The sequence below is a fragment of the Podarcis cretensis genome, assembly GCF_951804945.1.
Source record: "Podarcis cretensis genome assembly, chromosome: 15".
In the NCBI taxonomy this organism is placed as follows: domain Eukaryota; kingdom Metazoa; phylum Chordata; class Lepidosauria; order Squamata; family Lacertidae; genus Podarcis; species Podarcis cretensis.
Genome location: NC_137185.1, coordinates 51,203 through 270,164, shown reverse-complemented (window position 1 = coordinate 270,164; position 218,962 = coordinate 51,203). Strand labels below are relative to the sequence as shown.

The window sequence follows — 218,962 nt, the reverse complement described above, 5'->3', positions numbered from 1 at the left end:
CGCCCAAGGGCAGAGGGACGGATCCAGCACCTTCTTGAGGTGGGGCTAAATTGGGGACAGAACTGGCTGCAGGCTGTGTGTGCGCGGCAGCAAAAAAAGGATGAGCACGGCAGCTGGGAGAGAAATGAAATTAAGTCAATCAATGACTTGGGAATAAAACGAGGGGCTGGGCTGAATCAGAGGGTGGAGGCTGAGAGTGGCCGCCATTTGCAGACTCTTTGCTTTCTTTTTGCTCCCGTCTCACAGGGGACAGGCAGGCCAACTCTGGGCCCTGGCCTCTGTGTAAACAAAAATGGCCCTTTTCCCTTATGGGGTATCCAAGAGCCCATATAGAGTCCTTATGTAGGTTCCCTATTGGTAGGAGAGAATAACAGAGGCCAGCCAGAGAATATTGAAAAGCAAAGCAGCTAGTAAGCCTGATCTTTATTGATTTGTTGCAACAGGGTGCTCCCCTCACCCGCAGGGGAGAGGGGGAACCCAGAACTATGGCGCGTAAGGCCTTATAAAGACTTTTGAAATTGCCACCCTGTAGATCAAGACCACCCCCAGAAACATCATACATACATCACAGAAGGGGTGTAACCTAAGACCACCCCTCAGATACATCATACCTACATCACAGAAAAGGCAGTCTAAAACAGAAATTTTAAGTTGCAGTTGCAGAGCTTCTCTTGAATCGTGTCCCACGGTGTTGCCTGGACTGCTACAGGCGCAACCAATGCTTGGGCCGTCTCGAACACCTCAGGCCCACAGAGGCTGAGGAATAGGCCCCGCTTACGCTCCTGTGATACTTCCGTCAGCTCGTTGGCTTGGAGGTAGCAGTCGAACTGAGCGAGGTAGGAGTCCCATGATTCAGAGGCTGGGGCAAACGGCGGTAGAGGCACAAGTGAAGCCATGGTTCTGATGCCGACGTGGAGGCGATGGATGGAACACAGTGCTCTAGCCAGAATGGTCAGCTCTGAATTGGTTCTGCTCCGTGATTTCACTCAGTGTTTCAGCTCCGTGATTCAGCTCATCTCAGAGGGTGGCTGCATCTGGCTGTGCTCAGTTGTCCATCCATCCCACCTTCATTGCCAGTGTTAAGTTGTGGGTGAACATATCAGATGACATAGCAATTCTTCAAAGTTCTTGTTTATTCACAGGCCAGAACTGAACTGAACTGAACTGAAGGGTTCAGCCAGCCTGCTTATATAGAGCTCCACTATAACACAACTGTAACCACTTTCTGTAACTATCCAATCACTGAACATCATTTTCAATCCCTTATTTGCATATGTGGACCTGAGTGAAAACTATCTACAGTATGCCCCTGGTGGCCCAAGGTGAGAACTTCAGTACATAACAAATTTGAATGTTGTTTATCTCCTGTCTGGCAGGTTACTTGATTGGATTTCCTGGGGAGCCTGGCCAGTCTTTTGTAATGATAAATACTTCGTTCCTGGGCCAGGTCACAGGCTCACACCCTATTCAAACACAGACATACCCTTAAGACAGGATTTGTGAAGGAAAAAACAATGGGGAGGCTTTTCCATTTTCCTTTGACCTTGCAGAGAAAACATTTGGTCAGTTTGGGAATAAAAAATGGTTTCCGGTCGGCCTTCCTGTGCTGATCTATGTACATGCTTGGTTGGTACACTTATGAACATTACCATATATCTAAGACCTCAAAATTCCTATCACACCTCCCACTTTCCAGGGCGGCTGGATGTAGGGGTGCAGATATCCAGAGTGTGGGGGTCAGGTGGGATTGCTATGAGGAATTATGAAATATGCAGCAAGCCACTGTGTCCGCTATGAAAGCACGGCGTTGACTGGGTTTGATTCATTGACAATGGTTTCTGATCAAATCCCACAGGCCTCTGCATCTCCGGCCATTTGCTTTCTCTACACCTGACAGGCACCTATAAGCATTCTGTACACAGGCCAGTTGCTTTATCAGGCATCCTCAGTACATAAAGATAGTAGGTTACTTTGATATAGTTTAATCTTTAGATAGATCTTAAGGGCCAGGAAGAGAGTTCACAAGATGGCAAATACTGCCATCCTGTTTATTCCTGTTTATGACCTCCGGGGTATCCTAAAACCATTCCTCCTTGCTTCCTCTTTTATTTACTCTGGACTACTATGCATGCTCAAGTAGGAAATAGTTTCTTTGTAGTTAAAAGAATTTATCTGATTTAACTTTGTCCCACGTGGGGTTTTTTGAAATGCTCAGGGGAAATCTGATTGGTTCTTACAAACACTGTGTAAAAAGTTCTTTTGTGAATAAAACGACCTGGGCCGAGGGGCGGAGAGGGAGGATTATTATATGCACTCCTCCCAGAGTCTTGCTGATCAAGCCTCGTGTGTATTCTATTAATCAGAGTCCAATCCTTCCTTACTTTGGGAACGCTACAGCTGGAGGATCCCCAATGCCGCGAGACGTCCGTGTGGAACCGAAGGTGATCCTGCGGCTCCACACATCCAGCAGATCTCACAGCGGCCCAATGGAAGGAGGAACCCAGATAGACTGCCTCTGGAACTGGAGGTTCCATCAGAACACCAGAAGAGCCAGCCAGATGAGAGCAAGCATCTTCTCCCCTCCTGCAGTTTCCAGCAACTAGTTTCGGAAAAATTGTGGCAGAGCCAAGCCGCCGTTGCTAGGAGCCATCGAGAGACCTCTCCTCCTTTGTGCATTTGCCCAGTATACCTGAAGGAGCGTCTCCACCCCCATCGTTCTACCCGGACACTGAGGTCCAGCACCGAGGGCCTTCTGGTGGTTCCCTCACTGTGAGAAGTCAAGCTACAGGGAACCAGGCAGAGGGCCTTCTCGGTAGTGGCACCTGCCCTGTGGAACGCCCTCCCACCAGATGTCAAAGAGAACAACAACTACCAGACTTTCAGAAGACATCTGAAGGCAGCCCTTTTTAGGGAAGCTTTTAAGGTTTGATGCATTACGGTATTTTAATATTTTGTTGGAAGCCGCCCAGAGTGGCTGGGGAAACCCAGCCAGATGGGCGGGGTATAAACAATAAATTTATTATTGTTGTTGTTGCATGCAGCCCTTGCTTGGCATGCAGAAGGTGGATGGTTCAATCCTTGGCCTCCCTACTTGAAAAAGCACCAGTTGCGGGTGATTTGGGGGTGGGGACCCCAACCTTTCATTGGCAGTGTGGTGTGGTGGTTACAGTGTCAGCCATGACCTAGGAGAGAGCAGGATTCAAATCCCCACCAGTCAGGCCTTGAAGCTCTCACCGACTGTCCTTGGGCCTCTCAGCCTATCCTACCTGGCAGGGTTGTGCTGTGGGAATTAGATGAGTATTAGGCCCTGGGAGAGACCAGGGTCCCTCTCCCCCCACTCAGCCGCCAGGTCACTGGGCATACCAAGGCAGATTAGAAAAGCCACAAATAAGTTGGACAAGCAGCCAGCACCTTTGGACTATAACTCCCACCAGCCGCACATGGGAGTTGTAGTGCCCAAATCTGGACAGCTTTTGCACACACCCACCCAAACGCAACACGCTGGTCCTCGTGGGCGCATCGGGACTACAACTCCCATGTGCGGCTGAGAGGACATGACACTCCCGTCCGCCCAAATGACCTTCACACTTGGAGACAAACCGATCCTTGCAAAAGACACACACACACATTTATTTAAATACACACATGCGGCTGGATCAGGCCGGCAAAGAGCCCCTTTCTCCGTCCTATTCTCCCCAGCCCTCGGTCGGCTTCATCCGAGAAGGTCGAGAATTAAGCGCACTTCCGAGATGTGGGAAGCTTCAGCAGGAAGCGAAGACATCACCTGGAGGTTGGAGGAAAAAGAGGCATTGGGGAACGGAGGGGGCTGGCAGTGGCTTCCTCGCCTTTTGAGATGGGGAGGGGGGTCTTTCAAAGCCCAAGCCGCAGATCAAGAGGACTAGCCCCTTAGGTCTAAGAAAGGGCACTGCTTGTGGAAACCATTCTGTCTCCCACCAGGGGTGGACCAGCCTTATGCTACAAACCACCCTAGCAGAGCCCTTTTTAAGCTCGAAGCCTCAATACCCTTCCACCTTTTTATACAATTTTTGCTGTGGTGACAGTGCATGCGCGGTGCAGGATAAATATTGCACAGGTCAGTTGGGCAGCAGGTTGCCCCCCCCCCCGCCCCGCGCTGGAGGACTAGGAAGTTAGGATTTTCTTTCCATAAAAGTCATAAAGAGTTACTTTTGGGGGAAAGGAAGGGCCAGAGACAGAGAAAATCTTCCACCTGCACCCTCTTGCATGGGTAGGCAAACTAAGGCCCGGGGGCCGGATCCGGCCCAATCGCCTTCTAAATCTGGCCCACAGACGGTCCAGGAATCAGCGTGTTTCTACATGAGTAGAATGTGTGCTTTTATTTAAAATGCATCTCTGGGTTATTTGTGGGGCATAGGAATTCGTTTATCCCCCCCCCAAAAAAAATAGTCCGGCCCCCCACAAGGTCTGAGGGACAGAGGACTGGCCCCCTGCTGAAAAAGTTTGCTGGCCCCTGCTCTAATGCAACCAAATTGGGGGGGTGTAGATATCTGTGGCCCTCCAGATTTTCCTGGACTACAAGTCCCATCATCCTCCCTGGCCAAGATGGAGGACGGAGTCCCTTGGCTTTTTTAAAAAAGGGGGAGGGAAGAAATCCCGAGGGAGGTGGGCAAAGGAAATCGAAGGTGCACTAGACCCTCGGGGGATCATGTCTCGCTTCCCAAGACCCCCAAATTTGGCCTCACTTCTCGAGGCCCCCGAGACCCGATCTGGCCTTCCAAGCTCCCCAGATACGGTCTCACATCCCAAGACCAAGTGGGTCTCACCTCCTTTATCTTTGCCTCCGTCCTCTTGAGTGCCTTCACCTCCCGTTGAGCGTGGAGAAGATGCTCCTCCAGATGCCTCACCTGGAAGCCAGGAGCAGAAAGAACGAGTTAGGGGGCGAAAAGAGCGAGGAGTTAGGGGGCTGATCCATGCAAGGGCGGCCATTTCCTGGCCCTCCCCGGAAGGCTCCTTTCCTGCATCCCTCACCCCAGGTCCTCACCCGGCCTTGGTATCTCATCACGAGGTCCATGTTCTCGCTGTCCTTGCCAGCCAGAAGTTCCCTCAGCCTGGCAACCTAAGGAGACAAGAAGGCTACGTCTTGAACCACAGGGTGGTGGTTTGGGGTCACCGTGGGATTGGGGGAGGGGGGGGAAAGAGTTGAAGAGCCTTTACTGTTTCTGCAGGATCTGTTCCAAGAGACCCCACAAAAGACCCAAATGATATTTTTTTTCTCAGTGCAAATAAAACCACCTGAAAATTCATTGAGTGCAAATAAATCTCTGGCCACGCGGGGAGAGCCAGATGGCCGCAGTCCATGCGTGGATAAGCTTGAGGATGGACTACTGCCGCTGCCCGGATCGTGACGCCACCCAGCCCCATACCTGCCGCTGCAGACACATCTTCTCCTGGACCCAATCCGCGCTGGACGGCTTCTGCTCCCTGAGCTCTTCCCACAGGGCTGACCTCTCCATCTCACAGCTGCGGAGGTCAGATTTCAGCTGATCCAACTCCAGTTTTAGGATCTGAGGAAGGGAGAGAGAGATTGGGGGCGGGGGGCGTTTAGCAGCCACTCGGGGTTCAGCAACCCACCCCTTTGCAGGAGGCTGGAGGGTGAAGGCAGCACAGAACATCATGACTGCTGCCCATGTTCCCACTTAAACCAGCCCCTTATTTCAGGCAATGAGGACTAGAATCAGAGAAGCGGCTGCAGCTAAGTGGCAGAGCACCTGCTTGGCATGCAGAAGCCGCCAGGTTCAATTCCCCGGTGGCCTGGGGGAGACCCTCTTCCTGAAACCCTGGAGAGCGCTTGCTGCCAGCCAGGGCAGGCGGTATTGCAGTCTATGGACCATGTACATATTAAGGCAGCTTTTCCTGTGAGCTCCAGGACGTTCTCCTTCCCGAGGCACACAGATCTCTGAGAATGCCAGGGGGTAGGGGGCCCTTGGACCTACCCGGATGTCCGCACTCTGGTCATCCAGCTGCTGAAGCTTCCTGTCCTGCTGCCGGATAACTTCCTGAAGCTCCTTTTCGTCCTGGGTGTGAGAGAGAGAGAGCGTAAGAGGGCGGGGCGGAAGAAAGGCTTCACAGTGGTTTCACCAAAGCCTGGCTAAGTTTCTAGTCCCTTGGACCCTGGTGGTGGGAAACAGGGCGGCAGATGCTGCCCAGGGAGAGGAAAGAGTTTGGACAACCCATCCCACCTTCCGTGCTCCAAGCGTTCCTTATTTTCTTTCTTTTCTTCGTCAAATATTTTTACATTGCAAATTTAAATTCACGCATTAAACACCAACATCATCATTTAGGATTTCCCTGAATCCTTCAACTCCCCTCTGCCCTTCCATGGTTACCATGATCATTCTTTTTTTCAATTGCTTCCCTTAATTTTCTGTTTTTTAAAATAAAAAATAATAATCCATTTTTACCCTAGTTTTCGTACATTACAAGCATTACTCAAATCCTGCCAAAGTTTTGGTTGTTTTCAGTGTTCTCTTAAATGCATTGTAAATTTTCCCCATTCCTTCTTAAAGCTCTTCTCTTCTTGGTTTCTGATTAAAATAAAAGGTAAAGGTAAAGGGACCCCTGACCATTAGGTCCAGTCGTGGCCGACTCTGGGGTTGCGGCGCTCATCTCGCTCTATAGGCCGAGGGACCCGGCGTTTGTCGACAGACAGCTTCCGGGTCATGTGGCCAGCAGGACTGAGCCGCTTCTGGCAAACCAGAGCAGCACACGGAAATGCCGTTTACCTTCCCGCTGGAGCGGTACCCATTTATCTACTTGCACTTTGAGGTGCTTTCAAACTGCTAGGTTGGCAGGAGCAGGGACCGAGCAAAGGGAGCTCACCCCGTCACGGGGATTCGAACCGCCGACCTTCTAATTGGCAAGCCCTAGGCTCAGTGGTTTAACCCACAGCGCCACCCGCGTCCCTTCTGATTAAAATATGTGCTCCTTATTTTCAGGCTATGTCCCTTACCCTGGAATCTATTTTGCGAAGGCGTCAAACAAGAAGAAAGGGGATTCCTTTCTAAAGCTTAGGAAGAACTTTCTGACATTAAGAGCTGTTTGACAGTCCCTGGGAAGGTGGTGGAATTTCCTGTCTTGTAAAGAGAGCTTGGGTGGCCATCTGCCAAAGATTCTGCAGCTGTGATTCCTGCATTGAAGGGGGCTGGACTGGATAACAATTGGGGGTCCCTTCCAACTCTACAATCCTCTTTTTTTTATTCCACAGCACATAGAAAACGGGAGATATGTAGCCGCTCCAGCAACATATCTCTATTTCCTCACATCCAAAAACGCAAGAAGGGCTTTTGCTCTTGCTAGAAGCTCAGCCTTGCCCTCACCGGTTCTGGAAGGCTCCTATAGAAGAGTCCCGTACACACAGAGACTTTGCGCCTGCCCAATAGGGGAAACAGGAAGCCCCGAGCATATATATTTTTAGATGTCCTTTTTACGCTGAGATTCATAGAGACACCATTGATCCTTTGCTGAAGAGGCTCACCGATCTTTCAGACAAGTCTAAACCTAATTCTCTCCTCTTAGGCAAAGATCACAAGACGACCTGGCTGGTAGCCAGATTCTGCATCCAGATTTGTAGGCACAGATCACCCTCTAGAATAAATTAGCTTACTAGGGAAATGCTGAAGTCGCCCTTTGGGGCGCCTCAGGGTCAATTTTTTATGGTAGGCCAAATTTCAGCTGTACAGGTGTATGCATATATCTCAATTTTAACTCATGAGCTATTGCTGCAATCTGCTCTGATTGTATATTTTATCTTTATGAACACTGTTTTTATTGTATTATGTTATGTGAGCTGGTCTTTGACTGTAATAAATTATCTACCTATCTATTCCACAGCGGCTTCAGAGACATGCAGGCTGATCGAGATGGAGGCTGGCTCCCTGGTTGCTGCAACGCCCTAGAAGCGGATCCCTGGCCGATCCGTGACCCAGATCCTCCGAGCCCTGCAGCTCCATCCTGACCCAGATCCCCCTCCTCCTGGCAACCTCACCTGCTTCCTGTCGCGGAGAGCCTTGCTCAGCTGGGCGATGCTGGCGTCGCGGGAATCGACCTCAGCCTCCAGCTCCCTCCCCAGGCCCTGGAGCCGCAAACTGCAGGGGGGGGGGGGGGGAGAAGGGAGAGAGGGCCCTAAATTCAACTCTGCATTACCCTGTCTGGGGGAATAATCTCAATTGATCCCGCATGGCAAGGGGTTGGACTAGATGACACCGGGGTGCCTTTCAACTCAACAGTTCTACGATTCTAGGACTGTCCATCTTGAAAATGTATCTCATAATCTAACAGTATCTAAACAGCAGAGCGAAAAGGACCTTTTAATAATATATACAACGCATGGTTTTATTTCTTGTACAAATATTGTGGCAGAAGGTCACCCAGCACCTCCCGTATACGCAAAAGCCTGGCCCATTTAAGACTAGGCAAAATGTTTCTTCTCAATAGTGATGGAATGCACAGGTGGGGAACGCTCATTTTTTTGTGAGTCTTATATTACCTGTAAAGGGAACCTTTACACGGATTAATATATTATTGTCCTGTTGGAGCTGCACTGTGTCTTTTCTCCTCCCAGGATGTGACTGATTTTTTTATTCTTTTTCACTTGGTGGAACGCTCTGGCCCAAGAGACCAGGGCCCTGCGGGACTTGACATCTTTCCGCAGGGCCTGCAAGACAGAGCTTTTCCGCCTGGCCTTTGGTTTGGACTCAGTCTGACCCTTATGTTTCCCTCCCCTTATGGTCTTGATCTATGGGCTACTTTTAAAATGAGGCTGCATTTTAAATTGCATTTTAACTTGTATTTTAAATTGGGGTTTTTTCTTCTTTTTTTCTTCCTATTATGTTTTTACTGTCATTTTACTGGTGTTAGCCGCCCTGAGACCGGCTCTGGCCGGGGAGGGTGGGGTATAAATTAAATGTATTATTATTATTATTATTATTATTATTATTATTATTATTATTAGGCAAGGAAGAAGCTAAGGGCACATTTCCAAAACACTTGTAGAGAGGGCAAAGCAAGGGGCGTGGTCCGGGGAGAGTCTCAGGGGCCAGGCGGAGAGGTCTGGGGGGCCACATTCAGCCCACAGAGCCTGAGGTGCCCCCCTCCCCAATGCTTCAAGTGGGAATCCTGACTGCACCTTGAAAATATTCAAAGAATCGCTTTGACCTCTCTATGAGAGAAAGAGATTGGGGCCTCCATGGATTGTGGCCCCCGGAAGAGAAGGCAGCTGGAAACAAGTTCCTGCTCCTCTGCTGTACCCATTTCCCTTTATTTAAACCAGATGTGCTGTTTCTTTTTAAAAATAAAATAACTTGATTTGTTAATGAAAAAGGTAAAAGAATAAAAAAATCGAACCACTAGGTGTCATAGCCTAGGAGGAGAAAAGACACAGCACAGCTTCAACAGGATAATAATATATTAATCCATGTAAAGGTTCCCTTTACAGGTAATATAAGACTCACAAAAAAGTAAGCATTCCCCACCTGTGCATTCCCCATCACTATTGAGATGTTGGAAGGGTCCTGTAGCCCAAGCTCCTTCAATGCAGGAACCTCAGGTAGAGCATCTTCACCTCTGGGTTTCCCCAGCGCAAAGCAAGCCCCCAAACCCACTTACATTTCCGCCTGCAGGGTTTCCCTCTCCTCCTGGGCAGCCCTCTGCTGCTGCGAAGCCAGGAGGCGGAGCTGTTCTGAAACGGACAGCAAGTCTTGGACGTGGGTAGAGAGTTGATCCTGGAGCTCTGCGGACGGGACAGACCGTGAGACAGCTTCGTTTCGTTCATTTATTGCTTTCCTGTCACACCTTTTCCCTCCCAGGAATTCAAGGGAGGGGGACGGCTTTCCTTCCCCTCCCCATCTACCGTATTTTTCGCCCCATAGGGCGCACCGGCCCATAGGACGCACCTAGTTTTTTTTTTTTTTGGGGGGGGAAATAAAGAAAAAAAATTATTTTCCCCCCAGGCGCGGGGCTGGGGCGGGGGAAGCCCCAACCCCAGCCCCCAGAACAGGCTGCTATCCGCAAGCCATGGGAGAGCTGCGCGAAGTCGCACAGCTCTCCCACAGCTTGTGGATAGCTTCCTGAAGCCTGGAGAGCGAGAGGGGTCGGTGCGCACTGACCCCTCTCGCTCTCCAGGCTTCAGCGAAAGCCTGCATTCGCCCCATAGGACACATACACATTTCCCCTTCATTTTTGCAGGGGGAAAAGTGTGTCCTATAGGGCGAAAAATACGGTAATCCCCAACAACCCTGCAAGGTAGGCGAGGCTGAGAGACGCAGGGGCTGCCCACCCCCAGGGCACACCCAGTGGGGAGCTTCATGGCTGAGCAGGGAATTCGAACCTTGGTCCCCTCTCAGGTCCGAATCCTAGTTACCTGCCGGCTTGGGTGGACCTTCATGAACGGCTTTCATGAAAGCGGTGCTCTCGCTCCAAATCCCGGGAGTTTCCACATCTGAAAAACAGGAGGCACAAAATTTGGGGGGCGGTGTGAAAACCTGCAATGCCCCCTTGAGTCAGAATTAAGAGGGAGGCTGCAACTGAGTGGCCTGGCTTGGACTACTGCAACGCGCTCTATGTGGGGCTATCCTTGAAGGCAACCCGGAAACTGCAACTAATCCAGAATGCGGCAGCTAGACTGGTGACTGGGAGCGGCCGCCAAGACCACATAACACCGGTCTTGAAACACTGGATCCCAGTACATTTCCAAGCACAGTTCAAAGTATTGGTGCTGACCTTTAAAGCCCTAAACGGCCTCGGTCCAGAATACCTGAAGGAGTGTCTCCACCCCCATCTTTCTGCCCGGACACTGAGGCCCAGCGCCGAGGGCCTTCTCGGTGGTGGCACCCGCCCTGTGGAATGCCCTCCCACCAGATGTCAAAGAGAAAAACAACTACCTGACATTTAGAAGACATCTGAAGGCAGCCCTGTTTAGGGAAGCTTTTAATGTTTAATAGGTTATTGTATTTTAGTGTTCTGTTGGAAGCCGCCCAGGGTGGCTGGGGAAACCCAGCCAGATGGGTGGGGTATAAATGAATTATTATTATTATTATTATTATTATTATTATTATTATTATTATTATTATTACTACCCCTTTCCCCCATGAGGGCTGGCAACATGACAAGTGGGGGGGGGCTTTCCACTCCGGGTTTGTGTTTGGGCCCCCCCCCCGAGATGGGCGAACAGAAACCCCCACCTCTCTCTGCCACTGCCTGCAAGATGCTGTCCACGAAGGAGGTCCCAAAGCGGTGGGGGGTGAGTCGCCTGGGGGTGCAGGGCCGCCTCCTGGGGGCTGTGTCGACCACCTGCAAAAGAGCAGAGCATTGGGAGTGCTGTCATGATACGACTCTGAAGGGGTTCTTCCGCTGCGATTCCCGCATTGCAGCGGGTTGGGCTGGATGACCTTTGGGGGTCCCTTGCCAACTCTACCATTCTGTGATTACAAGACCCTTTCCCAGCAGGGGAGAGAGATGGCAGGGAACCCACTGCACACAGTTGCCTCACCTCTCCCTGCAGCACCCGTTCGAGGAAACTGGCAATTTCCAGGAGCTGCGTCTGAGCGCCATCCATCTCCTGCAAGGAGCAGGCGCAGGCCTCCATGCTGGATCGGGTCCTCTCCATTTCCGCCTTTGCGCTCGCCAGCTCCTCGCCGACAGCCTCTCGCTCCTGCCTTTTGGGGTGGGGTGGGGGACAGGAAAAAGTCAGAATGATGCTGTTCCCTACGCCACAAAAGAAGGGAGACCCCCCCACCCCACCCCAGACACTCTTTTGGGTGGGGTCTCAGAGAGGAACAGGCACTTACTGAAGGGCGCTGTGGGCACCCTTGAGGTCCTCCAGCTGGGCGCTACGCTCCCACAGAGTCACAAGGGTGGCCTTCAGTTCCAACTCCGTCTCCGAGAGCTGGCGGCGGGCAATTTGGTTTTCCAGATCTATAAACTGTTAACATTTCATCAGTTTGGTTAGGTTGGCTTATTTGCATTATTTTACACCGATTTGTATTATTTTACACCAACATTTTTAAAAATCTGTTTGTTGATGGTGTTATTTCTGATTGTTTCCGAGATAGAATAGTTATACTATTCTGAGTGACCTTATGCTGCAAAAAACACCCCTGTTTAGAGAAGTCTACCCAGGCGCCTAAAAGGTTGAGATACTTTCAGTCTGTTTTAGCATTTTACCTTCTGTACCTTCTGTCAATCTCTCTTGATTTTGCTGAATTTTGTAAACTACTTTGAGGGGTTTCTCCCCCACCCCCTCCATCAAACGGTGTATAGATTTTACAAACTAGATAAAATGTTCTGAAGAAAGATGTGATTTCAAGAGGTATACAGGAAGCTTTTTTATGCAGAGTCAGACCACTGGGGCAAACTCTCTGGTGGGAAGATTCAAGGGCCATCAAAGAAACATTCATCCGTGTTCATATGCAGCTGCATTTTCCACTTTCCTGATGCCCCACATTCGTATCACAAAGTAGTTGTGTTCGGGGTTATAACTCAAGCACGGCAAGCTGTTGTTTCTTTTTGATTTCCAATGTCAGAGTGGCTGGGGAAACCCAGCCAGGTGGGTGGGGTATAAATAAGATAATAATAATAATAATAATAATAATAATAATAATAATAATAATAATAATAATATCTTATCAATAAAAAAAGTCAGCGTGGCAAATTTTTATTCTGAAAGTGTGACCTGGAGAAAGAAGTTTTCAAACCACTGAGAGGCAGGCAGCCTCCTCTTCCAGCCCTACAAAGAGTTGGTATTCAAAGCAGGTCCTCCCCTGCTGAGAAGAAAGATACCAGTCCTCATGAAAGGCTACTTTCAGCAGGAAGCTGCCTTACCCCCAGGTGATGCCCTTAATATTAATATTAATAATAAATTTTTATTTATATCCCACCCTCCCCAGCCAAAGCCGGGCTCAGAGCGGCTAACAACAGTAAAAATAACAGTTTACATAAAATCACAATCAATTAATTGAAAACAGCTCTGTCTTGCAGGCCCTGTGGAAAAATGTCAAGTCCCGCAGGGCCCTAGTCTCTTGGGACAGAGCATTCCACCAGTTCGGGGCCAGAGCTGAAAAGGCCCTGGCCCTGGTTGAGGCCAGCCTAACCTCCCTGTGGCCCAGGACCCCCAAGATGCTTTTATTTGAAGACTGTAAGGTCCTCTGTGGGACGTACCAAGAGAGGCTGTCCTGTAGGTACGAGGGTCCTAGGCTGTATAGGACTTTAAAGGTTAAAAGGTAAAGGTAAAAGGACCCCTGACCATTAGGTCCAGTCGCAGACGACTCTGGGGTTGCGGCGCCCATCTCGCTTTATTGGCCGAGGGAGCCTGGGTACAGCTTCCGGGTCATGCGGCCAGCATGACTAAGCCGCTTCTGGCAAACCAGAGCAGCGCACAGAAACGCCGTTTACCTTCCCGCCGGAGCGGTACCTATTTATCTACTTGCACTTTTGACGTGCTTTCGAACTGCTAGGTGGGCAGGAGCAGGGACCGAACAACGGGAGCTCAACCCGGAGCGGGAATTCGAACCGCCGACCTTCTGATCGGTAAGCCCTAGGCTCTGTGTTTAACCTGCAGCGCCACCCGCGTCCCTTAAAGGTTAAAACCAGCACCTTGAACCTGACCCTGTACTCCACCGGGAGCCGGTGCAGCTGGTATAGCACCGGATGAATGTGATCTCGCAGCGAAGACCCCATAAGGAGTCTCGCCGCGGCATTCTGCACCCGCTGGAGTTTATGGATCAGCTTCAAGGGCAGCCCCATGTAGAGTGAGTTACAATAATCAAGTCTGGGAAGATCTGGAATCAGCGTGATGAACTGTTTCAAAAGGACGGGAGCAAATTTATATTCTATATGAAAGAAAATGGTAAACAGTTGAAAACGTCTGTAGGTTTGAGTTCAAATGTTTGGTAATGTGAAAACAAGGAGCTGATTTACATATAAGAAGGTGAATGTTAAAAGACAGATATAGGGTAAAAAAGTGGTAACAGAAATGTGAAGAAATTGGTAAAGTTGTCTGGAAGTCAGTTAGAGGGAGGGAAGGAGGTTGATGCTTTATGTAATGTCTTCAGTTATGGGTTTATGATATGAAAATGTAATGGAACATAGAAAACTTAATAAAAATCATGTTAGAAAAAAATACAATAATCAAGTCTGGAGGTGACCGTTGCGTGGATCAGTGGCTAGGTCAGGGGACCAAACCTGCGGCATTCTGCACGCTGAGCAGGCACGCTGCTGCCAAGCTGCGGCTCTCGCACCCGGGCCCCCGCTCCCCTTCCCCACCCGCCCCAGACCTGCGCCCCTCGCTGCTCCAGGAGCCGCCCCTCTCCGTACCTCCCGGCACTCGGCCGTCTCGCGAGCTTCCCGCTGGGCTTCGTCGCGCTCCTGCTCTGCCCTCGCCTTCTCCACGGACAGCCTGCGTCACACGGAACAGGGTTAGCGGGAGCCTGAGAACTGTAGCTTGCTGAGGGTGCTGAGCGCCGTTAGGAGGCTCCCACCTCCCAGAGCTACAATTTCCAGAGAGGCTTAACCATTGGTCCCTCTCTGGAGACCGTAGCTCTGGGAGGGGGACCCTCACCACCTTTAAACTAGTCCCCAGGATTCAGGGGCGACAGCATGACTGCGTAAAGTGAAGTCATAGTGCTTCAGGCGTCTGGTGTGAATGTGGCTCTGGGGGGTCAGGGTGTTGGACCAGGAGTGGGGAGACCCGGGTTCAAATCTGCACCCCACTATTACATTCGCTGACATTTCAGCAGCTTCAAGCTTGAGCTCGGCTAAATAATAATAATAATAATTTATTATTTATACCCTGCTCATCTGGCGAAGGCCATGCCAGAACTATATATTGGATATATCTTTTTTTAAATTTTTTATTCACTAAATTTATACATTGCCTGTGGTGGTCACGTGGGATTACTATGGGGAATTATGAAAATATGGAGCAAGCCATTGTGTCCGCAATGAAAGCATGGCGCTGACTGGGCTTGAGTCATTGACAATAATTCCTGATCAAATCCCACAAGCTTCTGCATCTCTGCCCCATTTTCTCTACTGCCCATTTCTCTACACCTGACCGGTACGCACCAGCGTTCTAAAACACAGACCAGTTGCTTCAACAGGCATCCTGGGCCATAAGATAGCAGGTAACTTTGGTGTAGTTTGTAAATCTTAGGGCCAGGAAACAAAGTTTCACATGGAAGTGATAAAGATGCCTATCCTTCCTTTCCTGTTTACTGCCTGTTTATGACCTCCGGGGTTTGCTAAATGCATTCCTCCTGGATTCCTGTATATTTCACCTGGGCACGTATGCATGCTCAAAGTAGTCTTTGAAGTTAAAAGGATTTCTCTGACCTAACATTGTCCCCACATGGGTTTTTTTTGAAATGCTCAGAGGAAATCTGATTGGTTCTTACGAACACTGTGTTAAAAGTTCTTTTGTGAATAAAACGACCTGGGCCGAGGGGGTTTAGAGTTTTCGCACTTCCTCCCAGAGTCTTGCCTCGTGTTTTGTTTTAATCAGGGTCCAGTCCTTTCCTTCGCCCTTTCCTTCGCCTTCGCGACAATTGCCCTTAATCCAAAGTTCACAGGGCAGTTAACAACACTGAATAATCATTATATTATTGCTATTGTTCTAATGCTTATATCCCACCCTTTTACAAAACTGGGACTGCAGGCAGCTCACGGATAAAGGTTGCAAAAATTAAAACCCGTATCGTAGCACTTAAAGCAGTCCTGGCTGCCCCCAAAGAATTCTGGGAGTTGTAGGTTTGCTAAGGGTTGCGAGAGTTGTTAGGAGACCCCTTTATCCCCCCCCTCCCAGAACTACAATTCCCAGAGCAGCTTAATAATCAAACATTCTTTCTCAGGGAACTTTTGGGGTTTCACACCATGCCTTTAAAGTACTGTACTGTGATACCACTTTAAGCAGTCATTGACTTCCCCTGGAGGATTCTGGGAAGTGTAGTCTGTTCAGGGCACTGACAGTCATAGGGCGCTCTCCCTATTCCTCTCCCAGAACTACATTTCCCAGAGTTCCCTGGGAAGGAGCCTCGATTCTGAGCATCAAGACTCACCGCGCTGCTTCCTCTTCCAGCTTCAGGATCATGTCCTGCTTCTCTGACAGCTGACAGGAGAGGATCTCCTTCTCCTCCTGCAGCCGATCACGCTGGCTCTCGGCTGCGGTCCCCTTCTGCCTCGCAGCCTCCAGCTCTGCGGAAAGAGCACGGGGTCAAGACTGGGTTAGAAACTCAGATACAGGGAAGTTTTTCATGTGCAACATTTTAATGTATTTTTAATCTTTGTTGGAAGCCGCCCAGAGTGGCTGTGGAAACCCAGTCAGATGGGCGGGGTACAGTTAATAAATTATTATTATTATTATTACAGTGGTACCTCTGGATGCGAACAGGAAAAAATTAATTTTCATCATCTACAATACTTGCTTATTTATTTTATAGTAAGGGACATTGATTATTGCTTTAATTTTATGGATCAATAGTCCTGTTAGATAGTAAAATTCATGTTAAATTGCCGTTTTAGGAGTTTTTTAAAGTCTGGAATGGATTAATCTGTTTTGCATTACTCTCTATGGAAAACGCACCTTGGTTTTGGAATGCTTTGGTTTTGGAATAGACTTCTGGAATGGATTAAGTTTGAGAACCAAGGTACCACTGTATATAATAAGCTCATTGCCAAATGGTGCCTTAAGCCTAGGTTGCGGTTGCCACAACGGACTGTCAAGGTGCCTTTTTTTTTTTGCCAGTGAAAAGTATTATTATTCATTTCATTTCTATACCCCTTTATTATTTTTACATATCAAAGCAGTTTAAAGCAATCCAGAAGAAAATAAATTCAAGCTTCAGGGAAAATATTTCAGATCCTTCTCTAAGGGACATTCTGCTCTCCCCAAATTTATTTACCTACTTCATTTATAGAGCTGCCCCATAGCAGAAGTATTCTAGGAAGGCAGGATGGCGTAGTGGTTAGAGTGTTGGACGAGATCAGGGTTCAAATCCCCACAGCCGCAGCCTCCTAACCTACCTCACAGGGTCGTTGGAGTGATTAACTGAGGAGGGGGGTGAACCAAGAATTCATTGGAGAAAGAGGCTAGAAATTCAGTGAAGAAGCTCTTCAGCTTGCCTGCTTAAGAAAGCTGCAGGGCCCAGCCCTCCCCTGGGGGATGCCGTCGGGAATTGAACCCAAGGCCTTCTGCATGCAAAGAAAGTGCTCTGCCACTCAACTATAGCCCAGAGTCCAGCCACTGGGTCCACCTGGCTCAGTACTGCCTACATGGATCGGCAGCCATGTCTCGGCCAACTTCAGAGTCACAAATATTTCAGTTCCTCTTTCCTTGGCTTTGGAGAATTTTTCAGGTGTTTTATGCAACATATGGAAAGTTAAAATTTAAAAACTTTTCTTTTACCCCACGGCTAAAGGATCTTGAAAGTTTTAGGACAAAACCAGAGGAAGGTTAACGAGTCTCCAAAAGTCCTGGACTCAAAAGGCGATGCTTCCCACCCATCCCAGGCGAGAGCTACATGGTCGATTCACCTGTCTGCAGGTGAATCTTGGCTGCAGTCAGCTCATTTCCCCGTCCCAAGGCTTCGACCAGCTCCTGTGTTGCATTCTCCAGCTTCCTGCACACCTGCAGGCAGCAAAGGGTTAAGAAGGGTTAAGTCTGAAATAAATAAATTAAGCTCATATATATATATATATATATATATATATATATATATATATATATATAAATGTTCATAAATGTACCAAGCAAACACGTACATAAATATATAAACCACACGTCTGAAGAAGCACAGGAAAGCAGTCCTGGAGCCATTTTGGCTCCCAGACTGACCAAATGTTTTCTCTGCAAGGTCAAAGGAAAATGGAAAAGCCTCCCCATTGTCTCTTCATTCTTAAGGGTATATCTGTATATGAATAGGGTGAGCCTGTGACCTGGCTCAGGAACTAAATATTTATCATTACAAAAGACTGGCCAGGCTCCCCAGGGTATCCAATCAAGTGACCATTAACAGGTAACCTGCCAGACAGAAGATAAACAATGACAGGAGGTAAACAATCTACTCAGATTTCTCTTGAGCTACACCCCTTTCTGTGATGTATGTACGATGTTTCTGGGGGTGGTCTTGGACTCCAAGGCGGGCAATTAAAAATGTCTATATAAGGGCAGGCACACTTTTGTTCTGGGTCTTCCTCCTTTCCTGCGTGTGAGGGGAGCACCCTGTTGCAACAGATCAATAAAGATCAGGCATACTAGCTGCTTTGCTTCTCAATATTTTCTGGTTGGCCTCTGTTATTTTCTCTGACAGATGGAGAACCTACAAAGGACTCTATAAGGGCTCTTGTGTCCCCCATAAGGGAATAAGGGGGATTTTCTTGTGTACCCCATAAGGGAATAAGGGCAGATTTTCGTTTATTGCAACAGCAACAAGGCAGAACACGTTCGCAAACACCAACATAGAAATATTGTCAGAAGGACTGGTCTTATCTCAAACAGCCGTTGGGGTTGAGGGGAGAACAGCCCCAAAACCTCACACCACTCGCCCCGGAACGGAGCTATAGTGGGGAAAACGGCACAATGAGTTATTATGGAGATATGGTGGAACCTCCCAGTTCAGAGGCAGTCTACCCTAGAACACCGGGAACCAGGGAAATGGAGGGAGAGAGCAAGAGTCTTTGGCGCAAAGGGAGAATCAGGACTGGATTTGGGATTGGGGGCCCGATCCAGCCATTTTAGACACACACCACCCTCCTCCTTGGTTCAGTGCCACCCCCAAGAGAAGACTTGCCTTGTGGTGCTGGGCGACCTCCTGCTGGGCTGCCCTCACCCTCTGAACCATCTGCCCCATTGTGACTTGGAATCGGCCCGCCAGGGTCCTCATGGCCTCATACTGGAGAGAAAGAGAGAGAGATTTAGTCCCCCCGTCGGACAAGTCTGGCAAAGGCCTCGGTCCTGTATACCTGAAGGAGCGTCTCCACCCCCATCGTTCAGCCCGGACACTGAGGTCCAGCTCCGAGGGCCTTCTGGCGGTTCCCTCATTGCGAGAAGTGAGGTTACAGGGAACGAGACAGAGGGCCTTCTCGGTGGTGGCGCCCGCCCTGTGGAACGCCCTCCCATCAGATGTCAAGGAAATAAGCAGCTATCTTCTTTTTAAAAGACACCTGAAGGCAGCCCTGTTTAGGGAAGTTTTTAAAATTTAATGCTGTATTGTTTTTAACACTCGATTGGGAGCCACCCAGAGTGGCTGAGGAAACTCACTCAGATGGGCAGGGTATAAATAATAAATTATTATTATTATTATTATTATTATTATTATTATTATTATTATTATTATTATTATTGGAGCTGGGGAGGCCAGGAGTGAATCAGGACTCACGTCGCGACGCATCTTCGCCCAGTTGCTCTGCAAGGCTGTCGCGAGGCAGGCCTCTTCCGCCAGGTGTTTGGCGTAGCCGCCCGAGAGATCAGACTGCAGAAACGAAAAACGGAAAAGGTGTGCGGATGAAAGAGAGGAGCTTCCTTCAGGGGCTCGCGGCAGAGCTGGAAAGGGGTCCGAAAAGGGCAGCTGGAAGGAGCGGCACGGAGAAAGGGGCTTTTGCGTTTCAAGGAGAGTAGAAGACAACACGATTGAAGTTTATTACAATTCAGTGGCAAGAGAAATGGTTGAAATATGCAGAACTGGCTAAATTGACATACAAACTGAGAGATCAGGACATCTGTGACTTTAAAGAAGAATGGGAACTTTTCACATATTACTTAAAAAGACAACAAAACGAACTGGACTCCTTGGCAGGTTTTGAATAAACATCCACAAATTTATTGATTGTTAACATAGTAGATAGATAATATAAAGATTCAGACAATTTTACAGTATGCAGAGAACAATATGAGTTGGGAAATCAGAGAGGAGCTGAGGGAAGTCTTGGGGTTTTGATGGGGAAATGGGGGGGGGATGATGAATATGAGATGTTTTGATATTTTGTTATGTTGAAATTGTTAGGGTTTTTTTAAATAAAAAAAGTAGTTTATTACAATTACGCACAGCATGGAAAGAGAGAACGAGGGAAAGTTTTTGTCCCTCTTTCGTAACCCTGGGAGTCACGGGCATCCAATGAGGCTGAACACTGGACAGATTTTAAAAGGTTCTTCATCACACAGCGGAGCGTTAAACTACGGAACTCCTTGCCACAAGAGGCAGGGATGGATGCTCTTTTTGAGCTGTGTCCTATACGTCCATCCCTGTCAAAACCAGCAGAAGGCCGCACGTTCAAACATGCAGACTCCGCAAAAGGCGCAGCACCTTAAAAATTAAAACCAGCTTGCAGGCGATTGGAAAATTCTGAGACCCTGGATCCCAGACGTTGGGGCCAGACCCCCGGTGCCTCCTTCCCCGCTCACCTGGAGTGTGTTGGCCTCTGCCAGCAGGGTGCGGAGATGCCGCCAGGACCCGCAGTCCTTCTCCAGCTGCCCGATGCGTTGGGTGGCGTGATTCCGGAACAACTCCAGAACGTGGTCTGCCTGCAAGGAGCGAACGGAGGCGGAAGAGAGATCACACAGAGAGCTTTTCAGTCAGAGGATTCGCACACCCAACCCTTTCCCCTCCGCATACTGACCTCGATGCACTGATGGTCTGAACTATAATCAGGGAATTATGGTGCCCCATGTTTCCCCCACAAACAGAACAGAAAAGCTGGCAGGGGTCATCCGCCCACCTGCATCTTCCTCTGTGCTCAAGAGACCTGTGACATCAAAAAGCTTGCCTCTTTTCTTTTTTTTAACCTACCCTGAGCTAAACTGTCTTTATAGAAAAGAGTAACACCTCTTTAAAAAAAACAAGGTATTTTGCGTCTCTTACAGGCATAGGCAAACTCAGCCCTCCACATGTTTTTGGGACTACAACTCCCATCATCCCTAGCTAGTGAGACCAGTGGACAAGGATGATGGGAGTTGTTGTCCCAAAAACATGTGGAGGGCTGAGTTTGCCTATGCCTGGTCTATTACTCTGCAAGCCTATGTTCCTGTTTCAGTCCCTAAGAGGTGTTTGACAGCGGAAGGAACTCTCCTCACCTGGGGGCTTTTAAGCAGAATTTGGATGGCCATCTGTCATGGCCATGTTGAGATTTCTGCATTGCAGGGGACTGGACAAGAAGACCTTCAGGCATCCCGGCCACCTCTGCAATTCTAGGATCACCATACCTGCCTTGCCCCACCTTGTAGTCTCTGCTTTTCAATTTGTATTGTATTATTTTATGTACTGTGGGCTTGCCGTTGTTTTATTGATTGTAGTTTAGAAATTATTTATTGTAACTGTTGAGTGGATTTTGTTTAACTTTTATATGTTATTATTATTTAATACTATTCTAATGATTGTCGAATGTTACTTTTTTGATGTAGGTTGCCTATTTTAAAGTTTTATTATCACATTTTTTGTATTGCATTAGATTGTCATAAGTTGTACATTTTTCGTTTCTTCAGCTTGTAAACCGCCTTGAGTATTGTAAGATAGGAAGACAGCATAGAAATTAAAAAATTAAATTTAAAAAATGATGATGATACCCACCCAAGTATTTTTCCCCAGAAAGAACCTGCTGTTGGGGTAACTTGAAGGAGTTTTTAATGGTTTGGATTTTCACTTATGCAAATATTGCTGTTGTTATTTTAACCTACAACTCTGTACAGTGGGACCTCGGGTTAAGTACTTAATTCGTTCCGGAGGTCTGTTCTTAACCTGAAACTGTTCTTAACCTGAAGCACCACTTTAGCTAATGGGGCCTCCTGCTGCTGCTGCGCCGCCGGAACACGATTTCTGTTCTCATCCTGAAGCAAAGTTCTTAACCTGAGGTACTATTTCTGGGTTAGCGGAGTCTGTAACCTGAAGCGTCTGTAACCCGAGGCGCCACTGTATTGCTTCGTTACCCGGTTTTCTGGTGCCTACATGTTCTTGTATAATAAAATAAACAAACGAAGGTTGGACAGGCCCCCTGTCAGGGACCACCCAGCCGAGGCTCCTCCATTGTAAGGGGTCAGAATAGATGACCCCTGGGCTTCTCGTTCCAACTCTATGGTTCTGCGATTCTACGCACCGCCTCCTTGTCTCTCAGGGTCTTCTTCCTTTCGTCCTCAATCCGGCTCCACCTCTCCCGGATGCGAGAGATCAGGTTGCCCAACTGCTTTTGCTGCAAGAGAGAGAGAGAGAAATAATAATAAATAACAACAACAATAATAATTTTTTATTTATACCCCACCCTTCCCGGTTCAAAAACTGGGCTCAGGGCGGCTAACAACAAATTTAAAGCACTTAATTGTAAAAGCAGCATAAAATACAGTATAAAAACGTAACAATAAAATTCGAAGGTCAGGGACCATCCTGCCGGGGTGTGGGAGGGAGAAACAGACTCTGTGCCCCCCTCCTCCCCACCCAGCCCATCGCTTGGGCCTCACCTGCTGGCTAAGGGAGCGACGGTCGTCCTGAAGGCGTTGGAAGGAGGCTTCGGCCGTCCCTCGGAGAAACGTGGAATCCAAAAGGCATCCTCTCTGCAGGCAGAACAGGAGCCAGATCAACACACACGGCACCAAAGGCTCTTTATAAGCTATCTTAGCTTACAAGGAACAGTGTGGTACAGTGGTTAGAGCATTGGACTGGAACCCGGGAGCAGGGTTTGAATCCCTCACACTGCTTCTGGCGGTTCCCTCGCTGCAAAAAGCCAAATTACAGGGAACCAGGCAGAGGGCCTTCTCGGTAGTGGCACCCGCCCTGTGGAACACCCTCCCACCAGATGTCAAACAACAACTACCAAACCTTTAGAAATCATCTGAAGGCAGCCCTGTTTAGGGAAGCTTTTAATGCTTAAAAGACTATTGTATTTTATTATTCTGTTGGAAGCCGCCCAGAGTGGCTGGGGAAACCCAGCCAGATGGGCGGGGTATAAATAATAAATTATTGTTATTATTACTATTATTATTATTATTACTCAGCCTTGCAGCTCTCCCTGGGTGTCCTTGGGCCAGTCCTCCTTGCCTCCTCCCGGCCTCAACTACCTCACAGGGTCATTGTGGGGATAAAATGAGCAGGGCGAGGAGAACCACGCCTGCCCCCTTGAGGAAAAGGTGGGATTTAAATGCAACATATTAAATAAATCAGCAGTCAAACCCCTGGAGTGGAAGAGACGCGCGACAGAAGCCCAGGTGGCCGCTGTAACCCTCCGGATACCACTGGACTCTGTCTCCACTCACCCTCCCCTCACACCTATTTGCATGCACAGCAACCAACCAACCAACCAACCAACCAACCCACCATCTCGTCTTTGGCTGTGGCCAGCCTCTCAACCAGAGCACGCTGGTTCTTCAGAGTCTTTTGAAGGGGGTTGTATCTCTTCCAGAGGGCCTCGTACATCTCACGGTACAGCTGCACCTCCTGGGAAATGCAACAATTATTACTAATAATAGCAGCAGCAGCAGCAGCAGCACACAAACTGCTTCCAAGAGACATAGAAACATAGAATCATAGAGCTGGCAGGGACCCCCAAAGGTCATCCAGACCAACCCCCTGCTGCCACGCAGGAACCACAACTAAAGCATCCCCGACAGATGGCCACCCAACCTCTGCTTAAAAACCTCTAAGGAAGGAGAGTCCACCACCTTCAGAGGGAGACTGTTCCACTGTCGAACGGCGCTTACTGCCAGAAAGTTCTTCCTGATGTCTAGTTTTTTAAGCAAGGGAGTAGATGGCCAGTTGTCAGAGATTCTTCAGCTGCAATTCCTGCATTGCAGCGGGGTCAGACTAGATGTCTCTGGGTGTCCCTCCCAAGCATACTATTCTATGTGCAGTGGAACCTCGGCAGTCGAACACAATCCATTCCGGAAGACCATTTGACTTCCGAAACGTTCGACAGCAGAGGCTCGATGGACAGCCCCGCAAAATCCACTGAGAAAACGGAGAAGCTGTTTGACTTCCGAGGCGCGTTCGAGAAACAGTTTCTATCCAAATGCGATTTCAGTTTTAAACGCAGTGTAGGTAGTCTCTATGTGTACAGTATATTGTATTCAATTATGGGGTATCAGAGTTTTTAGGGGCTAACCAGGCTGGGATAGTTGGGATAGCAGGCTTGTTGGGTTGTCAATGTCTGATGTAGATTTTTCAGTTGTTGTTCTGTATGGGACAATGACAATAAAGATGATCGTATCGTATCGAAAGTGGAATCAATTACAGTGGTACCTTGGGTTACATACGCTTCAGGTTACAGACTCCGCTAACCCAGAAATAGTGCTTCAGGTTAAGAACTTTGCTACAGGATGAGAACAGAAATCGTACTCTGGCGGCGCGGCAGCAGCGGGAAGCCCCATTAGCTAAAGTGGTGCTTCAGGTTAAGAACAGCTTCCGGTTAAGAACGGACCTCCGGAACGAATTAAGTACTTAACCTGAGGTACCACTGTACTTCTGGGCTTTTGGCGTTCAAAAAACAAAACGTTCGGCTTCTAAGATGCTCAAAAACCACAGTTCCACTGTATGGTACTAATTTTAGGAGATCTAAAAGAGAGTGCAGCTCTTCAGACCTCAACGACCACTCTCCCAGCGTAAATTTCCCTTTCCCTCGCTCGCCAGATCCCCCAAACACAGGCGCTACACACAAAACACACACACACACCGTCCCCAGCAAAGAGACAAAGCCGGGGTCAGCCCCTCCCTGCTGTCCATGTGCAGCCGTGCAAGGCTTAATGCCGGCTGGCACGCTGCAGGAATCCGCTGCCGAGAGAGAACGTGGCTTGGCCACGTGAGGAACCCAGTGGTGCGAGAATGACCAGGCCGGCCAGCTGGTTTCAGCCCTGAACGGCTGGACCATCTTTGTGCAACGCTGGAAGCAGTGTGGTGCAGTGGTTAGAGTGCCGGACTAGGACCTGGGAGAGACCAGGCTTCAAATCCTCCCACTAGGCCACGAAGCTATATTAAAATAAGGAAAATTCTCAGGGATGATTATTCACTTTCTTGATCTCCTGCCCTTGGGCAGAAGATATAGAAGCATGATTAGTCACACCAACAGGGTAAAGAACAGATTCTGTCCGTGGTCTGTTAGGCTGCCGAATGAAAAGATGAAAACAACAGGGCAACTGACTTTCGGGTTTGGTGGGTGTGCATCAGAAAATGAGGGGAATTAAGACTAAGAGAGCTGAGTGGGGGGTGCTCGTGTAATCTCACTGTATGCAAGTTGTACAAGTGACAATAAAGTATTTCAATTTCAGTAAAGTCTTTCAATTTATAAATAATTATTTATTATTTATAAATATATTATTTATATCCCGCCCACCTGGCTGGGTTTCCCCAGCCACTCTGGGCGGCTCACAGCATATATAAAAACATAATAAAACATCAAACAGTAAAAAACAGAATCTTATACAGACTATAGATAAACCACTAAATTAAGGTTACCAGGCGTCCCCATTTCCTGGGGACAGTCCCTGGATTTACAAGACAGTCCCCATAAAAAAATCCATTGAAGTTGAAAAGTGTCCCTGGATTCATTGAAAAAAATCTGGCAAGTTTACAATAAATCAACAGAAATAAATAAATAATATTATACTCAAACTAGTCACTGCCTCTCAACCTAATCTACCTTGCAGGGTTGTTGTGGTGATTACATGGGGGGACCACCACGTACCGCCCCCTTGCGCTCCTTGGAGAAAAAAGGTGGATTATAAATCCGCTCTGCACTGACCCAGCAGAAACCTCCCTCATTTCAGTTAATAATAATAATAATAATAATAATAATAATAATAATAAATTATTTATACCCCGCCCTCCCCAACCAAGACCAGTTGTGTGGCCTCCCTTGCCGGGCGATGGCGAGATCTCACAAAACTGGATGAGGCCTCCTCCTTCTCTACCCGGGTCTCTTCCCTGCCAGTGTTAGAAACTGGGATAGAAAAACTAAGAGCAAATGGCCCCTGGGACCTGGATTGTGGGTGCCAAAACAGAACATCTAGTCGCCATTTTTTTTTTGGGGGGGGGGGGGAGTCAGCAACATATTTTATTTATCATTTTGATAAATGAATTAATATGCAATTCACATAAGTGACACATTGTTAATATCACATTTCTAGCAGAAATTGTTAATACCTTGGGTATTAACAATGTACCTTGGGATGCGAACGGGATCCGTTCTGGAGCCCCATTCACATCCTGAATAGAACGTAAGATGCGACAGCGCGTCTGCGCAGGTCGCGTTTTGCTGCTTCTGCGCGTGACGTCATTTTGAGCATCTGCGCATGCGCGAGCGACGAAACCTGGAAGTAACGTGCTCTGTTCCTTCCGGGTTGCCGCAGAGCGCAACCCGAAAGCGCTCAACCTGAAGCACATTCAACCCAAGGTATGACTGTACATGTTTAATTTGGTGTTGGCAATAAAAATATTGGTACCATACTTTTCAAAACACTCTACTCTTTCTTGATTCAGGTAGGTAGGCGTGTTGGTCTGATGCAGTCAAAATATATAAAAAATTTGTCCAGTAGCACCTTAGAGACCAACTAAGTTTGTTCTTGGTATAAGCTTTCGTGTGCACACTGGGCAACTTTTTTATTTTTTATCTACTCTTTCTTGTTAAATTCCTTGGCCTACTGTCTATCCTTAAGTTCGAGGCTTCAAAGCACCTACATTTCAGGAATCCTGGAGTGTCAGCCAGGCACAAAAAATGGAGGCACTCGCAAATGGAGAATCTTTAGGTGCCAAATGCGCCTGGTGCCCTGCTAATTTCGAACCCTGTTCCCTGCTTACCTGGCTGGGCTCAGAGATGGGGGTCTGGGTGGCCGCGTCCCTCTGATCCGCCGGTCCCACGCAGGCAGGCAACCTCAGGGAATTCAGGCAGTCCCGGATCTCCCGGGAAAGGGCTTCCACGATGATCTGGGTGCTGGCCAGGTGCTCCTCTAGCTCTTCCCGAGACAGGCTGCGCAGCTGGTCCTGAGACAAGCTAGGAGGAAACAGCAAAGAGGCCACCTGTGGTTTGCTGCATTGCGGGGGGCTGGAATAGAGGACCCTCAAGGGCCCTTCCAATTCTAGGATTTGGAATCCCTGCTTTGCATGCAGGTCTTGGGTTCAAATCCAGACATTGCCAGGGCTAGCTGGGGGAACAGTCCAAGTCGGGGTGGGAATGAAAACCACCACAGCAGCCAGGTGGCTGAACACCTGCTTGGCATGCAGAAGGGCCCCGGGTTTGGTCCTCCCGCTTGGAAGGTGTCTGAGATCCTGGGGAGCTGCTGCCAGTCAGAGGAGGCCATGCTGAGCTCGGCGGACTAACACAGCTTGGCATTTATGGCAGCTTCCAACATATGCCACATAATCCCCCCCTTCCGCATTTGGACAGACCTGACCATTTAGTGCGGCAGAACCTCCCTGCCTGCTGATATTAAGCAGGCGACTTCACCGTACTGTTCAATGCCTCCTAAGGCATTTGTGGTAAGACAAGCCTGGCCAAACGCTGAGAAAAGTCAAGGTGAACTTTAACCTGTTTTAGGATTTTTTTAGTTTTGCTGATTTCCCCCAATAATTTTATTGTTTCATCTTTTCGTAAACTGCTTTGAGGGTGGTAGTTGTTTTGATATTCAAGCATTGGGAAAAAGAAAATAATAATTGCATACATTTTTTAAAGACTTCTGTCTTTACCCCGTCCTGCTTTTAAGAAAAAAATACATGAGTGTCCCTATCTCTGCGCCCAGAGGCAGAAGTGACGACTCTGTGGACCTCTTCCATCCCCTTCGAGGCCCAATCCCAATCCCAGGGCAGCTATTTATCAGCTCCAACTGGTACGCAGGCTGAGACCCTCCCTGCCCGCAGACTGTCTCGTCAGAGTGGTGCATGCTCTGGTTATCTCTCGCTTGGACTACTGCAATGAGCTCTACGTGGGGCTACCTTTGAAGGTGACCCGGAAACTACAACTAATCCAGAATGCAGCAGCTTGTTTGGCACTGAAGTAATTCTAACTTGAATACTCTCTATGACTGGGAGCGGCCGCCGAGACCACATAACACCGGTCTTGAAAGACCTACACTGGCTCCCAGTACTTTTCCGAGCACAATTCAAAGTGTTGGTGCTGACCTTTAAAGCCCTAAATGGCCTCGGTCCAGTATATCTGAAGGAGCATCTCCACCTCCATCATTCTGCTCGGACACTGAGGTCCAGTGCCGAGGGCCTTTTGGCAGTTCCCTCGCTGTGAGAAGCCAAGTTACAGGGAACCAGGCAGAGGGCCTTCTCGGTAGTGCCACCCGCCCTCTGGAATGCCCTCCCACCAGATGTCAAAGAGAAAAATAACTACCAAAATTTTAGAAGACATCTGAAGGCAGCCCTGTTTAGGGAAGCTTTCAACGTTTAATAGGTTATTGTATTTTAGTGTTTTGCTGGAAGTCACCCAGAGTGGCTGGGGAAACCCAGTCAGATGGGCGGGGTATAAATATATTATTATTATTATTATTATTATTATTATTATTATTATTATTATTATTATTATTATTATTGCCAAGCCTCTCTCTTTGCAAAGAGGAGGGGCTGAGGGGTCCTCTTCACAGGTGCTCTTTCTGCCCCCCCCAAGCCAGACCTTTGAGACCTGGACGCAGCGGCTGGATGGAGCAGACAGACACCAACGGAGGGTCTCAGTCCCCAGAGAAGACCTGGGTTTTAGGCGCTCTACTTACTGCCACAGCAGGGAGTCTGTTTCTGCTGTGCTGTCCTTGGTCAAAGTCCTCTCCTCCAGGGAGGTGTTGACACCCGTCTCCAGGAGGCTCAGAGGTGACATCCAGGTTGCCGCCGAAACCAGAGAAACAGCCGCCTTCCTCTGCTGCCACAGGACAGAAGCCGTATTCATCGGGGATGTGCTGAGTCCTGTCTCCAGGATGTTCAGAGGGAGGATCTGGGAAGCTGCAGGCGACACAAAGGCCGAAACGATGCCATTATCTTTCTCCTGTTCCTGGTCCTCTGAGGAACCAGCCTCCAGGAGCCTCAAAGGAGAGACTGAGGCAAGGCTGTTGTCCTCCTCCTGTTCTTGGACAGAAGCCTTATCCTGCAAAGATGCATTTGGTCCAGCCTCAGGGAGACTCAACTGGAGGACTGAAATAAGACCATTGTCCTTCTCAGGATGCAGGTCAGAATCCTCATCCTGTGAGAATGCATTTGGGTCGGCCTCCAGGAGCCTCAAGGGGGATGTCCAGGTTACTTCAGGAACCACAGAAACTGAAGCGAGGCTGTTGTCCTTTTCCTCTTGCTGGACAGACGCCTTGTCCTGCAAAGATGCATTTGGTCCAGCCTCCAGGAGACTCAATTGGGGGACTGAAATAAGACCAATGTCCTTCTTGGGATGCAGGATGGAACCCTTGTCCTCTGAGCATGCATCTGGGCCGGCCTCTAGGAGCCTTGAGGGGGATGCCCAAGTCATTTCAGGAACCACAGAGACTGAAGTGATTCCATTGTCCTTTTCCTGTTCGTGGACAGAAGTCTTGCCCTCTGAGCATGCATTTGGGCCGGCCTCCGGGAGCCTCAAGGGGGACGTCCAGGTCGCTTCAGGCATCACAGAAACTGAAGTGAGTCCATTGTCTTTCTCCTTTTCCTGGACAGAAGCCTTATCCTCCCAGGATGCATTTGGTCCAGCCTCTAGGAAACTCAGTTGGGGGACTGAAATAAGACCATTGTCCTTCTCGGGATGCAGGATGGAACCCTCATCCTGTGAGAATGCATTTGGGTCGGCCTCCAGGAGCCTCAAGGGGGATGTCCAGGTTACTTCAGGAACCACAGAAACTGAAGCGAGGCTGTTGTCCTTTTCCTCTTGCTGGACAGACGCCTTGTCCTGCAAAGATGCATTTGGTCCAGCCTCCAGGAGACTCAATTGGGGGACTGAAATAAGACCAATGTCCTTCTTGGGATGCAGGATGGAACCCTTGTCCTCTGAGCATGCATCTGGGCCGGCCTCTAGGAGCCTTGAGGGGGACGTCCAAGTCATTTCAGGAACCACAAAAACTGGAGTGAGGCTCTTCTTCTCCTGTTCGTGGACAGAGGTCTTGTCCTCTGAGCATGCATTTGGTCTGACCTCCAGGAGACTCAAGGGAGAGACTGAAATGAAGCCGTTGTCCTTTTCCTCTTGCTGGACAGAAGCCTTGTCCTGCAAAGATGCATTTAGTTCAGCCTCCGGGAGCCTCAACTGGGGGACAGAAATAAGACCATTGTCCTTCTCAGGATGCAGGTCAGAACCCTCATCCTCTGAGCATGCATTTGGGCCGGCCTCCGGGAGCCTCAAGGGGGACGTCCAGGTCGCTTCAGGCATCACAGAAACTGAAGTGAGTCCATTGTCTTTCTCCTTTTCCTGGACAGAAGCCTTGTCCTCCCAGGATGCATTTGGTCCAGCCTCTAGGAGACTCAGTTGGGGATGCAGGTCAGAACCCTTGTCTTGTAAAGATGCATTTGGTCTGGCATCCAGGAGCCTTGAGGGGGGTGCCCAAGTCATTTCAGGAACCACAGAGACTGAAACGATGCCATTATCCTTTTCCTGTTCGTGGACAGAAGTCTTGTCCTCTGAGCATACATTTGGTCTGACCTCCAGGACACTCAATGGGGAGACTGAAGTGAGGCCATTGTCCTTCTCCTCCGAGGATGCATTTGGGCCGGCCTCTAGGAGGCTCTGAGGGGACCTCCCAGTTGCTGCAGAGCCTGGGGCGACGCTCTTCCAATCTTGCAAGGCAGGGAAGGGGAGACTTTCTCTTTTGGGGGTTTCCAAAGCCAGGTTTGGCTCGGCCATCTCCTGTGGGTGGCTGTCTCGGAGTGAGTCGCCAGGCAGCCGTTCCTGGCTAGGCTGCAGAAGCAAAAACAACAACACAGGCTCATAGGATGTTGCAGAAAAGTGAGAGCTGGGTTCAAATCCTGACTCAGGCAGGATGTTCACAGCAGAGGGGAAACAGAGGCAACTGCTCTCTCAGGTTGTGTGAAGCTGAAATAGTTTGGGGTGGGGGGGATCGAAATGCAATAAAAATAAATAAAACAGGTCCTTTTCGGTTGGGGCACCACCACAATGCCATTCCAGAAGGAGGTGATAAAATGCTAAACTTCTTGGACTGGTTTTTATGATTCTGTGTTTCACTATTGAGAAAACAGTCCTCAGAGAGCAGCCTTGATTTCACTCGTTTTTTAGTGACTTTTATTTCGTTAGGGCTGCCATTTTCCCGGACACTACTGGGATTTCAAAGGTGGAATTGACGTCCAGGGGTTTTCCTTTCAAAAAGCTCAATGTTGGGGTCTTCCTTAAAAAACAACTTTTGTGGTGTCTTGGTTTTTACTTTTTGAAACATGGCAACCCTAATTCCGTTTATTCATTACATTTACATTGCGCCTTTTCCTTCCAGGAGCTCAAGGTGGCGTCCCTGGTTCTCCCCCTCCTCATTTAATCCCCACAACAACCCTGCAATGCAGGTTAGGCTGAGAGGCAGCCACTGGCCCAAGGCCACACCCAGTGAACACCCTGGTCTCCCTGGCGCTCAAACCCCCACTGGTCCTCTTGGTTAGCTGCCTTGGCCAGGAGGGCTTGTAAAAGACAGAAAGGCAGGACAGGCCATTTGTTTCGACTTACTATTACATTATGTCTGTGCTGTGGGGGAGCTTCTGGGAAGGCTGATTTAGAGGAAGCCAAGAGTAAGGCCTATATGCCTATGGCTGGATGACCTTTGAGAGTCCTTTTCAACTCTACGACTTCTTCCGAGGTGCCCTCCATCCATAGCTGTCAACTTTTCCCTTTTCTTGCGAGGTATCCTATTCAGAATAAGGGAATTTTCCCTTTAAAAAATGGAAAAGTTGACAGCTATGCCTCCATCCATTACTAGCCGCTTGGCTGCTCAATATTCTCTGGTTGGCCTCTGTTATTTTCTCCTACAGATAGGAAACCTACATAAGGACCCCATACCGGCTCTTGGATAAGGATAAAGGAGCAGTTGTTTCTTATAACACCAGGAAACCCATGAACTTGTAAATATCCCTACTGTATCCCTCGATGCGTCTACAGTGGTGGGAAAGGGAGGTTGGGGCAAACCTGGCGAGTCGGTTTCCGCCAGAAAAGCCCTCCCTGTTTGTGACACATGTATGATGATGGACGCATGATGCTTCACCAAAGGTGTTTATGGGGAAAAGGGGAAACTTATATAAAAGTAAGAGAATCCTTTTGTTCTGGGCTTCTTCCTGCTTCTTCTATGGGGTGGGTGGAAGTCCTGTTGCTGAAGTCTTGGAAGTGATTCTTTTAATAATAATAAATAATAAATATTATTTATACCCCACCCTCCCTGGCCAGAGCCGGACTCAGGGCGGCTAACATCAATAAAATCACAGTAAAAACATAATTGGGGGCGGGGGGAGAACCAATTTAAAATACAGGTTAAAATGCAGCTTCATTTTAAAAGTAGCCAATAGATCAAGAACAGAAGGGTCAGTCTGAGTCCAAACCAAAGGCCAGGCGGTATAGCTCTGTCTTGCAGGCCCTGCGGAAAGATGTCAAGTCCCGCAGGCGGGGGAGGGAGCAGGGGAGGAGAGTGCGGCGCAGTGGTTAGAGTCCTGGACGGGACCTGGGTTCAAATCCCCACCCAGCCCCCACGAAGCTCCCTCGGAGCCGCCTCCTCTCCCCGCCCCCCACCCAAGGAAGTTGGGGGTCTGGCCTCAAGCCCCCTTCCCAGGCGCTGGCATGAGCTGGAGGAGGGCGGGGGGGCGCAACCCCCCAAGAAAACCCGGGACTCACCGGCTCCATGGCGCCCCGAGGTCCGGCCAAGAGCGCGCCCCGCGGGGGAAACCCAGCGCCCTCGCTTTTTTTTGAATGAAACCGCCGAGTGACGCCACCGGAGGAGGCGGGGCCAATGAGGGGAGGGTGAGTGGGAGGGGCCCGAGCTCGGCTCCGCCCCCCTCCGCCCTCGAAGGCGAACCTTTCCGCGCGCAGGAGCTGCTGCAAAACGTTTCAAGCTCCGCTCCTGCCGGCGGAAGATATTCTGCAGGGCGCGATTCCCAGCCAAGCCGATTCGGCTCTTGCACAAATGCAAAGCGATTTGCATGAAAGAATAATAGTACTTTCATTTTCGGAATGTATAGAAAACAGACAGAACAGTTCCCTCCCTGGGGAATGCCCTCCCACTAGATGTCAAATAGAAAAACAGCTACCAAACTTTCAGAAGACATCTGAAGGCAGCCCTGCATCTAGAAGTTTTTGATGTTTGACCAGGGGTAGGCAAACTAAGGCCCGGGGGCCAGATCCAGCCCAATCGCCTTCTAAAGCCGGCTCCTGGACGGTCCAGGAATCAGTGTGTTTTTACATGAGATAAATGTGTCCTTTTATTTAAAATGCATCTCTGGGTTACTTGTGGGGCATAAGAATTCATTCATTTTCCCCCTCCAAAATATAGTCCAGCCCCCCACAAGGTCTGAGGGACAGTGGACCAGCCCCCTGCTGAAAACGTTTGCTGACCCCCAGTGGCATAGCGTGGGTTGTCAGCACCCGGGGCAAGGCAAGTAATTTGCGCTCCCTAACCCGTGGATTTGCGCCCCCTAACCCTACCCCTAACCCTAACCCCCAGATGTTGCGCTCGGTGCGGCCGGCCCCCCCTGCACCCCCCACGCTACGCCACTGCTGACCCCTGTGTTTGACTTTTATGTTTTTACATGTGTTGGAAGTCACCCAGAGTAGCTGGGGAAACCCAGCCAAGAGGGGCGGGGTATAATCAATCAATTAATGGGTGGGGTATAACCAATTAATACAGGGTTACTGTATTTCAGAAAGTGAAAATCCAGACAGAAAAGGTGTTGAGCTTTTCTAGGCAAAGGTGTTTTTCTTTCTTTTTTGGGGTGTGTGTGTGAAGAAAAGCTATTGAGCTTTTCTGCCAAAAAAACTGTTGGGGGGGGGGGCTTTTTTGGGTTTCCACACATCCAAACATTAATAGGATTCCAGCCCAGACAAAGTTCCTGGAAATTCCGGACGTACGCCAACCCTAATTGTGCATCAGCTGCTCTGGGTGCCTTTTTTTTGGGGGGGGGGGTACAAACACTCCAAATACGTGAATGTGCTTTTTCTTGCTTGTGTTTTTCCCCTTTGGGCTCCTTTGGGAGGTAAGGGGCCGAGCAGCAACTCTGGAGAGATTGGTGAGGTGGAATAAAAAGGACACAGCCTTCCCGGAATTGAGATTTATTCCCCTCCGTTGCTAACCTTCCAGCCCCAGGTGTGCCGCAATGCAGCCTGCACAAAAGACGAGAACTCACCATCCAACCGCAGAGACCCATAAAAGACAGATTTATTGCTTGTTTAAGAAAAAGCACAGAGACGGGGCGGAGGAGGCGAGGAGAGGAAGGAGGGTGAAGGAGAAGGTTCCGGTTCTTCTTGAACAGAGGGGAACCAGGCCACAATCCATTCTCACAGGGGGAAAGGGGTTGGCACGTCTGAAGAGGAAGGGGCAGTAAGCCCATCACGGCCCGTCTGCCTCTTGCATAGCGAAGGAATATCTCTCTCTACAGTTATTAGTCTGTCCTGTTAGATTAGCTGAGCTCAGGGTCAGGGTTGGTGGGGAAAAGAGGCAAGCTTCCGGATTCCACAGGACTCTTGCACACACAGGAAGTTGCAGGCAACCAGCTGACAAGCCATCTTTGCCATTCTGTGCAACGCTGGCCTTACATGGGAAGGAAAATTTGCTGTGCTCGTCATCCCCGATCTCTGGGTGGCGGTCTTGCATAGTGGGAGAACTCAGTAGCCAGGGGGGTGGCAGGCAAAGTAGGGGTCCAGCCTCCCTGCCGGAGAGGGTCCGGTGCTTTTTCGGCCAGGTTTCCTGAGATCGCTGGCGGCTTCGTTTGCCCAAAGAGCTGCCTTGAAGAAGCATTTCCTGAGAAGGTCTCACAGTGATTCCCGGGGGTCTCCCGAGGGCGGATTTGGGCCTCCTGAGAAGAACTGCTGCCCCCCAGGAGGACGGGGGCCACTCAGCCCGGCCACGGCTGGCTCGAGGGCGCCACGAGGTCGCAGTCGAAATCCGAAAAGGCGGCTGAGTCCAGGGGGGTTTCACAGGGGCTCCGCAGGCCCAGCACAACATCCACCGGCCGCTTCCGAAGCATCTCTGCGTCGAAGGTCATCCCGCGGAAAAAGAGGTGTCCGCGGAAGTGGTGGAGGTAGCGCAAGCGCCGCTGGGGGTCCTGGCACAGGAGCTGGATGGAGAGAGCGGGCGGCGGTCAGAGGAGACGGCAGAAGCTGCCTGGCACAAACTGTTTGCCCACCAAATGCAGAACCGCCCTGGATCCTGTGCCCCTTCTCTATGTGTCCCCTCCCCAAAAGGTTGGGAGAGGGGCAAGGGCCTTCTCGGTGGTGGCTCCCTGTCTGTGGGCTGCTCCCTCCCAAGAGAGGCTCAACTGGTACCATCATCATCCTGAGGAAATGGGCAAAAACATTCCTCTTTACCCAAGCCTTTGGCCATTAGATAGTCTATGGCCTGTTAAAGGTGGTGGGGGACAGATATTATGATTAATATACGGCCTAGGACCCTCGTACCTACGGGACCGCCTCTCCTGGTATGTCCCACAGAGGACCTTACGGTCTTCAAACAAAAACATCTTGGAGGTCCCAGGCCACAGGGAGGTTAGGCTGGCCTCAACCAGAGCCAGGGCTTTTTCGGCCATGGCCTCGATCTGGTGGAACGCTCTGTCCCAAGAGACTAGGGCCCTGCGGGACTTGACATCTTTCCGCAGGGCCTGCAAGACAGAGCTGTTCCGCCAGGCCTTTGGCCAGGGCACAGCCTAACCCCCTCCTTTGGCGATCCTCGTAGAACTCTAGCCCAATGGTTGCCATTAATTTGATTTTGACTTGATTTTAGAATGAATTGATTTTAGAATGCTGTGTTACTTTTATTGTTGTTAGCTGCTCTGAGCCTGGCTTTGGCTGGGGAGGGCGGGATATAAATAAAAATTTATTAATAATAATAATGTTTACACTGGCCAGCAGCAACTCTCTGGGACAGGGAACCAGCCCTTCCTGGGAAGAACAGGACTGAGCCTCAAGGCCTTCTGCATCCAGAGCAGGGCTCTACCACCGAGCAGAAGAGAAGGGTGGCTGCTAGCCCTGGTGGCTGTGTTCTGCCCACTGCTGTCAGTCACTGGAAACCAGTCACTGGGAATCTGATGGGCTTCCCTTGGGGGTGTCTGGCTGGCCACTGTGAGAGCAGGTGGCTGGACTAGGTGGGGCCTACACTGCCCGATCTCCCAGCCAGGCTCTGCTTATGGAGCCTCCAGCTGCAGAGGCAGTCTATCTCACTTCCCATGTTCTTAGGGGCACATGGCCACTGTGAGAACAGGATGCTGGAACAGACACGGCCCCTTTTTTGTCTGATCCAGACCAAGGGCTCTGTTTATTCTTGTGCCCAGAGTGGCTGTGAATCTAAGTTTGGCCTCATTTAGGGGCAGTACTTCAATATGAGTAGGAAAACATTTTTAATAGAAAAAAGCACTGCTTATGCCCATAAAATCCCAGTCCTTATGATCTCAAATGAAGGGCTGGTTTTAAAAAGTGCCTTGCACCGATTCGGGTCCACCCAGCTCAGTATCATCTGCACCAATCGGCTGTGGGCCGATGGGAATTGTGGCCCAAAACAACTGGGTTGGCGAAGGCCGGCTCAGATACACGTTAAAGGTTTCTGAAGTGGGAATTGCAGAATCTAGCCCAACCCCCTGAAATGCAGGAATTAGACCGGAGTCAGTAAGTGACTGAACCCTTTGACCATGTGCAACACTTGCACCGTCAAGTTTATGGTCTGTGCAATATCACATTTTAGATTTGCCCAAAATTTTAATTATTAAGAAAAAACCGCAGCTCACCTCGCTGAGGAGAAGGCGGAGGCCCAGGCTGAGGGTGCCTGGGATGGCGTAGCTGCAGCGTTTGACGCTCTCCAGCATGCTGACGTGGTCTTTCTCGGGGGCCACCGGGAACTGAAAAGAACATGGGAGAGCTGGATTCCTCTCTGCCTCCTTGCACGTTCATGCAGGAACACAGAGTTGCCCTAGGATCCCTGCCCAGCAATTACTCTCTCATGTGAGTTGCCCTCCTTTTCTACCCACAAAGATAATTTCACTGCTAGAACACAGCTGATCCATGGAACTCACTGCTGCAGGAGGCTGTGAGGGCCACAGAGTCGACTGGAGGAGGAGGATGGGAGGAATTCCTGGAGGAGATGGCTTCTAGCAAAAACGCTTCTCAATCCCAGTTGCTGGAAACGGCAGGCGGGGAGAATGCTTTTCTGCTCGGATCCTGCTCGCAAGCTTCTCATTGGGGCATGTTTTGGCCCCTGTGAGAACAAGGATGCTGGGCTAGGTAGGATCCAGCAACGGGCTGCTCTGAGGGAACCTCCATGTCCAGAAGCAGTCTATTGAGATTCCTAGTCTCTTAGAGGCGTTTGGGCCCTGTAAGAACGGGACGCTGGCCTGATTCCACCTCAGGCTCGCCTTATACGATAATCTTTATTATTCTTGTCCCATACAGAACAACGAAATTGAAAAATCTACATAAAACATTCAAAACCCAACAAGCCTGCCATCCCAGCCTCTGGAAATGCTGTGACCTCTGCTGTGCTCTCTTCATCAGGTCTTTGCTTCTTAATGGAACCTCCATCTCCAGAGGTAGTCTACCTTCACAGGAGACAGAGAACTGGGGAACATGCAATGGGGTCTTTCTTGCCAAGCTGCTTCACAGCCTTACCTTGCCAGTGGCTAAGCCATACAGCAGCACCCCCATGGACCACCAATCTGCCGCATGGGCGTACGGCCCGCCACTCAAGACTTCTGGGGCTGCAAAGAAAGAAGAGGTGAGCAGATATTGAGCCTTGCAAGGACGGCCCCCGTCCCAGTTAGCCACTGTCCCCTTTGCCTCCTTAACCGCCCGTACCCATGTACTGGAGGGTCCCACAAATGGTGTAGGCCCTTTCGCCCCAGGGCAGGTGACGGGAGAGGCCAAAGTCAGTCAGCTTCAGGTGGCCTGCAGTGGGAGAGAGAGAAAATAAATAAATTAGGCCATTAGAGCCTGGAGAGAGACGCACACAAATTGGAAATGATTTTTATTTGATTTTATAAGCCTAGAGTTAGAACAATAAAAAGGTAAAGGACGCCTGACAGTTAAGTCCAATCGCGAACGGCTCTGGGGTTGCATCGTTCATCTCGATTTACTGGCTGAGGGAGCTGACGTTTGTCCGCAGTTTTTCCGGGTCATGTGGCCAGCGTGACTAAGCCGCTTCTGGCAAAACCAGAGCAGCGCACGGAAACGCCGTTTACCTTCCCGCCACAGTTGTACCTATTTATCTACTTGCACTGGCATGCTTTCGAACTGCTAGGTTGGCAGGAGCTGGGACCGAGCAACGGGAGCTCACCCCATCACGGGGATTCGAACCACCGACCTTCCGATCAGCAAGCCCAAGAGGCTCAGGGGTTTAGACTGCAGCGCCACCAAGTAAATATTTGGAGATTTCTCTCAATCTCCAGACTTTCCACCATCTCCTCCATGGGTCTTACTGTGAACCATTTCAACTGCATATTGTTTCATAATCCATATTTTGCATGTGTCCATATTGTCCATAGTGACTGTTACATTCCAAGTGTTATTAAAACCCTGCTAATGCTTTCATCTGCTTACAGTGGTCTCCCAAATAAATTATCAATTTCCCCCATTCTTTCTTAAAGTTTTTGTCTTCTTGGTTCCTGAGCTTTCCGGTCAGTTTTGCCATTTTGGCGTAGTCCCATCAGCTTGGTTTGCCATTCCTCTCTGGTTGGGACATATTTATTTATATTTTTTGCAATTGCACCCCACCTTTTCTTCCACAGAGCTCATGGTGTCATGCACCAGGAATTCCCAGGGGGTGCAGAGATATCAAAAGTAGGGGGTCCGTGGCTTGACTTTTGAAAAACAGGAGCTCTGCAGCACTCCACTAATTAGGAACCTCTGGCATACACGGTTATTCCCCTACAGCAACCCTGTGAGGTAGGCCAGGCTAAGAGACACCCAGATTCAAACCCTGATCTCCCAAGTCTTAGTCCCACACTCTAACCACTGAGCCACTCAAGAGGCTCATGGGAGGGTCTGTGGATTTTGTGGGGTTTGAAGACAGGATATTATTGAGCACCCATCGCACTAGACATGCATGTTGACTTTTAATTGCATTTTCACTACTTCTTTTATTTCTCACATTGTCCTTTATGGCATTAACTGTTTTAAATTATACAGGGTGCACTAAATTAGAACAACAAAAAAGAGAAGCAATCAAAATGAAATTTACAGACCAAACAACATCTAGTACCGTGCATTACAATGGTTGCAATAGGCAGGGAAGTCGTTTGAGTGGTTACATCGCAGGCATTCATTTGTGTCTGGCACAGGATTTGGGGTGGCTATTATTATTATTATTTATTATTATCATCCGCCTTTGCTTCCTGCCCCTCCCCCCCCCACTGGAACTCAGGGCATCTTCCACAAATAAAAAACGTGAAAGATAACCACTAAAAAGCATTTAAATTCTGGTAGAATTAAAGCAACATAAAAAGGCAAATTTATTAAGGTAAGAATAATATGTTGTTTCTCCGCAGGACATTCAGGAACTCCCTCCCCTGCCAGCCCGAGCGGGACGCACCTTGTTCATCCAGAAGGATATTTTCCATCTGTAAAGAGAAGAGAGCAGCCCAGTGAGGGTGTGAAGGTGCCCCCCCTCTGGCGGCACTCGAATTCGGACCAAGGGTTCACCAAGTGCAAGAGGAAGAGATCTCTGGGAAAGGTCCAGGCTGAAGTTATGCCAGGAGTTTGGGCTGGTGGGCCAAATCCCCTGAGAAGGGCCAATCCCAGGGTTGGGGGTTGGAGTGGGGGGTTGGAGGTCCTTGCCCATAGCGAAAAGGCCCTGCTAAAGGCATCTCTCAGCAGGGCTGGGAGAGAGACCCCTGGAGAACGACTGCTGCCAGTCAGTGGAGACAATACTGGGCTAGATCATGGAACCAGGATCTGACTGGGGATAAGGCAGCTTCCCATTTCCCTGCCCCACAATGAAAGTCCCACTTTTTTTTGGGGGGGAGGAGGTGTTTCTTGTACCTTGACATCGCGGTGGACGATGCCCAGATTGTGGAGGTAGCCTGGGAGAAGGAAGAGAAGGAAGCGTCATTCCAATTTTATTTTCCATCCGTGGTAAAAATTATTATTATTATTAAGGGCTGTGATTGCTCCAAAGTATGTGAAGAACTCTCTAGGGCTTGCCCCATTGGCGTGGGGCAAAGAGGTCAGTGGTGGCCTGGGTGAAGTTTCTCCTGTTCCACGCCCCACCCCAATCTCCCAGAGGAGAAAGATTTCCTTGGAATGGGGGACAGTGGAGATAATGGGGCTTCGAGCGCCCATGGTCTTATTTGTGCGTACAGTGGTACCTTGGTTCTCAAATGCCTTGGTTCCCAAACACCAAAAACCCAGAAGTAAGTGTTCCGGTTTTGGAACGTTTTTTGGAATTCGTCCGATGCAGCTGTTGGCTATTTTTTTCCAGGGCACCTGCACCAATCAGAAGCCGCACCTTGGTTTTTGAACATTTTGGAAGTCAAACGGACTTCTGAATGGATTAAGTTTGGTGCTTTTTTTTTTTTTGCTATTTATTTTGTGTTTTTATTTTTGAGGCTTTTTTGGTTCATTTGTTTTTGTGACTGTATGGAACCCTGTTCAGCTTCTGTTCATCATCCAAACAATGGCTATCATCAGGTATGATGCAGGTATGAAAAATGTTAAATTTTAATTTTTATTGTGTACAATATTGTATTATTTATTTTATAGTACTGTACAGTACATTGATTATTGGGACACGGGTGGTGCTGTGGGTTAAACCACAGAGCCTAGGATTTGCCGATCAGAAGGTCGGCGGTTTGAATCCCCACGACGGGGTGAGCTCCCGTCACTCGGTCCCTGCTCCTGCCAACCTAACAATTCGAAAGCACATCAAAGTGCAAACAGATAAATAGGTACCGCTCCGGCGGGAAGGTAAACGGCATTTCCGTGCGCTGCTCTGGTTCGCCAGAGGCGGCTTAGTCATGCTGGCCACATGACCCGGAAGCTGTACGCCGGCTCCCTCAGCCAATAAAGCGAGATGAGCACCGCAGCCCCAGAGTCGGCCACGACTGGACCTAATGGTCAGGGGTCCCTTTACCTTTTACATTGATTATTGCTTTCATTTTATGGATCAATGGTCTCGTTAGATAGTAAAATTCATGTTAACTTGCCGTTTTGGGAGTTGTTTTTAAAAGCCTGGAACGGATTAATCCATTTTGCATGACTTTCAATGGGAAAGCACGCCTTGGTTTTGGAACGCTTTGGTTTTGGAACGGACTTCCGGAATGGATAAAGTTTGAGAACCAAGGGACCACTGTATATGCAACCTGAGCAAGAGGCTCACAGCAGGAGCACCTCAGAAGATATTGCTTCTCCATCGGTCGCTGGTTTGGATCCAGCACAGAGCAAGCAGATCTCTTTATCTCCTGCTGCCAACTGAGCTTACACACTCCAAAAAAACATAGGCTCGGAGGAAGGGCCCACCCATTAGCCCGGGGGAACCCCCTCACTTAGTGGGGGCTCTTGCAATCTGGATCGTCCTTTCGGGCGCTGATGAGGACACTCAAGAGGCCAGCTCCGGCCATCGTCTTACAAAGAGACTTGTCCAGCCAGCAATGGAGTCATCTGCTAAGAGTTCAACCCTCACTCTGGACAGGACCCCCCAAATTAGAAGGGACTCAGGGCATCATCTAGACTGACCCCAGTCCCCGTCCCCAAACCCACAGCACTTCCTTACCAAGCACCAGGACCAACTCCGTAGCAAAGAGGCGGATTACGGCTTCGGCAAAACGCCCCACCGACTTCCAAAGGGTGTACAAATCCCCAGTACTGCAATATGTGCACACTGGTGGGCAGGGAGAGATAAGAGGGGGGGGTGTTACTTATAGAGTCTGAACAGAGCCTGCTGACCCCACTTTGCGCCTTTTGTACATGCAGTGCATGTCCTTTTCCTCCGACGCATATGCCCAGTATATCAAAAGCACATTTAAAGCACACACCCCCTTCCAAAATATCCTGGGGACTGTCGCTTACCCACTTACTGCGCTACAGTTCCAGGCACCCTTAACCAACCACAGTTCCCAGGATGGTTTGAGGAAAGCCATGTGCTTTAAATGTATAGTGCAGCAGGTGGCTTCCTCCAAAAGCAGCCCAGGAACTATCGTTTGTTCAGGGTGCAGGGAATCGTAGCACCGCGAGGGGTAAACTAAAATTCCCAGGATACTTTGGAGTGAGGGAAGAGGTGCTGGATGCTGTGCACACAGCCTTGAAAGCAGCCACCTGCTGCCCAGGGGTGAAGGCAGAAGGAAATTCAGGGTCCAGGTGGGGTTCAAGGAGGGACAGAGGAGAGGGGGACCCAAGGCCAGCAAGAGAGACAGAGAGAGCCAGTGGTGGAGCACATCACAGGGTTGTTGTGTATGGCATTATTTTACCGTATTTACTCAAATGTAATGTGCACTTTTTTGCCAAATTATGCTGTGAAAATTAGGGTGCACATTAACATTCCCCAGCAGATCGGTTTTTTTGCTTCGAGGTTTTGAAAACCAAGGTGGGCATTAATTTAATGGTGCATTAGATTCGCATAAATATGGTATTCCTCATACAAATATTGAGGCATGTGGTCATTCAGTGCCATCAGTATATGCAAATGTCTGGCTCATTTAAGGGTACCCAAAACCGTTTTTTCGCAATAACAACGGAATTTACAGGTGGAGAATACTTTTGTTTTTACAAAGATACCAGGTAGCTCAACTATTTTAGTAAAGTATTACTAAAATAGAAAGATCGCCTTTGCAAACAACACCATGTAAAAGTATTAACTCGGGCAAACAGTCCCTTTGTAGATCATATTATCTGAAATTGCAATGCCTTTAACTGCAAATAATATTATTTGCTAAGGGAATCTTTGCATGAGTTAATACTTTATTATCCCTGTATCTTTGCACTTTTGCTCTCCCAGGCTGTGACGCTTAACGGTCTGGGTTTTTTAGTCTGTCCCCCTTTTTTTTTTGCACTCTCTTTTTTGTGTTAACAAATGAATTTCTTTTATTTTTTTTAACGGTGTGTTGGCAAGAAGCGGGGAAGGAGAGAGAGGAGAAGCCGTTGATCCCTGCACAGGCCGTGAGAGCCAGCCGATTCCTATGGCAGCGGAGAAGCAGAATGAGCTCCGGGAAGAGTAAACAAGGAGTCACATGTGTGGGCAAAGGCTCAGTGGCACATGGCTGGACACGCACGAGGGTGGGGGGCACAGGGTGGGGAGAGAAGGACAGTGGGAGGGGGGGCAGATCTCTACTCTAGCCGAGCCCCGCAGGGCAGATGGTCACTCACTAATAAAGAGATGGCGGCGGCCTTGCCAGCTGTCTCCCAGGCAATGCACAAAAGGGTGCCTGACCTGCTTCTGGAGAACAAGAGAAAAGGGGAGCGGTGAGTGAAGGAGGGAGCCCAGCAGGGGAGGGCTTTTTGGGGGTGGGGGTGGCAGAGGGGCTTCTTGGATTTGGAAGACATATCAACCTCTTTGCGGAGGAAAGGGGTAGATGGTGCAGCCGGAGATCGCAAACGACCGAAATCTATTCAGGACAAATAAACATCATTCCATCGTCACGACAATATACACACACAAATTTGGTGGAAATAAGTGCCCTCTTGAAAGGTTCGGCCTTTCGTCTCGATTCAAAATGCCACCCAAAGGCCCATCTATCGTTCAGTAAAAATGAAATACAGTGGTGCCTCGGGTTACATACGCTTCAGGTTACAGACTCTGCTAAGCCAGAAATAGTACCTTGCTTCAGGATGAGAACAGAAATCGTGCGGCGGCAAGAGGCCCCATTAACTAAAGTGGTACCTCAGGTTAAGAACAATTTCGGGTTAAGAACCGACCTCCGGAAGGAATTAAGTACATAACCAGAGGTACCACTGTACACGCATATAGATAACGGACACACACAGAGAGATTTGGTCTTCAGAGTGTGGTCTTGGAATGTTCTCTCTGGATTTTGATTCAAAATGATGCTCAGTGGTGCATCTCTCCACCATCAGAATATATATATTATAGCATCCAACATTTCTCTGATGAAAACAGAGATATCCTATTGCATAATAATTATAACGATATTATTTCTACCCCAGCCGCTCTGGGTGGCTTCCAACATATAAGAAACATAATAGAGCATTAAACATTAAAAAGAACTTCCCTATACAGGGCTGCCCTCAGATGTTTTCTAAAGGTTGGGGGTCACGTAACTCCCTAGCCTCCAATATTTCTCTGATGAAAATAGGAAAAGTAGGACATTCTGGGATCAAATCAGAAACTGGGACATCTTCTGTAAATCCAGGGCTGTCCCTGGAAAATAGGGACACTTGGAAGGCCTGATATAGTCACACACACACAAATTTGGTGAAAATCAGAGCAGTCTGGAAAGGCTCAGTCTTCCAACTTGATTCAAAACGGTGTCCAATGGTACCCAAACATTAAACACCCAACGTTTAACACAGCTAAATTCGCAGCGAAGGCTGCTCAACTTAGACAAGGTCACGTGGACTCCCTTGCAATTTAAGATTCTGGGATTTTTAATGTATTATTTACTGTTTCATGTTTTTATTTATAATTCTTATGCATACACTGTGTTTGTATGTAACTGTTTAGTGGCCACCTGTGTTTGGCTGTGTCGTTAATAAAAATGAACTTGGTGCTCATTTGTTCTCTTTTTCCATATCAGGAGAAATGAATGTTTGGTGTACATGTAGCCTTATTGGAGTTCACCAATACAGTGTATTGGTTTGGGTTGAATATTGCTATAAGCCGACTAATGGTTTTACTGGTGATTTGTTTATTGCATTGTTTGGTTTATGCTGCATTTGTGATGTCCCGTTATGTTATTGTTTGCAAGCAGCATAGAAATACAATAAATTGAATAAATGAACAAAGGCCTTGAATCTCAAGTCCTGCAGGGCATCCCCAGGAGTTCAGGAACCCCCCCCCCAAAAAAAAACCACAAAAAACCCTGTCCCCATGAGACTAGATATTGCACCGACAGAGCTCAGGACACACCTGAATGCTGACCTCCTCCTTGCACTGCTTGAGGGTGTCTCGGCGGAGAACTTCCACTTTGGGAAGCACCTGAAAGGAAACGAGACTTTGAGGAAGAAAGAGAGGCAGAGGGCTGGGGGTCTTGGGGGTCAGGCAGGGCACTCACCTTGACCGCAAAGACCTTCTCTTGCCCGCAGTCTAAGACCTTCAAGACTGTCCCAAAGGACCCCTTGGCCACAAAGCCCAGGATCTGCAAGGATGAAGAGGGACAGGGGTTCAGTGGCAGAGCACCAACCGTGCATGCAGATCCCAGGTTCCAGCCCCAGTAGCTCCAGCTTCTCTGCCTGGAGCCCTGGAAGCCATTGCTGCCAGTCAGTGCAGACAATACTGATCTGACCTCGGAATAAGGCGCTTTCCTATGTTCCTAAATAAATTTATAATAATAATGATGATGATGATGATGATGATGATGTTAGCCGCTCTGAGCCTGGCTTCGGCTAGGGGAGGGCAGGATATAAAAAATTCTTCTTCTTCTTCTTCTTCTTCTTCTTCTTCTTCTTCTTCTTCTTCTTCTTCTTCTTCTTCTTCTTCTCATCTATACCCTACCCATCTGGCTGGGTTTCCCCAGCCTCTCTGGGCGGCTTCCAACGGAATATTAAAAACACGATGAAACATTAAACATTAAAAACTTCCCTAAACAGGGCTGCCTTCATACGTCTTCTAAAAGTCAAATAGTTGTTTATTTCCTTGACATCTGATGGGTGTTCCACAGGACAGGCGCCACCACCGAGAAGGCCCTCTGTCTGGTTCCCTGTAACTTGGCTTCTTGCAAGGAGGGAACCGCCAGAAAGCCTTCGGAGCTGGACCTCAGTGTCTGGACAGAACGATGAAGGTGGGGACGCTCCTCCAGGTATAAATGGGTCTTGGGGGAGCTAGATGGGTCAATCGTCTGCCTAAAGCAGCTTCCACCATTCCTATTTAAACCAGACGTCCATTCAGAACCATGAGGACTAGAAATTTGCTGTGTTTTTAAGGGAATGGCCACTGCTCAGAGGTAGAGCAAGTCCTTTTCAGGCAGAAGGACTCCGGCTCTTTTGACAACAGCGTCTCAGGGCGGTCTGGGACAAAGCCTCCGTCCATGAGACCCTGAAGAATGGCTGCCAGTCAGACTGACAGCGCTGGGCTGGGTGGGCCAATGGGTAGAGCCAGGCTATGGCAGCCTCCGATGCTCCAAGGGGGAACGCACCACCTCTGCTGTCCCCGGTGTGGGTGCCAGTGAGAGGCAGGGTGGTGAAGTGGTTAGAATGCTGGACCAGGGCCTGAGAGAGACCAGGGTTCGAATTTTCCGACTCGGCCATGAAGCTCACTGGTGTGAGCCAGTTGCTGCCTCTCAGCCTCGCCTACCTCGCAGGGTTGTGGTGGGGATTAAATGAGGAGTAGGGAGGGGACCACATACAGTGCCTTGAGCATCTTCGAGGGGAAAAGGTGGGATAAAAATGCAAAATAATAATTTCCTCCAAATCTGCTTCCTGAGACTCACTTTAGTTTCCCCCTCTTAGGAGGGCACTGACCTTCAGCTGGCGCTGCCCCATTGGAGGCTGGACTGGGAATTCGGGCAAGAAGAGGGAGATGCACTGGGGCAGGGTCCTCTCAGCCCCCTCCTTCGCCAGCTGGGGCAGCTTTTCCACCACAGACCCCGACTCTCGCTTCAGGGGGTTCCTGCCTGCAAAGGCTCTCTCCAGGCCCAGAAGTGTGCCGCCAAAGCTGGAGAGGAGGTTCTTCCAACCTCGTGCCCAGGAGGCATCGGACAGGAAACTGGACCCACGACCCTGCAGAGGAGGACAGGCATGGGGTGAGGCCCCAAGGAAAGCAGGAGCAGACAAAAGGGACAGGCTTCAGTAACAGCAATAGCGGGGAACTTATTGGAGCGGAATGTCAGAAGATTCATGGCAAGTAGAAGGAAGCCCTTCTCCACATAGTGCCTAGTTTTTGTTTTGTTTTAAGATAGTAAGAAATGTATTTTGGCTATACACATTGTTTTATTTTGAAGTTATAATGGTAATTTGGGAGAATTTGCATTTATTAGAAAATAAAGAAATTATTTACATGATTTGAGCACTTTTTGTGGAATGAAAACTTAATGATAACGCAGCAAGATGAACTGTTCAATCCACATATTTTCCAAGAATATCTCCATCTCTAAATATGAAATAGTCCTTGTTATCCAGTACAATTTTTGTTCTACCATACTCCGGGAGCAGAATCTTCTCACCAACTTTTACACTAACTGGAAGAGTGACTCCCTCCTTGCTTGTAGAGCCTGTTCCAACTGCCACAACAGTGGCTTGTAACACTTTTCCTTGTCATTTTTTTGGAATCATAATGCCTCCTTTAGATACTGCCTCAGCTGCACACCTTTCCACCAATACACAGTCGAAGAGGCGAAATTTTTTTTTAAATGCCTGTGCTGCCATGGCATCAGCTTGGATGGCCTTAAAAGAGGATTGGACAAATTCATGGAGGAGATGGCTATCAGTGAGAACAGGATGCTGGATTAGATGGGCCCTTTTTGGCCTGATCCAGCAGTCCCTTCTTATATTAAAAGTTGGGAATCCTGCACAGCAGGGGGTTGGACTAGATGGCCCTTGGGGTCCCTTCTACCTCCAGAGTTCTAGGATTCTATGACAAAAACAACAACCCAAACAGCACAGATAATTCTGAGGGTTTCTTGGAGCCCCTTTGAGGTTTCTGTGTGCCTGTCTTTTGCTTTTTGACCAAGCAATATGTAAAAAATAAATATAAAAAAGATCAGCATTAAAGTATGAACTTTATAGAAGGAATGCTTTTAAGGTACACATAGGACAGGGGTAGGACACCTGCTATGCTTGCAGAAGCCCCAGATTCAATCCTGGAAGGATGGGGAGAGACCCCCACCCCCTGGAACTGCAGAAGGTTGCTGCCAGTCAGTGTAGATAATAACGGGCAGGATGGAGCAAAGGTCCTTCTGTTCCCTCAGCAGGCACCAAACAACTCTTCCAAAAAAACAGAAGTGGTCGGGTGCAAAGGCAATAACCACAATTTCTTTGAAGGGAAGGTGGGATATAAATGTACTGAAGTGATTAATTAACAGCAAGCGGGGCAGAGGGGCCTCCCAGCAATGGGGGGAAGAGTGTCTGAGACTACCCTGCCCCATAATCCCCATTTGCTGCTTCTAAGACAAAGAAGATATTCACAGGCAGGGAGGACTCCACGGGAGAAGGCAGCTCATAAAATACCTTGGGTTCCATTTCCCTTGAATGTGGTAGCCAGTTTCAAAAACAAATCAAAACCTCTCAAGCAAACTGGAGTCCATTGCAGTTTGACTACGAATGGAGTCTCAAGGTCCCATTTCCACGGGGGGCTGCAGCTGTTTGTGCCATCAGCTGTTTCCAAAACAGTCTCCCAAGGTAGCCCCACAGAGAATGAACTGCAGCAGTCCAGCCTGGGCAAACTGTGGCCAAGCCTGCCTTCTTCCAGAAGTCTTGCAGCTGGAGCAAAAGCTGAAACTACACACAAAATCCCTCTAAAAGGAGATAGATCCAATTTAGGTCCCAAATTGGTAGAATTTAATTTAGATTTGGGGAGGGGAAGAACCGCAACGCCACCCTTAGAGCAGCAGCTCCCCAATTGAGTGGTAGTAAACACCTCTGGGGGGGCGGTGAGTTTATCTAGGGGGCGCTAAGAGGCAAGGGGGTGGCAGGCGGGCACTGGAGGTGCAAATAACTCTCAGACTTTCAAAAGCTGGTCTCACTGGATCAAGTCCATCCATCTAATACATTTGGATTTTGAATAAATCTGCAGGAGCAGCAGACTGTTGCTGTTTGGCTGAACAAAAGCATTGTTCAGAATAGTGGCTTGCACGATGCTTTTTATAGGGTAGGGGACACCGAGATGAATTTATTGTGTGTCTCTCCCCACCCCATTTGGGGACCACTGCAGTAGTGCTACAAAGCCAGAGGCTGGTGGGTTCCAAATATTTCTTTTGGGCGGGGGGATCCCTGTCTTGAGGAAGATGAAGGAATACAGAGCATCCTCTGGCTGCGCCTACGGCAGAATGAGGCGGTATAGTCCTGAGATAGCGGAGGGGCCTACATCACATTTCAGGCAGCAAATAATAGGTGGGAGGGAAGGAGAAATGGGGGGGGGGCTACAAGGGGTTGCCTCCCTCCGTCCCGAACCCTCTGCGCCCCACGAGGCGCCGATCCCCCACTGGCAGGCTCCTTTATTACTGGACAAGTTTGCTTTTCCCGAAGCTCCTGTCGCTGCCTCTCTCTGCCTGGCCTACCTTGCAGGGCTGTCGTGGGGATGGGGCGAGGAGGGAGAGCCGCGTCCTTGGAGAAAGAGGGCAGATCCGGACGCCAGCGAGGCATCAGGGCGCTCTGTCCACGCAGCTCCCCTCGCAGGGCTGTCGGGAGGAGGAAACTCAGGGGCATAGCTGTCAACCTTCCCTTTTTTTGCGGGAAATCCCCTTATTCCAGCTCCGTATCCCGCTGCTATCCCGGATTGTTAGATATCCCGTAGACTGTCCCCAGGACAGGTGAGGCTGCCGATCCCTTATTTTCAAATCTGAAAGTTGACAGCTATGCTCAGGGGAGAGGCCCAGGACAATGGAAGGAGGGGCGAGGCGAGGCGCTCTGCACATGCCCAGAGGCAGGAGACTTACCTTGAGCATCCCGGCGGGCGGCGCCTCCTCCTGCGCCGGGTCCTCCTCGGGGCTGGAGCTGCTGCTCCCCGCGCCTCCCATGGCTCCGCTGGCGCCTTCGGCCCCTCAGCCCGCCCGCCCCATGGCCAGCCCCATCGCCCGCTCCGCGCTAAGCCGCCTTACGTAAGCAGCGCCGCTAAGCCGGATCGCGCAGAGAGACTCTCTGGCCCCGCCCATGCAAATCTCAGGATCGCGGGCCCCGCCCACTGGCGCAAAGCCACGCCCCGTAGGCAAATACAAGGACCGCCCTCCTTAGGATGAAAAAAACGCAGCCCCGCCCCTCATGCAAAACAGGTCCGCCCCAACCGTCCTATCATTATTCAAGCCACGCCCCTCATGCAAAACAAAGCCGCTCCAGCTGCCTTATTATTATCAAAGCCACTCCCCTTATGCAAAACGCAAGACCCGCGCTTCTCAGGATGCAAATTGAAGCCCCGCCCCCGCCACCCAAGCTCCGCCCCTAGAGCAGAACAGATTCCCCTCCCCACTTTATTATTATGCAAGCCACGCATGATAACATTCACCCCTATGTGTCTTTCCGGTTGCCCACTCTCAATTCCCCGCCCAGTATATATTTTAATCCCTCCCCCCCTCCCAGTTCTCTTTCTTATGGAGGCCACGCCCTTTATGCAAAATAGCAACTTGCCGTGGCATCTGTGTGGCAGGAAGGGGCAGTGTGCCCACTGGCAGATGAGACCCTGTATTACCATGCATTTTTTTGAGACTTCCACCAGACACAGAGCCCTCCTTAATTTGTTTTTCCAGTGCCGCAAAAGAGGCCCTGGTATGAGCCTCTTCAACTTTCTTAAGAGGGTCCCAGGTGGGAATAGATATAGGTGGGGTGCAAGCCTGGAGTGGGCTGGAGTGGCTCAGGGTGCCCCTTTTCTGCAGACCACATACTCCTTGCGTCTGAAGAGGGGGGCTGATTGGCCATGGGGGACTGGTCAGTTTTGCTCCTGGGTTCAGTCCCCAGAAAGGGCTGGGCTTGTCCAGACAATACTGAGCTGGATAAATCAGCACTCAAACTTGGCCTTCAGCAACCTCTTCACTGCTGGTTTGATGGCACCAGGTGATAAATTGTTTTCTGGGGTGGGTGAGAGCCTGACACTCATCCACACCTTCCTGCAAGGAAACCACAGACGAGACACAGGTGTCTATTTGGACTCTTGTGGGTGCAAATCGTATCAGGGTGCTCAACTTCCCCAAAGGAAAAAAAGTACTCCTGAAATTTACCTACTATGTGCCCACTCAACTCTTTTCATTGGCAAAATTGGCTACAGGGTTCACATAATACCTATTCTGCGTTTGTAAGAACCTGGTCTTGTGGCATGGCAGCACCTTGACTTTGGAACTCCCTGCCTCTTGACATGAGGCAGGCACCTTCACTGTACTTTTTTTTTTGCACCTGCTAAGAACACTTTTATTTTCTTTAGTGCACCATTTTGAGGTTTTGTGTGTGTGTTTTTAACATTCCAGTGGTGTATAATCTTAATGAAATAATGTACCAGAGCAAGTCAGAACCGTAGAGTTGGAGGGAACCCACAGGGCCATCTAGTCCAACCCCCCGCAATGCAAAGGGTGCTTCCATGGCTGTGGGTGGATGATTCTTAAGATCAAGCTTTGCTCAGCAGAGAGGAACTTGCACGCATTTGGCTCTGGGTGCTGCCTGCCTGTCTGCCTCTGCTTTTAACATTCTGTGTTCCGATGATCCTTCGATGGATGCTTGTCTTCCCAAAAATGCTGCTGTGAGCAGGAGTGAAAGATTTTAAGAGGAGCTTTCCATATGAGTGCAACCCACTGGGCCTGAACCCAAAATAATTCCTCATCTTAGTTTCTGCCAGGCCTTTCTACTGAGTCCCCTGGAAGTCGCCCAAGGTCACCTGCTTTGTTGGCCTCATTCCACACCCTCCTCAAGTGTTTCTGCCTGCCTGGAATTTGTCCTTAAACTCTGGTAATGACTCCTGCCTGCCTGGGATGGAGGACAGATACTGTGTTTGTTTGTGTGCAAAGACTAGCCTGCTGTCTAAAGGTAAAACTTGCATTTGTTGCCTCACCGTCTCTGGCCTGTGACCCCGCCCACCACTAGGTTGCTGCCAGTCTGGCCCCAGAAAAGATTATGGCCCTTAGGTTCGATAATAGGTTCCCCAGGACTAAGTTCAACTCCGATTAAGTTCAGCTCAGGTCCGCTGGATTTAACAGGCCAAAGTGAGCCATTGCTGTGAATTTCAATAGGTCTCCTCTCTGTAAGAGTTAAAACTGCATCCCATTCAAGCTGTGAGAGGGGGCGGATAGAGGCCAGTTTTGAAAAGAGTCCCTGTGGCAAATGCCAGTGATATTTTAAGGGCCCCAGAGAGTAGCAGTGTAGAGCCCGCCTGGTCTGGGATAAATGGTTTTGGATAAAAGCCCAAATTCGAGCCCTGCCAGACGGAACAATTTGAGAGTAGAGTTGGAAGGGACCCTAAGGTTCATCTAGTCCAACCGCCTGCAATGCTCAGACACAGCAGGGCCCTGCAAAAGGAAGGTGGTGCAGTGCAGCTGAGGAAGGGCCCCAATTCCCCTGCTGGCTGCCCAGAGAGAGTAAAGACAGACACACACCCAGCTCCAAATGATAAACTCTCTTATTTAAACTCTGTTCCCCTCCCGTTTCCCAACAAACAATGCATAGAGCAGCAGGCGGACAGCAGGGCGCCCCCCCCCCCAGCAACCATGCCAAGGCCAGCGCAGACAGCCCTGGTCATCGTCCCATGGCACCAGGCCCCCAGCTCCCGCGGGGTGACACTCCGGCCACAAGGCATCCGGCGGGGCTGGGTCCCTGGCTGTGGCCGGACTCTCTGGGCGCCTGCACATCCCATGTGCCGCAGGAAATTTGGTCCCTGGTGGCAGAGACGTCCTCCCTGCCACCTCCTCTCTTCTCCCCGGCCAGCGGGGCAGCGGAGCAGAGGCCTCACTTGCGCCTGCTGAAAATGGACTTCTTCCCAGGGACCTTTTCTCCGACGCTCAGGCCAATGAGGAGCCGGGCCTTCTCGTCCTCCTCCTGCTGCTGAACGTGCCCCTCCAGCTTGCCCTCCTGCTTGCCCCGGGAATCGTTGCCGCCCGTGGCCGGCTTGAGCCGGAGCTTCTCCTTGATGACCTGCAAAAAAGGGCATGAGAGGGAAAGGGGGCGCTTGTCTGCTCTGCTCCTTAAAAGAGGGTGTGGGGTGAACTTTCGGGTCTGTTCCCCATGCTGCTGCCGGCTGGCCAAGTTTGATTCCTGATTATTGCATTGGGTTGGACTAAATGACCCTTGGGGTCCCTCCCCGCCCTACAATCCCGGGATCCTTTAGCTGCACTTCCTGCATTGCAGGAGGTCAGGCTACATGACTCTTGGGGTTCCTTCCAACTCTACAATCCGATGATTCTAGGCGGGTGGGATGGTGCGCCTGCCAATCGCCTGGCATAATGGTGTCAGGGGGTGTGGCAGGTGGGTTGTGCAGCCCACCTGCTGACGCTTTGAGACTGCTGATAAAATATAGCTGAAGGGCTCTTCGGATGCTTTTATGGAGCCTCCACCTCCAGAGACACTCTATCTGGATTCCTAGGTTCTATGGGGTGTTTGGCCACTGTGAGGACATGATGCTGGACTAGATCAGCCTGATCGAGCAACCAGGCTGTTCTTATGCTCTTATAAACCCTAAGAGAGCTACTGCTGGACAGTGTAGGCAATACTGGTGGCTAGAGGGACTCAGCAGATGGCCGAGTCCTCCGTTCCTAGAAGGCCACTGAAGGCTACTAGCTGCGACGGCTGTATGCCACCCTCAGAGGACCCTGTTGTAAGGCTCCTTCCTAAGCCCTGGCAATCTTTCGAGCAGAGGCCTGGCAGGCAGAGGGTGAACCAGAAACTCCCCCCTTGCAGTCTTTGGCCCATCCCATGCCCCTTCCCCACACACCCCGCCAGTACCCACTCTTACCTGGGCCACCAAGGCCTTGCGGCTGTCCCGCTTCACCGCCATGGCAAAGTCCAGCCACGTCCAGGTGTTGTTGTGGTATTCCAGGCAGGGCAGCACCAGGTTGAGTTCGCCCCAGTCCACACTGTTCTTCTCCCCCTGGGGAAGAGGGTGGAGAAGCAGCAGGTCAGGCCATGTCCCAGGGGGCAGGGGGATAGGGACACCCTTCTCCTCCTCCCCGCCATGCTCCCCGCATCCTAGCCCCAGGAAACGGGAGCGCCCACATATCTGAAGGTGCTGGATGGGGTTAAGGCAGCAGCAGACGCAAGCCGGATCCAAGAGGTTGTGTGGGCATCGCCCAGGATGCCACAGCATCCCATTTGGGGACAGAGAGAAGGGAGTTCTTCACACATGGCTAACTTATGGAACTCTCTGCCACATGATGTGATAGTGACCATGACGGTAAGGAAAAGCCATGCTGCATTCATGGTCCACCCCCAAACCCCAAACCCAGGACGACTGGCTGACCTTGTAGCTCACGCAGAGCGGCACTTGTGGGATCTTGATGTAGATGAACGAGTTATTCATCGCTGCCCTTTCCTTCATCTTGTCAATGTCGTCTACTGGGTACTAGAACCACAGAATCATGGAACTGAAGGGTTGGAATCACAGATAAAGACTCCCCGGGCAGGCGGCCACCCAATCTCTGCTTAAAAATCGCCAAGGAAAGAGAGTCCACCACCTTTATTTTTTAATTTGTTAAACTTGTATACTGCCCTTCATCTGTAGATCTCATAAAAATAAGAGAATAAAGCACAGAATACATAATAAAACCAAGAAAAAACCACACAAAACAATACCTTCCCCACAACACGTTTAAAAGGGTATTGGATGTAATCAGCCAAATCGGCCTGGCTGAAGAGGAACATTTTCGCCTGGCGCCTAAAGGTGTGTAATGAAGGTGCAAAGTGAGCCTCCCTGGGGAGAGCAGTCTACCTTCCAAAGGAGTCCATTCTGCTATAGGGAGGGAGGAAGGAGCCTGTGTTGGGAGAAAGCACCAAGGGGCCCCATCCCGCCAGCCAGGTGGGCGGCATATGCATATACGTAACATAACATAATGACCCTCCTCCACACCCAGCTCAACGATTATTATTCTTTTTAATAATAAAATTCACTGTGCATGGCTGTCAGGTTGCAACCAGCACACTGGGGCAACACCAACGCCCCCTGCCCCACGTGCTCCCACACCCCACAAGAGGGGCAAGTTACCTCTGGTGTTTTGCGGAAGGAGCGTCTGACCCCTGACGTCCGGTTGAGGCCCTGAGCCATGCCCTTCCCCGTCCCCAGGGAATCTTCGGAGACCATGAGCTGTCGGGGCTTCACCACTGGCATGCCTGCACAGGGCAGAAAGAGGTGCAGGGGTGGGGTTCTGCTCCCAGCAGCCCCCTGCTCCCCACAGCACACTCACACATAAAGCCCCATCCCTCCCCAGTGAAGGCGGAGTAGAGGGAGAACAGGGAATCGCTCAGGGGTGCGGCAGGCAGCCTCCTCTGTGGGGACAGGAGCTGGTCACAAATTTATCTCTGCCCAGTGCAGTGTTTCGGCAAGTGCCAGGTCATGGCAAAAGCGCACTGATGGGGTGAAACCAGATGGGTAACAGCAGCAAGAATATTATTGGCCCAAAAATGGAAGCAAGAAGAGTTACCGGCGATTGAAGAATGGAGGATGAAGTTAATGGACTATGCAGAATTAGATAAACTAACAGGAAGGATTCGAAACCAGCGAGACCAGAAATTCACAGAAGACTGGAGTAAATTTACAGACTATTTGCAAAGTATTTGTGAAGAACAGACGACGTTTGTAGGGTTGCAAGAAGTTTTGTGAGGAGTATTATTACTAGTATTGTAAAAATGGACAAGGGGGAGGATGATTTGTTAAGAGATGTAAAGGCAATATAAAGTTAAGAAATGCATAAGAAGTGGTTAAAATGGTGGATCATCAGAAGGGCTGATGGAAGTCTAAAAAGATTGTATAAGTGATAAGTTTTGTGGTACATTTTATAATTTATATGTTAAAATTAATAAAAAATATTATTTTTTAAAAAGCGCACTGACGGGAGGCCAGCGGAGGCCAGGAGGAGCTCACCTGTCGTCACCAGCTTGGACTTGTCCTCTTCGTCGCCCACCTCCTCCTCCTCCACGTTGCGTCCCGGGAAGAAGAAGCCCATCATGCGGTGGAAAAACTGGTGCGTCAGCTGGATGGTGAGGGGCACCACGTTCACCTGGCCAGGGCGGAAGGGGCGGTCAGGATCCCTGACATGTGGAGCCTTGCCACCCTCTCCCTCCCACCCCATTCTCCCTCACATGATTCCATAGACTGCCTGGACGCAGAGGAATGGTGGGGGGAACCAGCAGGGGAAGAAGGCCAGGAGATCTGGGGTGGGACAACGATGAGTGGTCAGAGGGGGCAGAACAGGGGGCAGACTGGGAGGAGGAGGTGTGAGAAGCTGAAGAGGTGACAGGGTTTGGTGAGCAGGAAGAGGCTGGAGCAGAGAGCAGTGCAGAATCAGAGGCTGGAGAGGAAGGGGGCCAGGAGACAGGAGGCAGGCAGGGGAGGAAGCCCTCTTGCTGCAACCAGCTCCCTTCCCCTCTGGTCTCCCAGAACCAGAAGAGGGATGAAAAGGGAGAAGCAAAGAGAGACAAGACAGCAGAGCCTTAGGCTGCTGGGAAAGGAACTGGGAAAGGAGACGTAAAGATCGGTGGAAGGCAGGGACCTTCAGTCCTTGGGGCAAGACCTATAGGGAAGTGATATTTGGAGATTTTAAAGCAGAGGTTGAATGACCATCTGTCCTGGATACTTTAGCTGAAATTCCTGCATGGCAGGGGGTTGGACTGGATGACCCTCAGGGTCCCTTCCAACTCTGCAATTCTATGATCACTAGACCTGCACTGGTTTCTTTGACTAAAGAGTTAACTTCAATGACACTGCTGAAGTTAACCGACTCCACCTCCTGCCACATGCATCCCATCACCTCTCTCTCTCCCATGCGCGCACACTGCCATCTCACCTCGAAATGCTCTTTGATAGAGATGCCACCCACTGGCGGCCGGACTTTGCTGAAAATCCGCAGGGCCAGCTGGCGGCCAGACTGGCAGGTGCTCTGAGGGCGGAGGACCACCTGCAGGCAGGAGCACAGGGCAAGGTGGCCATGGTCACAAATGTTACACCCCACCCACTCAAAGGTAGAGGCTCCATCATAGGGCTTGGCAGGCTCAGGAGCAGTGGGGAAAACACTCGGCGTATGCCCAGAGCATTCATTGGCAGAGCCCACGCAATGGCCCCAAGCCTCTCCACCTACCAGGCTGGGCAGTGGGGAGTCCAAGGGGCAGGGAGGGGAGTGCTGGCTCTGCCACTGACCTTGTAGACGGCGTTGGGGAGGAGGTTGTTCATGGTGACCCATCCCAGCTCCAGGAGGTGTTCGGCCGTGTCGTCCGACTTATTCACCTGAGAGAGGGAGAGAGAGAGAGAGGAGGCAGCACGGTGAACCCTGACCATGGCAGCATCTGCTGTGACCCCCACTCTCCTCCTTGGATTCCTACATTGCAGGGCGTTGGATAGATAATAATAATAACAATAATTCATTATTTATACCCCGCCCATCTGGCTGGGTTTCCCCAGCCACTCTGGGCGGCTTCCAACAGAATATTAAAATACAATAGTTTATTAAACATTAAAAGCGTCCCTAAACAGGGCTGCCTTCCAATGAAGCTGCCATCCGACGAAGCAGTGTGGCTTTCAGGGCAGAAGTTAAACAGACACTGCAAGCTCAGTTTAATTCATTAATAAAATATTTCTCATTCTCCTGGTCTCATAGCTGCAAAGATGACCCCTGGGGGTCCCCACTCTTCCACCCCACCTTGCTGTACAGGAAGCGCTGCAGCTCCAGCTCAGCAATGCCCAGCTGCCCGTCCTCCTCGGTCAGGCGCCACCGGGCCTGGGCAAAGTAGAACTCTGTCCGGCGGGCCACCCCCACGTCCTCCAGCTGCTTCCGCAGCTCCATCTTGTTGGCCCGCTGCAGCTGGAAGTCCTTGAAGCACCTGGAGGGAGGGGGGCAAGGTGAGGAGATGGGGGGAGGAATAGGGGCACAGGGAGAGACTTGGGGGAAAGGAGGGCCCACAGCCTGCTGCCAGGGACATTGTAAGAGGTGGAACTGCAGCTGTGCAAGTAGCGCCTCCATTTTCCCTTTCTTTAACTATGTTAATGACCAAAATCAAGACCTCCTTATGCCAAGCGCTCAGTCTTCTCAGTGGAGAGGTTGCGTTAAGTTATGTTTGAACGTTGAATGTGTAGGATTATGTCTGAAGTCCATGGAAAGAACAGACACCATTCGATGTACTGCTAGGTAAGTGTTTAATGGTTCTGCCATTGTTTTTGTTTAAATTTTTTATGTTCTGTACTGCCCTGAGATCCAGGGGTATAGGGCGATATACAAATTTAATAAATGAAGAAATAAATAAAATAAAAGCCAATAAGTATTTCTAAAAACAACAACAACATGGGGCTCCCAGGTTTAGAGGCAGTCTACTGCTCAGGATAACCGCTGTGACTGGGCGCCTCCAGAGGGAGCTTGCCCCTCCTACCTGATGAGGATATTTAGCTCTTCGCTTTCCTGCTGCAGTTCAGCTTTCTCCCGGCTCAGCTGCTCCTGCAGCTTCTGGTTGTGGTCCAGGAGAGACTCGTTCCGGCCGTCGTCCTGCAGCGACTGGAGGAAGGAAGCAAGCAAGCAAGACGTCACGGTGCGCATGGGGACGTGGGATCTTGGGGCTCCCGCCGACCTGCTGCCCCCACTGCCTGCACATCCCGCCTTGGAGAGGCACGCAAGGCAGGATGGCCTGGCATATGGAGGGTCGAGGGGAGCGAGAGTCACCTTCATGACCGAGTACATCTGCTTCTCCAGGTGGCGGATCTGGGCCACGTGCTGGCGGACAGCCTCCTGCAAATGCAGGATGCTGCTGCGCTGCTCCTCGGGGTTGCTGGAGATCTCCAGCTGGAAGCGGACGCGCTGCTTTTTCTCGCTGTGCTCCTGCGAAAATGGAAACGTGGAGGGGGGGAGGTCATAACCTCAAGACCTGGGCAGGGACAACATGGAAAGTACAGGGGTCTCGATCCAGCGGGGTGGGTGAATGATGAGAAGGACCCTGCTTTGCCTGAGACCCTGGAAAACTATGGTTTCTTGTCCTTGGCTTACAAGACTACAGCTTGCTGAACCCAAAAGCTTAGCTTAGGTTAGCTGTGGTTTGTTCAGCTACCCCACCTGAGATGCAAAACAAGTCAGGGTTTTATTTTGGGGGGGGGGGGAGGATAACAAACCATGGTGGCTGTGGGGTGGCTTGCAGCGTAATTGGACAAAGCATGGTTAGAATAAACTGTGGTTCAGTGGTAAGTGCAAACTATGGGCATCGAATGGAGATGGATGCTGGACGATTCGGGACAGATAAAAGGAAAGACTTGTTCACGCAGTGCATGAACTTTGGAACTCTCTGCCACAGAAGGCAGTGATGGGCACCAGATTGGAAGGCCTTAAAAGAGTAGACAAATTCCTGGAAGAGGAAGCAGCTATCAGTGGCTACTAGCTGCCATGGCTATCCTCTGCCTCCACTGTCAGAGGCAGGTGCACTTCTGAATATATTTGCTGGAAACCCCAGGATGGGAAATGGCTCTTGTGCTTGAATCCTGCTCGTGAGTTTCCCTTGGGGGCATCTGATCAGCCTCTGTGAGAGGAGGAGGCTGGATTTTTGGAACCTCCCGCTCCAGAGGCAGTCTACCTAGATTCCTAGGGGTATCTGGTCTCTGGGAGGACAGGAGGCTGGCCTAGATGGGGCCCCCATTGCCTGATCCAGCAGCCTGGACAAACCACAGGCAAACCACAGTTTAGCACTCTGCAGAAAGGCAGGCAATGTAACCATTACATACCCCAGCCTGCTAGGATTTCTGATGCTAACAACAACAAAAAGCTAATCCCCAGTATGTCCTCCCACCTTGCGCTTGGGCTCCACGTGGAGCAGGAGGTTGTTGACAATGTCGAGGATCATGGCGTACTGCGCCGGGTTGGTGGAAATCTCCAGGTCGTGGTGGATGAGAGTGAAGGTGTCCGCGGCCCCTGGAGGGTGGGTGGGGGGGTAAAAGAAGAGGGCAGAAAGATGCCCCCAAAGTCCTTCATTCAGAACCATGAGGACTGGAGCCTTGCTTTGTGTAATAATAATAATAATAATAATAATAATAATAATAATAATAATATATTATTTATACCCCGCCCATCTGACTGGGCTTCCCCAGCCACTCTGGGCAGCTTCCAACAAAATATTAAAATACCGTAATGCATCCAACATTAAAAGCTTCCCTAAACAGGGCTGCCTTCAGATGTCTTCTAAAAGTCTGCTGGTTGTTGTTCTCTTTGACATCTGGTGGGAGGGTGTTCCACAGGGCGGGTGCCACTACCGAAAAGGCCCTCTGCCTGGTTCCCTGTAAGTTGACTTCTCGCAGTGAGGGAACCGCCAGAAGGCCCTCGGAGCTGGACCTCAGTGTCTGGGCTGAACGATGGGGGTGGAGATGCTCCTTCAGATATACTGGACTGAGGCCGTTTAGGGCTTTAAAGGTCAGCACCAACACTTTGAATTGTGCTCAGAAATGTACTGTTTTAAAGCTCAGGGACGCAAAGACAGAAGGTCCCTGGTGGGATCTCTAGGGAGGGCTGGGGAAAGTCCCTCCTGGCTGAAAGGCTGGAGAGCCTTGGCTGCCAGTCAGTGCTGGCAATACTGAGCAGAGTGGAGCAACGGCTCAGCTCAGGATAAGGCAGCTTCCTCTGCCCCCTGGCACACCCACTACCTGCCACCACCTGCCAGTCCATCTGCTTCTCCTGGCTCCTCCCCACACACCTTCCTGCTTCTTGAGGAGATCCTCCTTCTCAGGGTGGGCCGGCGGCTCGGGCGGCTTGATCTCGGTGGCCAGCTCAGGGTTGATGTCGTGGCTGTAGCTGATGTAGTACATGCGGCAGCTGCACCGTGAGATGATGCGCTGGACCTGCTGGGTGGGCTGCACCTCGTGCGGCTGGTTCCAGTCTGGTTGGGGGGGTGGGCGGAGGCAAAGAGTCGCAGGTCAGATATGGTACAAAAAGTGAATAAGGAGTGGGCTATCTTTAAGGAATACATCAAAATTTATGTGGAAAAAGTAGAATTTCCGACAGATATTGAGTGAATCCAGAAAATGATTAGAGTGAAAGGAGAGTAAAGTTAAGATAGAAGAAGAGATTAAAGAAATAATGAAATGTGTTTAAGCTAGTTGGAAAAATAAAGTAGCGTAACAAGAACAGCTGGAAGTCAAGTCACTTGGTGGGTGTCCGTGTGGGGTAGGTGTGTAGGTATGTTGATATGTACAGTATAGATAGGTATTATATAGAGTAATGTAGGTATGTTTTATGTTAAAAAAAAGGTAGTGTGTTATGTACGTATATTGGGTAATTGGATAAATGTGGAGGGAGGGAACCAAAGAGTCGCAGGTCAGATTCCCAGGTGGCTGAGAGAACAGTGCCCCCCACCCGCCCGCCCTTCCCAAACCCCTGCCACCCTCCCCGCCGAAGTAGGTGGGCACTCAGCTCTCTGGCCTGGCCTGCCTCCTCTTCTCTTGGCGCACTGACCTGTGGTGGTGCTGACCATGCCGCCCACCGCCTGCCCGCTCTCCATCAGCTCTTGCACGGAGTCCAGGGTTCGCTGGCGGTGCTCCTCGATGTTCTTGACCTGGGGGGGAGGGAGGCAGGGAGCAGGGGTGAGGGAGAGGGAGGAAGGGCAGCCTCCGGGGAGAAAGCAGTGTCGTCCAGAATTCACCAGGTGCCAGGCACATTTTGCCCCTGGCTATTGGCCACCTGAGACCACTTGTTTTGGCAAGGTGTGTGCTGTGGAGAGCAGCACTGCAGGAGTGCAAATATCCAGTGTGGGAGTCAGGTGGAATTACTATGAGGAATTATAAAATATGCATCAAGCCATTGTGTCCATGATGAAAGCATGGCGTTGACTGGGTTTGATTCATTGACAGTAATTTCTGATCAAATCCCACAAGCCTCTGCATCTCCGGCCATTTTCTCTACTTTTCATTTTCTACGCCTGACAGGCACCTATAAGCATTCTATACACAGGCCAGTTGCTTCATCAGGCATCCTCAGTACATAAAGATAGTAGGTTACTTTGATGTAGTTTAGTCTTTAGATAGATCTTAAGGGCCAGGAAGAGAGTTCACAAGGAGATGGTAAATCCTGCCTCTCATGTTTACTTCTGTTTATGACCTCTGGAGTTTCCTAAAACCATTCCTCCAGTCCTGTTTTATTTACTCTCAGATATGTATGCATGCTCAGAGTAGTCTTTGTAGTTGTCCCCACATGGGTTTTTTTGAAATGCTCAGAGGAAATATGATTGGTTCTTACGAACACTGTGTAAAAAGTTCTTTTGTGAATAAAATGACCTGGGCCAAGGGGTGGAGAGAGAGGATTATTATTATTATTATTGGCACCCCTCCCAGAGTTTTGCTGGTCAAGCCTCGTGTGTATTCTATTAATCAGAGGCCAATCCTTCCTTGCTTTGGGAACGCTACACAGCACCCACCTCTAGCCAGAGCTGCACGTCTTCGTGCTCGGAGGGGCTGCTCTCGGTGGTGGCGAAGTACTGCATCCCGTCCAGCAGGCAGGTCCAGGAGGTCTTCTGCTTGAGGGTGTCCCCATACCAGGCTGGGTGGTGCTGGCACTGGAGCAGCTGAGCTTTGGCGGCCGAGACAATCACACAGCCCTCCGTCTCTGCCCCGCGGAGGACCATCTGGGGTGGGGGGGGGGAGGGAAGAGCAGGAGTTGGCAACAGGCAATGTTTCACTCCAAAGAGACAGGGTGGTGCAGTGGTTAGAATGCCGGGCTAGGGACCAGGGTTCAAATCCCCACTCAGCCGTGAAGCTCTCACCTTGGGTCAGCGACAACCTCTCAGCTTAACTTCACAGGGGTCGTTGTGGGGATTAAATGAGGCACAGGACCTGGGAGAGACTAGGGTTCAAATCCCCGCCTGGTCCATGACACTCACTGGGTGACCTTGGTGGGCCGGTCTTGGTCATTCTCAACCCAGCCTACCTGGCAGGGTCGTTGTGGGGATAAAATGGGGAGTGAAGAACCAGGGAGGCCGCCTTGAGCTCCTTGGAGGAAAAGGTGACACATGAATGTAACGCCCTCCCATCAGATGTCAAAGGAAAAAACAACTATCTGATGTTTAGAAGACACCTAAAGTTTTTTAATGACTGGTGTTTTAACGTATTTTTAATCTTTGATGGAAGCCGCCCAGAGTGGCTGAGGAGACGCAGCCGGATATAAGTAATAAATAATAATTATTATTGTTATTGTTATGATGAATAAATAAAGTCACTAAAAGACTGGAGTGACATCAAATATACAATCCAAGGATGCCATCTCAGCCACCAGCAGTTGAAGGTGGCAGATGCGCCTTCACTGGAGCTTTTTAAAACAGAGGCCATCTATGAGGGATTCTGTAACTATGATCCCTGCATTGCAGGAGGTTGGACTAGATGACCCTTCCGACTCTATGAATAGTATATAAAACCATACAGCAAAATCCATATAAGAGAAGTTTAAAACAGACACCATTTCACTATTGTGGAATGGTCCATTCTTAATTGCCTGCATGGGCTGGGCCGAATAGGAAAGTTTTCAGCAGGCATTTAAAAGTAGGAACAGAAAGCACCTGCTGAACCTCCAGTGGCAGGGAGTTCCACAGGGCTGTGCCATTGACACTAAGGACTAGTCACCTTGCTGTTGTCAAATGAGCCCCACTGACCTGGGGAATGGCCCACGATGTTCCTGCAAGTGAATCTCCTTTGATAAGATGCAGGCTAACCCCCTCAAAACAGTCAGCCCCCCAAAAGCTGCCCAACCAAGCAAAGAATCCTTGCAACCCTGGTTGATCACTCCGCTGGGTGAGAGGTGGCAGCAGGCCCGTTCCCCACCCAGCAAGGAGGAAGGGGGGCTGCGGCAGGTGGCGGGGGCGGCAAATACCTGGCAGTTGACCAGCTCGATAAGGCAGTTTCGGTTGAAGATGTCGTCCGTCTGGCAGGCAGCAATCCCACACAGCTGCTCGCTCACCCCGGAATCCTCCTCTGTGAACACCACAAAGCGGTCCGTCTCCTCGATCAGCTTCTTGAGCATGTAGGCTCCTGGGGGGAATCACAGATTTCAAGAGTTGGGGGAACCCCAAGGGCCAACTAGCGCATCCCTGAGAAAGACGAAAGGCTGGGGTAAGAGGTGGGTGTAGGAAGAGCTCTACGGTCTGGGTGTGAGAGGGAAAGTACACAGAGCTGGACCGGGAAAGTTTGTCCACAGTAGTTCATGTGCTGGGGACTTCAGGGCTGGACTACTGCAGTGTGCTCTGTGTGGGGCTTCCCTTGCATGTGATTCAGAAGCTGCAGTTGGCGCAGGATGCTGCAGCCCGATTGCTGACAGGAGCAAGGCCTTGTCAGCATTGAACTCCTGTGCTCAGATATACGCACTGGTTGCCAATTTGTTACCGCGCAAATTTCAAGATGTTATCAGTATATAAAGCCCTTAATAACTTGGGACCAATTTGCCTACAATATCACCTGACCCCACATGCACCAGCTTGACTACTTTGATCGGCAGAACTTGCCCTGTTACAAGCGCCACGTTATATCAGTTCCGCATTTGTAAGAAAACAGTATTTTAGTCTGGCGGCGCCTACACTTGGGAACTCCCTGGCTATTGATATCAGGCAGGAACCTTTGCTGCACTCTTTTCAGCTAAAGATGTTCTTGTTTAGACAAGCCAGTCCAGATGTTCAGAAAGTGGATGCGAGTTTCAATCCATTTTCAGCCTATTGTTGTGTTAACTTTTAGAAAGCCTCAAATTATTGCTAATTCTTCTCAGGGATTATTTTATTGCTTTATCTTTCTCGCCGAATGTTCAGAGATTTCTTTACAATGGAGTGGTGTATAATTTTTATGTAACAAGCAAAATAAAAAAATGAGGAAGCTGAAAAAAGTGATGTTCTTTCCCACTTCCTCTCTCTGCTCTATGGTGTGTATCAAGGCTCCGGGTCCATTCTTTGAGTTCCGACTCAGATATTTACATGCATCTTCCCCTCTTTTTCTGTCGGGGGGAATGGGACACTGATCCAGCAATGATTGGTGACCGGGGTGTGTGTGCCTATGACACTTGCTCCATAATTCAAAACCCCCACATGCGAAAGGAGAGGCTCTTGACTTCCCCGCCCCCCGCCACTTTACAGCCAACCCCTTTCCCCCTCCCTCACCTCCGGAGGGGCTGCGCTCCGTCCGGGTGCTGCTGGGTGGGGCGATGACCCTCAGCGGAGGCTGGTAGCTGGGGGGAGGCCCCCTCTTGGGCTTCTTGGCCGGCAGCTGGGGGTCGATCCTGAGCCCCTTCAGGGCCTCGGTGGAGAGGTTGCGCTTCAGGACTGCCGCTTTCTTGTAGCCGTCATAGAGGCCAAAGGCGATGTCCCGGTTTGTTGTGGTCCAGGAAGCCCGCAAGTCCACCAGGTGCAGCTGGTGCGTGTGGAAGACGTCGTCCCCGTCGCGAAGAGGCAGCTCCTGGCGGGGAAGGGAGGCTGTCAGGCACCACATGAGCCCCAGGGGAGGAGGCTGCGCAAGGGAATGATGGTGCCAGGAGCAGCACGTAACGACTGCTTGTCACATAGGTAGGGCTGGGAATGCGCGTGCGCGCGCGCACACACACACAAGCCTGGAGAGCTTCTAACAGTCAGTGTGGCTAATGTGGAGCTACTAGTTCCACAGATCTTCCAGATCTTGGGGACTAGAAACTTAGTTTGCCTTTCAAGGGAAGAGCCAAATCTCTGGGACAGAGCACCTGCTGGGCTTGCAGAATGCTTGCACCTCCAGTTGGGACCCCTGCCTGAAACCTGGGGGAAGGCATGCTCCCTGCTGAAGGAAGGGGGGCTCCTGCGCTGCTGCCCACCTCCTCGGCGGTGCGGACACTGTGGCGCTGGTAGGCAAGGGAGGAGAGGCTGAGGAGGTGGGTCTTCTTGACCAGGGAGTCTAGGCGGTGGTCGGCATTCTCGTCACAGGTGGAGGCCATCAGGTGCACTGTGACAAGGCTCAGGTCGCTCATCATCTGCGTGATGCTCCACTCGGAGATGAGGCGCCGCATCACCGTCCCGGCTGCAGGGTGAGAACGGCGGTGTGAGGAAGAGAGAGGGAAGGGAGAAGCCTCCCCTACCTGCCAACGTCAGATCCCCTCCCAGTTCCCACCCCCCTTGTGCCCACTCACCCTGGGGGATGAGCCTCTGGGTGCCTCGCGTGAAAATGTGCCCCTGCCCACACTCCAGCTGGATGCCACGCTGCTGAGCGAAGGAAGCCCAGTAATGCACCTGGGGGGAAGCAGGAGAAACAGGGTTTGCTTTCGTCTCGGCCTTTGGTGAAATTCGCTCAAACAAGACGCACAGGATGGGGGGGGGGGGCAGAGGTTTTTCACTCTCCCTCTTCCGCAGTGCAGCACATTACTCTCCCCAGAGCCCGCTCGTCTAGCACTGCCACCACTCTTTCCAGAAACCATGCAAATTGAGTAATGCAAAGACCCGGTCATCCATTGAGCGACAGCAGCCAGGCTGCAACTGGCCCAACAATGGAGATCTCCTTCCCACATCATTCCCAAACTCAGGTCTCCAGCTATTTTCAGACTACAGTCCCCATCATTCCTGACCAATGGTCCTGCCAGTTAAGGACGATGGGAATTGCAGTCCAAAAACAGCTGGAGACCTCCTGGGGTTTCCAACAACGGATTTTCAGAAGCATTGCTGTATTCTGTAAAACAAGAAAATCCATAATAATAATAATAACAATAATAATAATAATAATAATAATAATAATAATAATAATAAAAGAAGCATTGCTGTGTCCAACTGCGGAAGCCGAGCCGAGCCACTGTGGCTAGGAGCCATTGACAGCCCATGCATTTGCCTAATCCTGTTTATTAATTATTTTTGGCCAAATCATTTTTATTGGTTTTCCCTAATTTTTACCAAATCAGCCACAACCAATTTTGCAAAAATTGGTTTCCCGCACTCCGTTCTTGCTGCGCCTAAAGTTTCTTCTTGTTGCTGTGGTATTTCCCTAGTTACTTCTAATTCACATTCCATTCCTTACAATTAACTTTATATTACAATAGTTTGTTGTTGTTTTAAAACTCGGTGCCCTTAACCATCAGCTATCCACTTGCCAATTTTTGCACGTACAATATTTTAACGCTCACAATATCTACAAGTTAGGTTAGTCAAATAATTATCAGTCCACAATAAATGATAATTATTATCATTTCTAAAAGTTATTTTAATTTATTGTCTAGTCCTGTTTAAAAGCCATCCAAATTGGTGGTCACAGATGCCTCTTATGTGCTGTGTGAATAAATTCTTACCTTTTCCTGCAACATGCAGCTTCCTTGGGTGTCCCCAAGTCCTAGTGTTATTATTCTGAGGGTTGCCCCTTACACCCCTCCCCACTTGAGCAAATGGGCTTCCCAAGTGCAAATCCGAAGCCAGATGAGACCCCACCCTGGCTTCCGGGAGCCTGGCCTGCATCTCACCTGGAGCTTTGGGAAGAGGGCTGTGAAGGAGAGCTGCCGGTAGTGCTGGCCCAGCTTCTTCCTGATGGGCTTCAGGTTCCCGAAAAGTTTCCCCCGGCAGATGGGGCGCGTGACGCTGGTCCACGTGGCCCAGAAGTTCTGCATCCAGCGCAGGGTGCTGCTGTAGAGCAGGATCCGGGGCTGGGAGGGCTCTGCGGAGGGTGGGGTGGAACAGAACAGTTGTCAAGATCAGATCATCATCGCCATCAAGACAACAAGTCCCAGGGCAGGGACTTATAACCACTTTATTTTATTTTAAAAATAATTTTTATTAATAATTCCAATATAACAAATTATCATAACATATCATCTTCCAAACCCCCCCATTTTCCCCCTCCCCCTCCCCCAAAAAGAACCCTCCCTCCCTCCCCAAGATTTCCCTCAGTTCCTCTCTCTGACTTTTCAGCACATGTTGGTCTCTGCATATTGTAAAATTGTAAAAATCCTTAAATTGTCTATTATATTAACAGTCAATAAATTTGTGTATGTTTATTCAAAGCCTGCCAAGAAGTCCAATTCATTTTGTTGTTTTTTAAAATAGTTTGTAAAAAGCTCCCATTCTTCTTTAAAGTCACAGTTGTCTTTGTCTCGCAGTTTGTATGTCAGTTTCTCCAGTTCTGCATAATCCATCAATTTCTCTTGCCACTGTTCTTTCGTCGGGGTTTCCTCATTCTTCCGTCCTTGTGCTATTAAGACTCTTGCTGCTGTTGTCGCGTACATAAAAAAAATATTTATTTTCCTTGGCAGGTCAGGATTTATAACCACTTTAAATGGGATACTTGATTTTTAATTGCACTTTATTAATAATAATAACAATTTTATTTATTTATACATACATACATACATACATACATACATACATACATACATACCTTGCCCATCTGGCTGGGTTGCCCCAGCCACTCTGAAATAATGGGATCATCTAGTTGGAAGGGACCCCAGGAGTCATCTAGTCCAACCCCCTGCTGCAATGCAGGAATCTCAACCAAAGCATCCCTTAACCTCCAGGGAAGGAGAGTCCATCACTTCCCGAGGGAGACCGTTCCACTGTCAAACAGTTCTTGCACTCAGAAAGCTCTTCCTGATACTTAGTTGGAAATCATTTTTTAAATAATATTTTTATTGGTTTTACACAGTTTTATACATTTTAACTAGAACCATTTCAAACATTTAAGCAAAAGGTTCTTTTGAACCTCCGGACCTCCTTCCCTCCCTCCCTGGGTTCCATATTTAAAATTAGATCTTCTGCATCTTTTACCATTATCCATCTGTTATATATCCATAGTTACCATAGATAAGTCCACATTACAAGTGTCATTACATCCCTGCCAATGATTTTAACTGTTTACAGTGGTCTTTTAAATAAATTAAGAATTTACTCCAGTCTTTTAAAAATACTTGGTCTTCCTGCTATTTAGTTGGAAATTAAAATATTTCCTCCTGGGGAATCACTCAGCCTGGCTCCTGTATCCTAACCTACCCTATAAAAAAAAGTGGGGGAAACACACAACCCTATCTTCTGTCATGGATGCTTTAGCTGAGATTCCAGCATTGCAGAGGGTTGGACTAGATGACCCTTGGGGTTCCTTGCGACCTCTACGATTCCCCACTCACCCCCGCTGGGCCGTGTCAGGTCCATGCAGATGCAGAGGTTGAGGTTCTCGGAGCGGAAGGCGCGGTAGGAGTCATAGTCCTGGCCCACGGGCACCTCGGGAAGGAACTCTGGGGAGCGCAGCACCACCCCATGGTGGTCGTGGGGGTTCCCGTGGCACAGCCACGTCAGGTCCAGCGTCATGCACAGCTGCGGCAGGTGCAGGAAGCAGCAGTCGTCATACCTGCCCCAGAGGAGGAAGGAGGAGGGTCAAACAGGTATTACACCCCACGGCAGGAGGGGAACACCCTGATCCTGCCCAGCAACTAAGGGGAATCTCGGCCTGATATTAATATAATTCATAAAGGCATAATATTGTGCTTTGATGTTGTAACCTAGGAGTCAGAGGCAGGTGATTCATAAATAATAGCAGTGCTTTTTCCTGGGGGGTGGGGGGACACAGGGGTACGCATACCTCTAAACATTTTGTGAATCTTTATACTTTTGTCTATTTACTGTACAGTGGTACCTTGGGTTAAGAACTTAATTCATTCTGGAGGTCCGTTCTTAACCTGAAACTGTTCTTAACCTGAAGCACCACTTTAGCTAATGGGGCCTCCTGCTGCTGCTGCTGCGCCGCTGGAGCATGATTTCTGTTCTCATCCTGAAGCAAAGTTCTTAACCCGAGGTAATATTTCTGGGTTAGCAGAGTCTGTAACCTGAAGCGTATGTAACCCGAGGTACCACTGTATTTATTTTTCACGATTTGAACTATAAAATGGTGTACCCCTAAACATTTTTTTAAGAAAAAAAGCACTGAATAATAGTAATAATAAGGCAACTTATATGCTAATTTTTCTTTACGCAAGGACAATGCTTATCCTGGTTTTTTCTTTCTTTCAGTGGCTTGTTAGACTCACTTACTTAGCCCACATAAAACCCTCTGTATTCTGCATGCTTGGTTCATGCTTTCGTTTCTCATCTTTCCATTTCCATCTGCTGTTATTACTGCTCTCTCTGGCTCCCTTCCCACGCTACATTCCTAGGATTCTCTGGTTATTGAAGAAACGCCAACAGAGGCAAGCTTCACTACCAAACGCCTGGGCAAACGTAATAGCACCCTCCCCTAAAGAACCACCTCTCTATCTCACACGCTCTCGCCCTCGAAGCCCTGCTTCCCCCTGCCAATATGGCCACTTACTTGGAGGCTGTCCGGACGTTGACGTCCAGGTCCCCTTTGAAGACGAACTGTCCCGGGCGCCAGTGGAAGGAGAGGTGGCTCCACTCCCAGTGCATGTTCTCCGTGGTGTTGTAGGGGTCCTGCGGCAGAAGGCGAGGTTGGAGCAGAGACCAGGCTGCCCCCCTTGTTGGTGGCCACCCAAGCCCACGACCCGCCGTGCTCCCTCCATGCCCTGCCCCGCCCCGTCGGGCCTCACCTCCGTGGCCACCTGGTGCAGGTTGGCCTGCTCAATGTCCATGTGCCAGTCGCCGTGGAGAAGCAGGCGGCTCTTGTCCCACCAGGGCAGGGGGGCGCTGGGGTCCTCGGAGGGTTTGGTCAGCAGGTCAATGGCCTGCCCAATCAGCGTCCAGGCCGGGTCCCAGCATGGGCCCCACACGATGGTGTACTGGAAGACCTCGGCTGTGAAGGACAGGGGGCCCAGGTGTGGAAAAGCACATTCCTCCGTTCAGAACCATGAAGACCAGAAACTTGTGTCGTTTTTACCGGGTGAGCTGTAGCTCACGGGCAGAGCCACCGCTTTGCCTGCAGAAGGTCTCTGGCTCCATGCGCTGCAGCATGTCCAGGTAGGGTTAAGGCCTCCCTGCCTGAACCCCTGGAGAGCTGCTGCCAGCCAGTGTAGGCTCAATGGGCTTGGGATAAAGCAGCTTCCTGTTTAAGTCAGCTGTTTATTCCACCCCACGAAGACTGGAACCTTACTTAGCTTTCAAGGAAAATGATCAAAGCTCAATGGGAGAGCCCCTGCTTTGCAAGCAGAAGGTCTCTGGTAAGAAACAATAACAGCAACAACTTTTGTTTTATATATAGCTGCTGTAAACCTGATGATTTTTTTAATGAACAATGGCATATAAATATTTTAATAAACACAATGCTGTAAAACACTATTATTCTGAACTCTAGGTTCAGTCCCCAGAGGCATCACCTCTGGCGCGGCTGGGAAAGATTTCCTGCCTGAAGTCCTGCTGCCAGTCCGTGCTGGCAGTACAGAGTTAAATAGACTTAGAATAAGGCAGCTTCCAGCATTCCCTTATCATTGCACTTTTCACTCCACCTTCCCTCTCTGACAACTTAGGCCAGCAATTGTGGGTCTCACCAACCTAGCGCCCTGTTTTATCTTCCCAGCGACCTTACGAGGCGGGCTGGGCCATGAGACAAAGAGACTGGCCCAAGGTCACACAGCGGACTTCATGGCTCACAGGAAATGTTACGGTAGTTCACATCTTCCTGGTTGGAGACCAACCCTTAAACCCAGCCTTCTTTGTCTTTGGGTGCCTGAATGTTGCGTGACTACAACTCCCATCATTCCTGGCTGTTAGATTGGCTGTGGATGATGGGAGTTGAAATCGACAGCATCTGGGGGTCTAAGACAGAATCACTCTGCATGGAAGAACCATGCCACGGGTTCAATTCCTGGAAGCATCTCCAGTTTAAAAACAACAGACGTTCTTTCTTTCTCTTTCCCCCTCCCCCACATTTTTTATTCCCCCCCTTCTCTCTCTCTCTCTCTTTCTGTTCTGTGTTTCTATTCATATTAGCTATTTAGTCTTGAAAAAGAAATTAATCTTTTCATTTTCCAAATTTCAATAAAATCCATTCTTTAAATAGGACCAGGTGGCAGAAGTGGGACTGGGGCAAGGACCCTTCTCTCTGCCTGAGATCTTGGGGGGTGTTCAGGCTGCCTCCTGCTCCTTCCTCCTAGCCTGGAAACCCTCGCGGGGACTCACAGTGGAAGTCGTGGTAGAACTTCAAGGGGGGCATGTTCCTCTCCACCGAGACGTCCCCCCAGGGCGGCCCCAGCTTCAGCACCTGCCGCCGGCGGGAGCAAGGCTGGCCCCGCTGCTCTGCCCCGGCCAGACGCCCCGAGAGCCGCCAGTCCCGGATCTCAAACAGGTAGCGGGGGTAATCACGGATCCGCACTGCAAAGTCAAGAGGTGAAGCGTCAGGAAAGGGCAGGTGAAGTGACCCAGGGGATGTAGGGGAATACCCAGGGGAATGGCAGAAATTTATAAAATGATGCATAGCCAAGAGAAATTGGAGAGGGGAAAGTTTTCCTCCCTTGTCTCATAACACCGGAAGTCGTGGACATCAACGTAGCTGAATTTTGGAAGATCCGGGACAAGTAAAAAAAAAAAGACTTGTGCAGGGTTAAACTGTGGAACTTCCTCCCACAGGAGATAGTGAAGGTCACCAAGCTAGGTAAAGGTAAAGGGACCCCTGACTATAAGGTGCAGTCGCGGACGACTCTGGTGTTGCGGCGCCCATCTTGCTTTACTGGCTGAGGGAGTCGGCGTACAGCTTCCGGGTCATGTGGCCAGCATGACTAAGCTGCTTCTGGCGAACCAGAGCAGCACACGGAAACGCCGTTTACCTTCTCACCAGAGTGGTACCTATTTATCTACTCGCACTTTGATGTGCTTTCGAACTGCTAGGTTGGCAGGAGCAGGGACCGAGCAACGGGAGCTCACCCCGTCGTGGGGATTCAAACTACTGACCTTCTGATCGGCAAGCCCTAGGCTAGATGGCTTTAAAAGAGGATTAGGTGCATTCATGGAAGGGGTGGGTGGCTATCGAGGTCTACCAGCCATGGTGGCTCTGCTCTACCTTCACAGCTGGAGGCAGCAATGATTCAGAATACCAGTTGCTGGAAACAAGGGGAGGGGGAAATTGCTCTCGTGAATCCTGCTTACTTGCTTCCCATTGCGGCATCTGGCTGGCCTCTGTGAGAAGAGGATGCCGGACTAGATTGGCCATTGACATGATGCAGCAGAGCTCTTCTTACGTTCCTAATAGTGCCTCTGAGCATGTACAGAGGGCATCCCCCCCAACAAGTACCTATACAACCCGTCCCGCATTCTCAAGACAAATGGAGAAGAGGAGTGCAGTGCACACACCCTGAGTTTCTTGGGGAAGAAAGGTGGGGTGTAAATGGAATGATAATAAAGTTTAGAGTGTTGGGTGGTTTATCAGTAATGCTCAATTTATTTATTTGCTTATTGGATTAATGTCCCACAATTTTTCCCCTAAGGAGCCCATGGGTTCCCCCCTCCTCGTTTAATCCCTATGAGGCAGTTGAAGCTGAGAGTCAGTGACTGGCGCCCCCAAGGTCACCCAGAGCACTTCAGTGGGGATTCAAACCCTGCTCCTCCAGGGAGAGCCACACTTTGGCTCTCCCTTAAGATTTATGAGGCTTGATAACAAACCATTAATTAGCTGCAGCTGCCCCCCAAACCCTGCAGTCACCTGAGGACAGCGCAGAGACCTTTCCGCTAGAGACCCCCTGGGCTCTAGGGCTGGGCAACATTTGGTTATCAACATCGCGATATATCACCAGCTAAACATCATGATATATGGATATTCCACAATAAGGATGGAGCAATGTAGAGGCATTGGGGGGGGGGGTTCCCCACAATGTGATTTTTGCATAGCAAGCACATACAGACATCGTGATTCACAATATATCCCCAGGTCAAAAATTACAAAACCATTATCGTGATATGGACTCAAAACTGGTTTTGGACAATATATTGCCCAGCTCTAATGTGATTCGTGATACACTGCCAGGTCAAAAACTATGAACCCAATATCATGATATGGACTTCAAACCAGTTTTGGACAATCGTACCTTGGAATCTGTTCTGGAAGTCTGTTCGACTTCCAAAATGTTTGGAAACCAAAGCGCAGCTTCAGATTGGCAGCCAATCGGAAGCCGCGGAAGCAGTGTTGTACGTTCAGGTACCAAAGAACGTTCGCATACCTGAAGACTCACTTCCGGGTTTGCAACATTCGGGAGCCAAAACGTCTGAGTACCAAGACATTCAGGATCCAAGGTATGACTGTATATCAACATATTGCCCAGCCCTACTGGGCTCCCTCCCTTCGCAGCCCCTCAAATATCCTCCCCACATGCCCTGGGATGAGGACAGCAAAGCCCCCACGTGCTGGGAACACCAGGACCTCACCGAAGAAACTGTTGATGCTCCCCTTGACCATGCGGCACCAGTGGGTGATGAGGTCCAGCCCGTCAGCGGGGAAGGGGCTGGTGGCGTCCAGCTCGCGGATCTGCCGCAGGACCCTCTCGGCACCGTGGAAGGACTCGTCGGCCAGCGCCACCAGCTCCAGGCCAGCCACGGTCCAAGTGAGGAGGGCTCGGCGCATGGGCGTGTTGCCGTAAAGGCGCTGTGAGCGCTGGATGTAGATCTCGATGTTCTTCTTCTCCAGTGAGGCGTACAATTCCTCAATCTTGCGGGCCGGCAGCAGCTCCCCATGCTGCTTGCGCAGGGCAGCCACCTTGGCATCGAGAAGGTGCAGTCGCTTGGCGCTCTCCTTGCTCTCGTCCTTCATCAGCTCGTAGTTGTCGCGCAGCTTCACCTCAAAGACGTCATCCAGGAAGACCCAGGAGAACTGCTGAACTTTCAACAGCAGGTCTGGAGGGAGCCGGGAGCCGGGGATTTCTCCGGCGCCGGCGCTCCTTCTGCCATGGAGGCCCTTGAGCCACTTCTGGATGCCCAGGGCTTCATCCAGGGTGGCCGAGAAGTCGTACTGGTAGGGGAACTCCACCGCCACGCTGGCGCACGACAGGGCCCAGACGCGGTTGCGCAGCGTGCTCAGGGAGGGGAACGGCCCTCGGTGCAGGATCATCTCCTCCAGCTCCGGGACGGCTTGCAGCTCAACCTCCTTCAAGACAAAGATGCTGTTGCCGTCAAAGCCGGCCGCCAGCCCTGGGCAGTAGGCATGGAGAGACGTGCCGTGGCGGTTGAGCAGGAGGCGCTCGGCCGCCAGGCTCAGGTAGTGCATCTCCGAGACGAAGGCCGTGGCCTTGAGGGAGCTGAGCTCCAGTGTCAGGGTCAGCAGGCGCCGAGGAGGGGAGCTGGCTTCAGGGGAAGCCCCCTCGGCGGTGGCGGGGTGGCCGTCGGTGGGCAGGGCAGCCCTCGGCGGGGACAGCAGGTCCCGCAGGGTCTCGTAAGAGTGCAAGGTGGACAGGAGGTGCTGGAAGAGGTACATGTGGTTGGCGGGGCTCCAGAGGATGGTCAGGCTCTCGCCGCACTGGACCTGGCGGTGGAGAAGGGCAGATGGGTCAGGCAGGAAAGAGGAGAGAAGGCAACCCCGTCCCCCAAAACGCGGGGGAAGAAGTGGCTGAACAGTGGAAGATTCAGGACGGAGAAGAGAAAGGACTTCTTCATGCAGAGCGGAGTGAAACTGTGGAACTCACTGCTGCTGCAGGAGGCGGTGATGGACCACCAACTGGTATGGCTTGATTTAAAGAGGACTGGGCAAATTCATGGAGGAGGAAGAGGACTTAGCCTCTGGAAGCTGTGGTGGGGAGAGGGCTCTTTCTGGTTTCCCACGGGGGCATCTGGTCGGGCACTGTGGGAAGAGGATGCTGCGCCAGGTAGGCCATGGGCCTGATCCAGCAGGCTCTCCTGAGGTTCTTTTGTGCTCTTGGGACTCGGGCTCAGACTCAGAGCCAGAGGAGTCTAAGTCCGCACCGAACCCTCTGCCTCAGGCAGCATCTGAACCTAGTCTGGGGCCTGATTCTGAAGAGCCCCAGTCTGCACAGGTTCCCCTGCAACAAGCATCTGCCGGGCTGAGTCACAGGCCTGAGCCTGCCCTGGCTCCAGATGCGGGGATTACCTCGTTGCCTCCAGCTGGGCCATCACTTACAGCTGCTCCACGACCAGTTGGGTCAGGAGAGGCTGAGGCGGCCTCTGGGTCTAGTAAACCACCGACATCCCTCGAGCTGCAGAGACTAAGGTCTGAGAGAAGGAGAGACCTGAGTACTCGCAGGAGGAGTGTTCGCCTTCGGGCGAGACAGGGAGCTGAGTCACCGGGGGATCAGGACTGGCCGTTACCCCGTCAGAGATAACAGGCTGCCGGACCTCACCCCAGGTTGCAGAAGCAACATTGCTGCTTGCTGGAACCTGCCTGAGACCCTGTGCCTGACCTAGCCGAGTTTCCTGCTTTGGCCCTGTTGGACTGACTCCTCGTGGAATCCTTGGATTTGGGACCGGACCTGGACCGCGTGGCTCGGATTAATCCCCAGGCCCAGCACACAGGGAAACCAAAGGGGAGAGTTAGAATCATAGAATCATAGAATCATAGAATCATAGAGTTGGAAGAGACCACAAGGGCCATCGAGTCCAACCCCCTGCCAAGCAGGAAACACCATCAGAGCACTCCTGACATATGGTTGTCAAGCCTCTGCTTAAAGACCTCCAAAGAAGGAGACTCCACCACACACCTTGGCAGCAAATTCCACTGTCGAACAGCTCTTACTGTCAGGAAGTTCTTCCTAATGTTTAGGTGGAATCTTTTTTCTTGTAGTTTGGAACCATTGCTCCGTGTCCGCTTCTGCAGTTAATCCCTGCTGCAGGGGGAAGTGATGGCCCCCAACTTGGATGGCTTTAAAAGAGGATTGGACAACTCCATAGAGGAGGAGCAAACTATTAATGGTTCCTAGCCAGGATGGCCCTGCTCTGCCTGAACAGAGGCAGCAATGCTTCTGAATCCCAGTTGCTGGAAACAGCCGGAGGAGGGCTCCTGCGCTCAGGTCCTGCTTGGGAGCTTCGCATGGGGGCATATGGTTGGCCATTGTGAGAACAGGAGGCTGGGCTAGATGGGCCACTGGCCTGATCCAGCAGGCTCTGCTGACGTTTCTATGAAACCTCCAGGTCCAGAAGCAGTCTATCTCGATTGCCAAGTTCTGAGGGGGCATTTGGCCACAGTGCAAGGTAGGCCCCCTTTGGCCCAATCCAGGAAGGCTCCTCTTATGTCCTTATGCGCATCAATAATAATTATAACAACAAAATAAAAAGTATATACCGCCCTTCATTCAAAAATCTCACGTCAGGCCACAAAATAAAAATACAGCTGTACCTTGGTTTTCGAACAGCTCAGTTCTCGAACATTTCGGCTCCCAAACACCACAAACCCAGAAGTGAGTGTTCCGGTTTGCGAACTATTTTTGGAAGCCAAACGTCCGATGGGGCTTCCGATTGGCTGCAGGAGCCTCCTGCAGCCTATCAGAAGCAGTGCTTTGGTTTTCAAATGTTTTGGAAATCGGACGGACCTCCGGAACGGATTCCGTTTGACTTCCAAGGTACAACTGTACAGGTAAAAGCACAAATAAATAGTTAAATCAGAATAACCGCCCCCCCCCCGTGTTGATGCCCCTTCTCCCAAGGTCCCAGGTGAGCAGGGAATTGCTGCCCGCCTCCCCCTCCCCGCTTGACAAAGGTGGGCGGTGGTACCTCCAGGGAGCGGATGCTGCTCCGATAGGTGAGGGAGAGGCTGGAGAGGTCGGCCAGGGGGCTGGGGATGGCGGGCGCTTTGCAGCAGGGCTGCATCTTCTCCGTGATGCTCTTCACCAAGGCCAGCGCCACCCCCTGGACACTGATAGTACAGCTTTCAGCACTGCCCAGCATGGTCAGGGTGTCCAGCCTGGCCTCTGTGGCCCCTGGTGGGGGGGGAGAGAAGAAGAGGGAGGGAGGGAGAATGGATGGCACGCCGGTCAAGCTCCATTTATTTATTCATGATATGATTACCTTATTGTATTATTAGGATTAATATCTTTAATAACAACCCGTCCAAGCAATGTTAAAAACAGTTGCAAACAGCTCACAATCAGTTTTTTTTGTTTTGTTTTGTTTCATGAAAAGAGTGTTCTGGGAACAGCAGTTTGTTTTTGGTGCTGGGAATTGTAGCTCCATGAAGGGCAAACTACAGTTCCCATGATTCTTTTTTTGGGGAGCGGGTGCTTTAAATTTATCTTACTTATTTATTTCATAATTTACAGACCTCTTGATTGAAAAAAAAACACCACCAAACAAACCTCAAAGCAGTTTACAAAATGAATAATAAAAAAAAATCATTCAATATCAGTATCAAGAAATGATTAAAATCAGCTAAAAAGCAGATTAAAAGACAGGTCACTTTCTATATAGCCAGGAGAGGCTTTGCAAAGGTGCCTTCCTGGTGTCAAGAGGCAGGGAGTTCCAAAGGAAGGGGGTGCTGCAGCTCTAAATGACTGAAAATGATTTCTCCCTCCCTTGTAACTCTGAGTTCTAACTCAGAGATCCATTGAAGATGACAAACAGGACAAACAGGACAGATGAAAGGAAGTTCTTCATGCTGCACTGAGTTCAAATTTGGAACTCACTCACTTGTGTTCCTAAGGAACGGTGCCCCAATGGCTCACTGAGACCCATCTCCAGCTTCCCCCGGTCCTGTCTGACTTTGGGGGCAGAAACAGCCTCCGCTGCACCCCAAGGCTTTTGTCCCACCCCCACCCCCAGCACTCACCGGCCAGGCTAGACAGAGTGAAGAAGTTGACATCCTCCACCTTCAGGTCAACCTTCCAGAGGACCCCCAGCTCCTCCCCAATGGAAAGAGCTGCCTCCTCCTCCTCCTCCTCCTCTGGGCATCCCAGGGTCTCCTCCATCCTCTGGGGGCGCCAGAGGGACAACACCCTGGAGAGGCACTCGGAGCAGGTGTCCGAAGACTCCATCTGCAGCCCGCGGAGGGTGCAGTCCAGGAAGAGGGTGTCAGCGTGGGTGCTGGAGGTGCCCAGAGGCTGGTTGTAGCTGCCCTGCGGAAGAGGCCAGAAATGAGTCACTGGGACATTGTGATCCCAGGCAGTGGCCATGAGGACTAGCATCTCGGTTTCGTTTTTGGGGGGTAGATTTAGAATCGTGAGCTTTAGAATCGTGAGGTCCAGAATCTTATTTTCTCTTCAGGAAAGGGCGACAGCTCAGGGCAGAGCGCCTGATCTGCATGCAGAAGGGTCCTGGGTTCAATTCCCCGAACGCCATCTCCAGGTAGGGCTGGGAGAATCCCCCACCTGCAGCCCTGGAGAGCTGCTGCCAGTCCGTGTAGACAATACTGAGCTAGACGGGCTTGGTTAAAGGCAGCTTCTTAATGTTCCTTTAAAGATTTAGAAACGAGGGCAAAAACTTGCTTTTGGGGGGAAGGAGTCGTAGCTCAGTGGCAGAGCTCCTGCTGTGCACACAGAAGGTCTCAGGTTCAATCCCCAGAATTTCCAGGGATGGATGAGCCCCCAAGACGCCAGAGCTACTGCCAGTCAGTGTAGACAATACTGAGCTGGCCTGACTCCTGCATTCCCTCCTACAGCTTTTGCTTCACAGGGGGAAATCAAAGCTATGCTCTCCCTGAATATTCACGAAGGTGGCAACTTAGATTAGCACCTTCACTTTTCTCTCTCTCACTGACTCACTTCTCTCCCCCACCCCCCAAAAACCCATCTGTTCTCAGCTCTTTTGCCCCACACAAAAATGGGACAGGAGATGCAAGATTATCTGTGCCCTGGGATGCAGCAGGGATGGCAAGGCCTGCAGAAAAATGGGGTGGGACAGCCCCGGGATGCAAGGGTGGGGAGGCCCTGAGCTGCATGGTGGGGGGGTTGGCACCCAAGCTGGACCCTGCAAGAAACCTCCCAGAATCTGTGCCAAGCCCCTTCCCCCCACCCCACCCCACCCCACCCTGCTCTCTCTGCCCAAGGCCCGTCCCATCATTCACTTGCAGATTGAAGGAGTCGAGGATGAGGGCCTCTCCCCAGACGTGCATGTTGGGCGGGTGGGGGGCGCGCTGGATGTGGGAGTCAGCCCCCACACGCCAGCAGAGGTGGTCGACTGCCAGGACGGCTCGCTGGTGGACGCTCTGTGGACGCAGGTGCTGGTAATCTAGAAGGCAGAGGGAGAGAGGGAGAGAGGGAGAGAGAGGGAGAGAGAGGGAGAGAGAGGGAGAGAGAGAGAGAGAGAGAGAGAGAGAGAGAGAGAAGGAGGAAGGGAGGGAAATTGTCCACAAACTCTGCTGGAGAAATTCCCCAACTCTCCAAAGCTACAGGAAATTGCTGGTCTTTGCAGACCCCTTAAACAACAGCTCCCAAAGTGGGCGGTATCAGGGGTTTACTTGGGGGGCATGCGAAGAGGCAAGGGGGTGGCAGGGGGCAGGCTGCAGGTGTCAATGACCACCCAACTTTGAAAGCTGGCATCACTCGATCAGGTTTCTGATCTATTTGTTGCATTTATATCCCACCTTTTTTCTCCAAGGAGTTCAAGGTGGTGCGCATGGTCAACCCCCCCCCCATTTTAATCCCTCACAACAACCCTGCGAGATAGGTCAGGCCAAAAGTGAATGACTCTCCCAAGGTCTAACTCAGAGCTTCATGGCCAAGTGGGAGGATCCGAACCCAGGTCTCTCGCAGGTCCTAGACCAATGCTCCAAAAACTGCTCCACCCTGGCTCCCCATTAAAATAAATAGTTTTAATTTGTTTTGGAATCAATGCACAATTAATTGTGACTGTTCTGAATTTTACTGCATTATCATCTCAGGCTCCAGAGCAGCCGACAGATTTGTTGTTTTGAATGAAAAAGAAGCAAGTCCTTCCACGCAGATAAAACCCTTAAAAGAATTGCCATTCAAAACGTCTGAGATTGGCTACAGTCACAGATGCATTGCAAAAGCAATAAATTAGAAACAGTCAAAACTTTTGAACAACTGTTTTAATGCTTTATATCTAAGCATGTCAGTTTTCTAAATTTATGGTATTATTTTTGAAAATAATATCTATCTATCTATCTATCTATCTATCTATCTATCTATCTATCATTGCAAAGGGACGATCCCAGTTTTGTTTTGTTTTTAAAAAGAGGCCAGTCCCCAGTGAATTGCAGGGGTTAGGCTACGATTCTAACTACTACTACTACGAGTACAGCCTAACCCCTGCAATAGTAGTAGTAGTAGTAGGAGTTGTTTATTAAATTTACATAACACCCTATACACGCAGGTCTCAGGGTGGTTTGCAGGATTAAATCACAATACCAAAACGCAAAATACACAGTCCTTACCTAGGGAGACGGAGTTCAGGCCCAAGGCAAATGGCGGGGTGTCCCCCAGCTGCACAGAGACACTGACATTGGAGACAGAGGCACTGAGGATGATGGTGGCCAGGATCTGCGGCATCCTAAATGGGGGAGAAACGGGTGTCGCTCTGCACTGGATCTGCAACCTCACCAGAGATGCCCTATTTGAGGAAGGGTGGTGTGATGGACCCAAGGCTCCTCTGGTGGCTCTGCTGCAGCAGGCCAGCTCCATCAGGCCTCCTCCTCTCCCCCCAACTGTCACCTGGGGGCCGCCATCCCACCAGGCTGCCTCGGTGAGAAAGGCAGGAAGCACTCCATCAGCTCTGCTGAAATAGCAGGGGGTTGGGCTAGATGACCCTTGGGTCTCCCTTCCAACTCTGCAATTCTATGAAAGCCCAGCTCCTACAAGCACCCTCTGCCCCTGAACTGTGCCACCTTATCATTATAAAAAAACCTGGTGCCTGAGCTTGCTTCTTTCCTCTACCCTCCTTGGCCCTTTTCCTTCGTGTGTCATGTATTTTATATCATAAGCCTGCAGGCAGGGAGTGCCTTGCTTTATGTGACTGAATGCAAACTACTCAGGAAGACTTTTCGGCTGAAGAGGGGGTGCAAATATCCGGAGTGCTGCCATGTGGATGGTGGAGCAAGCTTGTTTTCTGCTGCTCCGGAGGGGAGGACCGATGGATTAAAATGAGAAGAAAGGAGATTCCAACTACATCTTTGGAAGAACAGACGGTGAGAGCTGTTCGCCCGTGGAACGGACTCCCTCGGAAAGTGGTGGGCTCTCCTTCACTTTAAACAGAGGCCATCTGTCAGGGATTATTGGGCCGCAATTCCTGCGTGGCAGTGGGTTGGGCTAGGTGACCCCCTGGTGCCCCTTCCAACACCACAAATCTATGCTCCAAATAAATAAATAAATCTGATTTTGTGCACTGCCTGCGGGTATAGGGTGGCATACACATTTCATAAATAATAATAATTGCTATAATAAATAAGTAGCAGGGCTTCGGGCGTGGAGGGAGGGGGGGAAGAGACCCTGACCTCCTGTTGCTGTTCCTGGTGGGGGCCGGGGCCCCCTCCTCTTTCTGCGCCAGAGCCAGCATGCTCAGCCAGTGGGAGAACTCCTGGTGGCGGTAGTGGACAATGCAGGTGTTGAGCACCACGGCGACCGAGATGTCGATGGCCATGACCTACAGATGGGTGAGAGAGGAGGAGTGCCATTGGCAGCGCAGCGTTGCAGGGGGTTGGGCTAGATGACCTTTGGGGGTCCCATCCAACTACAGCAAGAGAAGCACTTGCCTGCAAGGTGGCTTTCAGCAGGCTGAGGCAGACGATCCGCTGGCGGCTCTGAGAGAGCAGGAGCCCATCTGCGGGAAGAGAAAAGAAAAGAAGAGGGGCTTCGTTGGGGTTGTGGGTGGCAGAGCCTCCTGTGATCGGATTTACGTTCCTTGTGAAAGAGCCCTCCTAGGCAGCTCACCTAGAGAGCGGGGGGCGCATTCCACTCGGGGGGGGGGGGACAGGTGCAAAGGGGGGCAGGGCAAGGGATGACACATTTCACCCCTTCCTGAGGCTGGCTGGTCTCCTCCCTTGAGGAAACTCCAAAGTAGGGAGTACAAATGGCAGTGCAGACATTCAGTATATAAAAAAAAATGAATGAAAGCAAGGGCCAAGCTGGATCTACACAAATCAAAGAAGTGTTTCAGCTAAACGCGTTGCAAACATTGTATGAGAAATCAGGTGAGCAAAAACAGAACTCCACAGCGCCATCTGCTGTCACAGTGTTAGAATACTTAAACAACACACATAGAGTCGTACAATCATACCTCATGTTGCGTCCGCTTCAGGTTGCGCTTTTTCGGGTTGTGGACTGCCGAAACCGGAAGTACTGGAATGGGTTACTTCCGGGCTTTGTCAGTCGCGCATGCGCAGAAGTGCTAAATTGTGCTTTGCGCATGCGCAGAAGCTCCGAATCACAACCCGCACGTGCGGGTTGTGAACGCTGCGGGTTGTGAACGTGCATCCCACATGGATCACGTTTGCAACCTGAGCGTCCACTGTACCTCCATTTATGTAACCCTCTAGTTACGTAAACCTCAGGATGCGCACGCAGCAAACCCAGAAGTTTTACCAGGGTTCGCCGTGCGCACATGCGCAGAAGTGGTCCTCAGGTTATGGAAACATCAGGATCCGACCGGACCTCCGGAACGGATCCCGTCCGCAACCGGAGATACCACTGTACTGTAAAGCACTTTTTCTTTGCCAATATAGCTGAGTAGCCAGTGAGCAGAGTGGCCTACGGAGAGAGGGTGTAGCTAAAGAGGAGGCGTGTCCTGAGGAGAGGGTGTGGCTAAGGAGAGGTGTGACCTAGGGGCGAGGGTGTGGCTTGGGAAGAGGGTGTGGCTGAGGAGGAGGCATAGCCCAGGAAGTGTCATGAGGGCCGAAGAAAGAGGCTCTAAGTGCACACCATGTGCCCTACTGTTCCTCTGCCCTCCTCTTACTACTTTCCTCCAAGCACTTGCCTTCCAGCGTGAGTTCGACGCTCATCTGGGGCAGGTCGCAGGTGGGCGTGAAGCTGCGGAGAGGGATCTGCTCCCCGTCACACTGGTATGCAAATTGCAGCAGCTTCAGGGTCCAGGTGAGATGCCTGCAACGGAGATGACAATGGAATGGAAACTCCCTTCAATATACCAAGTGGGACTCTTTGCCCATCTAGCTCAGTGGTGCCTACTCTGACCGGCAGCAGTTCTGACATGACTCCAGGAAGGGGGGGTCTCTCTCCCAGCCCCAAATGCAGAAGCCAGGATTGAGCCCAGGACCTTCTGAGCTAAGTTGAAATCAAGATTCCCTCTTCATGGCTTTGAATTAAAGGTTTTGCATCCAGGAACAGGGGTTCCCTGAAACCCCCCACTCCCCGTTACCTCTTCTGGCTGTTCATAGAGAGCACCAGGCTGGTGTTCTGCAGCTCCACCTTCACCCGGCAGGGCACGTACTTCAGGCTAGCCAGGCTCAGCATCGAGGGGCGCAGCTCAACGGCCGTGGCAGGATCTGGAAGGAGGGGAAAGAGCCATGCGTGAGAGGCTCATGGGCCTCTCGAACCCAAGACACTCGCTCGAGGGCACCCCACCTGAGGAACGGAGGAGAGACAGACCCCTCTCCCAGCTCTCTCCCTCCCTCTCTCGTGCACTTGCCAGTTTCAGGGTAGAGAACTACAGACCCTTGCACCCCGTGCCAAACCGCCTCCCCACCGCAGCTGGTTCCTTCACACCAACCATTCATTCGGAAGCGACCCGCTGAAAACGGAAGCAGCAAACCAAGGGTTTGGGGTCAGGACACCAGGCGCCCTTTCCAATGGTGGGGCAAGAGAGTATACTTCACTCAACTAGGAGGAGCAGGGTGTTCGCCCCAGGTGAGCAGGTGAGTTGCAAATTGTGCCTGAGCTCTGGGAAGCCAAAGAATAGGAGGAGGAGGAAGGAGCCCACCCTCAGCCCTTTGAGGTCCCCCTCAAACACCCCTGGGAGCCCAGAGTTCTCGACCTGCCGTATCTCCGCCTCCGGCGCGCCGCAGCAGCTCACTGTGGAAGAGTCCCTCGTGCAGCTCGGCGTGGAAGCTCCAGACGCCCACCTCCAGGCCACAGAGCTGCCACTTCCTCAGGCGCAAGTCCAGGGAGACGGTGAGGGCCAGTGACAGCTCAGCCAGGCAGGCGTCGGCCTGCAGGAGAGAGGGAAAAGGAGGAATCCGCCATGGGGGTGATGCATTTCTGCCTGTTAGGGCTGGACGATAGATCAATGTATTGACCAAAGCCGATTTGAAATCCGTAGCATGGTATTGGTTTCATAATTTTGGACCTGGCAATATATCCCAATTCATGATGTGTGTTGTTTAGACAAGTCAGCCTGGAAACTTGGAAAGCTGGTGAAAATTGCACAGTCATACCTTGGGTTACAGACGCTTCAGCGTTTTTTCGGGTTACGGACTGCCAAAACCCGGAAGTACTGGAACAAGTTACTTCTGGGTTTCGGCGGTCACACATGCGCAGAAGTGCTAACTCACGCTTTGTGCATGCGCAGAAGCGCCGAATCGCAATCCGTGTGCGCGCAGATGCGCCGCTGCGGGTTGCAAACATGCATCCTGCATGGATCATGTTCGCAACCTGAGCATCCACTATAATCTGTTTTTATTCAACTGCTATTTTAACTTTTGGAAAGTCTTAGGTTATTGTTTTTCTTTTACTTATTGACTTCTTTTTTTTGCAAACCGTTTTGAGGCTGGTGGCTGTTTTAACACCCAAGTGCTGTATATGAATCAATAAAGCATGCAGGTCTGAGAAAGGCAGGAGCCCTTGGGGAGAGGGAAGGATGCAGCTGTTAGTGATTGGTCAGAAGTTGGGCATTCAGCATCCTTGATCCTAGGCTGCGGGACATGCATCCATCAGGGATGCAACAGGCACCCTCTCACTTTCAACTTCTGGGCATCTCTAGAAGACCCAGACCTATGCAGTTACTTCTAATTATGCTTTTAAAGAAAATTGCTTTATTTTATATTTTGGTGCTGGACACTGCTGTGTCTTATCCTACAGACTGGCAGTCCGGAAACACTTTTACAAACAAATTGACAGAAGCAAGCTCCCAACCACCAGGTGTTTCGCTCACCTTTCCCCCCCCCCCCGCCTTACCTGTCGGCTGCTTTTCAGGACTTTGCTGTTCACCTGGGAGAAGGTCGCCTCGCAGGCCATGCTGGGGGAGGCAAAAGGGTGGGGGACAAGAGCAATCCAACTCTGAGTGATCAAAGAACAAAGAAAAACACTGCAGCGACCCCCACCCACGACTGAGAGATTTATTTTTTAAGAAATAGTACTGCCTTAAGAAGAGGCTGGCTGCTGGAGCAGGCCAGTGGCCTGTCTAGTCCTGTCCCCTCTTCTCACAATGGCTAGGAATCTAGATAGACTGGCTCTGGACCTGTAGGTTCCATAAGAACCGAAGAAGAGCCTTCTGGATTAGGCCAGTGGCCCATGAGGTCCAGCTTCCTGTTCTCACTGGGGACAACCAGGTGCCCTTAATCCAAAACCCACAAGCAGGATCTGAGCACAACAGTGCTCTCCAGTTGTTCCCCACTGCTTGGTTTTTGAAGGTAGACTTTCCCTGGGCATGGAGGTTCTGCTGTACCAACAGACCTCAGTAAGAAGACCTGGATCTGGAGACCCCGGGAAATGAACCCAGAACCTCTTGCATGTTAAGTCAGGCGCTCTGTCCTGAGCTGCGGACCCTTCCCGCAAGGCAGGGCTACAGGTAGCCAAACCACCCCCATAGACTCACCGTCTCCCGTCGCCATCCAGCAGGATCTGTGTCCTGGTCACCTGCACGTGCCACAGGGACTCAGAGGCCGCTGCATGCAGGACCATGACGTTGACCGCCTCCACATGGACAGAGCAGAGCTGGGGAGGGCACAGGGGGGGGGGTGTCTGTGAGGAGGCAGAGGTCCAGACCCACCCACCCAGGCTCTCTGCCCAGACCTGAGCACCTCTCACCTGGCTGAGGAGCCGCAGCAGTGAGGGTCCAAGGGAGAGCACCTTGCCTTGCTCAACACCACCATCTGCTGGGGCCTCCGGGGACGGCAGCCTGGGCGCCTTCTGCAGGTCCACGCGGATGCGCACTTCTCCGAAGCAGAGAGCCAGGTAGCGCCTGCAGATGGAAGGGGTGTGTGAAAATGGGGTCAGGAGCAGGGGGGGGGGTGCAACTGGAGGTGCGCTCGCCTTCCCCCTGCCAACCCTCCCACCGAGAGACAGGATTTCAATGCAAGCAGAGCTAGCCCAGTTCAGTGTCAAGACTTAAAGAGGAAATTTTAAGGTGTTTAAAAAGCAGTTTGGGGATTCGTAGGAAACTGACTTCTCCTCCGACATTTGGGTTTGTTTAGCTCAGCACTGTCCGCACTGACTGGCAGCAATGGCTCTCCAAAGGGTCCTGCCCTGTCCCTCTTGGAGATGCCATCAGGGATTCAGCCTGGGGCCTTCTCCCAGCAAGCTGCAGCTCCTCCTCTAAGACTGAAAACAAGATTCTAGTCCTCGTGGTTCTCAAGGAAGGGCGGCTTTAAGCAGGGGCACAGGATGCTGCCTTACACTGAATCAGGCCATCGGTCCGTCTAGCTCTGTACTGTCTACACTGACTGGCAGAAGCAGCCAGTAGGAAAAGCAGCCAATGGACAGGGCATTGGGAGTTGTAGTTCAGCAGCGTCTGGAGGCCCACAGCCTCCTTTCTGATGTAGGATGGTGGTACAACCATCACCACCAAGCCCCGTTTCCCAGCCCTAACTGGAAATGCTATGAGTCAGCAGAGGTTATTCTAATTTTTTTTATTTATATATTGCCTTTAAGCAGAAGATCCCACGGCAATGTGCAACATAAATAACATAATTTATGTTATGAATGTGTTCTGGGGCCAAGCAGAGGTTGTAACACCACCCTTCCTCCCCAAATTTGGCCCATAATCCACCAGGGTTCAATATCTGCCCGCTCTGCAGAGTTCCATGCCAGAAGAGTGGACGCAGAGAGCATTCCCTGAAGGATTGACCAGTGGGGAAACTACAAGAGGCAGTGTGGTGTAGTGGTTGGAGTGTTGGACTAGGACCTGGGAGACCCGGATTCAAATCTCTCACTTGGCCACAGAGCTCGCTGTGTGTGACCTGGGGCTCTCCCTCTCAGCCTAACCTGTCTCACAGGGTTGTTGTGGGGATTCAAGGACTAGGACCCAGGAGAGACCAGGGTTCAAATCATCACTGAGCCATCAAGCCCACTGGTTGACCTTAAGCCCAGTTGCTTCCTCTCAGCCTAACCTACCTCACAGGGTTGTTGTGAGGGTGAAATGGGAAGGGCAAAGACAACGTGCGCCACCTTGACATCGTTCGAGCAAAGGCGGAATATGAATGCATTCAATAAATACTCACGGGACATCATGGTTCAGGAGCTTGCTGGAGATCCAGACGCTGTCGATTTCCTAAAACGGCACAGCCAAGAGACACCCATGATGGCTGCATGTACCTCCCAGGTATGTGCCCTCTGCCCCACAGATTCAATGTGGCACACCCACGGCTATCCCCCCCCCCCGGGACAAGGTTCAAGGGGCAGCACCAGCTTCGTAGGGCTGAAGCAGGGGAAGAATTGCACAAAACTGTCTCTTGTGTGTGGTTTGCCTAATAATAGTAATAATAATAATAATAATAATAATAATAATAATAATTTAAAAAATTGTATTTGTATCCCGCCCTCCCTGGCCAAGGCCGGGCTCAGAGCAGCTAACATCATAAAAACAACACAATAAGCATAAAAACAGACATCAATTAATTAAAATACATCTTAAAATTAATTCAGACAAGTTAAAATCTGGGCAGGTGGCAATGATCAGGGTGGAAGTGAGAGTGGTTAAATTGCCAGGACCAACTGTTTCCACTGATCATACAAGGACCTGTGAGCAGGTTGGGGACCTCCTTTGGGCTTGTTTTATACAAAGGAAAGTAAGTCAAATGGGCAAGACTCGCCACAGGTGAGCAGGAAAGTTTGCAAGCCTTGCTGGACCAGGGTTGATGTAAAAGACACAAACCCACCCCGGTACCTACCACTGTCTGTTGCTCCTCCTGGAACTTCAGGCTGAGGTTCTGAATCCAAAAGAACCCAAAAGAGCCCACCTTCAGCTCTGCCTGCAGCCGCCGGCGACACCAGTTGGTGACCAGGATGTACAGGAGCCACCTAAGGGAACGTCAGGATTCGAATCAGTGGCCACCCACGCATGCAAAATGCAGTCTTCCCTACGGCACCTGTTTTCTGCGGTATAGCTCAGCGGTGGGGAAACTCTACCGGGGGAATCAAACGTGTGACTGTAAGGACATAAGAAGCAGGAAATCTCCCCTCCTGGGGTTTCCAGGAATTGGTATTCAGAAGCATCGCCGCCTCCAACTTTGGAGGCAGAGCAGAGCCCTCTTCTCTTCCATGGATTTGTCTAATCCTCTTCCGAAGCCATCCAAGTTGGCAGCCCTCACTGGCTCCTGTGGCAGGGAGTTCCACAGTTAACTTTGCCCTGAACAAAGAAGGGCTTTCTTTTATCTGCACTGAACCTCCCAACAATCAGCAGAGGAAGGAAGCCAAGATGTCTGGAAGCCAAGATGTAGCAGACTCAGCCCGCCGACCACCAAATAATAAAGTCACGGATCCCACCACTGATCCCACTCCCCCGCCCATTAAATATTGCACCTCACAGTACGGTATTGACACAAATGTCTTCCATTTACCACAGGCTATGTGTGTCTTGCGTGAGGGAATAATAATAATAATAATAATAATAATAATAATAATAATAATAATAAATAAATAAATAAAAATTATTTATACCCGCCCTTCCCAGTTTAAAAACCAGGCTCAGGGCAGCTAACAGCAAATATAAAACATTGATTAAAATGCGACTTAAAAACAGCATAAAACACAACATAAAATGCAGCATCAATATCAATTAAATTCAAAACTTCAGGGGTCATTTTGGGGAAAAACAAACCAACCCTCTGGGACTTGAAGTCTCAGGTGGGAGCTGACCCAACAAGAAAAGTTCCATTTGCAAAAATAAGAATTTGGGTCAGGAGGGGCGTTCTTTCAGACAGAAGTTAACTTATGACTTCAGGCTGAAACACAACAGGCACAGCTTCTCCTGAAGTTCAGTGACTCAAAATCAGTTGTTACACTTCACTTGGAAGAAGAGGTGGTAAGATGCAGGGCCGGATTTAGGTTTGATGAGGCCCTAAGCTACTGAAGGTAATGGGGCCCTTTATATGTCCAGCTGTCCTTTGACTGCGCAAATGAATAAAAGCCCCCCATCCAAACAATGACCATCATCAGTGCAGGTAAGAAATTTTTTAAATTTTCATTTTTATCATCTACAATACTGCTTAGTTTACCTTATAGTACAGTACATTGATTATTGCTTTCATTTTATGGATCAATGGTCTCGTTAGATAGTAAAATTCACGTTAAAATTGCTGTTTTAGGGGTTGTTTTTAAAAGTCTGGAACAGATTAATCCATTTTGCATTATTTTCTAAGGGAAAGCACGCCCTGGTTTTGGAACGCTTTGGTTTTGGAACGGACTTCCGGAACGGATGAAGTTTGAGAACCAAGGGACCACTGGATATATAGAAATGAGCAAACCAGTGATATTTTAGGGAGCAGGCTAGCAGGTAAGGCCCATTCCTTACATCATAGGAGCCTACACAACACAAAACACTGTTGCTGTATGTCGGTTTTGTCTTATTTGTTTTTTAACTTCTATTTTGGAAATGTACAACCACGTGTTTTTTTATTTACATTTTTGGGGGGCCCCCAAGAGAGTGGGGCCCTAAGCTATAGCTTGTTTAGCTTATACGTAAATCCGGCCCCGAGGAGATGTTCCTCTGAGCTTCTGCACACTCTCATTCCTTTACTTAGTTGTGACAGGTGTCAGTTATGGCGAAATATTTTGGACGCAGCTAAATCTGCCTTCGCTGCTTCATACTTTGGCTCCTGAGCGAGGAGCCCTTTCCCTCAGATGCCCTCTCTCTTAGCAATGCCACTCCTGAGGCGTTTTATTTGGGATACCGGATCCCAGGGAATCCCCTCGGCCCCTGTGACTGGCTTGGGAGCCTCCTCTATCCAGAAGATCTCTCCCAAGAGGAAGAGTGGCCTTTTTAAAATTTAAATTTTAACATATTTTTTATCTTTTGTTGGAAGCCACCCAGAGTAGCTGGGGTAACCCAGCCAGATGGGCGTGGTATGAATTATTATTATTATTATTATTATTATTATTATTATTATTCCCGCAGTGTGTGCCTCTCCTGCCTCAGCCCTCCATTTTCCTCCCCAGACCCTCAACCGGCTCTCAGAGCCAGTTCTCCCTCAGTCCAAGCCCTGACTGACTCTCTCCCTCAGAAAAAGCGCCTTTTATTCTCCCGCCAAAATGGCTGGCTCCTCCCCCTCCTCTCAGCAGCCAATCGGAGAGAGGCTCCGGCCCTCTGGTTGAATCCTGAGGGACTGCAGCGCCAGACTCGGGCTCTGCTGTCCGTCACATGCGCCTGGTGAGGAACAGTCGAAGGAGCTGGGGATGTCGAGCCTGGAAGAGGAGAATGAGAGGAGGCAGGAGAGCCATCTTCAAATATCTCAAAGCTTGTCAAATGGAAGAGCGAAGAAGCTCGTTTCCCCCCTGTTCCAGAGGGCAGGATATGAAGTGATGGCTTCAAATTGCAGGAAAGGAGATTGCTTGCTTGGATGGAAACGGATGAGCAGAGCCTACCGTCCAAAATGGGAAACGTGCCTTGGTTGCTCCACCCAATTTTGCCTTTTTTGCAAGTGATTCCTGGAAGGTTGCATAGAACTGGATTTGGTTGCTTTCAGGGGACAGGCTGAACAGGTTTTTTAAAAAAGAAAAAAGAAATCTGCAAATGTGTGCCTTCAAACACTATTGACCTTACTTCACACAGTTCCTCACCCTGCTCTTCTGAACGCTTCCCAGTAGCATACATGGCTGAAGAGGATCTTAGGAGTGCTACGGTATATTATTTTTTGCTATAACAAATCCACCTCAATTCTCACCAAATGCCATCATTCACTGGCTTTCCACTCTAGCCTGAGATAGCTCGTTTGGTTTTAATGAACTGCATCGTTTTTTTAGATGCGTAAGACTGGTGAGATATATTTTTACGAACAACAGAAGGAAGGAAACAGCAAACAAAAAAATGCGAGGATTCCACTCCAAAATTCCACACGGCAGGTAGAATTCTGCAAGCTGAATTAAACTCCAGCATTTAAACCTATTGGTTTATTTTGCACAGAATTTGATTCCGTTTCCTTTCACGGTAGGGAGGTTTTTCCTCCTTCTTCCCCACTCCCATCTCAATCCCATCTCTCAGTAGCCAATAAGGACTAGAAACTTTAATTCTGCGCCCAACGGTTCTAAGTTCTGCACTGGTGCAGCGTCACTACCGGAGAAAAATATCTATGCTGCAACCGCTAAGCCCCTCGTCATTCCCCTCACCTCCCCATCGTGTCTGTTCCATGTAGGGGGTTGGACTAGATGACCCTCTGGGTCCCTTCCACCTCTACAATTCCCTGAAATCTAGAGTGCTCATTTTTTTCAGAATGTCGAAACCAGACTATTGATCCATCCAGTTCAGTATTTCTTACACTGACTGGCAGCAGCTCTCCAAAGTTTCAGGCAGGGGATATTCCCAGCTCTGCTTGAAGATGCCACTGGGGATTGAGCCTGGGACCTTCTGCATGCAAAGCAGATGTCCCCCCTACCACCTCTTCCCTAAAAATGAATTAAAACGCTAGTCCTCATGATGTTAATAATTAAAGGTAAAGGTAAAGGTACCCCTGCCCGTACGGGCCAGTCTTGACAGACTCTGGGGTTGTGCGCCCATCTCACTTAAGAGGCCAGGGGCCAGCGCTGTCCGGAGACACTTCCGGGTCACGTGGCCAGCGTGACATCGCTGCTCTGGCGAGCCAGAGCCGCACACGGAAACACCGTTTACCTTCCCGCTGGTAAGCGGTCCCTATTTATCTACTTGTACCCGGAGGTGCTTTCGAACTGCTAGGTTGGCAGGCGCTGGGACCGAGCAGCGGGAGCGCACCCCGCCGCAGGGATTCGAACCGCCGACCTTTCGATCGGCAAGCCCTAGGCACTGAGGCTTTAACCCACAGCGCCACCTGTTAATAATTAGCTGGCTTAAATAGGAACATGGGAAGCTACCTTGCACAGAGTAAGACCACTGCTCTGTCTAGCTCAGTGTTCTCGACACTGACCGGCAGTGTCTTCCAGGGTTTCAGGCAGAGGAAACCTGCAACCCTATCTGAAGAAATCGGGGACTGGACCTAGGACCTTCTGCCTGCAAAGTAGGGGCTCTGCCACTGAGCTACGCCTCTTCGCCTAGAGAAAGTAAAGCAAGGCTGCAGTCCTCATGGCTATTAAATTCAGGACCAGGGACACAGGTCCGTGCTTTATATCACGGCCTTTGCTGTCCCCACAATCATCCAAAATGCTCACAGCCAAACATAGAGCGACTCGCGACGGAACAGGAAGATTTTGCTCTGCTGAAATTCAACTCTTTTCCCCCCTAAAAGGATTGCACTTGACCAACCTGTCTCCTTTTGAAACTGATTGTATCACTCCATAGCAATCGCTGAGGATGCGCCATAAATAACCCTGATCCGCCACCATGGCTGAAAGCAAGACTCGCACCTGGGACCCAGACAAGGCCTATGGGATCGGAAGTGCGAGGAGCCCAAAGGGGCACCCGCAGTCCTTTAAGGGTGCTATAGTTCCCAAACTGAACCCCGACAAAAGGGGTCTCCCCGCCCTTTGCAACCAACATCTCCTAGCGAACACTCGAGACACCGTTATTTACGTTCTAAGTCAGCCTTTGGATACCTGGAGCCTGGCAGATGTTTTTGACTACAACTCCCATCAGCCCCCAGCCGGCATGACCCAGGGGGACAAGGCTCTTCCCATCTGTGACCAGGCCCCAAAGGGTGCAGGCAGATACAAACGTGAGCTGCTGTTGCTTACTGGCAAAGGAAAAGCACCCTGCACGAGCTCAGGGGCACTCCTGTCATCAGGAGTATTATTAACTGCAATCAGTGTTAATGCATTTCTGTCCCGACCTTTCCCCTTTCAAGGTGGCATGCATGTCCCCGCCCTCATTTAATCCCCACAACAGCCCTGTGAGGTTCATTAAGCTGCGAGGCACTCTAACCACTACACCACACTGCCACTCGCGAGCATCTTGTAACGTCGTCTCACACCCCTCCCCCAGGCTGTGTGGGGCAAAATGAGCGAAAGTGGTGGGGTGGTATATTTGGATGATGTGGTGTAGTGGTTAGAGCAGGCAGCCCCAAACTCGGCCCTCCAGATGTTTTGGGACTACAACTCCCACCATCCCTAGCTAACAGGACCCATAGGGATGATGGGAACTGTAGTATTTAAGCGATAAGGCGGAAAGTGGTGGGAAGTAGGAGGGAGGAGAGGTGGGGAAATATTGATAAAAAGGTGTAGTTATAGGTATATCAATACTCAAATCTGAATTGTTAAATTGTGTTATTAGTGTTATTGTGGTTTTTGTTTTATGTGTTTTTTGTGGTTGCTGTTTGTATTGAAAAAACGATTAAATAAATTTTAAAAAACACACAAAAAACTGCAGTCCCAAAACATCTGGAGGGCCGTGTTTGGGGGTGCCTGGGTTCGAGTCTCAGACTAGGGCCTGGGAGAGGCCAGGGTTCAAATCCCCCCCCCTCGGCCATGTAGCTTGCTGGGTGTGACCCTGGGGGCACTACCTCTCAGCCTAGCCTACCTCGCCGGGTTGTGGCCGAAATTAAGCGAGAAGAACCCGAAAGAGGAGCAAAGCTCCGCAGTGTTGTGGGCACCGGTTGGGAGCAATGCCAACAAGGGGGCAAAGAAGGAAGGGCAGTGTCAGCAGTGGGCATCTGGGTGGGCAGCAGTCCAGGGACAGGAGACCCCAGGGGCTCAGATTTGGGGGGGGCGAAGGGGTTGAAGACTGGGCCGGCGGTGTCATAAGATGGCAAAGTGGGACAGGCAATGCCAGGCAAGGGGTGAATGAGAGGCTGGCACAGATGCAGACAAAACAAACAGCACAGCCACTGGCAGCTTTGCCAGCCGTGATGCCATGCAGAGTGGGTGTAAGGCAGCCCCGACTTGTGGAGGTGCCCACACCTAACAGGGCGTTTGGGGAGCCTGTGGGTGGTATTTTGGGTGAGGGGGAAGAACAGGCGCTTTGAACCCTGGCCTCTTCTCTCCAACGCTACACCTTCCATGGTGTATCAGATGTGCCACCCCACTGCAAAAGGACTTCCCCAATTCCGCCCCTTGCCCTTAGACAGCCAGTGTGGTGTAGTGGTTAGAGCAAGCCCAGAACTTAAGGAAGGAGCTTTCAGAGACCGGAGCTGGCGATGCTACTGTACCTGGAATCTGAGCAGTGCCAGGCTGACGAAAGGTGGCAATCTGTGCCATGGCAGATAAAAGTGGCAACGTTTACCCAGGGTGGGGGACCAGTTGACATGAGGGAAGGAGGGAGGGTGGGCGGCACACAGAATTATTTGGGAGAGGAAGGGGGCTAATGAAACTGGCAGTGCCCCCTGGCATCCAGAGTGGGCAGAGTGGCTGGGGGGGGGCGGAGGACTAGGCCAGGGTGGCAGTGCCAGCCCAACTGCAGAGAGGTGAACAGCAGGGGGTGCCCAGTTTTCGGGGCTGGGGGGAGCAGGGAAGGGAGGTTGGCAGTGCCACCAGGTCATGGCAAACTGGGGGTGGCAGAGGAGGGTCTCGGGCCTTAATGGGGACGGGGAAGGCGCCCCCTAAACCGATGCCCCCTGGAAAAAAAGAGTGCTGCAGTCTCCCTTACCTCCCCAGGCAGAAGCCGCCCAGTAGCACCAGCAGGACCAGTAGCAAGGCGCCCAGCACCGGGCCCGCCATCGGGGGCGCCTGGGCAGCTCCTTCCAACCGCCCGTCGCCGGCAGCGCCTGGGGAAGGGCCGGCGGGAGCGCGCGGGCAGGGAGGGCGGGGGAGGCGGAGGCGCGGGCGCGGTCCCGTGCGCTGCAGCCATAGGCCGGGGGCCGGGGTAGGGGCGGGACTAAGGCCTCTCCGGGGAAGCCCCGCCCCTGCCTGCCTGCTTGCCGGCGCGCCAGCCTCCGGGTGCGCACAGAGCGCTTCGGCACAGGGCGGCTACCGGCGCCGGAGGGAGCTGCTGGGCAGGGCGGAGGCCGGGTTCAAAGAAGGGGGGCCCTGAAGAAGGCCCCCAGGAGGGTTGCTGAGCCAGCCCCCTCCTCTGCCTTCCCAGACCGGCTCTCCCTCTCCGGCGGGCAGGGGCGGCAGGGAATGGAGAAAGGCTCTGTTGCGCCCAGCAAGGCGCAGCACTTGGCAGATGCAATAGCGGGTTAGTGGCCCTCGCGTCTGCCTCCAGCTCCTCCTGGAGCATCCTGGGAAATGTAGTCCCTGGCCTCGGCCTGCCCAACTGATTATTATTATTATTATTATTATTATTATTATTATTATTATTATTAATTTGCACCCCACCCATCTGGCTGAGTTTCCCAATCAAATGTTAAAAACAGTACAGCATTAAATATTAAAAACTTCCCTAAACAGGGCTGAAAAATCCCTTTGCAATCGAGGAATGAGCAGAGGCTTTGTACTGAAGCGCCTGCTCAGCCAACAGCATTCCAGGGTTTGTTTCGTTCTGTAAGAATGCCGCGCTCTCTGCAGGATGTCTTTGCCCTGGCGTTGTCACCCAACTGTATCCAGCCATGCAATGGTCAGCTGTCACCAATCAGCCTGTGGGTTGGGGCTGCTGGGAGTTGTAGTCCCAAACATCTGGAGGGTGCCCAGTGGGCGAAAAGTGGCTTATGTAAATAAAGAGAGACAGCACATTCAGTTTTTGCACCACTGTGTGTACTGTATTTTATTTCTCTCCTGGATTGTAGGGGGTCCCTTCCAACTTTCAATCCTATTATAATATGCTCCTTTTTAGATGGATCAAATGTGGAACTTAAAAAGAAATTCAGGGTGCTTGAAAATATTTAACTGTTTAAATATGAAAAGTTTTAGCCCTACACTGGAAAACAAGCATGTTATTGCAATGAGTAAAAAAAAGTCTGTGAGGGATGCAGTGTGTCATTGTCTGCTCTACAACATACACCCCCCCCCCCGAATAAAATGCATTGCAATCTCCTTAAGGATCGCTTTTAGGGAAGGCTAGGAGTGGAAAAGGCAGGATTTCTCCTCCCTGTATTCCCATCCCCAAGACCAGCACTGCGTTCCATGTAACACCCATTCCACATTTGGGAACTCAGCCTTTTAGTGCGGAATCACCTGCCCTTCGGAACTCCCTGCCTCTTGATATTAGGCAGGTGCCTTCACTGCAAACTTTTTGCTGCCTGCTAAAAAAATGTTTAGAAAGCTGATGTGAGTTTCAATCTGTTTTTAGTCTATTGTTGTTTTAACTTTGAAAAAGTCCTCTATTGTTAATTTAGGTTTTTTATATTTTTATTGCTTTATCATTTCTGTAAACCGCTTTTTTTTTTTACGATCAAGCAGTATATAAATTTTATGAAACAAATGAACACCAAATATGTATGCCACCCTAAGACAAGTTCTAACCATTCTCTTTATAGGCAGGGGAAGAAAAGGCCCTGTTGGTGTAGGGCAATGTGTGGCGAGCATGCAGCCCTCCAGATGTTGCCAAGCCCATCATCTCTGTCTATTGGCAACACTTGCTGTGGCTGAAGGGAGCTGTATTTCAGCAATATCTGGAGGGCCAAAGGTTCCCCACAGCTGGTCTTGGAGGAAAGCTGCCTCCAGAAGCCACCTCAACTGAGTTCTGAAGTCACACGAGAATGGAGCAGATACTTGCAAGGGAGGGAGAGATTCTATTTATTGGTTCAAACGCAGGACGTCACAAAGCATGGACTGGATGGAATGTATTCATAAAAATCAAACATTAACCCAGTTTCCCCAAGCAGGTGACCTCTGGAAGTTTCTGACTGCAATTCCCATTCGCTCCAGCCACCACTGGCATAGCCAGAGATCGCTACGTGTCAGAAAAAAATGACAAGGAAGAGTTTTATTTCACAAGTCAATATTTCTCACCAGGGAATGAGGAAGGGCCTTGGGCAAGCACAAGTGTGTCAGCTAAGCACACAGAAGGTCCCAGGTTCAAACCCAGGCAGCGTCTCCAGGTAGCAGTGGTCTAATCAGTTTATGCCCAACTCATGTCAGTTTATCCTATATGCAAAAAAGGGCTCCATGCCATCCTATTTTAAGGTGCTGGTTTTGACCCTTAAAGCCCTATGCGGCCTAGGACCAACATACATACGGGACCGCCTCTCCTGGTATGCCCCGCGGAGGACCTTAAGGTCCACAAATGACAACTTTTTGGAGGTCCCATGTTGCAAGATGGTTAGATTGGTCTCAACTAGGGCCAGGGCCTTTTCAGTACTGGCCCAGACTAAGTGGAACGCTCTGTCCCAAGAGACTAGGGCCCTGCGGGACTTGACATCTTTCTGCAGGGCCTGCAAGACAGAGCTGTTCTGCCTGGCCTTTGGTTTGGCCTCAGTCTGACCCTTATGTTGCTCTCCCCTTATGGTCTTGATCTATCAGCTACTTCAAAAAGAGGCTGCATTTAAAATTGCATTTTAACCTGTATTTTAAATTTGTTTCCCCCCTTATGTTTTTACTGTGATTTTATTGGTGTTAGCCGCCCTGAGCCCAGCTCTGGATGGGGAGGGCGGGGTATAAATAAAATTCATTATTATTTACATGCATGTGTTTTTTGTACCAAAAAAAACCCTTTAAAAATCTACCTCTGTGTGTTTTAGCTTGTGAATCTTTTGATGAAGGGCAGTATATAAATCTAATAAAAAATAATAATGAGCACATGCATTCCCTTGCAGACCGTGCTGCTCCCAGCCCTGTAAACAAACCCACAAGTTACTAGCCTGAAAACACTTTTTTCCAAGGTTGATGGAAGCAAATTGGTAATCCTCCTCCAGAAAACCCGCTTGCTCCCCTGGATGCAATTCCTCCTTTGCTTATGGCTACGTGGAAGAGCTGTGGGCATACAGGACTTGATGGGGAGTGGAAAGAGGGTCCTGAAATGATGGGTCAGCTGAAGCAGTGCACCAAAATTAGGAGGGAGGGAAGGAGTAGAGTAGAGGGACAAAGCCAGCTCTTACATGGTAACATGCATTTGGCCTCTTCCTATCAGTGCGGAGAAATACAGAAGAGACCTTTAGTGTGTGCATGCGATATTGGCTACCATTGACCAGCCAAGAGCTGCGAGCTCAGCGTAGGTGGGCTTGCACCCGATAACTTTTTTTAGAAACATTAAGCTGTCCTGGGGAACTGCCATGTAGCTCAACACCAATGGCTTCCTTTCAATGCCTTTCTTTGAGAACTGATGAGAGAAACAGAAGATACTATTAATTGTGAGATGGTAGAAGGGAACACCCAGTAACAGACATTTTAGAAATCTCACTGCTGACTCACAGTAAGATTTCTGTTCTGTTCCACAAAGTACTCATTGCACCTGCTTGAATAACCTGCATTTATTTATGGCTGACTCCCAGGCACACGGGTGCTTGAATATCAGCAATAGGTGTGCAGGGAAGGAGGGATGGGGGAACACTGTTGTGCGGTTGCAGATGACGGCCCACGGAGTGGCAGAGAAACTTTGTCCTGGTATTCCTACAACAGGACAGCGTCTTAGCACCACCACAACACCTGCAGCCTAAACCGCCTAAGGATCAACCTGGGGCTTGCTGGCCCTGAACACCAGACCGTTGGCAGAGGAGGAGGGAGAAACCTTGATGCTGTCATAGCTCAGAGTGGTAGATTTCTGCCTTCAGGAACTCGGACGGCTTCATGAAAATCCCTTCCATCGCCTTCCAGTAGCTGTCCTGGCTGGAGTAGGACATGCCGTGGACCTCTCTCTGGCCATGAATAGGCCGCCCGTACTGTTCGCCAGTCACGGAGAGCAGCACGTCTGTGGAGGAGTGCTTGAAGCGCACCTCACTGTCCCGGTCCCAGTAGCTGCCCCCGCACAGGACAGTCCAGTCGTCCAAGAAGTCCCCCTCGCCATCCTCCCCAAAGGCGCTGACCTCCTGGAACAGACAAGGCAGAGAACAAGGCCATGTTAACAGATGCACACACTCTTCAAAGGAGAACAGCCTCCCTTTGGAAGGTGGTGGACTCTCCTTCCTTGGAGGTTTTTAAGCGAAGGTTGGATGGTCACCGGTCAGGGAGTCCTTAGTTGCAATTCCTGCACTGCCAGGGGCTGGACTAGATCAGGGATCAGCAAACTTTTTCAGCAGGGGGTGGTCCATTGTCCCTCAGACCTTGTAGGGGGCCAGACTATTTTTTTTTGGGGGGGGGGGAAATGAACAAATTCCTGTGCTCCACAAATAAGCCAGAGTTGCATTTTAAATAAAAGGTCACATTCTACTCATGTAAAAACACGCTGATTCCTGGACTATCCACAGGCTGGATTTAGAGGCAATTGGGCCGGTTCCGGCTCCCGGGCCTTAGTTTGCCCACCCATGGACTAGATGACTGTCGGGTTCCCTTCCACCTCTACTGTTCTATGAAACACTCATCAATGGCAGGAGCTACTGTAAGGCTACTGGAGCAGCTGGTGCCAAGGTGGTGCCCTCCAAAACACATGGTGGGGGTGGGATACCAGGGTGGCAAAGAGCGGGCTAGAATTTGTAGAGCTCTAGCGCCGCAACCCCAGAGTCAGCCACAACTGGACCTAATGGTCAGGGGGGCCTTTACCTTTACCGTAAAGGGTGCCGGCCAAGACTTTCCAATGACTCTGTTGTCATGTGAGAGAAGAAGCAAGTGGTTACGCCGTCCAGCACAGGGCTGGCAGCACAATGTGAAAGGGGTGTGGAGACCGCCCCATTGTAGGTGTGCAATGGCCAAGACACTCATTTCTGTTTCTGATATCAAGCATTCACATTTCTTGGGGGTGGGGCATGAAAAACAAAAACAAAATAGAAACCTGTGGTTGAAAAGAGCTGGAGATCACTGGAAGAGCCCCTGTTTTGCATGCAGAAGGTCCCTGGTTCAATGCCCAATGGCATCTTCTGGTAAGACTGGGAGATACTTCCTGTTCAGAGTTGGAGTTAACTCTTTATTACCAAAAAAATGATCTTCACACTCAGCACAGCAGCTCCTCCTCAGTAGGTCTTACTCCATGAACCAGTTGCCGAGACTGAAAGTTGTACCCCCAGCACAACAGCCCACTGCACCTGGGTGAAGCCTGTCGCCGCTTTGCCCTGTTCATGCTGCTTCTGGTTCTGGGAGACAGCTGGGAGAGGAGCTTGTCGCAGCAGGAGGAAGAGACCCCAGGGCTTCTTCACCAGCTAGATTCATCTCTGCCTCTTGACCTCTCTCCTCCTCCCACTCACCAGCTTCCGCTTCTGATACTGGACTCCTCTCTGTCACAGACTCTCCCAGCTCACTAAGACCTGTTACTTATTCAGCTTCCGGCACCTCCCCCCCCCCCAGTCCGCTCCCTCTGATCACTCATCATTGTCCCAGCACCAGTCCCTGGGGTCTCGGAGTCTTCTTCCCTTGTTCCCCAGCTCCCACTGTTCCTCTGTGTCCATGACACCACCCTCCACCTGGCAGTACAGGTGGCAAGTTGAGCCTTCCTCCTGCGCCACCTCCAGTCCACCAGCCTCACCTGGTTGCCCGAGAGGGGGGATGTGAAGTGGTGGCTGTGCAGGTTGCGTCCGGTGTTGATGTGGGTCAGCCTGATGGACTGCCCGCACTGCACAGGGGTGCCCCTTTCACACACCGTGTCTGTCTTGCCCCGGACCCGCCAGTAGCTGTTGCTGTCGTCGACCGTCGTGACCCCCGTCACCGACTGCTGCCCGCTGCCTGTGGGGAGAAAAAAACCCACAAGTTAGCATCACCCTCCCCTTCTTCCAGGCATGACGTCTGCAAGTTTATCTGAAATGTTCTTTGTCCGTGTGCTTCTATGATATATAGGGAGGGGTCTATAGTTCTGCATAGATATTGAAAAAAGAGCAAGACCTCTTCCTTTTTTCTTAATTCACTGTCACAGGAAATATAATGAAAAGAAACATAATTTCAATACCCTAAATATGACCTGGTTGAAATGATTCTTAAATTAATTTGTATTATTATCATTATTAGATTTTACAGTGGTACCTCGGGTTAAGTACTTAATTCGTTCCGGAGGTCTGTTCTTAACCTGAAGCGCCACTTTAGCTAATGGGGCCTCTTGCCGCTGCGCGATTTCTGTTCTCATCCTGAAGCACCAAGTTCTTAACCTGAAGCACTATTTCTAGGTTAGCAGTCTGTAACCTGAAGTGTATGTAACCTGAGGTACCACTGTATACCATTATATATCAACTTCCTGTGTATTTTCTGTGTTTGTTTTGGTTTTTGCAAGCTCCTTGAGACCCAGTTCGGAGAGGGGGGAGAAATGTGGGATATAAATAAACCTAACAACAGTTTCTGTTGTTATTTGTTCACTTGTTTTGTATACCAGGTAACTAGAAATATTTTGCCCAACCCAGAACTCGAACCCACGACCTGAGATTAAGAGCATGGACAGAGTGCCGCCCTCCTCGCCCCTGTTCCCATGGGGGCGGGGCTTCAGGCAGCCAATCGCGAACTTGAAGGGTCTCGAAGGCGGCGGCCTCACCGGAGCCGTATCGGACGTCGTGCGAGTGGAGGCGGACTCCGTGCCGGGGGTTGAGCAGCTTCACCACGGAGCCGCACGTCACCAGCCCCGAAGGGGAACTATCGCCGCCAACCTCCGCTGCCGCCGCGACGACGCCCAAAAACAGCGCCGCCCACAAGCGGCCCCGCGCAGCCCTCATCGCCCGCCGCCGCCGCCGCTTTCCTCGTCCCTGAGGTAAACCGGAAGCTCCTCTCAGAGGCTCCGCCATCCGAGAGGGAGGGAGGGAGGGAGGGAACGGCGCCAGGTGCTACTTCCGGTTCCGACGTGGGCGAGGTGGGAGGAGGACTCTCCCTGGAACCATAGAGACAGGCAGCTGGGCGGAAGTTCCAGGAAAGAAGGGCGCATGGCTGACCATAGAGTAAGGCTTGTACAGTAAAATGAAGGGAAAGAGGAGCGAGATAGAGCGCCTCTGATCTCCCTGGTTCAAGGGCTGGGGGGAGGGGAACTTCCAGGTGTTTAAATAAGAATAAGAATAATAAATTTATTATTTATACCCCACCCATCTGGCTGAGTTTCCCCAGCCACTCTGGGCGGCTCCCAATCAAATGTTAAAAACAGTACAGCGTTAAATATTAAAAACTTATAATTTCTCCCGGTCGATTTCTTACCAGCATGGCCAAACTTGACCCTCCAGCTGTTTTTTGGGACTACAACTCTCATGATCCCTAGCTAACAGGACCAGTGGTCAGGGATGATGGGAATTGTAGTCCCAAAGTAACTGGAGGGCCAAGTTTAGCCAAGGGGAACTCAAAAGCGAGTTGCGATCAATATTTAAAGAAACACGTGTTTGTAAAACAGGAGGAAAACACAGGAAGATTTTCTAAAAGGCAGCCCCAATCCCCCTTTGGGGGAAGAAAAGGCAGGGCCGAAGCATCCCGCCCAACTCAAGGAGGCCCCGGGTGTAACTAAGAGCCGAAGGCCTGGCGGAAGATCATCGGGAAGCTTTTAATGCTGGACTTTTATATTTTTTATTTTATTTTGCCGGAAGCCACTCAGAGTAATGGGCGGGATATAAATAACAATTACTGTCGTCGTGTCGTCATCATTCTCACCATCCGCATACGGGTATTTGGAAGGATGCCGGAAATGGGCCGGGAGAACCGGAAGTCCCCGCCTGAGGCCGCTCTGCCCCGACGCCTCCTCTGCTCCCTCCCTCCCCGCCCCCAGTCTCGCCGCTGCGGCTGACGGAGCGAGGCCTCCATTTTGCCTGCGAGAGGCCGGCGCCGTCGCTCGGCTGGGTGGGCGGCCCCCGACCGAGGAGGTGAGGCTGCCTGGCGGGAGGGCGGCGGGGACGAGGAGGTCTGAGGCCTTGCGGTGCCCAAGAGGCCGGGCTCCTCCCCCCCCCCCGGGGAGCCGGCGGAAGGGGGGTGTCGGGCTTCGCCTCCGAGGCCTCGCGGCGCCTTCAGGGCTCCTCCGGGCCCAAGCGGGGAAGGGGGAAAGCGGGTGCAGGGGGGGAGGGCGCCTGGGAGGGGGGAATTAGGCAGGGACCGAGGAAGGGGGCGGCGGGGGAAGGGAAAGGAAGGGAGGAAAAGGACCGGGGGGGGGGGGAAGAGAGAGGGTCTTAATTGTTAGGGAGGCTCGTGGGGGTAATAATAATAATAATTTATTACTTATACCCCGCCCATTTGGCTGGGCTTCCCCAGCCACTTCAACAAAATATTAAAATACCAAGGGATAATAATATTTTTTTGTTATTTATACCCCCCCTCCCATCTGGCTGAGTTTCCCCAGCCACTCTGGTCGGCTCCCAATAGAGTGTTAAAAACAATACAGCATCAGACATTAAAAACTTCCCTAAACAGGGCTGCCTTCAGATGTCTTTTAAAGAGAAGATAGCTGCTTATTTCCTTCACATCTGAAGGGAGGGCGTTTCTCGCAATGAGGGAACCGCCAGAAGGCCCTCGGAGCTGGATCTCAGTGTCCGGGCAGAACGATGGGGGTGGAGACGCTCCTTCAGGTATACAGGACCGAGGTTGCAGTTTCCTTGCTGCTGCTGCTATCTGTAATCGTGATTGGAGGGGAGGGGTGGGATTCGCTTGTTACTGGTGTTCCTCCTATTAATCATGGTGATCGGGGGCGGGGGGCGGGTTGGACTTGCCTTTCTGCTCCCATTACTGATCATGATGTTGTTTGGGGTGTGCGCGGGGGCTTGGACTCCGCTTAGTATTGTCAGCGTGGAGCCAACGGGGGGGGGGCGGGTGGAAGTGCTGCTTGTAATATTTCTGCCCACCTCTCCAAACCTGCTGGCTACCGGGAGTTTGAGTGCAAGAACATCTGGAGGACCACAGGTGTTTTCACCCCCTTGTTTACCGAAACCATTGTAATGAAATCCGCGTTTACGTTGTGGTTTTTAATGGCTTTTGATCTTTCCGTAAGTCACTTAGAGACATTTTTGGTGTTCTGTTGCTGATACTGGATAAATAACATTTGGTGTGGTGCTTGTTACAAGAGAAATAAACTGCTCCCTTTCCCTTATGGGGTATTCTGGAGCCCGTATACAGTCCTTGAGGGTTCCCTATCAGTAGAGGGAAATAACAGAGGCCAACCAGAGTGTACTGTATTTGAGAAGCAAAGCGGCTAGTAAGCCTGGTCTTTATTCAAGGAACTGTTGCAACAGGGTCCCCACAAGCAGGAGGGAGGAGAGCCTTGAACAATGGTGTTCAAGCCCTTGTATAGACTTTTCAAATTGCCCACCCTATAGCCAAAAGACCACCACCCCAAAACATCATAAATACATCACAGAAGGAGGCGGTCTATAGCAGAAATCCTGTCTGCCAGGATACATGATAATGGTCACTGATTGCATTACCTGGGCAGTCTGGCCATTCTTTTGTTATGGTTAATACTTTATCATTCCCAAATCCAGGCCACAGGCTCACCCTATTCATACCCAAATGCATCCTTAAGACAGGATTTGCAAGCAAAAAATACAATAGGAAGACTTTCCCCATTTGCTTCCCTTAACTGCAGAGGAATATTTGAGATCATACTATTTCAGACATGTGATTTATATACTTATGTATGTGTTTGCCTTATAAGTTTATGAACATTTTATATTTGAGACTTTAGAATTCTTATAACAGGTTGAAAATTGCTTTTTTTAAAAAGCATTTATCCTCCTTCTTAGTGGCTAAAAAACAACCAGGCATCCAACCAAGAATCTTGTGCTATCTGAAAGGCTAGCACATTCATTGCTTATGGGCCCCCCACTTTTTTATAGACTGCAGCATACCATCTAGTCCAGTGTTTCCCAACCTTGGGCCTCCAGCTGTTTTTGAACTACAATTCCCATCATCCCTGACCACTGGTCTTGTTAGTTAGGGATGATGGGAGTTGTAGTCCAAAAACAGCTGGAGGCCCAAGGTTGGGAAAGTCCATGAAAATATCCTGATGTAATAAGTGCACTTGTTTTTTAAGCTGACACAGATTCTTCTGCTCAGGGATCCCCCTGAAGAATCCTCCCGCATTACTGTCTCAGGCACTTGATCCTTGTTTTCCTTGCCTTCTCCCCACCTCCCAAATTGCTCTCTGTAGCCATGGTGGAATTCCCCCTTCTGTTCAGAAGCATCAGCCATTAAGGAAAAAGAGGCCCTTTGGTGCCTGCTCTGGGGGCGGGGAGGGCAGCAGGTAGGATCATGGTTCACCATATTTGTGAGACACATCTCAGCCACTGTGCTCCTCGAAGCTGCTTATATTATTATTTTTAACCCCCTGTTCCTAGGGCCAGTCCTGTTGTTTTTGGAAAAGTCTAAAAGGTCAGTGCTATTGACAATGGGTGCTTTTGTGCAGGAATCCTGCTTGTGGATTTGCCATTGGGGCATCCGGTTGGCCACTTGGAGAACAGGCTGCTAGATGGGCCCTCGGCCTGATTCAGCAGGGCTCTTACAGAGGACAAGGCTATTAATGGCTACTAGCGACAGTGTTGATACTTCTGAATTCCAGTTGCCGGGAGCCACAGGAGGGGAGAGTGCTGCTGCACTCAGGTCTTGCCTGCGGACACCTGGCTATCCACTGTGAGAACAGGAGGCTGGACCGGCCACTGCCCTAATCCTGCCAGGCTCTTCTTATGCTCTAGTCCAGTGATGGCCAAACTCAGCCCGCCAGCTGTTTGGGGACTACAATTCCCATCATCCCTGAGCACTGGTCCTGTTACCTAGGGATGATGGGAGTTGTAGTCAAAAAACAGCTGGAGGGCTGAGTTTGGCTATCACTGCTCTTGTCTTATGGAGCTCCTGGTTCTGTTTCCCTCAAAGGTAGCAAACCAGTGACTCCTTAAAGCAGGCTTTGCCAACCTTGTGCCCTCCTCAGCCATCACAGCCGTCTGATAGGAGCATAATGGGTGTCATAACCCAAAACATCTGGGGGGCACCAGAAGAAGGCTGTGGCTTACATCCTCCACTCTGTATCCTCATCCTTCCCTCTGAGATGCAAAAACTATCTAGGCTAACTTAAGAGGAAGGTGGTTGTTTGTTTCCTCCTATTTATTTATGCATAATAATAATAATAATAATAATAATAATTTATTATTTATACCCCGCCCATCTGGCTGGGCCTCCCCAGCCACTCTGGGCGGCTTCCATAGAAAACAAAAATACAGTAAAATATCACACGTTAAAAACTTCCCTGAACAGGGCTGCCTTAAGATGTCAGGTAGTTGTTTATCGCTTTGACATCTGCTGGAAGGGCGTTCCACAGGGCGGGCGCCACTACCGAGAAGGCCCTCTGCCTGGTTCCCTGTAGCTTTGCTTCTCGCAATGAGGGAACTGCCAGAAGGCCCTCGGCGCTGGACCTCAGCGTCCGGGCAGAATGATGGGGGTGGAGACGCTCCTTCAGGTATACTGGACCGAGGCCGTTTAGGGCTTTAAAGGTTATTATTATTATTATTATTATTATTATTATTAAATCGCATGGATAGCACATGGATAATGCTTTGCTGGCTGTTTAATGTCTCCAAGATCTTTTGTGATGGATCTGGGAAGTTGGATGGATGTAGGAAGCTACCTTATACAGAATCAAACTGTAGGTCCACCTAGCTTGGTTTTGACTGGTAGCAATGCCTACCCATGATGTCAGGTTGAGAGTCTTTCTCAGTCCTACCTGGTCTCAGGTAAAACATGTGCTCTCCCCTGGAGCTATGGCACTTCACATCCTCTGCAGCAGCCTTCTCCAGCCACCATGGTGCTCTCCAGATGTTTTTCGACTACAGCTCCCATCAACCCCAGCTAGCAAGATATAATGGCCAGGGCTGATGGGAGTTGTAGTTCAGCAACATCTGGAGACCAAATGTCCCCCACACCTGATCTGCACAAAAAGCTAAGCATTTAAAGAGGTACTGTAGCATCATGGCAGAGACTTGAGTTGTGAACTGGGAAGCACCATTTCAAATACCTTTCTGTCCACAAATTAGCTGACTCTCTCGCTCTCTGCCTTGGATCCCCAGCTGCAACGTGGCAGAAATGGTTCTGGCATAAGGGTTGTTGCAAATATTACCGAGAAGCTGTGTGAGGTGCATTGAGTGCTCTAAAGTGTTCTCCTGTAAGTGCTGTGTGCTATTAATGCGGGGAACTGAGAAGTTGGATGTTTTCTCAGTGACAAATGCTGGACGAGCCAAGAACAAGAGCCTGCTGGATCAGGCCCAAAGGGGCCCGTCTAGTCCAGCATCTTGTTCTCGTAGTAGCCAGACCGATGCTTCAGTGGGAAACCACAAACAGAACCTGAGCCTTTTCCTCCCCTCCCCTCCCCTCCTGTGGTTTCCAGCAACTGGTATTTAGAAGTATTGCTGTTTCTGACCATGGATGCAAAGCATAGCCTTTCTCCATCCATCCCTCAGCCATTACAGCATAGGAAGCTGCCTTCTCCTGACTCAGACCATTGGTCCATTTAGCACAGGCATCCCCAACCTTCGGCCTTCCAGGTTTTTGGACTACAGTTCTCATCATCCCTGACCACTGGTCCTGTTAGCTAGTGATCATGGGAGTTGTAGGCCAAAACATCTGGAGGGCCGCAGGTTGGGGATGCCTAATTTAGCTCATTGTCTGCACTGAGTGGCAGCCAAGATTGAACATTTCAGGCAGGAGGAACATTCCCAGCCCTATGTGGGAGATACCAGTTGTTGAAACTGGGACCTTCGGCTATGAAGCAGGTACTCTACCAATGAGTTATGATCCTCCCTGTTAAATGAGGTGACCAAAAACTGTGAGCTTCGGGAGTCTGCAATGATTAACCCAGAGCCACATCCAATTCAAACCAATGGCCTGTGTATGAAAGGCCACAAGTAGCATGACACCCCCTGCCCGCTAGGGGACAGTATCCAGCAGTAAAGATCTTTCCAGGAGTAGAAGGACGATGAAAACCAGAGGGCAGCACTTCTGGATTGAAAGTAGACCCAAAGGAAGTGGGCATGGTCCTTGGTGCCACCAACTCCTGGACGGTTAAGTCCAGTCAAAGGCGACTATGGGTTGCAACGTTCATCTCACTTCAGGCTGAAGTTTTCCGGGTCATGTGGCCAGCATGACCAAGCATCTGCTAGTGCAAAGGGACACCATGATGGAAACCAGAGCGCATGGAAACGCTGTTTACCTTCCCCCTGCAGTGGTACCTATTTATCTACTTGCACTGGCATGCTTTCAAACTGCTATGTTGGCAGAAGCTGGGGCAGAGTAGGTGGGTGTTTTGTGGCCAGTGTTTTCAGTCTGCCAGCCTCTGGGTGCAACCCAGCCCCCTCCTTATGCACCCTGCCATTTTAAACCCCCAATCCCTCTGTGGGCCAGTGGGTCTGAGATCTCTGCTGGCAGGAGTGTAGAGCATGCTGCGATGGGGAGAGAGCCTGGAGGCTGTGGTAGTGCTGGAAAAACAGGAGGGAGCACTTGTCTGATGAAAGGCAAAGGGAGAAAAGAGAGAGGTGCTTTATAATTAGAAACCTGCCTATGAAGTAGGAACACCCTTGCAAAGTATAGCTTGGGCAATGAGGATGCAGTTTTGGAAAGGAGGATGGCTAAATATTGTGTGTGTGATCTAACAATGCGGTTGCCCATGGAGGCCTTGTTCCAGTTGCAGTCACTGCATTTGAGCCAGGATTAAGAATTGCCAGGGTGGGTCTGTTTCACCCAGGGAGGAGGAAAGCCTGCATAGAGCCTGGTACCCGAGCAAGGATCGCAGGGTTGGTTAGGATCTGTCGCTTGTGTTGTGGCTGGAGCGGGGCATGAGCTGCTGCCCCCTTGCATCTAGCGTTGGTGGTTCTTACCTCTCACTTCTCGTCCCCCTCTGTCAGTAAACAAAATGCTGGCAAGAGGCCATTGATCTGTGTGTTGCCTGTAGAATGTGCAATCTGAACCCTTGGCCTGCCCCTGCCTCAAACCAACCGACAGGAGAAATACACGCTCCTTCACCTGTCGGCAATTGTCCCCTCATGCGAAGGATTTGGGGAGTGTCCCTGAGGATATCCTAGTATCCACCTCTGTCACCCAAGCTGCAACACGGAGCCCACTTTCATGTTTTCACTTCGGATTTATGCTTAATAATGCTAACAATGCATGCTGTTGATCCTGAGAGCAACGTATATCGTGTTACCTCATCATTACTGCATTAGTAAATGAAAATTACTCTTGCTGTGTGGCAGCAGAAAGGCATGAGTGTGGTTTTGGCCAGAAATGCATATCTTATTTTAAAAAATGACTCATGCCTTTCTCTTGCCATACTCCTGCAGCACTCGTGGAATCTGATAAAACGAACAACTCATCAGAAGAGTGTCCTAGTCCAGACCCACGAGGAGTGCTCCTTTGGTCCAGTCAGCCCAAGATGGAATCCAACATGGTGGCAACAGCTGTGTTGTGACCCACCTAGCGCGGCCTCACAACTCAGTGGGTGAAGGCCTACATCCCAGCAGATCACAGCTGCAACCAAATGTGGGTTTGGAATAGCTGGATATTTGACTGGCCTGAAGAAACCTCTGTGTTTGCATGTCAGAGTCAGTGGGTCCAAAGCATGGGTGGCATGGGGAACCTGCGGAGGTCCTCCAGGTCAGGGATTGGGGCTTCAGGGCCCCACGTAGTTCTCATCCTCTGCTCTTGCTACCATTTTGCCTGCCAGCAGTCTCTATCTACCATTGACCAGTCCAGTCTTTGTCAAAGAGACCCCTTCAGAGATTCTTGGAATCTTGACTATTGCTTGTTGGAAGTTAAATGAGAGTACTTAACCTGAGGTACCACTGTATATTTGGGAAAGTGGTTTGTCTGTATGTTCTCTATAGGTTCCACCCCCTATCTGGATATCATTGGCACAAGGGTTTCTAAGGTGGGAGCAGGGGGTCGTTGTCAAATTTGGGCCACTGGCTGCCATTTTGAATCAAGATAGCACACCAGAGCATTCCCAGGAAGAAACATGCCAGGAAGAACCTGGCAGTGTGAATCAGCTCTTAGTTGGATAGAGAAGGATAACAGTGCACATGTCAAGCACAGTTGCTAAGAACAGCCAGCACTGCCCTAACATTAGATTTGTGCACAGTGGTAGAACTTGCAGCAGTCGAAAACAGTAAACCTGAGTGATTAAGAGGCTTAACCATTCCCTTTTCCAAAGTCCTGTCCGTATCAGAGATCATAACTATTTTATCAAGCTTTAGAAATTTTGTAAGAATGTTTGAGGAAGGGACATAGCTCAGTAGTAGAGCACATCCTTTTACATGTGCAAATGGTCCTAGGTCACATTTCCAGGGTGGATATACAAAGGCTCCCTGGAAAACGGCTGCCATTGTGTACAGCAGTGAGCAAAAGGCATCAGTGGCCTGACTGTGATGGAAGGTAGTTTTCTAAGTTCTTAAGAAGTAAGCAGATCCAGAGTGCAGGGGGGGCAGACCAGAGGAACAGACTCTTGCACTGGGGTTTTGTTTCAGGGGTTCTGTTGGGAGAGGAGTTGCTGCTGATACTAATTTTTTGTATCTTTTTAGAGTTATGTGGAAAATGTTCAATTTGGTTGTTTACTTTTTGATGAGTTTTATTTATTGTTTATGTCTGCTTTTGTTATGTTTGTAATTATGCACATTTTTTCATGTTGTAAGACACCTTGAGCATGGTTTTAACTATGGAAAGGTGGCATACAAATTAATTAATTAATTACTTCACTCGATCTTTGACATGGTGGGTCAAAATTCACAAATTATCCAGTTGGGTATTCCTTTCTCCTAAAAATTTCTGCAGTGAGATCTGCTTCCCTCCAGCAGCTAGACCTGCACTGCCTTGCCCTTGTGCCTTCTTTGTGTGTGACGGCCTTATCCTTAGTCTCCTTCCCTCCTTGTTTCTTCACAGGTGCTGTAACCCAGCAAGGGAGGGCCACTTCCTTCACTGACTTTGGCCCCTTCCTCCTCCTCCTTTCCGCTCCTCAGCCCCATCTATAACCGCAACCATGTCAGACTTTGTGGAGAGCGAGGCTGAGGAGTCCGAGGAGGAGTACGACGAAGATGGAGAAGTCGTCACCAGGCCACCCAAGAAGTTTGTCGAGGATGAAGACGGTGAGCTCGCTTCGCTTTCCCCCTCGGGTTTCTGAGTTGTGCCAACAGTCTGTCTGTGTGAGTCTCTGCCAGAAAGCTTCCAAACAGCAAAGGGGGCGTCTGTGCTGGCCCATGGCAGCAAGAACAACCAAGCTCCTGTGACTCGTTTCAGCTGGCGGTTTTTGGGGGCTTTAGCCGACAAAGGCTCCTGACTTGGTTGGGTGCATTGCCTGGAAGCTGCACCCTGGCAGGCCAGCTGCATTCAGGGTTTGTTCACTTAGGAACAGGCTGCATCTACACGCCTTAGGTGGCTGGAGGAATGTAATTGGATTTGGGGGCAAGAGGAATTAACGGATTGAGAAACGCATCCACTGGGCGCCCCAACATAAAAATCATGTACTTTGGAAAGGGAACGGTTGTGTGTGAGCTTCAGGCCTTCGTGGAAGTTTGGTGCTGGCAAACAAACCCTCAGTTAAATGAGAGCATAAGAGCCTAAACCTAGCTCTGCTGGATCAAGCCAGTAGCTCCATCTAGTCCGGCATCCTGTTCTCGCAGTGGCCGACCAGATGCCCCAAAGGGAAGCCTGTGAGCAGGATGTAAGTGCAAGAGCGCTCTCCTCTCCAGTGGTATTCGGAACCATAGCTGCCTCCAGCTGTGCAGGCAGAGCCTAGCCATCCTGGCTTGCATCCATTATTGATAGCCTGCTCCTCCCTGAATTCATGAAATCCCCTTTTATATTTTGTGTTTCTGCATTTTTATGTTGCGAACCACCCTGTGAAGGACAGCATGCAGATTCAATAAGTAAATGGATAGATTTTAAAGCCATCTAGGTTGGTGGCCATCACTGCCTCCTGTGGCAGGGAGTTCCATAGTTCAGCTAATCCTCTGCCTCTGGGAATTTGCTTTTTCTGCACCCGGTGCCTGACTTCTGTATATTTATTGTACTGACTTTTATTGTATTGACTTTCTCCTTCTATCAGAGGAGGAGGAGGAAAACCTTGATGACCAGGACGAGCAGGGGAACTTGAAAGGCTTCATCAATGATGATGACGATGAGGAAGAGGAGGAGGAAGAAGAAGCCAGTGATTCTGGAGACTCTGAGGACGATGTTGGTCGTAAAAAGAGGAAGCGCAGTAAGTTTGGGGGGGTGGTCAGCAACAAGCAGGTCCTTGTCGGTCTTCATTCTCTGTGCCAATCCTCTTCAACCTGGGCCTCTCTGGATGTTGTGAACTACAACTCCCATCAGCCCCAACTAGGAGTTGTAGTTGTCATTTGTCCTCCTTGAATTCCACCTGCCCATAGCCCCATCTTCTGCCTGACCTGGGTGACTCACCTTTTTCCCCCTGCCCTCCTCCTTCCCACCAATCTTTTCCTGCTTCCTTTTCTACTTGTTTGGGGTCCTGACTTTCCATCTCTCCCTCTCTAGATTTTGATGACCGTCTTGAGGACGACGACTTTGACCTCATTGAAGAAAACTTGGGTGTCAAAGTTAAACGGGTGAGTAGCACGTCGCACTCTGGCAATCTTTTGAGTGAGCAAGGTGCTCTTATCTTAGCTATCCTAATCTACTACTATTTCAATTTGGTGGATCTTTTTCTTTAAAAGGAAGGGCTTCCTCAGTCACCTCTCCTTCAGGCAAAGTCTCATGCCACCATGCAGTCTGAGAGGGCTGTGCTGGAGAGACTTAAATCAGCCTTACTTCCCTCTCTGCCCCCTATGTTGTTGACTGGGACTGATGGGAGTTTTTGTCCAAAATATCTGAAGGGTACCTGGTTGGGGAAGCCTGACCTCAAAGTAGATTGGGTCCCACTGCAGCTGGCTCTTACCCCTATCACATGTCTTTTGTTTGGCTGAGGTGTGGTTGTTAATAACAACAACAACAACAACAACAACAACTATTTATACCTTGCCCATCTGGCTGGGTTTTCCCAGACACTCTGGGTGGCTTTCAATAGAATAAGAATAAGAATATTAATAATAGTAAAGTGATAAAATGTCAAACATTAAAAACTTACCAATACAGGGCTGCCTTCAGATGTCTTCTAAAAATCAGATAGTTGTTTGTTTCCTTGACATCTGATGGGAGGGCCTTCCACAGGGTGGGCGCCACCACTGAGAAGGCCCTCTGCCTGGTTCCCTGTAACCTCACTTCTCACAGGGAGGGAGGGAACTGCCAGAAGGCCCTCGGCGCTGGACCTGTGTCCGGGGAAATGATTGGGGTGGAGACTCTCCTTCAGGTATACTGGGCCGAGGCCATGTGGGGCTGTAAAGGTCAGCACCAACACTTTGAATTGTGCTCGGAAACTTACTGGGAGCCAATGTAGGTCTTTCAGGACCAGTGCTATATGGTCTTGGCGGCCGCTCCCAGTCACCAGTGTAGCTGCTGCATTTTGGATTAACTGTAGTTTCCAGCTCACCTTCAAAAGTAGCCCCATGTAGAGCTCATGGCAGTAGTCCAAGTGGGAGATAACCATAGCATGCACCACTCTGGTGAGACAGTCTGCAGGTAGGGTCTCAACCTGCGTACCAAATGGAGCTGGTAGACAGCTGCCCTGGACAGCAGTGACCCTGCCTTCTGCTCAGGTGTCCCTGAGAGGTTGTGTTGGGTGTGGAGATGAGGGGCTGCCTGTTGAGTCCCTGGAAGGTGTGGGGAGTCCCTATCTCAAGGGGCCCGCAGACTGATGAAACAGAATACATTTCCCTCGGCAGCAAAAATTCAGGCGGGTGAGGAAGATGTCAGATGACGAGGATGATGAAGAAGAGGATTATGGGAAGGAGGAGCACGAGAAGGAAGCCATTGCTGAAGAGATCTTCCAGGATGGGGAGGGTGAGGACGGGGGAGAGGGCGGCGAAGGCCCTGTTGCCGCAGCCGAGGAGGAAGAGGAAGAGGAGGAAGATGAATCTGGTAGGTATTGATGCTCACTGCTCTGGGATACTGGATGAAATGATAGGAAGGGCTGTGAGTTGAAGGAAGGTGTTCAAAGGAGCCAGTGGCAGCTAGTGGCCTTTGGAAAGATTCAGAAGCCAGCCTTGGGGAGCTCTTACCTAACATGGGAGCAACATATTTCTTATTTCATTAGATTATTTTGCTCAGGCTGGAGCCCCCATGGCAAAGTAGTGGTATATTCCAGACTGGTGTGAGGGGGAGACCTCCCTCCCTGCCTCCCAGCTGAATGGGGGGCCCCTGGCAGAGATGCACCAGCAACTGGGCATAGATCAATAATAGGTCGAGACAAAGGTGGGGTGAGGGAAGGGCCCAGTTCCAGCCACCTATATGAGCGGCGGCCATTGCTGTTTCTTCCAGACATCGATGACTTCATTGTGGATGATGATGGGCAGCCTCTAAAGAAGCCCAAGTGGAGGAAGAAGCTCCCCGGATACACAGACGCGTAAGTTGGTCGAAGACTGCTGCCCTTCTTTCAAGTTCTGGCTGCGGGGAGGGAACCACCGTCAAAGGGAAATGTTAGGCGTGAGCGGTAGCATGACAGCCACCTGCAACCCCCAAAGGGCTGTCGCATGGAAGATGGAGCAAGCCCGGTTTCTGCTGCTCCAGAGGGCAGGACCCAAGGGTTCAAATTGCAAGAAAGGAGATTCCAGCTAAACTGTAGGGAAAGAGATTCCAGAGAGTAAGAATCATTTGACTGTGCAACGAAGTGCCACAGAGGATGGTGGCTTCTCCTTCCTTGGAGGTCTTTAAGCAGAGGTTGGATGGCCATCTGCCAGAGGTGCTTTAGCTGTGATTCCTGCATTGCAGGGGGTTGGAATAGATAACCATTGGGGGTCCCTTCCACCTCTACAATTCTGCGAAATGCTTTTCCTTGCAGTGGCCCCTGGAGCTGCCCAGCTCCCTTTCAATGTGGAAATGGGCCTGCTTCGGCTTTAGGTGTTCAGAGGCCCCCTGTTCTCATAAGGCTCTTTGTGGGCAAGTCAGCTGCTGCCCTCTGTCCTTCCCCCACCCCTGAGACATTGAGGGTCTTCAGTGGTCAAATACCAGTGTTCCTGTCCTCTCCCAGTGCTTTGCAAGAGGCTCAGGAGATATTCGGAGTGGACTTTGACTATGACGAGTTCGAGAAATACAACGAGTACGACGAGGAGATGGAAGACGAGTACGACTACGAGCCTGAAGAGACGGAAGGGGAGATCCGCGTCCGGCCCAAAAAGACGGCCAAGAAGCGCGTCAGCCGCCGCAGCATTTTCGAGATGTATGAACCCAGCGAACTGGAGAGCAGCCACCTGACTGACCAGGACAACGAGATCCGGGTGACTGACATGCCCGAGAGGTTCCAGGTGAGGAGACCTGCCTGTCTGGTCCTTGCTTCTCCCTTTTCACTACCTGCTGCATTTACAGCAAGGGCGGGGTGACACCTGTGGCTGCCCCCCAGATGTTGCTGGAGTCCAGCGCCCATTACCCTCATCCCTGACCATTGACCCTGCTAGATTGCTGGGGATCTGGAGTCCAGCAACATCTGGGGGCACAGATGTTCCCTAGCCTTAGGTCACAAAACGCAGCCTTGACCCGCTTAGGCCTCTTGCAGCAAGCTTCACCCCTTTGCACTCTGTCTTCCTCCTCCCAGCTGCGCTCCATCCCTGTGAAGAATGCCGAAGATGACGAGCTGGAAGAGGAAGCCGACTGGATCTACCGGAATGCTTTTGCCATGCCCACCATCTCCTTGCAGGTGAGGATCTGCTCAGACTGACAGCTCTTCTTGGAAGGCTGTAGGACATGTCTCTGTGTTGTTGTTTGTTTTATTATTACTCCTCCACTCATAAGGTCCCAGGGCAAGTTGCAGCCTATAAAGCAATATTGAAAACAATGCAAAGCAACTTAACAGCCATAAAATTTAGATGGGCTTTGTCAAAAGACGTGCATCTTCAGCATCCTTTGGAAGTTGTATAATGTAGGTGCCAGAGACACATCTCTGGGGAGGGAGTTCTACAACTGAGGGGCCACCACAGAGAAGACCCTCTTTTGGACTGCCACCCCCTAAACCTCTGAGGGCAGAGGGCGTACCAAAAGGGCCCCCTCTGCTGATCTCAGCACCCAAGGGGACTGTAGGGAAGGAGGTGGTCTTTCAGGTATTTGGTGTCTGAGTCGTTTAGAGCTTTAAATGCTAACATTTGCACCTTCAATGCGCACCTTCAATTGGGTCTCAAAGCGAGCTAGCAATCATTGCAGCTGTTTCGAAAATAGTTTGTATGAGAATTAAATGCAATCCCAGGTGGTAGGTAATCTCGCTGCTGCATTTTGGACTAACTGTAAGCATGCAGAGCCTGCAATATTGAAGAGAATTAATTGCACTGCCCCCCCCCCCTTTACAGAGTTCTCCTTCACAGCCTTCTCTTCGGAGTTGTGTTTTTTGCCAGCTGGGTGTCAACAGGGTTGAGGTTCGGCTGTCTCTGGCACACAGGTGTGGTAGTCTGTGAGGTGGGGGCTTTGGGCAGGGGCACTGTTAAGGACAGTGGAACAGGAGGAGATATTTGACATTAAAAATATAATTAGAGTAAACAGTTGGCTTAAAACAGCTATCTTAAAACACACGTCTAATTTAGAATCGTAGAACTGCAGAGTTGTATGTGGCCCATGTGGGGATTGAACCCATGACACTGGCGTTGTCAGCAGCACGCTGTAACCAACTGAGCTAACTCTCAGCCTACTTGTCACACTAGGTTTTCTCATACAAAAAAAAGAAAGTGTTTCAGCTAATTCTGTTTAAAATTTAAAATATGATTAAATCAGCAGCTGAAAATGCATGTCAAACCCAGATGTCTTGCTACTTTCCAGAACAAAAAATATTGTTAGCAGGTGCTTGAAATGAGTACGGTGACAGTGTCTGCCTGATGTCAATAGGCAGGGAGTTCCAAAGGGGTGGGTGTTGCCACGCTCAAAGATAGTATTTGCTCTATGGTTGTAAGAAATGTCAGTGTCAGCCGACCCCCCTGCCTTCTCCTTGCTCCCCAGGAGAGTGCCGACTACCTGGACCGCGGCCAGGCCAGCAGCAGCTTCAGCCGCAAGGGCCCCAGCACCATCCAGAAGATCAAAGAGGCCCTGAACTTCATGAGGAACCAACACTTTGAGGTGAGCTGGGAAGGGGCGGCTGAGCTGCTTCCTTGAGGGTAGATGGATTTCTTTGATTGGTGGAAGCTGGAGTCCAAAAGCACAGCCACGCTGACAGGGGCCGATGGCAGCTGGAATCCCTAATCCCTAATCCCTGGCAGGTGGCCGGGCACCGAAGCCTGCCATGAACAAGAGGGCTCCTGTCCGTGAGCCCAGCCTCTTTGGGTTTAATGGGGTTTCCCCACTTTTCCCCCCTTAGGTTCCGTTCATCGCCTTCTACAGGAAGGAGTACGTAGAGCCAGAACTGCACATCAATGACCTGTGGCGAGTCTGGCAGTGGGACGAGAAGGTGAGGCTCCCAGCCCAGCCACCTCACCTGAGACGGTGATTCTGCTCTAAGATAGTTGCTGTTATCACTGAAATGGGAAAGGTGGTGCGGACATAATGGACTCCACTTTTTAAAAACAGTAATAGGGAAGTGCAGGGACGCGGGTGGTGCTGTGGGTTAAACCACAGAGCCTAGGACTTGCTGATCGGAAGGTCGGCGGCTGGAATCCCCGCGACGCGGTGAGCTCCCGTTGCTCGGTCCCTGCTCCTGCCAACCTAGCAGCTCGAAAGCACGTCAGAGTGCAAGTAAATAAATGGGTACCGCTCCGGCGGGAAGGTAAACGGTGTTTCTGTGTGCTGGTCTGGTTCACCAGAAGCGGCTTAGTCATGCTGGCCACATGACCTGGAAGCTGTACGCCGGCTCCCTTGGCCAATAAAGCGAGATGAGCGCCGCAACCCTACAGTCGGTCACGACCGGACCTAATGGTCATGGGTCCCTTTACCTTTTTAATGGGGAAGTGCACTTGTCTGTTCTTGCTCCGTAGCCACTTGTTGGTGGGAACTTTACCTGAGAAGATCCTCCTTGGCCACCACAGAAAGGGCCGTCATTTCTTTTAACAAATAACAATATATATCTTCCTGCGATTTCACTGAGCAAAATCTCTGTGTGAGGGGGAAATGGGCCCTGTTCTCCTGTCCAAAAAGGTCTGCGTCTCCTAGCTCTCTCCCTCTGCAAACCTGAATGACCACGACCAGATTATTTGTGTTGTGGGGTGTTGGTGTTCATAAGGACACAAGAAGATGGATCAGGCCAAAGGGGGCCCATCTAGTCCAGCACCCTGTTCTCACAGGGGCCATTCAGATACCCGTGGGAAAACTGCAAGCAGGATGTGAACACAAAAGCCCTCTCCCCTCCTGGGGTTTCGAACGACTGCTGTTCAGAAGCATGGCTGCCTCCAACTGTGCAGGCAGAGCAGAGCCATCCTGGCTAACTAGCCACCGAGAGCCCCTCTCATACATGACTCCCTCTATGGAGCCAGCTAGCTAAGCCCTGTGACTTCAGTTCCAGCATGACCCTGGCCAGGAGTCTCTCATTCCTTTCCCTCTCTCAGTTCACTGACCTTTGCAAGAAGTGGGGGCCCAAGCCACCCCCCCACCGTTGGAAGGAAGCCCCCACCCCCTGCATCTTCCATGTTCAGACCCACCACCATATTCTTGTGCTCGCCAGCCAAAGGGACCTCTCGGGCTCTGCTCTGACTCTTGCTGCTTTCCTTACTCAAGGAAGTTCAGTTGGAAGCGAGAAGTCGGCGGGGTGGTTCTGGGAAGGCAATCAGGTGACTCAAAGCAAACTTCCCTCTCTCTCTCCCTTGCCTCAGTGGACCCAGCTTAAGATCCGTAAGCAGAACCTGACTAGGCTCTTTGAGAAGATGCAAGCCTACCAGTACGAGCAGATCTCTGCGGATCCAGACAAGCCTCTGGCAGACGGCATCAGAGCCCTGGACACCACCGACATGGAGAGGTACCGTCTCTCCTCAGAGCTGTTAGGCCAAAACTTCAAGGCAGGCCGGTGCCTTGTCTCAATGGGAACACATGGTTTCCACCCTGGTCAGCCTGTCTGTCTCTTCCCGAGAACCTCTTTTCTTGACTAGGGCTTCCCTTTTGCCATTTCTTGTCATCGTCGTGATTTTGAACAAAAGGGACACTGCAAGTATTTTAAGGAGAGTCTCCTTACATACAATCGTACCTTGGTTGTCAAATGGAATCCATTCTGGAACTCCATTCAAATTCCGAAAACATTCGACAACCATGGCGCGGCTTCTGATTGGCTGCAGGAGCTTCCTGCACATACCGTATTTTTCGGCCCATAGGGTGCACCGGCACACAGGACGCACCTAGTTTTTTGGGGGGAAATAAAGAATTTTTTTTAACCCCCCCCCCAGGCGCGGGGCTGACCCCAGCCCCCGGAACAGGCAGCTCTCCACAAGCCGTGGGAGAGCTGCGCGAAGCCTGAAGCCTGTGGGGCGCTGAGCTCAGCACGCCCCCAGGCTTTGGGGTGCAGGCAGCTCTCCAAAGCTTGCGGATAGCTTCCTGAAGCCTGGAGAGCAAGAGGGATCGGTGCGCACCAACCCCTCTCGCTCTCCAGGCTTCAGCGAAAGCCTGCATTCGCCCCATAGGACGCACACACATTTCCCCTTCATTTTTGGAGGGGAAAAAGTGCGTCCTATAGGGCGAAAAATACGGTAGTCGAAAGCCGAGTTGGACGTTCAGCTTCCAAAGAACATTTGCAAAGCAGAACACACACTTCTGGGTTTGCGGCGTTCAGGAGTCAAAACGTTTAACTCCCAAGGCATTCAGGATCCAAACTGTACTTAAGAACTGAAGAAGAGTCTCATCTAGCCATGTCCAAAGTCCGTTTTGGGGGCCTAATCCGGCCCGCAGGTTGGTTTAATGCGCCCCCTGTGGCAGTTTATTTCCTGGGGTAAAATCCTAAGAAAACCTCAACAACTTCAATCCTAAAAAAAGCTCAGCAGCTTCAATCTTTAAAAAGGTTAGTAAAGTAAACAAATGAAATCTGTTTCTTGTGTCTCCCGCCAAATATATATATATTTTAAAATGCCTTCTCATGCTTCTGTTTTGGCAGGCTGAAGGACGTGCAGTCCATGGATGAGCTGCGGGATGTGTACAACCACTTCCTGCTCTACTATGGCCGAGATATCCCCAAGATGCAGAACGCCGCCAAGGCAAGCCGCAAGAAGCACAAGAGGGTCCGGGAGGACGGCGAGGAGGAGGAAGGTATGTGGGTTGCAGGAAGGGGCTGCCTGGTTTCTAAGGTGATCGTCTCCATACTCCCACCCGACCATCTCCCCGCTCTGGTGCCTTCGCTACAGGGCTGTCTCTCTCCCCCACCCTCTGAGCCTGGCTATCTGCACATGGTGGTAGGGCCTGGCTCCATACCTCCCTGTGCCAATTGCTGTGGGTTGCAAAAGCCCTGAAACTGGGCTGCTGCCCACAGAGGCTGGCACTCTTAGTTCTGGTTGTTTGTTTATTTATTTAAAAAATCTAGATATACCACTCAACACATTTGGCAAAAAAAACCCAACAACCCAAAAGCCCTAAGCGATAATAGTAACAACAACAACAACAACAACAACAACAACAACAACAACAACAATTTATTATTTATACCCCGCCCATCTGGCTAGGCTTCCCCAGCCACTCTTGGTGGCTTCCAAAAAAATATTAAAATACCGTAATACATAAAACATTTAAAGCTTCCCAAAACAGGGCTGCCTTCAGATGTCTTCTAAAAGTCTGGTAGTTGTTGTTCTCTTTGACATCTGATGGGAGGGTGTTCCACAGGGCGGGCGCCACCACCGAGAAGGCCTTCTCCCTGGTTCCCTGTAACTTGGCTTCTCGCAGTGAGGGAACCGCCAGAAGGCCCTCGCTGCTGGACCTCAGTGTCCGGGTAGAACGATGGGGGTGGAGACACTCCTTCAGATATACTGGACCGAGGCCGTTTAGGTGAAATCATCAAGTCAGAAACAATGTACTACAAATGAAGATCCTTTTGTAGTTAATAATAAAAGTATTACTTTGCTCAAGGGCAAAAAAGACTTGTGCAGGTTAGAAGGATAAAAGCCACTTAAATGTGCATTAAAATGTAAGCATCCGTAATTGAAATATGGGCTGAAACAAACAGCACAAAGGGAGCCAGTCTGGGTGAGCTTCCTCCGCATCCCCTCCGTTCTTCTTCCCTCCCTTTTGCATCAGAGGTCTCTGCATCTCTGTTAGTTCAGCCTCCCCCTCTCAGGGTTTCCTCTGGGCATTATTGCCCTGTGAGGCATCTTCGCAGCCACACTGCCTGGCGGACTGATGGGTGTTGTAGTCCCAGGCCATCAGGAGGAGCACCAAGCTAGGAGTGGCTGCGCTAGAGAGACGAGATGCTCATGGTGAATCTCCCCCCTTGCTGGATGGGGGAAGGAGGCGGCCTCTCTCACTTTGTCAGGGGCGCTCCCCTTTCCTTTCCTTGAGATTTCTTGTTCCTTTATTTATTGGATTTATATTCCACTTTTCCTTCAAGGCACTCTTAAGTGGCGTACATGGTTCTTCTCCCCATTTAATGCCCACAACAACCTTGTGGGGTAGGTTAGGCTGAGAGACAGTGATTGGCTTCCAGGATCACCCATGGCCGAGTTGGGGAATTTGAACCCTGGTCTCTCCTGGGTCCTAGTCCAACACTCTTAACCACTGTGCCACAGTGCCTCTCTGCTGATGCTCCCAGTGTGTCTGGCCTCTCCTGGTCGTCCCTGGTGGTTGGGCATTTCCCCAAGGGCCTCTCTCTCTCTTTCCTTCTCCAGGCGAAGGGGAGGACGTGGAGGACGAAGAGCAGAAGGGGCCGGAGCTCAAGCAGGCGTCTCGCCGGGACATGTATACCATCTGCCAAGCGGCTGGCCTAGGTAGGTCCCAGCTCCTGTGCTCCCTTGGCCTTTGCAGTGAGTCAGTTCTCTGCCTCCGCAGTTGGAGGCAGCCGTACTTCTGAATCCCTGTTGCTGGAAACCTCAGGAGGGGAGAGGGCTGCTCTTGTGTTCAAATCCTGCTTGGGGACTTCTGGTCGGCCCCTAGGAGAACAGGAGGCTGGGCTAGGTGGTGGTGATAATAATAATAATAATTTTAAAAAATATATTATTTATACCCTCCCATCTGGCTGTGTTTCCCTGGCCACTCTGGGCATCTTCCAACAAAGGATTACAAATACATTAAAACATCAGTCATTAAAAACTTCTGTAAACAGGGCTGCCTTCAGATGTCTTCTAAACATCAGATAGTTGTTTATTTCTTTGAAATCTGGTGGGAGGGCATTCCACAGGGCGGGTGCCACTACTGAGAAGGCCCTCTGCCTGGTTCCCAGTAACTTGGCTTCTCGCAGTGAGGCGCTTGACCTCAGTGTCCGGGTTAAATGCTGGGGGTAGATGGCTGATGGTAAACCCCAGCAGGGCTATCCTTATATTCTCATGACTGACAGTTGCTGTTGTCCCCCTAGATGGCCTAGCCAAGAAGTTTGGGCTGACCCCCGAGCAGTTTGGGGAGAACTTGCGCGACAGTTACCAGCGCCATGAGACAGAGCAGTTCCCAGCTGAGCCCTTGGAGCTGGCCAAGGATTACGTCTGCAGGTAGGAGCCCTGGCTCAGGTGTGGCCCCCTCCTGGCTGGGGAGCGGGGGCCCTTTGACCTGTTCTGCCTCAGTTTCTTCCTTTGGAAAGGAACTCAAAATGTCTTGGCATTGTTTTCCCAGCTCTTAAACTCTTGTCAGCTGGTTCAGTTGTGACTTGTGTGTCCGGGTTGTGCTTTTTGGTTGACAAACATCGCTTTTGACAAGGTTTGCGCCTACAGGCATCTGCTTTGTGGGTCTCTTTTGCATTGGCGTTTAATTTATTTAAATATTCATTCATTCATTCATTCATTAAAATGTATACAACACTTGATTGTAAAAAAACACACACAAAGCAGACAGGCTTCAAAGCAGTGTACAGAGAAAAATATAAAGCCTCAAAATTATTGATAATAACAATTAACAGCAATAACGTTAAGGCTTTTGGAAAATTAAAATAGCAATAGTCTAAAAGCAGATTAAAACTCGCAGCAATTTACCTAAACCTCTGGGTAGGCTTGCCTAAACCAGAATGTTTTCAGTAGATGCCAAAAAGTGTACAGCAAAGGCACCTGCCTGTTTGCAATAGGCAGGGAGTTCCAACGTGCTGCCACACTAAAATATTCTTACAAATGCAGAACCTGTAACAGTGCCAGTTCCATCAGTTGAAGTGGTCGAGTGGGCATAAACCACACTTTGGTTATAAGCCCAGAACACATTGCAGTTAGTTTTAGAATATCGGACACATCAGTACAGAAGCTGGTTGGCAAAGCCTCTTGGGTTTGACCGGGCTGCCTGAGTAATGCACGTTTTTAGAAGGCTTCCTGTGGGTGGGCTGTGATGAAGGCGGAGACGGGAGGAAATGAGTGGGTGGGAGTTGTGAATAACAGCTGGAGGCTGGGAGTGAGGAAGGGGGGTGATCCTGCGCCCCACCCTGACCTAGCCATGCCCTTGCCTTGGCGCTCTCCACAGCCAGTTCCCCACCCCGGAGGCCGTGCTGGAAGGAGCCTGCTACATGGTGGCCCTGCAGATTGCCCGCGAGCCCTTGGTCCGGCAGGTCCTGCGCCAGACCTTCCAGGAAAGGGCAAAGATCAACGTCGCTCCTACCAAGAAAGGGAAGAAGGTAAAGCGCACCTGCCTGGGTGGTTCTCCCTGGCGAACGGGGGGAATCTGGTGCCAAGGCTCTCTCTGCTGTAGTGGTGGTGGAGCTGTTTGGCTTGGGCTCTGGACAGACCCGGGTTCAAATCCCTCTTCGCGTGGCTGTCCCCATGGCCCAGCCAGTAACTCTTCTAACCCGTTTGCGGCAAGCTTGTAATTCACAGTTCAGCAAGCAAGGGCTTACATTTAAAAACTGAGCAAGCAGAAGCTGTGAAAGAAAATGTGGAAGAGGAAGTAGAAGACCATGGCAATATATCTCTGTCTCTCAGCCTGGTCCTACCTCACAGGGTTGCTGTGAGGGTGGCAGGAGCAAGAACCTTGAGTTTCCTTGGGTTGGAGGGAAGGCATTAAAACATGCACAATTGGCAGGGGGAAAGAGAGGCAAGCCCTGGTGCTCAATGGGAATAGCTGAATTCCAAAAACATTGGCATGGAATTGGGGGCTGCGAGGGTGTCCTGGGAGGGCCTGCTTGGAGTGTTCCTCTCTTCCCTCCTTAAGTCACTGCCTTCCTTCTCTCTCCCCTCCACTTCTCAAAACGGCAGGATGTGGATGAGGCCCATTACGCCTACTCCTTCAAGTACCTGAAGAATAAGCCTGTGAAGGAACTGCGGGACGACCAATTTCTGAAGATCTGCCTGGCCAAGGACGAGGGGCTCCTGACCATTGACATCTGCATCGACATGAAGGGTGTTGAGGGGTGAGTCTGCACCTGAAGACACCCCCCCCTTTTCCCTGCTGGGTGAATCTCAATGTCATTGGGTGGGTAGTATGTTGCTCCATGGCAGATCATCTGCTTTGCTTCCATGCAGAAGGTCCCAGGTCCAATCCTGGCATCTGTCTCCAAGTAGGGCTGCAAAGGACCTGAGTCCAGCTGCAGCCGCTGTCCCTGTAGCGTTCCCCAAACAAGGAAGGATTGGACTCTGATTAATAGAATACACACGAGGCTTGATCAGCAAGACTCTGGGAGGAGTGCATATAATAATCCTCCCTCTCCACCCCTCAGCCCAGGTCGTTTTATTCACAAAAGAACTTTTTACACAGTGTTTGTAAGAACCAATCAGATTTCCCCTGAGCATTTTTTTTAAAAAAACCCACGTGGAACAAAGTCAGATCAGAAGAAATCCTGTTAACTACAAAAACTACTTTGAACATGCCTACGTATCTGAGAGTAAATAAAGCAGGACTAGAGGAATACATTCAGCAAACCCAGAGGTCATAAACAAGCAGTAAAGGAAGGAAGGATGGGGTAGTATTTACCATCTCTTTATGAACTCTCTTCCTGGCCCTAAGATCTATCTAAAGATTAACAAACTCAAGGAAAGGTCCATCAAAGAAGCTACCTGTCAAATTGATACGTGGATGCTTGCGAAGATAACAGCCCAGGACTCGAGCCTGTCTTTTACAGGATTTATTGAGTTCAAAAACTTATGTACAGAGCAAAGGTTTTCAAAGCATGTCTGCCTCAATTGCTAGCAGTTTCTGGAAGTCTTTGAGCTTCTCTCTCTCTCTCTCTCTCTCTCATCTTCCATGTCTCCTGAAAGTCTCTTCTCCCCCAATGCTGACGAAGTATAGCTGCTCATCAGAGGAGGCTCTCTGTACATCCCTGTCTCTCCCCCCTGACACGACCTACTATCTTTATGACTCAGGATGCCCGGTGAAGCACCTGGCCTGTGTTTTTAGAATGCTGATATGTGTCTGTCAGGCAGAGAAATAGGACATGGATGCAGAGGCATGGATTGATCAGAAATCATATCAAAATGGCTCAAACCCAGTCAACGCAATGCTTTCATTGCTGACACAAATGGCTTGCTCCATGTTTTTTTATAATTCCTCATAGCAGTCCCACCTGATCACTACAGTCCCCTCTTGTGTTGCCCAGCCAACTGGCATCCAGGGGCCTTTACTGCCTCCTAGTGGTGGGAGGAGTGACGAAGCCATGATGCCTAGGAGCCACTGACTGCCTCCTTCTCCTCCTCCCTTTCCAGCTACGGCAACGACCAGTCCTACTTCGAGGAGATCAAGCAGTTCTACTACCGCGACGAGTTCAGCCACCAGGTGCAGGAGTGGAACCGGCAGCGCACCTTGGCCATTGAGCGGGCGCTCAACCAGTTCCTCTACGTCCAGATGGCCATGGAGCTGAAGAACAAGCTGCTGGTGGAAGCCAAGGAGTTCGTCATCAAGGTGGGTGTCCAATGCTGCCCACCCCAACCCCCCTTGGCTTAGGCCCCGTGTGCTTGGGGAGCAGCTGGCAGGCAGCTCCTGCCTCTGGGAGAGCAGGCCTAGCCTAGATGGTTGCTCAAGGAAGAATCCTATAATTGTAGAGTTGGAAGGGACCTCTTGGGTCATCTAGCCCAACCCCCTGCAATGCAGGTGTTACAGCTGAAAAATCCCTGACACCTGAGTAGGTGAGCAGGCTTTCTTATTGCAGGCTGGGGGGTGGGGTTGCATTTGGCATCTGAAAAAATCCATGTTTTAATTTCCCCCTCTTTGTTAAGCAAAACTTATGGTGAAATCCCAGACCTGGGCCAGGGGAGTTGGGAGGAGACCTCCGTCCGCCACCCCTCTGTGTCACCCAGCTTTCCACTTCCCAGTGCCAAAAAAAAGTCTTTGGGAAACATGCATCATGAATGCAGAATAAATGCCTGCAAAGCAGATGTGCATGATTCTGTCCGATTTTGTGTAGTTTAGTTCCAGGAAATAAGAGCCAGGTGTGCCAGCTGTGGTGATGGCAGATACTCTGGTCCTTTTCTCCATGTGCTGCCGCCCTTCCTCTCCAGAGAGGCTGCCTTGCTTTGCACGGAAGAAAGAAACAAGCATTCCTTTTTGCATATTTAATATTTGGATGAGCCAGGTGTTTGCCTCTGCAGGTGACAGTGGGCGACTTTATTTTTCAAGTATTTGCACCCGAGATAAAATCACATTATAGAAGTGGCTCCCAAGCTTGGGGGGGCACAGCCCCCTCAGATCCATAAAGTCATCCCCCTACCCTATGAAAAGCATCATTCAGAACAGCTGTTTGCACAACCCACTAATAACACAATGAAATTCAAAACAGTAACAATTAATTGCACATTTATTCAGAATCCAGTTAAAACTATTTAATTTAATTCAAAAAACCAGAAGAACTTTATTCGGTGAGACCAGCTTTTCAAAGCTTGCCACCTCCAGTTCCCCTTGCCTCTTAGTGCCACCTAGGGAATTCCACCGCCCTCTTTGGGGACCACTCTCATGCAGCCCAAAAATAGTTCTTTGAGCTCTGCCCTTAGATACTTTCTGAGGTTCCGTCAAACCCTCCAAATGGTCCAGGTGGAAGTTTGCTCCAGGGTCTGCCCATGAGTCGCCTTCCTCCTTCCTTTTCTAGGCTTGCAGCCGGAAGCTGCACAACTGGCTGAAGGCAGCTCCTTACAGGCCAGACCAGCAGGTGGAGGAAGACGACGACTTCATGGACGAGAACCAGGGGAAGGGCATCCGGGTGCTGGGCATCGCCTTCTCCTCGGCCAGGTATGGAGGCTCCTTGGCAGAGATGCGCCCCCAACGCCCTGGTGGGGTTTCCTCCCCGCTTTTCTAACGGCGTGCCGTTCCTTTTTCTTACAGAGACCACCCTGTCTTTTGCGCCCTGGTGAATGGGGAAGGGGAGGTGACGGATTTCCTGCGCCTGCCGCATTTCACCAAGCGAAGAAACGCCTGGCGGGAGGAGGAGAGAGAGAAGAAGGTGAGGGGAGAAGCTGAAGGCTTTGCTAGGAAGCCACCAGATACTTGCGGGAGCTTCTGGTGCAAGGAGTCGGTCTGTGGTTTTCCTCCCACCGCCAGTCTGGAAGTGCAGGGCTGCTGGTGTGTCTCTGGTCTCAGGCCTAGAACATTCTCCCCACAGTCTGCTGCAACCCTCATCTGAAATACAATACAATACGATACGATAATCTTTATTGTCATTGTCCCATACAGAACAGCGAAATTGAACAAGCCAGCTATCCCAGCCTAGTTAGCCCCCTAAAAACTCTGATACCCCATGATTAAATAGGATATACTCCCATAGAGACTACCTTACACTGTGTTTAATACCAAAATCGCATTTGGATAGAAACTGTTTCTCAGGCGGCTAGTCCTAGTCTTTATAACCCTGTACCTTCTTCCAGAAGGCAGAAGCTGAAAGAGATCATTTCCGGATTGTGCATTATCTGCAGCTTTCTTGTTTCTGGTACAGTGGTAGAGTCCTGGGCTCTAAGATCTGGGAGAGACCAGGGTTCAAATCCCCTTCTTCTTTCCCGCCCCCAACTCCCTGGTGGAAATTTGAGCCCATCACAAGCCCTGCCTCCATACTGGCTGAGAGGGCTTTCTTCCCATCACCAAATCACCTGCTTTAGGAGCCTTTGTGTGTAAAGTCGCTGTGTTCTGTCCGGTGTCCTTTCTGCCTCCCTCCCTCTCTACCCCTTTCTCTGCCCTCAGGCTCAGGATATTGAGACCTTGAAGAAATTCCTGCTCAGCAAGAAGCCCCATGTGGTCACCATTGCAGGAGAGAACAGGTGAGCCACCTGAACAGCAAAAGAGCTGCTTTGAGTTGGATCGTGCTCAGGACTCCTCTAATCCGCCATCCTGCTCTCACAGCAGCCTGCCGGATGCCTCCTTCTCAGCACATTCAGCCCTCATCTCATTTTTTAAAAAATATTTATCTCCTACTTTTCTGTTTTAAACACAAAACAATCACGACTCAAAGCAGCTTTCATCATACTTTAAAACAGCCAGCTGGAGTGAGGGTGTGTACAGGGCCTGCGGTATATAATCTACTCCTAGTTTATATTTGGTGTTTGGTTTTTTTTGTTTGTTTGTTTGTTTTCGGATTGGCTGTTTTAAATACTTGCTGCAAGCTGCCTTGAGTACTTCTGCTGCAACAGGAAAGGAGGATATGAATGCTTTAAGAACAACAGAAGGTTGCTCAGGAATGAGCAAGTAGCAGCTCAGTGCCGGGGGATGGGGGACCTTTTTCACCCTGAAGGCCACATTCCCTTCTGTTTTTTTATTTTAAAATATTTTTTATTACAAATTTGCAACAAATTGTAACGTAATCAAAAATTCAAATTACATTTACATTTCAAAATCCCCCCACAACTTCCCTTCCTGGTTTATCACATACTTGTTTCTTCTGCTTATAATACACACCTTATACACTAAAATTAAAGTTATACATTCTTAATCTATTTTCTTTTTTCAACCTTTTAACCACATGTTTATATTTTCTATTTATTAATTGTAAGTGCCGGCCACGTTCCCTTCTGGATCATAGCTGTCAACGTTTCCCCCTTTTTAAGGGAAATTCACTTGTTCCAAATAGGATTCCTTGCAAGAAAAGGGGAAAAGTTGACAGCTATGTTCTGGATGCAGCCTGCCAGGGGCCTGCATGCCGGGGTGGGCGGGGCCAGAGGCAAAAGTGGGAGGAGCAACAAATGTAAACTGCCTTTGCATGGTAGAGTAGTTTTTCCATTCAGAAATCCCTTTGCATCCTTCATCCAGAAAACGAGAGGCATCATCAGGGTCCAGCCAGGCAAAAACACTCAAGGGAAGGTCCAGCATTGGGCCGGTGACGGGGTGTGTCCTGAGGGCCAGATAGAGAGGTGGGGGGGGGGTCATCCTTTATGTAGAGCAAACACTACGCCCAGACAGGGACAGGATGCCTTCTGCTGCACAGCTCCCTCTTTGGGTCAAGAGATGCCGCTCAGTTTGCAACTGTGGTTCGCTCTCTCTCATGGCCAAGCTCTCAGCTGTTTCCTGCTTCCTCCTCTCCCTTTGCCAGGGATGCCCAGATGCTGATAGAGGACGTGAAGCGCATTGCCCACGAGCTGGACCAAGGGCAGCAGCTCTCCTCCATTGGGGTGGAGCTGGTGGACAATGAGCTGGCCACTCTCTACATGAACAGCAAGAAGTCCGAGGTGAGCCTGGAGACCCTCCCCCCATTGCCCAAACTCGGGACACTTGCTGTCCCCTGCCTGAAGCCCTGGAGAGCCACTGCCAGCCAGGGTAGGCACTGCTGAGCTAGACGGACCAAGGGTCTCTAAATGAGGTACCGTAGTTTTCTGTGTATAAGACAAGGTTTTTTGACTTTTAAAATATGTTACAAATTGGGTGTCGTCTTATACATGGAGGGGACAGACAATAGGTGGTTTATGCGATACGTGCAATTGGCAGCATTGGTCAATCTATGGGCAATCCTACAAAAAAGCTCAACAACTCTGGGCAATCTCCCCCCATTTTCCTAATTTTGTGTCCCCCAAAATAGGAGGTGTTTTAAACACGGAAAAATACAGTAGTTTCTTGCGTAGTGTCTAGCTTTTAAAAAGTGTTTTATTTTATTTGTGGTTACAGTCCAGGAGCCATCAGGAACACAGCAAATTTGAAAACTGCACACTTATTAGAAAAACTTTTTCCAGGTCTTGATATCAGCTTTTATTTCAGTTGTTTTAATCGTTGATGTTGCTGATTTCCCCCCACCCCTTTCTCGTGATGCTATATATTATTGCCGTTCATATTACAGTGGTACCTCGGGTTAAGTACTTGATTTGTTCCGGAGGTCCGTACTTAACCTGAAACTGTTCTTAACCTGAAGCACCACTTTAGCTAATGGGGCCTCCTGCTGCTGCCACGCCGCAGAGCACGATTTCTGTTCTCATCCTGAAGCAAAGTTCTTAACCCGAGGTACTATTTCTGGGTTAGCGGAGTCTGTAACCTGAAGCGTATGTAACCTGAAGCATATGTAACCCGAGGTACCACTGTATTTGGATGTCATGGGAAGCTGCCTCACGTGTGGTTATGAGAGGAGGGCTGTATGAACCCCTTTCTGGTGTGATTCTCTTGCAGACTGAATTCCGGGATTACCCCCCTGTCCTGCGCCAGGCCGTCTCCCTCGCCCGCCGCATCCAGGACCCCCTGATTGAGTTCGCTCAGGTCTGCAGCTCCGACGAGGACATCCTCTGCCTCAAACTGCACCCTCTGCAGGTAACACCACCGGGAGAAGATCTCCTTCGGAAAGCAACACTTGCCGTCCTTTGCTCAGCGTCAAATTCTGTATCTGTAAAGAATTCCATGTCTGGAGAGGCACTGCTTTTTCATTCGGAAATCTGGTTCAGTCCCTGGGAGTGTCTGAAGGCTTTCAGTTGTCTGTTGAAATCCTGGAGGCCGGCTGTGAAAAGGGCTTGTGTCTGGGGTTGGGGTGCTGGGGGGGGGAGGGGGCAGGCAGTCATTTTCCATTGCAAGCTGAAGCAGAATAAATCATGTTGAGTCCCTGCCTCTTTATCCCCTTGCCCTTTGATATATTTTAAGATCCACCTTACTCCCACTATGTTGTAATCTGCTTTAACTGGTTTTTAAATATTGTGTTCTTAAATTCTTGTAACTGGGACCTCATGGAGGGGGGAAGGCAGGTAAAATAAATAAATAAATACATGAATTACATGACATTACATTTGTATCCCACCCTTCATCTGCAGATCTCAAGGCAGTTCACAGCATAAAATTACAATAGAAAACATAATAAAAATAAGAATAAAAGCTGACCAATAACTTCCCCTCCCACAACACATTTAAAAGGGTATGTCAATCAGTTAAAGGCCCGGTTGAAGAGCGACGTTTTCACCGGGTGCCTAAAAGTGTATAATGAAGGTGCCCGTTGACAGGGCTGCCCTGTGCCCTGCAGTCTGCCACCCTGGAGCTGAGCCTTAACGGCTCCGGTGTGTGAGAATAGAATAGAATAGAATAGAATAGAATATTATTATTACGGTCAGAGACCAGTTCCGGGTCACTTACAATATCAGGAAAATCATAAAACACAACAGGAATACATTGAATTGCAATTGGGTATAACGGAGACAATTCAGCTATAGCAGCAGTTTAAAAAATAGATTAAATATTGATCACTAAAATTATCATTTAAAACCTTAATCATTTTGGTAGTACAGCTTGTTCCCTGAGTTTTACGGCAGTCGCACAGAATTTGGCCACCCTTAGTGTGAGTTTTAGACATTGAAGTTCAGACCCATTTGGAGATTTTTGTATAACAGGAGTGATAAACACTGAGCGTATATCCCCGTAGAAACTGCAGCGTAACAAGACATGAGAGACAGTTTCTACCTCCATCAAGCTGCAGGGGCAGACTCATTCCACGCATGGTTTACCCTCGAATCTGCCCTGCAATAAGGCAGATGACAGCCCGTTGATGTGGGTGTGTTTTTTCTCCCCCAGGAGCACGTGGTAAAGGAGGAGCTGCTGAACTCCCTGCACTGCGAGTTCATCAACCGTGTGAACGAGGTCGGGGTGGACGTCAACCGGGCCATAGCTCACCCGCACAGCCAGGCCCTCCTGCAGTACGTCTGTGGCCTGGGGCCCCGCAAGGGCACTCACCTGCTGAAGGTAAGCAGAAGGCCCTAACAAGTCAAAGACGGCACTTGCGTAAGTCTCCCCCTTGAGGCCAGGGTGGCCTCACTTTGCCTCCTGGTAGTAGGGGCCTGTCCTGCTTCCAGCTCTTGGTTGGTTCAGTCTCCAGGCAGGCAATGATCCTTGCCTGAAATGCTGCAGAGCTGCTGGCAGTCTGTGTAGGCGACACTGAGCTATATGGAACCAACAGTCGTAGCTTTGTAGAAGACAGCTTCCTGTGTTTCTATTTAAAAATCTCTTCATTTAGAATCATGAGGACTAGGGTTTTCCTTTTGAAGGGAAGTAGCTTTAGGTTAGTGGTAGAGCACCTGCTTTGTATGGGAATGACTGAATGTCTGAAGCCCTGTGGACAACACTGAGCTACGTGGAACTGTAGGGGAAACACTAGTTTCCCTTACTGGAGGTCAGTAATAAATCAATCGGTGTTTATTTTGCGCATGCAAGGCGGCAGCCCTAATGCAGAAGTCATTGCAAAGAATTCAAATGCAGTACAAGCATAGGTGTAGCAACAAAAAACCATCCACCCCATCCCTTCATTCCGTTCGCTCAACACCCTCGTGAAGCATCGTTTCAGCAACACTAACCAACCAGCAGTTTGCCCCTTTTGACACAAACGGTCCCTTTCGTTGGTACTCTATTGTACACCGCCGGTTATGCAGAAGTGCTTGATCTGCAGTTCTCTTTGCAGCTTCTATGGCATTTGTTGCATTCTGCGTCTTCTGATGTCTCCAAATGTTCTCTTTTCTGTAACATGGCTCACTGGCTCCTTTTCAGCCACGTCAACTGTGGCCTTGTCTGTTCCCCTCCTAACAGTTTCTTTTCAGGGCAACGTAACGATTTATCTGTTTTGGCCTCTTGGTATAGAGCAGCCTCCTACACTCGTATATTACGGAAGAGGCCCAGCTCAGCAGGAGAGCTGCCTGCCTTGCAAGCAGAAGTTCCCAGGTTCAGTCCTGGGCATCTCCGGCTGAAAAAGGGACAGGCAGGAGGTGACAGGGCAGGACTTTCTCTGCCCTGGGACCTTGCAGAGCCCCTGCCAGTCAGAGGAGGCTACAGGGGGCTTAGAGGGACAAACATCCTGTCCAAGCGTAAGGCAAGGGGACATGGCTTTGAGGCCCTTGCCCAGGCCACCCAACCTCCTTATATAAGGCAGCTCCTTTCTGCCAGGACGAAATGCCTCCCTCCGGGCAGAACTGTGCCACATAATTCTTGCTCTGCATTTGTAAAAACTCAAATCTTTTAGTGTGGCGGCACCTACACTTTGGAACTCCCTGCCGTTTTACCCCAGGCAGGCCCTTTCGCTGTGTTCCTTAAAGCACCTGCCAAAAACATTTTTTAATTTAGATGAAGCCTACTCAGATGTCTAGATTGCTGGCTTGTTTTTAGTTTTAATTTTTGGAATGTTTTAATTGTTTGTTACTAACAACCCTGTTGTTTTCTTATTTGAGGTTTTTTATGATCAAACAGCGCATGAATTTTTATGAAATGAAATAAAGGAATGCTCTGTGCCCCTCTTAGATCCTGAAGCAGAACAACACCCGACTGGAGAACCGGACCCAGCTGGTCACCATGTGCCACATGGGGCCTAAAGTCTTCATCAACTGTGCCGGCTTCATCAAGATCGACACAGCATCGCTGGGCGACAGGTGAGCAAGCGGGGCAGCAGCGGGGTGGTGGTGGTGAAATGTTCAAGGAGACCGGAGGTTTTCCTCCCTGTCCTTCAGGTCTCAGGTTGGTTCACAGGATAAACCAAGGATCAGCAAACATTTTCAGCAGGGGGGGCGGTCTACTGTCCCTCAGACCTTGTGGGAGGTTGGACTATATTTTGAAGGGGGGGGGGAATCAACAAATTCCTATGCCCCACAAATAGCCCAGAGATGCATTTTAAATAAAAGGACACATTCTACTCATGTAAAAACACGCTGACTCCCGGACCGTCTGTGGGCCGCATTGAGAAGGCGATTGGGCCGGATCTGGCCCCTGGGCCTTAGTTTGCCTATCCATGGGATAAACTCACAATGTTTTGATTGCTATTATTTTTTATAAGTGGTTCTATAGATTTTTTAAATAAATAAATAAATAAAATAAAATTGAGAGAGTCTGGCTGCTGGATCAGGCTAGAGGCTCAGCATTGTGTCCTCACCATGGGCAGTCAGGTGCCTGTAGGAAGCCCCCAGGTGGGATCCAAACACGAGAGCCCTCTCCCCTCTGCAGTAGAGGTGCAGAACAGCCATTGTGGCTGGTCACCACTGGTAGCCTTCTGTTCCTCCGTGAATTTGTCTCATCCTCTTTTATAGCCATCCCTGCATCAGAACTTCCTTCTGTTCCAGGGGGTCTTGGTTGCCTTTGCAAGACCAGCGCACTCCAGTTTTTCACACCTTCTGCTCAGTCCTCCTTTTCCTTCTCTTTTTGTAGCACGGACTCCTACATCGAGGTCTTGGACGGGTCCAGGGTCCACCCAGAGACCTACGAGTGGGCCCGGAAGATGGCCGTTGACGCCCTGGAGTACGACGAGTCAGCTGAGGATGCCAACCCGGCCGGAGCTCTGGAGGAGATCCTGGAAAACCCAGAGCGCCTGAAGGACCTGGATCTGGATGCCTTTGCCGAAGAGCTGGAGAGACAGGTTGGTGGTGGGAAGAGCCCTGAGGGTCTTAGATGGGGGGCGGGGAGAATCTGACCCTCTGGTTTTCACTTCTCCTTTTTCTGTCTCCCTCTCTCTCAGGGCTACGGTGACAAGCACATCACCCTGTATGACATCCGAGCTGAGCTGAGCTGCCGCTACAAGGACCTGAGGAGCCCCTACCGCTCCCCCAACTCAGAAGAGGTCTTCAACATGCTGACGAAGGAGACACCCGAGACGTTCTATATAGGTAGGAGATGTTCTATATATGTCTGCCTCTCCCCCCGGGGCAAGGCCTACCAAGGAGGAGGAGGGCAGTTGCTGTTCTGGTGCTTAGGGCCAGAGAAGTGGTGGCATTGATGGAGACTGGTGGGGGGGTGTCACCAGCACACCCCCTGGGGCCACCAATGTGCTGCCAGCCTTTATTTATTTGGGTTTTGGGGATAAAGATTTGATTTCATTTTATAGCAAGTATAAAACAGAGAGAACGGCTGCAACAGCATATGAAAATCAAAAGCAAAAGGGGTTGCGAAACACCTCTTGTGCACCCATAAACTCCACCCTTCCTATCCCACCTGTGCCAACTTTTAAACATCTCCAGAAAATTTTTCGATTCCTCTAGGCCTATGCAGGCAATTAAGAGTGCTTCCTTCCCCAAAGGTCTGCTTTTGACTTTCTAAATATGGTTTATATGGTTTTTATTACATGGCTTTATGTATTCTCACTGTAAACTGCTTTGAGAGAGAGAGAGAGAGAGAGAGAGAGAGAGAGACGTATACAAATATTTTTACAATTAATCAACCTCCATCCCCAGGTAAACTCATCATCTGCAACGTGACGGGGATAGCCCACCGGCGGCCCCAGGGGGAGAGCTACGACCAGGCGATCCGGAACGACGAGACGGGTCTGTGGCAGTGCCCCTTCTGCCAGCAGGACAACTTCCCCGAGCTCAGCGAGGTAACAGAGCCACACCAGTGTGGTGAAGTGCTTAGAGAGGGTCAGACTAGGACCTGGAAAACTAGGGTTCAAGTCTCCATTCAGCCACGGAGCTTGCCGGGTAGCCATCATTGTGTCTCAGCATAGTCTGCATCGCAGGGTTGTTGCAAGGATAAAATGAGGAGGTGGAGAACCGTATAGACCCATTTGAGCTCCTTGGAATAAAAGGTGGAATATAAATGCAAGAAATGAATAGATCTGCGCCATCAGCAAGTCTCGTTCAGCAGCAAGTCTGGCAACTGCTGCGATGCTTGCTAGGCAGGTGCGCCTCACCTTCCCGGGCCTTTGGAGAGATCCTGACTGAGGGCACACATGGCCAGCCAAGCAGCCACTTGAGTGTGTGTGTTTGCCTGGGTCCTGGTTAGGCAGAGCTCCACCCTCCGCCTTCCTTTTGCCGTGACTTTGCTTCCTCTGCTCCGTTCCAGGTCTGGAACCACTTTGACAGTGGCTCTTGCCCCGGCCAGGCCATCGGGGTGAAGACACGGCTGGACAACGGTGTCACGGGCTTCATCCCGACTAAGTTCCTCAGCGACAAGGTGGTCAAGCGGCCAGAGGAGAGGGTCAAGGTAGGCCATTTCCCTGCCTCCAACCCCCTGCAATTTAAGTATCACAGCTAAAGAATCCCTGACAGGTGGCCACCCAACCTCTGTCTAAAAACTACCCGTGAACGGGGGTCCCTTCCACCACTGAACAGCTCAGACTGTCAGAAAGTTCTTCCTGATGTTGAGTCGGAATCTCCTTTCTCGTAACTTGGAGCCATGAGTTCGAGTCTTACCCTCCAGAGCAGGAGAAAATCTTTTTATATATTCTTTTTTATTAATTTTATTTTAACATATCATTTTCAACAATTATAAAACACACTTTTATATCTTATATGGGCTTTTTTTACTTCTGCCAATCACATCTGAAAATTTTCCAGTCTTTTCCACTTAATTTGCATTTTTTTCTTTCTTTATTACATATAAGTATCATAACTAATGTCTTATCTTCTTTGCAATATTTCATATATTCCTCCTTACAAAACTTCTTGTAGTCCTCCTAGTGTAATTTGTTGAGTACAGTTTCTCTTCAAATAGTTTGTATATTTCTTCCAGTCTTCTGTGAATATCTGGTCCCGCAGGTTTCGAATCCTTCCTGTCATCTGGTCCAATTCTTTGTAGTCCATTAACTTGGTCTGCCATTTTTCTTTCATCAGTATTTCTTCTTGCTTCCTTTTCTGGGCCAACAGGAGAAAACCATCTTGTTCCCTCTTCCCTGAGACAGCCCTTGAGATAGTTGAAGGTGGCTCTCCTATCTCCTCTCAGTCTCCTCTTTTCCAGGCTAAACATACCCAGCTCCTTCAACCATTCCTCATCTGGCTCGGTTTCCTTGCTCCTCTCGGTCGCCCTCCTCTGCGCACCTCTTTCTCCTCCCACTGACAGTCTGCCTCTGTCTTGCCCAGGTGGGGATGACCGTCCACTGCAGGATCATGAAGATCGACATTGAGAAGTTCAGCGCTGACCTGACCTGCCGGACGTCGGACTTGATGGACAAGAGCAACGAGTGGAAGCTTCCCAAGGACACCTACTACGACTTTGATGCTGAGGCCAGTGACCACAAGCAGGAGGAGGAGTACAAGAAAAGGCAGCAACGCACGAGTGAGTCCCTGGCACTCAGACGGCTGTCTTGGGGGCAGCCAAGAGGGTGGGCTGTGGGGAAGTGAGCAATAGAAAGAGCCTGTTGGATCAGCCCAGTGGCCCATCTGGTCCATAATCCTGTTCTTCCAGTGGCCAACCAGATGCCCCTTATGGGAATCCCGCAAGCACCAGAACGTTCTCCCCTCTTGTGGCTTCCAGAAGCAACTGTGGAGGCAGAGCCTAGCCATTATGGCCAGTAGCCATCGATAGCCCTCTCCTCCTCCTCCATGAATTTCTCCAGTCCTCTTTTGAAACCATCTAGTTTGGTGGCCATCACTGCCTCCTGTGGCAGGGAGTTCCACAGTTGCGCTGCTTGGAAGGACTTTCTTTGACCTGTCTCGTGTCTCCCAATGCCCCACTTCGCTGGGTGTCCACAAGGTCTAGTGTTATGAGAAAACCATGCATAACTCGCACTGTGTCCCCTCAAATTCACCTTTCCTCCAAGCAAGAAAGCTCAGTGCGCTGCCACCTGTCTGCCTCTCTTCCCCCTCTCCACAGCGTACATCAAGCGTGTGATAGCCCACCCCTCCTTCCACAACATCAACTTCAAACAGGCTGAGAAGATGATGGAGACCATGGACCAAGGAGACGTCATCATCCGCCCCAGCAGCAAAGGAGAGAACCACCTGACGGTCACCTGGAAAGTCAGCGACAACATCTACCAGCACGTGGACGTCCGCGAGGAGGGCAAGGAGAACGCCTTCAGCCTGGGGGCCACCCTCTGGATCAACACAGAAGTGAGTCCGGAGGCAGGAAGCCTGGTGGGCTTGTGGGGAAACCCACCTTGACCCCTCCGCCTGTAACCCTCTCTGCCTTTTCCGCCCCAAGGAATTTGAGGACCTGGACGAGATCGTTGCCCGCTATGTGCAGCCGATGGCGTCCTTCGCCAGAGACCTGCTCAGCCACAAATACTACCAGGATTGCAACGGGGGAGACAGGAAGGTGAGCGCACACACATCTGGGCAGAGCTGAGCTGGGGGGCTTCTCTTTTCAAGGAAGAAGTGAGCCATGGGCGCTCCCTGCCCCTGTGAGTTGGCACTGCCGCTGGGGGAGAGGAACCTCCCAGGGAAAAGAGCCTAACCAGTGCCCACCAGGTAAGGTCAGGGTGCCAGGGGAGGCAATGCTGACTGGGCTTTGCAGCATATCCAAAAGCCCCTTGACTTCCCCCGGGCGGCCATTCAAGGAGGGGAGAAGCCCCTGCTCTGGATCCCCACCCCCTTCAGAAGCAGCGTTGATTCTGTTACTGCTCTGTCCGTGTGCCAGAAACTGGAGGAGCTCCTGATCAAGACCAAGAAGGAGAAGCCCACCTTCATCCCCTACTTCATCTGCGCCTGCAAAGAACTTCCGGGCAAATTCCTGCTGGGCTACCAGCCACGGGGCAAGCCCAGGTGAGTTCCCCGCCGCCCCCGGGATTAGTCCTTGCAGGAACAGGGGAGGTGATAAGGTGCCTCTTGGGGGATCACTTTCCCCCTCCTGCCCACCCCCAACCAACCCCCTTTGGTTTTAGGCTGGGCCATTTCTCCATCTAGCCCCATAATGTCTCCTCTGATGGACAGCGGCTCCCCAAGAAAGAGCAGCTTTCCCGATATCTTCTCAGGAGGTGCTGTGGTCCTTCTGCGTGCCAAGCTAGACTGAGACCCAAGCCTGCTGACAGGCATTATTCCTGATGCTGAAGGGGGTGGGAATGGTCAGAGGCAAGGAGAGGTGTCTTCAGAAGGGGCTTCCAAAGCTCAGGTGCAGAAATGCAGATTCCGAAGTCCATCCAGTTCTCACAACACCTGCAGGAGGGCTTGGGGATGCCTGGCAAGATATATGTTGATGCCCAGGGAGAAAGGGACCTTCCAGGTGTGTCTGGACTCCAGCAACAAAGGAGGAGGATGGGAGTTGGAGCCCAGCAACATCTAGTGCCAACTCCCCGCAAGGTCTGGGCTCTTTCAACAGAGCTGCCATGTTTGGAGAAGGGCTGTTGCTCACTCTAACTCTGAGTGACCTTCTCCACACAGAGATGTCTGTCGATTGGCTCATTGCATTTAGAGAATGCTTTCTTGCAAGGCACCTGAGGTTCTTTACCATTTTAAATTATGAGAATAAGCAAATGTTGCAAGATATTTTCAGGCCAGCTTCAGGAGCTGGTGGCAGGAACTCCCTGGCCTGGCCTTTCTCGCTTTTGCCATCCCTCAGGGCTGACGTGTCTTAAGTAGTCCCAGGAAATGCTGTGTGTGTGTGTGTGTGTGTGTGTGTGTGTGTGTGTGTGTGTTCCTCTTGGGTGGGGATGGCCCAGTCTCCCTGGCCTGGGCCTCATCACTTCCCACCTTGAGATGACTCTGAGCGGGGGTGTTCAACTCAATGTCACCAGGGTGGGGGCCACTTCTCTCCCCGCAGGATTGAGTATGTGACGGTTACGCCCGAAGGCTTCCGGTACCGCAGCCACATCTTTCCCACGGTCAACGGGCTTTTCCGATGGTTCAAGGATCACTATCAGGATCCTGTGCCAGGTAATCCCAGCCCCAATTAGGGGATAAAATTGGGATCAGCGAGAGGCTTCATGTGCATCATGGGGATGCGGGAAAGGCGGCAGCCGTGAACCAGAAAGGCAGCTTCTGACAAAATAGCATGCCCCACTGCGAGGCAGGAGAGAGGCTCAGTGGCCCCTCCAACGTCACCCTAGGGCAGGGGTGGGGAGCCACTGCCCTGCCCCCCCCATTATGATATTGTTTGACTCCTTCCCATTGGCCATGCTGGCCGCAGTGGCAGATGGGAATTGAAGTCCAACAACCTCTGGAGAGCATCAGGTTCCCCCTCCGTGCCCTAGAGCTAGCCAGCCTTCCTCCCTCCTCGGTTGTGAGCACACACTGGGACCTTGTGAGCCTGGGGTGCTGTCAACTTTGAGGACAGGAGGTGCCTGTTGGAACTGGGCCTCCAACCTTCTGCTTCCTGTCTCCCGCTGAAGCAGCCTAGTGGGACGGCCACCCCCAAGTGGTGGTTATGGGGAAAGGAGGCCTGATGGGGCTGGCCAGCTGCTGGAGAGCCGATGGAGAGAGCTTTACTTCCCAACCCCCTGACTGCTAGACTGCCCCCATTCTGTTGCACGCTGGGGGGGGCGGGGGGGGAGATGCAGACCACAGTCCACATGTGCAGCGACTTGGTCAGATCCCCGGTCCCCGCAATTCACCTCTCTTCCCACCCCCAGGAGTCACCCCCAGCAGTAGCAGCAGGACCAGGACTCCGGCTTCCATCAACGCGACTCCTGCAAACATCAACCTGGCAGGTGAGTGCTCTCTACCGCCGCTTCCCCTCCTTTTCCCGCCTGCTCTTGGCGTCTTTGCTCACGGGCTCCGCCTCGCTTCTGCCCCGCAGACCTGACCCGAGCTGTGAACGCCCTGCCACAGAACATGACCTCGCAGATGTTCAGCGCCATCGCGGCCGTGACGGGCCAGGGGCAGAACCCCAACGCCACCCCTGCGCAATGGGCCTCCAGCCAGTACGGCTACGGAGGCAGCGGCGGCGGGAGCAGCGCTTACCACGTAGGTGAACGCAGGAAGAGAGGGGCCGGGTGGGGCAGGGGACTGGGGGGCACCGGGTGGGGCTGCTCTAGACTCGTTCTTCTGGTTTTCGGGGCAGCACATCCCAGCCAGCGCTCTCGCTCTGGTTAAGGTAAGAATCATAGAGTTGGAAGGGTCCCCAATGGTCATTAGTCTGCCCCCCCCCGCCTGCTCTTGATTGTTCACACATCTGCCTTCCTTTGGGAAGGACGGTGGCTCAGCATCTGCCTTGTGTGTGGAAGGTCCCAGGTTCCATCTGGGTTGGGAGACAACCCCTGCCAATCAGTGTAGGCAGCACTGAGCTAGATGGACCCAAAGTCTGACTTGCTTCCTAGCTGGGCATCTTCTTTTCTCAAAGTGTGGGTATCGCAGCGTCGCCTGCCTGCGGTTCCACCGTTTTTCTTCACGTTGCATTTTCTTCCACTAAACAGAGTAGATGAAAGGGAAATCGGCTGCGGGCAAGTGAGTAGCCCCCACTCTAAAGGAATGTGCTGGGGGGGGAGTATGGAGGAGGCAGGCTGGACGCTAGCGAGGGGGAGAGGACGTGAAGGACGCAGCTAAGCTGCCAGCAAGAAAAGGCTTAGCGGAGGAAGAATTTGCTGAGCCGACAGGCAGCGCTTGGCCGGCTGAGCTTGCTAATCGCCCGGCAGGCAGGGGCTGTGAGTGGAAGGGCCTCTGGTCCTCCCACTGACCTGGAATTAAGGGCACTTTCCTCCGCTCTTAATCCTGGCACCTCACAAACACTTGGCAGTGCCCTGCAGAGCGCAGTCAGGAGAGGGGGCTGCATCTCGGGCAGAGGGCATCTGCTTTGCAGGCAGAAGGTCCCTAGTTCAGACCCCAGTGGCTCCTCCAGGTGGGGCTGGGGAAAAGACTTCCTGCCTGAAGCTCCCCTGGAGAGATGCTGCCAGTCTGTGTAGACAGGGCTGAGCTAGATGGAGACAACAGTCTGGTTTGGTATAAGGCAGCCTCCTCTTAAATCGGCCTTTAAGGCGGAACCATGAGGACCAGGATCTTGTTACATTTTTAGGGAAAGAGCAGCAGCTCAGGAGCAGAGCACCTGCTTCGCATGCGGAAGGTGCCTGGCTCAGTCTATTTTTACTCAGCGTTAACTGCTTTTCATTCTGAATTTTGAACGGCTGTAATGCACACTGGCACCTGCCATTAAAGGGTGGGTTATAACGATGATGAGGGGCTGGGAATGCCCCCCAACTTGAAGCCTTGCAGAGCTGCTGACTCGGCAGAAGGCAGCCTCCTTTGACCTCCCGTCTCTTGATGGCACACGGACTGGCTTGAAACTGAAGGGGTAACAGTGGGCAGAAAGAATATTTGACAGAGAGCAGTCCAGACTCGGAGGCAGAAGAAGAAGCCAGTGGTCTCCCTCTCCCCCATGGTCTCCCCGAACCAGAAGAGGCATGAAGAGGGAGAAGCAGAGGCAGGTGCATTGGCATAGTCTCAGATTGCTTGTGAGGGACCTGGTGGGGGAGGGAGGTTTAGGCAGATGTGGGAAAGCAGGGACCTCTTCCTCAGTCCCCACAACTGCCTCATAGGGGCAAGACCTACCAGAACCAGTTGCTGTTCTTACTAGGCCTGGCCTCCTGAGTCAACTTTGCTTCCTTGAATAAAGAGTTAACATCACTGACGCCGTGTGATTGATTGTTCACCTGCTCCTGACAGCTGGCCGCCTGCGCCCATGACTGTGGCCCCACAAGCTCCTTTTTGATGCTCCCACTTAGCCCTTTTTCGTCATTGGCTAATCTGTACTTTAATCTCTTTTTCTCTCTCTCTTGTCCCAGGTCTTCACGACTCCTGCCCAGCAGCCGGTGGCCACCCCACTTCTGACCCCCAGCTACTCCTACACGACCCCCAGCCAGCCCATCACCACCCCCCAGTACCACCAGCTCCAGGCCAGCACCACGCCCCAGTCCACCCAGTCTCAGCCCCAGTCCCAGCCGTCCTCCAGCTCAGCGCAGAGGCAGCAACCCAAGTGAGTGCTGCAAAAAGGCTCCTTGTTTTATTATTTACTTTAATGACGTTGCATTTCTATCCCACCTTTTCCTCCAAGGAGCTCAAGGCGATGTACATGGTTCTCATTTAATCCTCACGGCAACCCTGTTTGGTAGGCTAGGCTAAGACCCAGTGAGCTTCATGGTCCTAGTCCAGTGCTCTAACCACTATGCCACACTGGTTCATGATGGAGAAGTGGGGAGGTTGGAGAGGGAAGGGGGGAGAAGAAGAAACCATGGATGGAGAAAATTGGGGTGGGGTGAGACAAGGAGGAAAGGGCAGCACGGTTCAGTCAATTGATCAGTTGGGTTAAAAATATTCTTGATGTTTGGGGAGATTTGTAGAACACCTGGAGAGGGAAGGCTGGATTAAAACAAGCACTTTTTTCAAAACCAAAAATTAAAAACAATGGCAGGCACCTCTTTAGAAGAGACTCCCCCCCCCCTATGTTTTGTGTGCATTTCAGTCTCTCTCACAGACTCCTCCAAGGCAGCGCTCACCTACTGCAGCATCTCCAGGTAGGGCTGAGGGGGGACCCTCTGCCTGGAACCTTTGACATAGCTCTGGTGTATGTCTCTAAACCGTAGTCCTGCACCAAGAGCTCCAGACACACAGCACTCTCTGGATCAGCCCAGCGTTCAAAACGCCCATTGTTCTAGGCGCATTTTGCGACAGGGAATTCGCGCAAGTAGTTTCTGAGCTCTGAGGAGCAGTACTGCGCCTAAGATTTCAGGTTAAAACTGCAGACTGGAAGGAAAGGAGGACATTTTTCTGCCTCCCCACTTCCAGCCAGTTTCTGAAGATAGGAGAAGAAACTCTCTTAAGGGATGGGCATTGGAAGGACTAGGCCATGTGAAAAATGAGCATAATAGTTTAGCCGCAGTTCATTCATTTTCAGCTTTGCATTCTTGTTATTTAAAAAAGTGTGCCTAGATATTCTGTTGTTGCTCCCGTAACTTCGGTTTAAGGTGCCCTTTAGCCTCCAACTTTCCTCTCTCTGTTTCTAACACTGGATTGGCCCGTTGTCCTTGACCTCCTTCCTCTCTCCCCCCCGCACAGGTCCAGCAGCCACACGGCCATCGACTGGGGCAAGATGGCGGAGCAGTGGCTGCAGGAGAAGGAGGCCGAGCGGAGGAAGCAGAAGCAGCGGCTGACCCCCCGCCCCTCGCCCAGCCCCATGATCGAGAGCACGCCCATGTCAGTCGCCGGAGACGCCACCCCGCTGCTAGATGAGATGGACCGGTAGTCCTGCTCCCCTCGCTGCTGCCGGACCCCCTCCCTCCCTCCTGCCGGCTGGCCACCTCCATCGGGGTCTTTGTTTCCTTTGCTCTGGACACTCGAGGCATGTGCCAGGGACGCTGGGCAGTGCCCTCCTTGTGGGTTGGAGAGGAGAGGCCCTTGTGTATATACTGGCAGCGGAGGCAGTCTTTCTGCTGGGCGGGGCGCCAGTCCTGACCCGGCTCTCCCGCTGCTCTTCTGCGCTTTGCTCTCGCAGCCGGCGTCAGCCGGTCCTCCCGCCAGCGATGTTCTCTTTTTCCGAAACCGCCCCTGGAGTGCTGGCCAGATCCGGCTGCGTGGAGGAATAAAACCTTCGGGGTTGGGGGGGCAAGGGGTTCCAGGAGAGGGTCTCTGCCAGTGACTGGGCCAGGGTTTGCTCTCTCAGTCTCTCTCTCTGTGTCTGTCTGTCTTTCTCTCCCTCCTTCTTCGCTCGTTGCCTGTATTTGTATGTATGAAAAGGGCTTTGCTTTTGCCCACCCCCCTGGCATGCGAGGGGGGGACGCTCCATGGCTGGAAGAGAATCCAGCCTCCCTCGCCCATCAGCTGGCTTTTCCTTGGCACACCCTCTCCGGGACAATATTTATTCAGTTGTGTTACTTTTCAAAAAAAGGAGACTGCAGAGTTGAACCTGGGGCGACCGCGGCTTTTGTTTGGGAGCTGCGAAGTACCGGGAGAGTGAGAGTTTTGCGGCGGCCTGAATGCCAAGTAGTGCTCCCCCCCTTTACCCACCCCACTGCCCCCCCTCCGCTCACTCCCAACACCACCGAGGAATAAATAGTGTTTCTACTGAACCTTTGTGGAGGTTTTCTCTCTCCTTGCTTGCCAGCCAAAGAGGGCAGAGACTGAGTCTGACTGGACTCCCTTGCACAAAACCCAGGGCCAAAGCGGGGGCAGTGGGGAGGTTGTGTGTGAGGGGCGGGAGGGAATCTGTGGGGTAGGAGGAACTGGCTTGTGGGGGGGGGACTCTGGAGATGCAGGGATTTAAGTGCCTTCCTTTTCTGCCCAATCTCCTGTGGGTGTGGGGCTGGGGACAGCTCACCAAGCCCCAGCAACTGTGCCAGCCCTGCAGGGGTGGACAAAGGCTCTGCCTCAATTCCTGAGTGGCGGATCAGGGCCAGGCCATGTCTGCCATTTCTCTCCTTCCTCCCCAACCCTTTCCCGTCCCTGTGAACCTTGGGCCTGGTCTCTGGAGGTGCTCTGTGCAGCGGGGTGGGGGGCATGCTCCTCTTGCCTTGTGCTCTGGAGCCTCCACCAGGTGGAGTCCCTTTGTCGCTTTGTGACTTGTCCTCTCAACAATGAAATCCTTGCTCCTTAGGGTGGCTGTGTGGCTGCTCCTGGGAAGCCAGGAGGAGTCTTTGCCTCTCCAAGCACCATCTCTGCCAGAAGCTGTTTGCTCTCCTTTGCACTCTCATATTCTGGCTGACCTCCCCCAACCCACCCTGGCTTTCTCACTGTGATTTGCACAGCACTGGATTTTGCCACAATTTCCTCCCACCCTGCCCAGCATCCCTAGAATTGCTGCTTTCCATTTTGTTTTTTAAAAGAAACTTTCCCAAGCAATGACTAAAAAGCCCGCTGTCCCACCTCTGCCAGCTGTTCCCCATTTGTCTCTTTGGATGGGCCTGCTCTGGCATCCCTGCCCACTTGGTCTGCCTTGAAGCTGCCCAATTCGGCTCCATCCCTGCGTTTTGGGTGTGAGCCTGGAGCAGTTCCGCTGTTCCTGCAAAGAGGCAACAGCAGCTGCCTGCGGAGTCTCTGCAGGATCCCTGTTGCCTCATTCAAGGCAGGAAAGGGCACTCCCATCCTTTCAGAAACAGGGCAGGCATCTCTGAGGACGCCACCCCAGTCTTAACTCCTGCAGTCTAAACATAAGCCTGTTTGGGCGCGAGAGCGGTGAAGCCGCTGCTTTGAATTTGGAGAGGTTGCAGGGTGCTCTTTCATAGAATCGTCAGGTTGGAAGGGAGCCCCCTCTGCAGTACAAGGATCACCACTAAAGGTCAGGAGCCCTGGTGTTGCTGGAGTCCAATCAGCCCCAGCCAGCAAGGGATGATGGGAGTTGGAGTCCAGAGGCCTCTGCATGACCCCATGCTTTAAACGTCCACCCAGGGATCTGGAATCTACTTCTAGCTTGCTTTTGTGATTATTAAATTTGTTGGCCACTATCTTGCCCAGGGCAACCCAAAGCAACTTAAAAACAAACAAAAAACCCACAACGGTACACTAAAATGGGGGGTGTGTGTGTGGAAATAAATTTAAAACCCTCTACTCAAAGGCCCCGTTCTCGTGTTGCTACTCTCCAGACTTCTTGTGGAGGAGGGCCTCTGGTGACAATCACAGCAGGTCGGTTCATATGTGGAGAGGCAGTCCTTGAGGTATAATAATAATAATAATAATTTATTTATAACCCACCCATCTGGCTGAGTTTCTCCAGCCACACTGGGCGGCTTCCTATTGAGTGTTAAAAACAATACAGCATTAAATATTAAAAACTTCCCTAAACAGGGCTCACCCTAGTTTTAATACCCATGGTTTAAACTGCGGAACTCCCTCCCACAGGAAGCAGCGACGGCCACCAACCTGGGTGTCTTTAGAAGTTTTATTAGACCATTCCCTGGAGGAGAGGACGATTGGTGGCTCCAACCGGGATCGCTTTACTCTGCCTCCACAAATGGAGCCAGGGATGCTTCTGAATCCCAGTTGCTGAAAGCCACAGGAGGGGAGAGTTGCTCTTGTGGGCATCTGGGTAGCCGCTGGGGGAACAGGAGGCTGAGCTAGATGGGCCACTGGCCTGATCCAGCCGATTCTTACTGTGTTCTCTGTGTGAGCTGACAGGTTCACCCTTTGCCTACGGCAGGAGCCGTATCTTGTAACAGCTGTTTGACAGTGGAACAGTCACCCTAGAGAGGTGGTAGAATCCCCTTCCTTGGAGGTTTTTAAGCTGAGGTTGGACGGTCATCTGCAATGGATCCTAGAATCATAGAATCCTAGAGTTGGAAGAGACCACAAGGGCCATCGAGCCCAACCCCCTGCCAAGCAGGAAACACCATCAGAGCACTCCTGACATATGGTTGTCAAGCCTCTGCTTAAAGACCTTCAAAGAAGGAGACTCCACCACACTCCTTGGCAGCAAATTCCACTGTCGAACAGCTCTTACTGCTTTAGTTGAGATTCCTGCATTGCAGGGGGTTGGACTAGATGACCCTGGGGTTCCCTTCCAACTCTACAATACTACATTGGCTCCCAGTACGTTTCCGAGCACAATTCAAAGTGTTGGCAGAGCCTTTAGAGCCCTAAATGGCCTCGGTCCAGTATACCTGAAGGAGCGTCTCCACCCCCATCATTCTACCCGGACACTGAGGTCCAGCTCCGAGGGCCTTCTGGCGGTTCCCTCACTGCGAGAAGCCAAGTTACAGGGAACCAGGCAGAGGGCCTTCTCGGTCGTGGCACCCGCCTTGTGGAACGCCCTCCCATCAGATGTCAAAGAGAACAACAACTACCTGACATTTAGAAGACATCTGAAGGCAGCCCTGTTTAGGGAAGCTTTTGATGTTTGATGCATTACGGTATTTTAATATTTTGTTGGAAGCCGCCCAGAGTGGCTGGGGAAGCCCAGCCAGATGGGCGGGGTATAAATAATAAATTATTATTATTATTATTATTATTATTGACATGTAATAGGGAGCCTCTGGACTGCAGTGGAGTTCAACTGGAAGTATTTGCCTCCCTGCTCAGAGTGGCTCTTCAGAGGTGGTTGAGAAACCCAGCAAGGTGGGAGAGTGAAGACCAGATATGCAGGGTGGTGGGAAAAGATGGGGAAAGGCTCAGGCCCATCAGGAAGGGTCCTGGCTTGGTGGTGGGGTCAGACCCCGGGGGTAATCCCTGCCCGAAAGCCTGGAAGGCTTCAGCCAGTCAGGGATGATGGGAGTTGTAGTCCAACAACATCTGGGGACCCACAGGTTGGGAACCGCTGGTTTAGACAATGCTGGGGTGAATGGACCAATGATCTGACTCCATGTATGGCAGTTTATTGGGTTCCCAATCAAATCACCCCTTTATTCAGACCATGAGGACTGGGAACTTCATTTTAGGTGGGGAGTGCCACAGGTCTGTAGCAGAGTATCTGCTTCGCATGCGGAAGGTCCCGGGCTCTGCCCTGATGGCATCTGCAGTTAAGGCTGGCACAGAGCCCTGCCTGAAACCCTGGAGATTCATTGCTGCCAGTTGATGCAGATAACACTGTGCTGCCAAGGAGGCTTTGGGTGCGAATCCTGCCAACTCTAGGGTTCTGAAATTCTAGATGGAACAAATCTGACTTGGTGGAAGACAGCGTCCTTTGCAACCTTTGCAAAGACAAATCTTTGGCCGCAGGTCCCTAGGGAAAGAAGGAAGACCTGGAAGCGCAGAAACTGTAAATCAAAGGTGTAAAAATGCTGGAAATTTGAGAGCATGGGCTTTAAAGGCTGCTCCTGTTGGCAGAATCTCTTTCCTCTCTCATCTGGGAGCAGCAACCTTGATTTCCCCTTCGTGTCCAGAACACCAGTGGCCTTTCATGAAGAAGCCAGAGAAGGCGAGGAGTGCTCAGCAGGCAGACCATTCCTACCCAGAGCCTCTCAAGGAAGGGATACCAATTGGCCTCCACCTGTGAGCAGTCAACATCTGGGGAGGCAGACCCCCTCCTGAAGTATGGGGAAATGAGCCAAAAGTGCATATCCTTTGGTGGGCCCTTCCAACTCTTCGATTCTAAGGGTCCCACCACACCCTGAATGCACTTGGTGCTTTGTGCAGGATTCAGCAGCCTGAGAACCATCCCTGGGTTACAACACCAAAAAAAACATGTTCTGGTCCTTTAGATTTAGCTAAGGAGGTCACAAAGGATGAGATTCACAAGCTGCTTTATTTTTCATCATAACATCATAGAATAGGAAGGGACTGTCTGCATTGCAATCCCTTGCAATGCAGACATTGATGCTAAAGAACTCCCAAGTCGAAACAAAATTTTAAACAATAAATAAAAAATTCCTTCCAGAAGCACCTTAGAGACCAACTAAGTTTGTTATTGGTATGAGCTTTCATGTGCATGCACACTTCTTCAGATACACAAAGGCTCATGCCAATAACAAACTTAGTTGGTCTGTTAAGGTGCTACTGGAAGGGTTTTATTTTTTTTATTGTGTTTCGACTATGGCAGACCAACACGGCTACCTACCTGTAACTAGAACTCCCAAGTGTTCAGGATCAAGCTGTTTCTCTCTACCTGAGGACTGTCTATCTGTCCTGGAAGAAACAAGCATTTCTGATCACTTACTCTCTCTATTTTTCAGCAAACTGCAGCAGCGTCAGGGTTAGGGAGCCTTGGTCCAAAACACCTGGGGAGCGACATCAGGTTGGCACCAACTGGGCTTGGGGCTTGAGCCCTGAGGCCTTCTGCCTGCAGAGCAACTGCTCTGTCCCCCTGTGCCCCCTTGGCAGAGCTATTGGGGGTTTGGGAGGTGGTCTTGTGTCCTGTTTTGCTTCTGCCACCTGGCAGACGAAATCCCGCAAAATGCAAGCAAACAGGCTCCAGTTTGCACGACTTGGCAGGATTTCATTCTCGAGTGCATGTATAGACTTCCTGGGGTGGGGCACTTGGTGCCAGTGGACTTTGGCAGGCAAGCACCTTTTGACTGGGCAGGGTGGGTGCCAGGCACCCTCAACTCTTCCAGACCCCCCCCCCTCCATTGATGTTTCCCTGCCCTCCCCTGGAGGGGAGCACACAAGTAAAGTCAGGGTCTTTGGGCTCAATCTGATTCTGCCTGTTTATTACGCAGCCTGGACTGCAGAGACCTTGCCCCCCGAGTCTGGGTGGGGCAAATGCTGGGACCGTCCATCTCTCTCCCTGAGATGCCTCCTCCTCCCTTTCCTCTTCCTCGAAGGAGGCTGGACAGTGGGGGGCCTGGGGGTGGCCTTGGGCAGAGCAGTTGGTTCTCTGCCCCCTGGTTCGGCCAATCCCGCAGGGTCGTCGCCAAGGATGGCATTGAACAGATCTTCCTCCCCTAAGTCCGGACGCCCCACGGGGTCTTGGAAGTCCACCTTGGCCGGCTCTTGCTCCACCAGCTGCTTTGGGAAGGTGGCGGGGTCCTCTCTCGCCGGATGAGGAACGGTTGCAGCCTTTGCCGCCGCCTTCTTCTTCTTCAAGCCTTTCCCCCTTCTGCCTTTTCTTCCTTTGCCCTTGCCCTTCCGCTGCTTCCTGGGGGTGTCGCTGGGTCTCGCCTGGGGGGCAGGAGTGGCCCCAGCCACTGCCACAACAGCCGGGTCCGGTTTGCGGGGAAGAGGAGATGAACCCGCCGACAGATGGAAGGAGGTGGTGGTGGTGGAAGACTTTGCTGGGGGCGGCTGACGGGTTGCCAGCCCATCTATGAGCCCCCCGCCGTATTCGTACAGCACCGGATCTTGCGCCACGGCAACTGCCACGGTTGTGTAGTTCTTGCACCTGGCAAAAATTGAGCAGACACATAACCAGGAGTTGCAGGGATTCCCTGAGCACACAGGGGAAACTTCACAGGCTGGGGGCATCACTTTGGTTCGTTTCAAAGTAGGGATGCTGAGGACTAGAAACCTGACCGCTTTTTAAAGCAGGGGTGGGGAATCCTGTGGTCTTCCAGGTGTTGCTGGACTTCAGGTCCTGCTAACCCCAGGGAGGGTGATGGGAGGTGAAGCCCAACGAATTTCCCCACCTCTGCTTTAAAATGAAAGAGATCAAGTTTCTAGTCCTTGTGCTACCATTGCTTCAGAAGTCAGATGATTAGCTGGGGAGATGAGGTGTGTGTTTTAAGGCCTGGCAGTGCTTCTGGCACCCATAGCCACACATCTGTGACTAACACCAGCAGAATAAATTACATGCATGGAAAGAAAATGTGCATTTTTTCCATATTTGCATACAGCAGATGTTTGCAGAATCTGGATTATTCTGGAGCAGGTTCCTTATGTTTCATTTTAAGGCCAAGTCCAGCCAGCCCTAGTTGCAGGCTCCCTTCTTGATAATTGATTTGAATACATTCTGATGCTCCCAGGTGAGTGTTGCAAAAGTGCTTTTGTAACTGAAGAGCATAGAAAAGATAAAGCCCACTAAAACCAAACTGCAGCTTTTCAAGCAATGATATAAAAATCACCTTAAAGAATTTAAAATGTGCAACCTCATTGAAAACCGCGATTCTACCAGCAGAAAAGAAAACCAGGCAGCCTCTGTCTTGAATAAAAGCTAGGAATGGGGAGGGAGGCAACCAGGCCGGAATCCCCAGAGGGAGAAGTGTTGGACAGTATGGCATAGTGGTTAGAGTGTCAGACTAGAATCTGGGTTCAGATCCCCCTGCACTCAGCCATGAAGCTCCCTGGTTGTGACTTTGGGCCAGTCACTGTCTCTCAGCCTAATCTGCCTTGCAGGCTTTTAAGTGCAATAAGAAAATAGCACAAAAGTCATCATCAACAACATCCCCTCTGCTCATTCCTTCCCTTGTTTCCCTCTGCATTCAAAGCAGCCTCTCCCAATTCCCAGCCCCTCTGTTTGTGCTTTGATGGAAAAGCCCGCTCTGTTCTGCTGCGGCAATAATAGCAGAGCCATTCCTTGAGCACTCATCCTGCTTCTGTTGCTCAAGTTTGAAGAGGAGGTTGCTGGGGCAGAGAAGGAACTAAAAGCCACTTACCAGATGTAGAGATAAGGCTCCACACATTGCTCTTTGTAGGCAAACTCAAAGCAAGGCACTTGGATGACGTTGAAGAAGGCCTGGCCCACCACGCGGGAGGCTGTGTCGTTCACGGCTCGCAGGCATGCCTTTAACCTATAAAAGGAAGGCGGAGGGGTTTCCATTTCACTTATTCTGCATAGAATAAACATCTAGCTTTTCCATTTGAAAAATCCCAAGGGGGCTCTGAAAACACATCCTTTTAATTTTTGTATTTATTTTTTTTAAAACCCCACACTAACCTTGTGTTGTGCATTGCAGAGGGTTGGACTGGATGACCCTTGGGTTCCCTTCCAACTCTACAGTTCTGTGCCATTGGGGATTGAACCTGGGCCCTTCTGCATGCAAAGCCAGAGCTCAAACCCTGGCAACCCCCTGACGTCTTGGTCTTGTGTTGTTTGAGGTTTTCTATGTTATAACACACAATAGCTGCACAGATTTCTGTCGCCTTATCTGGGCTGGCCTTGAAGATCTGGGTGTTTGGAAGAAATATATGGAGGGGGAGGCAGGATTGAAGAGGGGCTGCTCCTCCTCACTTTTGGAAACTGCAGGGCCGGAGTTTTACACAAGAGGCAATAGCTCAGTTGGTTAGAGCGTGGTGCTGGTAACCCGCTAAGGTTGTGGGTTTGATCCCCATATGAGACAGTTGCCTATTCTTGCATGGCACTACCATCACTACCGGGACGTGGGTGGCGCTGTGGGTTAAACCACTGAGCCTAGGACTTGCCGATCAGAAGGTTGGTGGTTTGAATCCCCGCGACGGGGTGAGCTCCCATTGCTCGGTCCCTGCTCCTGCCAAACTAGCAGTTCGAAAGCGCGACAAAGTGCAAGCAGATAAATAGGTACCGCTCTGGTGGGAAGGTAAACAGCGTTTCTGTGTGCTGCTCTGGTTCACCAGAAGCGGCTTAGTCATGCTGGCCACATGACCCGGAAGCTGTACGCCGGCTCCCTTAGCCAGTAAAGCGAGATGAGCGCCGCAACCCCAGAGTCGGTCATGACTGGACCTAATGGTCAGGAGTCCCTTTACCTTTACCATCACTGCCATTCTGTGGTTCTGTGTTTTGGGGGCCCTGCAGAAACTTCCTCCCAAACCCTGCCCCTCCCTTCTGCTCACCTGTTATCGCAGTCGCAGTGGCTGATGGTGTGCCATCGGAAATTGTGGTACCCGTACTTGTAGGTGAAAGGGTGGATGACGTGCTGGCAGTGGTCGTGTTCCCGGCAGCACCTGTCCGTCTCCTGGTGAGCTCCTGAAAGAGGGCGGGAGGGATTGGAAGGCGGCAGGTAAAATTAAGAAGACCAGCCTAGGTATGACTTTAGAAACAATGGCTCCACAAGCTCATCCCCTGTGTCCCCTCCCCTACCCCGAAAAAGCATCCTTCAGAATAGCAGCATGCATGACCCACTAAGGTAGAGGGCAACACAGTAAAATTCGCAACAGGAACAATAATAGAATTGGAAGGGACCACCAGGGTCATCTAGTGCCCAGTGTGGAGATCAAACCCACAACCCTGAGCTTAGGAGTCCCATGCTCTGCTGACTGAGCTATTCCTGCTATCGACTGAATGTCTATTCAAAACCCACTTGAACTACTTAGTTTGGTTAATTCAACAAAACTGATGAACTTGATGAGCAATGCCAACTTTTCAAAGTCTGAGAGTTGCTTGCACCTCCAGCACTTCTTGCTGCCCCCTGGCATCTTAGCACCCCCCAGGTAATCCCACAGTCCCCCTAGGGGGCACTGCCACCCTCCCTGGTCCAAGCCATGCAGCTGCCCTTTGGGCTCCTCCTCCGGTCAGCCCCCATCATCATCATCATCACATAGCTGTGGTCACAGGAGGACACAGGATGGCCCTCTGTCCCGGATGCTTGAGCTGAGATTTCTGCACTGCAGGGGGTTGGGCTAGATGACCCTTGGGGGGTCCCTTCCAACTCTACAGTTCTATAATTCTATGACACATTTCTAAGAGGAGAAGAAAAAGATGTTAATTGATGACTCTGAGCTCTTCTTTAAAAAAAATAAATTCATTTTTCATTTTCATTCATTACATAATCTCAAATTCTTAACGTTTACTATATATTCCTCCCTCCCTCCCTCCCCTCCAAGACTTCCCCCAACTTGCGTTTCTGGTTTGTTTTCTATTTTCACCCACTTTGCTATCTCCCAACAGAAAAGGTTATTAATAACATAACTTCAAACCTAAAAACATAAGAAAATTAAATACATCATCTTATTTCACTATCTTCTAAACATTTTCTGATGCCAATAATGTGGATGTTTATTTAAATAAATAAATAATTAAATAGATGACTCCTAGCCATAGCTGTCAACATTTCCCTTTTTTAAAGGGAAATTCCCTTATTCCGAATAGAATTCCTCACAAGAAAAAGGAAAAGTTGACAGCTATGCTCCTAGCTCTGACTTTCCCTAGAGACCTTAGATTCTAAGATCAATCATAATCATCATCAATAATAATAATTACTATTATTAACATTATTGCAATTTACTACCCGCCCTGCATCCTAAGGTCCCAGGATGGGGTGCAACGATTGATTGATTGATTGCATTTCACAGAATTGTAGCGTTGGAAGGGACCCTAAGGGCCATCTAGTTCAGCCCCCTGAAATACAGGAATTCTCCGCTAAAGCATCTCTGACCAGTGGCGTAGCGTGGGTTGTCAGCACCCAGGGCAAGGCAAGTAATTTGCGCCCCCTAACCTGTGGATTTGCGCCCCCTAACCCTACCCCTACCCCTACCCCTAACCCCCAGATGTTGCGCCCGGTTCGGCCGGGCCCCCCCTGCACCCCTCACGCTACGCCACTGTCTCTGACAGATGGCCACCCAACCTTTTCTTAAAAACCTTCAGGGAAGTAGAGTCCACTCTTCCTGTTGGAAAGTTCCCCCTGACATTTAGTCGGAATTTCCTTTCTTTCTTGCAACTTGAAGCCATGGGTGCGAGTTCAAGGTGGAGAAGCATGGTTCTCCACCCCGCTCATTGACTCCCGACAACAACCCTGTGAGTTAGGTCAGGCTGACGGAGGCAGTGTCTGCTCCAAGGACACCTGATGAGCTCCATGGCGGAGTGGGGGACTCGAACCCTGGTCTCCCAGGTCCTAGCCCGACCCTCTAAGCACTACGCCACACTGCCTCTCTCAAACATTGCGCTGTTCCATCCTTCCAGTCTTCACGATGGAAGGATGGAAGACTGAAGAAACCCCAATTAAAGAATCATGGCAAGAAAAATTGATGGACTATGCAGAACTGGCAAAACTGACATATAAGCTACGGGACAAGGATAACTGGGACTTTAAAGATGAATGGGAACCCTTGAAGACGCAACAAAGCGAACTGGACTCCTTGGCTGGTTTTGAATAAACATTCACAAACCTTTTATTGATAATAATCAGCTAAATAGTTTGAGGATCTATACAACTGTGCAACATGCAGAAAACAGCATTTTTAGAGAAATCAAAAGACTGGAACTGAGAGAAGTCGGGGGGTGGGTGGGTTCTGTGGGGGGAGGGAGGAAAAATGGGGGGGGAATAAGGATGATATGTTTCTGGATAATATGTTTTGTTTTAATTTTGAATAAAAAAGTTATTTAAAAAACAAACAAACAAACATTGCGCCTTTCCAAGTATCCGGAGGGCGCCAAGTTGGCGAAGCAAGAGGCTCCTGGCTGGAGAAATCCCCCTCCGCCGTCCCCTCCCGCCCCGCGCCTTCTCCATCTCCCGTTAGTTACCCAGTTCTTCGTAGCTCTCCGCGATGTTGCCGGCTCCGCACCAGAGTGTCCCCGGGTAGGTGAAGCCGCGCTTGGTCCGGCGCCGGGAGGAAGCCTCTCTGCCGTCCGCGCCGTCGAGGCAGGCTGCCTTGGCTTCTTCCATCCCGGGGAAGTCGGGCTCCTCCTCCTCCTGCGCCCCTGCGGAACAGCGGCTCAGGAACGCGGCCACCTCCCGGGGCTCCGCGGAGACGCTGCAGCCGCTCAGGCCGGCGCGTCGTCGGGGCGCCCAAGTGGCGCTCAGGAGCTCCTTCCCGTCGGACGCCTCCAAGCGGAGCACGCCGGCCGCTAGCGGGCTGCGGAGGACGCAGAGGGCCGCCGGGGGCCGGACCGGGCCGGACCCAGCCCCCGCTAGCAGCAGCAGCAGCAGCAGCAGCAGCAACAGCGGCAGCGACGTGCCAGGCATCGCGGCGGGAGCCACGACGGAGCGGGCGGCGGCGGCTCGCTTTCAGCACCAGGGCGCAGAGACAGCGCCCGGCGCGCCCGGCGCCTTTTAAGCCCCGCCGTGCGGTGGCCTGATCCGCGGGGAGGGGAGGGGCCGGAGCCCTCTCTCCCTCCCTCCCTCTCTCCCCCGCTCCAAATCTCGACGGGCTCCCAGCTCTGGGAAGCAGAAAGCTCAGGCTTTTCTTAGGGTGGCGGACGTAGTTCACTTGACAGCTGCGCTGGATGGCTCAGCTGGTGCGTCTGGGCACCAGCGAGGAATCGTGGGGTGTTCGAGGCGGAAGAGACTGCAAAGGTCCAGTCCAATCGCCTGCAATTCAAGGAAGCACAGCCAAATGATCCTTGAACCATAGCTCATGGTTTTGGGCATACTTATAGTTTAGGTTCCAATAAAACACCCCAGTCGTGTAAGAGGTAGGAGTCTTCCTTGCCAACTGTTGTAAGGTGATGGTTCAGCTATAGGATGGACTAGTTTGGAGCACACATTGCATGTCAGGCATCAAACGTTGTCAAAGCACCATTGCAGGTCAACTGTCAGATGCTGAGAGGTCACATTTGTCCAATGTGGAAATCGAGAACCGTCAGATGATAAAACACTCGGTGAATTAGCATTTCAGAGGCTGTTCAGAGGATGTTTGGACTTGGGCCTTCTCGGTGGTGGCGCCTGCCCTGTGGAACACCCTCCCACCAGATGTCAAAGAGAAAAAAACTACCAGATTCTTAGAAGACATCTGAAGGCAGCCCTGTTTAGGGAAGCTTTTAATGTTTAATAGGTTATTGTATTTTAATAGTCTGTTGGAAGCAGACCAGAGTGGCTGGAGAAACCCAGCAAGATGGGCAGGGTATAAATAATAAATTATTATTAATTATAATTATAATTATAATTATAATTATAATAATTATTATTATTAAATGCTGTCAAAGCACCATTGAAGGTTAGCGATCAGATGCAGAGACGTCACATTTGTCCAATGTGGAAATCGAGAACTGTCAGATGATAAAACACTGGGTGAATTAGCATTTCAGAGGCTGTTGGGAAGATGTTTGGACTTGGCACCATGGAAGTCTCCACCCCACCTTCCACAGAGTTCCTCTCTTCACACTCTGAAAGAGCCATAATAATAATAATAATAATATTTTATTTATATCCTACCATCCCCAGCGAAGCTGGGCTCAGAGCGGCTAACAACAATAAAAGTAACACAGCATTCTAAAATCAATTCATTTTAAAATCAATTCAGAGACAAATTAATGGCAAACATTGGGCTAGAGTTCTGTGAGGATTACAGAAGGAGGGGGTCAGACTGTGTCTTGGCCAAAGGCCTGGTGGAACAGCTCCGTCTTGCAGGCCCTGCGGAAAGATGTCAAGTCCCGCAGGGCCCTAGTCTCTTGGGACAGAGCGTTCCACCAAGTCGGGGCCAGTACTGAAAAGGCCCTGGCTCTGGTTGAGGCCAGCCTAACCTCCCTGTGGCCCCGGACCTCCAAGATGTTTTTGTTTGAAGACTGTAAGGTCCTGCATGGAACATACTGGGAGAGGCAGTCCCGTAGGTATGAGGGTCCTAGGCCGTATAGGGCTTTAAAGGTCAAACCCAGCACCTTGAACCTGATCCTGTACTCCACCGGGAGCCAGTGCAGCTGGTATAGCACCGGGTGAATGTGATCCCGTGGCAAGGACCCTGTAAGGAGTCTCACCACGGCATTCTGCACCCGCTGGAGTTTCTGGGTCAGCTTCAAGGGCATCCATGATGCATCCAGGGGAGCCTTTTGGGTTCCCTATGGGTGCAACTACGGGTGCAAGAAGATCAAACCTCTCCATTCTGAAGGAAATCAGCCCTGAGTGCTCACTGGAAGGACAGATCCTGAAGCTGAGGCTCCAAGACTTTGGCCACCTCATGAGAAGAGAAGACTCACTGGAGAAGACCCTGATGCTGGGAAAGATGGAGGGCACAAGGAGAAGGGGACGACAGAGGACGAGATGGTGGGACAATGTTCTCAAAGTGACCAGCATGAGTTTGACCAAACTGCGGAAGGCAGTGGAAGACAGGAGTGCCTGGCATGCTCTGGTCCAGGGGGTCACGAAGAGTCGGACACGACTAAACGACTAAACAACAACATGGGTGCAGGTCCAGGCCGGCAGCCTTTCTCCCCCTGGAGCAGCCTGAGGAAGAAAGGGTTAGCTCTTCAGCAGCTTCCTTCCCTCCTGCTGCTCCTGGGACTGACCGAGAGTTACCTCGGCAGCCCCCCCCTTCTCGAATTCATGACTGGCTTCCAAGAGGGTGGGCTGAGGCCGGTCGCTGTGGCAACTGAGATGGGGTGATCTCGGAGGGCCCGTAGGACGCGGCCTCCTTTGGGATTCCTTCCTTTCAGGCCCCTTCGGGACAGAGCTCTTTGTCCAGAAAGCTGCGCCCGCCATCCCGGGTCAACGAGGTGACCCCCGCCTGCCCTGGTGGACTGGAGGGACCCCTGCAAGCCGGCTCTGGGGCTGAGCTGGTTTCTCCAGAAGTGTTCTAAGAAAGCCCTCTGTGTGTGGGGGTTTGTGTGCGGATCCTGGGGGAAGTTATGCAACCCACCTGCATCTTGGGCTGGACAAAAATCTAAGGCTGCTTTGAATCCTAGAGTTGTAGAGCTGGAAGGGACCCGTGGGTCATCCATCCCAACGTGCTGCAATGCAGGAACCACAGCTGATCACAGCACACATCAGGCCCCAGAAGGTGCAGTTCCCCTGCAGAGGGGTGGGGGGGAGGAAGAGAAAGTTGCAGCATTGGGGAAGGAAAATAATAATAATAATAATAATAATAATAATAATAGTAAAATAAATAAATAAATTTTATTTATACCCTGCCCTCCCCAGCCAGAGGGATGCGCTTGGTGCTGTGGGTTAAACCAGAGAGCCTAGGGCTTGCTGATCAGAAGGTCGGTGGTTCGAATCCCCGCAATGACGGGGTGAGCTCCTGTTGCTCGGTCCCTGCTCCTGTCAACCTAGCAATTCGAAAGCATGTCAAAGTGCAAGTAGATAAATAGGTACCGCTCAAGCGGGAAGGTAAACGGCGTTTCCACACGCTGCTCTGGTTCGCCAGAAGCGGCCTAGTCCTGCTGCCCACATGACCCGGAAGCTGCACACCGGCTCCCTCGGCCAGTAAAGCGAGATGAGCGCAGCAACCCCAGAGACGGCCACGACTGGACCTAATGGTCAGGGGTCCCTTTACCTTTACCCCAGCCAGAGCTGGGCTCAAGGCGACTAACACCAGTAAAATTACAATAAAGAAAATAATGGGGGGGGGACCCAATTTAAAATGCAATTTAAATTGCAGCCTCATTTTAAAAGTAGCCCATAAATCAAAACCGTAAAGGGAGGGAAACAGAAGGGTCAGTCTGAGTCCAAACCAAAGGCCAGGCAGAACAGCTCTGTCTTGCAGGCCCTGCAGAAAGATGTCAAGTCTTTGCTGTTCTCCCTTCTCTCATCACACTAGAACTCGTGACCCCCCAATGAAGCCGAATTTGGAAGGTTCAGGACAGATAAAGTCCTTCTTCACACAGCACAGAGTTAAACTATGGAACTCCCTGCCACCAACTAGGATGGCTTTTAAAAAGGATCAGACAAATTCATGGAAGAGAAGAGGGATATTGATGGTTTCTAGTCAATGAGATAAATAACTATGCAACTTTTGGAAGACATCTGAAGGCAGACTTGTATAGGGAAGTTTTTGATGTTTCATTATGCTTTTATATTTGTTGGAAGCCACCCAGAGTGGCTGGGGAACCCAGTCAGATGGGTGGAGTACAAATAAAATAATAATAATAATAATAATAATAATAATAATAATAATAATAAGAAGAAGAAGAAGAAGAAGAAGAAGAAGAAGAAGAAGAAGCCACAATGGCTCTGCTCTGCCTCCACAGTTGGAGCCAGCAATATTTCTAAATACCAGTTGCTAGAAACTGCAGGAGGAGAGAGTTGCTCTTGTGCTCGAATCCTGCTTGGTGGCTTCTGGCAGGCATAAGGGATATGCCACCTTGAGGAACCTGGAGAAAAAGTAGGGATAAAAACACAATAAATAATGATAAATAATGATAAATTTGCTGCAACCCAGAATCTCTGGATCTCTACTGGAGACACTGGTAAGATCCTGGAGGAGCTGTGGGGTGGGGTGACCCACAGCTGTGTGCAAGATGGAGAGGATCCCTTTCCCCCCAGCGGCCTTGGCTGAGCCCTGATCTGCAAGGCTGGGCCCCTCTGCCAGGGGAGAGGCAGCGTGATTCACCCATTCAAGAGGTGCCCATTCGCTCTGCCCAGGGAACAGACCCTGCATTGAGGTGGGAGCCCAGTCTCGGTGCCTTCTCATCCTGCCTTTTTTGTCTTCCCTGGGAAGGCGCAGGCTCAGGCCTGACCCTGGCAGCACAGGGAGGCTGGCGCAGGAGTCCATGCCAGGAACCACCGGAGGGAGAGAGGTCCTAGAACTGTCGAGTTGGAAGGGACCCCAGGGGCCATCTAGTCCAACCCGCTGTAATGCAGGAATCACAGGTGAGGGAGTGGGAGGTGGTTAGGCGGGCCGTGTGTTGGGTCCTGCTTCTGGGTTTCCCATGGGGGCATCTGATCGGCCACTGGGAGGGCAGGATGTTGAATTAGATGGACCCCCTTCGACTGGCTGTGCCCAGGCTTGTCTATTGTGATAGCAGAACCTCCACACGTGAGAGCAGTCTACCTCTGAACACCAGACAATGGGGAACAACAATTGGAGCATACTCTTGCCCTCGGAACCTGCTTGTGGGCTTCCCTTTTGGGACTCTGGTTGCCCACTGTGAGAACAGGATGCTAGCCCTTTGGCCTGATCCAGCAGCCTCTTCTGATGTCCTTATATTATTCCGGCTGCTGGTGGTTCAGGAGTTCACTGACTGCATGTGTTTTTAATGAACTCCATGGCGGCTTTTGATTACAACACGTTTTTACTTAAGCTCCTCAGTTTCTTTCCATTTCATTCATTGCATTGATCTCCCACCTTTCCCCCCCAAGAAAATCCACTTGGCATCTGGGGCTCTCCCCCTTTCAAGGCAGGTGCAGAGCAGGGCAGGGAGAGGTGTGGCCTAAAGCAAGAGGGCGTGGCTAGGGAGGAGGTGTGGCCTGAGGAGAGACTCTCGCCAGGGGCCAGACAGAGGCCTCGAGGGCCACATTTGACCCCTGAGTCTGAGCTCTCCCACCTTTTAAGCTGGGTAGGCCAATGATCATATAAGGCAGCCTCCAACATCCCCTTCTCCCCATGTCTGCCTGCTTGCAGTCACTGCGTCCAGACCTTGGGATGTGTGTGTGTGTGTGTGTGTACCATGTTATGGTCGGGTGCGTGTTATAGAGCGAAAAATACGGTGTGTGTGTGTACACCCCCCCCCCCCGTATTTTTCGCTCTATAACACGCACCCGACCATAACATGCACATAGTTTTTAGAGGAGGAAAACAAGAAAAAAAATATTCTAAACGAAACAGTGGATGTATGATTTTTGTGGTTCATGCTGTGGCCGCAGACATCTGATCTGACAGTGAGTTTGGAGAAGCCCAATGCAAAAATCCTGAGGATCCATGTGGATCCATGCTTTGTAACCACGTTTTTGCACCACTGCGGCCCCAGGCAACAGTGGGTGCGTGATTTTTTTGGTGCAAGATGTAGCCATGGACATGCTATGTGATCTGATGGTGAATTTGGGGTGACCCAGTGCAAAAATCCTGAGGATCCATGTGGATCCGTGCTTTGTAACCATTTTTTAAGTGGGGAGGGAAGGGAAAGCACTCAAGGGACAAGGAGCACACGTGGGGTGGGTGGAGAAGGATGCTGCTAATAATGAAGAAGAGGGGGATAAGAGGAGAAGGCTCCTCTCCTCTCCCACTTTGCTCCTTTAAATCAAGCAGGCTCTGCTTTTCTCCCTCCTCCCCGCTCATCCCCGGCTTAGCCAGCTGAAAAACTTTGCTGCTATGTAGTGAGCTGAGTGGGGAGGAGAGAGGGACAGAGAGCCTGCTTGCTTTAAAGGAACCAACCGGACAGGAGCCGCTTACACTCATGTAAGCGGCTCTTCTCCTCTCCCGCTTTGCTCCTTTAAAGAAGCAGGCTCTCTGTCCCTCTCTCCTCCCCATTCAGCGGCTTTTCTCCTGCTTTGCTGTTTCAAAGCGAGCCACGGAGGAGGGAAGGAAGGGGAACCATGGATCCTCTGCTCACGACTGCAGCAGATCCCCCCCCCGCCACCCGTAGGCATTCCCTCCATAACACGCACAGACATTTCCCCTTACTTTCTAGGAGGAAAAAAGTGAGTGTTAAGGTGCAAAAAATACGGTACATGTATATATTCTCTAGCAATTCTACCAGCCTCCTGTTCTCACAGTTTGATGCGGGTGGCGCTGTGGGTTAAACCACAGAGCCTAGAACTTGCCGATCAGAAGGTCGGTGGTTCGAATCCCTGCAACGGGGTGAGCTCCCGTTGTTCGGTCCCTGCTCGTACCAACCTAGCAGTTCAAAAGCACCTCAAAGTGCAAGTAGATAAATAGGTACCGCTCTGGCGGGAAGGTAAACGGTGTTTCCGTGCTTCTCTGGTTTGCCAGAAGCGGCTTAGTGATGCTGGCCACATGACCCGGAAGCTGTCTGTGGACAAATGCTGGCTCCCTCGGCCTATAGAGCGAGATGAGCGCCGCAACCCAGACTCGGTCACGACTGGACCTAATGGTCAGGGCTCCCTTTACCTTTACCTGTTCTCACAGTGGCCTCTCAGGTGCCCCAAAGGGAAGACCTCCCCACAAGCAGGACCTCAGCACATGAGCAACACTCTCCCCCTTGCAATCCCCCCAAACTAGCATTCAGAGGCATTTGCTGCCTCCAGCGGGAGGGCAGGAGAAGAGGGGCATTGTGGCTGGCAGGCCCCAGATAGCCCCCTATTCGTTTAACAAAACGGTTTGTTTTAATATTTCTGCAAAGCTCAGTGAGCTCAGCCTCCTGCTCTGTCGACAAAGCCGTTTCTTGATGATCGCTCTAGCAAGGAAGTGCCAGAGGAATAAATCTGCAGTTCTGCTGCGGGAGAGGAGAGCCGGTCCGCAACCCTCCTCTCTCGCTCTCCCCTACAGCCTAGGAGCTTCCCTGCTTGGCTCTGACACTTCCAGACAGGACCCCCCTCTGCGCTGGCCTACTGATCTGAATTGTAAATGTGTTCCTTGAAAGGCATTGTGTGCCGCAGGAGAAAAGCGAGGGGGTGTCCCTGGCAAGGCCTGCCTGGATTTCATCCCAGTAGTTCAGCGGAGCAAAGGATTGGCTGGTTCAGGGGGTGGGGGCTCCCCACCAAGTGCAAGCTCAAAAAAAAAGAGGGTGCAGGATTCAGAGACATGCTAGAACTTGGTCCTGGGGGAACCAGAAATCTGGTTTCCCCACCACTGCCACCCCAAGGAAAACTGGGATCTTATGGGACCTTGAAGCTTGCTCACTTTTCGGCAAAGAGTCCTGTGTAGGTTTGAAGCTTGCTCGCTTATCGGCAAGGTGCACTACCACAAAGCTATGACCCTTTCCCTAAAAACAAAGTCAGGTTCCAGTCCACATGGTTATGAATAAAAGGTTGATTTAAAGAGGAAGCTGTCCTAATTTTTCACAGTCAGGTCCATCTAGCTCAGTAGTGCCTACACTGACAGGCAGAAGCAGCTTGTTGATATTTCAGAGAAGGGTCTTTTCCCAGTCCTGACTAGAGAGGCTGCCAGTTAGCTTGGGTGGTTAGAGCATGGTGCTGATAACACCAAAATTGTGGGTTCAGTCTCCCAATGGGCCACATGCATATTCTTGCATAACGGGGCTGGACTAGATGTGTTATGTACTGAAGTTCTCACCCTGGGCCAGCAGGAGGATACTGTAGATAGTTCAGGTCCACATATGCAAATAAGGGAGCGAAAGTGACGTTCAGTGAGTGGATCGTTACAGAAAATGGTTACTGTTGCGTTCTAGTGGAGCTCTATATAAGCAGGCTGACTGAACCCTTCAGTTCAGTTCTGTTCTGGCCTGTGAAGAAACAAGAGCTGTTTGAAGAATCGCTGTGTCGTCTGATATGTTCACCCAGAACTTAACAAGATGGCTCTGGGGTCCCCTCCAACTCTACAATTCTATGTTTGAACCTGGGATCTTTTGCATTCAAACCCAATGCTCTGAGCTACAGCCCTCCCTGTAGTCCCACACCATTCCTCCCAGTCTGATCTGTTTCCTGGGCAGCCCCAGCCAGTCCAGACCCCATCAAACAATCTAGGGAGTTCTCTGGGTTGCCCCACTTTAGGATTAATCCCACAGGGCCTCATCAGCTATTGCTCTATGACCCACTGGCAGGGCCGGATTTAGGTTTGATGAGGCCCTAAGCTACTGAAGGTAATGGGGCCCTTTATATGTCCAGCTGTCCTTTGTCAACAACAAATTGTCACTGGTTTTTTGTGTTGAATAAACAGTATGCTATATGGTAATTTATGGACCTAATAGGTATCTATTAGGGACGTGGGTGGCGCTGCAGGTTAAACCACAGAGCCTAGGACTTGCCGAACAGAAGGTCAGCAGTTTGAATCCCTGCGATGGAGTCAGCTCCTGTTGCTCGGTCCCTGCTCCTGCCCACCTAGCAGTTCGAAAGCATGTCAAAGTGCAAGTAGATAAATAGGTACCGCTCTGGCGGGAAGGTAAACGGCGTTTCCGTGCGCTGCTCTGGTTCGCCAGAACCAGCTTTGTCATGCTGGCCACATGATCCGGAAGCTGTATGCCAGCTCCCTCGGCCACAACCCCAGAGTTGGCCACGACTGGACCTAGTGGTCAGGGGTCCCTTTACCTTTACCTAGGTATCTAAAGCCATTTGCACATGTTGTTGCCATGCAACCAGTCCATGCAGAATGTTGGCACCCTATAGATAGAAATGAGCAAATCAGTGAAATTTTAGGGAGCAGGCAGGGCCCATTATTTACATCACAGGAGCCTACACAACGCAAAACAAAACACTGTTGCTGTATGTAGGTTTTATTTTAATTGTTTTTTATCTTATATTTTGGAAATGTACATGCAGGTTGTTGTTTTCTTTGATTTTTTTGGCCCCCCCCCCCCCCAAAGAGTGGGGCCCTAAGCTATAGCTTGTTTAGCTTATACGTAAATCCAGCACTGCGGCCACTGCGGGAGAATTTTCAGGCACCGTTCTCGACCTTGATGTCATTTGATTGCGTATAGAGTTTGGGTTTTTGCTCAGAAGACTTGTGCATGAAGTTAGATGTAGCTGTGGTTCTGTGCTGCAGTGGGGTTGGACTAGATGAGCCCACGAGGTCCCTTCCAACTCTGTCACTCAAATCTTGCCACCAGTGCTAGTCTGAACAAGAACGAAGGTTCTTAGCTCCCTTGATTCCTTCCTTCCTGTAGCAGATCTGGGCATGATGGTCACTGGTTATTCATGAAGTTCAGCCAAAGGACAAGCCAATGGCGCCCTCAGGCGTTGATCTGAGAGTCCTGCTCAGCATTTGAGACGAACGTTCCTTCCACTTCTCTGTCCGCCCCAGACATTTATATCACTCCCCCCAACCCCCCCAAATAATCCTGGGAACTCACTGATCCCAGCACCACAGAACTACCCAGCCGCTGTTAAGAAAAGTTCGCTGAAAAGTTTCACTGTTATGAAAAGCTGGCAACCTTACCCTGAGCCTCATAGAATCATAGAATCTTAAGAGCTGGAAGGGACCCAAAGGCACTCTAGTCCATCCCGCTGAAATGCAGGAATCTCAGCGAAAGCATCCAGGACAGAGGGCCATCCAACCTCTGCTTAAAAATCTCCAAGGAAGGAGAAGTCCCCTGCCTCTCGAGGGAGTCTCTTCCATTGTTGAACAACTCTTGTCATCAGAAAGTTCTTCCTGATGCTGAGTCGGAATCTCCTTTCTTGTAGCTTGGAGCCATGGGTTTGAATCCTACCCTCCAGAGCAGGAGAAAACAATCTTGTTCCCTCTTCCTTGTGACCCCCTTGAGATAGTTGAAGATGGCTCTCCTATCTCCTCTTTTCCAGTCCAAACATACCCAGCTCCATCAACTGTTCCTCATCAGGCTTGGTTTCCAGAACCCTGGTCATCTTGGTTGCCTTCCTCTGCCCACCTTCCAGCTTATCCACATCCTTCTTAAATTGTGGTGCCCAGAACTGGACATGGTCTTCCAGGGGTGGTCTGACCAAGGCAGATTAGAGTCAGACTATCACTTCCCTTGGATGTGGGTGGCACTGTGGGTTAAACCACAGAGCCTAGGGCTTGCCAATCAGAAGGTCAGCGGTTCGAATCCCTGCAACGGGGTGAGCTCCCGTTGCTAAGTCCCTGCTCCTGCTAACCTAGCAGTTCAAAAGCAAGTAGATAAATAGGTACTGCTCCAGCCGGAAGGTAAATGGCGTTTCCATGCACTGCTCTGGTTCGCCAGAAGCGGCTTAGTCATGCTGGTCACATGACCCGGAAGCTGTACGCCGGCTCCCTCGGCCAATAAAGCAAGATGAGCGCTGCAACCCCAGAGTCGGTCACGACTGGACCTAACGGTCAGGGGTCCCTTTACCTTTACCTTTATCACTTCCCTTAATCTAGACACAAGACTTCGGATGACTTCAGCCTTGCTGAAGCAGGATTTGCCCCACATCCTAAATGAGGAAACCAGCTGGTGGGTTTCCTCTGGGGCATGGGGCACTGCCTTCTCCTGAGCCAAAGCACTGCTCCATCTAACTCCATGCTGCCAACACTGGCTGGCAGCATTTCTCCGCTGCTTTTCCTTATCACAAAGAAGTCTGATCTTTTGAGGAAAGCGCGTTTGTTGCAAGCCTCCCAACGAACTGGATTGAGCCTCACTCCTGTTCCGCTGCTTCTCTGGACCTCCCTTGTTGTTTTCTCCCCCTCCTGGGCTCCTCGTGGTGAATGAATTGTGAATAGCTTTAACTGTCAGGCCAGAGCTGGCCCTGGAGTCTGGACCCTGGCCAGGCAAGGGCTGGGCTTCCCCAGCTGTCACTGTCCGTGGCCCAAGGCCCTCCCTCCGTCCCTCCGCTTGGATCCAGTAGCACCTTTGGCCTCCCAGGAAAAAGCACCTCCTGAGTGTCCGTCTGTCTGGAAGAGGCCTGGGAAGAAGCAAAGATCAGATCTCCTCTCCCAGGTACTGGGCATGCCACATGGGGGAATGGGAAGTAGTGTGCTTTTGGGGTGTTTTCTCCCCCCAGGGAAATTCTGGGGCTGCCTCTGACGTTTGGGAAATGTCGGGTTTATTGGGGTGGGCATTTATGTATTTATTTTGGAGAGCGGAGACCCACAGGCAAGGACGGAAGAGGATCCAGCCCACATTTGATTCCTCCTTTAAGAAATCCACGCCAAACTTCCAGAATGTTGCTGTTTCCAGCTCATCCCAGCAAATTCAGCTGGAGGGATTCTAGGGCGGTTTGGGGACGGGTGGGGTTCTTGCACAACCATTTCACTTCCCTGGAAAGATTGGACTGTTTTTGCAAGGAGGAAGGAAAGGGATCGGGCCTGACAGGCTGGGAAGGGTGTGATAACTCTGCTGGGATAGCGCTGTCGTCGTCAGAGCGGGGGACACTTCACCTCGGGTCACGGGTTCGAGCCCCATGTTGGGCCAAAAGTTCCTGCATTTTAGGGGGTTGGGCTAGATGACCCCCCCTTCCAACTCCACAATTCTATGGCAGCACCTAAACTTTGGAACTCACTGCCTGTTGATACCTTTTCACCGTCCTCTTTTTGGCTAAGCCTGCTAAACCTACTTTTCTTCAGACAAGACTACCCAGCTGTTTAGGAAGTTGAGGCAAGTCTTAATCTCTTTTCAGTCTACTGTTATTTTAACTTTACGAAAGCTTTAAATTATTGTTGTTGCTGTTAATTTTTCTGATTTATAATGCTATTGGCTTTTTCCAGTATTTTTTTTATAATCTTTGTATTTGATTTTCAAATATATATGAATAAATGTACATACATGCATACATACATCAAAAAGCAGTACAAAATCCAAATATTGAGATTACTCTGGATCTCCTGACTCCCCCCCCTCCATCCCTTCCATTGGTCCTTTTGATTCTATTTTCAACTGCTTATCAATACTTCTCCAGTTTTTCATCTTCCTAAGTTATCTATACTTTCTGTTACATTACAAGTGTATTTAAAGTCCTGCTAATGTTTTGACCTGTTTACAATTATTTTGTATATACATTATAAACATTTCCCATTCTTTTTAAAAAAATTCTTGTCTTCTTGATTCCCGAGTTTCCCAGTTAATTTTGCCATTTCGGCACAGTCCATCAACTTAATGTTATCGATTTATCTCTTTTGTAAACTGCTCTGAGGGCTCCCCCCCCCCAATAAACTGATAGGTAACTGTTAGGAAATAAATAACTCTTGTTTTGCTGCAACGTCCCCATAAGCGAATCAGGATGAATTGCTCAATAAGCTGGTCATTAGAGCCCTGAGCCAGAAATAGGAAGCTGCCCCAGAGTGAGTCAGAGTGTTGGGTCTGTCTAGCCCCATATTGTTCGCACTGACTGGCAGAAGCTCTCCAGGGTTTCAGGCAGCTGTGCAGACTTGGAGATGTGGAGCCTCCTGCATGCAAAGCAGATACTCCTAGCAAGAAATATTCTAGTCCTCGTGAAGGTCAGTTCCATCCCTTTATTGTTAGACTTCCCTGTGCGGGGATTGCTTTATTCTGTTGTATTTTGTATTAAGCTTGTTTTTAAAGTTGTATTTCAATCAATTGTTTTATATCTGGTGTTAGCCGCCCTGAGCCCGATCTTGGCTGGGGAGGGTGGGGTATAAATAAAATATTATTATTATTATTATTATTATTATTATTATTATTATTATTATTATTAGACTTACTGAGGTGCTCTCAGCGATGCTTAAATGTGCATTTGCAGCTGTTAGAGGGAACTGCGAAGCCTTTTCGACACGTGGTTTAACTCTGGAAAGGCAGCTCACAAAGAAATGTGGAAGAGTCTGCTCCAATTGGTGCAAGATTTCTGGTGACTCTTGAGGAACCTTGCGATAGAAAGCATCTCTTTGCATGTATTCTTCTCCAGCCCCCAACCCACCCACCTTCCCTTACAGCTTCTCCTCCATCTGCTGACCCTACCACGTCTCCATGGATCTGAAACACGTCCCCGACCCACGAGAGCAGGGCTGGTATTTGGGGCTGATGGCCCCCAACGTCAAAGGCCCCAGCTTCGCCTGGCTGGACCCCTCCCGCCTCTACTGCCACCCCCAGGTACCTGATGGACCGCAGGATAGCTCAGTCAGTAGAGCAGGAGACTCTTAATCTCAGTGTTGCAGGTTTGAGGCCCGCATTGTGCTGTGGGGTTGGACTAGATGACCCACAGGTCCCTTTCCAACTTTACAGATTCTGTGATAAGGAGTTGAGGCGGTGCATTACAGTGGGGGGTGGGAGTGAATGGACAGAAGTAGCTTTTTGTAACATGAGAGGCTGGTGTGGAACCGGGCTTTTCTCAGGTGGGAGATGGGAGAAGATAAGAGGCAGTGTGGTGTAGTGGTTAGAGCGTTATCCTGGGACGGACCAGGGCTCAAATCCCCACTCAGCCATGAAACTCTCCCTGGGTGAGACCCTCAGCCTAACCTACCTCACCGGGCTGTAGTCAGGGCCGGATTAACCATTAAACAAAATAAGCCTGTGCTTAGGGCAGGGGTAGGCAACCTAAGGCCCTGGGGCCGGATCTGGCCCAATCGCCTTCTCAATCTGGCCTGTGGACGGTCCGGGAATCAGCGTGTTTTTACATGAGTAGAAAGTGTCCCTTTATTTAAAATGCATCTCTGGGTTATTTGTGGGGCATAGGAATCCGTTCATTTCCCCTCCCCAAAATATAATCTGGCCCCCCACAAGATCTGAGGGACGGTGGACCGGCCCACGGCTGAAAAAGGTTGCTGGCCCCTGGCTTAGGGCATCAAGGGAAAGCAGGCAGCGGAAAAATTTCCCGTTGCTGGATTTACCATGGTGCTGTTGGGGAAAAAAGGCTCCCAGAATAAATGAAAAAATTACATACACACACTAACAACAACAAAATAGTAATAATAGAGATTTCCCGCCCAATTTATTTATTTATTAAATTCATATTACATGTTAGTTACCGTACAATTTCAGCACTGTACATAACATATATTATATTAAATACTGTATACGGATTCCCCACATCTAACCCTATACCCCATTCACCTTTTATCCAAATATCCATGTGATTTCCCTCACCCACTTGCACAATGTCCTTCTCGCTACATTAAAACTGTCGTTGTGTTCATATTTGTTCATCACATTAATCAATCCTCTGTTCTAGAATCATTGCATCTTAGCTTAATGAACTCAGTCAGTACTTATCCAAAGATTTACACTACCATTCCTTTCTTAATTCTTGTTTTGATCGCATTCTAACTGACGCTGTCATCTTGGCTCGTTCAATATATTCGCAGAATTTAATTTGCCACTCTGACATTGAGGGAGTCTCCTTGCTCTTCCAGTTTCTGGCCACAAGTACTCTTGCGGCCGCTGTTGCGTATGAAAAGACTCTGACCTTATCTTTAGGGATATAGTAATAATAGAGGTTAACGATACACATTGATATTGGGAATACACAGAATTAGAATGGCAACTGGAAGCTCCCATTAGAAGGGAAGATTTGTGAGCCCCTTGATGCTGCCCCAGTCACTCTCCCTCCCTCCCTCTCTGATCTCGTCAGGCCTTGCAGGACTGCGTGGAAGATCTCCTGCAAACCTTTCGGGGCGACCCCATCGACCTGGTTGCTGGCATTGATGCAATGGGCTTCATCCTAGGTGAGTTGGGGGCTTGGCTTGGCCGGAGTGCAAAGAGCAACGCAGAAGCGATCCAAGGGATAGAGATGCAGTGGAGAGTTCAGCTGTGGAACTCCCTGCCACAGGGATGGCCACTGACCTGGATTGCTTTAAAAGTGCTTTGGGCAAAGCCACGGAGGAGGAGAGTGCTATCGAAGGCTCCTAGCCGCAATGGCTGCGCTCTGCCTCCATAGTCAAAGGCAATAATGCTTCTGAAAATCAGTTGCTGGAAAGTACAGGAGGAGAGAGGACTCCTTGTGCTCAGATTTTTCTTGCAAGTTTCCCTTTGGGGCGTCTGGTTATGAGAACAGCCTGCCAGACAAGGTGGGTCCCCTTTGGCCCGATCCAGCAGGACTCCTCTGTTGTTCTTATGTTCCTAAAAATGCCTCTGAGCACATGCAGAGGGCATTCCCTCTCCAGCAAACCTATTCTGCATTCCCAATTACAGGTAGGTAGCCGTGTTGGTCTGCCGTAGTTGAAACAAAAAAAATTAATAAAATAAAATTTAAAAATTCCTTCCAGTAGCTCCTTAGAGACCAACTAAGTTAGTAGGAATTTTATTATTTTATTTTGCATTCTCAGTATGATGGCAAAGGACGCTGGAGTATTTTCCAAGCAGGGTTGAACCCTGGGGATAAGTTTGGTGAAAACAAAATGAATCGATTTGGGGCTGGGGTTAGGGAGGGCATGGCGTGGCAACTCACAATTCAGGGGGGCACCCCTTTGCCCTTCTCAACTCGCCCTCAGGCGCTGCCATCGCCCACACCCTCCAGAAGGGCTTTTTGGCCATACGCAAAGCCGGGCACCTGTGCGTGAAAACTCTCTCAAAGCCTTACAAGGACTACCAGGCTCGTGAGAAGGTGATGGAGATGCGGGCTGACGCCATCTCGCCAGGTGAGCAGAGATAATACTAATAATTTTATTATTTATATTCCCACCCATCTGGCTGGGTTTCCCCAATCACTCTGGGTGGCTTCCAGTACATATAAAAACATAATTCAATGTCAAACATTTAAAACTTCCTGAAATAATAACAAGAATTTCCCCTTGTCCAGTTCTCCCTCCCCAAAGGAACTGATGTCTACACACACAGAGACAGGGTCAGGGCTGGGTACCCATCACCACTAACCATTGAGCTTGCTGGCCACTGGAACTGACAGGAGCTGGGGTCTATCTACGCCCTCCTCCATCAGAGGCAGTAAATGCCTTTGTGGGCGCAGGAGGGAAGAGTTTTACCATTGCCCTGAGTTCCTGCCTGTGGGCAGGATCTTCTGCGGCACATATAAATACAAATTAATGGAGGTGAATGCTAAAAATGGCTAATAAGTAGGTTTTATCTCCCCTGTCAGAGGGGAGATACCAGTTGCTAGAAACTGCAGGTTGGCCCTGTGAGAACAGGAGGCCGGACTGATCCATCCAGATTCTTCTTATGGAGGTCTATTGTGATTGCAGAACCTCCATGTCTAGCAGCAGTCTACCTGTGAATACAGGCACTGGAGAATTGTGCTCAGGACCAGCTTGTGGGCTTCCCATTGGGCAGGGCTGCCGTATTTCTAGAAGTAAAAACTCAGGACGCAAAAGATTTTTTTTCAGCAAACGCAAAGTATCGGAGCTTTTTCTGGGAAACGAAACTCAAAAGTTGTTGGCAATCAACCTCAAAATCCCCGACGTTTTGCCGGTTTTCCGAAATTTCCCCAAGATGCTCTTTTTGCCATGTGGCAACCCTACGCTTGGGCCCCCTTGGGCCTAATCCAGCACTGCAGGGCTCTTCTGAGGTTTCCTAGCTATTGCTCCAGATCCACATATATTTTTTAACCTCTCAGGTGAGGAACGGGGTGGGGCGGAACTTGGCACACTAACCCCACCTTGCCCTCTGCCCCCTTTCTGACCAGGCCTTCGCGTCTTGCTGGTGGACCAGTGGGTCGAGACCGGGGGGACGATGCGGAGCGCCATCCACCTGGTGGAGGAACAAGGCGGCCTAGTGGCAGGTGGGTCGGTGAGCAGGCGGCCAGGCTCGGCCCCCTTGGCATTCCTAGCAGCAATAGAGGTTGGTGGAGCCTCCAGCTGCAGGAGCAGTCTACCCTGGCTCTGAATCTGTCGGTGATCGCTGTCTTTCCCCCAACCTTGCATGCAGGCATCGCCGCCATCTGCGTGGAGGACAGCGAGGGCGGGCTCTGGCTGAAAGACCACTACAAGTGGGCGCATTGTGTGCCCCCCAAAGTGATGCCCCAGTTCAACGCTCACAAGCTGGACTCCTTCCAGGCCTTCAACCCCAACCAAGGACCGCAGTAGGGAGGAAGACACACAGGTATATGCACGGCCCCCAAGGTGTCCTGCAGAGGCCCGTGGCGTCCCAATAGTGGCAAACTCCGCCTGCTTCCCGGGCCATTAACCTCCGGGATCTTGCAAGCTCGTAACTCCAGACCAGTTTGGGAATCTTGCCTGCGTACCTTCCAGCTTATCTGGCACTCCATCAGAAAAAATGTTCCTTCTCTGTGTTCTTCTGCCCCGGTGTAGTTAATAAACCACCTGCTGAATCGGTGAAACTTAGAATCCGAGTTCGGAGGGACCCCAAGGGTCATCCATCCCAACCCATTGTAATCGCGGCTAAACATTGATAGCGTTGATGTACAAAGTGCTCCATGTTGCATTAAAAAAACAAACACTGAGGTCTTGGGTGGAGGTCCTGAGGTGCAGAGAGGAGAGGGGAATGTTGTGGGGAGAGGAGGGTGTTATGGAATTGTAGCGCTGGAAGGGACACCAAGGGTCATCTAGTCCAACCCCCTGCATGGTCCTGGGGCCACACAGAGATGCCTGGAGGGCCACAGTTCCCCCTCCTAGCAGCGAAACATGAAATTAAGTATTGGACAATATGGTGGGGTTGTGCCCAAGTTCTACCCAAAGACACACTGGACCTAAGTTAGTCACACCTGTTCTCGTAGGAAGATTCAGGAGTGGTTCAGCCCTTTCACACAGAACAGGGTTAGACTGTGGAACTCCCTGCCACAGGAGGCAGGCATGGCCACCAAACTAGATGGCTTCAAAAGAAGATTGGACCAATTCATGGAGGAGGAAAGGGCTTTCGATGGCTACTGGAGGCAGCAATTCTTCTGAAACCAGGGGAGGGGAGAGTGCTGCTCTTGGGTTCGAATCTCGCTTGTTGGTTTCCCTTTGAGGCATCTGGTTGGCCACTGTGGGAACAGGATGCTGGGCTAGATGGGCCCCTGGCCTGATCCAGCGGGGGCATTTGGCCGTCACATTCCTTGGGGCCCAAACACTCATTGCCTCAGGGCCTGCCCTTGACCCCCAGAAAGTCCCCCACAAGGCAATGTACCCCCCCAGGCTGAAATGACACCCCGCTGCTAGCCAACCCCATCAACGCACATTCAAGGCAACAGTTACAAAAAGCACAACATTTCAACTTTTATTATGACCGAATGCGATTCGTACCAGGAGACCAGAGGTGCTTTGGTTAATGATTACTGTCTGCAACAGGATTTTTTTTGGGGGGGGGGACAAGGGGGTCTTTGTGCCCAATGGGGTGGGACATGTCCCATGACACCAAAACCAGGGCACTATCTTACATGTCCTGGCACAGGAATGGATGTCACCAACAGGAAACGGTTGTGGCGAAGGAACCCATGGAATGTAGAAATGAATGTTGAAACGTCTGATTATTCTCTTCCTGGGCTGCCCCACAAGAAGCCAAGAGGGCAGAAATATTTGGGGGTGGGAGAGCTCTGGGGGCAGAAAAACAGACCAGCTTCACCCAGGGAAGAGGATCCATGAGACATCTAGTCTAACCCTTTCCAATGCAGGAATGACATACTGCTCAGTGGTTAGAGCACCTGCTTTCTGCATGGAAAACGATTCCAGGCTCAGTCCGTGGCAGCAAGCCCAGGTGGGGCTGGGGAGGTCTTCTGCCTCAAATCCCAGAGAGCCACTGCTGCCAGCCAGTGCAGACAATACTGAGCTAGATGGAGCAATGGCTCGACTTAGTACAAAGCAGCTTGTGATGGTCCTATATATGAGGCAATCTGTTCTTTTCTTTAAAAAAAAATCATTAAAAAACAGCAACACTTTTCTTTGGTATAGAAATAAGTTCAGTGCAAATGTTCAGGCCAGTGAAATTCCTTCCCCCAACTTGCGTCACTGGCAACATTTCGCTCTCCGACGCTTCTCAGTCAGGTAAAGGTCCCGCTCGTTGCTGTGGATCCCTGAAAGAGGCAGAGCGAAAAATCCTGGAAAACTTCAGCCTCTATGAGTAAAACAAGTTTCTAGTCCTTGTGAAGGTACAGGCAAAATGTGCAGGATAAAAACAAAACAAATGCACAAGCTCTAAGTTTGCAACAAACCCTGAAAACTAACCCATCTTTACCAATTATTTAATAATAATAAACAAAATACCTGCGGTGCAAATAAACTTTGCGGCAAATCACACAATTTTGCTTGGCTTGCAGAACTGTGGATCACTGGGAAGAGGCAGCCGTAACCTTGGTGACATGGAGCCCGCCCCCCATCCCATTCTCATTGGCTAAACTCTGCCTGTCACCATCCATCAGCAGAGCTGTGTGTTTATTGAAATACCACAAAACAGGGAAGCTTCCCAAGAATCCCAAGAGTCTCTATGAAGCAAACAAGTTTCTAGTCCTCATGAAGATGCAGTGAGAAACATGGTGGGCTGTGCCAGAGAGGGGACTTGAGAGGTATTGCTATTGTTATCTTAATGATTAGCTTATAGATCTTTTCAGTTTTTTATATCCTGTCTGTGTTGTTTTGCTTTGTGTAAGCTGCCTTGAGTTCCTGCTTGGGAAAAAGCAGGATATAAAGAAATACACTAAAAATTAAAACATTATTATTTAACAAGCTTAGAAACTGCTTTATAGCACGGAGCCCTCAAAGATTAAAAAACAGCAGCAGCAGCAGCAGCAGCAGCACAGCAGCTCTAAAAACAGAATAACTTCAATGAACCAAAAAAAAGCACAGCAGAAGCACCTCTACAAATTTTATTTGAGCACAGTAAATTTTGCAATAATAAACTATCATTAGATTTATTTGTATCCTATCTTTTCCCCTGGACTGCGGCTCAAGGCAGCTCAGACAAATTAAAGCAAGGCAGACAAAATGCAAAAACAGAACCAAAACAGAACGAACCAATCTATTAAAACGCAGGGAACGAAAACAAGACGGGCATTGCAAGGACTTTTGCAACAGTCGGTGGAGATCTGCTCTGCTTGCAGAACTTTTGCTGGCGGAAGGATGTGGCTTTTTCCCAGGGCAGAATTTATACCAAAATTCTGCACCATGCTTTGGGGTTTTTAAAGTGTTGAATATGCACAGTTCCATTTACAAAGCTCCGGACAGCACCAAGCTGGTTCTGGGGCAGAAGTGGGGCTGCCTCTGTGGAAACTGGGGGGTGGGGGGCTGTTTGAAGTTTCCGCCCGCTATGGGGCCAGCTGGACGCATGTGACGAGGGGCACACTTACGCACGACGTCGCCAATCCTTCTTGCGCTGCTCCTCTCCAGCTCCGCCATCACACTGCCCTCAAAGGTCAGCGCTGCAACCCGGAAAAAGAATTCCCGCACATTCTCACCTGTGGGGAGGGGGGGTGCGGGGGGTGATACTGTTTCCTTAAATACCATAGACCACCCTCTCCTCTTCCATAAATTTGCCTAATCCTCTTTTAAAGCCTGTTAAGTTGGTGGCCATCGTTGTCTCCTGTGGAAGTGAGTTCCGCAGGTTAACCAGACACTACATTCAGAAATATACTCTTTTAGCTGTCCCAAATTTGCCAGTCGGAAGACCCTCCTGCTGGATCAGGCCTGTGGCCCATCTAGTCCAGCCTCCTGTTCTCACATGGGCCAGCCAGGTGTTTTGTTTTGTTTTTAATTATTATTAATTATTGAATTTATATACCACCCTGAACCTGGAGGTCTCAGGGTGGTTCACAGAAAAAAATCACAATATATAAAATCCAAACAAAAACACCGCCCTCAAAAGAGCCACATTTTAAAAGGGTATAGGATGTCAATCAGATCAACCAAAGGCCTGGTTAAAAAGGAACTTTTTTCCTGGCAACTAAAGGTGTATAGTGGACGCTCGGGTCGCAAACGTGATCCGTGCGGGATGCATGTTCGCAACCTGCAGCAGCGCGTCTGTGCATGCGCCAGTTGCAAATTAACGCTTCTGTGCATGCACAAAGCACGGTTTAGCACTTCTGCGCACGCGCGACTGCCGAAACCCGGAAGTAACCCGTTCTGGAACGGGTACCGGAACGGGTTACTTCCAGGTTTCAGTGGTCTGAACCCCAAAAAAATGCAACCTGAAGCATCTGTAATCTGAGGTATGACTATATAATGAAGGTGCCAAGCGAACTTCCCTGGGGAGAGCATTCCACAGTCGGGGAGTCACTGCAGAGAAGGCCCTGTTCTCATGTTGCCACCCTCCGGACCACTTGAGGAGGAGGCACACGAAGTAGGAGCTTTATTATGGTTTATTCGAGCACAAGGGCAACTCTCCCCTCCTGCAGCCTCCAGGCACAGGTACTCGGAAGCATTTCGACCGAGAACAGAGTCTCTGTGCAAAAGAGAAACTTACCTGTGAGTGAGGAGACAGCCCAATATTCGGCCTCCATTTCCTTGGCCACCTTAAGAGCTTCCCTCTCGATGAGGCTGTACTGCGCCGGAGACTGTGAGAGGGAAGGGAAGGGCTCAGGAGGAATGGAAGGACAGCGGCAGGAGCTCCAGGAACCCAGCTAGAAGTGCTGCTTCCCTGCCTCCCCTTCCCTCCAGGGTGAGTTTCAGATTGGAAGCTGCTTGGGGCAGAGAGCTACCCCCTTGCGAAGCACCAATCACAAAGACGGCACTGTGGCTGAGAGAGTATAAGGTTTGTGGAAGTGTCCTCTTTCCTTGCCCCCTTAATGATAAATAACTGGGCTGGATTTGGCTGGATCCTGAACTGGGCTGATCCAACGGGATCCAGGTTTCGATCAAGTTGCCAGGATCACCTTGGAAGCAAAACGGGGGAGTGGCAAGTCGGGGGGCAGGTAGGAGGAGTTTTGGCTGTGCCTGTTCCCTGTAAGCCCTTGTGAAGAACCTCCATGAATCAGTAGCCTCATCCCCCAGGGCATCATGGAATTGTGGAAGGGGCCTCCAGGGGTCATCCAGCCCAACCCCGTGCCATGCAAATGATCCTGGGCTGGAGGGCCAGTGGTTGGAGGAGGGAGGGCTCTGCGCAGCTTCAATGAAAGAGCCCTGAACGGAGTTCGCAGGAGATGTCTTCTGAACAAGGCAGAGGGTCCTGCAGGGAAGTGGGGCAGGCAGGATACAGCCCACCCTCTATCTCCCTTTCTCTTTTTCTCCCCAACTTACGCTGAGATCCTTCTTGGTGCCGACGAGGAAGAGAATGGCGCTAGAAGGGTCATTCTCCTTCAGGGCATCAGCCAGCCACTGCCTGGAACAGATTGGGCAGAGAGAGAAATCCAGGAGTGGAATCTATCACTGCTACTATTAGTTATTTCCTTATCTAGCTATCATCATCATCATCAAACCTTTTATTGGCATCACATACAACATCCAAAACAAATCAATACAGAATTACCACTTCCCCAGTGGCACAAAACATTTGCTAAAAGAAAGGAGGCAGAGCGGTCTATCGTCACATCTCTTGGTCTCCAGGGAGATCAGACGTCTGCAGTGTATTTTGACAACAAAAAACCAAATAGAGATATTTAGCCACTAACTTGGTGAGCTCCTGATCATTCTCCAGTAAAAGAAAATGTATGACCTCTGACTCTCGCTTCTCAGCCTTTTGGCTAAGATCAAGTGTAGTATCTTTCTATCACGTTGATATCCAAGGAGCTTCAGGGGGCGTGCAGAGTTCTGCTCCTCCCTGTTTTATCCTCACAACAACCTTGCGAGGTAGGATAGAGGCCGAGAGGGGCCCTGACCTCCCCACAAAGCGTCAAAGGTACCAAAATGAAGGGGGTTGTTTTAATCTCTTGACGTTGCACACAGAGGTGTGAGGGAGCCCAAAAACATCATCGAGTCCAGCCCCCCGCAATGCAGGAATCGCAGTAGGGTCACACGGGTGCAATTTGGTTCTGGAATCAATGTTGAGTCAGGGGCTCGATCCAGCACAACTCACAGCCACGCACACACACCCTGTTGACAGCACAGCTTTGACGCCAGCTGGAGACGGCGAACTCGACAGGTAACTCACCTGGTGTGGCCCAGGGATGCCACGTCGTTCAGGTCAAAGACGATGATGATGGCTGCGGAGAGGCGGGGAGAGTTGCAGAGTTGAGGTCACGGAGGAGAAAAGGGGACCCCTTTCTAAGTCCCCTTCCCCCCCCAAAAAAATTAGACAGTTCAAGGTCTGGAGGAAAGGGAGGGCTTAGATGTTCTTGAGATGGTAAATTCTGGGAAATGCTGGATGGGGGACTTTCAGCCACATGCCCCAAAGGTTAGCCCCCAAGCACAATGGCGTCACAATAGGGGGGGGCGGTGCGCCCCAGGTGCCATGTTGGGGGGGTGATAAGAAGGCACCCCGTGGGGGCTCGTGGGGGCGTGAGCAGCCATCGCTCTGCCACAGCTGCATGTGGAGGATACAATACGATAATCTACGATACGATAATGTTTATTGCCATTGTCCCATACGGAACAACGAAATTGAAAAAATCTACATCAGACATTCAAAAACCAACAAGCCTGCTTTCCCAGCTATCCCAGCCTGGTTAGCCCCCTTAAAACTCGACACCCCATAATTAAATACACTATACTCCCATAGAGACTACCTTACACTGCATTTAAAACCAAAATCGCATTTGGATAGAAACTGTTTCTCTGCAGCCACAAGCAGAGGATCCTGCTGCAGCCACCAAACCGCTATGTACAGCGCATGTGTGCCGTCGCACACATGCGCTGTACATAACGATGCTGCACATGCGTTGCACATAGCAGTTTGCCGCTGGCGCCACTTGAGCAGAGGATCCCAGCACCATCTGTACAGCGCTGGAGCAGCGCCGCCGGCAAACCGCTATGTACAGCACATATGCGGCATCGCTATGTACGGTGCATGCGTTGTACGTAGCGACACCGCACGTGCGCCCTACATAGCGATGCCCCGCCCCGGGTGTCACAACGTCTTCATTCGCCCCTGCCCAAGCACAACCAAGTAACAAGAAATATTCATTGGCACACACCGACTTCCCACATGGATGGGACCCCAGTGGTCACAAAAGAGGGTTCCTTTCTGCAGTTTTTCACCACCCACGGAGAATGCCAAGAGGAACCCAGTTTTTTGCTTTCAAATGTTGCTTGCACATCCTTGCAGGGAAGCCCCTGTTGGGATGCCGCCGGGGAGACGGGGGCATTTGGCAGGCCCTCAGCTGGCTCCAGCCACCGGCCAGCAACTCCGGTTCCCGGAACAGCATCAATCAGCGACACGAGCCTCCGAAACGTTCAGAAGCTGTGCATGCTCTTATCAGCAGAGTGAATAAATCCTCACAATGGAAGTGGCGGACAGAGACGTGTGTAAGCATTATTTACAGGCGTTTATTCAGCAGAGTTCAGGAACAAAGGAAAAACATGTCTGCTTCCCTTCGTCTCCAGCAAAACAGCAATAGCAAAAGCAATATACAAACGAAGTTCCCAGCAGACTGTGCTGGAAATGTAAACAGGCATGTGACACACAACAGTCATGCCTGTTCCTTTTAAGGTGGAACAGAACTATATCCTAACAGCCCCCATAAGGAGCTAGTCCTCAAGGTTGCTTGCCCACCTGTTAGCTGTGTTCCAGGGAGCTATCTGCTGCAAAGAGAGACACTGACAGACAGACAGACAGACAGACCGACCCTCCAACCCCTGATAATCGCATTGTCTCACCTTGAGCTCCACGGTAGTAGGTGGAGGCGATGCATTTGAAGCGTTCCTGGCCGGCTGTGTCCCACCTGGCAGGGAGGCAAGGAAGGCATTAGGCTGCAGGTGCCACAGAGCTCCAGAGCAGGGCTTCTCCGCGTAGCGGGGATGACTTAGGAAGGGGGCCGAGGGAGGGGTCCCCCCGCAGGACGGACAGGTTGGGTGGGTGGGCTGCAGGTACTCACAGCTGCAGGCTGAAGGGGACTCCCAGCACCTCAAACCGCTCCATCTCAAAGTCCACCCCAATGGTGGCTTTGTAGTTCTTGTCAAAAGTGTCTTTGCAAAAGCTGACGATAAGGAAAGAGAGAAAGAGAGAGAGAGAGAGAGAGAGAGAGAGAGAGAGAGAGAGAGAGAGGGGTCAAGGAGGAGAGGGTTGGCTTCTGCATCAGCCTCTTCCTGCTCAAGATCAATAATAATATTTTTTATTTATACCCTGCCCTTCCCGGTTCAAAAACCGGGTTCAGGGCGGCTAACAACAAATTTAAAACAATTATAAAAGCAGCATAAAATACAGTATAAAAACATGAATAACAATAAAATTCAAAAATCAATTTAGGGGAAATAAGCCTTAGATAATCCCCAGGGCTAGCTGGCTGAATTGGTCCTACTTGGGCCAGCGAGGAGGCCAGGGGAGAATTAGCTGTGGGGTCTCAGAGCGGGTGAACTTCATAAAAGGGGAGGTGGAGGGAAGGGAAATAAAAGATCAGGCTGAAATCAAATTAAAGGCCAGGTGGAATAGCTCTGTCTTACAGGCCCTGCGGAAGGAGGTTAAATCCTGCAGGGCCCTGGTCTCATGGGACAGAGCATTCCAACAGGTTGGAGCCATCACTGAGAAGGCCCTGGCCCTGGTGGAGGATAGTCTGACTTCCTTAGGGCCTGGGACCTCTAAACTATGGTTGTTCATGGACCGTAAGGTCCTCTGTGGGGCAGACCAGGAGAGGCGGTCCTGTAGATACAAGGGCCCTAAGCCACAAAGGGCTTTAAAGGTCCATTGGCAAATGGAGGGGGTGCTCCTCTGCTCCCCCCCCCCACGAGAAACAGCAACCCTCTAGCAGTCGTCCCTTTGCACAGTTCAGAGAGACATTTGCAACCAGGCAAAAACACCCAAGGACAGTCGGGGTGTGGGGAGTACCGACAGCCAAAAGTCACAGGTTCGTCATCCTGGCATAAAAGGACTTGGGGGTCAAATCCACACTTTACATTTAAAGCGCTCTAAACAGCCGTGGGGCCCCCTGGGGATTGCCGTTTGTTCAGGGTGCTGAACTCCGTGAGCTACAGTTCCCTGCATCCTGAGCAAACTACAATTCCCAGGATTCTCCAAGACCTGGGCCCCGATCCGCCCGGGTATTCCCCCATAGTTACCGGTTGATCAAGCAGGTCTTCCCCACAGAGAGGTCACCGACTACGATGATCTTGGAAATTTTAAACCTGTTGAGTAGGGGGGAAAGGCTGAGTTAATGTCTAGGAAAAAGGTAGCCTGAATTATTGGGGGCCTGGAGAGACTCCCCTAATAGGAACTGTTCATAATGCCAGGGGGCTTTTATCTAAGCTAAGACTGAAGGGAGATAAAAGGGGTGGAGTGTGACAGAGATGGGTAAAATCACCCCTGGGGTGGCAAAAATCGGATAGAGAAGTCTTTCTCCTTCTCTCGTCATGCTATAGCAAAGAGACTTGCACATTTAAAGACAAACTGACTTGCAGTTTCTGAAACAATACGTGAAGGAAAACACAGCTGTCCTTAGAAATTCACATTTTCCATGGATTTTGCAGTGCAGTTCTCCAGACAAGTAAAGTGTGCAAGGATGCAAAGGGTGCATATGAATGCAGGCATCAGGAAAAAATAACATACAAGGCTGCATTCTATTTGGGGAAACCGCTGTGCAAAAATATTCATGTTAGACAAAACTACATGTGTACAGAAGGAGGAATTTGCAGGAAAATGCTGACAAATCAGCTGTGATGTTTGCATTCTGAGGCTTGGACTAGATGGGCCTTTCAGTCCCTCCTTCCAGCTCTACAATTCCAGGATTCTGTGCAGGAGATAAAAGGAATAGACTTCTGTGCCCCTAACTGATCTGTGGATTTGGCCTCTAGAAGGTCATGGCGATGGTCTTTAAAGGTGGAGACAAGGGTCTCCGTAAATAAGAACATAATAAGAGCCTGGCTGCTGGATCAGGCCCAGTGGTCCATCTAGTTCAGCCTCCTGCTCTCACAGCGGCCAACCAGATGCCCCAAAGGGAAACCCACAATCAGGATTCGAACACAAGACCCCTCTCTTTTCCAGCAACTAGTATTCAGAAGCATTGACTGCCTCCGACTGTGGAGGCAGAGCAAGCTCATCCTGGCAAGGAGCCCTCGATAGTCCTCGCCTCCTCCAGGAATTTGTCCAAACCTCTGTCAAAGCCATCCAAGTGGCAGGGAGTTCCACAGTTTAACTCCGCACGGCGTGAAGGAGGACTTCCTTTTATCCACCCCAAATCTTCCGACCTTCAGCTTTGTTCAGTGTTCTCATGTTCTGGCGTTAAATACTCACCCCACGGTCCCCGTCCTCTGGGACTGGCACATCCCAACCACTTTGGGGTGAAAGCAGGTCCTGGAATGGAGCGCGGCCCCTTTGGTGAAGCACTGGGAAGGAAAACGAGGAATGGGGGGAGTTACGGCACTGCCACACACCCCACTCTGTATGCTCCTTCCAATGCAAAGACTCCTCCCAGCACCACATGCACAAACCCACAAGAAACAAATAAGTTTGTGTGCATTTTAAAGAAAAGTTTCCCTATCCGCTGAGTTCACAGGCCACCTGTGCAGCCACACACACACACCTCTAAGTTTTTGATGCTCTTAAGTAGGCATAGGCAACCTTCGCCCCTCCAGATGTTTTGGACTACAATTCCCATCATCCCTGACCACTAGTCCTGTTAGCTAGGGATCATGGGAGTTGTAGTCCTAAAACAGCTGGAGGGTTGAAGGTTACCTATGCCTGCTCAAGAGCATGGGTAGGCAAACTAAGACCCGGGGGCCTGATCCGGCCCAATTGACTTCTCAATCTGGCCCCCGGATGGTCCGGGAATCAGTGTGTTTTTACATGAGTAGAATGTGTGCTTTTATTTAAAATGCATCTCTGGGTTATTTGTGGGGCATAGGAATTTGTTCATTTTCTTTTTCAAAATATAATCTGGCCCCCCACATAGTCTGAGGGACAGTGAACTGGCCCCCTGCTTAAAAGGTTTGCTGACCCCTGCTCTTGAGGAATTAAAAGGGTTTTTCCTCCACCGTTTTCTCCCTACCAGAGCTGAAAGGGAACCCTACGGTCATCTAGTCCAACCCAGGCCAGGAGACTGATTTTTTTCCGTTATTGTCCTCCCCCTGATTTGAGCCGGTGGGCCATTTGAAAAAGGCTCCAGATCGTTTTTCCCAGGACATCCGGGGAATATTGCATGGGGACGGGGCCTGGGGTTAGGCTAGATGACCCTGTGGGCTCCCTTCCGACTCTACAGCTCTATGATACTTTAAAAGGCCTGCTCTCCAAATACAGGTCACACACCCCACTCTCTGTCCAGGCACACACACACACAGCCTCCCACCAAAAATCTCCAATCTGGTGCAAGCACCCCAAAATTCCAGCACCCCCAGTTTGGCTCCATAGCTGAGCCATTCCTGGCTTCCATTCTCTTTTCCTAGCAGAAAGGGGGGGGGCGAGAAATGTGCATGCCAGCAGGACTTGGGAGCCGTTCTCAGATCAAGGGCCACACCGTCTCCTTGGCAACCTTCCAAGGGCCGAAGATCAGTGGTGGGTGGGGCCAGAGGGGAAAGGGGGAGAGCCACAGGTGCAAAACCATCCTGATGCTAAAAAGTGAGATTCTGACACCATAAGTGTTGCTGCTGAGCTCTGCCCGCCGCCCCCTGCCTCCAAGGACTACTGGCCCCCTTACCGGCGGCAGTTCGGCAATGACGCGGTCCCGCCTGACAGGGGCAAGGATATTCATCGTCGGGACTCGAGGTTTGACTGCAGAGCTGTCCAATATTCCCACCTGGAAGCACAGATTTTAATTTCTGAAAAGTGGGCAGTGCAGGTGTCCATGCCACACACACACACACACCCTTGCCCTTCTCCGTGGGGCAGTTTCAAACTTTGGACTGTAAGCTCCTTGCCGCTGGGACCTTTCACTGGAGTCATTTCCCTGCTTTTTTAAAATCATAAATCTAGAACTGATGACATAAGAACAGAGCCTGCTGGACCAGGCCAACGGCCCCTCCAGGACAGTATCCTGCTCTCACAGAGGCCGACCAGGCCCCCAAAGGGAGGCCCACAAACAGCAACTCTCCAGTTGTTCCCAAGGCCTGGTATTCAGAGGTAGACTGTCCCTGGGCATGGAGGTTCTGCTATCACAATAGACCTCCATAAGAAGTTGCTGTCTTTGCCCATGGAGTTTTCTTGGCTGGGATACTGGAGTGGCTTGCCGGTTCCTGCTCCAGATGGTTCACGTTTGGTCAAAACTCTCCACTATGACCTGTTCATCTTGGGTGGCCCTGCATGGCACAGCTCATAGCTTCTCTGAGTTATTCAAGCCCCTTCGCCACGGCAAGGCAGTGATCCATGAAGGGGCTGAAGAATTGATGCTTTTGAATTCTGGTGCTGGAGGAGACTCTTGAGAGTCCCATGGACTGCAAGAAGATCAAACCTCTCCATTCTGAAGGAAATCAGCCCTGAGTGCTCACTGGAAGGACAGATCCTGAAGCTGAGGCTCCAATACTTTGGCCACCTCATGAGAAGAGAAGACTCCCTGGAAAAGACCCTGATGTTGGGAAAGATGGAGGGCACAAGGAGAAGGGGACGACAGAGGACGAGATGGTTGGACAGTGTTCTCGAAGCTACCAGCATGAGTTTGACCAAACTGCGGGAGGCAGTGGAAGACAGAAGTGCCTGGTGTGCTCTGGTCCAGGGGGTCACGAAGAGGCGGACACGACTAAATGACTAAACAACAACAACAAGAAGAGGTTGCTGGATCAGGCCAAGAGCTTGTCTAGTCTAGCATCCTGTTCTCACAGGGGCTGACCAAATGCACATTATCCATCGCTGAAAAACTCTTCCCCAAATATTCTGCGCTACCTGATACTTGATGTTTGAGGGACCCACTTTGGGGCCCTGAAAAGACCTCCAAAAGAAATATGTGGCTTCCGGTGGGAGCAATAGAATCCTAGATTTGTAGGGGGGGAACCCTGGAGCCCTCCAGGTGTTTGGGAAGGGCTGTGGGTCAGTGCTGCAGAGCATCTAATTTGAATGCCAACCCCCCCCCCCCATCTTACGGGGTACCTTTGGCTCAGACACCATCCCTTCATCCAGCTTACCTTGCAGGGTTATCGTGAGGGTTAAAATGGGGAGGGCTATGCCAACCACCTTGAGCTCCCTGGGGGAATATAAATCGATAAAGATTAATAAATGATGGTGCTGCACCCACTTGCCTCATTCATACAGGGCACCCATAAAACAATCCAGGGTGCGCCCCCAAAACAGTGCCTCGGGTGAAGGCGTCCTGGTTGGCAGCAGGCGGGTGCAACGGAATTGCTGCAGGCCGCTAAGTTTTCCAGTCTGCGTGTACAAATTTTACAAAATAAGAAAGAGAAAAAAAACTCTTGTGAGAGTTTGGATCCAGGCAGGGAGAATAGGAGAGAGAGCGGGGGAAAAATCATAGGATGTTCCCTGCTGAGTCAGATACATTGGTCCATCTGGCTCAATACTGTCTACACTGACCGGCAGCAGCTCCTCAAGGTTTTTGACAGGAATGCTACCTGGCAATGCTGGCAGAATTTGAATCCAGGACCTTCTGCATGCAAAGCAGATGCTCTCCCACTGAGCTATAGCCCCTCCTTTAAAAAATAAACCAAGATTCTAGTCTTCCTGGCTCTGAATTAAAGGCTGGTTTAAATGGGGACACAGAAGAAGTGGCTGTATGCCTTTCCATACGATGCTCCCTACTGAGTCAAGACACATTGGCCTGCCTAGCTCAGGAGTCTCTGACCGGTAGCAGCGGCTCTCCAAAGTTTCAGGACTGCACTGGGAGCCTTCTGGATGCAGAAAAGCTGCTCTGCCCAGGAGCCTTTCCCCTTCTCTCCCCCCTTCGCCCCCCAAATCAAAGCCGTCTGTTGTTTTTCAACTCTTCTCCTAAGCCAGGGAGGGAGCAGACATCCCGGCAGGCCTCAGCACCTCTCCTGGATGCGGGCAAGACGTGGCGAAGACAGGGAGGAGGAGGGAGAGGAGAGGGAGAGGGTGGGGGCCCATTTTGCAGAGGGTGGGGGCGCTTGCAATGCTCCGGGCAAGGAAGGCATGGCGGAGCCGGGAGCCTGGTACTCACCGCCCGCCCCGTCGCCTCTGGTCCCGCTCGCTGGAAGTCTGCAGCCGGAGAGGAGGAGGAGGAGGAGGGTCGCGTAACCCGATCCCCGGAAATTCCAGGGGATGCGGAGGAGGAGGAGGAGGAGACCCGGGATGGCGAGACACCCGCTCCTTCCAGGTTCGCCTGCAGCCCAGACGGGGCGGGCGCAGGCGGAGGGTGGGCAGCCCGCCGAGGATCTGGTCCCGGGGAAGGAAGAGGTGCGGGGACTCACGGAGACTCTCCTCTTGGTCATCCCGCACCGATCCAGGCGCTCTGCGTAGTCTCAGAGGCGCCCTCGCCGTCCACAGAACAAGCGCCGCCAACCCTCTCCTCTCCTCTGCGCCCATCCTGCATTGCTCAAGGCGCTCTGCGTAACCTCAGAGGTGCCCTCGCCGACGGCAGGGCGAGCAAAATAGGTGCCGGGGCTCCCGGAGGCCACCAACATCCCCGTTCCTCCTTGTCATCCATCCTATCCTGCGCCCAAGGCGCTCTGCGTAACCTCAGGGGCGCCCTCGCCGACGGCCGGGCGGGCAAATAGGTCTCGGGGCTCAGCTCCCCTACCCACCCGGCCTCGGCGGTTTGCCCAGCGCCCCCGCCTCTCTGGCTTCTCCCCACCCCCTCCGTGCGCCCCCTTACCTTCTGCAGCCAGGCGAGGCTCTGGCCGGAGGCATCTGCTCGCGATTAGTGACTCAGAGCCCGACGGGGGCGGAGGAGGCGGCGGGGCGGGCGGAGTCCCCTGCAGACGCCGACGGAGGGCGAAGACGCCGCATTCGCAGGGAGACTCCAGGGAGGCGAGGTTTGCACTCTGCACACGCTCAGATGCTCGCGCGATTTCTTACAGGGACTCCACCGGCGATCCTGTGGGATTTCGGCTCAGCTCAAAACTGTTCCCCTGGCAAGACGTTTCTCTTGTCCGATTGTAAGCCCCTCGGGGCTGAGGGCGGCTCTTCCCTTTGGTTTCCTTCTTCTTGCGCTTCACGGGCGGGAAGCGAGCGATCTAGTCGAGTTTGCCTCTTCGCCTAAGCAACGAAGAGCTTGACCGGTCCTCGTCTGCCCTTTGGAACTCCCTGCCCCTTGATTTCGGGCAGGCGCCTGCACCGTGGCGATTCAGGAGCCTGCTGAACAACTTTTCCCCAAATTTCTAGTTACAGGTAGATAGCCGTTTTGGTCTGTCGTAGTCGAAACAAAAGAAAACAAAAATTCCTTCCAGTAGCATCTTAGAGACCAACTAAGTTAGTTATTGGTATGAGCTTTCGTCTCCGCAGGCGTGTCCTTTTTCGCCTGCAATTCCCACTCGTGATTTTACGTTAATATTTAACTAAGAAATTGGTGGATTCATAGAGAAACAGGGCTAAGTGAAAATATCCACTGTAAATAGGCGCATCTGGATACTTTGTTACCATTTAACTGAGTTACGCTGCAAAGGCCATTTGCAGAAGGGCTCCTGTTGCATTACCTGCAATCACCTGCAGGAGTCTTGGTGTTTTGTGGACACGTGTATGTGCAAATGCTCCCACTCTTTCCGCCACCTTTCCTCTCCCCGCCCCATCCTTTTCCAGGATGTTCGCGTTTCCGCCTGCTTCTTGCCCTCTTTCAAGATGGTGCTGTGGCGTCACGTCGCCGGGCAGCCCGTCGCCTCTTCCCACCCTCACCTTCTCTCCTGAAATGGCGCCTGTCGAGGACAGGAAATGAAGGTGGGACAGGGGCGGGCAAAGGAACCTCCTTTTGCGTCACTTCCTGCCAGGGAAGAGGGGCTGTGGTCTCCCTCTTTTGCAGAGCTGCGTCCTTTGCGCCTTCTGGGACCTGGTGAGATTCCTCTCTCTTGTCCCTTGCGGAGCATTGGGGAGAATTAAGAGCCCCGGGCTGCAGGTGGAGGCGGCGTGGAGGGACTGTCTAGCTTGTGCATGGAGGTGGGGGGAGGACGGGGGGGGGCTCCAAATCTAGGAGCAGAGACTATGGGGTCTCCTTCTTTTCTTTAGCGATCCCTCGTAGCAAAGTAAGATTGCCTTCCATGAACACATTCTTAACGGAGGACACACGTCCTTCCACAGTGGGGACATAGGTTTCTGGGCGGGAGTTGATTCCGGTGAGGGTTTGCCATAAGTGCTGCCTTCTTAGCTCGTTTCACCCTTTCATCCTGAGTTGAAGAAAAACATTCTTCAAAGTCCAATACTCCTTTGGTAAAGGCTGTTCTCCAACTGGTGTGCTCACAGGCCAGTGTTTCCCAGTTGTCAGTGTTTATACTACTTTTTAAAGATTTGCCTTGAGACAGTCTTTAAACCTCTTTTGTTGACCACCAGCATTACACTTTCCATTTTTAAGTTCTGAATAGAGTAGTTGCTTTGGAAGACGATCATCAGGCATCCGCACAACATGACCAGTCCAACGAAGATGATGTTGAAGTATCATTGCTTTGACACTGGTGATCGTTGCTTCTTCCAGTACACTGACATTAGTTCACTTGTCTTCCCAGGAGATGTGTAAAAATATTCTGAGACACCGTTGATGGAACCTTTACAGAAGTTGGAGATGGCATTTATAAGTGTTCCATGTTTCACAAGCAGACAGTAAGGCTGGTAGTACAATAGCTTTGTAAACAAGCATTTTGGTGGTGGTGGGGGAACCACACACACCCCAAACTAGCATTTTGATTTCTCTACGAATGTCTCTGTCCTCAAACACTCTGCACTTCAGTTAGGAGAATACAGCACTTGCAGAGCTTAGACAATGCTGGATTTCGGCATCAATGTTAGCCCTTGTGAAAAGATAACTGTCCAGGTAGGAGAAGTGATTAACACTTCCCAACATAACACCATCGAGTTGGATTTGTGGCGCTGCAGAGGGGTTGTTTTACACTTGTTGGTGCAGCACTTTGGTTTTTTGGATGTTGAGCGATAGGCCAAGCTTTTTGTAAGCTTCTGCAAAGATATGGTTTGGAGGTCGTCCTCTGAGTGTGCACACACTATGTTGTCATGAGCATACTGAAGCTCTACGACAGAAGGTACGGTAATCTTACTCTTTTCTTTCAGCCTGCTCAGATTAAAGAGCTTTCCATCTGTTCAATACATTATTTCTACTCCTGTAGACAAAAATGACAGACCAAATTCCTCATTCATCAGTTGCAGTTCTGATTTCATTCATTGACTGAAAACACCGAAAGGCAGGAGCAACCAGGCTGACTCATCTCACAGAAATCCCTTAAGGTGCCTGCACATTTTGCATGGTAACTTTTCTAGTGTTGTTGTTTGTTATTTATACCTCGTCCATCTTGCTGGGTTTCCCCAGCCACTCTGGCTGGTTTACAGCATATATAAAAACAAATTAAAACATCAGATATTTAAAACTTCCGGATATATGACTGCCTTCAGATGTCTTCTAAAAGTTATGTAGTTCTTTATCTCCTTGACATCTGAAGGGAGGGCATTCCACAGGGAGGGTTCTGCTACCGAGAAAGCACTAGGAGAAATAGGGGCTTCTCCTCCTTCCTTTTTAACTTTGAAAAGAAAGTTCAAGTCAGTGCCATGGTATAGTCCAGGCCTGATTCCTTGCAAGGCTCATCCACGCTTGCTGAGGAAACATTTTTTTCTTCTCCTGACAGTGTATCCGTTTTATAACAGAACAATGTGTTTGTGCTTTGTAGGACTTTTCTAGTACCTCTAATTTGGACAGACAGAACTTGGCAGAAGAAAAAACAGATTCTTTCTGATCCCTTGGAGGTTTCTTGAGAGCACAGGTGGATGAACAAGACTCCGCTGACCCTGGAGGAGGAAGAGGCAATTTCATCCTAATGGGGAGCAGCAGGGGATTCTGGGAAAACTCTGTGCAGATCCTGGGTGAGGAGGACACCCTTTGCTCTGATGTGCAGAGCCAGCAGTTCTGCTACCAAGAGGTCAAAGGTCCCCGAGAGTTTTGCAGTCGACTCTACCACTTTGACCGTCAATGGCTAAAGCCAGAAAGGCATACGAAAGCTGAGATGCTCGACCTGGTGATCTTGGAGCAGTTCCTGGCTGTCCTTCCACTGGAGATGGAGAGCTGGGTGAGGGAATGTGGAGCGAAGACCAGTGCCCAGGCAGTGGCTCTGGCCGAAGGTTTCCTCCTGAGTCAGGCAGCGGAGAGAAAGGAGACAGAACAGCAGGTGAGACTTTCCTCTGAATACTCCCAAGGTGCTCTGAACATGAGGTAGGGTATCCTCAAATTCTCAACCAATGGCACATCTTTTTTGGAAAGCATCCATGGAATGCTATCTGATACCCCTAATGTTTCTGCCTCTGCCATTCCTTTTCTAACTCTTCTCCGAGTTCTCTGTTTGGAATACTTGTGGAAGTTCCTGCATTGCAGAGGGTTGGACTAGATGATCCTTGGAGTCCCTTCCAACTCTGTCATTCTGTGATTTCAGGGAAATTATCTGTTTGCAAAAATGGGCACGCATTCCTCTGAAGCAGAGAGGACTCTGTTGGATACCAGAGAGAGGCCCCTGGGTAAGGAGGAATGAGTTATTTCTCTGTTGGGTCACATTCTGTAGATTTTGAAACATAGCTGTGGGTTATTTGAATCTTTGGGGGGAAGACATTTGGGGCCAAAACCTCCAGGAGGGGAAATGTATATTTACACAACTAAAATATGAAATGGGTACAAAAGTCCAAGCATACTCAGTAGGGGAGGCTTTTTCAAAGGCCCATATGTAGTTAGAGATGCACTACTTAACCTCCAAGAGAAGCAGACTCCCTTGGCTTCCCACTTACCTTTGTCTCTCACAGGTGACAGAAAGACATCAGTGAAACCTCATCCATATTTTCATGGCAACGGAGAGGAAGCAGCAGCTTTGGAACCAGATCAGGTAGTGGGAAGGAGCATTGTGGGGAGAGAGGCCGAGGGTGGGGCAGCCAGGTGCCTCTGTGCCCAAGCTTCTTGTCAAACCTGCCCTGAACAAAGGCTAAAAAGGCCATTTGAGAAGGTTTATTTACTAAGAATAAGGAACAGCTTCCTCACCTCAGCTTCCGAATGTCACTTATATTATCCCTGTCATTTCCATTTTCTTTATAAAGTTATAATTGAATGCTACAACAGGTTTCTAAGAAGTGGACGAACCATAAAAAAGAGTGGCCAGGATTCACCTAGCCACCCCAATCAGTTGCACAGCAGGGCTTTCCCCCTCTATCCTCTCCCTTCCCAGGTCCCCATTCACCCCCTGAAGTCCACTTTAGGGCATTAGGAGTTTCCCCTGAAGAATTTGCTGCGAATGTGCAGCAAAACAATCCCATTAAAACAACGCAGAAAACAACAGGCAGAAAACAACAGAGCAATGTGTAGTAGATCATCTTTATGCTGTCTAAGTGGAGGATATTTTCCTTCTTTTAGGGTCCAGTGTGCTTTGAAGATGTCGCTGTTTGTTTCACAGACGAGGAATGGGCATTGCTGGATTCTGACCAGAGAGCTTTACATAAGGAAGTCATGGAGGAGAATCGTGGGATCATGGACTCACTTGGTAAGGCTCCCTGCTGGTTCATAATACCTGTTTTGAAAATCAATACATACCTCTTTGTAACAAACCTCCAATATTTTGATGGAGCTCAACCGGGCTACTATAGCATCTGAGATTCTAACATCCCCACAGCTCACTTTGAATGGAAGGCTGCCTACTGGTTTGTCTGTGATTATTCTTCCTCTAGTTGTTAATATTATTATCATTTATTTCGTTTCTCTATCACTTTATATTTTTCAGGGGGGGAATCAAAGCGGTTTACAACCTACATTAAACTGCAAATAAAACATTACAGAAGAAAGTTAGGCTTGTCTGAACTGCCCAATCCTTTTAAAATGTAGGCTTCAGACTTGTTAGACAAATGGAAGTAGCTTTTGTCACGTTTTATGTTTTTGCTGCTGTCCATTTTCAGTTGGTCAGAGAACTTACTGACCTTTGAGATGAAGCAGATTCCATGATTGGGTCAGATCCAACCCAGAAAGAAGCCAGGCTTTTCGAATTCCAGGTTCCTATAAATATGTCCATAAATGCTAGTCAACAAAGGCAGTGAACTCTGTAGGAAGACCTCACATCTGAACTCTCGTCAGTTCTCCCTCTATCACAAGCATTCATAAGCATTGTTAAATAACTGGGGACTCAATTTCTTCCTGTGACTCTAATCTCTTTTTCTCTTCAATGTAGGTGGTGATAAATTAGAAATGATCAAGGGAAAAATTAGAAATGATCATGGCAGAATCCACACAATGAAGAAGCCACATAAATATTCGGAGTGTGGAGAGAGATTCCGTCAGAGCTCTCATTCCACTTCCCATCAAATAAATCCCACTGGGAAGAAATCCTATCAGTGCATAGAATGTGGAAAAAGCTTTGGTCGGAAACGAACTCTCACAGCCCATCACAGAGTCCACACTGGGGAGAAACCGTATCAGTGCTTGGAATGTGGAAAGAGCTTCAGTCACAACAGCAATCTCACTTCACATCAAAGAATTCATACCGGGGAGAAACCCTATCAGTGCTTGGAATGTGGAAAGAGCTTCACTCAGTGCGCAACTTTCACTTCCCATCAAAGAATTCATACCGGAGAGAAACCGTATCAGTGCTTGGAATGTGGAAAGAGCTTCCGTCACAGCACCGCTCTCACTTCCCATCAAAGAATTCACACTGGGGAGAAACCCTATCAGTGCTTGGAATGTGGAAAGAGCTTAAGTAAGAGCTCTGCTCTCACTTCCCATCAAAGAATTCATACAGGGGAGAAACCCTATCAGTGCTTGGAATGTGGAAAGAGTTTCCGTCACAGCACCGCTCTCACTACACATCAAGTAATTCATACCAGGAAGAAGCCCTTTCAGTGCTTGGAATGTGGAAAGAGCTTTGGTCAGAAGGGAAAACTCACTTTACATCAAAGAATTCATACTGGGGAGAAACCCTTTGAATGCCAAGAGTGTGGAAAGAGCTTTAGTAAGAGCAACCATCTCACTTCCCATCAAAGAATTCATACAGGGGAGAAACCTTATGAGTGCTTGGAATGTGGAAAGAGCTTCACTCGGAAAGAAAGTCTCGCTTCCCATCAAAGAACACACAGCGAGGAGAAACCCTATCAGTGCTTGGAATGTGGAAAGAGTTTCAGTCGAAAGGAAACACTCACTTTCCATCAAAGAATTCATACTGGAGAGAAACCATATCAGTGCATGGAATGTGGAAAGAGTTTCAGTCACAGAGCTAATTTCATGGCCCATCAAAGAACTCACAGTGGGGAGAAACCATATCAATGCTTAGAATGTGGAAAGAGCTTCCGTTACAGCAGCAATCTCACTGTCCATCAAAGAACTCACAGCATGGAGAAACCATATCAATGCTTGCAATGTGGGAAGAGCTTCCATCAGAGCAGCGCCCTCACTTCCCATCAAACAATTCACAGTGGGGAGAAACCATATCAGTGTTTGGAATGTGGAAAGAGCTTCAATCACAGCAGCACTCTCACTTACCATCAGACAACTCACAGAAGAGAGAAACCATTTAAATGCCAAGAGTGTGGAAAGAGTTTCAGTCATAAGGAAAGTCTCACTTCCCATCAAATAATTCATACAGGGGGGAAACCCTATCAGTGCTTGGAATGTGGAAAGAGCTTCAGTCACAGAACAACTCTCACGGCCCATCAAAGAATTCATACCGGGGAGAAACCTTTTCAGTGCCAAGAGTGTGGAAAGAGCTTCCGTCAGAGATCATCTCTCACTACCCATCAAAGAACTCACAGTGGAGAGAAACCATATCTGTGCTTGGAATGTGGAAAGAGCTTTAGACACAGTCGCACTCTCACTTCCCATCAAAGAGTTCACAGTGGAGAGAGACCATATCAGTACTTCAAATATGGAATGAGCTTCACTGGCAGTGACAACCTCACTTCCCATCAAATTCCCAATGGGGAGAAACCATAGCAGTTGCTGTTTACAAATTTAAATATATGAAACTTTAATTAGTAGGTGGGTGAGTATTGCTATGGTGTTCGTATTATCTAACATTTCTTCATACTACATGCCCACATCTGTGAGGTGCAAGTCATTGGCCAAGGTGTTGGAATACCTTCTTCACATTACACCTGAGGAGAGAGTCATGCATGATTTGGCAACGCAGCACTGATGAGGTTGCCTTCAATCAGTGCCATCTAGTTGTGTACTGAATTGACCCTCCCTCCTGTCAATATCAATATTGCCTTACAAAACTCAGAACCCCAGAAATGTGGGGGGAGTTGTGTAAACGTGTGTGTCAGAGCTGCCTCTAGGTCCCAGCTCACAGAGGACCAACGCTAGGCTATAGTAATGTACAAAAGTCTTTATTGAAGTTCAGTTTCCATTTCAAAGCCACAGCGTGCAGCCCTACGTCTTAAACCCTAGATTGGCGAAGTCCCGTCTGAGTCTCCTCCCCTATGACACCAGTTTAAGATCCTAGCCCTGCTCCACCTTTTACGCTGCTCTCTCCTCCTCTGGGTCCTCCTGCCCGCTGGGGCATTGCCCTTTCTGGACTCTTCCGACGCTGAGTCGCTTAGCTCCTCCCCCTCCCTCCGGCGGGCTTTAGGACCCGGTTCCCAATCCTCATTCTCTGCTGTCCCGCGCTCCTGTACATTTGAACTTGCCTCTCGCGCCAGCCCAGTGACCTTTCTCCTAACCGTTACACTACTTCGGTCACTGCTTCCCTCTTCCGGGACACTGGCCGGATCTGACCTCTCCTCCGTTGTCCGACTTTCTGATGGAGGCGTGGTCAGCCCTGCCTTATCTTCTCTCCCTGGTGGGGAATGCACTGGCCCCGATCCTTGGGACTCTTCCCCCCACTCTGCTCTGGTGGGGAAGCTGGTCCTGATTTCCAGCTACTGCTCTGGGAGTCCCTGCTGCCCCCTTGCTCCTGGGGGGTTCCCCTTGGGAACCCCCTACCCCTGGCCACTGGCGCCCCCTTCTGTGAATCTTCCGATTCGCTGGATAGGCTCATGGAATCCCTCGGTCCACTGTCCTCTTCTCCTACGCTCCCCTCGGATTCTTCCCCTTCGCTCTCCATCTCCTCTCTTCCCTGTGCCACTGCTCCTGAGCCCCTGACAGTGTGTTTACACAATAACAGTTTGACAAACAGTTGTGAGCCCTACATTGAAATCCCCGAGGTTTGACTCTTACCTTAAAGCCTTAAACCCTGCTTGGCAGGGGGTTGGACTCGATGGCCCTTGTGGTCTCTTCCAACTCTATGATTCTATGATTCTATGCCTCTTGCAGCAGAGTTTAATAGTTTGAACAGCAATACAGCAGGGATAAAAGGCTGTGAAGCCTATATTAGGAATCCTTTCTGGGCACTTGGGATTTGCTACCCCACCTCTTCCCTTTTTACTAATAATAAGATCAGGCTTTCAAGTAAGCAGAAAAGTTTTACCTACAATAAATCTAGTGTTCTTCAACTCAATATGAATATAAACAAAGGCACACCACATCTTAGATTAAAAATTACAGAAGTTAAGATGAAGATCCTTTATGTGAGCCTGCAGAGTAGCCACACATCCTTCCAGGTTGAGAGCATGGTAAGGAAGAGAAAGAAAAATTTGTAAAAGACAAATAGACCTTTTTACTCATGCCCTTGGAGAGAAGAGGGATCAACACCAATCTGAACCTTGTAGCCTTCTCTAAGATGTAAAGACTGCGGTTCTTAACCCCTTGCTTACTGGCAATCTATTCACAGTTGTATTTGTCTGCATTAAACTTCACACAATAAATACAGTCGAGTGAAGAAGTGTTTTTGATATACCTCTAACTCAACATATTTATAATGCGTAGTCTTCTGTTTCCAGTTGCTTCCAAGCAATGCTATTGGCCTGATAGCATTCCAAGGCCACCACAGAAACAGAGTGAACTAAATGTTCTTAAAAGAACAAGGAATAGAAGGGGATTCCACAGGATTAGTACCAAAATTCTAAGAATTTTGCAAACCCAGTCTGTTCTAATAAATTCCCCTTAAAGAGACAATGTCCCAGGCTTTGCATGGAGGCGAAGAGTGTGAGTGTTACATAAAGTTAAGGGCCCACAGATGTCACTGCCAATGACTTGGATAAATTGGTTTTGGCTTCAAGCTCTCAACCATACAATTCAAATTCTGGCTAAATTATCACATGAAACAATTAACCAAATTCAAATTCTGGTCTTAAGCCCTGTACCTTTGCTTGCATGACCCTTCAAATATGTATTTTTAACAGTTGCCAACCAAAGGGAAGCATGTATCAGTTAAAACTCTCTGGAGCTAAAACTTATTTACCCTTTGCAAATGGTTTAGAAACTATGGCCTCACTTATCACAAAGAGCTTCATTGCCAGGGACAGCTGGATGGGAAGAGTAACACAGGGACACCTTTTAATTGTCAAAATAAATGCTGGACTTTAACATTAGAAGTCCAACATATGTGAGGTTAAATATGCCTTAAGCCACCCTTGCAGTCCACATTCTCCACTAGAACTGTTACATGTGTCTGAAATAACATGCATGTCCAGCTCTCATGTGTATTCACACACAATGAAGAGGCTTTGGGATCTTTTGCTAGTCATAACATGCATCCTTTTATGAATATGTGTTTGCCTTTAACCCTACACCAACAAGAAGTTATTACATAGGGCTTCCGTTTCCAGTAGTGAGCACGGGATGTTGCTCTCCCAGGTTCTCAGAAGCCCCAGGGGTGTGTGTCCTTGGGTGAAGATATTGGGGGTGGGCTAGCATCCCCCTTAATCCTTCTGATGAAATTGGGGAGTGTCATAAACTTGCAGACACCTTATAATATCTGTTTTGGTCTTGGATGGAGTTGGAAAACTTCACTGAGAAAGGAGGGGCAGGGTTCTGTCTTTTGGTGTGACTCCGTTCTCGAGAAGGCCTCCATCAACAACCATGTTTGCTGTGAATCTCCTTTGATTTCAGACAATTGGACTAAAGTGAAGAGGTGCCCCAGCCTACATGATGTTAACCAAAGCTGCTGGAGACTATTTGACTGTTAATTGAAGGTTTCGTAAGATGGTAATTTCTGCTGTGAGGGGTATTGGAAATGGGAGGGTGGATGGTTTCTTCGTATAATTTTCGTCTTAAGGATTTTTTGCAACTAACCTCTGCCGAGCAATGGAATTGTAAGAATTTAAGAAGAGTGGACCTTAAATATAAATTAACTTTGCCAGCTAAAAATTGATGGATCCTGTATGCAAATGAATTATTGGATGGTGTGTGTGAAAATCTGCCTGGCTAAAGGGGAAGGAAAGGGTCATTTAAATACAAATTTTTAAAGGGAATTAATCCTTGTTCTGTACAGGCTCATGGAATAAAAAGATGTAATAGAAACTAGAGTAAAGCTGGATTTAGGGACGATGGACCAAAGCATTTGGCGCGAGAGAGTATGAAGCAGCGTTTAAATCCCAAACTGTTGTAACATTATAAAATTGGATATACCTGGTAAAGAATAAATAATCTGGAATTGTGAAGTATAGAAGATGGCTTGTATGGACCTAACTGAGCATGGGGGAGAGGATTAAGAAAATTTTAAAATATATTTTCATGGCAATAATGTTCACTCCCCCTCCCACCTGGTATTAGGCAAGGAGGGCAAGAACATGGACAGACCAGATGCTGAAGCCTGGGAATATGATGTCACCAGTGACCCTTTTGCTATATAACAGTGAGAATCAGGAGATCCTGTGGATTGCTTGTGTGTGTGAAGATGGAATGGAATGCTGTGGCTGAAGAGGACTTCTTATTTACCATCACCAGTCAGACATGTGTACATGTAAAATGCCAGGAGAAATAAGTTGTATTTGTGGGATATTGATGCATAACCAGTGATTTTTGTAGGCTGACAAAGTGAAGAGTAACTCTATTTGACATTTTGGGAATATGTTATAGTAAAATAAAAGTCTATGCAGGAATTGAAATGTGTACAGTTGTATCTTGTTTCCCGAACGGCTTAGTTGTTGAACAAATCGGCTCCCAAACACTGCAAATCCGGGAGTAAGTGTTCTGGTTTGTGAATGTTTTTCAGAAGCCAAATGTCCAACATTGCTTCCACTTGAGTGCAGGAAGCTCCTGCAGCCAATTGGAAGCCGCGTCTTGGTTTTTGGATGGTTTCGGGAGTCAAACGGCCTCCCAGAACAGATTAAGTTTAAGAACCAATGTACCACTGTACAGCCAATGGAAAATGAAGAAAGGGAAAAGAATAAGTGATAAAATATTTTAAGTATTGAAATGAAATTAGGAAATGTATGCTATATTGAGCAGTGAGTAAGGGAGGAAAGAGAAACATGGATCCTAGGTGGGAAGTCAACTTTTAAATCTGTATTAAATTTGTATTAATTTGATGTTAACTTGATGTTAACTTGTTGAAAACTTTGAAAAGCAATAAAAATTAATTGGACCAAAAATGTTTTTACACAGAGGAAATATAAAGATTTGTTTATTATATGAAATGAAAGTGACAGAATATATATAAATGCTGCTTCAGGCAGCAAAATGACAATTTAAGCAGGCAGCAGATCCTACAAGACATATGCAGCTTGATCTAAAGAGCAGAAAAATCCCAAAAGCCTATGGAAAGGGACAATTTTGCCCGAAAAATCACATTAATATCAAGCCAAGAAATGTAGGGGGTGAGAAAGCCTATAGCTGTCGTTAGGTGAAGCAGATGTGCACTGATTCCTTAGGAGCACTGAGTAAGTTCTTCTCTGTTGCAGCTGGAAGAGCCAACTGACTTTTTGGAATATGGGTTTTTTTATAGCTTTTTGGTCAATGGAGAAGTGAGGGGGGTCTTGAGACCAGCAATTCCCATAGTTCTGTTGTCTTTCTGCCAGAGTTTCCTGACCATTCCTCACCTCTCCCGTCTTGCAAATATTAAGAGCTGCCTTGGCTGCCTGCCTTGCTCACGGCTGCCAGTCTCCTTGTTCCTTCAATACTAAAGATGTGAACGTGCAAATGTGCTACTGGGCTAAACAGGCTGCTCTTCATAGAATTGTAGAGCTAGAAGGGACCTTCAGGATCATGTGGTGGCCTGAGCCAGATGGGAGGGGAGGAGGAGGGCTTCTGAGTTCCGCGCAAAGCTGAGCCAGGGACCTGGGCAGCCCCCAGGTGCTGCGGCTTGTCATGCACTTAGGGTGGACACTGGCCTTTGAGGGCAGGCTCCCCATGGGGCTGCACTGAATTCTTCGTGAAGTGTTAGGGATTAGGGTTTTAGGGGTTAGAGGGTTAGGGTGGGGTGAGGGTGAAGGTGAGGGTTAGGGGTTAAATGTTAGGGGTTGGGTTTAGGATGAGGGTATAGGGCTAGAGGGTTGGGGGTAAGGGTTAGGGTTTAAGTTTAGGGTTAGGGTTGTGGGAGAGTGCCAGCGTCGCTCACTCCTTCAGCTTAGTGATATAAGGAGCATCTATTTCAGCAGTTTGCTCCTTACTCTGGTCCTCAGCAAATCTTCAGCAGCCAGTTTGATGATGACTTTAGCCAGTTTGTAGTCTACACTATGTGCTGACCTGATTACGGTCTGCAGAATTTTATTAATGCACAATCGATGCTTTGGAGAAATCTGCAGAAAAGAAATGAGAAAGGAAACCAAAAGTCTCATGCCAAGTGCCAAAGGTGGTTTGTGGATGCATGCAAAAAGCAGCAAAGCCCAAAACTGGATTCACTCAAGGCACCCTGCAAAAAGAAGAGAAAAGGAGCTTCCGTCTGAACCTACACCTGACTCCTCAAAGAATCCACGCTGGGGAGAAGCCCCAGAAATGCTTGGAGGGAGAGACAGATTCAAGGTGAGCACAAGCCTCCATACCCCTCACTTGGAGGACTGCAAAGCTTTCCTCTCACAGAAAAGGGGTGAATCCTGAACTCCCCCACCCTTGTGGACCATTTTAACAGTTGGCTGGGGCGTCTCACCTGTCACCTGATGGCCAAGCTGAAAAAAACAGATTCCTTTGCAGACAGAGGAAGGTCCTTTGTTGCAGCAGCTTCCATTTAAGCAGGTGCCACAAAGGGGCCTGCTCTGGTCAGTGCTGATCAGCCTGCCTTACCACCACACCCCAACATCAAGACAGAGCAGTCCTCCTTGTGTCCTCCCCATGAGCCATACCTTCTGCTTTCGACAGGGCTGTGGTAATGTAGAAACCACATTCTAACATTGCTTAGATGAAAAGGCTGTCCAAAGTCGCAGACAATTGCCACAAATGATGTGTAATCATTGGTGGTCACAAGTGGACTGGATCCAGGAGACCCCTCGGTTCCCTCCCGCTGCCCTTTTGCAGCTAAGCCTTGTTGCCATTGCTATTTAACATCAAGCCAAAGCTGTTGGGAGCAGCCATGAGACATTTGAGAGCATCTCACTGTCACAGCCTATTAAACATTGAGAGCGTTAAGCCTTCACCTGCCTCCATGACACCTTAGGCAGATCACCTCACCTCAGGAGAGGGTTCCCAAGGACAGGAGTCAGAAGGACAAAACGTTTTCCTTTAGGAAACTGCTCTCTCTCTCTCTGTGTGTGTGTGTGTGTAGAACTCACATGGACAGATGAGCCCCAGAGATACCCTGGGATCAGGACCTGTACCATTTAAATATGAATAGTTATGCTGCAAGGTGTCCCAGTGGCCTAGTGATGGAATACTAATCAGTTCAAAGGAGCAAGAAAATAAGAGCAGCTCAGTTTGCAGAAGGCGGCTGGGACTCCCCTCTGAGCCCCAGGTCTCCAACAAAGGAACAACAGGGGAAGTGTCAGTATCAAATGTGGCATTTCACTGATAAATGTATCTATGTACTGGCTCAATGGGAAAACTTTAGAAATTCATAAGAAATCACTTGTATCAATCCCATCAATTCCAAGGGCATTTAGGACCCAGGGAAGGCATAAGGGGAGGGGTGAGTGAGAGTCATGACTGGTGATATTACCTGTCAGACAGGTAACCATCTCAATCACAATGCCTACCCACCCAATAGTGAGATGACGGACAAGACAAAGGTGTTTATTTTACTTAACTCAGGGATGAAGCAAGTGTCAATGCTTTCCTTTGTACTGTGATGGAGTATATACTCCCTTCACTCACAGGGAAGGGAGAAGGGGTGAGTACCTTTTGCAGCCAATGTGGTTTCTGGCAAATACTGACCAGCCAGGTTGCTGTTTCCTCATCAAAGGAAATTTACTCGGGAGTAAGTTTACGCAATGAAGCACAGAAATGAGAAAAAGCTTGAAGAGACAAACAAAGGGGGGGGGGAGTTTTCCAAGAAAAGGGGCTAAGAAATCCTACCGGCAGAGCAGATAGACCGGGCCGCCCCTCCCCCCCTTTTGCCTTTGGCTCGTTTTCCTTTGGTTCTCCTCCTGTCCTCCTCCTGCCTTCCGGGACCCACCTCGTGGGTGAGTGTGGGTTCCCTTCCATCAGGTAGACCGGGCCCCGAGCGGGGTATCTGGTTACTATGCCACCCGGTCCACCTGGTGGAAGGAAAGGAGCGACCACCGTGCCTATCTCTTTGTCAGCTGCCTGGGGGCGCCTCTGCGCTCCTAAGCAAAGGGGCTCAGCGGTTGCCCTGGTCTATCCGCTCGGCGATGCCGCAGAAGATCCGCGGTGGAAGGGGCTTCCCGGTCTACCCTGAGGAAGGGAACGGCCTCCCAGTTTAGCAGCTGGCTGGATGGCGGCGCCCCAGCGCTCCCAAGCAAAGGCATCGACAGCTGCCCTAGTCTACCCGGTTGGTGGCACACGGTCCCGGTCTACCCGGAGGAAGGGAACGGCTACCCCAGTCTAGCAGCGGCCCAGAAGGCCCTTCACATGCTTCTGACTGAGAGCATCGGCGGCCGCCCGGTGTACCCGCTGGAAGCCCCCCCCCCCCCCGACGGCCACCTTGTCTACCTGCTCGCCGGCCGGCTGGAAAGGATCCGTTGCGCGAGTTGGCCCAGTCTACCCACAGGAAGGGAGGCCGAGCCCGCCCACCTCGCTCGCTCTGCAATGCCACCCATTCCGCTCCCGTTCTCCGTGGCCAGGCGGAGAAACTTGAGAAAGGGGGACCGGCGATCTACCCATAGACGGGGGCAGAACGGGAGCTTCCATTACCTTCAGTTCCTTCGCCAGGAAGTTCCCAGCTAAAGACTGCTCGCTGGCCAGCTTAAAGGCAATTTATGAAGATGTTCTCTACACAGGCTCTGTATTCTCCATCTCAGCCATTGCACACAGAGACCTCTTTGTTTGGGGAACAAATCACAATTGGAGAGAGACCTGTTGGAATGTAATGTAAACTTCTTGTCTAAAATGTATAAAATATTATTGGAATGGGAGACAAAGGATGAGCAAGTAGAATCTTTAATGATACACTGGGCGATAGATATTGGTCATAATATAGTTATGGAATTTTTCCAATTTTTCTCACAGGCCCATATAAGTTCAGTACAAACAGTTGGGCCTTTTTGAGCATTTAAGGTCCCCAACCCTAATCTGTGGGCTGCCATCCGATTGGATTTTATTCTGATCCTTATCTGATTTGAGGATGTATTTTAATTGATTGTCTGATTTTATGTGAATGTATTATGCACTTGATGTTAGCCGCTCTGAGCCCGGCTTTGGCTGGGGAGGGTGGAATATAAATAAACTTCTTATTATTATTATTATTATTATTATTATTATTATTATTATTGGAATATTGTGGAATTTGAATATAAAATTTATAGCATGTTATGGTCTAAGAGAAAAGTATATGAAAATGATGTATCGGTATCTAACACCAAGTAAATTGGCAAAAAATGTATACCTGTAAATCATATTCAAACAAATGTTGGAAATGTAAAGAGAAATAAGGTTCTTTTTATCATATATGGTGGTCTTATAGTAAGGTTAAAGTTTACTGGGAAATGATATATAATGAATTGGAAAATAACTTTTATTTAGAAAACCAGAAGCTTTTCTTTTGGGAATTATAGGAACTGAATTCCCTAAATAGAAATGTATTTATGTATGCTACTACAGCAGCAAAAATGTTACTTGCCCCAAAATGGAAAGAAGCAGAAGTCCAGTAAAGGAAGAATGGATACAAAAACTTATGGAATTTGCAGAAATTGCAAAACTTACCAGAAGAATAAGAAATCATGAAAACAAACTCTTTATAAAAGAATGGTAATGGTTTATTGAATATTTACAGATAAATTGTAAACAGATTAAAACATTAGCAGGATTATTGTAATAACCTGCAGTTGTATAAAAGAGTATATATTTACAGTAGATAATTAAAAGAGTAAATTAAATGAATTTGGATATGCAGAATATATGGAAAAAATTTTTAAAGAACTGCAGGAAGAGGGGGAAGGAAGTAAAATTTTGGAATGTTATATGGAATGTAAAATTAATGAAATGTATAGATTTGAAAAGTATAAATAAAATCTAAAGAAAGTGTCAGGGAACTGCCATCAGGGCCGGAGGGAGAGAGTGGGCTCCAGAGGGATTCCAGAGAGCGTCCCGGGATGGGGAGAGGCAGCCCATCTTCTGGGGAAGGGAATCAGCGTAGCACCAGTGGAGAAGGGGGGCAGATGGGGGAATCGGCGAGGCGGTCCCATGACTCCTCACCGGGGACCAGCGGGGAGAGTAAGGGTCCTCCGCTGCCTACACCCTCCTTGCGCAGAAGGCTTCCGCACAGGGAGAGTAGGCAGAGACTAGGCGTCAAAGAGCTTCTTTGCTGGAAGAAGTTCAAGAAACGCCCACTGACGGATTCTGCCAGCGATTGAGACAGCCACGGGTGAGTGGCTGTCCAGACAGAGAAGGTTCACTCAGGCAACCCAGCCAGGTGTGCCGCCGGTTTACGCACGAGCAACCCCTAGAACCATTACAGAAAGAAAGAAACCTGGCAGGCTGATTTGCTGTAAATCCATAAAAGACAAAGGGACCCCTGACCGTTAAGTCCAGTTGCGGACCTCTCTGGGGTTGTGGCGCTCATCTCACTTTACTGGCCGAGGGAGCCGGCATTTGTCCACAGACAGCTTCTGGGTCATGTGGCCAGCATGACTAAGCCACTTCTGGTGAACCAGAGCAGCGCACAGAACACCATTTACTTCCCCGCTGGAGCGGTACCTATTTATCTATTTGCATTTTGATGTGCTTTCGAACTGCTAGGCTGGCAGGAGCAGGGACCGAGCAATGGGAGCTCACCCCATCGCAGGGATTCGAACTGCCAGACTTCTGATCAGCAAGCCCTAGGCTCCGTGGTTTAGATCACAGCACCACCTGGGTCACCACTCTGGAGTTTGTGACTTCCTTTTGCGGTACCCCTGCATCCAATCACTCCCACAAGCACTCCTTTGGGTCTGCGGTTCAGAACACCATAGCAGGGTTTTCTTCTCTTCTTCACCTGAGCTGGTGGAGAAAGTAATAATTTCATAACCTATGGCAGTGATGGCAAACCTTTTAGAGACCAAGTGCCCAAACTGCAACCCAAAACCCACTTATTTATTGCAAAGTGCCAATACAGCAATTTAACCTGAATACTGAGGTTTTAGTTTAGAAAAAAATAACTCATACATTAACATCTTTTGTCTTAAAAGAAAAACACAACAGAGCTTTCAACGATACAAACAAATTTTTTTTAAAAAGGTAAAATTTTGCATTTGGCACGCTTTTGATCAGTTAATGTGATTTTTGTTGTTGTACGCATGCTGATAATTCGTCTAACCTTGCTGAACTCAAGGCGGCTTACTCCCGAGTAGGAACAACAAACTGGCAGGAGGTCCTGGCACATCAAAAGTCAAGGCCTGCTGAGCTGCTCGCCAGGGTTACCATGGCTCTAAATGTGAGAGGAGACGGAGTTGTTGGATACTAAAGGTAAAAATTTATCTAAAATGTATAAGCTATTGTTGGAGTGGCATACAAAAGATGAACAAGTTAAATCTGTGATGATAGATTGGGCAAGAGATGTAGGATATAATATAATGTTTGAGGATTGGGAAAGATTGTGGAAGAAAGTGGTCAAGATCACCAGATGTACTGTGGTAAAGGAAAATATAATGAAAATGATGTACAGATGGTATTTGACTCCTGTAAAATTAGCAAAGATATATCATAACTGTGATAATCTATGCTGGAAATGTAAAGAAAAGGAAGGAACCTTTTATCATATGTGGTGGACGTGTCCCAAGGTGAAAGACTTCTGGGAAAAGATTTATAATGAATTGAAAAAAATCTTGAAATATACATTTATAAAGAAACCAGAGGCCTTTCTTCTTGGAATACAGTAACAGGTTTGGAATTGCCCAAGAAAGATGTTAAATTATTTTTGTATGCCACAACTGCTGCTCGTATTTTATTAGCTAAAAAGTGGAAAACCCAAGAATTACCAATGATAGAAGAATGGCAGATGAAGATGATGGATTTTTTGGAGCTAGCCGACTTAGTCCGCGACCAGAAGGAGGAGGCGTATCAGGAAGAGTGGATTAAATTTAATCATTACGTAGTTAAATATGTTAAGTTAAATTAACTGAAAACAGCTTGCAGATACTTAATTGGCTTAGGATTTTATTTATGTTAAGTGATGAATTAATATGTTTAGTTTCATAATGTGAAGATCTAAGGATGCTAATGTTTAGGTTAAATTTTATAAGAACTGTGATTTGGAAAGGACATGCAATGAAATTCAACCAAGGGGAAGCGAGGAAGTCACTTAATGTTAATAAATGTAATTTTTAATAAGGCTATGATTTATGTTTCTTTGTCTTGTGTGTTTGTTTGTTTATAATGTTGTGAAAACCAATAAAGATTTTTTGGAAAAAAAACCTAAATGTGAGAGCAGAGCAGGAAGGCGGGTTTGGCACAACCGAGCATGAGGGCGGGGAGGGAGCGCCACCACAGAGGTGGTTGTCAGGTTTGGTTGCAGAGGCAGATGGGCTTGGTCAGAGTGACTTGAGTAGCGGTGGCGCAGGCTTTGAAGGGAGCAGTAGTTTCCCAGCACGTGCTCTCCTCTCCTTCTCTCCCCAGCGTGGCCCTGAGGGTGAAAATGGAGACCTAGCAGCACTGGGACCATGCTGGAAGCGGCCAGGAGCCTCCTGCGCTCGTTTAGAAGCGCCAGGCAGCAGGCAGGCAGGGTGGCCGTCCACTGCCTGCCTTCCAGGTAGACCGGGCAGGAACCTGTAGCATGGTTTGGGAGCGCCAAGAAGGCGGCAGGCGGGCAGGCAGGCAGGCAGGCAGGCAGGCTGGGGTAAGCGTGGGCTCAGTAGACCGGCCAGCGGTTCCACTCCGTACAGCAGGTAGTCTGGCAGAGCCGCGTTTTCCGGTGGGTTGACCGGGAAGCCTATCGTTCTCTGAGGAAAACCGGCAAGACCCAGGCTCCGCACCCTCCGCCGGCGAGTAGACCGTGCAGCGGCTCCAGTCCCGCCTCCGAGTGGACCGGCACCTCCTGGGCCCAAGGAGGGTGGACCGGGAAGCTGTTTGTCCTCCAAGGGCGACCTGGAAGCCCCACACCCTCCGGCGAGCAGGCAGGCAGGCCGTTCCCTTCCTGACCTTGCAGGTAGACCGGGTAGGCGCCCCTCCCTTGGTTTAGCAACGCCGGGCGGCAGGCAGGCAGGAAGGCAGGCAGGGTGGCCGTCTGTTGCCCGCCTTCCAGGTAGACCGGGCAGGAGCCTGTTCCGTTTAGGAGCGCTGGGCAGGCGGGAGGTAGGCCGGCCGGTGTGAGCGTGGATGCGTGGAGCCCATCGGGCTTGACACCGAGTATACCGGCCAGCGGTTCCACGCCGTACGCCAGGTAGTCCGGCAGAGCCGCGCTTTCCGGCGGGTAGACCGGGAAGCCCCACGATCTCTGAGGAAGACCGGCAAGACCCAGCCTCCCCCCCCCAGCGAGTAGACCCGTCGGACAGCGGCTCCAGACACACCAACGAGTGAACCGGCGCCTCGCGGGCGCAAGGATGGTAGACCGGGAAATCGTTTGTCCTCCAAGGGAGACTTGGAAGCACCAGACCTTCTGGCGAACAGGCGGGCAGACAGGCTGGCCGTCCAGGTAGACCGCGCAGGAGCCTGTTCCTTGGTTTAGGAGCGCCAGGCAGGCGGCAGGCGGCAGGAAGACAGGCAGGCAGGGTCGCCGTCCCCTGCCTGCCTTCCAGGTAGACCGGGCAGTAGCCTGTCCCTTCGTTTAGGAGCGCCAGGAAGGCGGCAGGCAGGCAGGCAGGCAGGCAGGCCGGCCGTGGTGTGCTTGGACGCGAGGTGCCCAACGGGCCTGGAACCGAGTAGACTGGTCAGCGGTACCGCGCCGTGCTCCAGGTAGTCCGGCAGAGCCGCGCTTTCCGGTGGGTAGACCGGGAAGCCCCACGATCTCTGAGGAAGACCGGCAAGACCCAGCCTTCCCGGTCGGTAGACTGGAGGGGAGCCGTTGGCGGGAGACTGGGCAACGCCGCCAGCCCCTCCGGCCGGTAGACCGGGCTTCCCGAGGTCGGCGCCCAGTAGACCGGCCAGCGGTTAGGCTCCGTACTCCAGGTAGCCCGGCAGAGCCGCGCTTTCTCGTTGGTAGACCGGAAAGCCTACCGTTCTCTGAGGAAGACCGGCAAGACCAGCTTTCTGGTACGAGCGACCGGAGGGAACCGAGGGCTGGGAGACCGGGCAACGCCGCCAGCCCCTCCGCAAAGTAGACCGGGCTCTCCGAGGTTCGGCGCCCAGTAGACCGGCCAGCGGTTCCACTCCGTCCGCCAGGTAGTCCGGCAGAGCCGCGCTTTCCGGTGGGTGCACCGGGAAGCCCCGTGACCTATGAGGAAGACAGGCAAGGCCAAGCCTTCCCGGCCGGTAGACCGGAGGGGAGTCGAGGGCCGGTGGACCGGGCAACACCGCAGCCCCTCCGCCGGGTAGACCGAGCTTCCCGAGGTAGTCCGGCAGAGCCGCGCTTTCCTGGATGTAGACTGGCAAGACAGCCTCCCCCACCTCCGCCGGCGAGTAGACCGGGCAGCCCCCCCGCCTAGTGGACCAGCGCATCCCATCCCCAAGGACGGTAGACCGTGAAGCCCTTTCCCGTCCCCAAGGAGGGTAGACCGTGAAGCCCTTTCTCCTCCGAGGTGGACCGGGAAGCCCCAGACCCTGTGGAGAGCAGGCAGGCAGGCAAGGCGGCAAGCCGTTTGCTGCCTGCCTTCCAGGTAGACCGGACAGAGCCTGTACCTTCGTTTAGGAACACCAGGCGGCAGGCAGGCAGGCAGGCACACACAAACTAGCCAGTGTGGTGTAGTGGTTAAGAGCGATCGACTCCTAATCTGCTGAACCGGCTTCGTGTCTGCAGCTGCTGGGTGACCCTGGGCTACTCACACTTCTCTGAAGTCTCTCAGCTCCACTCACCTCACAGAGGGTTTCTTGTGGGGGAGGAAGGGAAAGGAGAATGGTAGCTGCTTTGAGGCTCCTTCCGGTAGTGATAAAGCGGGATATTAAATCCAAAATCTTCTTCTTCTCTCTGCCCATGGTACTCTGCTCACTGTCCCACCTCCCATACAAGGACGTGCCTGTTGTATAGGAGAAGAAAGGTGCGTGTGTGCTTAAAGGGAGGGAGACGCCTGCAAAGATGGAAAGAGAGGAGAGAGAGCACCTGTCTGGGCAAAGGGGCAGATCACTTTAAGCCCCCCCCACCCATTTTCAAGTAGGCTGCATTCACTTTTCCCAACAGGAGTTGTGATTCTGGTCCAAGAATAAAAAGCTTAAACCTATTTTTTGATGTTAAGATAATGCTATTCAGAAGAGGTAACAGAAAATGTTTCATGCTGGTTCTGAGTGCCCTCCTAAATAGTGCTGTTCTCAGGTGGCATTTTGGTTCTGGGTTCTCCACCCCTTAAAGATTACACATGGGGTGGGGTCATCATCGGGTAGAGGCTTATTCAAACTCATCTTTGTGCTGTAATCACTGGGTCAAGATATGTGCATTGCCCCCAACCCTATTGTTTAGACGTTTATTTAGGGCGTGTGGGACCTTCTGCATGCCAAGTATGGGCCCTCCCTGACAAAGATCACACCCGGAATAACAATGTGATCCAATACTAAAAAAAGTCAGAATAAAAACGTAACTTAAAAAGAAACAACATACCAAGTAAAGCAATATTCAATAATACTGGATACTCAACAATCCATTAGAATCGTAAAATTAGATAGGGAGGAGGAGGTGAAGGGGCTCCGACAGAGTCACAGAGTCCACTCGCCACAGTCCTTAAAGAGTCCCCCTAAGCGCTGCCATAAGGCAGCCTGCAAACTGCACGTTGCCGGCCGGCTGGCTGGCTGGCTGGCTGGCGAGCAGGCCGTTGGTTCGGTCGGGCGTACGTTTGTTCGAGAGGGCCGGCTCCGGGTCGGCTCTCCCGTCGGCGTGCGGCCGCCGTTCTTTCGTGTCCCGCCGCCTTGCCTCCGTCGCCGTGGCGGTACCCTCCCTCCCTCCCTCCCTGCCAGGCAGGCAGGCAGGGAGGGAGGGCGGGAGGGAGGGTGGGCGTCCCTTGCTTTCTTGCTTCCTTGCCTGCCTGCCTGCCTCCCTCCCTCCCAGGTAGACCGGGTAAGAACCTGGCCCTTTGTTTAGAAGCGCTGGGGAGCAGGCAGGCAGTCCTGAAGGAAGGCAGGAGGGCTGTGCCCGCCCTGCCTGCCTGCCTGCCTGCCTGCTCTCCCCCCGGTAGGCCGGCTAGGCACCCCTCCCTCGCTTTAGAAGCGCCCCCGTGTGGCCGCCGCAGGGCATGGCGGCCATTCCTTGCCTGCCTTCTCCCAGGTAGACCGGGTAGGCGCCGGTTCCTTGCTTCAGGAGCGCCCTCGTGTGGCCAGAATGGTAAGGGCAGGGCAGCCGTTTTCTTCTTCTTCGTCGTCGTCGTATCCCTCTTGTTGTCATGATCGTTAGGGCGGGCGGGCGAAAAGGGGGATGCGTGTGTGTGTGTCTGCCTGCCCGCCTCCCACTCTTTCTCTCTCTCCGTGATCTATTTTGGATCTGTCTCCCCCACACGCCAGCGCATGGGGTGGGGGTGGAAGTGGTTTCTTGGGTGTGCGTCTGTGCGCGTTGGAGGGATATTTTGTGCCCATCTCTCTGTCCCTGTCTCCCCCGCACACAAGGACTTCCTGTGTTTGAGTGTATGTGTTTGAGTGCCAGAGAAATTTTGTGCCCTTCTGTCTCCCTCCCCCGCAAACGCGTCTGTGTATGTGTGAGACAGATTTTGTTTTTGCGTACCTGCCTGCCTCTCTCTCTCTCTCTCTCTCCCTCCCTCCCCCCGCAAACAATCAAGTGTGTGTGAGAGCGCACGAGCGCTTTTGTGCTTGTCTTTCTGTATCCCTGTGTCTCTGCATGCTCCCCCCCCCCGCAAGGGAACGCAAGCACGCCAAGACTTTTCCCCCTTGCCATCCCTGCAAGGACGGACGCATGCACGCCCTCACCCGTCCCCTCCATCACCTGCCTGCTGCTCTGCCGCCAAGCCGCGGTCTACAAAGTCACCGACTTCTACGGCAGCTGTAGCCACGAACCCCACCCTTGACGATGTCGTCGAGGTCCAACGACTGGGTAGACCTGGAGGCGCCAACGGCGGCGCGAGCCGGTAGACCGGGAAGCCTTCCGCCCCCTCTAGTAGACCGGCAAGCCCCCCAGCCAGGTAGACCGGAGGGGAGCCGAGGGCAGGGAGACCGGGCAACGCCGCCAGTCCTCCGGCGGATAGACCGGGGGTTCGGCGCCTAGTAGACCGGCCATCGTTTCCACTCCGTCCGCCAGGTAGTCCGGCAGAGCCGCGCTTTCCGGCGGGTAGACCGGGAAGCCCCACGATCTCCGAGGAAGACCGGCAAGACCAAGCCTCCCCCCCACCGAGTAGACCCGTCGGACAGCGGCACCAGGCACACCAACGAGTGGACCGGCGCCTCGCGGGCTCAAGGATGGTAGACCGGGAAACCGTTTGTCCTCCAAGGGAGACTTGGAAGCACCAGACCTTCTGGCGAACAGGCGGGCAGACAGACAGGCAGGCAGGCTGGCCGTCCGCTGCCTGCCGTCCAGGTAGACCGGGCAGTAGCCTGTCCCTTGGTTTAGGAGCGCCAGGAAGGCGGCAGGCAGGCAGGCAGGCAGGCAGGCAGGCCGTGGTGTGCGTGGACGCGAGGTGCCCAACGCGCCTGGAACCGAGTAGACTGGCCTGCGGTTGCACGCCATTCCCCAGGTAGTCCGGCAGAGGCGCGCTTTCCGGTGGGTAGACCGGGAAGCCCCACGATCTCGGAGGAAGACCGGCAAGCCCCAGCCTTCCCGGCCGGTAGACTGGAGGGGAGCCGTTGGCGGGAGACTGGGCAACGCCGCCAGCCTTTCCGGCGGGTAGACCGGGCTTCTCGAGGTCGGCGCCCAGTAGACCGGCCAGCGGTTAGGCTCCGTACGCCAGGTAGCCTGGCAGAGCCGCGCTTTCTCGTTGGTAGACCGGAAAGCCTACCGTTCTCTGAGGAAGACCGGCAAGACCAGCTTTCTGGGACGATCGACCGGAGGGAACCGAGGGCTGGGAGACCGGGCAACGCTGCCAGCCCCTCCGCAGAGTAGACCTCCTTAGAGGGAGGGAGACGCCTGCAAAGATGGAAAGAGAGGAGAGAGCGCACCTGTCTGGGCAAAGGGGCAGATCACTTTAAGCCCCCCCCCCCCATTTTCAAGTAGGCTGCATTCACTTTTCCCAACAGGAGTTGTGATTCTGGTCCAAGAATAAAAAGCTTAAACCTATTTTTTGATGTTAAGATAATGCTATTCAGAAGAGGTAACAGAAAATGTTTCATGCTGGTTCTGAGCGCCCTCCTAAATAGCGCTGTTCTCAGGTGGCATTTTCGTTCTGGGCTCTCCACCCCTTAAAGATTACACATGGGGTGGGGTCATCATCGGGTAGAGGCTTATTCAAACTCATCTTTGTGCTGTAAGAGCATGCACTGGGTCAAGATATGTGCATTGCCCCCAACCCTATTGTTTAGACGTTTATTTAGGGCGTGTGTGTACATCTCTGATTTTTTAAAAATAAGACACCATTTGAACAGCAAAGAATGACCAGCAACATTTTTTGGCGGGTGGCCCCCTCAAATATTTTACTGGGGGGCGCAAATATTTTACCGGCCCCAGGAATTGGCTCCTACTCTGCAGAGCGTCCCTCCCAGCACTATGATGAAAGTGTCCCTGAGCACGTGCAGAGTAAATTTCCATTCCATAAATGAAAGGAGACGCCACTCTGGAGATTTGCTAATTTTATTTAATCAATTACGTGTATACCCCGGTTGATTGCAGAAAACCTCAAAGCTCTTTGCAAAAAGAATAAAGCAGTAAGATTATTAGTAAAAATCATTTTTTAAAAACTAAAAGCCAGCGACGAACAAAATCTGCTGAGAACATTATGGGGCCCCAGGGAGCCCTTGGCTTCTAATAAGGTCTTTATTTCTCATGGCTCCTCTGAAAGTGGGAACAGATGGGATCCTGGAATGGGGGGGGGATACATGCGCCCACCACCAACTCCGGGGAATAAAGGGGCGCATTAGACCGACCGGCAGCATCCCTTCGAGCAGGCCCAGACAGAGAGAGGGCCATATGGGCCACTTGGCCGGGGCCTCCAATTCCAAAGGGGGCCTCGGTCAGCATATTGATCTATATTTTCCATTTTGTCTTTATATGCAGATACGGTTCAAGCCTTGAAATAAAATTATTTGTCAGCATAACTTTTGTGGAAATTATTTCTATACTTACTTATTTTTAAGACTTCAGTTATCCCCAGGGTAAAAAAAAGGGGGGGATACATTATCTACTTGGCCCGGGCCTCTGCCTGGCTCTGCAAGGCCCTGGGGCGAATTATGATCTGAAATCCTTCCAGTAAATACACAGAAGACAGGGAGAGAGGGAGGGATATAAGGTGGTTCACTAGGTGTGTGCCCAGTGTTAACCTCTTCCTTCCAGCCTTAACATCACCATCAGCCTTCGAGGTTAGAGCATCAGGATTGCACCAGTCAGTCGGATCACTGGGGCAGTTGCCCGTTGCTCGCCACCGACTGCAACGAGGGCTATTCAGTAGAGTCTGATAACATTTGCACAGCCTTCCCCACGTACCACTCCGTACATAGCAACAGGCACATTAGCTGGGGGTGGAGAGAAGATTGGGGAACTGCCTTTTGCCAGCAGCAACAGAGACCTCTGCTTGGCCGCTGAGAAACAACAAATGCAGCATGAAACTAAAGCAATTCTTCGAGTCTCTGGATCGTGCGGGAAACACTTATTGCATGAATGAAAAACGTGTTTGGGCTCCTTTAATATCTTTCGAAAGCTGATTTTTTGTGCCTCCCCCCCCCCCATATCTTAATTTCGATGGAGCCTCAGCTTCAGGATCTGTCCTTCCTGTGAGCCCTCAGGGCTGATTTCCTTAAGAATGGAGAGGTTTGATCTTCTTGCAGTCCATGGGACTCTCAAGAGTCTCCTCCAGTACCATAATTCAAAAGCATCAATTCTTCAGCCATCAGCCTTCTTTATGGTCCAGCTCTCAATTCCATACATCACTACTGGGAAAACCATAGCTTGAACTATACGGACCTTTGTTGGCAAGGTGATGTCTAGGAAGCTGTATTGTCTACACTGGCTGGCAGCAACCCCCCAGGATTCCAGACCAGGCATGTTCCCAGCTCTACCTGGAGATGTTGCCAGACACAACCTGGGACCTTCTGCATGCCAAGTATGGGCCCTCCCTGACAAAGATCACACCCCGAATAACAATGTGATCCAATACTAAAAAAAGTCAGAATAAAAACATAACTTTAAAATAAACAACATACCAAGTAAAGCAATATTCAATAATACTGGATACTCAACAATCCATTAGAATCGTAAAATTAGATAGGAAGGAGGAGGTGAAGGGGCTCCGACAGAGTCACAGAGTCCACTCGCCACAGTCCTTAAAGAGTCCCCCTAAGCGCTGCCATAAGGCAGCCTGCAAACTGCACGTTGTAATCGCAAGGAGAAGAGGCGAAACACAGCCCCCAGCACTTTGACCAGAAAGGGACTTATATTCTGTCTTCTTTCTTACTTTCCTTCTCTCTTATTTTCACCCCAAATCAGTCCTATAGAAGTCTGCAATTGGGGAGAGTATATCGCTGTTTTCTTCTTCTCTCCACCACCAAGAGGAAGGAGGAGGTGAAGGGGCTCCGACAGAGTCAAAGAGTCCACTCGCCACGCTCCTCAAAATCGCCCCAAAGCCTCCAAAAAGTTTTTCCAAGCGCTCCAAACACTATAATTTTCTTTGATTACAATCCCTTATATCACATAGCACAACCTCCTCCTGAATATAGCAAAGAAGGGGGTAGTAGTCTTACTATCGTACTTTATAGATCCACCTTCCGTCTTTATAATCCACTTTCCCGTCGCTGGCTCAAAAACGGCTCAACCAGATTCTTTTGGGATTTAGTGGGAAAGGAGGTTAAAAAGAAGGATAATGTTATGTACTGGGTTGAATAGGATCCAAACTGCAGCAGTCTGATTGGCCCTAGAACAATAGGATCCAAAAGGCAGCAGCCTGATTGGTCCTAGAACAATAGGATTCAGAATGCAGCAGTCTGATTGGTCCTAGAACAATGCAGCAGTATGATTGGTTGGCAGGAACTACCCAATCATGCTCCAGATAGAAGTGAATCCACAACCTGATTGGCTTACAGTAGAATTCCGGAATTAGCCAATCATGTTCAGCCCATTGTGTAAATAATGTATATAAAGCAGATACCTTGAGGGGACTTTCATTCATTCCTCCTCACCACTATGAGCTGAATAAAGAGCATGAAATCACCTTGCGACTCTGAGTATATTTCACTGGCGACGAGGATGGGATCCCGCTGAGCTGACTGCCACACACAGCACCGCAGCACCGCCACCTGCCGCACCGCTGCCTCGCACCGTGTATCCAGGCTTCAGCTCCGGGACACAAGGAACTCAGAATGGCAACCGACAGCAGCTTCTCACCGTTCAACCCAGCATCCGGAGACTGGGAAGCGTACGCCTCCCGTTTCACCTTCCTCCTAGAAGCCAAAGGGGTCACCGATGAAGAAGACGCCAAGAAGAGGGCAATATTCTTCAGCGTTTGCGGAGAGGAGACATTTGAAATTGCCCGGGCTCTCCTTGCGCCTGAAGACGTTGCTACTGTTCCATACAAAACAATAATGGAACAGCTGAAGGGGCACTTTTCGCCACAGCCCTCAGTGGTGGCTCGTCGAAATGCCTTCTATGCAAAGCGGCAAGCCCCTGGGGAAACCATAACTGGGTTTGTGACCTCTCTCCGCCAAGCCGCCCGGTTCTGCAACTTCTCAGAGCTGGAGAACATGCTTCGTGACCGCCTCGTCGGTGGCCTGAGGGATGAGAAGCTGCAACGACGCCTCTACGCTAAGAAGGACCTAACGTTCCAGGTCGCTCTGGAGGAGGCCCTGGCAACGGAAGCTGCCGAGAGGTCGACGCAAGAGGCACGGCCGAGCCAGCCATCCCAACCGAGGGTCCACCATGAAGACCTCACCGACGACTCAGGATCCAACAGGGAGGAGGTGCACCGAGTACAGCAGCGCACTCAAGCAGCCCACATACCACAGCTGCCTCGACGAGAAGGAGGGAACTGCGCAAGTTGCGGAGAAAGTCACGAGAGGAGGACCTGCCGTTTCCGCAACGCAGAGTGCAGGCAGTGCAGAAAATCGGGACACATCGCCCGGGTGTGTCGGGCTCGGCCCACCCGACGCCAGGCATCAGATGACCAATCCAAGAGCCCCAGGTCCCAGGGCCCAACGCACCAAGGCAACTCGACGGAGCTCACGGACTTCCAGGTATACCAGTTGCCCCACCCCAACGTAGAGAAAATTTATGTTGACGTACAGATAGAGGGGGCCCCATGCCGCATGGAGCTTGACACGGGTTCAACTCTATCCATAATCTCGGCAAGGACCTTAAGGAAACTGTGTCCTACTGGGGGTCCCAAACTCAGGCCGGCCCCATTCACCCTCCGGGACTTCCAGAAACGTAAGGTCCCCACAATGGGGGTGGGGACCTTCAGGGTGCAATACCGAGGGCGGACGCGGCAACTGGAATTGCTGGTGGTCAAGGGCCCCTACATTAGCTTACTGGGATTGGCATGGTTTGGACCACTGGGGCTAGCCGTCACCGGGGTGAACCACACTAGCTTACAAGTGGACGTGGACACCATATGCAAGGAATTTCCGGGGGTTTTTGATGGGAAATTGGGACAGTATACGGGCCCCCCAATTGCTCTACAGCTTGACCCCGCAGTACGACCGGTCAGGCTCAAGGCCCGCCGGGTCCCGTTTGCCCTGAAACCCCGTATAGACGAGGAATTGGACCGGCTTGTGGAGCAAGGAGTGCTGGAGCCGGTGCCTAATGCCCCCTGGGAAACCCCAATTGTCACACCCGTCAAGCCTAATGGTTCGGTCCGCATCTGCGCAGACTACAAATGTACCATAAACAAGGCCCTTACGGCCCATGCATACCCAGTGCCAGTGGTCAGCCATGTTCTTGCCACCCTGGCTGGGTCGAAAATTTTTGGCAAGCTGGACTTGGCCCAAGCATATCAACAGCTGCCAGTAGATGAGGCCACAGCAGAGGCACAGACGATTGTGACGCACAGAGGAGCATTCAGGGTAAAGCGGCTGCAATTCGGTATCAGCGTGGCACCAGGCATATTCCAGAATCTAATGGACTCTCTACTTAAAGGGATTCCTGGCGTCACCCCCTTCTTCGATGATGTGTTGATTGCCGGGCCCACACCAGAGGAGTTTGAGGACCGCCTCCGCACCGTTCTGCACC

General features: G+C 50.4%; 9 protein-coding genes, 2 long non-coding RNA genes and 1 pseudogene across 29 annotated transcripts; 3 read left to right on the top strand and 9 right to left on the bottom strand.

The window, feature by feature from the left end:
- Positions 1-3,603: 3,603 nt before the first annotated feature.
- On the bottom strand, positions 3,604-32,881 carry SPAG5 (sperm associated antigen 5). Its single transcript, XM_079956074.1, has 23 exons — positions 32,770-32,881; positions 28,703-30,846; positions 26,793-26,985; positions 23,322-23,441; positions 22,469-22,561; positions 22,111-22,203; positions 20,426-20,545; positions 19,404-19,496; positions 18,727-18,917; positions 17,560-17,663; positions 16,086-16,221; positions 14,347-14,428; positions 11,823-11,956; positions 11,525-11,690; positions 11,217-11,325; positions 10,397-10,474; positions 9,643-9,766; positions 8,024-8,123; positions 5,973-6,053; positions 5,403-5,543; positions 5,021-5,095; positions 4,803-4,883; positions 3,604-3,784 (listed from the first exon to the last, which is right to left on the bottom strand). Exons 1-23 carry the CDS (start codon positions 32,776-32,778, stop codon positions 3,713-3,715), a joined length of 4,539 nt encoding a protein of 1,512 aa, XP_079812200.1. The 5' UTR covers positions 32,779-32,881; the 3' UTR covers positions 3,604-3,712.
- Positions 32,882-34,288: 1,407 nt separating this feature from the next.
- On the bottom strand, positions 34,289-49,950 carry RSKR (ribosomal protein S6 kinase related). Its single transcript, XM_079955324.1, has 12 exons — positions 49,827-49,950; positions 46,696-46,953; positions 45,291-45,374; positions 45,146-45,214; positions 43,426-43,495; positions 41,837-41,944; positions 40,108-40,148; positions 39,659-39,686; positions 37,927-38,016; positions 37,741-37,829; positions 36,864-36,974; positions 34,289-35,204 (listed from the first exon to the last, which is right to left on the bottom strand). The coding sequence occupies exons 1-12, from the start codon at positions 49,905-49,907 to the stop codon at positions 34,983-34,985; spliced, it is 1,251 nt and encodes a 416-aa protein (XP_079811450.1). The 5' UTR covers positions 49,908-49,950; the 3' UTR covers positions 34,289-34,982.
- On the bottom strand, positions 47,215-47,598 carry LOC307204052 (10 kDa heat shock protein, mitochondrial pseudogene; annotated as a pseudogene). Its single transcript has one exon. The product of its transcript is annotated as a 10 kDa heat shock protein, mitochondrial pseudogene (transcript).
- A 2,515-nt stretch (positions 49,951-52,465) lies between the features above and the next one.
- BLTP2 (bridge-like lipid transfer protein family member 2) lies at positions 52,466-95,752 on the bottom strand. 2 transcript variants are annotated; one of them, XM_079955957.1, is made up of 39 exons: positions 95,620-95,752; positions 88,808-88,937; positions 88,139-88,188; positions 86,727-86,880; positions 86,515-86,633; positions 85,875-85,935; positions 84,736-84,910; positions 84,121-84,247; positions 83,722-83,846; positions 82,502-82,569; positions 82,244-82,392; positions 81,188-81,303; positions 79,856-80,019; positions 78,623-78,908; positions 77,572-77,777; positions 74,284-75,373; positions 72,049-72,240; positions 70,524-70,726; positions 70,289-70,407; positions 69,111-69,331; positions 67,458-67,648; positions 66,147-66,246; positions 65,835-66,037; positions 65,155-65,449; positions 63,885-64,042; positions 62,440-62,646; positions 61,482-61,581; positions 60,724-60,906; positions 59,827-59,948; positions 58,716-58,871; positions 58,429-58,550; positions 57,705-57,885; positions 57,206-57,292; positions 56,856-56,966; positions 55,934-56,069; positions 55,058-55,182; positions 54,317-54,418; positions 53,813-53,947; positions 52,466-52,995 (listed from the first exon to the last, which is right to left on the bottom strand). In XM_079955957.1, the coding sequence occupies exons 1-39, from the start codon at positions 95,688-95,690 to the stop codon at positions 52,810-52,812; spliced, it is 6,726 nt and encodes a 2,241-aa protein (XP_079812083.1). In that variant the 5' UTR covers positions 95,691-95,752; the 3' UTR covers positions 52,466-52,809. The 2 variants fall into 2 exon arrangements, with proteins under 2 accessions (XP_079812083.1, XP_079812084.1); XM_079955958.1 differs by lacking the exons at positions 81,188-81,303; positions 82,244-82,392; positions 82,502-82,569; ... (7 more) ...; positions 88,808-88,937; positions 95,620-95,752 and having other exon boundaries at positions 78,623-78,903; positions 79,856-79,972.
- Positions 95,753-99,299: 3,547 nt separating this feature from the next.
- SDF2 (stromal cell derived factor 2) lies at positions 99,300-102,712 on the bottom strand. The gene is made up of 3 exons (XM_079956100.1): positions 102,451-102,712; positions 101,461-101,657; positions 99,300-99,874 (listed from the first exon to the last, which is right to left on the bottom strand). The coding sequence occupies exons 1-3, from the start codon at positions 102,695-102,697 to the stop codon at positions 99,587-99,589; spliced, it is 732 nt and encodes a 243-aa protein (XP_079812226.1). The 5' UTR covers positions 102,698-102,712; the 3' UTR covers positions 99,300-99,586.
- A 912-nt stretch (positions 102,713-103,624) lies between these two features.
- SUPT6H (SPT6 homolog, histone chaperone and transcription elongation factor) lies at positions 103,625-145,983 on the top strand. Its single transcript, XM_079955959.1, has 37 exons — positions 103,625-103,750; positions 111,789-111,991; positions 112,951-113,103; positions 113,397-113,467; positions 114,680-114,875; positions 115,275-115,359; positions 115,984-116,257; positions 116,545-116,646; positions 117,930-118,046; positions 118,285-118,374; positions 119,729-119,871; positions 120,994-121,145; positions 122,711-122,809; positions 123,394-123,523; positions 124,473-124,623; positions 125,201-125,355; positions 126,644-126,839; positions 128,020-128,159; positions 128,253-128,370; positions 129,102-129,178; positions 130,444-130,579; positions 131,505-131,642; positions 132,885-133,052; positions 134,595-134,722; positions 135,492-135,699; positions 135,799-135,946; positions 136,511-136,653; positions 137,118-137,258; positions 138,134-138,329; positions 138,867-139,105; positions 139,197-139,310; positions 139,632-139,756; positions 140,751-140,863; positions 141,559-141,636; positions 141,726-141,892; positions 143,704-143,894; positions 144,974-145,983. Exons 2-37 carry the CDS (start codon positions 111,886-111,888, stop codon positions 145,158-145,160), a joined length of 5,175 nt encoding a protein of 1,724 aa, XP_079812085.1. The 5' UTR covers positions 103,625-103,750; positions 111,789-111,885; the 3' UTR covers positions 145,161-145,983.
- Positions 145,984-150,067: 4,084 nt separating this feature from the next.
- Positions 150,068-157,107, bottom strand: PROCA1 (protein interacting with cyclin A1). The gene is made up of 4 exons (XM_079955968.1): positions 156,651-157,107; positions 154,025-154,157; positions 152,872-153,006; positions 150,068-151,661 (listed from the first exon to the last, which is right to left on the bottom strand). The coding sequence occupies exons 1-4, from the start codon at positions 157,090-157,092 to the stop codon at positions 150,992-150,994; spliced, it is 1,380 nt and encodes a 459-aa protein (XP_079812094.1). The 5' UTR covers positions 157,093-157,107; the 3' UTR covers positions 150,068-150,991.
- A 968-nt stretch (positions 157,108-158,075) lies between these two features.
- On the bottom strand, positions 158,076-161,154 carry LOC307203584. Its single transcript, XR_013833307.1, has 3 exons — positions 161,054-161,154; positions 159,698-159,849; positions 158,076-158,231 (listed from the first exon to the last, which is right to left on the bottom strand). It is a non-coding gene; the product is annotated as an uncharacterized lncRNA (long non-coding RNA).
- A 6,989-nt stretch (positions 161,155-168,143) lies between these two features.
- On the top strand, positions 168,144-176,824 carry LOC307204436 (adenine phosphoribosyltransferase-like). 3 transcript variants are annotated; one of them, XM_079956007.1, is made up of 7 exons: positions 168,144-168,263; positions 170,213-170,369; positions 171,847-171,940; positions 172,706-172,852; positions 173,851-173,946; positions 174,093-174,266; positions 176,419-176,824. In XM_079956007.1, the coding sequence occupies exons 2-6, from the start codon at positions 170,247-170,249 to the stop codon at positions 174,248-174,250; spliced, it is 618 nt and encodes a 205-aa protein (XP_079812133.1). In that variant the 5' UTR covers positions 168,144-168,263; positions 170,213-170,246; the 3' UTR covers positions 174,251-174,266; positions 176,419-176,824. The 3 variants fall into 3 exon arrangements, with proteins under 3 accessions (XP_079812133.1, XP_079812131.1, XP_079812132.1); XM_079956005.1 differs by lacking the exon at positions 176,419-176,824 and having other exon boundaries at positions 174,093-174,627; XM_079956006.1 differs by lacking the exon at positions 176,419-176,824 and having other exon boundaries at positions 168,146-168,263; positions 170,185-170,369; positions 174,093-174,627.
- On the bottom strand, positions 175,357-188,965 carry RAB34 (RAB34, member RAS oncogene family). 4 transcript variants are annotated; one of them, XM_079956002.1, is made up of 12 exons: positions 188,884-188,965; positions 187,226-187,284; positions 185,809-185,907; positions 184,410-184,501; positions 183,239-183,304; positions 182,062-182,163; positions 181,844-181,908; positions 180,180-180,231; positions 179,330-179,411; positions 178,557-178,647; positions 177,445-177,552; positions 175,357-176,175 (listed from the first exon to the last, which is right to left on the bottom strand). In XM_079956002.1, the coding sequence occupies exons 3-12, from the start codon at positions 185,860-185,862 to the stop codon at positions 176,108-176,110; spliced, it is 780 nt and encodes a 259-aa protein (XP_079812128.1). In that variant the 5' UTR covers positions 185,863-185,907; positions 187,226-187,284; positions 188,884-188,965; the 3' UTR covers positions 175,357-176,107. The 4 variants fall into 4 exon arrangements, with proteins under 4 accessions (XP_079812128.1, XP_079812127.1, XP_079812130.1 ...); XM_079956001.1 differs by lacking the exon at positions 188,884-188,965 and adding an exon at positions 188,230-188,455; XM_079956004.1 differs by lacking the exon at positions 187,226-187,284.
- A 913-nt stretch (positions 188,966-189,878) lies between these two features.
- On the top strand, positions 189,879-196,488 carry LOC307204433 (uncharacterized protein). 12 transcript variants are annotated; one of them, XM_079955993.1, is made up of 8 exons: positions 189,937-190,053; positions 190,721-190,819; positions 191,277-191,450; positions 191,888-192,382; positions 192,644-192,725; positions 193,005-193,084; positions 193,606-193,732; positions 194,411-196,488. In XM_079955993.1, the coding sequence occupies exons 4-8, from the start codon at positions 192,035-192,037 to the stop codon at positions 196,162-196,164; spliced, it is 2,391 nt and encodes a 796-aa protein (XP_079812119.1). In that variant the 5' UTR covers positions 189,937-190,053; positions 190,721-190,819; positions 191,277-191,450; positions 191,888-192,034; the 3' UTR covers positions 196,165-196,488. The 12 variants fall into 12 exon arrangements, with proteins under 12 accessions (XP_079812115.1, XP_079812119.1, XP_079812121.1 ...); XM_079955989.1 differs by having other exon boundaries at positions 189,879-189,941; positions 190,721-191,450; XM_079955995.1 differs by lacking the exon at positions 190,721-190,819 and having other exon boundaries at positions 189,950-190,053; positions 191,333-191,450.
- An 827-nt stretch (positions 196,489-197,315) lies between these two features.
- Positions 197,316-204,559, bottom strand: LOC307204438. The gene is made up of 3 exons (XR_013833693.1): positions 204,295-204,559; positions 197,476-201,791; positions 197,316-197,396 (listed from the first exon to the last, which is right to left on the bottom strand). It is a non-coding gene; the product is annotated as an uncharacterized lncRNA (long non-coding RNA).
- Between the last annotated feature and the right edge of the window lie 14,403 nt (positions 204,560-218,962).

Bases quoted from the DNA above. Each gene is read 5' to 3' on its own strand.
- SPAG5 (XM_079956074.1), bottom strand. The intron at 23,442-26,792 runs GTAAGCAGGGAA...TGCATTTCCCAG, and splicing joins CCATCTCTGAGCCCAGCCAG to GAGGTGCAGCTGTACCGTGA. The intron at 3,785-4,802 runs GTGAGACCCACT...TCCAACCTCCAG, and splicing joins CGGAGGCAAAGATAAAGGAG to GTGATGTCTTCGCTTCCTGC.
- RSKR (XM_079955324.1), bottom strand. From the start codon at position 49,907: ATGGGAGGCGCGGGGAGCAGCAGCTCCAGCCCCGAGGAGGACCCGGCG. The intron at 45,215-45,290 runs GTGAGTGCCCTG...GTTTCCTTTCAG, and splicing joins AGAAGGTCTTTGCGGTCAAG to GTGCTTCCCAAAGTGGAAGT. The intron at 36,975-37,740 runs GTAAGGCTGTGA...TGTTCTTTTCAG, and splicing joins ATGGCTTAGCCACTGGCAAG to TTCCCGGTGGCCCCCGAGAA.
- BLTP2 (XM_079955957.1), bottom strand. From the start codon at position 95,690: ATGGCGGGCCCGGTGCTGGGCGCCTTGCTACTGGTCCTGCTGGTGCTA. The intron at 78,909-79,855 runs GTGAATGATGGG...CCTCTTCCGCAG, and splicing joins TCGACTCCTTCAATCTGCAA to GGCAGCTACAACCAGCCTCT. The intron at 70,408-70,523 runs GTGAGGCCCGAC...CTTCTGCCGCAG, and splicing joins TGCACCAGGTGGCCACGGAG to GACCCCTACAACACCACGGA.
- SDF2 (XM_079956100.1), bottom strand. From the start codon at position 102,697: ATGGCGGAGCCTCTGAGAGGAGCTTCCGGTTTACCTCAGGGACGAGGA. The intron at 101,658-102,450 runs GTGAGGCCGCCG...TTCTCCCCACAG, and splicing joins CGACGTCCGATACGGCTCCG to GCAGCGGGCAGCAGTCGGTG. The intron at 99,875-101,460 runs GTGAGGCTGGTG...TGTCTGTTCCAG, and splicing joins CCCCCCTCTCGGGCAACCAG to GAGGTCAGCGCCTTTGGGGA.
- SUPT6H (XM_079955959.1), top strand. From the start codon at position 111,886: ATGTCAGACTTTGTGGAGAGCGAGGCTGAGGAGTCCGAGGAGGAGTAC. The intron at 111,992-112,950 runs GTGAGCTCGCTT...TCCTTCTATCAG, and splicing joins GTTTGTCGAGGATGAAGACG to AGGAGGAGGAGGAAAACCTT. The intron at 128,371-129,101 runs GTGAGGGGAGAA...CTCTGCCCTCAG, and splicing joins AGGAGGAGAGAGAGAAGAAG to GCTCAGGATATTGAGACCTT.
- PROCA1 (XM_079955968.1), bottom strand. From the start codon at position 157,092: ATGCCTGGCACGTCGCTGCCGCTGTTGCTGCTGCTGCTGCTGCTGCTG. The intron at 154,158-156,650 runs GTAACTAACGGG...GCCCTCTTTCAG, and splicing joins GGAGAGCTACGAAGAACTGG to GAGCTCACCAGGAGACGGAC. The intron at 151,662-152,871 runs GTAAGTGGCTTT...AATTTTTGCCAG, and splicing joins GAGCCTTATCTCTACATCTG to GTGCAAGAACTACACAACCG.
- LOC307204436 (XM_079956007.1), top strand. From the start codon at position 170,247: ATGGATCTGAAACACGTCCCCGACCCACGAGAGCAGGGCTGGTATTTG. The intron at 172,853-173,850 runs GTGAGCAGAGAT...CTTTCTGACCAG, and splicing joins GGCTGACGCCATCTCGCCAG to GCCTTCGCGTCTTGCTGGTG. The intron at 173,947-174,092 runs GTGGGTCGGTGA...CCTTGCATGCAG, and splicing joins ACAAGGCGGCCTAGTGGCAG to GCATCGCCGCCATCTGCGTG.
- RAB34 (XM_079956002.1), bottom strand. From the start codon at position 185,862: ATGAATATCCTTGCCCCTGTCAGGCGGGACCGCGTCATTGCCGAACTG. The intron at 181,909-182,061 runs GTGAGTACCTGC...CCTCCCTGCCAG, and splicing joins GTCCCCTTCAGCCTGCAGCT to GTGGGACACAGCCGGCCAGG. The intron at 178,648-179,329 runs GTAAGTTGGGGA...TCCCTCTCACAG, and splicing joins GCACCAAGAAGGATCTCAGC to TCTCCGGCGCAGTACAGCCT.
- LOC307204433 (XM_079955989.1), top strand. From the start codon at position 192,035: ATGGGGAGCAGCAGGGGATTCTGGGAAAACTCTGTGCAGATCCTGGGT. The intron at 192,383-192,643 runs GTGAGACTTTCC...CTGTGATTTCAG, and splicing joins GAAAGGAGACAGAACAGCAG to GGAAATTATCTGTTTGCAAA. The intron at 192,726-193,004 runs GTAAGGAGGAAT...TGTCTCTCACAG, and splicing joins TACCAGAGAGAGGCCCCTGG to GTGACAGAAAGACATCAGTG.